This window comes from Diadema antillarum, unplaced genomic scaffold, assembly GCF_040938485.1.
Source record: "Diadema antillarum isolate AM-2024a unplaced genomic scaffold, OU_Dant_1.0 seq00000595_RagTag, whole genome shotgun sequence".
Taxonomy (NCBI): Eukaryota; Metazoa; Echinodermata; class Echinoidea; order Diadematoida; family Diadematidae; genus Diadema; species Diadema antillarum.
This window is the reverse complement of record NW_027271526.1, coordinates 233,164-521,521: the sequence shown is the minus strand read 5'-3', so window position 1 is coordinate 521,521 and position 288,358 is coordinate 233,164. Positions and strand designations below refer to the sequence as shown.

Genomic DNA, 288,358 nt, shown 5'->3' with positions numbered 1-288,358 from the left:
GTGTGATTTTACATATTATACGGTGTGTATGAATGTACACACACACACACACACACACACACACATATATGTATATATTTATATATATATATACATATGTATACATACATGTATACATATACATACATACATACATACATACATGTATACATACATGTATATATATATATATATATATATATATATATATATATATATATATACATGTATGTATATATACAGTATGTCCCCAAAATTTACCATCGGATTTTCGCATTGATAACTCCCAATATGATTAAATGCTGTCTAAATGCTACTTCAGGGTCTTAATATATAACATCTTAGCTCTATTCTGCAGAAAACCCCATTCAGTTTGGTTAAGCGGTCACAGAGAAATGTGGATCATTGTAACGCATGTCAGGAGTCTGATTCTTCCAAGTTTAGCACTTGGATGCTCTTGAAACTGCATATTGAAATGTGAACACAATGAACAGAACTTGGAGGGAAGAGATTCATGACATGCTCTACAAAATTCATTTCTCTTTGACCACTGAAGCAAATCGAATGGGGTTTTCTGTTAGATGTGGGCAATGAGTTATAGCTTTATAACCTGAAATTGTATTTGGATTGATTCACTATTTTTAAAGTTATTTTTGCGCTGTATCTTTTTTTTATTTGGGGGGGGGGGGGACATACGGTATATGTATACAAAATTGTCTATGCAGTGTATAATATTATGTATGTATGAGCACAGAGATAGGTGGATAAAGACATGCACGCATTCAATCATATCTGAAGAAACAAAAGTATATTTTGTTGTAGTCAATACATAAAGTGAAAATAATTCGTTTATAATGCTTAAGCATGAGTGCTAATGTTTCGCATCCGTAATCATCTGTGACATTTTGTGTTACTCACTGTTTATTTCAGCTGCAGAAATGAAACAAGACAGAACAAGGGGGAAACTACGCGCAATTCAATACTCAGCTCATTGTCCAGTGACGATTACAGAGGAAGATCTCTCTGCACAATAGAATGTTTTCCCCCCGCAAAGGGTTGAAAACTAATATCTTCCAAAGTAACGCAATACCTGTCCTCCGCGTTTAGAGAATCTATAGCTGGTACGCTCGCTATGCCAACGGACAAACAAGGCCCATATTGGCCGGATCCCGATCGCATACTAGTAGCTAGCCTCCGCTGACTCTCTCCATCAGCTGCCGTAAGACCGGGCAACCACAATAATGCCGATATGTTTATGTAAAATAATGATATCCCGTTTAATGTTCACCGACAGAGGAGGCAAGCAAGAAAATAAAAAACAGCAATGACAGCAGGATCGAGACGAGAGGGAGGGGGTTCGGTGGTAATGTCAACAGCACGACGCAGCGATCTGGGTATGGGTGTGTTAAGTGGAAGGCGAGGGAACTGAAAGTAAGATACCCCTGCATGCTCGAGTTCACTTGTATCAACAGAGGAATCGCAACTATACACACTGGCAGCGGGTTCATTTATGCAAACATATTGTAGAATAAAAAGTTATGGAACTGTAAAAATCTAAAACAGTTGCACGGATCGCAACAACATATTATGGACATTGGTTTGGTGATGATGTAAAATCGCCATACAAGTGTCTTACCTTAATCCCTACCCTTGGAAGTCGTTATATACAGTTGTATACATCTATACGGCATTTAGCGTGGTGGATGGATTTGACTTCTTTCGTTTTCATTGAAAAAAAAAACAGTGAAGACTTGAAGGCACTCCAATGGGAGACTTGTCGGGCAATGAAATCATCACCTCATCTTAATTCGCATATGGATTGTGACCATTCTTAATGTTTGGTGAAAACATGTAATATCTTATCTAGAATAACCTTTGTGAAATATAAACATGTGAAATCCTATTTGGAATATAACCTTCATGTGGAAATCTATACAAAAAAAAAACCCATGTGAAATCATATTTAGAATAACCTTTGTGATGTGAAATCTTTACATGTGAAATCTTATTTAGAATTATCTTTATAAGGGAAATCTCATTTGGAATAACCTTTATGTGAAATATTTACAAGTGAAATCTTATTTAGAAAAACTTTTATGATCTATGTGAAATTTTAACATGTAAAATCTTATTTAGAATACCCTTGTGGCCTGTATGTAAAATCTCTACATGTAAAATCCTATTTAGAATAACCTTTATATGTCAAATCTTTACATGTGAAATCTTATTTAGAATAACCTGCATATGAAATCTTTACATGTAAAATCTTATTCATAATAATCTTCATAATGTGAAATCTTTGCAAGTGAAATCTTATTGAGAATAACATTTATGTGAAATCTTTAATGTAAAATCGTATTTATAATAATCTTCATAATGTGAAATCTTTGCGTGTGAAATCTTATTGAGAATAACATTTATGTGAAGTATTTAATGTAAAATCTTATTTAGAATAACCTTTAGGCCTATATGAAATCTTTACATGTGAAATGTTATTTAGAACAACCTTTACATCTTTTGCGAGTCAAATGAAATCTTCACTGCTTCATTCATTCCCCGTATTGATCAAAGTCAACACACAGTTTATTGTATAACGCAGCATTTATCCTCCCTATAAAGAATTCATTTGAAAAATTCACACGATCATGACTCACTTGATAAGATTTTGATCATTGCATTTACCCACAGCTGGCATTTTAAATTCTAATTCAACAGTAAGGTGTCATGATTGTCCCCATTGACGTGTTGTCAAAATCACAATTCATGTTGAAATGCATTTTAAATCTACTTTGTCAATCTGATTTACAGACAAGTGAAAATACACACACACACACACACACACACACACACACACACACACACACACACACAAGAATCAAAATATGTCGGAAGAGTGGCGTCTTCTTTTGGATGTCTCTGAAAAGGGTGAAATTGACTTTTTTTGTATTTATAGGTGTATAAGCACTCGATGGGAGCATGACGTCATGTGAATGCGCATACATACTTAACGTCTAGATCATCCTGATCGACACCAAAAGCTAATTGCCTCTTTCTTTTTACCTTAGAGGACATTATTCTGAACATTTCATCAAAATCCGTTCATAGCGTCTTCAGTAATAATGCTAACAGATGAAGGGACAGATCTTTGTGACGAAAATGAACTACCCTGCAAAGCAAAACGATCGCTCCAGCAGTGTCCAAATGCGTTAAAATTAATCCTGTTTTGTTTTTTTCCCCTTCTTTTAACAATACAAAACGGTAATAGTGTTTCACTATAGAAGCATGTCATTACTATGTCTAAAAAAACACAAACAAACGAAGACTGACAGACAGACAGATAGCCAGACAGACACAAACACACACACACACACACACACACACACACACACACACACACAATTGTACTAAGTAAGGCCTGCATTGTTACCAACGTAAACTTCCTTAAGTCTTTTCTTGTCCTTTTTATGATCAGAAACTGAAGCTAGTAACACTGCGTCAATTCTGTTTTTGGTTTTTTGTTTTGTTTTTTGTTTTGTTTTGTTCTTTTTTGTCTTTTGTAAGCGTACTTGTATGAAGAAACGAGACAGTTATAGTGTTTGATTTTTTTTTTTCAGAATGATATTGGCGGAAGTACGACAAGCACGGTAGCCATTCTTTTTACCTTATTTTTGTTGGCAGCGAATAGTTAACATTAATTTGGAAAAGCAGCAAGTTATGAGCTTGTAATCGGATAAAACGGAAAATATGTCTGACAGAAATGCGTCAGCCGTTGTAACCTTTTTGTGTAAACTTATTTTCATTGGCAGCGAATAGTTCTAACATTTTTGGGAAAAAAGCGGGTTGTCAGCTTGTATTCTTATAATCTGGGATTCTGTTTCCGAAAGCTTGACGAAACTAGCAGAGCTGAAAAGAATGACTGAAGGGCAAAAGCCGGATGTAACCGATTAGCCATGGACACTGAGCCTGAAGATTTTTAGGTTTGCTACGTTTTGTTTCTGTCTTAGGTTTTGTTTCCAATTCAATGGTTTCGGAATTCCACGGCGCTTTGTAATGGCGTTACACATACCCGGGCAAAGGGCTTTCCTTCATTAGTCGTAACGCTTAGTCTTGTTCTGAGTCGTAACTTTACAAGGAAAGACAACGTTTAAAGTTATGATACATATAGGAGGTCTGATTCCTCTCTGACATTGACACAGACATAACATCACAACCATCAGTGGTTCTATTAGCGATCTTAGAGGCATTGTTTTTTCAATAACCCACTGCATGCTGAAGTAACATATTTATGCATGGTCTTGTCTATTTTTCGTTATATCATAACATGCATTATACACATTATGTGTGTCAGTGTCGTCTATGGCGTAAACACAGCAGATTGACATTTTGTAGAATACAACTTGTTACAAACACTTAAGACTATTTGCGATGTATTGGCTAGATGTCAACTCGTTTTCAGCTCTGTCTATTCTGACTATATTACTCTGCTACGTAGTACTTCTTTTCTTCTTGACATACTACAAATTAGTTTATAAGATGTAAATTTGAATCGCGATGTAACAGCCAACGTTGAAATCATTCGTACCTTAGTTTTTTTTTAATAGTAGACAATCAACGATGTTATCTTATATCATATAACAATGCACTAGTATGATACAATAATCGTAGGATTTTAAATCATTACTACCACACAAGGGACGGCTGAATGCCGCTGTTTTAGAGTAGATGGAGGGGTCTACGGCCTATGAGGGGGTCAAGGGTCAATGTACAATGTCCCCTTCCCCCTTTTTTTTTATTTTGTTTCATTTTTTTTTTTTGCTTGAACTGTCGAAGAGTCACGGGTTTTGTGATTTTTTTTTCTTCATTTGTTCTTTTTTTTTTTGCTACACTTTTTTTATAGAAATAAAATGGGGAAGGGACGGTTGCAGCCCCCTAACCACCCCCACCGGTTCCGCAACCAGTGACTGTGTCATATGCATGGTCTCTCCTGCATTTACATTTGCAAGATTAGTATTTTCCTTGTCTATACAAACACGAATACCTTAGCACCCAGTGCACATGCGATTATAATGAGTATGTTTGATTTTGAAAGTTAAAAGCGAAGACCTCTGAATTACTTCATGCTAGATTGACTTCAGTTCGCACTCAACGGAAAAAGGGCCTTCAAAATGACAAAGGGTACTTAGAATACCAATGATTCCGACAGTAATTCTTATTGAGAGATTAGAGATTTTAAAAAGAAGAAGAAGAAGAAGAGAGAAAAAGGGACTATTCTTGAGGTCTACAAGAAACTTAACTCTCCTACACGATAGTACTGTGTAATCCTCTTGTTCGCTCAATTACGGCAGATTCACGTGTTTGTCTAGCGTTGTCACCGGGCGTGCGAGAATGCTTTGTTCTCGACTGCAAGTTCTTCGGATGAGGAGCACCCGCTTACACATGGCCGACGATTCAACCAAACAACGCCGACAAAATGAAGACGTCTCATATTTTTTTTCTTTCTGACTGTGAGCCTCTGATGTTTGCAGAACAAATCACTCCATTCTCGTCGCCTTGCACTATTCAGACCCGCCGCCGTAGAGAGTTCTTTGACCGATTGCTACTACCTTGTAAGTTCGTAGAAAATAATCCTAAAATGTATTAATGAATTTACAAAAATAAAGGCACTCACATAAACACAAGGACAACGCGTTCGTACATGTTTATGTTCCTATACAATGTGGGTTCTATCCTATCACACGTCATAATACAATGTTACACTCTACGATGCAAATCATGACTTGCATTCTGCCGCGATAAACACATTGCTTCAGAAACCGTGTGTAAAAACGAAGGCCTGTGAACGTGGTTTTCTTCTTTTTTAGAACCGCATTGTGGAATACACTGCCAAAGGAAATCCGCTCATCACTTGTATTTTCATAAGGAATCTTCAGATGCTTTAATTTCTTTCGGTTTTGTTGCTGTTTTTTTGACAGCGTATTATTTAAAGCGCATTGATCTGTTATTAACATAAAACTGTACTGGTATTTTTTTTTCAGATAATCACATTTTCTAATCCTAAGGCCAAGCTGCGCAAATAAGAGCAAAATTGCACAACAACATTATAGTCTGTAATTTCATTTTACAAAATTTTAGATGCGCTTTATACTGCTGAACTGACAAACCCAAGTTATGACGTCACGGCAGCCCAGCTGATGATGTGCTCGCATAAAAGCCTCGGTAGCCTCGGTTAAGACCCGAATAGCCTCGCGAATAGATTGGCTATACGCGTGCAGGGAGGCCTCGTATATTCGGCGCATTAATTTGGCCATATTCGTCCCGATCGATTCTGGTCTGCATTTGGGTCGTCATTCGGCTCTATTCGGCTATAATCGGGGCATTCGGGCCACATTCGGCTCGATTCTGGCCACTATTCGGGTTGGCATTCGGCTTTACTCGGGATGCCCAAAATTGATTCGGGTCAATTCTTGGCGATTTTGCTCTGATTCGGGACCTGAATCAGAGACGAGTAGGTTCCGAATCCACCGAATCCATCCGATTCAGGCCATATTCGGGCAGAATCGGTCCAAATTTATTCGGGAGAATTCGGTTCTGGTGTAACCCTGGCTTTACACCCGAACCGAATCAGTTGTGAATCCACCCGAATACACGTATTCGGGTGGATTCAGGAGCATTCTGTTCTCCTTCCCCGAATGGGGGAAAATTCGGGAGGGATTCTGGGACATTCGTGAAGGGATTCGGCTCGTTTTGAATAATGTTCAAAACCAGCCGAATACCCACCAAAATACTCCCGAATGTGGCCCGGACAAATTTCATTCGGGCCACATTCGGGATGTATTCGGATGGAATTCGGTTGGATTCGTGGAGGCGTTCGGGGCATTCTGGGCAGATTAGGGCCTATTCGTATCATTAGGGGAGTAAAGGCCCGAATCATCAAGCCAAAGAGACCCGAACATCACGAATAGAGCCGAATCTGCCCAGAATGCCCAGAATACCTCCCCGAATCCATCCGAATCTTTACCCAAAATACAGAGCAGAATCCAGGCGATTGAGCCGAATAGGCCAGAATACGGCCGAATAGCAGCTGAATAGGTCGAATGAGCGGTATATAATCCCATTCCCCCCCCCCCCCCCCCACCTCGCACTTCCGGAAAAAAGAAAGTCCCCACAAGTCATATCAGGTAAATACCAGTACAATAAATCTGGTTAACGTACAAAACGCAAGTGGAGTGTGAAGAGTAACATTCCATTGCATACTAGGGGCTGTCAGTGACTCTTGTTTGGCTATTACTTTTTTTTTGCAGTCAATCACGTTTAATTATAGACAAGCTGTGATGCAGTGTTGCCAAAACGAAAGTGTGACGAGCTGTTTCTTTGTTTATCGTCATCATAAAAGAAATCAAATGTTTTGTACAATTATCACTGAACAGTAAGTTGTTTCAGTCATCGAAATTAGACCCCTGGTGTGTTGCCTAGCCGTCTTTGATCATATATAGCAGCGAAGATGTTTCTAAAGAAAATGCGTAGCTTCTTGGCAGTCATTTTTTTTTTTATTGCTTGCTTTTGTTTCTTGGGTACATTCTGTAAATGATAAGTCGTTTATTAATCATCAAACTGCGCAGCCGAATGGCTAAATTGCGTCTGATTTACAAAGATAAAACTACAAAGAGACAAGATATATAGGCCTGATAGGCGTAAGAAGTTTAAACGTTGGCACATTTCTTGCATCTATATGTATGTGTATATATATATATATATATATATATATATATATATATATATATATATATATATATATATATATATATATATATATATATGTATATATATATATATATATATATATATATATATATATTCAGCCCTTTAGTCCGAATATTTTACGCGTTCAAAGGGTCATTGTTCCGAAGGTTCCGAAAATGGAATACGTTACTGTACCTTATTCCGAAGGCTCGTTAATACGAAAATGAAAAGGGTTCGTTATTCCAAAGGTTCGACAATCCGAAAATGAAGTGAGGTTGGCTATTGAAGAGATGGTGCGTATCAACGAACCCTCGGAATCACGAACCTTATCTCATTTTCGGATGAACGAAGCTTCGCATCACAATCCAATAGCTCCCTTGTGTTGGAGGGGGAATTCCCCCTCCCAAAGCTCCTGCCCTGCGTTCAGATGTTAGCTTTTCAAATAATTTGATCAGTAAATGAAAAGTCGCACAATGGTTAAAGAATTCAGTTTGTTTGTTTGTTTGTTAGTTTTAAATTTGGATAAATAATCATCATATCGCCATAAATTTTTGAAATAAAAGCTTTCTTAACATTCAACCCCAAGTGTGCCCCAGATCGTTAAATTTCAGTTCTGATAATGCAAAAGCTCCCTCCCTTGTGTGTTCCTCCCCTTCCCCCGAACGTATTCTTGCCCGCCCCCATCAAGAAAAAATTCCTTCGTACGGTCAAGTATACCCCTCCCTTAAATGCCTCCCAAACTCTATCCCGCTCAGAAAAGTCCAGTATCTCCAATTTTGAACTCCCCTCTAGAATTGTTAGTTACGAGCCTGGTTTAGACGAGGAGCTCTCGTCAAGTATGGCACAAGTCTAGCCTTATATGACTATAAAAGGATACAGACCAAATAAATATGCATCACTGTCATCCTGTGATGAACGCATTCACGACCAGCAGACGACGATATACCGTCTCAGCGTGTAAGAAAAAAGGGCGCGAAATTGGAATGTCACACATTTTAATCACGCTCGCCATCACAGCGTGTCGCATGGAAGGTATTAAAGGAAAAGAAAGGGAGAGAAGAGATGAAAAGAGAAAAGAAGAAAAGAAAGAAAAAGCCAGCTCACTGTTGCACAGACACTCATTATCGTCCGGTCTTGACAGTAAAGAGCTGAAATAATCAACGAAGCAATTGCTTGCGATCCCCCGTCAGGAGCGCGGTTTGACTGGAATGAAAATGAAAAAGTTAAATGCGTATCAACCCTTTGTCTGCTACCTTCAGTTATAATAGACACTGTGACCTTGTTTTGGAGGATAACTAGTGCGCCCCCATACCGCGAGACCAGCCGATGACACCGAAAAAATTGTATCACTGCGGTGATGGGGTATAGAAGCAAGAAGGTGCAGTGCTCGGTGAAGTTTGATTAACTGCATTCATTTGGTGGTGGTGGCGTCTTTTTTTGCCTGATAGAGGCAAACGTCAGCTTCATGCTACTGTTCAGTCATTCAAGTCAGTTCCGGCATATCCAGATGTGATTTAATATACAGTGTTTCGATGTCTTGAAGATAGCAGGCAAATCTTGGATTCCAGTGGAGCGTCATACAACCCAGTTTAAGGGAGACAGTGTATGCGTCAAATGCGTATTGTGTATTAAACATTGTCAGCAGTAAAGCATGAATTGAACTGGATATGATATTACACAATTTTTTTCTCTTTAAAAAAAGGTTTAGTGTCTCCTTAATGTAGTAATGATAACCACCTAGTGTCTCAATAAGGTGACATCCAAAGTTGCATATTTGGATGTACGAGTACGTAAGTACGAGTATGTACATAAGTACGTGTAAAAACTATCGTCAACATTCCTGATAATAGTCTTTTATTGTTTAACAAATTCACTTACTAGTATTCCATATTTACACAGTATCTCTGTATCGCCTCTCCATCTGCTTGCTTTTGTCAAGTCAAGGCAATCTAATATGTGGCCTCCATAAAGTCATTCTCCTCCTAATGCTTTTATCTAATATAAAAAAAGATTACATTCTCCAGTCTTCAGAAGCAGTATAGATAGCTGGATGACTTGAACTCATGTAGCATAAGTTCACACTCAGTGCCAATGTACGGCCATGAATCCGTGGTACCTTACATGCATTGCTTGAACCTCAAGACATGCATGTCATTCCTTGCGGGACGCCAACACTCTCGCAGTTTACAGGCACCCATCCCTCTCCCACCCCCGCCGCTCCGCCAAACAGGTGTGCCCAGCTCGGACGATTTTTGTCTCAGGTAAGGAGGGAAGCAGATGACCTGGCCTGTTTTTTCAACCAAGAGAATGCCAGCTATCTGAACGTTGCGCACTTGGCCCCGGACCCTGCCAGGGACATGCTATATTCCTCGACACAGAGTTGTGTTCAGACAATCACTATCTTGATTCGAAACAAACGTCTTGGTCGATATCTTCGACGATACGAAAGTCTGGTAGTTTGTACTCAGGATATAATTCTTATATTCCTGAATTCGCTACGACTTTTGGACAGTCAGCACGCTGATGACTATCAATGACATGTGACGGTTCTCGTATTATAGATAATTTATTATGAAAATGACGAGCCAGGCATGTTCATGAACTCAGTAAAAAATTCATTTTACATTGCTTGAAAGTTTTCACGATTTGTACATGATTTGTCATCTTGTCAAAGTAGGGCTAAAGTGATAGCGACCATCACGCAGTAGGATTAATTCATGCATACACACAGACACACAGACATTTTTAATGGTATTCTTTATTTGAATTTCATTCAACATCAGCATCATTTTCACAACGAAATGAGTATGAACATATATAAGCAGCTGTATTCTTCTCACTTGTGCTGCTGAATCACATTTTTAAGATACAGGCACTTGGACACACACACACACATATATTATATATTATATATATATATATATATATATATATATATATATATATATATATATATATATATATATTAATTCATACAGCTTGAGATTGGAAGATATATAAATATATACATTATATCTTCCAATCTCAAGCTGTATGAATTAAAAGTTACAAGTCGGTAATGATGTAATGAGTGAAAGTTCGTCACAGAATGAGACCGGACCAAGTATCGTGCATCACTACGGACAGGTGAATGCGGTGTATAGCAATAGTCTGAACACATCTGTCTCGTCCTTCTGATACATAAAGTGACCAATTATAGATCCTACGTAGTTGGAATGAAGAAAATGCAATAATGTGCGTCAGTTATATAGCGGTCTGGAAGAATGGCAGAGCGCTAGAAAATAGGGTCTTGCAGAGGTTGCTAGGTTACCTTCCGGTCAACCCCTCATTCAGCATGGGACGGAGTTCGAGAATTTGACCGATTTTGATTTTCGTCATCTCTCTCTTTCTAGGTAGAGTTTGTTGTTCTTCAATTATAAATCAACTTAGATCTGGTTCATGGACTTAGAAATATTTTGAAGATGCTGTAAATGTGTCATCATCGCAGTAAATAAATGACATTGCTAGCTATTCCGATGACTCCATTACAGGGTTGTCGTGGTATTATGATGATAAGTCCTTGTCGAGCTCTGTTGGGTAACTTTATTCAATATATGGATCATGACAATTTCCAAGGAATATGAAAGTTAAAACAAAAATGCCAGATTGAAGTTTTGTTTATTCATAGACATGGCAAATTCACAGGAAACAAAAAAGAGCTCCGCATTAGTCTAGCGAAAATCTTCAGATAATTAGACAGTAAAGACATTTTTTTTATTTTTTTTTTGCGTGTGCAGTGTCATAGGTCTGTATATCTACGCAAACAGCTAAATTGGTAAAGTGAACCTGGCGTTTGTGACCACCGAAGTCACAGTCTGGTTAGCAAGACTAGTCTGTGAACCCGGTTCCTGCTGATGGGGCGAAGAGCGGCCGATGCGCGAACGAGTTCGGGCGAGCTCTGCGAGTCAACTCATCCACGTGGAGCCATTCATCTCCGTCACGTTCACATCAGCAGTAGACGAAAAAGTACTAAATCTGTCTGCAACATGGGGGAAATATCCAAATGGCCATTTATGGCGGTCTCTCCCGTTCTCGACCATTCGCGACCTTGCCCAACCCCTTTCCTTACCGTGTGTCATTCACAGTATAACATTACAGGATTTTAGTTGACCTCTTCCTGAGAATGTATCATTGATGTGGATTCAATCAGTGTTGGTCGTTCATATAATGCATACATATATGCAAACATGAAAGAGAGAGAGAGAGAGAGAGAGAAAGACATGTGTGTGTGTGTGTGTGTAGGCTTAAGTGTATCGTAATCATGCATGTATTATGATATGATCATATTATGTTAAGCATTTGGATTCTAGGTCATTCACTTTCACACATGGGATTTAAACATCACTTCATCGCATGGTACAGATGTGTTTGATACATGTGACCTACATGCTTGTGCGTTAATTGCTAGATTCGCCATTTGCGTTGTTCTGTATTTTTTTCTTCACTCTAGATATAATTCTTACAACACATCGCTCCCCATCAGTTCCCGTGGCAGACCACGATAGGTGACGTTGATCGGTTCTCGATCCATCGATCGATCGATCCATCGAGCTCCGATTCTCGTCTGACAATCGGTCGCGGGTATTCTCCTTAACATTCCGAATGATCAGCGTATTTTACCTAGCGACAAAGTGTCGGTTCATGAAAGAACCTTGCAAAGACATGCTGGGGTCCCCTCATTCAAAGGTTTCGTTTCCCGTCACCCCGTCTGTAACAGAGATGCTGCCAAAATTTAGCCCCGAAGTTCACAATTTAAGCAGACTGTAAAGCAGCGAAATCATAAGATGCAATGTGTAAATTCTTAGTGGCATTTGCCAATCATCTTTTGCAAAGGAAACAGAAGAATAACCAACCTGAATGATATCACAAATAAAACATTCCATAATAGAGTTGAAACCTCTATGTACGGTCAAATATTCACGAACTGAGTAGCAACTGTTACAAATGAGCATCTGCGAGTCTGTAACTTGAAATCACATTGAAATTCAAAATGTTATTTATGAAATGGCATCGGCATTAGGGAAAAATCCAAAACTTTATTTTATTTTTTAAAGTAAAATCAATGGCAAAAATTCTACGTTAAAAACAAAACAAAAACAAAAGCCTTTCTACCAATCGACAATTTGAGATTTCACACCAAATCATTCGCGGCTGCAACGTGTAAACGCGGAGCGAAACTAACAAAAATCCGAATTCGGGATGAGCCCCTGCCTGTCTAAGGGTAAGGTTGTTAATGCGATTGCCATCCCATACTCGTTTGTTATGGAGAGGCAAAGGTCGCGACAAGCCCACTGTTATCTGTCTTTTTTTGAAACTGAAGACGGGATTTAATTTGTCGACATGAATACCGTCCATGCCTATAAAGTTGCCGCTGTCTCGCAAGCTATGTTGAAGGCACGACATTACTCGCGTCAGTTGTGTAATGTCGTAGGTACGAATGCGTGCATAAGCTGGAGTCTAACATGTTGTGTTAGGAGTAAGAACATGTGAGTGAGCTGATGATGAGATGTGTTGAAGCTCTCCATCCCGGCCTCTATAATCCTAATGATACAGACTCAGTACCACGGCTGTGCCTAGATCGAGATAGTAGGCCTAATTAAGTAGGGCCATCAAGATCGTTGACGGCTGGCAGCTCCGAGTTTTTACAGACTCTAGCAATTTAACATGTTAATAGAACATGATGGCGGGTAAATATGTGTGACCTCGGATGACGAAGTACTTATGCCCTCACGTCATTACACTTTGAATAAACTTTGAACATACGTCCTTTTTGCATCTTAGGGATGCTTACACATAGCAATGCGCTAAGGGAGGTCGCCACGTATCGCGTATCCCCGAACTCGGCCCGTTCGCCGTCGGCCCTTTTCGACCCCCCTGATTCCCAGGGGAGCGAACACCGACAGACAAGCCCCGGGTATGTGGAGCAAAAACAATTAATAAAACAGTGCCTAGGTGTGAGGAAAAGGTTGTGGCATCTAAACACAAAACGCAGAGACACAGAGGAGAAAGAAAGAAGCTGGGGGAGAGAGATATAGAGATCAAAATGTTAAAGAGAGGGAGAGATAGACATACAGATAGATAGATTGAGAGAGAGAGTTGGGGGGCTGGGGAGATAAAGGGAGAGTTACAAAGGAGGATGACAGAAGAAGGAGCAGGAAAGACAGACAATGATAAAAAGGTAAAAATGAAAATGACATTTAGTGAAAAGAAAGAGGATTGTAATTGTAGTATAATCCAGTTTAATTCATACATGGAGCTACTGAAACTCAGTGCCGTGACTTGAATTACCGTTATAGATGATTGGTGTCAATGTGATTTGCTGCAAAGAATGTGCTTACCTAGAGCGAAAACAACAACAAAATCGAAAGGAAGAAGTAGGAGAATATGCAGAAGAGAGATAATTTTGCGTTGCCTCGAAGTGGACAGAGTTGTCGACATCTTTCTTTACACCTTGTGTGATGAGATTGTATTATCATTGGCATTGTCACTCGTTGAGATGGCCATACCCATCCCCTTTTTGGCCCGTTTTCATTACCCTTACACAGTAAAAGGGGAAAAGGAGGGAAAGGACCGCATTAAACAAATAGCGACTTAGAGAGCCAAGCCAAAATGCCAAAAAACAAAAGTTGAGAACGGTTAAAGTTTGATTTAATCCGTTGCTTATCCGTTGCTATCTTGTGTGTCATTTATGAAAGCTACGAGAATCATTTTATCCGGACGGGATACCCGCTTAGTTTTCATTATAATGCTGCAAATGTCTACTAACTGCAGTGATGTCTACTTGCGGTTTGTCTTACGTGTGTAAAACCACCGCTGGCAAAATGAAAGGAGGATAAGATGGTGTGTCTCATTATCACTATGGCAACGAGAATGTGATGCGCACTCTTGGAATGACGAGCAGACTGTGGCGGGAATGCGCGGAATTCGATTCGCGCCGATTCGAGCGCAATAAAACTTGATCAGACGGTATCGCGGAATTAAAAAACCTGGCGGCGGGCGCATTCCGCGCTCATTGGTGGAACCGCCGAGAAATCTAGTCCCGGCGCGCGTGCGTCCACGAAAAGAGCAAAGAGACATCTCGTCGACAAATTATTGGCGGCCTAATGTGGGTAGGCGATTATTTATGTTCGGTAATCTTGGATGTGTTTTCCATCTTCCTAGGGTTGGCATTGGTGATGGTAAGGAGGCCAAATTTCAACGAGGAAGACTTGCGGATGTATACAGGGCGGTCAAAAAAGACGATGCCCATTAGCATACCGCTAGGATTAGCAGCTAAAGTAAGTCATGACGATTATGTGGTGCAGACTTTTGTTTCAGAGAAGTAAAGAGAGTTGTTTAAAAGGGCAGTGTACAGATTTACATTCAATCTATATTGACGTGTTCAAATTAAAAGCGTGCATGAGCACAAACAAAATGGACAACAATCGGACAATCCAACAGAGGCCAACAAAACTGGACCAAACGGCAAATTGTTGGGTGCTTTTGTTGCAAAAAAAAAAGAGAATTACTCGACCCAGTAGCCTTTAGTAGACCTGTAAAACTGCACACAAGGATTGGCTGCAAGTCCCCTTTAAAAACTTACAACACCCACGCACCTTACCCCCTCCCCCAATCGTAGGTGAGAAAAAAAAGTGCCCAGGGGCTGTACCACTTCTCGTCAGGATCATTTTAATTGCATTATAAGCATTGGCTTCTAAGCGACCTCACTGCTCGCATGCCGATCATGCCGAAAGCCGACTAACCGCGACGGATGACAAAATGGCGCGTGGCCCGAACCGCAAGCATCCGTTTTTTCCGTACCATTGCAGCGTCAATAGCTTCAAGTAAATTCAAAGTATACCCTAACATCTTTCGCTTCAGTTTAATTAAGTTTCATATTATTTTCGAGTTACTTATCGTGATGCTTGCTCACCTTCCCTGTGCCTAAGTACTTTTGTCATCATATCATTTTCATTTCCTTTTTTGTTCGTTTAAATCGACAAACACTTCATTCCTTGGCAGCGAACCCATTTTTGGCATAATTATGTACGTTGATAGTATTTTCATTAGTCTATATTCAATCGGGTCCTTCTTATAAATATAAAATGTTAAAGGAGGTGGTGAGATTGTGGACAGAACGGTCATCTTGTTCCGATTCTGAAGATATGGCTCGACGCGATGCGTCAATGGTACGGAAAAATAAGGCAGCTGCTATTGTATGCCAACGGATATACTCGGCAGTGCGAAGAAATCCGTGCTGAGATGAACGGTAGCAATTTACGGCGATGAAAGAAGACGCGGTTGCTCTGTGGCTGCAGAAGTCACCTCTAGGCTTAATTACTCCTTACACACGTTCTCTCTTGTAGCATAAGGTTGGAATCATAAATACAAGAACAATCACAATGCACATACACACGACACACACGTACACACACACACCATACGCACACCACACGCCACACACACACACACACACCACACCACGTATACACACAACGCATACAAGCAGACTGCCCCTTTCTTCTCTGGCTCACACATACACCACACACATTCGCACTCTCTCGAGCATAGCATTTACTTTACAATATACACATACATGTTGTATATTTTCTCTTTGAACAATCGATTACACAATTTCTTTGACGACACACACAGACACACACCCAGGAAACTCGGTAATTATCTCTTCACGTAAGTTTCAATCTTAATTTCCATTCAGTCCAGAATGTGCGTTTTACGAATTATGATATCTAATCACTCCAGTCATCACTCACCTAATTCATATCAAATGATGATTGCATCAATCCTCGCTTTCTTCAAGCTATATTCCTACGTAGAAATTGCGCTGTTGTAAAGTTTATTATGAACGCTTACATGAGTATATTCTTCTTCATCTTTAAATGCCTGCCAATCTTTTATTCATAAGATTGTATTCATTCATAAGATATACATAATGGTCTTTATGCAAACACACACAAAAAAACACACACACCCACACACACAAATATATATATATATATATATATATATATATATATATATACATATATACTGTACATATATATGTATATATATACATATATATATGTATATATATATATATATATATATATATATATATATGGGTGTACGTCACGAGTTCCACACCCAAGAGTCATACACAATTACAATTAATGAGTTTAAGGTCAGGTTAAAAAGTCATCTCTTGAAGTAATGTATTTCATGTTTGAATTTCTTGTTTGTATATTATGTTATTTTGGAATGCGCAATAGAGTATATTATTATAGTAGCTGCGCAATATGATTTCACTGTCCTTTATTATTATCATTATCATACAGGCCATTAGTCATACAGCCCATGAACTCGACTCTAGGCAAAAAAAAAAGCCAATGAGTTCGATATTAGGCAAACAAGGACCACGAGTTCGACACTAAGCAGAAAAAAAAAAGGCCCACGAGTAAGTCTCGTGATGTAATGTCGAACTCGTGAGCCGTCTGACTCGTTTGTGTCGGTCTCGTGGGATGACCCCATTTATACATTTCCTACCCGTGCCTACCGTGATTTCGTTAACGTATTCTATGATGATGCCTGGGAGCAGGTTCGGACGGGCACCAGATCTAGTAGATCAGACCAGGTAAGGGAGGTGAGATGAAACTCCCTGATCAGATCCTTGACATTCTGTGACGATTATAGGTAAGAATGGTCCTGACGCAGTCGATGTAGTGGGTGTTAGCAAGGTGGAGCAATATCATCGTGCTCGCTGTCATGATCGTTTCCGCACACGACTTCGTGTTTCCCTGTTTATCTTTTCTCACGTAGAAATGCAGGCACGTACGCACATTCATTGCACACGAATACATTGATTAGAATATAAAAAATCTTGAAATACATCGACATGCATCAATAGACATACCATCACGGTATTCATAAAATGCAGCTATGTACCCTCTGCCATCAATCCCCATCGATTTGTTCTGCTTAATGTAACTCTGTCCATCACGCGATACAATAACCCCGTTGAGTGAACACGAATCCTAAACATTCTATAATGGCATTCCCACGCCACTCACTAATTTCGTCTGGCGAATGTGCATCCGCATTTCGACGTGTTGATGAAGATGTACGATTTTTTATGATGTCACGGAAGTTTACGAAGCCTTGCCCTGGCACACACATACACACACACACTTATACACACACGCGCCCATTTGACCTTTCGTCCCGTCAGATACTACACGGTTATGATTAATATGGCCTAATTCCGATCATACTTACATCCGACAACGCTAAGGAAAAAGAAAAGGGAACTTACGACAGCCGGGGGAGCGATTTTTCAATTATTGTGTACCTAGTGCATTTTTGGCGCAGCTTAACATAACAAGATATCCATTTTACACGCGTGCGCCATCAATCACGTTAAATAAGGCGTTTTATGAAGGAAGATAAATTCAGCGGTGATCGCGCGCGGTCCGTGCCGCTGCGTTACTTTCGCATTTGACTTGATTATTGTGGCGTTGGTATCCGAAAATTGTGCCGATGTGTATTTATTCGGACGGCTGTGAATTGATATTGATCTTCGTCTCTTTTTTCACCTCGGAGTAATTATGGAAACACGAATTCGCATTTTCTTGCATTGCGCGAGGGTGGTAATTTTCTTTATATGCTTTGTCCTGCAGAGACAGAACGATAGAGAGAAGGGGGGGAGAAGATGATCAGAATTATTTCTTTCCTCCCATGTGTTTGTGTTTGTGTGCGTGTGTGTGTGTGCGTGTGCATATGAGAAAAGAAGATGTTTCACAGACAGACATCGACAATAAACATCAGTAAATTTGAGATGCTACAATAAGCCTTAAACACAAAGCAGACAAATTTAAGGATGCCGAATAGAAAGTAACATTTTAGTCAACTGCGATGATCTACAACTATATCTCGAATCTATTCCTAGCCGTGACCCCTTAATGTTTTGCCTGGTTCTGGGGTTTTGTTGTTGTTTTTGTTGTTTGTTTGTTTGTTTGTTTGTTTATTATCCATCTCTAAAGCAAATGACACGTGGTAACAGGTGCGTCACCAGCTTTTTTTTTTCCAAGGGGGGGGGGGTGCATTTATATTTCTGGTTCCACTTCCGGGTTTCATCAGCTAACAAGCGAAAAAAAAAAAGCCTTCAGCGCAACTTTCTGATTCCACTTCATTCCGGGTTTCTTCAGCTGACAAGCAAAAAAACAAAACAAAACAAAAAAAGGCCTCTTACTCGTGAGCATGCGAGTAAAACTTTTTTAAGGGGGGGGGGGGGTGCGTTCGCACCAACGCATTCCCCCCCCCCCCCCCCGTGGCACCAATGGGTAACAGTTAAATGTAAATGGTAATTAGAAGACTGGTTGCACCAAAACACTTCGTTAGTTTCATATCTTACTCAGACGAAGACTTTTTAGATGTCATGGGGGCATTAACCATGTAAAAGTAGTCATGCATTGCTCGGTAAATATTTTGGCAATTCAGTCCTAGATAAACACACACACACTTAATATTTTACTACATTGTATTATCATATTCATTTATGCATTCATTTCTGTATTTATACATATTCATATCCGATATACAATGTGTATACACGGTGTATGTGTACATAATGCGTATGGGCGATATACACACTTTTATATTTTTTGTCCATGAATCTTTAATGAGCTATCCTAACTTTCAGTTCGCTTGTACATTTGTAGCTATAACGCTGCCATTCGGTAGTAGTTAGACCGTGTGAACATGATGGTTTTTTTAAATGAATTTATTCGCCCATTTTGTTTCTTCTCTTTTGTCCTAATGAAACTGGTTTGTTGGATCTTTTCATTCAGCACGACACGTTTCTTTGGATCAAGCTTGTTTGTTTTCCGAGGACATTTTGTTTTTAAAGAATGCCGGGCATTGTATCACATTGTTTCACGGCATTTGGGACACGGCTGACTCTCGCATCCAATTTGGCATAATCTGGCAAACATGAATTCGCGCGAAGCCGTGCATGCTCTCTCATTGTCGTTGCACCCGTCGCTGCTTTTGATTGCGTACAAGCTGTGATTTACCACCCGTAACGAGCCCAAATGAGTGTGCTGGCACGGCTTGTTAGATGAGTATGTGAAAATGCTATACAATCCCCTCTCCGTCATCGGGACATCATCTTTACCTGGAGTGGACGAGCTTGGATACATGTCAAACATTTGTGCTGATCGTCACGAACCCGGCTGGCAAATCCCCGCGCGGACCAATTTTGTGCGTGCCTCCCTCCTTGCCGCATTATGGGGAACTATATTGCCGAACAATGGAAAGAAGAGCATGTGGTGAGGCTTATTGTGCCGTGAATTTGCACACAATGCTCAATTAAAGATTGAAGCCACGCTTAAAGGTCGTGGCCTGTCTGTCCTCTCGTACACCATGCCAATTTCTACGAAAGTTGCAAGGGAGTGGAGTATAAGCAATATTTCGTGTAAACGATACGTCTGACTTATCAAAGAGAACTAAATGGTTTTGATTCTTCTCATTGTCATTATCCTGAATCATAATCCGCCTATGTTGGGCCCTAGTGTAGATGGCACCCATAAGCAATTCCATCGAATAAAAGTCTACAAACATATTTAACCATTAACATGATAATTGTGTTGGCCACATAACTTTTCACTTCTTGTCTATATGCTTTCCAGTCATTCTCTTCGCACCCAATATTTCGCATAAATATGTATGCTGAATGTCAACCATTGAGGACGCGCTGATTTTGCTATAACACGCATTTCCCATAGATATCTGCCCGGGTCTAGGTCTAGGTCTGCCCGGATCTAGGTCTAGGTCTGTCCGGGACTAGTCTTCAACGGGTTAAGAGATACCAAGCCATGTCATTTCATACAGAAAGAGGTTTACCCTTCTTGTCATCTTTATTATGACTCGACTAATGAACGTAATTACAACATCATGGTTCTCTGCCGTGTCTTGTACGTGAGACATCAGAAATTATTATCGTGTCATTTTTTGGGGGGAGGGGGGCGAGAAGGCCTAGATGAAAAATTAGAGGCACCCGATGATAGATCCAATCGTGTTTAATTCCATTCCTGTCTTTTAACACATCAGGGACAGGGATTTCAATGGCATCATTGATTCTATCCAAGGGTATCCATTTCACTTTTAGCGACCTTCTCCCAAAGGGCCTGGTCATTTTCATTACCCCATACTGTCAGGTGCTTTCCACTTATACACCTGAGTAGATGAAGGTTCATTGATCTAAAAACGAAGTAAAGTTCGTTTATTCCGAAGGTTCATTGATCTAAAAACGAAGTAAAGTTCATTTATTCCGAAGGTTCATTATTCTGAAACAGACAGATTCCGTATACCTAGATGTTTGTTAATCCGAACATTATGTGGCGGTATTTGGAAGTTTCGTTTGTTAGTCCGAAAATGAAATAAGGGACATTATTCCTAAGGTTCGTTAATCAGAAAATGAAACAAAGTTTGTTATTTCGAAAGTTAGTTAATTCGAAAATGAAAAATATTGGCTAATCCGAAAAGAGGTATATATATATATATATATATATATATATATATATACTATAACGAACCATTGGAGTCACAAACCTTATTTCGTTTCCGAATTGACGAACCTTCTAACGAGCTTTTTTTTTTCATTTTTGGATTAACGAAACTTCAGACTGACGAACTTTCGGAATAATGAACTGTATAACCAAACTGAACATGGTGGTTTTAGCCTTATTCAAAGATGAACACGTGAGGTAGGATTCGAACCAATTATCTATTATTCAAGAGTTTAGATCCTCATCATACCACCATACTGTTTCTCGTCTTTTATAGTGTCCCTTTCCTCCGGTTTGCTTATAACAACTCGTGCTGGTTAGTTTCCACTGGCGCAGCGGGTATGTGTTTAATTATGTTCTTGATAAATGTATCACATTGGGTTTCTATTTTGCATAAGCATAAGACAATTTTATGTTTCCAATGGTTTGACCTCTCGGAAATTGGATACTTGGTCATTAGTATCATGAGACACATCGGACATAACGAAAGGCAGTCAAACAAAAGACAATGAAGGCGGTAACAGTCAAATAAATGTAACAAACATAAGCGTTTCGACGGGTATCGATGTGATGTCCTCTGCGGATAGCATCTCCTAATGGATCGCAACGGTTTGTAGGATGGTGAAGGTGGTAAACGTAGACCCGAAATCCTTGCGTTTTAATGGGGCCCATATTTGTCCCTTCTGCGAGATGTTACCGGGTTTTGTACAGTTCATGTGCACTGATGTGGGGGCGTTTTCAGTCCCTGTGTCACTAGACTGTCAAGGGCGTGCACGGCCTGACTTGACTAATGATGACTCTCATGACAACGTGAGGTGGTGTACTAGCTCGTTACTTCTGCCAATAATTGGGCCTCATTTGTCAATTTCGGGCAGAAACGTTTCTTCGATTTCTCTGCATCCCCCCCCCCTCCACCTACCACCACCACCACTATACCACCATGTGGAACGCACCCAGTCTCTATAACCCATCACACCGAAGAATTCATTTTCTGTCTGCATATGATATTAACCCCCTCCTTTCATCATGTTCATTGTGTATCTTCTTTTGCATGTTTTGTGATAGACTTATGAGTTTAGAATTTAAAGTTATTCCGTGTATGATCTTAAAGCATAACCAGAGAATGTTTAAATATCCCCACGAGTCTTTATTCATCAACGTGAAAGATCTTCAAACAACTGGTCAAAAACACTGCACCTTTGATGCTTGTTGCCGCAGTGGTGACTATACAAAGATGTAAGTTAGTTTAAGTTTAAGATGTTAAGGTTCAGCTTCAAAATTTCCTTGACATCAGCACCATCTCTTTATGTTCTTTGATATGCACAAAGGATACATCATTGGATTTAGATATGTTTTCCTCATGTCATCGTTCGTTCGTTATTATATCCACATTTTACGCTCTTTAATTGCCAGAACAGATTCACATTTCTTCGTTCACACGTAACTTTCTGCGTATGAGAAGACAAGACATCATAACTTAAGTTCTCAAAGTGAAATGGACTATGAATTCTCTAGGAATACAAGGTCATCTTTAACATCAAGTCTTCATCATCTATTGTCACTCAGAAATTGCGTCAAAAATAATTTCTGTCAATGCAAATGGAGACATGATCACTCGTATACGAAACAATGGTGGCATCTTTGCTCTTTTTGAATAATGATAACAATCACTAAAGAATCTCGTAACTGCTTCTGTTGAGTGCACGTATCACAAACACATTCTCAAGGAGTCATCGAAGGAACAATGGTATTAGTGGTGATTATCTATTATGGGCCTGTTCTGAATATCTTGAGCATACCTGTCAAGAAAACAAGATAAGAAAGAAAAGCAGAAAATAACTCAGGATAAATGCAGATGAATGCAGAATGAAGAAAGGACATTTCATACTAAAACAGAGAAAAAAAATTTTCTTTACAGATGTACTCATCTATTGTCATTCGAAGAATAATGAAAAAAAAAAGAGGTTTGCCAGCCGTGATGATAGGTTTTTAGGAGAGTATGCAAAGATACGAGAAAGGAACATTGGTTCGCTTCTAGTACCAGCAGCAATGTATTCCTGTTACTATGTTCTTAACGACATAGATGACACGTAAATGGATCATTACTCCATGGCACTATTTATCTGTAATAAGACGCCGGTAATACATTAAAATGCACATAAATTATTCAAAACTATGAAAATACAATAAACAACAACAGACAGAAATTGGGAAAAGTGTCAATAAGAAAGGAACGTTAAACTGTAGAGTAAAAGTGTTAAAACTGTTTAACTGTCTTTATTTTAAGTTATGGTAATGAAGAATTAACGAGAACTAACAAGAAAGTCTTTCGTGACTTGCCGAGATGTTGACGACATACACTGAATATTACTCTGACCAGGGAGGTATACAGAACTTATATACCTCCTTGCTTTGACATGAGGCATTATAACTCCTTCCTTCACTTTGCGTTGAACCAACGATGGAATGAAGCGAAAGTACGTCAATCACGCTGTTCAAGACTTAAATGATCTTTGTTGTATGATGGTCCCCTACCGCCACACGCCGGTCATCAGTGCGCGCGTGCCGTCAAGTCGGCACGCCGCGTGAGCCGATAGCCGGCCCCTGATGTGCCTTGCGGTCTTGAGAGAGACCCAGCGGGTTGCAGCCGTACGTGCTCTCATTACGATTTCAGATTTCTTGTCGGCAAAAAAGAGAGAGAAAAACTAATGGGTTGGACTAAGTGAATTCTTATAAATTAAAAGATCTTGTCCATCCTGGAGCGGGCAATGAAGCGCTGGTTTGCAGTCAAATAGATTTATTATGATGTAAATGATTAAGAAAATATCGTCAGCATCCATGCATTGATTTTGATATCTTTCATCTCGAAAAAATCAAAACGTTCATTATATCAATGACATAAATCTGTGGTATATTTCTTGATAAATGATCTTGAATTGAAGCAAAGAGAATACTTGGTCATCTTAGAATGCGTCATCATGAGAATGCACATAGAAGGATTTAGAATTCAGAGAAAAGGAAACTGGTCGTTTTTGCACGATGACATATCTTTACCATTACATTGTATCTTGCTGCGATTCAAACCAGTCTATCACCAGTCCTGACAACTAGTTTCAGTCTTTCTACAGACTTTTTTTTTAAATACCAAGATGACAAATGCAATGCAATGCTATGCTATGGTAACAAAATCAGTAAGAATTTGACAGCAAAAACCACGCCCCTTGAATTTCCTTGCACCCCGCCCCATAAAAAAGATAAATAAATAAATAATAATAATAATAATAATGCCGACAAACGCCCAGTCTGGAGGAGGGGTGGGGGGGGGGGGGGGGGGGATTGACAACGCTCCTCAACCCTATTCATTTCCATCCCATCCAATCTCCCTCCGGACCCTGCATGATAACAAGGCAATGTGGGCGTTCTCACATACCAGGAAACATGAGCATCTACGATGATGACAATGATGTTGGCAATGTTGTTGATGGTGACGATGATCAGTGAAGATGGTGTCAAGAGTGATAATGATGATGATGTTGATGGCGTTGATGATAATGATGAGGTAATGTCGTTGATAGGGGTAGTGAGATGGTGGTGATGATAGTACTGGTGACTGACGATGATAAAGATGATGTTGATGATGGTAGTAATAGTGATGGAGGTGATGATGATGAAGTTGAGGGCGATGACAAGGATAATACTGCTGATTACTGCTGATACAAATGGTGACAATGAGATTGATGATGATTATGATGATAATGATGGTGGTGGTGATGGTGGAGGTGATGATGGTGAAGACGATGGTGATTGTAAGGCTGTAAGTTCACTGAGTTCACAAACTGAACCTTTGGTCTTTTGATAAGGGTGAAAATGGCAAAGGCTGGTAGCTCAGGGCCTATTAAAAGAGAGAAGTTATTTGTTGTGGTGGGCTAGAAAGCCCCTAAAACATTCCGGAGCCGCAGTGATCTTCTCCTGTCAAAACATGCCTAGAGGGTCATGCAACACTTTCCCCCGCGAAGTCGTGCTGCTAGCCTCGTCGAAAAGCGCCGCGACCACGGAGGCGGTTTACGGCAAAGGGGGTGGGGTGGAGTTGCATAGCCATTGCAGGTGTTGACGCGTATCCCCCCCCCCCCTTTCGTGTTATCCTGTCATATAGGTCTGAGGAGTATTAAGGAAGAATGACAGAAAGCATAATATGAGGAAAACGTGCAGTTTGTGGTTGTTATTAATATTATTATTATCATCATCATTATTCTTGTTGTTGCTATTATTATTGTTATTATTATTATCGTTGTTATCATTATTGTTATTTTATTATTATTATTATTATTATTATTATTATTATTATTATTATTATTATCACTATTATTATTAATATTAATATTACTATTATTATCATCATCATCATCATCAATAATATAGCATTTTTTCATCATTATTGTGTCTTCGTTTACGTTAAAAGAGGGATTTGCATTAGAGGAGAGACGAGTAACGGAGAAGTGACTGTCCATGATAATCGTATGAAGAAATGCAAATTACTGCATGTAGTTATGAGAGTAGCCTTCCTCGAGTAATTCTTTTTCATATTTGTAATTTGCCAAAGCGCTGGCTTACACCGTGAACATGAAATTTTCGACACTTTATTCCTTATCTATATTCGTACTTTCCTCTTTACGTGCTATAGAAAATTTTGTTGGTGTTCCACAGTTTCTAAATTTGATAAAAAAACACCGGGTCTGTTATCATATCAGTGAAAATGGTGGACTTGATACCAAGTGACCATTTTTACACTCAGTATACACATCTTGATTTGCTGAAGTTATCACCCAGCTTAATGGCTGAGAGGCTGGGATGGGTACAATCCGCTATCATGCACCGTCTTTTGCGATGTGCCAAATGATGCATACTTTTACCTCTTGAATGAAACAATGGATCAAAGATTAATTTGTTCATCATCCGCAAAGAGTCAATATACAGTAGTTATCATCTATTTGACATGTCCTTTACCACATTTAAGAGAATTTCATATCTTCCTCAGAAATAGATATCAAATTCTAACGCATTGTCAATGATAATGGAATGCATTCAATATCGTTTCTTTCAGTTCTTAAAACTTTCTGTATGTACTTATACAGTGACGTCTTGGTTTCTCCATATACAATTTACCGGTAACTCCACGTCGCCCTACCTAACGAGCGATGTGACCCAGCCCCGCCCTACCTCACCCGATACCACGCCCATACGTCCACAACGCGTCATAAACTCCCGCGGAGCATTGTGAACCTGCGTGTTCCATCGCGTATATCATAAAATTATCATGGAGCGCATCCCCACCCTCTCCAGCATCAGCGATCTGTCCGCCACCGACCCACCGTCATCTGCCGAGACCGTAGCGCAACTTAAAACCGCCACGAAATTAGTGATGACAATACGGCCCGGGGACAGCAAGATACTTCTAATTCCTCGCTAAATCCCAGGCCTTTTCTCCTCCGGCGCATTACACGATAGTCAACCGGAGCAGAAGCGTGATAGGAGTGTGGGGATGAAAACTAATGAAAGAGCCAAGTAGTGTTGATAGCGACCGCGACGTTGGGACCAGGAGAGAGACAGAGATAGAAAAGGTATAGAGAATAAAGAGAGAGAGAGAGAGAGGAGGGCGGGGAGGGGGGGGGGGTGGGGAGATTGGCAGAGAGTGAGGGGGGGGGGGATGGGACGGGGAGGAAAGAAACTTTACAACAAGACAGACAGACAGACCGACGAAGGGTGAAACTTGACCGACAAGTACACTGCTGGCATCCAGGGGGACAAAACTAATGGTCAACGTCACTGCCCTTTTAAGTGAGGTCACGGTCTGACTCCGGGGAATTTGAAGTTAATCGTTTTACGGTTGCCTCTTATTCTGAAATTGTCGAGAACAAAAGAGAACATCTCCTTATTCATGATTTTAATATTGATAGATGTTATTAGAGTCGGTGTCGAGAATTAGGTAAGAGCAATGAGGACTTTTTCTAACCGAGTTGAGAAATCAAGCTGAAAATATACAGCATGAAGTTTTCACAGATCTCTTGAGGTTACCAGAGTCCAATTTCCACATTGATCAGTGGGAATCGCATTGTGATATCAACGGTTGTGTCATCACACGTGCAAACATATATGTAATGAGAGGCAAAAGACGTGCAAAATGATGTCGTTGCTATCCAAAGCGTAGGTCTACCTGTGAAGATGAGACTTGACGATGAAAAGTGACACGTATCATCATTCTGATTTTCTTGTGACTGCTGATCTAATAGTAGCACTGTCACGCACTTGATTAAGGTATGAGAGAGTGTTCGCCTTTGTTGCTATGGGTTGCATGTTTTCTTTGCGCGTGTGCGTTTATTTTGGTAATATCAGTATGGCATAAAAGATAACGTGTCGCAGTGACTGGTATTCAAGGTGGATCGCTACGTCAATACTAATCAAGCGATGCTCCAACTTTAAAAGTCGTTGTCATCTAAATTTTGATTGACGGTTCTGGAATAGACTGTGCTCCCTTCCGGTTATCAAGGCTCTATGGAATGTATTTTTGACTCAAGAGGGTGGTGTCATGGGGTTTTATAAAGGCCCAAGGTGAAATTACTGTTGCGTTTGTTCAAGGGTAACGAGGCACTTTAAGATGTTGATGGTTCTAAAATAGGAGGAATGCATGTTTCTTCATTCTATCATGTCGAGCACGCCGTTCCGACCAAATGGGATCTCCCATAGATCGGTCCTACCGCGACTTTCCCTCCGGATGACCTGCCGTCGTCATTCCGAAACACGATCAGCCTTTGGCCGCTCTCCACTCTCTCCCACTTCCACGCCAATCTCTCCTTTTCACTTTCCCCGAGTAATCCACGCTCATTGTATCGTTATGCCCAACTATCCCAAATATTGCAGCTTCCATTACCCCAGCTCTGAAGGAGGCGGGGGGAGGCAGATGAGCATACAATCTTTCACGGCGCGTCAATAGATCCCCATCGCGAATACATCCGATTTCGATGCCGTTTCATTTTCTCTCTTTTTTCCCCCTTCCACCCTCCCCTCTTCTTGCCTGAGTCTCCAAATTAGAAGACAGAGAATTCCTTCGGATAAACTTTCGGGTCCTATGGATAAGTATCTTCTCGACTACCCCGTAATGAACTTTTCATCTTCGCTCTTCAATAATGTAAAGCATCTGGGCTTTTCGTATAATTATCATGAAGAAGAGAGGACAGTAAACATTGTACAAATAACACCTTCTTTCTAGGGATCTTATCTCCAAATTTCTTCCATTCTTCCTCTGAACATAGCCATACCTTTTATCTGTGTCGTTCGCCTTTCTCCTCCTGGTCGTTCTCCGTTATGTTGCTCTTACTTGTCTCCACCTTGTTCCTTCTTTCTTCCTATCTCTCCCTTTTTCATTTTCTTATCGCAGTGTATTTTTCGTCCAATTTTCTTCTCTTATTCATCATTTGCGTTTATCCTCTGCTCGTTCAATAACAGTAAACGTCAATTAATGTTTAGAACTAATTTTATCTGTCCTTTTATTATTCCCTTTTCTTTGTCTTTCTTTCTTGCCGGCTTGCTTTCCCTTTTGTCTATATCCTTTTCCAGTTCTTCTTTCTCTTTTCCCTCTACTTTTCTTTCTTTTTCGTTTCCTTCTTGCTCCTTCCCCTTTTTGTTAAATTCGTTGTCTTCATATTTCTGCTCTAATTCTTTTTCTGTGGATATGTTCACTCATTCATTGTTTACAGTAATTTAGAATTTGCCAAAAAAAAAAATAATATGCACAGTATAATGATGTGTATTGCGTGTTAGGGAATATGTTTCTGATCCATCACCATGTTCCCTAACGAATTCGCATTCATTGAATAACAGAAAGCTACAAATTCAAGTAATTTGGCGGGAAAGAAAAAGATCCTTTTCTTTCTTTTATGTGTTTACAAGTCAAAATTTTGAATCTCCGAAGTCTCAGAATGATTTGAAAAACATTTTTTTTTGTCTTTAAGTTATCACTCTGTGTGTGTTGATTTTTTTAATCAATCAGTATTGTTTGAGTGCCTAAGCTCACTCAGGCCTTGCCACATCTAAACTTCAAGACATGCTGGTAGCCAGCTATCCTGCCAAAGTTATTATTTTTCTATAATCAAAGTGGGACAAATCATACATCTTCAGAGTAACGTTGGAACATTCTGAAGTCCGGATGTCCGGATTAGACCAGGGGTGTTTCATAAAGCTGTTCATAAGTTACGAACGACTTAAGAACGACTGGAACACGTTCTGTTGTGCTGTACTTATCAGAATTCCAATAATTCAGCACAAGAACTGATCACCAGTCGTTCTTAAGTCGTTTGTAACTTTACGAACAGCTTTATGAAACATCCCCCAGTTTATTTAGCTTTTGTGGTTTCTTATACTATAGATTATTACATAGACCTGTCTAGCCAAACATATTTATATCAATTTTGATATGTTTTTATGTAACAGTATATTTATATTCAGCGTTAATTTACATGTCTTAACCTGTCTTGCATATTTTGATGTCTTTACTGTTTCGGGTTATTTTTTCATAAGAGTGGGAAGGAAAAAACAATCAAAGTTTTACCACAAATTCTCTGGCGGTCTCTCTCAGAACGGAATCGATCTCTCTGTATTATACCTCAGCAAAAATTCTTCAAGCCCCTTGTGCCCCGTTGACAGAAGTCCCACGCCTTTATTTTCGCTGATGGGCTTAAGCGAAAAGTGGCGAATGGATCTCAGTGGAGCGAGTCAACTTTTCTCGCCTTGTAATTTTCCCCGTCAATCATCCAAATATTTGACCTCCTTTTGTAAAGCGGCAGCTGATACAAGTTGCTTCGCATTCTCTCCCTCCCGATGAGAGAGGGGTGGCTGGGAAAAGAACAAGAAAAAACGTGACAAATTGGGGACAAATTCGAAAAGCTAAATAAAATTTTTCAAAGAGTGTTGCACCTGACATTATCGATTCGTCGGTTGCAAAGTTCACCTGTCGAGCCCAGAATGAAGTCGTGTGCAAACGCTTCAAAGCACACAATAAAGAGAAGGCATGGTAGGGGCTTAAACTGTTAAGTTAGCATGAACAATACATGAGAAATAAAAGCACACATTTTAATTTTATCTTCAGAATGATATTCAACTTTTTTGGACAGAATTATGTCGAGAACCTGAAAAAATGGTTATAATGATGGTCATGATGATGATGATGATGATGATGATGATGATTATAGGTGACATAACAACACTAGTCTTATGTAATATTGTGGTATGTTATTGTCCGATCAAACATTCTTGTCAACACGCTGCAGATTCCATTTTGAGTCTTGCTGTCAGGCTCTCCGAATTCATCATTATCAATTCCACATTCTACTTCGGTTCCCTCTCTCCCTCTTTCTCTCTCTAACTTTCTATACAGAGCTTGACGGCGGACACCAAATGGCTTGATAGCTGTACATGTTACTTCTTGTGTCTTACTGATCATATCCTGGCGATAGCTTTAATGCAACAACAGTTTATAGTGTACATATGTATATACCAAAGTAGGCTTTATGATTATGCAAATCATGTTGTCCTCCTGAAACCAATGATATCTCGGTCACAGTAATAGTTCACATTTTAGCTTGTTTTTTCTTATTTGGCACCCTTACATCATCTGGTCTTATCTACTATCCGTTCTCCGTTTCTTCTTCACAAACACTGATTACTCGGGGCTTACAGCTAAACAAGCTTGCTTTCATGTAGGTCCCGCCATACTTTTCTTTGATCAACCCCATCTCGATTTCAAATTTGACCAGTTATTACATATAATTACTGTGTTATCACCATGTATATTGTTGTGTTTTGCACATTGTTTACAAGGTGAAAGAACTTGTTTGATTTCTGTTATAATGTCCACAAATGAGAAGTATGGAAATAAAATGAATTGAATTGAAAGAGTGTTAAACAATAGTTTTATTAGTAGCATAATTCCTGGTACCCACTGGTATCATCATCGTATGATAATCATCATCAGTAATTGTGATCCAAACACAGGATTAGACCTAAATATATAATGATGAAAATATGTTGTGTCTGAAATTTGTGGTCTTTTCTACTTTTTTTCACTGAAAAGTTTAGCAATCTACTATTTCTATTTGTCGCCCTCCTTCGAGGCGTTAGTGACTCGATGAATGTTTTGAATATCTAATCATGTACAATACATAAATTAAAACAATACCCACTTCCAAAAACAAGCATCGGACAGAGATGCATGAAAAAGATATATAACTTTCTTTTAAAACACATCGTCTTTTTTCTTTTCCTTTCTAAAAAAAAACCCAAAAAACAAACATGTCATCTGTTGTTTTGTCATCTGTTGTTTTATCAAAAGTTTCCTCTCATTATTTTCAGAATCCCTTTCCAGCTAATCCCCTACCAGTTAAACTGTCTTCGTACGTGTGACACTTTGAGACAAGATGATTTTGAAAGTTCGCAAAATCCAAACTAATTCAAGATAGATGAGCTGGAAACATTAGTTTGACATAGTGAAAGTAGAAGGTCAAACTGTTGTCTCCATGGAGACGACGGGGGAGGAAGGATGTCGGAACAGCCACGTCGAGCTGCGCGATGTATCCACTGGGGTGATACACGATACGACACCCAGGATAAGACAAATGTTATCCCCCGCATCTCAATCCCATAGCTCCGTAAGGGACGGGGGTGTGATGTAAACGCGGATCCGAGACCTCAGTCATCGGGATGCTCTCACCGGACAGAAGTACACGACCCCGTGGTCTTATTTCGCCCGTCATTGGAGTACTACGGCCCGTAACGTCGAGGTCAAGTTCCATCTCTCCCTCTATTACTTTTATGATACAATCGAATCAGAGAGAATAGCTCATAATCTGCCCCTACAGTGTTGGTGTCGATGCAAAGCACTGCAAAGGGTAAAAGGAGGGATGGAGGAAGGGGTAACAGATAGCTCGCGTCTATATAAGTCTTTGACACTTTTGGTACGTGATGGCTCTTGCAATTTCCACTGTGACTATGCTATAACAATAAAAAACATAAATAGAAAAATGACACATGTGTGTTTGTGGTGGTGGTGGTGGTGGTGGTGGGGGGGGGGGGGGTATTGTACGTTAGAAACTAACTCTTTTGTTGTACGTATCGATACCTTCTCGATATCTTGAGTCTCTGGAATAGAATAGAATAGAATAGAATAGAATAGAATAGAATAGAATAGAATAGAATAGAATAGAATAGAATAGAATAGAATAGAATGGAATGGAATGGAATGGAATGGAATGGAATGGAATGGAATGGAATGGAATGGAATGGAATGGAATGGAATGGAATGGAATGGAATGGAATGGAATGGAATGGAATGGAATGGAATGGAATGGAATAGAATACAATATAATACAATACAATACAATACAACACAATACAATACAATACAATACCACGCAATACAATACAATACAATACAATACAATACAATACAATACAATACAATACAATAACAAATAATATGATTCAAAACAATTTGATATCAAAGTGTAAAATCTTCTTTAATCAAGCTACGGAAACAGGACGCATGTTTTATTTTTTCGTCCATCGTACTTCCAAAATGAAAGTTTGCAAATTTAGTGACCATATACTGAGCCTGTTTAAAAGAGAAAATTAGCAGATCATCTGTCTTCATCGAATTAGTGTCGAACAAGAGTTGTAAGGGAATACAGCAAATAGGTAGGAGGGGGGGGGGGGTCGGGCGGAAACAGAACCTATTTATCCGATATGATACGTCCGACATCATGAAAGCTATATCACGGATGCCTGAAGTACGAGTGGAGTGACGCGTAATGTCGTGTTCATTACAGGGAGCAATGCTGAGAATGGCCTGTGTAGAGCTGCGTTATAGTAAGACGCGCAATCAGATGGTCGATTCTCTTGGGAGGTAAGTTTAAAGGAATATGTTTCAACCGACAGAGCCAAGGAGGGGTCTACATGAAGAGGGAGTGAGAAATGAAAGCTTTGCTGATCATGTTGTCTTTTCATACCCAAATTATGGTTAGTCATAATAATAGATTGAGGATGAAAGTTGCGACGGATGGGTATACTTGTAGGTTGTGACATGACAAAATATTTCTGTCATCTTTATTGGAATCTACCATGAACATATTTTTCTATGGATACGACTAAAAGAATGATAATTCCGTTCACCAAGCTAAATATGTTGTGTTGGTTTCATTCAATTGACATAGCAGTCACGTGATTAAACTCAGTCCCATATTTTTTTTTTCTTGCCGGCGTCCGGGCTGCGCCATTCATGATAACTCGCTGATTATAATGCGAAATTTGTTCAACCACAGTGAGCTTTCCATACATTATTGTGATTTGTTTTCGAAACTTAGATAATCAACTTTTGTTTGATGTACGTTTTTCTGTGTTGGGAGAAGCTCAGGTGTTGGATTGGTTTTTTTTTTTTTTTTTTTTGGTACTTTTACAACAAAATGACCATGCAAAAATGTACTGCAGTCACAGATGGAAACCTCTTAAAATACCTCGAGGATTTTTTTTTTTCAGTGATACTGCGAGGTGATACATTGCTCTGAGTTGAAATGTGACGGCTATAGGTACATCAGGTCAAATACATAACAGTTCGCAAGAATATACAACCATAATACTGTACACGCACAGAGAAAAGAGAACGAAAAGAGCCCCGGTGACATCACACATCGTGTCCCTCAGCGGCGGAAAGCTGAAGGTATCGGCGAGAGGTTAAATCGGTGGATAAGTTGTAATGCAGTCCGTGATGAAGGGTGTCCACATTTATCATCTTGATGGGGATCAGAGATCTTTCTCTTCTTTCTCTTTTATATCTGTCTCTTTTCTCTCTTTCCCTCCGATAGAAAGAACGTGATTTTTCTTGGATCGTGGGTGTTCTTGACCCAGTTTTTTACGAGGATTGGGAGTGATTTTCGCTCGGTTTCGAGAGCTCATTTTTTGTCGGCGGATGTTTTTTCTAACACATGATACCGTGGGTATATCCCGGTCTCCCTATCTGCTAGTATACTCTCGCCTCATGAGTTATCCTGGAGTCATCAGGGGGATATGTTTGGAAAGTTCCCCTGCACTCTATACCTCGTCCATCTTCCTTTCTGCACGTCCGTCGCCATTATTTTCGTCAGTCGTAGTATCTATCCATCTCTCTGTGTAGCTCGTACACGTACGCACAACACAGAGAGTATTTTCCTACACAATATGTCTCCCCGTGCTATTCCCTGTTTCATTCATTCGAAATATCACCCGTTCATCTGTACATACATATAGCTTCTCATGATTATCCTATGTGTTCAAAGCCAAGGTTTGTGCGATCTCCTACAGTAACTGTTTCAATGAAACTATATGTGTTATATCTTTTCGTCTTTACTTTGACAGATTTTTTTTTCCTGAAAAATAGAATATTACACATATACGGACTGACAGGGACAGACAGACAGACAGAAACACACACATATTATTATATTGTATCATTTTATATTATATCATATTATTATATTATATTATATTATATTATATTATATTATATTATATTATATTATATTATATTATATTATATCATATCATATTATATTATATTATATTATATTATATTATATTATATTATATTATATTATATTATATTATATTATATCATATTACATCACATTACATTACATTATATTATACTATATCATATCATATTACATTACATTATATAGTTGAGAAAAGTTTGCAATCAAAGGTCCATCAAGCGAAGGGAGAGGAAAGAGACTTAAGGAGAGGGTTAGAAGGAAAGTGCATAGTTAGAACCTAACCTTGAAAAAGTTCCATGAAATTTGTGCATTTTTATTCGTTTATGTTTCAGGCACCTTTTGTTAATTTTGATGGAAGTACCCGTTGAAGAAAGTATACAGCATGATTTCACCTTGTAGATTACTTATATTGCTGATTTGTGTTAACTTTGCTAACTATTGATCGTTACGTGTTGTACTTTGTTAATATTTGGAATCAATATAATTACCAAAAACATTTTTTTTTCGAAGGAAACACGACTAACTGCTCATTGTTGAGTGTGTGTGATGAAAATTTACTGACAAAAATATTCTTGTTGACTTTTAAGTCAATTTTCAAACAGAAGAAAAATCTAGAATACTCATCAGTGTGGTATGAATGTACGTTTAACGTTGAAGTGCACGCAACCTCACAATTGCTCACCACAATGTCAGAACCAACAAATGTCTAGCAACCTGTTCTATTTTTTTAAATACCTTTATCTAAGTTAGTGATCTCGAAATGACAGACTGACATTAAGAAACAACATCATCACATCGGAGGACGTGAATCAACTATTCCATAATTTGTTTTGTTTCGTTTTGTTTTCACAGAATGCAAGTCGTTAATCATTCGGTCAATCTAGCATTATACATGAACATTGAATGAATGAAATGAACGAATGAGAATAAATCAATAAAGATAAATAAATGAAGAGGTTATTAAAGATTCGAAAACGATTTTGGGAACATAAAAGTGTATTATGCAGCCTTTGTGTCACCATCGGAGAAGAACAAACATTACATTGAGATATCTTCTTTTTTCTAAGTCACAAATTTGCCCCCCCCCCAAAGAAAAAAAAAATGCTACCAGACACATTACATGTAGTCATTTCCCTGTCTTTCCTGGAATTCGTTTGGGTGCAATAACCTCTGGCCTGTCATGATCGAAATAGACTCACCAGGTAAGCTCCATAATCCCCGGCAAAATCTGCCAGCATTCTATAACCTTTTTATGCCAGGCAGGTGAGGAAATTTTGTGCCCTCTCCACCAGGCGTTTCTAGCCTGCGTCCCAGTCTGAAGTAGATTTTGTTTTAACTAGAAGACAGCCAGACACATTGATTGTGATCACGTTCACTGTTATTAGGCCCTACAAACTCAGTATATACATTAATACCCTAGATCAGAATTCTGGGCGGAAGTTAAGACTAAAAATCATCGGCAGTTACTAGTACATTACTTTTCTCAATAAGACCACGGATTTGGCATTCTTTTGAAAGATGCATGCACTTGCCAAAAATACAATAGTGATCGACTGGTGTTTTATGCGAGTCAGTACAATTGGCTTTAACCTTACAGGTAATTTTTTATCATTCCCTAGCTGCGAATGTGAATCTAAATTGCATGTCATCTAAATAATAGGACTTGGCCGGATGCATTTCTACAATTAACCCTCAACATATCGGCGTTTTCAGAAGACATAATTATTATTGTCTTGATGAAGGCTAAAGTTGACCCGCACATGTGCAGTCCATATTTTGGCTAAAGCAAACTTCCTGCCGATGAAAAAGTGATGAAATTTTTGATCTGTTGTTGACATCAGTGTAAAACCAGCAGATTACTTTGTCTGTAGACAGCTTTTGAGATGAGATGGTGATTCAGAAAACAGAAAGGCTATTCAAAAGAAGATAAAAAAAGAGAGAAAACAAAACAAAATTTTTACAGTCTTTCCTCCATTATACAACTTTGGGTACTCAATTCAAAACTGACTCGATTTATCATCATAAATGACTCCTTCTGGTATCCATAGTGACGTGATATATGTATATGTATATATATATATATATATATATATATATATATATATATATATACATATATATATATACATATATATATATATACATATAAATATATATATATATATATATATATATATACATCTATATATATATACATATATATATATATATATATATATATATATATATATATATATGTCACCATGGATACCAGAAGTACAAGGACGATTACATCATCTTCATCATATTTGAATTTACACGCCACGGAGCTCATTAACTATTATGATGTCATTACTATCAAATCTATGAATAAACTCAGCATCAACGCTCTTATCAAATCACTGCCACATTCATGAAACCTTACTGACATTTTCCTTTTCCTTCTCCCCTCCTCATCCTCCTAGTCATCTTCTGCACCTACTCTCCTTCATCTTCTCCTTCTCCTTCTCCTCCATCATCACTTTTTCCTGATACCTCTTTCCTTTTTCTTCTTCGTTCATTACTTGAGTATATCTTCCCCCTCCTCCTCCTCGTCTTTTTCTTCTCCTTCTTCTTCTTCTTCTTTCCTTCTCCTCCTCTTGATCCTCCCCATGTTTTTCTTTCTCCTCGACCAAGACCACTTCCATCTACATCATCATTGCCAGAAACAGTTTAGGGGGCAGTATTAGAAACAACATGCCACGACGTAACAGCACTGACTGCAGCGGCAATAAAAGACCTGTCATCGTTATTCACATTCTCCTTGTCATCATCATCATCATCAACCTTAAAGGTACTGTGTGCCATCGGGAGCAGTGATTAAAAAGATGTTCGAGTTATCCTTGATGCATAATGTGTAAGTCAGTTGTATCAAAAAACATCCTACCATAAAAATCCATCCATACCAAAAAATTCGTAATAAAGTCTAAAATATAAGGAGATATCACTATTTTTCTCAATAAACCATAACTATACATAAACGGTTTATTCTCGAAACAATTTCATTACGACTATTATTCACATTTTGTGTGTTTAACAATACTTAACGTTGATTATAGTGATTAACATTTTGTTTTAGATTGGTTGTTTCTATCCCTAACTCACAGTTTGGAGCTATTTTGAAGCACTGAAGATGGGTTTTTGTTTCATCTGCAAATGGTAAATATTATTTTGACCAGATAGCGTAGGGATTTATTGGTGGTCCGATTCATATAGGCCTATACTCTGCCCACCGAGATACATTCGACAACCACAAAATAATGGCACCGCTCAGCGAAAATGTGCATCGAAGTGTGTGCTCACCGGTAACGGTCGACTCTAGTCGAGACTCTTCGGCTGTGTGTGTACTTACACAGACATCAGTGATAAAGCTATACACAATTCGTTACGGAGATTCTCGAATATATCCGAGGCGGGCCAGTTTTCCCACTCCATGGTATCCACACGCTATCAGATTATTAAGTGCAATTAAACACCATGGTCATGATTGTCGGCTTTTTAGATAAAAACGGCAATTAACAGAATAGTAGAAGTTTTAGTAATATCAAACACAAAATAAAAAAGTGATGGCGCTTTAATTTTTTACATTTTTTTTGAGATAGACAGTGATAATTATGATAACAACCACTTACACAAATTGGAAGATTTGATAATGTCGTCTCCGCACTTGACTAGTATCCTGAACATAAAGACTTACTAAATTTCCTTTTTCACATGAAGCAAACCATGAAAAACTTGTATCCTTCGCGTTCATCTATGTTGTGTTGCAGTAACCTGGATTTTAAAGGGGCAAAAAGGTTGTAGGTGCTAGAGTTAGAGGCTATTTGAATGGTGTATCGGCTACATCATTGCCTCAGGTAATTGGCAGTTGTGGTATCTAGCGACCAATAGCACAATAAGATGGCATCTTGTGAAACTTTAAAATCCCACGACATTCTTATTTCAGGCCCAATTAAGTGGCGTATTGTGCCAGTGCGACCAATTTACGATGTTTTTTTTTCCAACGAGTCAAACTTTAGAAAACCTTAACTCTCTTGTCTTATAATTTTTGTGTATATGCAATTGTCATCTTTAATTAAAAATTAAAAATGACAATTCAATTTTGAAAAATTAATTTACTTTGTTTATATGCAATCGTCACATTGTATACTTTGGCCGGAAATGAAATAAAATGAAATGAAGAAATGAATGAATAATATGTTCGATTTTGAGAAACCGCTACTTCTACTCCACCTATCGAAGCCAAGTTCAACATGTTGTGGAATCGTACTTTAAAAGGATGCAGGGACTGCCACGTTGGTTACGTGATGACTGGGTGACGAAGATTGATCGTCTTGCTCCAGGTCAGTGTGCAACTGGCAATCTCTTTCAACTTGAGACGTCGGCATTACGCTCTAATGGCATCACGAGAACGCTTGAGGGCGCTAATGCATTTGGATTCCTCTGAGCAAGCGGTTGGAAATGCAATGGCACTCAATATTATTTTTGGCGAATGAGGTGATAGATCACCGTATATAACATATCAAGGGGAAATCGAAAGTAACTGAACTTAGGAACGGGGAGCATTTGCTCAGTTTTACCACTCATCTTATGCCTGCCGAATTCCACAGAACGAATACTTAGATGCAGATTGCACTTTCTGTTGCGTTTACTTGACGTTTCATTCATGTGTCTGAAATGGTCATTATTCATCAATTCATTTCTTTACTAAATTTCAATTTTTTTAACGAATACATCATGTACCAATTTTATTCACTGGAGTTATTCAGGTATTCATTAACATTTGTGTCAGTTTACTTTGGTCTGTCTCTCAAGCAATCCTGTTTTTTTGTCATTCACATCTCCCCTGCCCCCCCCCCCCCTTTCACCCCCTCCCCCTTTCCCAGCAGCTTGTGTAGAAGAATTCCCATGTGCGCCTACGCCCCTGTCTTGGGAATAAATTACACCGAAGATTAGTAACTCTTAAATGAAAGGACAAGCAGGCGTTCGGCTGATCTTTGCTGCTGATGGGACACGGGATGGGACAGACAGAGACGCGGATGCCACGGGCTGCATGGCAGATTCGTTTCGTCTTGTTTTCGTGGGCCTCTGCATTCCAAACATTTATCAAATGACTTAATGAGCGATCCAATTTAACACTCGTGTTTAGATGTTATCGAATTATATCGAGTCGCTCAGCCCCGGCCAACAGTATTGGTTGGAAGTCCAGGTGCGGGTGCACGCCCGCCCGCGCGTGCTCGGCGTGGGCAGCCTTCACTGTTTATGTGATATGGCGGGATATCATTAGTACTGCTCATAAATCTTTTTTTTTCTCATCTCCTTCCCATCCCCCCTTCCTTCCTCTCTTTTATTCTTCTTCTTTTTCCTCTACCCCCTTCCCTCTTCTTTTTCATCATCATCATCATCATCATCTTGTTCTTCTTCTTAATTCTTCTTCTTTTTCCTCTTTTACATACTTATTCTTCCACTTCTACTTTGATTTTTCTTGTATTTTCTATATTCCTTCATCATCATCATCCTCTTCCTCCTCTTCGTCCTCATCTCCTTGAGATTAAAATAACAAAAGACCCTTAAAAGCAAAGGCCATCATTCATTTTGTTGATAGACTGCTCTACTTGGAGACTCCGTATTAAGCAAAGCACACGTTAGGAGCGAGAGGTGTAAGTGTAAACAACGCATTAAATTATGCATACAAAGACAATATAATGTTTACGACAAATTGAGAATACAAGATCATATACTCTACAATATCAAAACGGTCAGGATATCCCCTCTCCGGATAAATCAATCAGAGATTATGATTTGATTGTGATGGGTATTAATGCAAAGTATCGTGGCAGTATGATTTGTATTACACAAGCTGATATGACTGGTGTAAATAAAAATGTATACAATAATGATAACATGTTCAATGAGTTAGCATTTGAGTAGGGACTAGGATATCATTTCGACGCAATCGCCAGTATAAAGGTTAACATTCATCACAAAGGCTGCCGGAGACTCACAAAATAAAAGTTTTTAGTCTTATTAAATTTGCAGTTCTGACTGCGTTGTTTTGACACATTATGTAGAGCACGAGATATTACATAGTCATAGGCTGGGAGCAGGCCGTACATCAATATCACCTTCGTGATCACATTATTATGATAACGACGATGATGAAAGCTGTGATTGGGACATTGATTATGATGATGATGATGATGATGATGATGATGATGATGATGATGATGATGATGATGATGGTGATGATGAATGTAGGCCTAATACTGTGTTAATGATGTGTAAATAGATGACGATCACAAAAACGACTCTAGATTTTGAAAGATTCATTGATTTAGCATCAAGTATTAAAGCATGAACGTTTTTTAAACATAACTTACACAGCGAGATTATGCCAGACTGTGATTCAGCTGATGTCAGTGCTTGATACCGTGAGATATGTGACCTTAATGATAGATATTTGTATTGCATGTGTAGGTACCCTTATTAATTCACTCATCGTGCAGTCCGCAGTGATAGTTATTAATAATTACCCACGCCGATGAAAATCGGCAGGGGGTTATGTAAAGGGTTCCGTATGTTTGTTTGTTTGTTTGTTTGTTTGTTTGTTTTTTTGTTTTTTTTTTTGTTTGTTTGTTTGTTTGTTTGTTTGTTTGTTTGTATGTTTGTTTGTTTGTTTGTTTGTTTGTTTGTTTGTGTACAAGATAACAAGAGAACGGGTAAACGGATTTGCACGAAATGTTCAGGGAATGTTTGGATAATGACAGGAAAGAATCGATTAGATTTTGGTGATAATCGGTTGACCCTTGCAAATTCTGTGTGACCTTGAAGTTTTGACCCCATGGTATAGTGACCATTCCGAAAATTTCCCGTTTCTCACTTTGCGATTTTCCGCTACCATACGAAGACATAAACTCCCCAACGATCCGACTTCGCTGCTCAAATGTTCGTAAGAATTCCGAAATTTACGTTTAGGCCTATTTGAGGGACTATGTCCTTCTAGATTTATGAAAGTTCGTTCTCCGTCATCACGAACTGGCCCGTATTTTGATGATTTTTCAAATCAACATTGATTGTTTTTTTCGTTGGAGGAGCATTTTGCTCGGTCGCAGTCACACTGCACGATATGCGCGCTCAATGTCAATGCGTGTGCAAGGCCGCTGAAAATGCATCGCGCTCTACACTGTTGGTGCAAAATTGCACCGGGGACGTTGCGGCGCTCGTTGGTGGGCTAATACTGGTGCAGTAGACATTTGCATTCAACCCTTGCATTGAATAATTCCCGTAGACACTAATCATAGGGGTAATTGCCTAGGGGGTACGTAAATTTTGTTTTTCTTTTTTGCTTTTGTGGATACCATCAAAGATCGTACACTCATACGACCTTTGATATTTGATGATTTTTCAAATTAACATTGATTGTTTTTTTCGTTGGAGGAGCATTTTGCTCGGTCGCAGTCACACTGCACGATATGCGTGCTCAATGTCAATGCGTGTGCAAGGCCGCTGAAAATGCATCGCGCTCTACACTGTTGGTGCAAAATTGCACCGGGGACGTTGCGGCGCTCGTTGGTGGCCGAATACTGGTGCAGTAGACATTTGCATTCAACCCTTGCATTGAATAATTCCCGTAGACACTAATCATAGGGGTAATTGCCTAGGGGGTACGTAAATTTTGTTTTTCTTTTTTGCTTTTGTGGATACCATCAAAGATCGTACACTCATACGACCTTTGATATCATCACACTCTCGGCTTGCTATAATCAAAATATCCCGCAAGAAAACGGCGTATTTCTCGATTTTTAGCGCTTTTTCCGCGACCCGTCGCGTAGACAATACTCTTAAAACTGGACTTAATTCGCGCGCGCTTGGAAAAGTTCCGATTCTGCACTTTTGACGGTGGAATTTGGGATTTTCGATGGATTTTTGGAGGAGACTTAAGGACTTTCCTGTACGTGAATGAGTGTTAATACCGTATGTGTAATTATGTGATTTGCGTGTGATGTGACTGTAGAACCAAAGATCGTACACTTCAGTGTACGATCTTTGGTAGAACTCACTGGCTGGTGATAAAGCACACTGGCAATTAAGTGGCCGAATTCTGGTAGATGACCGAATGCACATTATGTTTACCCCGACTTTGTACTTAGGCGTGGGTCTGCCGCCTTTGACGGCCCCTCTCTAGTTCATATGTGTATCTGTCTCTTTCTAGACCTATATCTCGCACTTTCTTATGTTCCCCCTACGTCATACCACCACAGCGTGTGTAATGACGCAATACAGGAGACTTAATTGCATTAGTGTGGACAGAACAAAATAATCTAATAATGTATACTAATTAGGGACAAGTTTGCGGTTCACTTCTGTTCCTTTTCTCCCTGTGTGACGTACGAGCCACAAGGTCCACACAACATGAGTCCAACCCAACCCCAGCACAGAAAGACGCGCGGCGGCGCGGCGCACACACATGGTGATGTGTGTATTCTGATTTCTCTACATGCTGCCGTATCTCTCATTGTTAAACCTAATGAGGCCTGAAGACTTGAATGTGTGGGTGATTGTCGGTTGCTAGAACAGCTACCGCCAACGAGTTGTGAGCTCTTTTATTAATGCTTTTCCCCCCCTTTTAGTGTGTGTATGTGTGTCGTTGATTTTGACGACGCCGCAATTTTATTGATTTGATTCTTACAATCGAAAAGAGGGACACGAACGGGAGTCATTATCGACGAATTATACACTTATATAAAACAGCAAGCAATGGTGATAGCAAAAATAAATTTACACAAAATAATTCATTTTCTATATTTAAGTATATATCTTTAACCGAAGCCCCCGTAAATATCTTTTTTTTTTCTTCATGGAGGGTGAGGGTGAAACAGCGAAACTTGACGGAACATCGCGAGGCATCTCTAGACAAGTTTGAACATGTTTTGTCTTGTCTTTTACTAGTGTTAGAAGTGACGTATAGGTTTTACCTGTTGGGAAATTATTGATATAAACGAGGTACAAATTTGAAACATAAGACATGAATGTTGGTTACATGCAATAAAATGATCATAGAATAGTAAAAGTGTGATATGAAATGTCGATTTTTTTTAAATATAATGCCACTGAAGTGAGGTGTTGCATGATCTGAAATTAGATCTAAATGAATGAATGAATGAATGAATGAATGAATGAATGAATAATGAATGAAAGAATGGATGGATGAATGAATGAATGAATGGATGGAGAAATAAATAAATGAAATGATGAACAGATAAATAAATGAATAAATGAAATAATTAATTAATCAATAAATAATGTGGAATATCAAACCGCACAGTGAAGAAACATGGCAGTATACTCTTGTTTTCATGGTTGTTCATGGATTCATTGTTGTTAGTTTTAATTTCAATTTCAATTTCAATTTCAATTTTATTTCCATTTCCATTGAATAAACAGGGAAAATTATGTACAATACATTTACAGAACATATTTGTAACAATTTCAAAGAAAACGTTCAAGTGGTCACGAGTAACAACAGAAATTCCTTTCTAAGGTATATACATATATACAAGTCATAATACAAAGATTAGAATGGAAATGGAGGGTCCCACTAAAAAGCAAAGCTTGTAGGGCATGGGACCCTCGGAAAATACGTACACAAAATCAAAGAAACCAATGTCAACTGACATAAAATTAACTTAGGAAGGAAAAAAGAAAGAAAAAAAGGAAAAAGAAGAAAAAAGGGGAAATGAGACTATGGTACAACACACGCAATCGTGGACACAAGCATACAGTACTTCATGATGTAAATGCAATGATAAAACGATAAAACGCTCCCTGGTTTGATATTGCGATTGATTTGGTGCATGTACCGGTATGAATGCACAGGAACGGATATGAAAAAGAGAAAGAGAATAGACTCACTGTTGTCTGTACGATGGAACAATAAAAGAAATATCTGAGGAAAACTTATGTTAGACAAATTATTTTCTTTAAAAGATGATTTCTGTGTGATATCTTAATACTTGTCAAAAAGATGACTTGATTGAGACAATAAAACCGCACCTGATTTGGGCCCTGTTGCATAAAACCCTTACCGCTGGACTTACCGCTCCTTTCTAGCGGTAAGTCTTCAAATTAGCGGTAAATTTTATAATCCTTGATGCTGATTTGCTGTGACGCCTAATTTTGATGGTAGTTACCATTGAAATTCAATGGTAAGTTTTATGCAACGGGCCCATGGTTGCATATCATAAGATTTCAATAAAAAGAATTTTAATTTGTTCTTAAAAGAATTCAAAGTTTGTGCTGTTACTATGTTGGTGGGAAGTGAGTTCCAATACTTTGGCCCCTCGTAGATGAAGGTTTGCTGAGTCAGCAAAGTCCTAAAAAATGACAAATGAAATTCACTGGATTGCCTTGTAGGATGAATATGAATGGATTGACTTTTTGAAAACATTGATTCAAATATATATATAATTCACTACGTTGCTTCCAGCTTTCCGAGTATCAGAGTTAACGATTAGTGTTTCCATATTATGTTGTTTTCAGATACAGCTATTTTATACCTTCAGGAATTAGTTGATAAACGCATGGGCCTTTTTAGAGTAAAGATGATGAAGAAGGAATGGTAAAACGCCCGTAGGGTTTGCCCCCCCCCCCCCCCCCCGAAATTTCAGTCCATGTTCATTTACATTGCCTATAGCCGTAAGACAGGTTGAACCAACTTACTTCCAGGTAATGTCCTTCAGACACCGAAATGAATTTTAGTAATAAAATATTTATCTCAAATCAACGACACTGTTATGATATTAGTGAGGAGAACCTAACTAAAAGACTCATGCTGCTTTTTCAATGACAATTTGTATACGCATCGTCCGAGGCCCGAGCGATAGTATCGTCGACTTCGATCGATCACAGCTGCAGAAAGGAATCCCGGCAGTATCATCCTTGCCGTTTAATTATGATTTATCGGTTCGGGTGCCGTCCACTGTGCACGCGGCGTGGACCGCATACCACGGCGATGAGTAGTGACGTGCCGATCACGACGAAGGTACTACCGTTATCTCTCGAGATCCGAACGGTCATCATTTCGTCAACTGGTTGGCAACAAGACCCGCGACTACTAATTCAACACGGCGCGCTCTCAGAGACGAAGGCTATCATTATCATCACCCTAGTCGATATATTAATCATGACAACGAACAGAGGCAACCATGAATCCTATTGAAAGAACATTCTGATTGCATTGGTGTGATGAAAATAATTTTTCTGTCACACTGGATGCTGCTATAGTATTCTGTAACCACAATACGTTCGACTTGAATTGTATGCTTTTTGTGGCATTTCACTTATTCCGGTTATCTATCCACTTGTATATGTAACATTGTTACGATACGAGAATGATAAGGGTGTTAAGTTGCCACTAAACCCATAAGTGTTCGAGACAACTTAACGCCCTTCTCATTCACCAGACAGACAGACGATCAACAGACGATATATGACCAATAATAATGCGATATGAAAATAGGATCCAGTCGCCTTAACAAAATTCATTGATAATGTCAAAATTAATGTAGGTCACTAGCCTGGTAAGTGAGCTGATGATTATGATGAAATAATACAGTTATGTAGGCCTACATTTGTTGCCATTTCATATAATGTATGCACTCGGAGATATCAGACCAGTCCTGATACCTAGTAGATATTGGTAGGGTTTAGAACTCCCCTTCTAACATGCTGACGGTCAAAAAAAGATGAATTTTGAATCTCGACATACTTTTCGTTCTTTTACGGTCTATCTTTCATCCAAAGGATCGTTGATACGAAAGTGAAAAAAGGTTCGTTATTCCGAAGGTAAGTTAATCCAAAAATGAAAACCAAAATAAGATTCGTCATTTCGAAATGTTCGTATGATTCCGAAGGTTTATTAGTGCGCATTTTTTTTTCCATTTTTAGATTAACGAACCTTCGGAAGAACGAACCCTTTTTCATTTTCGGACTACAACCACAGGATAACGAAGCTTAGGAATAACGAACTTTCGGAATGATGTCACAATAATGTTTGGATCAATGAACCCTTTCCCATTTTCGGATTAACTAACATCTAGGTATGCGAAATTTGTGTGTTTCTGAATTATGAACCTTCGGAACACCTAGTCTCAACAGAGGGAGTGACAAGCCTGCGTTTCTGAAACCAGAGAATACTGCAATCAAATAATATTTGTTGTATGAAAGGAACATTTTTGCCGTAGTTCGCATGATCATGATGAATCCGTATCTTTCACATAGTTTGAATTATCTTTTCACTGATTTTTATATTGGTATTACCCCTGCTTTCTGAAAGAGGCAAGTCATTGCGCTTTTCATTACGCTAGTAAAGTGAAATAAGTATGTTAAATTTTTCCTGGTAAATTTTGTAGGCAATAATTAGTATCTTGGTAGGCAACCACAAACACACACACAACACACTCAAGTGGAAGCCATGGCCACATTGTCATAACTTTCTTCTTTTCTTTTTTTTTAGTGGACCTCTCAGTTCTCTTTTCCCCTCTAAACACAACTTCTAGTGTATATTATGCTTATGATATAATTTCTTATTACTCTTTGTTATGTTTTGTTGGAAGAAAAATGAGAATGAAAACAAATGAAATTAATAAATTGTTGTAATGTAGTATTGGGGATTTGACAATCCGTCGCAAAACTCCACAGTGGTGATGGGAAACAATTTCAAGCTAATCACTTCTATGGAATATCATCCAAATATTTTTTGTACATTGCCTATCGATTAATTGCCGAAGTGTTAGTTGAAGGGGAAAATCCCCAAACAAACCGCTGCATGTTGTCCATTGAAAGAGCTTACAACGAGTGTGGTGTAGAGGAGAAAAATCTGTTGATGTGTGTCTTGGTTCAAGAATTTAAATGTCGCCATCTTTTGTCGGTACACGGTTTTTGGGGACACACTGAAAAATCTTGCTATCCTACATGTGTGCACACACACGTATACACATCACTAGCAAGCCACAGCTGTGAATGTGTAGTGTAGTAGCATACAACACAAGTGTAATCGGCTCCGTCGCTGGCTTGGTCGGTATGGTGGAAAGATGGCTTCGTATATAGGAAACATTGCCTTCCCGTGCTTGACACCAACGAAAGCAGTTTTTAGCTGCTTAATGCTTGCTGTGGCCTACGTCGGGAGCTTGTATGTATGGAAGAGAGAACTTCCAAGGTATAGTATACGGCAAATGTCTCGTAAAATGTGGTAAAAGAGGAATCTTGTGGAAAGAGTCGGGGAAATAGTACACATCTGTGACTCAAAAGTGAACGGAAGCTTGGCCTCGCGTACACCCAAGCGGCAGGCACGTTTACCCCGCCGCCGCGCCGAGACCTCGCGGTGAGCACTGGGTCGTGTGAACGGCATTCTGCATCACAGGATCAGCATGATCAGGAGCCACATTTGTAAATGTTAGCAGACCATTCATACGAGAAATCATAGCACTTTTTAGTGAAATGCTCTAGCTCCTAGTTGTGGAGTAGAGTAGCCGATTCTATTGAACCCGATTTCCTGCCGTAACGTGCAGTAAGAAACGATTGATGCAGCTGTGTCTGTATTTTATACCATACCACCTAGCCCGACCAGACGCTGTTAATACAATTACAATTGTACGTTGTGCTACTTACAGCGACTGGGCTGTGTATAGTTACATACCACCTTCTTGCTAGTGCTGTTGCAAAGAAGAGCATTCATCATATCACGTGTGTGTAAACCAGATTTAACCGTGCAAGTGTTAAGTGTGGATGTATTTGTTTATGTAAGAAATCATTGAATTGGAATTAATGATTTAAATTGAGACATCATATGCCTACACCTGCACCTTCAATTTGCCTCTGCAATTTGAATGATGGTTTAGCCTTAGGACCTAACCGATAAGTCGATAACCCAAGTAATCTAACGTTAGATCTAGATTGATAAGTAGATTCTTGTTATTTAGTCTAGTAGATCCCCTAGGGCCTAATAGAATAATGTGCCCATCAAGATCTAACAATTTTTATGAAATTTTGTTTTTGTGATAGTGTACAATTTGTAGGCATAAAGTGATTAAGAGAGAGCTCCTTTTGGGACATCCACCCCACTTCTGTTTGCACCAGATGTATTAGAAATTGTTTTTCATACAAACATAATTCATGCATGCATATAACTATACACAGCCCAGTCGCTGTACATGGTACGTAACAGTGTCTGGTCGGGCTAGCATGCATAGTGCCCCCGCCAGACCCTGCTGTATGCATTGATTTACTCATAATCAATCCTTTATGATTATTCTGTTGTGTCTTTACTATTACCAAATCTTGTCGATGTTGTCTGTACATAGACCAGTACAAGTGTACACTTATGTATGTGTGTGGATGGGTTCACTACCCTTGCCATTGAATACTGTCTGTACTGTAAAAGTGGATATTTTCAAAATGTGAGTAATTTTTCGTGCTAGGCTGGGCAAGATGAATTTTGCATATTTTTAATTCCATGGAATTAGGACATTAATTACTGGAACATATGGCATGCAAGAGTATTTGTGTGCTTTTATTTTTAGTTTCTGGTGTCATGAAATGCGCAAAAAAAAATCCATTATTACAGCAATCATGATGATGAGAAGAGTTCTAAATTATCAACTGCCATTGGTTAAGCTTGCTGATACTTAGTCAAACCTCAAGGTCCATAATGAGTTTTGTACTCTCATACTTTCAACAGAAATGTTCATGTGCATTTTAATATCGTAAATTTCATGAAAACCAAGATTCGCAAATTTCACAAGAACCAAGATTTGCTAAAGTAAAATGCACACGAAAGTTCTTGTCTACACTATACACTGTATAGGACCGTTTATGCATTGAATGCCAGCAGCAATTAGTGAAATTTCATGCTGTGAAATATCTTGCTTTATGTAGGTATAACTATTAAATGCAATGAATCGTCAGATCTTTCAATCTAAACTTTCAGCTGACATGCACTCTTTAAATTCAATGTATTAAATGACCAATTGAACGTACTTCAGTTTGTTACCTAGCACGCAATTCGGGTATACAATGAATTTCCTTGAATCAGGAAGTGATTCTCAATAGATTCTTAGCAGGTTCCAGCAGCCGTGCGTTGCACACGATCACTTTACTTTCACCTGGCTCACTTCCTTGTATAGGGTCCAGAGAGCAGACGTCTCTAAGGGAAGTGAGCATGCCAAGGGAGGGAGTGGTCTTCACACGTGTGCACAATTATTACATTTTGTTTTAAAGGTCCTGTTTACCTTTGGGAGGAGTGACTTTAAAAAAAAAATCAAGATATCACATTTGATTCATATGTGTAGATCTGTTGTATCACAAAACATCCTATCATATAAAATGTTTGCAATAAAGCCTAAAATATAGAGAGATATCCGTATTTTTCTCAATAAACCATAACTGTAAATGGTTTAGTCTAGAAACATTTAGATATTATAACTATTGTTCACATTTAGCGTATTTAACAGTACTTAACATCGATTATAAGGATTCCAATATATACAGTAGTTGTTTCTATCCCTACTTGTAACTCACATTATTTTAGAGCTATTTTAAAGCACTAATGCTGGGTTTTTGTGTCATCTGCAAATGGTAAGTTATGCCTTTAAACAGCGTCATAATCTGTGAAAACCTTCCCACTGCTGACTGCTGATATTCATTTCTTGAAAATTTTCAGCATGATGCATTGGGACCATCACTTTTAATCCATTTGACCCATTATCTGACGATGATGATACTTCTAATTGCAGGAAATCGCCAAGAAAAGATGTGTCCTACCTGCTTAAATACTACCTATAGGCAGTTGGGCAAATATCCTATACATATGTGACCCTGCACCTCAAAACAAACAAAAAGTCGCCAGACATGAATTTTTAGTTAAGACCATATTCTGAAAGAGCAGATTTTAAGCTTTAAAATGATGTATAACTCAAATTAAATGGACTCTCCTAACCTATCTAAATATTGGAAAGAAAGCACAAACTCAGGAAAAGTGTGAACTGAGAAAAGAGGCTCTGAAGTACAGTGTCTATTCAAGCGCTTAATCTTTACCAAACCGTGCTGGCTGTGCGATGAATGGGACAAAACACAGGAAGTAAACCACCAGAGTAACAACAATGAAGAGATTATCAGATTAAACTGAAATTAAGCATGCCTCATTAACACATTCTTTCCATAATTAATGCCAACTTTCAAAGCAGTAGCACTATCCTTTCAAAAGTTATTTGAGTTGAAAGTGAAGAGTGTGGACAAGGTTTTTCAGAAATGAAAAAGGGATTCTAAACACACACCTAATCACACTATTCTACCAAAATGTTCGAGATAAACTGCTAAAAAACACACTTTCCTGCCCGTTTTATGATACCAAATTTTAGCATAATGTAAAAGAAGACCCGCTCTTTCAGAAAATATGAAAAAGTCAAGTTCGGCTAGGTTGACCCATTTCACTTATTTTCAGTCCTCACGCAAAATCAGAGTGTGCGACTTTATGTTCGTTTTGAGGTGCACGGTCACATATATACAAGCATTTCCCTCTAGCCCATCAGTAAAGTTTAATACATATTGTAGCCTCAGGCAAGTTGGTGTGTTTTTGTATCACTGTGACTTGCTGTAATTTTCATTATGATTTCATTTTTCTTACAAGATCCATGGTTTATTCAGCAATAATAGCATAGATAATAGCTTGTAAACACTGGAGAAGAAAAACTGTATCACTGTAGCCCTGGAATTATACTCTTACTCAATACCTGGAGGGAGAGGGAGAATGAGAGAACCAGCTATGTCAATTCATGTCATATAGCCTGCCATATGAGATGGGCTACGGTAGCTGTAAGGCCACTTGAGCCGTGCTGTGACCATGGGTAGCCTCTATTAACCCTTTACGTGCTTTGCGTGCCAATTGACACAGAAAACCGCATAGCATTGTACACACTGTCCAAAGTTCCCATGCACACTATTAAAGGGTTAAGAAATTGTACAAAATAACAGAATGTGAACACAATCCTATCACCAGTTGTGAATGCTACCCATCAACTTTTTTTTTTTTTTCATCATTCATGATAGGATTATCCCTATGAGTTTTTTTCTTTTCTTTTCTTTTCTGGAAGCCTGGTTGTTACTTGAATATTTATATTGTTTAGAAATTCAAAAATTAAGTATCACCACAGTCACTGTCACTAGATCTGCACTGGACACCTCAACCCCAGCATAGCTCTCCTGGGCTGCTGCAAGGGATTAATTCAGTCAACGTTCAAGGTTAAGTGCATGTACTGTATTAACCCGTTGAGGACGAGTCCCGAGAATGCTCGGGCAGGTGTCTATGGGAAATGCATGTTGTAGCAAAATCAGTCCGTCCTCAATGGGTTAAGAAATGGAATTAGACCATTAAATTCTGTAATTCATTCAAATTGAATGGACATTTCCTTGGCAGGAGATTTTTCACAACCCATTTGAAGCTTCTCTAAAGTTTCATCCAGTATCTCAGGGTGGTCCATGAGGGGTTTTAGCATGTTGCTGCAACATGCTAAAATTCTTGTGCAACATCCTAAAAAGCCAGCAACATGCTATGCAACATCCTCAAGAATTTGCAACAAGCTCAAAGGAAAAGTATTCAAAAATGTGCAAAACATGTGCATAAATTAGAAACATCAAACTACCAGATTCTTTAGATATTTGTGTGCAAAACATGAGAGAGAACATTGAATGTAAGCAGCACAAAGAGAGATAAGCAGCAAAATATTGTGTACTACGTACTCATTGTGTGCGCTCCGCGCATATTCAATTTCTGCAATATTCTCAGATTCTGAGCTTGCAACATGCTAAAATTTCAAGTTGTGGACCACCCTGAGTATCTGCTTCGATGTTAAAGCAAGATTGGTCTTGCGTGCCATCTGTAGTCGTACCCCAGAGAACATTCATTCTTGTTTATACCAGGTTCATTTCCTTTACTTTTACACAATACGATACCACTTTGTATCAGGAGAGAAACATGGAACGGATATGTACAATGTATGTGCCCTGTCATTTCAAACGCAAATTGCTAGTGTGCCAAAGTTTAAAGGGATGGTATACAGTTTCAGTTAAGATAGGTTTCCACTGCTTTTTTATGACAATTTTCTTCTAAGAGATTATGAGAAACTTCTTATGAAATATGAAGGAGCATATAATTCTAAGAGAAAATGAAAGTTTATTTGATGAAAATCAGTCTTGAAATGGCCGAGATATCCTTGAACGATCCTAATAACAGGTGGGACCCACCTTTTATTAAGATCGCTTTGTTTTACTTTCTTTTGGGATATCTAAGCCATTTCAAAACTAATTTTTATAGAATAAACTTTGAATTCCTCTAAGAATTGTATGCTCTTTTTAAAGTAGTTTCTAAGTAGCTGGCAAAAAGTTAAAAGCTGAATCCTCACCTCAACCAATACTACTTGTACACCACTGTAAAACATGACATATTCGCGGCCTGAAATCTTTGTGAATCGGAGCCGACAGCCTTTTTTGTGGCATGAAATTTTCATGAATTGCCACTGGCGTTCAATGCATATAGTGTAGACAAGAATTTTGCGTGCATTTTAATTTCGCAAATCTTGGCGCTCGTGAAATTCGCGAAATTAAATTGCATGCGAACATTCCTCGTTTTACAGTATCCCTTTAACAATATTTGAAGGTTGTTGACTTGGGGGATGCAGATTGCCATGTGTATGTTTTAGATGGAGCTCTCCTGGGTTCTGCTATATACTGACATTTTGATGGATTACAGGATGAAACCATTTGAGAACGAAAACTAGAATCTTAGTGTAGCTGGGGTTTTTTATCTGTTGGTGTGTCCACATTGACAGTTGTGGTGTGTAAGCACAATCCGTTAATGCCAACAGTATGTGATACAGTGTCGATGTGACTGCGGTCTCTTTTTCTTTTCATTTAGGGGGATATTAAGTACTGTGCACAGTAATGCTCAGAAATAATTCATTGCCCTCCTGTTAAACATGGTGCTTCTAAACCCAAGACTTACAATACTATGATTGCATCCATTAGCTTCCTTTGCATGGTTAAAAGTTGATTTATCTGGGGCTCTTTCCATTTTTTGTGCACTATACTACCCCTTTGGGCTTCTTGTTTGCATCGTATTGCTGCCTTTGCCATTTGAAGTGGACCCCTAGCCTTCATCAACAATTAAACATACTTGTCCAACTATGACATTTTCAAAGGTGAGGTACTATTCGTTTGTAAATTTGGTCCCTGTGTAAATAACCTTTTACCAAGCTATGTTAATACTGGAAATTGTGATGCAGTATTACAAAACTATGTTCTGCAATGTTTCTGATAAAGGATATTACCACATCTCCTCCTCCCGCCACCACACACAATAAATTGGAAGGCTAGAGCTTTAAATATAAAGTTAAAGATAAGTAAAATACAAATTTAACATATAAATATTTCTCATAACATCGCATCCAAGGAAGATCTCTGTTGAAAATGCTGTCTGCAGTATACGCTGGTCCAACACTCGTATAGCTCTCAAATATGATACAGTGATTTCATTTTCAAGTGATTGTGAGTCTGGTGGGGCTGGAACTTTTAGAGATAAAGGGTAAGTCATTATTTTACTGCTATTTTGCCCTTCCCTGCAAATCTGCTTTTGCATTAAAAGGAGAGGTCACCCTTTGGATGTCCTAACCTGTTGAAGACGGGCTGATTTTGCTCTAATACACATTTCACATAGACACCTGCCCGAGTATACTCAATGGGTTAATATGAAGCCAGTTCTTTTTCTTGTCTTTTTTTGTGCAGTAACATAGCTGCAGAGTGTTTTTATAGGCCTATCACTTGAGTAATCAAGACACTTGATCATGGAGATCATCTGTCTTATCAAAGCCATTTATCTGGCTTGAGTAGGATTACAACTTCCTGGTTAAAAACCTTAGTGACCGAACAAGGGGATGTCTAATCTTGACAGTGAGACTACTTCTCGTTTCCCCGGAGGTGACTGCTGAGAAGGGGAACTGGGCTAGCTCCCGATCTTGATAGGGATGCAAACACGAATTTGAGCTTGTATCTCTCGCGGCTGATGGTGTGGTTAAGTTCGGTATGCGTGCTGGGTATTCATCCAGGATTGCCTTCCAACGTTCTGTGTGGACGACTACAGGTACTTCACCCTGTTGGTCCTTGGGCAATTTGGGACAGTGTGGACATATTGGGCCAGTTACATGCCAAATCATGCTCCTGCCTTTGGCAGATATAGGATGTGATTGGAAATTAACAACAACAACTAAAAAGATGCAAACAATGATGTACATAATATTGTGCCATTGAAATCACATATTACACCCTCACAAATCTCCCAAATAAACAAACAAAAAGATGCAGTGAAAGACATTTATATCATACCTTTGTACACGTTAAAATCATGAATTGCTTTAGCATTTAAGTAATGCTGAATTATGTTCGTCTATTGCTTATTGTATATGACCTGTTGACGCCCTCAGTATTTTATTCCTAAGCTCATCTCACAGTGGGTATGAGACTTTTCAGCTCCCAGCTTGTTAAGTGTCTACTTAGTTTACCTGCTCTTCCCTATGCAAACAGAGATGTGGACATATAATCACTTTTGGCAACATTTTTGTATCATAAAGAAAATGTCTCTCCAAGTGTTTTTAGGGGAAATGAAAACTAGGTACAATGTAGATATATTTTTGATTTGATTGCTTTTTTCGAAGTATTTCAGCGGCATTGGTTCATGAAGATAATACAAAATGATATTCCAAGTCCTTTGTCGTTGGTGGTTAATGTATAAGTTTTTTACAGAGCTTGAATAAGAATCAAGAAGGAAATGTATTCTAAAGATGCCTTCAAAAGAAGAAAAAAAAAATGTGGAAATATTTTACCAGTAACATTGCAGTCATATGACCAATACAGATGTTGAAGGATACTGCATGATGTCTGTTACATGATTTTATCATTGATAAAAGCATTCTTCCTTTGTTTGTTTTGTTTTGATTTTTTTTATCACTCCTTACTTTCAGTTCTTGTCTTGCATTCGTATCAGTGCTTGATTGTTTATAATGATTTTCTCTGAAGAATTTGATTAATCTCTTTTTAACGTACTTCAGCTTCAATATAACAGACCATTTGTTGACATAGTACTTGAGTCGATAAGACGTTGCTACAATTTGAATGATTCCCTCAGTGAGCAGTTTGTTAAGTACTTTAATCTGTGGTGAGCCCTAGTCTATCATTCTGGTGAAGTTAATGCTTGGCTTGCTTTGGTTCCGATAGTCTATGGCGATATATGGAGCGGCTTTCATTATGACTGCCAGAGCTCAATGTCATCCCCACATATCGCCATCAATGTATGATTAATGACATGACGCCCGGCATGAGCTTCATGGCATTACATTATTTTGAATACTGAAATGTCCCCTCCTTCCTTTCTGCGTGCACCCCTCCCCCATAGTTCTTCTGATGAAGAAACAATAGAAACTTACCATGCTTTTTGCTGTGACTAGGGCCTTTCATACTTACCATGAAATGCCATGGTAAATAGCACAGCATTTCGAAATTACCTTTATACAAAATGCCATGGTATTTAGGGGGGTAATTCAAACTTTGCAGGAATTGTGCTTGCGACATTGATGCATGAATCCTGTCACAAAATACCAACCACTGCTCTGTGGTGTATAAACCACATGACCTGACACTTGTCATAACCTCTTCCATAATTTTGCATACACTCAGTGCTTATACCTCGGAGAGGTGTAGATGCACTTTCTGGCTAGCCTTACTTGATAGCCTTGCACAGTGAGAGATTCTGACGATATACTGTGAATTATGAGTACATTCAGAGCATAAATGCAATATATCTTTTCTTTCCTTCTGTGATTTTCAGCTAGTTTGACTACATTCCAAGATTCTGGTGAAAAAGTTCATCTATAAGACGAAGGTTCATCTACAAAGAAGGAAGGAGAATTTTTTTTAAATTTTCTCCCCCTTTCTCTGTGCTTTGAATTTCCAACCTCTTTTAGCACTAGGTGTAGGCTTGGTAATTATGATGTGTTTGTGTGTTTTTTCACTTCATGCAGTCAGAACTCTACTTCTGGTGGGTTGATATGAATAATGATAACAGTTATTATAAAACATTCCACTGGCTGGCCCCAAAAAGCAGGTGCTACACTGCACATTTCCAAATTTGTGCTGTAATTCCTCTGATTATGCCAGGTGATGGCAGAGTTATCTCACTCATTTGAGTTCCCGGCCAGACTGCGCTAAACCTGCATGCTAATTTGGGAAACATGTTATTTTTGCACTGAACGTACATGTGTTGCTAATCAGCACAGCGGCCGCTTTTGAACACAGTTTGTGGTTTATGGGCCAGACTTTTGGCTGAAGGTTTGCACTATCTACACTCTAGGTATTAATGCAATATTGTGGTGTGCAGTGTTTGAATGCAAAAAGTTTAGGCAAGTTTCACATTCAGATTCCAGATCTTGCCTCTGTCATGGGATATGGATTGTGGTGATATTATTTGCAAATTGAGATTATGATAGTTAGTGCCTTGATAATTTTCATGTTATTTCTAGGCTGTGAAACACTGCCCAGTAGATATGTGTACTAATTGTACAACAGACCTTATTATTCAAAACTCTCTTTACAGAAAACAACACTTGTGACAAGACATGCCAGGTACCCTTTTTCCCTGTTATTATACCAAGGATATCCATGTCAGGAGAAAATTGGGAAGATTAATTGATTATAGTTTGATTTTCATAGGCTGAAATATTACATACTGACACTTTCTCTCTAACACATTCTTGATTTTATGACTAGAAGCACAGTGTATATGCCTATACACTTTGTTTTACATTTTTGAGTTTCCCTTTAACTGTATTCATAAAGTGGATACCAGTTTTGCAGTTGCCATCTTTACCTGTGTGTGTGAGTGTGTGCAAGTGTGTATGTGTGTGTGTGTGTGTGTGTGTGTGTGTGTTTGATGTAAATTGCATCTAGTTCTGTCATTCATACCTGTAAATGTGGTTCACAGTACATGCATCCAGGGATAGATCGAATGGCACCCTCTATGAGAGGGAATAAAATTTGCTGATTTTCTCTTGAACAGTTGTAATTCTCCCGCACATTTGCACTGGTTTCATTTATTAAAGTCATTTTAAAGTGCAGCGTCTTGAAAATATCATTGGAAGTTTGTTGGTAATACAATGTATTCATTGCTCTCTGCGAGCTTCAATATCTGTCCCCCTTTTTTTTTTTCATCTTGAGCACAGAGAAATGAGAGCATCAAAGGAAGAGAATTTATGGTCAACCTGGGGACCGTTTCATGAAACTTTTTTGTCAGTGATTTACACTGACAACTGTGAAAAGCTACTGAAATCCTTGCGTCTGATTGGCTGATAGCTAATTTGTCGGTGAAAATCTCCGAGTAACTCGTTGATGAAACGCCCCCCAGATCAGGACTTCTGTCATAAGGTGATCATTAGATAGAAAGTGAAAATGCGTGAAGAGGACTCCCTTTTTGAAGTGAGCAGGAGATTTGAGCTCTGTGTAGAGATTCATGTGTCCCATGTTTTATCGCAACAGCCATGGTGATCGTCATTAGCCAAACTACAGTCTACCGTGATGAATTTGCTATGGAGTGAGGCAAGGCTGTGGTGAATATTGAATCCAGATTTGTACCTTTCTGCTAATCAAGTTTCTCGTTGATGCGTGGTTCTTGGTGTCAGGACCCCCCCCCCCCCCCCCCCCCCCCAGGTTATCAAACCCTGAGAAGTCAGGTGCAACTTCGCACTCTGCAGATACTCAGGTCGTTTTCACACCTATCAAGAAACATAAAATTTGTAATGCTGAAATTACAAACACAATTGGAATTTATAGGATTCAAGTGATTGTCCAGTCACACGACTGAGGAAGGCTTCGCGGATTCTGCGTTTGAATTTCAGAGCAAGGAGAGGAGGTCTGGCTTCAAAGTTCCTATCAATCACTACTGAGCGGTTAAGTAGCCCGCACTTTAACTGCAGTGTGAGCACTTGAGCGTGTTTTTTCGGTTGAAGTGGTTGAAAGGTCACCACAAGCACTGCCCCCCAAAAATACGATTTGGAGGTTAATCCGTTCACATGTCTGTTTTGTTCCATAATTCTGGTGAATTATTGGAAAACACCTCCAGACCATCATTTGAAACAAGATTGGAATTACGCTTCAAATCACCTTCTCCAATTCCAGTTTGCATTGACAGGGAAAGAATGCTTGATAATTTGAATCATGAATCTATAGTGATGCTTCAATACAATCATGTTTCAAATTAAGCACTCTTGGTATGTGTGAAAGCGAGGTCTGATGACTGGTCTCTGCGACTGATTTACAAGAACTTGTCTGTCCCTCAAAAACAGTTGGTTCAAAGCCAGTCAGTGTATGAACAGCCATGATGATTTGGAATAGATTCAAGTGACTGTCTTTGCCCTATGTTTGTACTTTTGGTTTAGTGTGCCAAGGTACATTGTATTTTGAATAGCACATTCTGCATGCTGGTGGAAACTTGACACATTTAAGGGAGGGTATAGTATTGGTTGCTCAAGGTGAGAATTCAGCTTTTAACTTTTGCAAGATATTTAGAAACCACTGTATGACATGTTAAAGAGCATACAATTCTAAAAGGAATTCAAAGATTATTTGAGGAAAAACAGTTTTGAAATGGCTGAGATATCCTAAAACAAAGTAACACAATGTGATCTTAATAAAAAGTACATATAATCTGTAGATCCCACCTTTAATTAGGGCTGCTTTGTTTCTGGATATCTCAGCCATTTAAAAACCAATTTTCATCCAGTAAACTTTGAATATCTCTTAGAATTATGTGATCTTTCATATTTCATAAGATGTTTCTCATAATCTCAAAATATTTCATCAAAAAATGTTGGAAACCTGAAGTCCCATTTTAACTGAAACGGTACCATCCCTGTAATACATTGCATAGTGTACATTCCTTGCAGTCTTCGTGGTCCATCAGCCATGTATTTTTGCTCTTCTTAAAGATGCTGTTTGTGGTGATGCACTTGCAGAAACTTGCTTGATTGTTGCTGACTGTCTCGGATGTTGATGTTCAACTGCATTCAAAAAACATACAAACACTCTAGCCCATAAAAGTTCTGAGAATTATGCTGTTGTTAAAAACACTGTGAAGAAATATCACCAAGCTACAATGTACAACTGAATGGTTTATCCTGACACAACTTTCTATGGGAAATGCAGAATATGTAGATTTAATCTTTCACAGATTTTCTCTCTTTTTGCGGCATTTGGTGTGTATGTTTTTTTAAACCCTAGTTTGTTATAGCTTAACCTGTTCCATACTGAATTCTGGATTCCCCATAGACTTAATACACAGGCCACCAGGTTCCCGTAAGGAACGGGTTAATATGTAGCAGATATCACAGAGCTAGTAGTCACATGCAGGACCTTGTAGCTTGGATTTTTCAAACTTGAAGTATTGTTAATCGGTGCCTTTTTAAACCTCACGGAGGGATGTAATATGAAGCAAAGCAATGGATTTTATTACATGGAAAGCAGGACAACAGTATCATTGTGAAGTCCCACCTTGAGTAGCTGCATAACCACATCCTTGTATTGTTTAATATTCACTGTGTTATTCTGACCAGGGGAATTGTGAAGTTTGTGCCGTGTTGCAAAGCTCCTTGCTCATGAATGCATTTTGGAAATGTATTTGTTTATTATCATTACATTTCCGTAGATTTTCGAGCACCAATTAGGTTTGCAGATGTTATTGCCTTTTGTTCAGGAAATGTAATTGGATTCAAATATGAGCAAATAACCAGACAACAACAAACAGGGGTGAAAAAAAATATATTTGGATCAAATATTGCAGTTAGAACACATGTCTGCAGTCTTTTTGTCCCTTCCGTCTCTCTCTGAATCTTGATGTCTGTATTTGTTTGATGGTAACAGTATCTAATTACTTTGGCAGAAAATACAGTAAGTGTTGTAATACTGTTTATCCAGCAGAAAAAATTGTATGTACAATGCATAAGTGGAATCTAATGGAACAGTCCACTGCAGTGACATCAAAGTACGGTCAGAGGCTTAATCGCCATGGCAACTGTTCTGGGTGAAGTGATGCTATTCAAACGAGCCCATTGAGTGTTTTTGCCACAGCTATTGATAGTTCCATCCACTTGCGTTGTATGCCTTGATGGTATCCAGACATATTTGACGCACAAATAAAGGATCGCGTGAATATTGACCAGACTATAAATTGCCACACGTATGCATTTCTGCGGGTGTATATCTGTATGTATAGCTCACTCTAAGGTGACACGCGCTCTCGCTGACAGCGGCCGTCATGAATTGGCCGTGGGATATTTATCAGCCCTCCCACGGGGGCAGTTTCCATCTCAGACCAGAAAATTGCGAGATTGCATTTAACGAAATGAGTTTTCACCTGGTTGGATGTGGTGGTAGTGGAAGTGGTTGGTAACCTTCTGTCTTCCCCACAGGAATAGGATTGGATAGTTAGGGGGGGGGGGGGGTGCGGTGATACATGTAGATCGGTCCTTTGTTGAAGATGGAAACACACACAGACTCATTGCCATGATGGGATGGGGGTCAATTAGCAAGAGTATTGTTGAGCACCAAACAATACCCTCCGTCAATAGGCCACTTTGTATGCGATGCACTAATGGGAAAGATAGGTTGTAGGCATAAAGATACAGACTGTGGAAGGTAATGCAGTTGGTGATCTTTCCGTATTATAAATTGCACCTTTTTTTTTCTGTCCTACAGACACACAACTGAAAAGGTTTCAAGGTAGTGTGATGCAGGGCATACTTAATGTATATGTGATGCATTTAAAATTGTATAGTTTCATTGATTAAAGGACAAAGAAAATTGCTTAAATTGGTTTTAAAAAAAATGGAAACTCACATGCAAAAGAGAAATAGAAAGAAATAGACAGAAAGATTACTGAACTTGCTTTCATCATACATGTATCGGGGAATCAACAAGAACTTGGTGAAGCACTGTGAAACCAATTTTTTAAAGAGCACGATATGAATGAATATATGTTATTGCATTTTTATCAAAACGGAAATAATTCAATGCACATGCCAGAGGGAGTTACCAGTGTACATAATTGTATTTTTCATGGACACTCTTATTGATGGAAATTTTGAAATTTTCCTATTGTCAAGTTAGTCGTTTCTGTGGAATTATTGATAAATAGCCCATTGGTTAGAACTATATTGAAATATTTTATATTCATTACAAAGCTGATGATATTTGTTTTTGTTTTTGTTTTTTTCCCCTAAAGATCAAGCCCAGTACTGTATCAGAGATCCCAACTTTTACTTTTTGGCAGCAGAGAGTATTCTGTCGTGTTTTGGGCCAAAAATACTGCAGGTTTCATGGAAAAATACTGTTTTTTCCCTTACTGTAGTACTAAATTCACTGCGGGAAAGGTATTTTCCCACTAAATGTATGCCTCTTCATCCCTCAGAATATGGCAATGGTGTTTTCAAGGGTAGCATACTCGCTGTATACATTCCGCCTTAACTTTCCTCTTCTCAAAGGAATATATGTTTGGTACATCTAGCATCTAGGTCACCTTTTAAAGGGATGGTACAGTTTTGATGCAGATGGGGCTGCAGGTTTCAGCCTGTTTGTGTGTGTGTGTGTGTGTGTGTGTGTGTGTGTGTGTGTGTGTGTGTTTGTGAGATAATGAGAAACCTCTTATGAAATATGATAGAATATGTGATTCTTAGAGAAAATTCTTACAGATATCCAAAAAAGCAATCCTGATAAGATGTGACAGGCCACCAATTTTATAAGGATCTCTTTGTTTTACATTGTTTTCGGATATCTCAGTCATTTCAGAACTGATTTTCATCAAATAAACTTTCAATTCCCCTAGAATTGTATGCTCTTTGATATTTCATAGAGGGGTTTCTAAATATCTCGTAAGGTGTTAAAAGCTGAATCCTCACCTCAACCAATACTATACCATCATGACTTATGATGTCTTAAATTGTGAAGTTTAATAGTAGTCAACAGAGGTAAATGACAGAACATTCTCTAGCTACATAAATGGATGGAAGGGGCTAGATGACTTTTTCTGGGAGTAAGAGAAAAAATAATGGGGGCGAGGGGAGGGAATGGAGGAAGAAAAGAGGAGAGATACCTGTATATAGAGCAAGGAAAGATGATGGGTAGAGGTGTGAGAGAGCTTGGCGGAGAAATACGAGACGGGGAGGGCAAGGAGGTCGAGAAGACAAAAATTCAGGATCGGACAGTGGCCTGATATCGACTCGCATTGCAGTGCACTCCTGCTCTTTCTCGGGGGCACTCTGTCTGATGTTATTCCTCAGTGAGTCTGGTTTCCAGTAACCATGGTAACGAGGGAGAGCCGCTAGATGATAGGAGAAAGTGCGCTGGTGTCTCTGTCCTCCTCTGACTGCCAGTTGCAATGGCCTTTAGAGCATTCTTGGATTTTTTTTTTTTTTTTTTTTTTTTTTTTTTTTTTAAGCTGTGATGATTGGCATGTCACAATCTGCCAGGAATGAAAAGGAGGTTACTGCTGTAAAAAAAAAAAATGCAAAAAAAAAAATAGTAAATTGATGACATGTGATTAATGTGCGCAGGGAGCAGACTCCAGCAGTCCGTTTAGACAGAGTTACATAAAATTGGTCAGCTAAGAACCAGAAGGGTGCCACTGTGGTCTTAAGATATGAGCAGTAAAAATAAAACAAAACAATGAGTTTTGATGAAATAAAAAGTTTGTTAAATCAAATGTGGGTAGATTAATAAGCGTTGCTCCAAATATATGGTAAATTGAGCCCCTGTGGTTTTGACTTTTTAATAATTTACTGAAAATGAAATAATTTAGAATTGACATCATAATGTAGAGGAGATCACGCTCTCAAACAGGATACCAATAACTCAATACCCCTAAAAATTGCAATAAAGCCCTTCTGGTTCTCGATTATATGTACCTTTGCGGACTCAAATAAGCCAAGTTTGTCATTAGCTCATGTGCACATTTTGACAAATGATCTTCTTTTTTTTCGCAGTTGCTTCTAAAGGCAGTTCACTCGTCAAGGCAACATAATGCATAACCTTGCCGACATAACAACTTGTGGGATTCATTTTCAAACAAAGGATGAACCTGGGTAGGTTAGGTGACTAGAAGGCATCTGTCCGTTTATACTTTTGGAAGCATCCATTTCATTGTTTTGCATTGAATGCATTAACAAACATTTTCTGTTATGATAATTACAAAATGCTAGGCTTTTCCAAATTAGCATTTTGTTGTCAGGTGGACGTGATGTGGACACATAAGATGCTCATACTATTAGCGCTGCACTGTCGCACTTGCATTTGTGTGTGCAAAGTGTCTGTATGCAGCGGTTGACTTTAAATTAAGACATCCCTCTGAATAACCCACTTTGTGTAATGTGATTGTTGATATGTGACCCTGCACCTCAAAACAAACAAAAAGTCGCCAGACATGAATTTTTAGTTAAGACCATATACTGAAAGAGCAGACTTTAAGCTTTAAAATGATGTATAACTCAAATCAAATGGACTCTCCTAACCTATCTAAATATTGGAAAGAAAGCACAAACTCAGGAAAAGTGTGAACTGAGAAAAGAGGCTCTAAAGTACAGTGTCTATTCAAGCGTTTAATCTTTACCAAACCGTGCTGGCTGTGTGATGAATGGGACAAAAAACAGGAAGTAAACCACCAGAGTAACAACAATGAAGGGATTATCAGATCTAAGTGAAATTAAGCATGCCTCATTAACACATTCTGTCCATAATTAATGCCTACTTTCAAAGCAGAAGCACTATCCTTTCAAAAGTTATTAGAGTTGAAAGTGAAGAGTGTGGACAAGGTTTTTCAGAAATGAAAAAGGGATTCTAAAGACACACCTAATCACACTATTCTACCAAAAATGTGTGAGATAAACTGCTAAAAAAACACACTTTCCTGCCCGTTTTGTGATACCAAATTTTAGCACAATGTAAAAGAAGACCCGCTCTTGTGCAGAAAATATGAAAAAGTCAAGTTCGGCTAGGTTGACCCATTTCACTTATTTTCAGTCATCACGCAAAATCAGTGTGTGCGACTTTATGTTCGTTTTGAGGTGCACAGTCACATATATTCCACAGTTGTACACAGTTCACGACATGTTTGCGAAATATAACATTTCTCATCCTTGTTACGATGGTCACGTGACAGCATTTTGACCATTTGCACATCGGTATCTATGTAGGTCATATGATATTCTGCATTATTATCTCTGCAGTGAATTCTGCTTTTGAAACAAATGAAGTGCTATGTTTGAATCCAAAAGACTGCTTAGGTTTTATCCCAGTTTAGCTGTGTGCATTATCAAGCATGCCATCCCCTCCAGAGTTAGGCACGACACACTAGACAAACACTCACGCGCAGGAGTTTTAGGTTTTTGTGTCGAGATGCAAAAATCTATTTTATTTAAATTATACCTGAATAAATGCCTTTGCTGTCGTACATCTCTGTAGAGAATTCAACACTCATTCAGATTGTGTCATATTGATGGCAGTATTAATTAGGTTTTGATAGTTCAGAATATCTCACAGTAATCTCAAAAGCTACTTATGAATCAACTGAGAAAAAAACCCCAAGTTTAGTTCCTATCTTGTGCAAAAAAGACTTGAGCTCACTGAGGGCGAAAAGAACAACAACCCCGAAAACAAAAACAAAAAGAATAAAAAACAAACAAGGCAATGTTTGAAATTGTGAGTAATCAAATGATGGCTCTAGCCAATCACACTTGAGACACCGCGCTGTAGCAACACTGGGCATATTGGCGCGGCGTTCGTAAGAAGATCGAAACTGATGAGTGCAATCCAATACAGGGTGTTTAAAATTCCATTTTCGATATGAAAAACTTAGTCTTATGCTTTGAAATTTAGTTTAGATGTAGAAAACTTATCAAAGATTTTATTTCTCAAAAAAGCCAAAATCGACTAAAACAATGGTCAAAATCTTTGTATCCCGCCTAGGAGGGAATTCGCTCTTTCGACTTTCGCCTGAAACCATTGTTGTGAGTCACATTTGGTATAGAATGTATATTGATAGCAATTTTTGCCCTTAAGTTTCTCTGAAGATGTATTGTAATGCTGGTCCATATTAATCTGGTGCCATTAAATTTTATCATAGCATCACTCAGCTGCAGCAGCAGTAATAACTGGTTGCCGTACTGCAGTGTCCTTCAGTTTTGCGTCCTAATGGGAACAGATTCATATTTCCAGAGCGATAGACAGGTAGTAGATGGGCAGTGCCCTCACAAGCAATCTTGGATAAATCTCCAGGGTTAACTGCAACTGGCGGACACATCTAGTCCAGATTTCTCTGTCTTTTATTTTTATCAACTTGCCCATTAAATGAGAGGAATAAGGAGAGGAGGGAGGTGCTCTTATGTTCATGTTCTTCCCTGCAGCCATGTCTCTTGGAAGCTCTGTACTCATGGCTGCAAATCCACAAGTACAAGGTCACATTTTTAAAAGTACAGATGTGTTTGGCAAGATATTGTGATGAGCTTTAAAGAATAAAGTAAACATTGGGTAGCTATCATTATTCATTCGTGAGTCGAGACCCATGGCAGTGTTGCAGCCGTAAATGTTGTATGGTGTTAATCGCCCTCCTGGTCCTGAAGTAATATTTTATCCTGCATGTACAATGTTGCTTGCATCACTTTGCTGCTGCGAGGGATTGTGGGGCCATGGGTTTGGAAATGTGGTGCAGCCTGGACTGCTTTAAGCCATTGAGGCTGAGCTGATTTTGCTGCAACACACATTTTCAGTAGATATCTGTCTAAGTATACTCGGTACTAGTCTTCAACAGGTTAAAAGGGAAGTTTATGATTATATCCATGTACAGGCAACTATATACCATAATATTTCATGTACACAGTGCACCCCCCCCCCTTTTTTTCATTATAGAAAATGCCCACAGTCAGTCTTAAAAGAGTCTACTGGAAAAATTTCAGGAGTTTTGAAACAAAATAAAAGCAAAAACAAAACAAAAAGTAAACAAATTAAAAACAAAACAAAACAGAACCCCCTCCCCCCCCCCCCCACACACACACATGCAATGTCTTTATTTAAAGTCTAGTAGAATAAATATATGTAAAACTCAAATGATAAATCATTCTGTGAGGCAGATACACTGATCTTTGTAGACACTGGATGGTTGGGAGGGATATTGTTCTATGATGTCCGCTACATTATTACTCCATCAATAGTCTCTGAATATTTGCAGTGCTATGACCAGTAGTTCTATTTGCCCCGTCAAATACGATTTGCCCCGTCAAATACGATTTGCCGAGCATGTCTGGTTCTGATGGCCAGAATCATTGTCTGGTGTCCGCTGAATACAGAAAATGTGTTTGCTGCAATTTGTGTGCTGGTATAAGCTTAGCCTTTATCACAGACTCCCCTTGCTGTAATAATCATGGGATACTGTAAAACCAGAAATTATACTTCGTAATTCCGTCAGGGATTACGTTGACAAGAGAGAGACCCGCTGACGCATGCGCAGATTCCCCAATTCGTTGACGGCGCATTTGCACTGAAGCACGGCTTCGAATGCCCGTTTTTCCCCCTGAAAATATTGGCGCGATCCTCAAGAATAGGTTAGCGCTTTAGTGGAATATTGAAACTTAAAGTCTCTCAGTCGAAGTGTAAGTCACTTTAGAGACTATTTTTCACGTTTTCGTTATCAGCTGCCTCTCCCAAACCCCCAGCGGCGCCCGCGAAAGCTGGCCCGCCGGGTCCGGGCACCGGCGAGGTCGGTATCCCGGTAGAAAAACACGCAAGCGGCAAGGCCGCAGTAGCTATCAGTACCACCGCAAAGAAGACGATCGCTTCGTCTGTCAGTAATACGAAGGTGAAAAAAGGTATTGCCAAACCAGTAGCGGGATCTTCACAACAAAAAACTTCTGCTCATATGACTGAATTCGCCGAAAGGCCTCACAAAATAGAAAGTTTGCTTTCCAAAGTGATCGAAGCTCACAGAAGGTTATGTCTTTGATGCATTGAATGACAGTTGCAATTTGCAAAAAACTTCATGCTGCGAAAAAGGCCTTGGCTTTAATTCATGAAAAGTGTCATGCTGCTGCAAATGTTTCTGGTTTAAAGTATTAAGCGAGCAAAGTGTCGTTTTGCCAGACAAAGTCGAGCCACCAACAAGAGGCAAGCCCAGACAAGTTGGTAGTTGAAAACCCATTTTAGTGTCCTAATGTATGCCTTTGAATTACTGAACATTGCTACCAGGGTTTGGTAGCAAAAATCACAATCACTCAGCAGAACTCTGTTCTGTGAAACTTATGAATATCGTACATTTCACAGTGAGGGTTGATAAGCGAATCTAGCCATTCTGATAGTTTTGAGTAACAACTGAATTATTCAATGAATGAATTATTCAGTAGGAGTAGTGTGCTGGTTAAGTTTCCTTCAGGCTTATGAATAATAATCTCAGTCGCAGATCTCAGAAGTCCCTTGGCTGACATGCTCGGCTTCAGCCCTCTTGCATCTTTCTCCCACTACGTACTATTTCAAAAGTACCTTTTATAAGAGGCAAAGCTACTTTTTGTGAGAGGTTAACCTGAGCTAAATTCCGCATGAGGCCATCAGCCCAGTCAAGCCTTGCTTTTGCTGACGTTCTCCTGCTTCCTTGTTGAATCAAATTTGCTGCCTTTCAAGATTCATACAACCATGGATGTTTCGTAGTGATTATTAGCATCACATGCATATACTTCTGTTTGATTTTTTTTGCTTCTATTTGATTAAGTTATAGTTTAATTCTTTTCAGCGGTGTTATGCTATTTTGTTTTGACTTGAGAAGTAGAGTAAATGCCACCAAACTAACAGCAACTGTATCATGATTGTCAGTTCTAGAATAATAGTGTGATTGCCTTTGAATAAGGCTAGCATGGTACATGATGTAGCCCTGCCTGTATTGCTTAATGTGGATACAAAGGTATTATGAGCAGTGTTATGTGAGTGTGTGTGTATTTGTGTGTCTATATGTTTTGTCAGTTTGATTGAGTGTGCAAACTGATTGGCTTGCCATAGTGACTATGTTGTCTGGACAACTGCACCTTCAATTTCAAACCTAATGAATTCTTGTCCTCCAAATTATATTCACAGTGGGCAAAATGTTTGAAGGCGAGTGCCCCCATAATTCCCCGGTCAATAAGCAGCAGGCTGGTCGGTGTGACATATTTATCTAATTATGCAATTGATATACCCCATTTCTGTGAGAGTAGTGCGAAGTGGTGTGTAATGTAGAATCACTTAACTCGTCAGGTCTTCATTTACCAATCCAGCAATAACAAAATAACAACCACATAACTTTCTCGACAATTGCGACTTACTGTAATTGCATTCACCATGGCAACGTGAAAGCAATAAAGCAGATAGCTGAGTGTTTTCTTGATACTCTAGTGGCTGCAATTATTACCAGTGGCTTGTGATGACGATTATTTGTAAAGCCACAAAACTGGGCCCAGGTCATTATGCAAAAATATACATTGTATATAGTTATACCTACATATTGTCTAGTTGTGCTTGATTGCTAAGACCTTGCCTATCAACTCTTTCTGTATTAGAAATATTGTAATCTCTTCTTTTTTTTTACATGATATAAATTGTCTGTAACATGAACATGTCTGAGATAAGATTATAATGCCTGCAAAGTAGCAGATGATAGTAAATGGGAGTTTACCCATCATGCACCAGTAAATTTTGATAGTACCGTACTGTGATGTATGCACAGTGACAAGAACTGGGTTATCACAAAATTTGTTGGTTATACATTATCACAACTTCTCCAACAATCATGAGCTTCAACCTAAAAAGTCATTCTGTTGAGAGTTTCGCTGACATTTAAACAAAATGTCACAACCCTCCTCCTCCCTTTCCCTCCCCCACCTCTCTCCCCCTCCATTGCTTCTGTAAACTAGACCCAATTTGCTATAAACATCTGATACATGGGGGTACATCCAACAGACATTATCTCACTGTATCTGACTTGTCAGGTATTCGTTACAGGGAGACTTAATGTCTCAGTGGTCTCAACGATAGATAAGACTCCTCATGAAGCAGATTTAGTGTTTTTCATCTCAATCTGACTGGAGGGGATGCCTTTCGTAGACCAGGTAAATAAAGAAAGGAAGTCCCAAAAGTGCATGCTTCATTTTTCCTCTGCCGAGCCCGTCGGGACTGCATGGTCTCACATGCTGTCTTGAGATATACTGTGCAGATTTAGGGAGACTCCGAAGATGAAAGCTAATATGTTTGATATCAAAAGGTAATACTGGGATAGTCTTATTTTTTTTCTTGTATTTTCCTCTGAAGTACCCAGAGACCTTGCCAAAAGTATTAATGCGCTATATAAGAACAGTAAGAATACTGATGATAACTAGAAAAGCACTCGGAGAGCACAGAAGCCCTCCAAGCAGCTCATTTCCACCCATACACGCATGCTGAAAATCGCCCAATTTGCCAATATAGAAGCCTTTTTGTCCCCGCCGAACGAGTTCGAGCAGGGGACTATGAAACGGGCTCCGTACGTGTGTGTGTCCGTGTGTCCGTCCGTCCGTCCGTCCGTCCGTGTGTCCGTGTGTGCGTCCGTGTGTGATCAAAATCTTCAATTTGCTACTTCTCTGTCATTTATGAGCCAATTTTGATTCTGTTTGCTTTATATGATAGCACTACATGGGAGCTTTGAAACTTCTACACAGAATTTCAGTCGTGACCTTTGACCTTGACCTTTGACCTATATTGTACATTTTGCTACAAAATGCTACTCCTTCGCCATTTCTAACCCGATTTCGATTCCGTTTGCTTTATGTGATGGCACTAGGTGACGGCTTCAAAACTTGTACACAAAATTTTGACCTTTGACTTCTTTGACCTTTGACCTTGATTTTTGACCTGTATCATACATTTTGCTACAAAATGCTACTCCTTCGCCATTTCTAACCCGATTTCGATTCCGTTTGCTTTATGTGATGGCACTAGGTGAGGGCTTCAAAACTTCTACACAGAATTTTGACCTTTGACTTCTTTGACCTTTGACCTTGATTTTTTGACCTATATTGTACATTTTGCTACAAAATGCTACTCCTTCGCCATTTCTAACCCGATTTCGATTCCGTTTGCTTTATGTGATGGCACTAGGTGAGGGCTTCAACACTTCTACACAGAATTTTGACCTTTGACTTCTTTGACCTTTGACCTTGATTTTTTGACCTGTATTGTACATTTTGCTACAAAATGCTACTCCTTCGCCATTTCTAACCCGATTTCGATTCCGTTTGCTTTATGTGATGGCACTAGGTGAGAGCTTCAAAATTTCTACACAGAATTTTGACCTTTGACTTCTTTGACCTTTGACCTTGATTTTTTTACCTATATTGTACATTGGCTACAAAATGCTACTCCTTCGCCATTTCTAACCCGATTTCGATTCCGTTTGCTTTATGTGATGGCACTAGGTGAGGGCTTCAAAACTTCTACACAGAATGTTGACCTTTGACTTCTTTGACCTTTGACCTTGATCTTTTGACCTATATAGTACATTTTGATACTAATGCTACTTCCGGCGGGGACATATTTTACGCACCGCGTAATTTCTACTTTTCCTTGTTGTTACGTCATCAGCTTCCAGCTGCACGGTGCCTCTCCTGAACAGAGCATGTCTAGGATAGGACATAAAATGGAGGTCCCGTGTATGAGAGAGTCACAACTCATGCACGTAAAAGATCCCGCTTCATTCATCCATCGCAAAGAGCAGGGTGTTTAACCCGGTGAAGTGGTCCCACCTCACATCCAACTGGACCCCATGGAAGACCAGCTTAACGTAGCTGAATATGGGCTATCCAGCCATCTTCTTAGATGGAAATGAACAAACAAACAAGCACGCACTGTAGGCTGTAGTGTGCGTATTCAAACCTCGAATATGCGCAGCTTGAACTCCCAAGTTCATTGAATCTCAGTCTGCAAAAAAGATAATAAATCCGTGAGTTCCCCCCCCCCAAAAAAAAAAAAAAATTCCTGGATCACTGCTGAAAGTTAATCATCTGTTTCTTGTGTTATTATCAACTTTTCCTCCAAATATCTTTCAAGTGTGTTCACAACTTTTTGAGTTATTTTGCAAACAGACAAACAAACCAATGCCAATGGAAACGTAACCTCCTGCCCTGGTGGAGGTAATTACAATAAAAGTCGTTAGATAAATCATTCCTTTTGGGTAGGAAAGAGAGTCAAAAGACAATGATTATATTGCAAACCATTATTACTACCTGCCTAGTAGATGAGAGTCGAGCAGTAATTCCAAAATAATTCTCCATCTTCATGGTGCAAAGTTGGCATCATTTCTTGTGGTGGTTAATGCAGCATGCCACACACTGTAGTACATGGCTCATTTTGTGGTTTTGCCAAGTTGGCATTATTTGCGTTCAAAAAAAAAGAAGATCGAAATCCACAAAATGCAGCATCGTAATTGCTACAATACATTGAGTGTACAGAATAACTGGATAGGGCCTGACTGTAAAGTGGGAAAATATATTCTGCATGATTACAGTTTTTACACTTTGCTAATTTCAGTGACTTTCCTTATTTCAAACTGTAAGAAAGAGGTTATTTCAGTATCTCCCGAGATATTTGAATGTTCATATATTTGTTGCACGAGTGTGATAGAGGGCAAAAATTGTGGAAAAAAAATGCTGCACCATGAAGTGGTCCATGTTTTTAGTGCCACGTTATTTGTGTAATGTGCGTGGCCAGACCTACCCACAGAACCAAGAATGTACTGTAAAAGTGGACATTTTCGCGGTGTTGAAATTTTCGCACATTTCGCGCAACCGCAAGCTAGCACGAAAATAAAAGCACGCGAATGTTTTTGCGTGCCACATGTCCCAGTTGTTGATGTCTTGATTCCGCGGAATTAAAAACACGCAAAACTCTTCGTACATGGCCAAGCGCGAAAAATTAGTCCCATGAAAATATCCACTTTTACAGTATTGTGCCTAAGTGTGCATGCCAATATGGTACCCTATCTGAAAACTGCAGCATTCATAATTTGTACTTTGAGGAAGGTGGCTATTGCACTTTACAAATATTCATTGTTATTTCTAACATTATTGTTAGGAGAAGAAGTACCAGTAGTAAATATCATTATTGTTACTATGATTATCATCATTTTTACTGTAATTATCATCATCATTTTCTGCTCTGGTGTATTGCATCATTAGTTTGATCGAAACTGGCATGCAGGATTTTCTGTGAGGCATACAAAAATAGATATGTAACCAGTTTTTTGTTTAGATGTGTTTGCCATGATCTCCCATCACAGTGTCACATTTTAAACCAGAGAAGCAGTGTGCCGTAGGGTACAAATATCTGAATTGAAACAGCTGGTGGGTTTGGAGGGCAGTGGTGTGGTAAACTGCAGATGTGCCTGTTTCATACAGTTAAAAAAAGAAAAAGAAAGAAAAATGCAATGAGCTCCCTGAACCGTGGAATGCTGAATTGCATCCATCTACAACAGCTAATCTAGGAGGAGGAGGAGGAGGAGGAGGAGGAGGAGGAGGAGGAGAGAGAGAGAGAGAGAGAGAGAGAGAGAGAGAGAGGGGGGGGGGATGGGAAGCGGCCTGGATATCCATTTCCCTCTGTATAGTGATGGATGTGGTGTTTCCAATCCCTCGTTCCCCCCTCAGGCTCTTCTTTCATGCTATCTCATATTCTATTAAACACATTTCTTGCCCTCATTGTACTTTCTTTCTGGATTCTGATCCATCTTCCCCTTTCTATCTTCTACCACTATCCCAACCCCCCCCCCCCTTTCTCCCACTACACAACAAATGCTTACACACACTCAAATGAAGGATGTGTGCAACTTTATAGTTAACTAATTTTTAGGCATATACATTGTACAATGCTGCATTGCAAGACTGATGTGTATTTCAGTTAACCCAGTGACCCTTTGATGTGTGTATGTGTGTGTGTGTGTGTGTGTGTGTGTGTGTGTGTGTGTGTGTGTGTGTATGTTTGTGTGTACTCTGTACACCAACATTCACCATACACACTTGTAGTTGTTTTTATTAGAACCCTATATTTTTGTTTTGTGAAACTGATTGGAATTGAAAAATGTTCCTTTGAAAATAAATAAAAGACAATAATCAAGTCCACAACATCCCCTCCAATTAAACTACATGTAACTTCCTCCAACCCCACCACCACCAGCCCCCCTCCCATTGAATTCCAGAAGCATTATCCATTCTCTTCAATTATCTACATGAATAGGCATACTATCTCCACATACAATGTATTATACACCATTAATTAATTCATGTGTTGGTTTCTCTGTTTTCTTTTTTCCACAGGGACCACCCAAAGACGATCAAGCAGAGAACGCTGAGCGTGTTTGTCGTGTGCGCAGCAGCTCCACTCTTTCTCCTCCTCATCAGCAACGAGGCAACCAGTATACAGGTATCCATTTTCATCCGATGAGGGTTTTACATCAGATGGAGATAGGGGGAGGGGGGTTCGGACGTACTTGGTATTTGGCAGGGGTAAGGTTGGCCCCTGTAAGTAGGTGGGACAGGCTTGATTCCATTCTGTCAACTCTGCAAATTTGTTGGGATAGTAATTATTGTTTCCCTCATCTTAAAAAAGGCAGATGTTCTTGACATTTAAACACAATTCAGTTGTATGGGTGTACTTAGGTAATTCATCAGATATGCATGTATTTGCATCAAGGCATTAGTTACTAATAAATGCATGTTTAAAATATGTTCTTTCAAAGATATCTAATATCATAGGCCCAGAATAGGCTCATAAGTGGGCTGTAAGACAAAAAAAGAACATCTGCTCATAAGAAAGTTGTCATTGTAAAATTAAAGGCAGCCGATCGCCATCCCTAATGGTACGTAAACTCCGAACGACCGAAGTTTGTGCATGCAATTGCGCAATGCTACCACTGAGACAAGTGTGTGTGTGTGCGTGTGTGTGTACGCATCATACACAAACATTGAGCTGCGGTGATTGAAGGAGAGAGGCCAGAAGACGCTGCGGCGTGTGTGTGTGTGTGTGTGTGTGTGTGTGTGTGTGTGTGTGTGCGTGTGTGTGTACGCATCATACACAAATATTGTCACCGCGAGCTGCGGTGATTGGAGGAGAGAGGCCAGAAGACGCGTGGCTCTTTTGGCCTCTCTTCATGCGCATGCGCACTGAGAGTGGGCGTCCATTCGGAAGCTCTCGTGGCTCGCTGGGACAGCCATTTTGGGTTAGGAGATAAGCACAGGGAGCTTTCTTGTAGCCTACCGTATTTTCGCTGACCCATTGAGCCAGCGCTATTCTCATTCGGGGGTCACTGCATTTGATACAGAATGGGGGAGGCAGCGTGTTGCGTTCGTCTCCGTGCCGCACAAACCACTCACCACGACTGAGTGTCTTTAAGGTCAATGAACTTACAAATATATTTGTCACACTTTATGAACGATTGGATAGTAGATGTGTTTTTTACATTCAAGATACCGCCCTGCTTTTATGTCCAAGTCAAAATCTTGACTGTATTTGTCACACGATATATGCAATTGGATTGTGAATGCATAGAATAATGCAAGATATTTCTCTACTTATACATCTGAGTCAGATATCTTTATACCCATCAGGAGATATCATTGTAGTAGCTCTCTTGTTCGAAGTATTGTGGTAGGGGAAGGGGTTTCTAGGAAAGAGAAGGGCTCAGTGAAGCTTTAGTGCCGACAACTTCCTCGATATTTGATTTATCACGCTGTTCTCACTCCCATATTGATCTGCCAGGCACATGCATGTGGCCGGTGTTCATTGCAGGGGAGAAAAAGTAGGAGGAGGAGGATGGGGGATGGGGGAGGGGTGCAGGAGAGGGGCGGAGCGGGACGAAAGGGGAGAAAACGGGAGGAGTGGGTGAAGAAATGAGATGGAGAGAGAGAGGCCGCTGCGAAGACAGCTGTCTCTGCTCGCATTAGACGACGTCCGTATCGGTGAATCAGTCCCCATTACCTGGAGGAGGCACTGCAATCGTACATATTCCAAACATTTGGCTGAAAATGCCATCCGTATGCGGTTACCTGCCGTTCTTTTTATCATTGCTTTCTTGCATATCTCTTGTGTGTGTAAGTAACATCTTCAGCATTCCGACTGGCTTCGCTTTTCTCCCTTCCGTAATATAGTACGGCGCGCAGCGATGAGCGCAGCATTCGAAAGCCGGCTGATCATTCCGAGCCCCATTGACAATTCGACACTAATGTCGTGAGCTCGTTACCAGGGGGCCTCGCAAACAACCTCTCCAGCTCTTGTCATTGATCCTGTACCGCACGCAATACGAGTCTCCCCTGATGGATTTTATGGCATAATGTTCAGCAGACATAAAAATCGCCCTTATTGCAGGCATCAACAAACTTTTGTCACCAAACACTGCACAGGATAGACATGTTTGGGAATACACTCAAGCCATGAGCCATTAGCTTTTTCGTTCGTTATCGACTTCGATTTTCTTTTCGAATTTTCTGCAGTACTTGCGTGAGTGATGCTGCAGTAACTTAGAACAAGTCACGGTCAAATAGTATACTCATGCTATACATAAATTGTACCAAAGTATTAAAATCAAGCTGTTTTACATTTTGGAATTTCACTTTCACAGCTGTGTTCGAGGGGTGCAGTAACCTTTTATCTTTACAAGAGTAAAAGGAGGGATGCTAATATTTGTTTTTCTGCAGACAGCTTGTTGGTTGGTTCAAAGCTACTGATTGCTGTAAAGTGGGTCATCATCCTTCCATTAATTATCATGAGATGAAAAAACTTTGATTGTCATCCACTTTAATATATATGATTTCAGTCATATTTCTTCGCTCACTCACTACTGTAGAACCAGAAATTGTTGTTTGCATCTTAGTTTTGCGAATTTACGAGAGCCAAGATTCATGAATTTAAAATGCACACAAAAGTTCTTGTTAACGCTATGCATTGAAACCCAGTGGCAATTCATGAAAATATCATGTTGCGAAAGCCGATTGTTCCAATATAGCGAAAATTTCATGCCGTGAATATTTCTGATTTTATTCTCCTCTCTGTTTGTATACGTTTCTAAGTATGTACGTTGAGTTTGGGAATTCCTGTGCATTTTTGATTCCCCTGAGCCATTCAAGAATGGTAAAGCATTCTGATATTGTAGAATCATCACCTCACATACAAATGTTTTTCTTCCCTTAAACTGTTTTTTCAGGGTTGGACATTATGCGAACATCTTGGTGTCAGGACACCCGGCCTCCTAGCCGCTCTGACAGTGCCACTAGTACTGACGATGGTAAGGCGCAACCTCATTTGCCATACTATTTCTCTGTAATGTGTAACTGCTGAAGCCCCCCCCCCCCCCCCCCCCCCCCCGAGTAGGAGGTGGGGATGGGGGGTGGGTAACACATTAAAATAGTATATTACCCTTCACTGTGTCTTCAACTTGCAGAAGCTGCTGTTGAAGATTTATGCATTTCGCCTTCGTAAACTACTTTCCTATCCAATTAATTCTTGGTTTCTGAGGTAAGAAGTTTTGTTATTGGCAGTTACCTTTTGCTCCTTTTTTTGGCTGGGATTATTTATGGCTAGTACGGTGTTGTAGGCTAGTGAAGACTGCTGTGTGTAGCTGACCTCACAGCAATGTTTATGTGATGGATGTAGATCCATATTAAAGGAAAACTCTACAGTAGGCGTGTATTAAAATTCGGCTGAACAGAATGAAGTCAAGCTACTGTAGTAAAACAGTGAAAATGTCATTAAACTTCGACAAATAGAATCAATTTGGTGGAAAGTTCACTGAACAGTGACATAGATGGGTCACAACCTCTTTTGCAAATTAGATGCAGTGATGACTCAATTTGAACATGGAGTGGCTTTTCTCATGTAACCCTTTTTGTGCCAGGGACTTTGGACAGTGTGTGTAACACTATGAGCCTTTGGTGCCAATCAGCACTAAGAGTCCGCAAAGGGTTAAATGGTGGGTGGAGGTCCACATGAAGATCTTGGGTAGATATTATGATGAAATTCTTCTAAATTATATAGGTGTAAAACCAAAAACACAGTGAGATGAAAGAAGTGCTTCAGTTAATCCAGGGAGGTAGGAAGAGAAAGTACATTGTGAGAAGGAAATATGTTTCTTCTTTTTAGTGATGGTGATTTCTGTAATCTGATTGGTCTGTCAACCATGCAATATATCCCATACTACGTGAATGAGGTCATTGCCCCCATTGTATTTTGTGTTTTGCATTGTTGATGTTGTTCATTTGCGCACATCACAGCTGCGTCCACTTGAACAGTTGCAATTTACTACTAGCTAGCAGCACTGTACTTCAGCATTTACTGGTAGGTTATATGAAAGAAAGACAAGGCAGAAGAGGCGACAGCCAGGCCAAAGTTTCTGAAATATAAATTTGGGATCTATGTTTTTGTAGAAAATTTACTAATGAAAGTACTGGTACACAGTTTAACGAGTGAATTGTTGTACCATGCTTGTTCTGATGTAGCACAGGAAATATCTATGATCTGGTACCATATCCCATTCAAGGAGGAATGGAATATGGCACCAAACTATAGATATTTTGTGTATTATGTAAACAAGCAGGGGAAACTAAATGCAGGGAATAATTTTCCTGGTATCGCATCGCAATTTGCTATGCATTTTTACACCACTGCTACACAAACTAACTTTTGAGTAGCAGTTTTCTTCCATAGAAGTGTACAGGATACCATTTGAAATATTGTACATCAGCTGAAATTGTTAATCAAATTTGAGTTGGAAAATTATTCCCTGAAATGGTATCATCTTTGTGCTTTATGAGCTTCACTGAGTTGAGAGCGAGGAATAGAGCGTGCATGCAATAAGTCCTGGCCCATCCTAGGACTGACTTCCAGGGGATATGGGGATTCATGCAAGAAAAAACATCTTTCACTTTCAGTCGTCCTGGAGTGAGGGTCTTTTATCAACAGCCTCATTACTGCCACATCAAACGGCCATTAGTTATGCACGAATTAAGTTGCCTCGGTATTGAGAGTGAGAGAGAACTGACATTATTGGCAACACTTTTTAAGCTGTTCCTCCAGCAATTCTCGGAGAGCCTCCAATGCCCCCAATCAAGATTCTTTGTGCCTGTTGACAGACAAAGGACAGAATGATAATCAGCCTGTGTGAAAGCAGTCAAGCGTTGCGCGTTTCCCCTTGCCACGGTCAACTGCATGTGTCATCGAACAATGCAAAATATCAATCGGACAGGAGGTATGAATAGAGCGTGTGCTGATGGGCTGAGAAATTCTTTTATTACACTATAAGAACACCCAGATGGGGTCAGCGAAAGTCAAATTCTAGTGAGCTCAGCCTTGGTGATTACATACATCTTCATACGAGTTTCATAGCAAAACACGTACACTGCTATGTTGGAAAAAGGGCAAATTAGACAAAAATACACACAGTTTTGATACAGAAAAAGAACAAATACTGATAGGAGATAACTGATCTTTCAATCAAAGTCACTTTTCTGGTCAGCATAATGCAAATAAACATGAATTTAGGCCATGAATGTAGACACTCTTGTCTACATTTCAGGAACCTGGCATACCAGGTTGCTATAAGGAATGGTTTAATTTTTGCTTTCTCCTTGATGCAGATGGCTGGAGAAAGTTACAAATAAAGCCCTGCAGCGCATGTCTTAGACCGTAACATTTCTATTATTGATGGTGGGGACAAGAACCTATTAAGTGGATTTGAAAATTGAATTTTAGCAACCATCCTGCATGACTGAATTTGAATAAAGATCTTGAATTGATTTTTGCTGATGTATACCCAGGTATGTATGATATATCATTGCTGTGGGCAGTACATGATACTGTGAGCTCCTACCGGTATTAAACAATCCAATTGAAGCTGGATAGAACATACACGCACACACACACATATCTATCAGCATTTCTTTTTATACTAATGGATTTTTACCAGACTAGCCCTGGGCACACATGGAAATATTAAAACTGGAGACCAAATTGTTTTATTTTGCACTCTTTCAATGTTGCAGGAGATTGGCAGATTGTTTGTCACATCCATTGGCACATCGTGCATTATTTGTTGTATAAAATGCTTACTTAGACCCTGGTCATTTCATGAAACACCCAGTGAATGTGTCACAGTAAGGCATACATTTACAATGCAATTTATACTATTAGTGATACTTACTGCTACGCAATTGATGTGATTTCTACAAATTAATAGTAAATTCAAGATCAGTTTGTTTTATACCTTTATAGTGCATATAAGTAATGCAAAGTAGCCAGCACAATTACAATATCTATAAATGCAAATTTGGGTGTTGTGTAAAAGATCACAATGGGGGAGAGCAAGTAGTAAGAATCTACCCCTTTTTCCCAAGAACACCCCTCCCCCTCAAATAATAGGCAGCTGGCGTGTGTGAGCTCTGTCGTGAATGGTTCCCCCATTTCTGTCGAATGGGCGATGAAATTGGCTGATTCATTACAAACATCTCCAGTGCGTAATCATTCAGCAGGCTTTTCCTAACCCCCCCCCCCCCCCCATCCCCCAAAGACTGTGACATTACCCCTACTTATCGCAGTGGGATGGAATCAATCAATGCAGCATTCGTGTAGTCGTTCACAGTGGTGTGGATGCTTGCCAATTTTTTTAACCACCACCACCACCCAAAAAACAACAAAAACGGTTGCACATCAACAAGAGACACATGTGTGAGAAGAGAGTGAGAAGACATGAAGTCAGGTTGCAAACGAAAAAGTAAGACTAGACGTGTGAGGCTGGAATGTGTTGATTTCTAAAGTCTAGATAAAGATTGTATAAATCCTTGTTGTATCCCCTGTTGCATGTATCGGTGGATACTTCTGATCTATTTCTTATTTTAGAGATAAACTATCTGGAAGTCAAATAGCTGTACATATTATTCTGTATTTGAAATATTCAGATTATGCTGATTAATTTGGTTATGATTGTAGAATATTACAGAATATGAGTTTTTATCAGCCATTTTTAGCTCACCTGAGACGAAGGCTCAAGTGAGCTATTGCGATCGCTCTTCGTCCGGCTTGCGTCGTGCGTCGTGCGTGAACTTTTTACATTTTCATCTTCTTCTTGAGAACCCCTTGACCAATTTTCACCAAACTTGGCAGGTAGCATCCCTAGGGGGATAGGATCTCGATTTGTTAAAGTGGGCACCATACCCCACCTGGGGGGCCCCCAGAGGGGCCCAAATCCCCCCAAATTAAGGAATCTTAAAAAGTCTTATTCTCTAGAATCAGAAGTGATAGAGCTAAGTTAATACTATGAATTAGTACATTGATGACTGTAGTTTCAAGTTTGTTCATGGCGGAATCAGGGGTGCCCCCCCTTGGAACCCAGGAGAGGGAGGTAGGCAGGGGTCCTAATGGGGCCAAATTGTACATTTTCATCTTTTTCTTGAAAGTGTCATTATGAATTTTTACCAAAGTTGGCAGGTAGTATCCCTAGGGGGAAAGAATCTCATTCCCATCAAATGGGTACCATGCCCCACCTGGGGGGCCCCAGGGGGCCCAAATTTGGACTGAAATTGTAAATTTTCATCTTTTTCTTGAAAACCCTTTCTCAAATTTTCACAAACTTGGCAGGTAGCATCTCTAGGGGAATGAAATCTCAATTCCATCAAATGGGCACCATGCCCCACCTGGGGGCCCCCAGGGGTCCCCCCCCCCCCCCCCATGTAAGGAATCTTTACAGATTTTCTGTGGAACCAGAAGTGATTGAGTTGATACAATAGTCAGTTCAGTGTATATTGATGACTGGGAAAATCAGGGGTGCCCTCCCCCCCCCCCCCCCCCCCACCCCCTTGGGACCCAAGAAAGCGGGATGGGATGGGGGAGGGTCCAAATACGGGCCTAAATTTTCATCTTCTTGCTGAAAACAACATAATGGATTTTCACCAAGCTGAGCAAGTAGCATTCCCATGGGGATAAGATCTCAAAGTGTTTGAATGGACACCATGCTTTCCTTGGGGGCCCCAGGGGATCCAAACCTCCTAAATTAATGAATATTCAATAATATTTTTCTCTAGTTCTAATCAAAAGTGATAGGGCTTTAAGTCTTTTCCCAAGCTGCATAATCCAACGTTATATAAAATACAGTGTACTTGGCAGGTATTTTTACCAGTGTGATGGAATATGTAAATGGACACCATGCCCCCACTCTCAAAGCTACCCCCACCATAAGTTTCCATGTTCTCAGGTAAGAGGCTGCAAGAATGCATGGAAGGTGAATTTGCGATACTCAGGTGAGCGCATGACCTCCGGGTCTCTTTCTTTTTTTTCTTTGTTTTTTGATGCCTTTGCCCTGGAGGGTGCAGGAAGCATTATTTGTTTTTATGTTGTTGCTGCTGTTGTTGTTGTTTTTTTTTTTCAAATAAGTTATTGATATGACAAAATCTGTAGATTTTTCACTGTGTGTGGCCAATTCAAATACATTTGTGCTGATCAATTTCAGATCTTTGTACAATTGCATCATGTGCGTGGGCTGCCATGTGAAATGACAGTCACATTAATCTTGACAGGTTGGATTTAAAAAAAAAAGATTAGTCAGCAACAAGACAGAAATTAATGAAAATGAAAAAGTAGTAAAAAATCAAGTGCTTCTGTATGTGTGTATGTACATGCATGAACCACAGTATTAATACAGATTCAATGTGTGCTGTAATTGTTTTGATGCTTGAGGATTTTTTTTTGAGAGAGAGAGAGAGAGAAAAAAAAATTATCAGAACTATGTGTTATCATAACACAACGTTAGCTCACTACGGTGTGTGAGTATACCATCATGGAGATTAGAGTGCCTGCTAAAGAACAAGGAAAAAACGACTTCAGCCTTGAATCAAGGCTATGTGCAAAGTCCCATTATTGGATGGTATTCTCAATTCAGTGTAATGTGATTCAGTCTACGTATTTCTATCCAGTATCAAATTATTATCTTTTCTTTTCTTTTCTTTTTTTTTTGGGGGGGGGGGTACAATCTGTTCACATGCAGGAGTTCAGTCAACTGACAAAGGAAAGGGTACATAATAAGGTGCAAGAAAACAAAAATATCAAATACAATAATTACAGCAAGAATCATTACAAAACTCAGATGTCTTTGATGAGTCAGACATTTCACATCTTTCTGATCAATTTTGGTCAAATTTCTTTCTTGAAAATGTTGAAAATAGCAGTACAAACTGATAGCACAATACACATTCAGTGATTGATTTAGGCCATTTTCTGTGCCACAGAAAGATGTATTTTTGTTCATTCAAAATACAGCAAGGTATACATCGTAGTTACAATGTGCCATAATCAAGATATGTTTTTAAAAAATAGAAAACAAAAGAAGATTTGTCACAGAAATAAAATTCTTATAGTGGTTATTTTTTGTTTTGTTTTGTTTTTTGTTAGTAATTTGATTTCTTCCTTGATTTCCAGGTACTATTCTCAGGTCCACTGTATATGCTGTATCTGGAGGGAACACATGAAGTATCAATAGGTAAGCTCTTTACCTTGTGTGATTATTGTGTCTTCCAAACAAATGTAATAACCTGCTGATCTTTTTTCCTTCTCGCTCTCCAAAAAAAAAAAGTGCATCATCGGTTTGAACAAAGCCTTCTATGACATTGTGATAATAGCCTCTCATCCTCAACCCCGCTAAAGGGGAATTTGTTTTTTGGAATTCTGTTTTTTATTTTTTTCCCAAAATGGAAAATACTGGTTTTCTCAAATTGATTACTACACATGTCTATTGCAAGAAGGGAGAAATTACTTTTTTTTCCACCAAAAATCAGCCTTTTCAGCCCTCAGAATTAACAGAAACTTCACAAATTCATAATTTTAGATTGGATGGTCCCATTTTCGTCAGATTTCACTAATATGTACATTGTACCGGTACTACCAATATGCCTGCATTCACTAAATCCAGATACATGTATATTTGTTGTGGATTTGTCTAGAGTATTGTGAATAAAGTTGCATTATATATTTGCATTACATCATGACAATAAACGGTTTCCATGACTATTAAAATTGAGATGGAGGGTGGGGAGGGGGATATATACAGACAAAGCCGAACAGGTTCTTCAATTTCATGAACACCGCTGAGAATCTGCTGAATTTTGATTGAAATTACCAGTGTGCTACTATTTCCCCAATACTGTTGTTGGCTGCTGGTTAACAAGGAAAAAAAATGGCATTTGTGCGTAAACAATTTGTGTGAGCACACTTCACTTGCGCATCGTATCAGCTCAAAAGCAATCTCGCGTAAATGTATCGAATACTCACCATGGCAGCACATTGTCGTAGTACGCTGAGTGCGAGGGGTAACCCACTTCTGAGAATGATAGATATTGTGAGGAGAAAAAAAAATGTCGGAATGACATGATCAATTGCAAGTGATTGCCCTCGGTTTAGCTTGAGGACTAGTCTTAGTTCAAGACCGATACATAATTGTAGATTTGTAGAACTAAACTTTTCTGCCACCCATCTATCATCAAAAAAAACAAACAAAAAACAAAGAAAAAGAAAGGAGCATGCCCTCACACTCTGTGAAGTTTTTTCGCACCATGAGATTAATGAGGCAAAACTTCCAACCATCATCCAGTTGTGATGTGATTTTGCTGTAGAAATGACCATCTTGTCCTCATTGAATTTGCAACATTGAATTATCCTCCGTATCCTGTATTGGGAAAATATAAGGTGGAACGTTTTTAATAGATTCATTACAGCTACTCAATATCAGGGAAGAATTAAAGGGATAGTATAGTGTTGATGGAGATGTGGATTAGGCTTTTAACTTTTTGCGAGATACCAAGAAACCACTTATGAAATATTCAATACAGAGCATACCGTTCAAGAGGAATTCAAAGTGTATTAGATGAAAATCACTTTTGAAATGGCTGAGACATCCAAACACGAAGTAAAACAAAGTAATCCTAATAAAAGGCAGGTCCCACCTTTTATTGGGATTGCTCTGTTTTGGATATCTCAGCCATTCCAAAACCAATTTTCATCAAATAAACATTGAATCCCTCTTGGAATTACATTCTCTTTCATATTTAATGAGAGGTTTCTCATTATCTCGCCAAAAAAAAATGTTAGAAACTTAAAATTAGGTCTCAACCAAAACTATACAATCCCTTTAAAATCTGTTGCCAATTTGAGACAAAAACATTTATTCATACCTTTTATAATCTGTTGCCAATTTAAGGAGGAGCAATAGATTTAGGGATTAAGAGGGTCTTGATATTTCTCCAACCAAAATGAACAACAACATATCAATGAAGTATGGCTTACCCAGTATATGAAAATTTTCATTCTACCCCACAAAATACTAGCAATGAATAATGATTACAGTAGAAGGATACCACTGCTCTTGAAGGGTTGAATGATTGTATCAGAGTGCAAAACTGAATTTCTAACTCCCCTCTGAGGTCTGCACTTTAGGAAGTGCTCCCATCTTCCCCCAGAAAGATTGAGGCGGCATTGAAAGTCTCAGAACAAACTTCATCAAGCTCTGGCTTGCACGTTATCCTTTTGAGTTCTGCACACCAGTGGGAGATGAAAAGCCAGCATATTGTTTGTTTGTTTTTTCCATATCTATATCAATTGTTATTGATATTTTGATAGTTAAATTCAAATTTTAACTTTAAGGTTATAAAAACAAATATTTATCTTGATATACAAGTATCTCTTCTGTGGCATCACTAGAACTATTTATGCAACTTTTTTGTTCTTTTCTGATGTATGGGGGTGGGGGAAAGATTTCGGATGCCCTCTACTTTCGATTTCAAAGAGAGAGGAGTGAATGAGAAAAGGCTTTCCTCTTGTGTGACTGGTCTGTCTCGGCATGATGACAGTGTCGACTGGAAGAATGCGTTGAGAAAACTGCAGAGTAAAGATGCCCTTTTGAAAGTAGGACACTTAATCGCAGCCTTCACGTGTATCGTTGCTATCAAGATGGGAGACGAGACGTTGATTAATGGAGCGATATCTCGAATGACAAGTGTGGGGGAGATTTCATTTCATTAAGTACTCTGTGATGTGTTTCTGTTATCGTTACTCTTGACTCGTCCAATTTGTGATACGGTGAATGTCGTCTTACTGTGCGTATTTCTTTCTCTTTTTTGTGCATTTTTGTCTCGTTTTCCTTTGCAGCTGACAAAGGTGCCTTTTCTTCCCTGTGGAACAACAACCACACGCGAATGCTGTGGCTACGAAATTATTTGATTGTGAGTATGATCGCGCATGACAACGACGGTCGGTATGATTTGTGGTCCTTACCGGTGCTGCTTTTCTTGTTTTATCGTAACAAAAAAAAAAATTGATTACCCACTCTGTCTCGATTTCTCCGTCTCTGTCGCTCCATCTCCTTTTTTCTGCCGCTCTCCCTTTTTTGTTGTCTTGTGTGGAAGCAGAGGCAAATTCCTTCCACCGATTTCATGCTCACTTTTTCCTCCTCCCCTCCCAATCTGTCTCCGTCACTCTCTACCCATCGCATTTCTTCCCCTCTCTTGGTCTCCCGTATACCCCTCCTCCCTCCTCTTCTCTATTTCTCTCTCACTTTTTGTCTTTAGAGTATGAATTTTCTCTGCTTATGCAAGCCTTCCATTAAAGTCACAGATAAACCACCTTAACTCCAGAAGTGCTTAATCAAAGCATGCCTGGCATAACCATCTAAATAATGTAGAAGGCACTCTCTTAAAGCATGCCCTGTGGCTAATATTAGGCTATCAGTGATGTAACTTCCATTTTATGCAAATTTGTCTTTCAACCATTGCCTTGACCCATTGAAATCCATGGCGTGGGTTTGAAGTCTGTGACTTTTTTGTTTGATTGTTTGTGTGTTTGTTGTTTCTTAATGAGCAAGGCTTTTTTGAATAAGTATTGCAATCTTTTCCCATGGGTCTGGCAGTAAAGCAGCTCAGATTAACTTTGGTGAAAATCCAAGCAGTGTAGTGCATGCCCGAGAGTGGCATTCCCACCTGGCAGATGTGTATGGTTTGCATTTAGAGGGAAAATTGTTACCACAAAATGAGGAAAAAACAAACAAACAAGGAATCAAAGCAAAAACAATAGCAAGTGAGAAGGGGAAAAATATAAGCAATGAAAACTAGCTGTGTGGGTGCAGTTTTGAATCCCGGAAAGATGAGAAGCTTTCACTTTGATCATATTTTGTCTCTATGTGTGAGGGAGGACGACCTTGTCTGAGATTAAAGGGATGGTATAGTATTGGTGGAGATGAGGATTGGCTTTTTAACTTTTAACTTTAAGTAAGGATTAACTAGGTGGACCCATTTCACCTGTATTGGGTCCTCACTTAAAATCAAGGGGTGCGACCTTTTGTTGGTTTTGTGATACACAGTCACATAGATAATGTCCGCGAACAGCTGATGACTTCACAGGAGTGCTCCTGTTCTCAATAGATTCGCACACAGCAATCACCAGGAGAGAAGTCATTTTTTCATTGTCTCAGTTATTTCACTCTGTGAGTTTGTAATGTAAGGCCTTTCTGCCAATATGGGATTTGCTTGCATTCTGCCTCCATGGTTTGGGATGTATAATGCCTCTGCTATGGGGAAGGGGCACATATTACATTCGGTTGTGTATGGTTCATCCTGTATACGTCAGAAGCTATTTGTGAGTTTATATTGGAATGCCACTGCAGTGTTTACAAAATCTTGCTTTGGCCAGTGTTTTAGAAAGTCTCTACATTGGGGATGAGATTATGATACTGATTCAGTGCTTTTTATAGGGAGAGCCCAAGCAGATAATCAGTTTTGAGATTTTTGGGATGGATGCTTGCTTTGTTTATTGAGATTGCTGAGGAGACTAAAGTAGTATCTTGATGCCAAGCGAGTTACAAATGTAACAGTTGGTGTAAATCAGGGAGATGTAAAGGGGGGGGGGTTCTTCATTCTGAATCTCAAGAATATTTCATAATCTGAATTTTCTTTCTTCCTCGAGTGATATTGTGCCTTTTAAATACATAGGTAGGTTTAGTTTTCCATTCTGTCCTTGATTATGCTGTTCTTTCTTTCTTCCGCAAGGAGTTGTTCCTTTGAAGTTTTAGAACTAAAAAGCACTGAGAAACAAAAAATGAAAGGGCCAATCACATTGTCAATTGGTAATCAACTCTGCATGTATGTGGGATGCAATGAGTAAAATTGCCCAGTAGGACACCTGTGCAAATGAGCAGCCTTCGGGCAGCATGGACTTAACCCGTTGAGGACGAGTCCCGAGTACACTTGGGCAAGTGTCTATGGGAAATGTGTGTTGTAGCAAAATCAGCCCGTCCTCAACGGGTTAAAATTGCTTGTGATATGTCTTTTTAAGAGACAGCCTTCTTTCCTCATTGGTTTATCCATGCAGGCTCCATTTACTGAAGAGTTTGTATTCCGAGCATGTATGCTACCCCTCCTTGTGCCTTGCTTAGGCTGTCCGACAGCCGTCATCGTGTGCCCATTATTCTTCGGTGTAGGTGAGTTTCTCCACCGACAAAGCCTCGTTTTGGAGTATAATTACAAAAGTGTTGTTTATATATGTGTTGATGAATTAATCTGTGTGTGGGTTTCAATGCCTGTGTTCTCTTTTTCTTTGCTGTTGGTGCTGTTGTGTGTGTGTGTGTGTGTGTGTGTGTGTTTGTGTTTGTGTTTGTGTGTCAGTTTATGGGGGGGGGGGGTATGTGCATGTGTTTGTGTGTGTGTGGAGGGGGGGGGGGATATCCTCTACATTGGCTTGTTTGAGTACAGAAACTCACGGGAGGGGTCATACTGAAAAGCCTAAGTAAGCAATGTTCCTCCATAGATCAATGTTCTGTTTAACTGCATTTGCTCTGTGTGTGTGTGTGTGTGTGTGTGTGTGTGTGTGTGTGTGTGTGTGTGTATGTGTGTGCGTATCTTTGATTGTGTTTAGTGTTTTGGTTTGGTTTTTGCTTTGTTCCTTTTAAAATTGTATTGCCATATAATGTAAATTTCTCTCACATAGGTGATTTATCAGTAAAGGAAAACTTATCTCCACAGAGATAAATGTTTTGAAGAAGGCAGTGACACAAAAGGAATAGATTTGTGAGAATTTGATTGAATTCAGACTTTGGCTACCATCTAAAAGTTTCAACAGTTTAAACTTGAGTATTATTCGAAAATCATTATCATCATGGTCAACTCAAAATAGTTATAAATATCAATAATGCAAATCTTTATGGGGATTTCAACATCAAATACAAGAAAATGGTGTACTAAGAGAACATGAAGGCCTTGTTAGAAATCTTGACTGTTTACCTGCAGTAGCAGTACAGGTAATAACATGGAGAGCCCATGAAGAAAAGTTATGAGGATTCCTACACTGTTGTGTGGCCAGGCCATGCACTGTTCCAATGAGTTTTCTTATCCTATGACTTGACACTGGTTATGATATTAAAAAGTCTGTGCCTTTTCCTATGACTTACTGGTTATGATATTCAAAAGTCTGCTATAGTTTATTGAAAGACTCTGTTTATTTTACTCAAAATGTCACCGGTCATTTGCCTTTGATTTCTTATTTTCCATTCAACCCATTACTTGCCAATGCGTGAAGTTGATTTGGAGATTCCTTGATAGGAGGGAGCGGGTAAAAAAAAAAAAAAAAAAAAAAAAAAAAAAAAAATATATATATATATATATATATATATATATATATATATATATATATATAATATATCTATATCGCTGAGGATACTTTCTCAGTTAACCCGCTCTGTGTCATATATATATATATATATATATATATATAATATAATATATCTATATCGCTGAGGATACTTTCTCAGTTAACCCGCTCTGTGTCAGGGGTTTTAGATGGAGTATACAATGCTGTGGTGTTTTATATGCCAGTCGGCCCTCACAAGATTAAAGGACAAGTTCACCTTCATAAACATAAGGATTGAGAGAATGTAGCAATATTAGTAGAACACATCATTGAAAGTTTGAGGAAAATCGGACAATCCGTTCAAGAGTTATGAATTTTTGAAGTTTTTGTGCAGTAACCGCTGGATGAGAAGACTACTGCAGTGTGTGAATAACTTAGATGTCACATGCGTACAACAATATAAGGAAAATATAAAGAGAATTTCACAAAATTTCATCTTTTGAAAAAAGCACACATTCCCCCAACTCGTTACCAACAAATGTTATGGGTAATATTATTCCCCCTACCTTTAGAAAGAAGCAAGTCAAGTGCTCTATTATTATGCGAAAAAAGTAAAAATATGTTGAATTTTCTTTATATTTTCTTCATACTGTTGTACGCATATGACTCACAAGCTGTAGTAGTCTCCTCATCCAGCGGTTCCAACACAAAAATTTAAAAAATTCATAACTTTTGCATCGATTGTCCAATTTTCCTCAAACTTTCACTGATGTGTTCTACTAATATTGTTGCATTCTCTCAATCCTTATGTTTATGAAGGTGAACTTGTCCTTTAATTGGTAGCTTTCTTACAGCTTCCATGCATAGAGTCCATTGTTTTAAAAGTTATGTACAGAGTCTGCTACCTACATTGCCGTCATGCCTCTTATACTGATAACAATGCATGCCGGGTGGTTTACTACAGTTGATGATTGCTGCAACTGATTGACAAATTGCCCTCCATGGACGAAAATAAACACTGACTATTCAGTTTGTTAGTAGTAGCCATCATGAAAAAATTGTGGTCATACCATGGATCTACAGTAGGTCCATGGTCATATATTATATTTGGGTTGGACTTGAACCACTGACCTCCCTGATTGCTAGACAGGTGTCATATCCACTAGACTACCAAACTTTCGCCCGATAGCCAGCGATGGTTCTGATCCCGTGTAGCAGCGGGTACTGCATTTTTATATTCAAATTAACAATTCTTGCTTTAAGTTGTTGTGTGCCCATGATTTTTGTCATGGTTACTATTAAGATGCTAAATTATTGCTGTGTATTTACATCAATGAGGGGCATATTGTCAATCACGTGAAATAGAAAAAAAAAACAACTTGACACACGAATCATTCCCTTAAAGGCGCATAGTCCCGGTGGTAGTGTAGAGGGCGCTGTTGATGATACTGCCGATCACCGTTAGCATAGATACGAAGATTGCCGAAGTTGAGCTGTCTTCAAGAGTAAAGCGTGTAGGTGTTGCTAGGTAACGTTGCCTTCATTGTCTTCTCTGCGCATCACGCAGTCAGTAGTAATGCCAGGGTGCGTGCATATGTGCTTCTTAGTATGACATCACAAAAGAAGTTTGCTAAAGCTGTTGTCCCCCTCAGCCGAATCATGAGCCGAACTGTGATCGGACTTCTTTGGACTCAGGGAAATAGGTCAAAGCGTAAGTGCTAAAGGGGAGTCGATAGCATAGGTCTCTAGATATAGGAAACTTGTCACCCGCGTACACATTCAACTAAACCACCGGGACTATGTGCCTTTAAGTTGGTGATTGGTTTCTCAGTTCTGTGGGTGTCCCCTGTTTCTCATAAATGTATTGGTATCTGGCTCAGCCTTTCCTCCCATGTCATGGATCACCCTGCTTCTATTTGCAGCTCATATACACCACATCATTGAGCGGTTAAGATTCGGCATGGAACCTCTATCAGCGATTATTCTAACAGCATGTGAGTATTGGTTTATTTCTCCACTGTGAAAATGACATACAAAACAAAACGAAACAAACAAACAAAATTTGCAAAAAAGAGAAAGAAATATAAATGACTAAATGCTCACTTCAGGTGTGTAAAAAAATACTCCTTGGCTTATTGCACAATACCTTGAAGGGGAATTCCATCTCAGTTAAAAGCTAGACTTATAAGAAATAATAGAATTTTACAAGCATAGCGGTGAAAATTCAATTAAAGATTTTATAGAAATTAGAGAAATTATAAGTTTTGTTAATTTACATTAGAAAGTTCATGAAGAATCATTGTGAATATGGAAATTACCAAGCTGATCAGATCATCCATTACTTCACAATTTTCCTTGACTTGTGTGATTTTTTGCTGAAAATTCAATTTATCTGCTACAAAAGTATCACACATAAATGTTATTCCTTTGCTGAATAACTTTGACATGATTATTAGTTACATACAATCAGATTTTAGACTGAGGCATTGCATTTGAGCAAAGTAGAGATAAAAAAGAGAAATTTCCAGATTTTATGTACGTGCCATATGGCAAGTTGTGAAGTTATGACATGATCAAACCCACCTGTTTCCATATTCATATTGACCTTTCAAAACAGTCTTGGGAAAATAAGCAAAACTTAAATGTTCACAACTTCCCTTAATATTAAATGCAATTTTGATCAAATTTTCACTGTTGTGCTTGTAAAATTTCACTTTTCCCTGTCAGACTAAACCTCAAACTGGGCTATGTCTTGTACAATATCCCTTTAGAGACACTGTGTGTTGTGTGTGCATTATCCATCCATGAATGTTCGAAAAAGGGGAGGTTTGACCTTTGTTTTCATTATTTTTGAATTGCTGTATCGGTGATGCGATACACTCCCTGAGCAAAGCTGTGAAGAAAGCAAAAATGTGATTGCCCCAGCGATGTATGTCATCAGAGTTTTGTGTGAAAATTTTTGACCTTTTGAGGGGAGTTTCTTTCTCAGCATTTGGAAAGGGCTGAGGGCAGGACTTACGTCAGGATTTCATGCTTACATGCCAGTCAGACAATTAGAAGCCATATGACTTAGTACGCTCTTGCCTGTAAGTGATTTCAGTAATCTAGTTCCTATCCATCACGTAATCTGACGGATGAAAAATGGGCCATTAACCGCCCTGACATGGCTCGTGTGACTAATTCATTTTTGTTATGATCCTGGTTATGGGCTTGTTTGGTCTATGTTTTCAGAGAAATTGTTAAATTTTTATTTGTTACTTTCCAGTTATTACCAGCTTGCCATTTGTGGGCAGGAAAAGGGAGCTTAATGGCTTGTTTCGTAAAAGCGCTTCTCTGTTTATGTAATGGTTATCTAATCCCTACAACTTTTCCTTACATAAAATGTCAAAAAAAAAAAAAAAAACACCCAAACTTACATCATTCTATTATTTCCATTTTTAAAGAAAAGTTATATGAATCTTTGTCGCTCCTTATCAATGACAAAAGCAACAGCACACAATGTTGTTAGTCAAGCACAAAAGTCTTCCAAGATCCAGCAACTTCATTGCACTATTTGGGGGTTTATTTGTTTGTTTGTTTACATGTTTAACTTGTCGTAATTTGAAAGGAACTGCTATGTAGGACGGAAGGTATTTCATACAATTTGTAGTATCATCGACTTTTCAGTTATATTTTTACCAAAGGAAGTTGGTCTAAAGTTGGTGCAGCTTTGCACAATCTGTAATGTTCTGGGGCAATTTCTGGTTTGTTTGTTCGTTTGTTTGTTGTCGTTTTTTTGCCTGTTTGTTTCTTTGATTTTACAGGAGTGTGGTGTGTACATGTGTCATGGTTACATGTGTCATGGTTACATGTTACCATTTTATTAAAGTCATGTCAGCATGACCAAGACTGAGCTACCAATATGGGACGATTTTAAGAAAGCTTACGGCAGAAATACCAACAGTCTCATATTTCATGCCAAGCATATTTGCATTTTTGTGATCACAGATGGTTAGAATCAATCATTCCAAATGAAATTCTGATTGCTTTCACAGTTTTCCAGTCTTGCTATACAACTGTTTTCGGTGCCTACTCAGCATTCTTGTTTGTTAGAACTGGTGAGTATACTACATGTGGTACCACCGTACATTTGGTGAGCAGAAAATGTGCGGATTTCTTGGGATGTAAACAGCAGTTATGACTGCGTAGATTGTTGGCTCAGCTGGTTTGCATGTGCTAATGATTCAAAGATAGTCTTGTCAATGCCAGTCACATTGGCTTGCAATTCTGCCACACACCATCACATGCAAGTATGTCTCGTGCAAGTCATAAAAATGTGCAAATTCATAGAAAAATAGTACCCAAAACAAATATAAATACTATAAAACATGATATTTTGGCAGCATGAAATTTTTGCAGTTGCCTCTAACATTCCATGCATATAGTGTAGACAAGAACTTTCACGTGCATTTTAATTTTGCAAATCTTGGCTCTCATGAAATTCACAAAATTAAAATGCACGCGAACATTTCTCGTTTTACACTATGTGTGAATTTTATTGCGCAAGTCAAAATTAATGTAACGATGAAGGATTTTCCTCTGGTCCCTTTAGATTATTCCGTGAAGTAGAATACCGGGTAATGGATTTCCCATCTTTTCTCAGTCTCACAATGGAAAGAGAATTTCTACCCGCTGCATAATCGTTCATATCCTAGCTTTATCAGCTTTACTTGTAATGTCACATATTTAAACTAATCTTCCCATTTACTCAGTTTTGTATGAAGTATGATTGTGACAAATGCTCTTCATTCTATATACTGATTCTATATTCATATAATGATTCTATATTCCAAACTTTTAATTTAGATAGTATCATAGTACTACAAGCTCATGCATTAGTTGTGTAATGTGAATAAAACAGTGATTTCATTTTTGTCATTAAAATTTTCATTGTTTTTTTTTTGGGAAAAAAATATATATAGGTCACTTAGCTGGCCCATTCATCTGCCACTCATTCTGCAACTACATGGGTTTCCCCGAGATTGGCCAGGTCTTCAACCACAGCCCCCGCAACCGTGCAATAATCATCGCCACCTTCGTCGTGGGCCTCGTCCTCTTTCTCTTCCTCCTCCACCCTCTGACCACGCCTGAGTGGTTCAGCAACTCCATCTACCGGGACGACCCCGTCGCTGGCACCCGAACTCTCTGATAGATCCTGGATTACAGAAAGTATTTTTTTTTTTTTTTTTTTTTTTTTTTAACGGTTCAAGAGGTTATGTGCAAAAAGAAAAAAAAAAATGCCTAGCAGAGTCATGGCAATCTGCTTATTTCAGTCCTTGAAAAGAGAAAGAATATTTTTGAAGCTGCAGAATGCCTTTTTGCAATATCAACAAGTTTGCAAGTCTTGTTATATTGTTTTTGTTTTACTTTGCCATTTGTGTTCAACAAACGGCTATTTAGTGATAGCATCATTGTAGCAAGAGAAAATGAGAAATGTGTGAACATATAAAAAATACATTGATTCAGCTGAAGATGAGTACAGTAGGCATAGGGAGGTGCACTCAGCCAAAATCTTCCTACAGCACTTTTCAACAACAAGCTCATATGCAGTTCTCCTCTGGGAAGCAGTTTGCTGTAAGATGTACAACTACAGTGACACATGCTACAACACTGATTTCTTGCCTTTTTCTGGTATTGGGGCCATTGAAAGTGGCCAGCTATTCTTGAGGGCAGAACTTCATAGGGCGAGTGGGAACCCCATGGGTTCGTCACACTTTGACCTGAAAAACGAAAGGTTGCTCTGTGTGAGGCTACGATGGAAACGGGTTTACCGCAATCTATTAACTGAAGTGACAACTCATTGCGCAATCGTCTTGCAGTGTTTTCAAATTTTGCTACAGTCGTGACATGTTTTTTTTAGGACTAGACATCTTTCCTTCGCGAGGAATAGATGTCATACCAATTGAAAAGGGAGGGATGCACACAGATACGTATTATGTGATGTTGCATCTCGCCGAGTTGACACTTTTCCTTCCCTAGAATTGTTGTTGTGTGAGTTCTTTCTTTGTCTTTTATTTCTTCTTGAAAACCAACATTTCCCTCCTCGATCAATCAAAGCAACAATGAAACAGAATTTATGATGACCATGCAGATATTTTTGTTTTCAAACTCATTTGATAGCTAGCTTGCAACTGAAAGTGAGTTCTGGGTCATCATTTTTACTACCATCTCAGGAAGGTCATTTCATGTGATAGACAACACTCAGTTCTTCCTCTATCATGGACTAATATGTCAGAAATATAGATGAAAAATGACAAACTACCATCACTCTTTTATTTTCTTTAACCCGTTGAGGACAGAGTGAATCGGACTGATTTTGCTATTTAACACGCATTTCCCACAGACACCTGCCCGAGTATTCTTGGGGCTCTTCTTCCACGGGTTAATCATGCAACCCAGAGAAAAATCGAAAAAGTCAAGCCTGAGAACTGTCTTTGGTTTGAGGTCCACGTGTGGCTTATTCTTACAGAATTATCATTCAGGTTCCTAATTTTGCAAGGTTGAAGGTCATGTGAAAATGTAAGATGTTTGCAGGATGAATTTAGGTCTGTGCTTTTGGCCTGAGCAGGTGGTGTGTGTAATAGGACAATTCATGTAATTGCAGAAGGTGGGAAGGTATGAAAGTAAGTTGATAAGAGGATGGTAGGGGGGTGGTATTGCAGGTAGAAAATTCCCAATTAAAGATGGGATTCATGTGGGTGTATGCTCTCAAGCAAATTGCCAACCATCCACATTAGAAACTAGAGAGGGGCCGTCAAAGGCGGCAGACCCACGCCTAAGTACAAAGTCGGGGTAAACATAATGTGCATTCGGTCATCTACCAGAATTCGGCCACTTAATTGCCAGTGTGCTTTATCACCAGCCAGTGAGTTCTACCAAAGATCGTACACTGAAGTGTACGATCTTTGGTTCTACAGTCACATCACACGCAAATCACATAATTACACATACGGTATTAACACTCATTCACGTACAGGAAAGTCCTTAAGTCTCCTCCAAAAATCCATCGAAAATCCCAAATTCCACCGTCAAAAGTGCAGAATCGGAACTTTTCCAAGCGCGCGCGAATTAAGTCCAGTTTTAAGAGTATTGTCTACGCGACGGGTCGCGGAAAAAGCGCTAAAAATCGAGAAATACGCCGTTTTCTTGCGGGATATTTTGATTATAGCAAGCCGAGAGTGTGATGATATCAAAGGTCGTATGAGTGTACGATCTTTGATGGTATCCACAAAAGCAAAAAAGAAAAACAAAATTTACGTACCCCCTAGGCAATTACCCCTATGATTAGTGTCTACGGGAATTATTCAATGCAAGGGTTGAATGCAAATGTCTACTGCACCAGTATTCGGCCACCAACGAGCGCCGCAACGTCCCCGGTGCAATTTTGCACCAACAGTGTAGAGCGCGATGCATTTTCAGCGGCCTTGCACACGCATTGACATTGAGCACGCATATCGTGCAGTGTGACTGCGACCGAGCAAAATGCTCCTCCAACGAAAAAAACAATCAATGTTAATTTGAAAAATCATCAAATATCAAAGGTCGTATGAGTGTACGATCTTTGATGGTATCCACAAAAGCAAAAAAGAAAAACAAAATTTACGTACCCCCTAGGCAATTACCCCTATGATTAGTGTCTACGGGAATTATTCAATGCAAGGGTTGAATGCAAATGTCTACTGCACCAGTATTAGCCCACCAACGAGCGCCGCAACGTCCCCGGTGCAATTTTGCACCAACAGTGTAGAGCGCGATGCATTTTCAGCGGCCTTGCACACGCATTGACATTGAGCGCGCATATCGTGCAGTGTGACTGCGACCGAGCAAAATGCTCCTCCAACGAAAAAAACAATCAATGTTGATTTGAAAAATCATCAAAATACGGGCCAGTTTGTGATGACGGAGAACGAACTTTCATAAATCTAGAAGGACATAGTCCCTCAAATAGGCCTAAACGTAAATTTCGGAATTCTTACGAACATTTGAGCAGCGAAGTCGGATCGTTGGGGAGTTTATGTCTTCGTATGGTAGCGGAAAATCGCAAAGTGAGAAACGGGAAATTTTCGGAATGGTCACTATACCATGGGGTCAAAACTTCAAGGTCACACAGAATTTGCAAGGGTCAACCGATTATCACCAAAATCTAATCGATTCTTTCCTGTCATTATCCAAACATTCCCTGAACATTTCGTGCAAATCCGTTTTCCCGTTCTCTTGTTATCTTGTACACAAACAAACAAACAAACAAACAAACAAACAAACATACAAACAAACAAACAAACAAACAAACAAACAAACAAAAAAAAAACAAAAAAACAAACAAACAAACAAACAAACAAACAAACATACGGAACCCTTTACATAACCCCCTGCCGATTTTCATCGGCGTGGGTAAATATTTCAGGGATATGCATGTCTGGACTCAGAGTCCACATTGGACTGTTTATATGTCTGTGCATTTTACAGCATGTGTTCATGTTTGCCTGTTTTGGTAGTGTACCCATTTGATATTCATAAAATCAGGTCAGGAGAATAGACTTTTATTTTAAGGCATTTTTCAGCACCTTGATTGAAATCTAGCTCACTTGTAGGAAATAATGGCATTTCAAAGCGTGGTATTTCAAGTCATTGAGTTAAGACATTGTCAGTTTTAAAACCATTCACGTTGACCCTGTTGCAATAGTAAAACAGATAAAGCTGGGTGTAAGTGAAATTTGGCCATTGTTCTATCTGAAATGAGTGGCAAGGTTTGGGATTGCTTCATGCCACAATTATGGGCGATACGCTCTGGCCTCATTGTAAAGGCTCAACAGCTTGGCTGTAGGAGAGAAAAACATGATGATCACTATGTGTGTGTGCACATGTGTTTTCACACTTGTAGACATTAAATAGGCACAAGAAAATTCCACTAGAATCCAGAATTCTCCTTAAAATCTTGTCCAGATTTCTCTCCCCATAATACTAATGGCATTATTTGTGATCCTGCATCACAAAACCAAAAAAAAAGTCGCCAGACATAGATTTTTAGTTATGGGCAGATTCTGAAAGAGCAGACTTTAAGCTTTAAAATGATGTGTAACTCAATTCAAATGGACTCTCCTAACCTATCTAAATATTGGAAAGAAAGCACACACTCTGGAAAAGTGTGAACTGAGAAAAGAGGCTCTGAAGTATAGGGTCAATTCAAGCACTTAATCTTTACTAAGCCTTGCTACCTGCGAGATAAAAGGGACAAAACAGGATGTAAACCAACATAGCAACACAATGAAGGGATTATCGGATTAACCTGAAATTGAGCATTCTCTATCAACACATTCTCTCCAGGATTAATGCCAACTTTCAACACAGTAGCATCATCCTTTCAAAAGTTATTAGAGTTGAAAGTGAAGAGTGTGCAAAGGATTTTCAAGAAATGAGAAGGTGCCTCAAAGACATACCTGATCACACTGCTCTACCAAAAAAAGTGTTCTAGTAAAACTGCTAAAAACACACTTTCCCATTCATTTTATGATCACAAACTTAGGAATAATGTAGAAGAAGAATAGGTCTTTCAGAAAACATGAAAAACTCAAGATTGACTGTGTTGACCCTTTCACCATTTTTGAGTCCTTACATAAAATCAAGGGGTGTGACTTTTTGTTGATTTTGTGATGCACGGTCACATTGTAGGTGGTGCAAAACTTACAGGTCAGTGAAAAATTCCTTGTTAGTATTGATGATGATTTCCCGTAAACATTTCAGCTTGAAGATACTCGTACAGTTTGGTTCATGATCAAATACTTTGAATTTAATTTTCTGGTATTTTATAAACATTTATAGTAACCCAGTGATATGAATGAAAAGCAGTTGAGTAGCTATGCATGAAACTTTGTAGACATCTTCTGTTGCTTTTGACTGTTTGCCTTGGCTGGTGGTATGAATTGGAAGCATTTTTACATCCATGGATTTAATTCAGGTCAAATGCCATGGCAGCTGTAGAAGCTTTCTTGGCATTTAATTCCGGCAGGCTAATCTTATCTTTATGCGGCAAAGATGAGGAAACGCGTGGTAGAATATTTCATGCAGCCACACTCACATGATTGCTCTGCCCAGCTGTTGTTACATGAATTGCATTGCTGGCAATGCAAAATTTTGGATAGTCTACATGGGAACTGCTTCCTTCATCCCTTAACCCTTTCTCTACCAGGAACATTGGACAGTGTGTACTATGCTATGGGTTTTTCATTGCCAATCAGCACTCAAAGCACACAAAGAGTTAATACTGTGTATGTACAGTGTGCCATCAAGACAGGGACCATGTGCCAAGTAGATCAAAGTAAAAAAAAAAAAAAAGAAATTAAAAAAACCTATCATAATTATGAATTGTGTATATGAAAGGATGAATGGAATATTTAGAAGTATTTTCTTTTTCTGTCTTGTTTTTTGATCAAGGAGGTTGCAATGTTCCAATTAAGTACAAGTTTTCAGTTTATGTTCCGCTATTTATTTCAAGCCCTGCATATGTGTTGGCTGTGTGTAGCAGTAATTTTTTTTTTTTAATTTGATAATATAATTTGAAATTGGTCACTTTTGCACAATTGACAGGTACAGAGTGTTGCAGTTACTAAGCACCACACACTAAGACACACCCCAAAAAAATGGAAACAAGCACAGTGTAAATACATAATTTTCTGCTAGATAGAAGAAAACGAGTTGCTTCTTGCTTTGAGAATTAGCAGGAGGCTGCATACCTGTCATGTAATCGTCACATGCAACACTTAAGCCCCATTTTAAGAGAACCTTATTACTGCAACAGCATCTGGGTAGTGTCCGGGTAACTGTTTTTACCCTGCCTGTTAAAATGATCTCTGCAAAATGTTGCTCAGACGTTGTCGCAGTAACTTTTGCCAAATTCTACCCTAGCCAGTGAGGGTAAATGCCATGACATTACCCTGACATTACCTGGGTAACCCTTCTGTTAGAACACAACTGTGATAATATTGACTGGATACATGTATACTCAACACGCATATTGTCGCTGGGGCGACAAGACCTTGTATCTACAAAATTTCAAATGTTCAGGAGAGCAAAAAACATGGCAGCCAAAGCACTATATGAAATGGGAGAGCCTTTCCTTTGACATGTCGTGGTGGCTTCATTTTGGGGTAAGACAGCTAGGATTTGGACAGGACATCACTTGACTGATTATCTAAACATTAGTAAAAAAAAAAGTCATTTTTACCAAAATTTCAGATACAAGGTCTTGTCGCCCCAGCAACGATATGCAACATTGCAGACAGAGAATGATGGATACACTGCATGCCAATCACATGCATGGATTGTAACCACGCTTTGTTGCAGGCAGTGCTGGCCGGTGGGCAGGGTAGTCGCATCAGTGGACACACCCCCTTCATAGAAACTTATACTCGGAGAAGGTTTTTGGTGTTTGTCTGTTAAAACTGTACCCCTCGCTCTCTCCTCCAGTTTAACTGCCTGAGGCGAGGAGTTTTGACTTTGTCGGGACATTGTCGCAGTAAGGTCTGTTTTGACAAAACTGGGCTTTAGAAAGCAAATTTGGAAAAAGTGAATCTGTAACTTCATGTGCACTTGAAAACTTTTCAAAGGGCACTTTGTACGTCAGTAGCTGTAGTTCTGTGAGTCATGTATGAAAGCAATAAACAATGTTTGGCTCTGTGCCACAATGTTGCATTCATTGCCATTCACTTAGCTATCATTCCAGAAACTCCAGCCTTGACTTAAATCTGCTCCGTGATTTTAGAATTTCATTCTAATTTCATTCCGCTTCAGACATTCCATCTTAATTTTGTTTTTGTTGTTGTTGTAACACTTTGTAGGAATGCTTTGTTCCTTTTGTAGTTTTTGAAGAATTTCATTAGAATTGGGTCTAAGGAATATCAGTGTTTGTGTGTTAAACTGGTTTATCTGTCACAAACTTATGATTATTGTGTAATGAATAACAAGTTTTATGTGGATTTTGGCTAGGAAAAAGTGTAAGAAACAATGAATCACTGTTAAATTTGCATTTAAAACTTACCATTTGGAAATTTGAATTTCTTTTCCCCCTCTAATGAACTCATACATGCTTGTAGGAGTTAGATGTCAAAAAATGATTAAAGGTAACGCTTGAGGTAAAAGTGAATGAATGATATGGAGTTCAGCTCCCAAACTGTCCAGGGAGTATACAATTAGAGGTCTAGTTCTGTGGGTTTTGAGGGTCTCAATCACTGTGACTTTTTCTGATTGATATTTCAAGCTCAGTCTAACATGATGGGTTCTCCTTAAATGTGGATGTGTTACCAAAATTAGTGAAAATGCTCTTGGACACACTGCAGTATCTAGATATTTCTGTGTCTTATTTTTCTTGCAAAATGTGTTTCAAATCTAGTACTGAAAAAAATCCACATTTCCAAACTTGATAATTGGCTTTTTGAGTGGTATGATGAAGCAACCTTAGAGCATCATAATCTGGCTGCTGTTTTGAATTATGCACACCAAAGGTACTTGACTTTTTTTTTTTAACCAACTTACTTTTAGAAAAGCTATCTTACCAGGCTGAAAAAAGTAAATCCTGACATATGAAGACTTCAAATTCACTAATATTCAAATCAAACTAAGTCAATGTGTTCATTAAACAGGGTGAAAAAAACTGTTCATTGATATTTGAAGGGAAGGATATTTTTGCTTTGATACAATATCCTCCTTTTTTTTTTAATTCACTGAATATGTACCTGTAAGCAAAAAATTTAGTTGTTAGATTTTCCCTAAAATGATGTATTTGGCCAGTCCCATCTATGCATAATTTTGTTTGGTCCCTAACCATCGCTAGGATATCACTTCTTTTTTTTTTTTCTTTTTTTTTTACACAATGCTCTCCAGCAAACTATATATCCACATCTCAGTTAAAGAAGACTAGCAAAAAAGAGAGAGATTTTTGTTATGGCTTACTTTTTCATATCAATTATGTGAAACACCAAGGGGAAAAAAAAGAAATTCTGTTCTTCATAGTGTATGTTTGAGTGTGCATTTTGGACAAGCCGGAATTTGTCAACTGTACATTGCCAAAGGAAAAAGGAGTTTGTTTGCAAAAGTCTGTGACATGATGATAGGTTCTGTAATGTTGGAGGTCAGAGCAGCAAACATCTTAAGTTACCTTTAATACCATCCTCTTTTATGGTACTCCATGTATGACTTTATTGTTTTTGTTTTTGTTTGTTTTTAATGCCTCTATCACATATCTGCATGTATGTCAAGATTTTATTTGATCATTGTTTTATGCCAAGTCTTTCTGCTTCAAGTGTGTCTAGATTGTGGAAGGGGTGGAATTATGGCAATAACTGGTATTACAATGCAGTGGCAGAAGAAAAAAAAAAAGATTACAGAGAGAAAAGTAAAATTGACTTATACATGTGTGTTTAAGAGAGATAAGGAAAATTGACTTATACATAGGTGTGTATAAAGAGAGAGATAAGGAAAGTTGACTTATACATATGTGTTTATAAGCAAATGTGTGTATTGTCTGTGTGCCTGTGTAATTCTTTGCTGATTTTACGGGAGCTAGTTCATTATAGTTTGCTAAATGAACTCTTCCAGCTTTATGTGAGCTTTAATCCAATTTTATGGGATTATCTCGTCTAATTGTTCACTACATCTAAGACTTACGCCTCTGAGCAGTTGCAGGTGGATTTAAAAGATGACTGGTGATATCTTGTGATAAAGCCATTTCTGTGTGTAGAGAAACACTCACTTTTCACTTTTTCCAAGAAAGTCAAAAGTGCATGTAGTTATATAGCACTTTGGGTGTGTGTATGTAACAGACTAAAACTGTGCAAGAAGAAGATATTACTCACAATACGTGCCTCAATATTTGTATTTTAATACTGTGAATAAGAAAGTCTTTAGATCTATGCACTTGCTTCTTGTCTTATTCCTCAAAGAGAGAGAGAGAGAGAGAGAGATAGAAAGAGAGAGTGGGAGAGAGAAAAAAAAGATGTATACATGTTTTAACTCTTCTTTTGACTGTATTGATAGTAGTTTATGTGAAAGATGTGTAATCGTAAATCTGAATGAAAAGATATTATTGCAAAGAACAGGTTTATAAATAGATATTTGTGTCACTGAGTTTCTTTCGTCATACTTTCATGTACACATAGTGAGTTTCAATTTAGTTGTTGTAATTGAAGTAGTCTTGTCAATATGACACAATCAGTGTAATCTCTGTACACTGCATGAGTTTTGATGATACAGTGTATTATATTTTCATAGAATGATGTCATGACTGAGAAATTTTGTCTTAAAGTAAAGCTTTTATTTAGATTTTGTCCCCCAAAATTTAGGTCCAGCTGAAAAGGCAATTTGTGCAAAATACTGTATTAGCTTGAAGTTGTGATGCTTCACTTATGCCTGTCACTTTGGCATTTACTTTGTACGGGGTTTGATTTGAAATCTCAATTGATATCAGAATCTTGACTTTGATTACAAATCTCAATTGATATCAGAATCTTGACTTTGATTACATCTAAACTTGCTTTCTTAGGTGAAAGTGAACACACTAAGGGTGCGTTCGAGCGCTCTAAAGCGAACCAAAGCGAACTGAACCAAAGCGTACCGTACCGTACTGTGCCAGTTTGGGAGCGTTCGAAAGCTCTGTAGAGAAAGCGTACCTCTCGAGTTATTTTTAGAAAAGGTCACGCTTGTTTGTAGCGAGAAGGTCATTCACCTTGCGCTTGACCTACTTACAGCTGTCCCGAACAAAGAGAAAGATGTTTTTGCATTGTGACGTATGCGCTTGATACGCGCATGCTTTACAACGAACTTATGGTACGCTTTGGTACGCTTTTGGAGCACATCGGGAAGTGATCCACTTTTGGCTCGGTACAGTACGGTACGGTACACTTTAGGAGCGTTCGAACGCTCCTCTAGCGCGGTACGGTACGGTACAGTTCACTTTAGGAGAGCGCTCGAACGCGCCCAAAGTTTGTGTCGTTTGTGCTATGTTTTCTGTTTAAACATTTTGCTTGGCAATTTTACGAATGATGCAAACACATCCCCTAGCAATGAACTGAAGACACCAAAACAATTTGAATATATATGTTAAGTACTTTTACAAGCAGACTCTGTAAATTCAAACCTCTGTTCATTGGCTTGAGTTGCCCAATCCTCTAGAATTTTGATGTCATTACATAAATACGTAATCTACTTCACGAACAGGTATACCTCTAAAGGCAATTTTCCAAAAGCACAGCTCATTTACGTACAATGTCTTTTCTTCTGTGATGTGTTGTCCTGCAGTTAACAAAATTGAAATGTGTGAGCTGCATACTGATCAGCTGAAATTCTTACACTTTTTTTTAAATCAAGCATTGTAAATGCTGTCCTCATTACAATTGTGATATTTAGTGCTATACAAGCCCTGATGTTGTGTAGTATTTTGTGCAATTGATTATTGTATTGTGACAAGATTTGTCCTCACATTTTGTGATCAAGAATTCACTTTTTTTTCTTCTTTTTTTGTGGGCTTGTTAACTCAAGTACAGTTAGCAACCCTACAGTCGGCAAAAGTGAACTGTTTCAATGACATGCTGATTAGCTAAAAAAAATTCTTACATTGTTCTTTTTTTTTTTTAATCGAACATTTTTAGAAAGAACCACCATCATTACAATTGCAACTTTCATCATGTTACAAGCCCTGATGATGTTGTATTATGTGACAGATGTATGATTGTATTATGATGATATTTTTTTTTCATATTTATTTCAGAAATTCAAATCTTTTTTTTTTTCTGACCTGTTAGCGTAAGCACGCAGCCAGCCAAAAAGAATAGCATCATTAGGTAAATTACTCCAGTTAACTGTTATGCAACGAGGTTCTGAAATATGTTATATTAACAGTATGACAGTTTCTCCGTTTAGCAACACTATTTTTTTTTTTACTCACTTGATGCGTGCAAAATTTGTCATCGAGTCACAAATGTGTACTTTTGCAATTTTTTTTTGTTAAAGGAAACCAAAACCCAAAGAGAAATGTTGATTGAGTGTAAGCAGCAGCATTAGTAGAACACATCAGTGAAAGCTTGAAGAAAATCGAACAATCCATGCAAAAGTCTTATGAATTTTTAAAGTTTTTGTGTTGGAACTGCTGGATGAGGAGACTACTTGAGTTTATGACATCATGTGTGAACAACAATCATAAAGAAAATGTGAAGAAAATTAAACATGATTTCACTTTTCTAGCATAATGAAAGAGCACTTGACTAACCGCTTTCAGAAAGCAGGGGGAATAGTTACCACCCTCATCATATTTAAGTATCAAGTTGATGGAATGTGTAATTTTCATGAAAAATTACTTTTTGTGGAATTCCCTTTACTGAATATATTTTCTTTGTATTGTTGTCCACACATGACATCATGAACTCTAGTAGTCTCCTCATCCAGCAGTTCCAACACCCAAACTTTAAAAATTCATTACTTTTGCATCGATTGTCCGATTTTCCTCAAACTTTCACTGATGTGTTCTACTAATGTTGCTGCTTTCACTCAATCCACATCTTTGGGTTTTGGTTTCCTTTAAGGCTTGCATCCACCTTCTTTGATGCTGCCACTTTTTATCTTGTTTTATCACATGTGCTCTACCTAAAGGGTATCACATACCAATGTAGCCACTGTCAGCTCTGGTCTTTTGACAAAACATTTTCGTGCTACTTCATGTGTACTCATGTTTTATTCTTTATAGTTGCTTAATACACTCCTCATGTGTGACTAGTGTAAGAGGATATAGAGCCGGGTGAGATCAAATGCGGTACCTGTATTTATATGCAACAAAAATATGTTTATGAAATGAGTATCTGTTTAAAAAAAAAGAAGAGAGAGAGAGAGAGGAATTGTATTTAGATTTACAATTATATTTCTCAATTGATGTATTAAAGGTATTTGTTCTATGTAATACACTCTAATCTCTTCGTTACTAGTTCTGTATTGGCCTCAGAAGTGTCATTCCTGTTTTCAGCGGAGGAGAAAGAGATAGAAGAGATTAAATGTTTGAATATCTGTGTACACAAGCATGTGTGTGTGTGTATACACTTTGTATGTATGTGTATGAAGGGGAAAGTTATGCAGGGCCTTGAGTTGTGTGTGGTGGATTTTAGCTGAAACCTATGCATATGGAAATGAAAGGATTCTATGAATCCATGCAGTTAATTTTTGTCGAGCCCACCGGAGTTGTGGGGAGACTAAGGGATCGCCTGTGGCATCTGTCCGTCCGTCGTCCGTCCGTCCGTCCGTCCGTCCGTCGTCCGTCCGTCGTCCGTCCGTAACGCTACAAAAACTTCAATAACTCTTTATTCTAGGCTTCAATTGCAATCAAACATCGAGGGAAGAGGGGTCATGAATACAAAGTGTCACATTTTACCATATATGAAGGTCACCTCAAGGTCAAAGCTCACAGGCAGGGGTCAACGAACTTTTAGAGCCCAATGTTAAGTCTTTATGGCGTATTTCTATTATGGGTCGTAACTTTTGATCCATAACTCCATTTGTGACTAAACTTGGATGGTAGATGTCCCGTGGGGAGTGAATGATCACCACAAGGTCAAAGGTCACAAGCAGGGGTCAACGAACTTTTAGAGCCCAATGTTAAGTTTTTATGGCACGTTTCTATTATGGGTCATAACTTTTGATCCATGACTCCAGTTGTGACTAAACTTGGATGGTAGATGTCCGTGGGGAGTGGATGATCACCACAAGGTCAAAGGTCACAAGCAGGGGTCAACGAACTTTTAGAGCCCAATGTTAAGTTTTTATGGCACGTTTCTATTATGGGTCATAACTTTTGATCCATAACTCCATTTGTGACTAAACTTGGATGGTAGATGTCCCTTGGGGAGTGGATGATCACCTCAAGGTCAAAGGTCACAAGCAGGGGTCAACAAACTTTTAGAGCCCAATGTTAAGTTTTTATGGCGCATTTCTATTATGGGTCATAACTTTTGATCCATAACTCCATTTGTGACTAAACTTGGATAGTAGATGTCCCTTGGGGAGTGGATGGTCACCACAAGGTCAATGGTCACAAGCATGGGTCAACGAACTTTTAGAGCCCAATGTTAAAGGGACTGTACAGTACTGGTTGAGGTAAGGGATTCATGTTTTGAACATTTCTAAGTGAGATAATGAGAAACCTCTCATGAAATTTGAAAGAGCATGTAATTTTAAGAAGGATTCAACGTTTATTTGATGAAAATTGGTTTTGAAATGGCTGAGATATCCAAAAAAGTGATAATAATAAAAGGCGACAGGCCACAACTTTATTCGGATCTCTTTGTTTCACCTTGTTTTTGGATATCTCAGCCATTTCAAAACCGATTTTCATCAAATAAATTTTTGATACCCTTTAGAATTGCATGCTCTTTGACATCTCATAGAGTGGTTTCTGAATATCTCGCAAAACGTTAAAAGCTAAATCCTCACCTCGACCAGAACTGTTCTAAACACCCTTTAAGTTTTTATGGCGCGTTTCTATTATAGGTCATAACTTTTGATCCATAGGTCCGTTTTGTGACCAAACTTGGATGGTAGATGTCCCTTGGGGAGTGGATGGTCACCACAAGGTCAAAGGTCACCACAAGGCCAAAGGTCACAGGCAGGGGTCAACGTTAGTGTTAAGTTTTTATGGCACATCTTTCTTTTGCCATGAACTTTTACCCTTTTATATCTCTTTTTATATGTTATATCTCTTTTTTTAATCTGTTATATCCCATTCGCGTACAAGAAATTGTACGCGAATGGGCGAGACACATTATGGCACTTGCCTTGTCTTTCATTGCGAAATACGCCCTCTAGTTGTGCTACGTTATACTCGGACTAGAAAGAGTTATTTACACGAGTACCGATTCCGAAGACCGATGATACAGTGATGATGATAGTATGGAAATTCAGTGTGCCATGGCCTTTTGAAAGGCAACGGGATGAAGTAGAGTGAGATATAATGGAGAGAGTAATAACGTGTACGTTTCCTGTTTACACGCAATTATACGTACTCCATGGAGGGCGATGGGGGTAAAAATGTCTTCACTGGTGAGGAACGCTGGGGGCGTGCTCGTAAGCGTGACATTTCAGCAGCACCACCGCTGCCAAAAGATGTGAGAGGCTGCCGGGAGGCTTTTTTTTTAAAGACGGCACAGATTGGGGCATGGCGCGTGTTAAACCTATGGGAAAAACGTTGGGTTAGGGTTTTTGGTTATGGTTAGGGTTAGGGTTAGGGTTAGGGTTGGGGTTAGGGTTAGGGTTAGGGTTAGGGTTAGGGTTTGATGGTTAGGGTTAGGATTAGGATTAGGGTTAGGTTTAGGGATAGGGTCCCCGATAAATTTTTAGTTTCCCCAATCTGTGCCGTCTAAAAAAAACACGCTGCCGGGAGCCGAGACGTGACAGATATCACGCACGCAGCTGTACACAGGCCATTTGGAGTTCATAGCGGGCCTTTATTTGCACATGCTTCTAATTTCCAATCACTTTATGATAGCCTTTCAATAACAGTAAGTCAGTCAGCTCACGTGCACATTTCTCAAATCACTCCCCCCCCCCCCCCCAGTTGCTTAATTAGCACTCGAGTCACTTCAGCGACATAATATGCATGAGCTTGCCCGACGTAACGATGGAATGGACCGTATTAGAACAAAGAATGAACTTGCGAAAATGAGGTGACCAGAATACAAAGGGGAATCTTCCTTTTCATTGTTTTGCATTCAATGAATGCATGAACAAACTCGTTTCCATATCATAACCACATAGGCCGATATACTTAGCTTTAATGAATACTTTGCTGATGTCATGTAAATGTGCTGGCAATCACCATTATAAGGATTGAATGAATAATCATTCGGCCTGCATCACAAATTCTTATCTTAGTGATTTTCTTTTAACAAACATACCTTTAATCGCAAATAACCGTTTCCTTCTCATGCGCAAAGTGTAATTACGAACTGGTCTATCATAACACTGTTAAGTAATGGATCACGAACAACATCACAATGATGTTCACTCAGATTACAGAAAATTGAGCACTCTTTTATTAGTAATTTTTTAGTATTTACTTTTCTGATTATAATTTTGTTGTAGGGAACTCACCAGTTGTTGGTATTTTGGTACATATGATTACACTGGGAGTTCGCTCTACTCTCACAAGTTCATTCTTCATCGCTCACGATGGTAGTCTTCTACTTTCAATTATCTCTCATTTACTGGAAAATATTTAGGCCTACTATATAGGCCTACTAGCTGTTTATCTTATTTACATGTTCTATATTATGTTTTTATTATATAATACTATTGTCTATGTTTTTTTCTACTTGTGTTATGTTTTGATTTGATTATTGCTTTTGTCATTTTTTGTACATACATTTTGTGGAATTTTGAGTTTGAATTGTATTTGTTGAAGGCAGAAAAAACAAAACCAAACACAATTAACTTCATTGGTTTCTGGTATAAATGAGGCATATATTACTTAAATCATTAGGCTATCTCCTCTTCACAATAATAACAGCAGCCTGATGCTTGGCGATGTATTATATCCTGGTGCTTGCGCGTTTTTGTGTCTCTCTGCTGATTCTTGCTTATAAATGATTGGTTCTAATAATGTTCCGGTCGCTAGGATTGACGTGAATGGAATGCGCGCATCTATCACTATGGCAACCATTATGTTGTCATTGAAACATGACAAAGCAGGAGTTATTTGCTGTGATTTGGGAACCAGTTTTCTTTCACTATGTCGTAAGAAAGGACATACAGCATGTTTTTCGATATTCTGTTATTTTACTTTGCACTTGTGCTGTCGTGAGTTTACGGCAGTTTGCCAGGATAAAGTCTATCAACACTAATTACATAATTTGTGCATACATTGCCAACAGTATTTGGATTTGGTGATGCTGAGGGGGTTAGCAGGTTGTGTGTTGATGTTTTCAACACTCCAATCATTAGGGGAATTAGAATTGTCAAAGTACTGCTGCATGCATATGCCGCCTGAAAAACAAAGTAGTACCGCGATCCTTCTTGAAGAGAAAGCGAATCACAATCAGTGTACGAGGTCCGAATTTGAGAGGGAATCTGACCTAATTGACCATGCATGTTTCGCCAGAGTGTATGATTTCAAACCACTATAGTACGGCGAAAACATGATAAACGAAAAAGAAATGTGCACAGAATATCAAAAACAGTCCAATTGTTTTATATCATGCTTTCAGAAATTGGGACCAAAGTTGTTCTTGCTATTTATGCAGAGCGTGGAAAATTTTCAGTTCGAAGCAAGTTATGATGAGGTAACATCTTTGAAACTCTATCTCCCTCAATACCCCACTCATTCACCCTCTACCCTCCCTCCTTCTCTCCCTCCCCCCCCCTCTCTCTTTCTCTTTGTCTCTATCTACCCCTCTCTGTCTATAATACTAGTAATTTTTGTTTATTCATCTATTTGTTAATCTATAAAAGTCTATGTAGTCCACACCAGGTTGTATATTATGATCGCGTGTATAGATCGATCGATCGATCGATCGAAAGATAGATAGATAGATAGATAGATAGATAGATAGATAGATAGATAGATAGATAGGTAGGTAGATAGATGGATAGATAGATAGATAGATAGATAGATAGATAGATAGATAGATAGATAGATAGATAGATAGATAGATAGAGACAGATAGATAGATGGATAGATTGATAAATAGATATAGAGTACATCCTTTATACTGGCTGTACATCTAGGTACATAGTTGGCTATCCTTTTTTTTTCCCTACGGCAAGAATGTCTGCTCAACTCTCATTGCGCTTAATCTGCTCTCCGTCTCTCTATCTCGCCTTCTTACTTTTTAAACTCAAGTCAATTTCAACCTCAATACCGGAACCCCGTCAAATTTACTTAATTCTTTTCAACTTTACGCAATCAGTGTCCCTTTCACGACGAACAAAGAACGGCCAAACCAGGCGCGTGGTCCTCATCAGCTTTTCATGATTCAAAGGTCATCATCGAGGAAGCTACGTAAGTGCCAACGAAAAGTTTCCGTGTTACCTATAGAACTACAATGGACGCACAATATTTGTCATCAATATAAGTTGTGCACATACTTGAAGTTATGTATAGTGCAAAATTTACACTTTTAATGTGTGTTAGTAATCCCAACATAATCAAAATCAAAAGAGTTGGAATCACGTACGAGCACTAGTAATCATACACTTGTAGGGTTGTTTGGCAATAAGCAAATATGAACTAAATGATAGATGAATAATTATGTTAAAAAATCGAGAGAAAGCAAACATTCAGTGGGATTAATTAGGTTAGGCTTGTACAGTCCATATGAATGAATGTAATATCATATCTATATGATGTTCAATTTTGTTGGCAGCATGGCTTATGAGTCGCATGGGATGTGTATGCAGTTTTTGATGATTTTTATATAGCATACAGCATCTCAGAATTATTATGATGGCAACGGAAACTCTTTTTATCGCGTGTATATGCCTCATTCGTTTCAATCAATGTCTTCTGTATATAGTGGCAGATCGTTTTTTTTTTTTGTTTTTTTTTTTGCTTTTCAGCCGATGAGACCCGGAAGTGGCACGAAAAACAGAGAAATTGCACGCTGAAGCGTCACCAGAAATATTTAATATATATCTATAAATATAGATAGATATATATGTATATGTTTTTTGCGCCCTCCCCTTGCCCCCTTTACGGTATTCCTGGATCCGCCCTTGTGTAAAATGCGTGAGTTCCTCTAGTTACATGAACATTATTGTGATCTTGACACATAATCCTTTAATAAGCCTACAATCGACCCTCGCTGAGCTGATATTGTAGCCAAGCGAAAAATAAGTAATCCGTATAATTTTTATGGAAAAACCGAAACCTTACAAAGCGTGACAGGCGCTTGTCTTTATTTTTTCCCCTTCAATAACATCACATCCCCCAATACACACACACACACACACACACACATTTGGTTGTACCCGACTGTTCCCACGAAGTGTTTTAACGTAGTTCACTTTCCGTGATCTTGACGGTGTGAAATCGTGGGGATCCCGGTAATTCATGGGATTCAACCTTCATTGCCCCTCCCCTTTTCAAAGGGGGACTTGTGATATAAAACATATCACAAGGATAACGATAATCCCATAATCTTCACAGCTGACCTTTCTCTGCCGCTTTGTAGTATACACGGTGACGACGCTGCTTTACATACACATTCACTTCACTGTGTTGTTGACTTTACGCTTATCTGAGATCTCGATGATTTTTTTTTTTGTTTCTCCTGTAGTAGGAATGCTTCAAACAAATTGTACACTAACATGCAATTTGCTTTTACCTTTTGCAGAGCTATACCCCCATATACATATACGGCTTGGTGTTATTAATATCTTCGTGGTCTCATCCCCAACCCACCTCTTGAAACACACACATTTACTTTTCTCAGTTGCGTCTGAATGTTATTCCAGATCGAAACAGTGATGTTGCTTCGAAAGTCACATCCCTGGTTACATAAAACACGAAGAATAATTCATGTTGGATGATTGAATAGTAATTTCTCTCCCCCACCTCCTCTCCCTCTGGGGGTGGGAGGTATCAATCATGTACAGCCTTATGTGAATATTCTGTTGTTTTCTCTTTCTATGAAAATCGTTTCCATGTTATATCCAGGGAGGTGGCTCTTCCAACGGTCTTCCAACATTGACAGCGGTATAAGAGGGAGGTGGCTCTTCCACCTTTTGTTATACTGTTGTCAATACGATAATTTATGACGTCAAAGTGAAGAATAGATAGAGTATAGTCTCGGGGCGTATGGGAAATTAATAATTTCCACCTTTTGGGCCATCGTAATTCTGGTAGGATGCCAGCTAGATAATTCTGGGGAGAAAGAGAAACAAAACGAGGGTATTAGAAAAGAGGGGATAGAGAGTTTGAGCAGGGAGGTGGAAAAGGAAAGGGAGGGGGAAGGAAGAGGGGGGGAGTTCGACTGTGACAGCTAGGTTGTCTTCAATTGCTCTCTGTCGAGAAGGGGAAGCATGAGTTCAGCGTAGCGTCATGTTGTTAATTAGTTACTGGAAATTGACACCGTAAATACCACTTCCGCGAAAGAAATCTTACAGCATGAAAACTTTTGGTGGCCCCCGATATGCACAACATTGTATACCTCTACAGTGCAGAGGGGTCCTGAAAGCATCCTTCTCGGGCAGTGAGGAAAAGGGGTGGAGACTGTCATCGCATATTAATTTGAAACTGACATTTTAATTTTTTTTAAGTAGACTCGAGTCAAAAGGGGTCTGAGGTTCCAACCCTAGCAGAATTTTCGTCAGAGGCTAAATGACAAACATATAATACAGTACACTCTCGTTATAAGCAACACGGTTATAACGAAATTCTCGTTTTAACGAAGTAAAAACTAATGCCCAAATATTATAAATCTACTGTGTATATCTTCATTATACTTTGTTATTCGGCTATAACGAAATTTCGATATAACGAAAGGAAACTGCCGGTCCCGAGAACTTCGTTAACCCGTTGAGGACGGTTTGATTTTGCTACAACACACATTTCCCATAGACACCTACCCGAGTATACTCGGGACTCGTCCTCAACGGGTTAAAACGAGAGCCACCTGTACAGGATAAGCAGACACATTGACTATATACACACAACATGCACTGTCCGGGAGGGGATAATAGGGACACAAACCACAGAAAACAATAGAAGGAGAGGTAGGGCCAGTGATGATCCTAAGGATTATTGAGGGCAACCTGGGAAGGATGAAAGATGAAAAGGGGAGCATCATCGAACCATTATCAGGAATAACAAAAAGGAAAGGACATAGGAATAGGGTGAAATAACCACACCATGTGTTAAAAAAAAAGGGGGGGGGGGGGGAGTTCAAGCAGAAAGCCCAAAAATGTTTATGCTCTTTGAAGTCTGCAAACGCTGAATGCATTCTGGATCTGAATGTGCACGCTGCTGGACCGAGTAGTATAGTGCAGCGGGGAGAGAGGGCGGGAAGCTAATTAGTTATTTTCTATACAAACAATCTTGATATTATAAGTACCTTAACATTGCAGAAAAAAAAGTCTCGCACCGTATTATGAAAAATAAGTATATACAGGGAAGAAAAGCTCTACTCAGTGGTGTCAATCATAGCAAAGTTGTCTCGTTCGTTCTGAAACAAAACCTTCGTCTTTGGTGTTTGTGGGAAAGGTATACACTGTCGTCCCATATGAACTTGAAACAGACGATTTTTTTTAAGATTGCAAACGCTGAATGCATTTTTTTGTCTCTCGACACGAACGGTCTTGACATAAGTAAATGAAAATTAACAGAAAACAGTATGTTATATGACACTGTAAATATATAGAAAATAACTATAAATGGAAGAAAGCTTCACTCAACGGTGTCAATCATGATAAAGTTTTCTTGTCTACTTGGTATAATTTACAGAGGGGTCCTAAAAGACTTTGTTTTTGTTATGGGGTGAAAGGGGTAAAGATTTCTTTAAGTCTGCAAACGCTGAACGCATTTGTTTTCGATGCGAAAATTTTTGATAAAGTCCATGAAAATTTAACATTCCAGAAAAAAAAAGTTATAACAGTTCACACTATATTATGATCAATGATAGAAAATAAGTGTATAAACGGAATAATATCTTTACTCAGCGATGCCAATCATAGCAAAGGTTGTTTCGTTTGTTTTGTGTACCGTACAGAGGGTTCGTCTTTGGTATTCGGGGGAAATGAGCAGAGGTTGTTGTCCCATATGAACTTGAAATGAAATATTTTGTTTTAAAGTCTGTAAAACGCTGAACAGGGACTGAAGAAATGATACAATCAGGTGACCAATAACCGTATCACATGTTATGATCCTTTCATAGTGGTGTGCAACATTGTGACTGGATGTAATGATTAATAAGGGCATCGACCTATAATGTACAGTGGTCATTGTGAAATCAGTCATCAAGACACGATTTGATACAGGAAACTATTCATTATTATGATGGATGGCAGAATTAAGTCTACTTTTACCGTGTTTTATTTCAATGAGCTGTTGCAAGGTGGTAAAGTAGGGGCATCAAAAACATTCAGTTTACCCCATCACCAAATTATGATTGTATCATGCAGTATAGAGCATTGGAATATAAGGAGAGCAATGGTTGTTGATGTATGAATGTGTATGTTGCGCTCTGTTACGATTTATATAGTTTTCTTGCTTTAATTTCTCGTGAAAGAGTCGGAGAAATCAAAGGAGAATATAAATCAGTGCCCCATCTTGGCAGAAAATTGAATGTTTTCCTCGGAGGTAATTTCTGTTATAGTCTCATGTTAAACATGACTTTGACATCAGGAAAAAGAATAGATGTCATAGATCCCCTTTATGTACTGTGTTTAGTAGCTCGCTTGTAGCACTTCGATGAATCAGGAACCGGGAGGATATGATGATTTAGCGCTTGTGACTGGCACAAACTTTCCTTTGCAGTTGCTCATCAAGTTATTTTATTGGGAAATACAAAGTAGGTTAGGCCCTATTAGTAGGCCTACAACATACGTGTAGGCCAAGTGCGTAGATTTCCATGAAACAGCGTGACACATCGTCAGAAATTATGTATGATAATGGAATTAACAATGTCGTAAGTGTGTTGATTGTGGTAACATCAGCACCGTTTGCACTGCTCTACTGGTTGTATTGATTTGCTTTCAAATAATCAGAAATTCAAGGTCTTTGGGTAGAAAACTAGTTTGCTCGAAAAAGTCAACGTGCAATTTCTTCTAGTGGCCTCTTGATGATAATCGAGTCTAAAGCAATGAATGGAAGTTGGAACAGACGAGCACCTGGTAAAGGTATTGTATTCCCGTGTCTAGGTGATTTGCGAACAATAGACTGCACTTCGACCTCCGCGTCGTTTGCCCGATCCCCAAGCGACCAATGAGCGACTTCCGTTGGCCGCACAATAGACCCTGTGTGGTGTCAATTCATGCGACCTCCGCCGAGGCGCTGTATTTGAATCTACATCTATACACACTGTCGCTAAGCCCTCGTGCTTTTACTACACGCTTTCGTTTAGCCGTTTGCGGAGTAGTAAAAAAAAGAAGCTTGGATCCATATTTAGTGTACGACACGGATTTGTCATGCTCTGGCACGTTCGTTGTGTTCGATACATGATGCTGAATTTACGTCGTGGATAATTGGACAAATCAGGGGAATTAAGTCATTTTCCGTGTTTATTGACGATTTCAGGAAGAGCAAAGAGAACTACTTCCGCACAGTTTCATGCGTCACTTTGGCAGATTTCCGCTTACGGAGGGAGAGTGACACGTACGCCAGACAGTTTAGCGAATCTGCCCGTGCGATTCGTTCTCGGTTTTAAATCGTTCTCTCGCTCGCGTTTGTAAACAACACACCGTTCGTTGCAGTCGATCATCACACTGCTGTTTCTCAACTGAAATTTCACCTGTGTGCTAGTGTGGGACATTTTGTTTTTCGTGGCATATCTTCTCTGGATTACGAAAAGAAAGTCGCATCATGTTTAGGTACATCGAGGGAGAGAAAATTCGTGCCGGCTACTTCGGCACGGAACATCACCTCCGAGAGAGGAAGATAAACGGGAAGGAGAGAATGGGGAAAATGGTTCCCGTATCGAAAAGAGGAAAAGCCAAATGGGTCCTGGAGCAGTATTACCGCAAAATGGTACTCAAACTACCCCAGCACAACAACCTGATGAAGATCAAGGCTGCCTTTTTGCATCAGCTGAACGAAAAAGAGGAGAGCATGTACCTGTGTACCGTGTGGAAGCTGTACGGAGAGAATACTCTCAACCTGAACGAGTACCTCCTCAGTCGAAACGAGCGACTGGACGACCAGGCCTACAAGTCGTTGATGATCCAACTCGCCAATGCCGTCGAACATCTTCACTCGAATGGTACGGCGCACAACGCCCTTACTCCTTTCAGCGTTCTAGTCGTGGAAGGTACCAAGGGCCAGGCTGTTGTAAAGGTAGGGGACTATGGTCTTACCCAGGTGTGCGGGCCAGCCGCCGACGACGACTACCAGCCCGATGGGCAGCTCCCGAAGAGTCTCGAGTTTCACCTCCCTCCTGAGGCTTATGACGATGGCTGGGGACATCCAGGCCAGGCTAACACCATGGCCGACATTTTCATGCTTGGACTCATAATCAGCGCCATGGGAGAGCACTCGGTTCTGGAGGGTAAGGACAAGAACGAACCAGCCATAATAGCTGCACATGTCTCTTTTCCTGGGTATGGAGCCGTTCCCATCGGCAGGTTCATCAAGACCAACCCCAGCATGTGCCTAGACCGGCAGATCCACCGCAAGCTGAGCCCGGAGCTACGCAGCCTTGTCCGTCGGATGACTCTCATCGACCCGGAGGCGCGACCACCAGCCAACGGGGTAATCCACATGCTGTCTGCGTGCGAGACGATTCGACACGTTGGGGAAGAGCAAGCATCATCGTCCTCGTCATCGAACAACCATAAGTCGACGCTGCTCCGGAGGGCGAGTTCGAGAAAGAGGGCTGCAGCTCCGGCCATGTTCAACCCATGTGCATCACCCCCGCAGATGCCGAGGATGTGTTCGGCGTCCGTCATCAAGCCGCCATCGCCGACCGCGGGAAAGACCAGCCTGATCCGCAAGGCTTCCATCAGGGCCAGTAACTATCTGAGGAGGAGCAGATCTGTCAAGATTTCCAACTGATTGACACCATCTGTTGTAAGTATTTCTTTACATCCTACTGCTTATGTTTCCGCCAAACAAAGGTCACTCATGTCACTTCACAAATCACTCGATATTTTCAAGTACAGTGTAGGCCTACATTCAACCTATTATGCGAACTTGTCATCAATAAAGATGGACATCTGTCATACAACGGCGTCTCAAATAGCTGATGCAATTCAGGCCTCAGTAATTCTGTGTTTTCTTAGAAAAATATTATTTTGGGGCTAATTATTTTGCATATTGAAGACAAAAGTAATTCATGCGTATCCATTATGTTAATTGTATATCTTGAACATCGTATACAAACATTTTGATACACAATATGTACACGCAGTACATGACCTTGAAGACAGCAATCGTGTTTGTCAAGGAATTCAGTAAAAAAGAATGCAACGTAAACATTTTTTTTTTGTCTTTCATTGTGATGGTTGTACAAAATAATATGTTCACATCTACATTGTAGATAAGTATTGTTGCATGCACACTGTGCATTCTATTCATAAAACTTCTTATCAACGTTTATTGTGATGCAGTTTAAGACCAAATTTTACTAACTTTGATGTCTACAAATTGTACTTTTAATAACAAAGTATCAAAATTTCAATGCAATTTATATGCAGGTTCCTTCTTCTTATCATCTTGCAATTCACATTAGATATCTACACTTACATCTTGTTTACATACAGTGTACATAGCCTTAGTCTCATCTTTGAAAAGTCCCACAGGTGACCACGTTGATGGTAAATTAATGTATTACGATCTGTATGTAAAGCAAGTACAACTGTATATTCCTCGTCATTTTCTTTCAGACACAATTTCAGATCCAACAAGGAAATTGGAAAACCGTCGCACCTCAGAGCTGATTGACGTCAATTCACAGACAAGGAAAGATGGACGCTTAAATAATGTGACCATGAAAGAGGCTTTTCCTTGAGGAACGGAGCAGAACAAGGAGAAAAGACAGTCTGGCAACTTTGCGAAAGAACAAGTCACGCATGCACTACTGTACACTGTACCACGAGAACTCCGCGCTAATCACCCAGCGTTGTTCTCAAATTTGGCAGCAGACGATGGTCGTCTCCATGGCAACGAGACGGAAATAACGCGCTACTTGAAAGGAGTGTCTCCCCAAAACAAGGGGGCTTCTTCTACGATCTCGTCTCGTTCACCGATTGATTCTGTAAGGTTTCAGAGTTTCTCTTGTACATAGCCAAATGATCTCGTGATGGTGAAGAGCTAGAAAAGTATACCTAATGAGCAAATTGCGTGATGTTTTCATATTTTCGTATGACTCCTTTTGCAAGGAACATAATGGAAATACGTATAATTCTGTGTATTCACTGAACATAACATCGTGTTTTGAAATTATCACGAAGACCTTGTAAACTCTCGAAACATCAATTTTCATCAAAACAGGCAGATGAAAAGGCGATTGTGTTTGTGTGTTTGAGGGTATGACTACAATAGTTTTTAATGTAGCATATCAAATCTAGCTTGTATTCATGATTTGTTACATGTACAGTAGTATTACATGTACACATGTGTGCAATGCAGTGTATACACTGTACATTTGTAGATTGTAATTGTGTACACTAAACTTTATGAAATGTCAGCTTCTACCGGTAGTGCAGAAATCTGTACCGCAAATGGGTGGGTTGACATGTATACATAATCTTGCCGATATTCTGTACATAGAATCAGTAAATGATAACGGTCATTCGAAGTGTCCAGACGAATATATTATGTTATATTCATGTTTCCTTACTCTCCTAGAAGGAGGCAGTAGTCAGTAGTTTTACTTTATCATTTTTACCTATCTTCATTCTATACTACACGAACTGCAATTTTACATATACAAGTGTACATAATTCATTTTTTTTTTCTCATACGTATTATAAAAGTTAGGGCTTTTTTCACGTCATGTTTCAAAGGTTGTAATGTTTCTTTCAGTTCAGTTGCTTTTTATTTCTCAGTATTTAAAATTACTGTATTTCTATTGAAACTGAACTAGATTTTTTTCATATTTTACCAACAATACATGTACATAAGGCTTTGTCCTACATGGACAAACATCGGTCATGAGCACGAACAAAAGTTACATGGATAAACATGGTCTCTCTTCGGTCTAGGTATAGCATTTAGCATGTTCCATACAGTTTTGACATTATCCATATTTTATTCGCCATTTCGGCAACGTCATGTTTTATATCATTCTCTGTAAGCCATACGCAGGTGTGCATGTAGACTATCGAATACGCGTAATCAAGCATTTTAAACTCGTTTGCGTATACATGTATCTCTTCCCCTCTCTCCCTCTTTCTCTCAAACTCTCACTTATATACCGGAATTCTTAGATTTGACATTGTGCAGAGCATTTTGTAGTCATATACAGTATGTGTGTCTTGTAGTCATGTTGTAAATACAATGCACTTTACAGTGTGTATGCCATCTGTCTATATGCGGTGTACACTAGTACCTTGTCAAATTAGAAAACGATCCCCAAATCCTATTGGCAACAATCCCATGTACCTGAACGTCACCGACTCAAATGTCACTCTCCAGCACAGTGGAGGCCCCTACTTAGAACAAAGATAAATATTAAGAACATTTACGTATGATGTCAAATTCTTATACGCAAGTATAATATAAATATGGATGTGATTTGACATTCCCAGATCTGAGCAAAAACAGATAATAATGCAGAGAGAGAGAGATCACAGCTCTCCAAATATTGTCTACTGTGGCGAATGGTTGACGAAGAGTTTATTCGTTTGTTTTGTTGTTGTTGTTTTTACATAATGTCCTTACAAATTGTACGTGCATTTAACACCATCGGTCATGCTCTGTATTGAATGCGCATGTCCCTTACAATGCATGAAGTAATTTCTTGTGCAATTTGTTATAACACATGATATTCTTCGTGTGTACATGCATGCAGTGTATTATCGAACCCAATAACTCCTTTAACAGTTAATTTTTGGTTCGCTCTTGGAATTCGAGAGGGCGGAAGTGCATGATTTAGCTCATTAGATCCCGACGATCCGCACGGATATCGAAGTTACACATGCAATCGCTCTTGTCATAGGGAGCGAGGCCTATCTGGTTTGCAACCTGCTACCCAGAGTAGGGTAAGGGATGAAACAGGTTTTAGCGTCGGCAATGAAACCCTATAGGGAGCAGAAGGGGTATAGAGTGTCGTGACCCGGGCAAATATGATTATTATCGTGTGGACTGTTATCATTATGTCACCCCTAGTCAGAAAGTAGTCGTTTTAGCGTGGAGTCAGTCTCAAAATGTCAGGCCCGTGAAAACTGTTTCTTTCATTTGGCAAGTTGACAATGCAGTTTGTTTACAAGGAGAAAATCTGAGAGAGAAAGCCAAAAATAAATCGTCACCCCAAACACAAGACATTTTACCTTACGTCCCCTCCTGCACTGTACTTAACCAGTACGTAAGTGGATCATCAGCGCAGAAGCTCGTACACATCTTTATAGAATATAAATTCCTTGAGAAACCATCGACTTACGCTTTCCGATGGATAATGTCCGTACAGTCAGGTATATGCATATAACCAGACACGATGTCATTCAATTCAATATTAAATGTCTGAATTATTTTGCCCTGCAATTAGTGTAAAAGAAAAGAAATCATGTGATTTCTGGAGAAGATCGTGTATAATAATGTGTCTATCAATTTTCTCTGGTATTCGCAGAGTCGCAAGTCATTGTATTTAAAAGTACAAACTCTATTCAAGAAGTACCTACAAGTACAAAATGAACATAACTGGTCCTCAGATTTTAAATCGTAACGGCAGACATCTGTGTGTAATAGACAAATCACTTTTGTGTGAGTTTAATTCACTGGAGAGCGGCACTACTAATGTTTTTAACATTCAAGATCTACATAAATGTAACAAAGGGGTCGTGAGATGATGGTGCCGCCTTTATCTGACGGGGTGCACGTCATGAGACCGACACCTACGAGTCATACAGCCCACGAGTTATACAGCCCATGAGTTCAACACTAAAGCAATCAAGGCCCACGAGAGCGACTTAAGCCACGTGTTGTAATGTCGAACTCGTGGGTTGTATGACTCGTGGACCTTTTTTCAATGTCGAACTCGTGTACTATTTTTACTTATACATGTAGTCGAAATCATGGGCTGTATGACTCGTGGACCTCTAGGTCAATGTCAAACTCGTGGACTGTATGACTCGTGGGTGTCGGTCTCGTGGGATGACCCCATCTGACACACTCCCTGAGCAGCGGTAGGCCTACGTGAAGGTACTCCCCATTTATTCCATTGTATTCAAGTCCGAAAGATATTCATAGTATGCTTATCTTCGTAAGGTAAAAACTTTGTTATCGGTGCAATGAAGCAAGTCTAGTTAGTATGAAATATTGTAGAATTTATAGACTTGCCATGTAGATCGATGTACCTGTAAAACTTGTTCCTTAACGGGAAACCTTTAACTATATTGTACATGTAAATATTATGTAACTATACTGGTCATAGTTATTTATTTCAGTGCCTTTGTTTGTGACAGTGATTTCTCTTTTCTTTGTGCCATACTGACGTAGAAGATGAATCGTAACTGTAAATGTTGGAAATTGATTTGCACTGGAATAGACGATTCAAAAAACTTATTGGTGTTCCAAAGTACTTTTGTTGACGTGTCGTGTTCATCAGTGTTTGCTTTTGGAAAACACCACTCGCGTACACATACTCGTTGAGGGCGTGTGTTGAGCTAAGAACGGCTCGTTGGCGGAAAAAAAATGACTAAAGTTCGGATGGAAGAGTGTACATCTGTACGTGTACAGGGTAGGGAGGTGAGAGAGAAATACGAAGCAGCGGTAGGGACATACATGTACATGTACTAGTAAGCTCTGCAGCTGTAAATGACGGCTAAACGTATAATGCACGTACACAGTACAAATCACATACATCTTACAAAACACGTTTCCTTTTACATACACACAAACGAAACACACATGTACACTTATATGTATGTTTACTGTTTAAACAGAGAAAAAGGATAGAGAGAAAGGGGGTGGGACAGCAACACTGGACAGCAAAATGAAAGCCCACTGCACGAGATTCTCCGTATATTTCAATCTGTGATGTCTCTGTATTTTCCATCTAGCACAAATCACTTGTTCTCATTTCTGGACAAACGTTGGAACCAGAACGTCGAAAACCTTCGCTACCAAACGGACACATCGATCGAAAAAAAAGAAGAAGTCACCCGTGATAGCTATGCAAAGTGTAGTATGTTATGTCTGTAAACCAACAGTGCCTTCCGAAAGTCTTTCGAAAGGGCCGTCATCCACAAACGTTCAGCTTGAATGCTCGCTTACCAATTTAATACCGCCATTATGTCCGCATGGGTAAATTGATTACTGTACGGTGTAATTTATTCCAAAAAAAAAAAAACACCAACTGAATTGTATATCATGGTTACACACTTTTGACGGCAAACAGATTATGTTCTGATAAACCACAGTGCAAACGCAAAAACACATTTTTTTAGAGAAAAACTATAAACAAACCAAAGCAAACGAAAAAAAAAAACTCAACGAAACGAAATAATAATTAAAACTACATCTAGAACATTCAATACTGGAATCGAAAAATGCAACTGTACTCATCATAGGTCATTGAAAACCATACGGCCAGGTTTTGGCAACGGCATGTCAACATCAAAACAAAATTTGACAGAAATTCAGGAGGACAACCTCCAGAGGCTAATACAAAAAGAGAGGAAAAGAGAGATGGGGGAGAGAAAGTGACAGAGAAGGAAAGTGAGAGAAGACAGGAAATAGGAGAGAGATGCAGCAAGAGAGAAAAAAAAAAGAAATAGTAACTTAGGAACGTGTTTGAGACGTAAAAGAGTTAAAGGGGTTCAAATAGGAGAGAGCGAAAATGCAAAATTTGAATGAAAATGTCAACATCACATTTGTTTTATTGGTTTTTGCTTTTTTCCCAGTCATTTTATTCGATTTTCAGAAAACTTGTTATGACATAATGAATGTCAGTCGGAGCTAAGCGTCAAGGTTTAAAAATTACTTAGATGCCACCAATATTCTTGAAAATAAGTATTCATAAGCAGTTTCAAAAATACATGACAAACCTTATGATGCCGAACATACACCCTTAATGCACTATGTTTTTACTCTTCCATTAAAGGAAAACACTAGTGTCTGCTAAATGTCTGGATACTATGAAATAATTATGGCTAAGACTTAAAACAGAATGGTTTGTTAGGAAATCGGGAGTATTAAAAAACTTTCAGAGCGCAAGATGAATATGTTACAATACTCATGGAATTCAACTGTCGCCATCTGTGACTTCATTGGTACTTGCATTTACTGAAACTGAGCCATGAAAAGATCCATAACAAAACGATTTTCCTTGCACATTAATTGGGATTATCTTTCCAGTGTTACCCTACCGATGAAGAAATTTACAAGCATGAAGCATTCATTACGCTAGAACAACCTCGGACACTGCACACACGTTCTTCACAGCCCTATTAATTATTACTCCAAATCTGCAAGAAATCGACTCTCTCTTCACTCTATAGAGGGCGCTATGCGGTCACATGACGGCACTGACACGGAATTGTCTGGATAAGAGTCAACTGGAATAAGCAAATTAGAACATTCATCATTTTAGTTTTTTTTTTTTTTTTCCTCAGGCAAGTTGATATAGTAGTTAGAAATATCATTCGCGTATATTCACAGTAGCAAAGACAAAATATACTGATAAACAATTCGCAAAAAAAGTATCTCAAAATTTCACCGTGCACTTCGTATGAAGAGAGGGGAAGAAGACACAACCGTATACAGCTCGTTAAATTTTATCAGTTTGTCTGGTACTATGTGGATGTAGTGCCCGGATACGCCAAAACAATTGCACACGTGACGGCAATAAAATCGCACAATCGCCTTGAACATAACTTTTCTATTCGATACACTGCCGTGGAAAAAGGGCCACTCAAGCTGCACGAAGTTACATAAACACAATACATTGTATACAATTTGTCTACATGGATACATACATGAACGACTAGATGGCCTTCACTAGTCTTGAGCTACGACACAAACTGCATTAGCATTTCTGCGCTGTGACGACTGTCAAAAGTCCTTCAAAAAGACTTCCACTAATGTGCAATGACGAATACCTTGTACTCAATAGACATGGAAGAACTTTCCGTGCGGATGGAATATGATTTAACTCTTATTGTCTCCTCAGTATATTGAATTCAAATACACACTCGCCTATTAGTCGCCTACTGATGAGTGCGATGATTTCCCCCGCCCCCAAAACCGTCTTCCAGGAGGCATTACACGGCCAGAAACCAAGTACATAATATGTAAACACAAACACGCACGCGCGTGCGCTATCTCTCTCGCCCGAGAAAACTTGAGTATTGTGATTCTGTTATCCTACTTCGACTATAAGTATTACTCCCATATTAGAAATCTGCACTACACTATCATGACTATTAGACGAGGGAAGCATTTTTTTCCCAAGAACAATTATTTTGCTCTTAATGAGCGCACACAAAAAGGATGATCACTTCTGTCCCAAATCCATTCATAGCAAAGCCATCATCACACAGATCGAAGCATGAGGTAGACAATGATTTTGGGCTGGACCAGACAGTAATAGATACACATACACACACACGTGTTATATATACAAATAATTAATACAGCGGAAAAACAACGATTTTGGGAGGCGACATTAAAACATCTGAACCACAACCCTCAAATATACCTTGGCAAAATAACATTTCGAGCGACATCACTCCAGAAAAATTCTCAAAGTAGTGAAAGTAATTACTTTTCTAACAAAAGTTGGTAATTGAGCAAGGATTTTATGAAATGTATGCTTCGGAATATTCACTCCATATCACACTATTTCCCCATTCAATGCCCTCCCGCGTCAGACATCTGATTTTTTCTTTTCGTATGTCCCCTTAAAAAAACCCCAACATCAAGTGACATAATAGACCGTAATTACTTACAATTCTATCTCGTAAGGTACATTGAGTGGACAAGGTATACACTTCGTTTGCTGGTATTATACGGATAGGTGTATGACTAAAATGTCCGACTTCTTCCCCATTACGTTCACTTCTGTCGATCAAAATGCTACATCACCATCCTTCGAGAATATTTACACTGTTGCAATCATTCATAATATACAAGAGGCGAAAGGTCAAAGGTCATATCTTTTCGCATTATAACTGCCCTCAGATTCGCCCGGGCGCAGCATCAAAATTCATGACAAATTCCTACATCACAATGTTATATCGACCTCTGCATTGCAGCACAAAACATCAACACCAAGCACACTAAACCCGCATTCGCAACAATGATGCCACGATATTTACAGTGCCGTCTAGCAGTAATTGTCGATTCACTTGCTATGGATCGATCCTATATTGAAATTACACATTCGTTTTCTAAAATTTGGCCGTAGGAAACATCTCCTAGTCCAGGCCATCAAATCAAAAGGAAAGCCGTTCTAAGTGCTACGTTGGGGAAGGTAAATGCATACATGCCGACCACCCCCTTTTAACTTCTCTTTTTTCAGCAATGGAAGAGTCCACCGCACGTGTGCGCTAGATTATGTATGCTACCGTTGCAACGCGGGGACGGATACACCATTCTACCCTGGGTAGTGTTACTCCCTCAGGTATGTTACATGGCCTTGGGCTTTTAAATACGTAAGCACAACTAAAATTCTGACGGACAATGACGTTCTGCACTGAGCAGCAACTACATGAAACACGTATGCATATTGCATGACCAACGCAAAACATTGCATAAGCTCTGTTACACTGTGGAAGACACGGAGTCATGCTGAACGCGAGTGTTTCAGCACTCGTACAGAATTAACCGGTCGTTAATTAATGTTGCTGCGTCAATTCCTAATCTTAACGCTCCATGAAAAGTGCCTGGAAGTCTCATGGAACAGAATCGATCATCATTTAAGATTTCTGTCGAATATCACAATCCTAGTTCAGCCAATGGCCCTGTCATCCTATTGTAGAATCCGTCGAAATTGTAAGGGAAAAGTAGAACGCCGGGTGAATTGCTGTGACCCAATGATCATAATATTGGTGCAGATCACCGTACAATAGATTTTATGCACAACAGCCGAAACGGTAGTAATAATCATCATTTACATTTCTCATAACTGTACAGTCGGTTTTTGTTTTGTTTTGTCATATAATTGCATTCTCACCTTGCCCTACTTTTGGAAGGTAGTTTCTACGTTTGGTCTGAAAACAAACTGTCTCTAGAAGCTTTACTTTAAAAAAAACGCCACCTACGACGATTAAAAGTGATGATCAATTAATTATTGCTAGCACGTACTGGCATCCGGACGATATACTTACAATGCATAGCAATCCATTCATCATGTTTGTTTCTTGTAAAAACACATCCCTAGATATTTACACTACATGTCCACCTACCGTATGTTCAGCCACTCCACCCACACCTCTGTTCAACTTTAAAGTCATTGTGAAAAGTCCTCGCGTCATACCTATAGATCTAAAAATACTCTGGCTGAGGTAAGGAAGTTATGAGCTATGGCTTGAAATTGCCTTGATTTTTTTTTTCTAACCTTGACCAGCTACAAATTGGGAAAGTGGCTCCACATTCTTTTCGGCATTAGAAATCACCAAGGATTTACGTCTGTTAGCCAGGCTAAACCAAACATGCAGAACACTGAATTAACAAAATAAAAAAATTGTTAGGTCAAAATTCAAAATTTACATTAAATTAAGTTTGATATTGGCTCGTATCTTCCCGTGTCAGGGTTATATCAATAGTAATTTCAATTTCATCAAAGCCCATTATTTACGGCCATGTGAGTGGCTAATATGTTTGGAGAATGCGGGGGTAAATTGGGAGTCAACTTATCTACTTGTTTGTTTGTGGTAAGACCTTCACTCCTACGTGGCTCATCTTTACATGATTGCAATTATCCGAGGAAAGACTATAATACAAACAAACACATCGATCATGGACATACCGCCACCAACGACATGATTTGGTTGATGCCAACCATGCAGCTGCAGTTGACTAATAGATTTGCAGTAATGTTTCCCTTAGTAATGAATTACTACACAATCTCATGATAAGCAGTTTGTCATATATTGCTCTATATAATTATAACCAGTTCCATGATAATTATAGTGTAATTATGATCAAGAAGTAGAGTACATCAGTTATACGATAAGGCGGTTGAAATAATCCTTGACGGGTCGATTATGTACAAGACTTGAATAATTACCGTATATTGATTGATTTTTGATAATTTTTCAATAACATGGCAAAATGGCGTAGGGTAGGCAACCAATTTGAAATCAAGGCTGGAAATGTCTGTGCCTTTCTCTCTGCAAGATTCATTCGTTATTTCGGCCATTACTGGTCACCAGAACACCTTCGATTTTTTGCTGCTTTGACATGCGACTGGAATAAAGTTCAGTGACTCTTGACCAGGACATAAAGTTCATCGCGAGGGTTCCTCCAACAGAGCCACTTTGTGTATTTTTCCTTCACTGTTAATGTTACGGGTTTCAGGGGGGTCAAAAGTTGCGATGGGTTGAACAGAACGGGAACGCAGAGGGCAGGCTTGTGTCTGGTTGATTTTTTTTTTTCTTCCTAGTGGCTTTTCCCTCGCTCGCATGTGATGCGTTAGACGGAGTCGACGGCGTTGTACGTTTGTATAGCGACCGACTCGGCGTAGGGCGGCGGCGGCATGCCGGCGCCATTCTTGATCATGCCGTCCCCGCCGTTGAGACCCAGCTCGATGTTGGGGAAGCAGGGGTCCACCTCCTGCATGGTGGGCGGCGGATTGACCGTCTTGCTCCGGCAGTGCGGTAGGTATGGAGTGGTCAGCAGAGTCCAGCGCTGCCGGGCAAAAAAGAAAAAAAATGGAGAAAAGAAGGTTTAGGATTTTGATAAAACACTTACGATACTGAATAAGTCTAGGAGTAAGATTTTGATCTTATCTTTCTGTCGCAACATTTTGATTTATTATCATCGATTCAGCTTTTGTCGGGTCACATCAAAATGGGGTTTGAGACAAATCGGCACACCTATTGCAATAAAGGTAAACATATTGACTTGATTTGTCATACTTACGCAAGTAGGCACTACTTTCGTTTTACTTATTTACTCACAGACGTTTTCGATCACTCGATTACTACAATGATATCGCCCTCAATATACATTTACACATTTCATACAAAAGGAGACATTTACATCAGACAGACATTGCTGCTTCCAGACCAAAAACATAAACTTTACTTACAAGCGTTGTTCTTAGTTGGTTCCGTCATATTTTATCCTTCTATTTGTTATGGACCCAAGCTTTTGTTCCGTTATCTATCTAAAGTAGCCTTGTGTTTTGGATTTGGTCATAATATCATTGTATCACTGCATATTTTACTTCTGTAGTTGTAGTGTAGCTAGTTTTTATGTTTCGAATTGTGTTTTGATGATTTTGATATCATTTTGACCAATGATAAGTATTATACTGAAAATTTTGATGAATGAATTTAAATAAACTCAAAATAAAAACAGAAGTAAAAATGAAAAAGCATTGCCAAAAGAGGGCGCCATTACAAAAACTAGACACCCGTATGATAGTACAGAGAGGGGGCGTAAAGCCACCACTCCTGGATCTTGAGCTGACCTCTTGCAGGGAGCCCTGGGCGTTGAAGATGAGCTGGTAGAAGAAGAAGAAAGGAATGTTGACCATGGTGCAAAGGGAGAGGATCCAACCGATCATGTAGCCCCACCAGGGGTACACGTAGGTGTTGTTATACGTCAGCGGGGTGTACTTTACCAAGCTGAAGATGAAGATGGACTGTAGAGGGAATAAGCATATACGGAAGAAAGACATAGTCAGAAAGATATACGTATGTATACTATTATCATTATTATCATTACTATTATTATCATTATCATTATTATTATTATTACTATCATTATTATTATTATTATTACTACTACTACTACTATTATTATCATTATTATTATTATTAGTAGTAGTAGTAGTAGTAGTAGTAGTAGTAGTAGTTGTTGTAGAAGTAGAAGTAGCAGCAGTAGTAGTTCTAGTTGTATTAATAGTAGTAGCAGCAGTAGTAAGAGTGGTAGTAGTAGTATCAACGGCTCACAACAATTGGAAGAAAATAATACCCTTTGTATTTTGCATTTCGGTATGTTATTTGAAATTGCTCGTATACACAAAGAAAAAGGAGGAAATTACAATGACAATAAAGGTACTACCACTACTGCTTCTTGTACTCCTACTACTACTGCTACTATCAAAACTACTACATCTACTACCACTATCAAACCACCATTGATAGTAAAGTTTAATGATAATCATAACATTGATTCTAATTGTCACAATAACGTAGTAAAAACGGTAAAATTAAGTTCTTCGATTAATTTTTTCCATTTTTTATGTGATTCAAGACCCTTTACGTACAAGTGGTGGAACCCACTGAACAGGATCGTCGCTCCACGCACGAATGAACACACATACAAACACACACATACACACATAATATCCTTCGTAATCTTCTGTACATCTGAGGTCAACAGCAAAGAATGACGTGTAAAACCAGATTGCGTGAGCAATATCAGACTCCGAGAGCTTAATATTATTTCTAAAAGCCAAAGAGGGGGGGGGGGGGGTAGGCAAGGTATCGTTAATGATGATTAGAATACTAGCACTTGGCCCAGTTTCTATTTTCCCGCGCGTGGCTGACAAAGTCATTAAAACTCTGCCTGGTATCAAATTGGCAATGACTTATTTTTTCATTAGAGTCACATCCAGTTTTGCAGACTCGCGTCGGCATGTCCTTTGTGTTTTTGATTCCATGACGAAATAGAAGGGGGTCCAAATTCGGTCATCACAATATGTAATGTCTGTTAAAGCTGTAGAGAGAGGGCAATATTGTTTTCCATCTCTCGACAGTGCCTGTTTTCTATAAACAGGCTACGGTTCGTGAAACGCACAGACGACAAGGAAGTTCTGCTCTGACAAAGAGTGACAGCAGCTATCATAATGCCTAGCGCGTCGCAGTCTGGAGGGTTTGATAATATTACGATGTCAAATAACAGGGCCTATGTCGACTCAATTAGCAACTACACATTCCGAGAGAACTTTCAAACTTTACTCTCAAGGTACAACTTTGTTACGTCATGTGAGACAAGAATGCATGACGAATTTCTTGTTGTTGTTGTTCCTATGTTTTTGAACACTGAAGAAGAAAAGGGAGAGAATAATCTCACCTCGTTGGTCTAACAATGACGAAGGATAAAGGTGAGTAAATGTGCTTGTGTATAGGCCTATGTGGGAGGAGGGAAGGGGATTGTCAATCATAACTACATATATCATCGTGACAGATATTTTACCACTGACGGGAGAAAGAAGTCAATGGTAAACAATGATATGCATTTCTTATCCTCCATTATTTTTGTTTGCTTTTCTTCTCTTCTCCGCGGTTTAATACACTGAGAGGAACACACTCGAAACCTGGGCTGATTAATTTACAGAGCGTAACGGCAGCGAGACCCGCACAATGCTTTCCAAACCTGAAACATATACAACTTCTATTTACGAGTTCATGGAAGCTCAAAGATGTGGAATATTGATGAAGTAAGTATCTCGCTTCACTTCATGCACGGCTACATAAACACACTTCATTGCGCCAGAGCTGTCGCATTTTATCTTCATTCGGGCAATTTGAAGAGGGAGAGAGTGTTTGGAAATGTCACATTTGTTAGGAACGCATCTTTTACCAATAGTCCATCGCAAACGGGGAATATCTTAAGTGTTTAATCATTTTCCACCATGTGTACTTTTGCCATCGACGGATGAAATGGTGTTTGACAATGGAGAATGCTTGCCCTAAATTCGTCAATAACTCTTGTCATTTATATAATTGGCTCTAAAAGTGATAAGGAAGGACACTTCCCTCTTCCGTCTATAGGATTTAATCATCTTTTTGACGATATCCTACGAATTATGGTGAGCATCATCTACAGCCAAAGCTACTTTCCTCCCTTGCCTATAATCTTTTTTATTTATTTTTATTGAAAGATGGGATTTAGGACTAAGGGAATTACCAAAGCTTAAAAGTCAACAAAATTTTAATCAGCTTATTGCTGAATCTGGGGGAAATTGAATTAAGGCGAAATCCGATTTTTTTGGCCTGACATTTTGATTTTATCACAGCACGTGAGCTTTCGCGTGCCCACGAGATACTCGCCGGAAATGACGCGTCAGCCGTCAACATATTGACCCACATAAAATAAAGGTAATTATCCTCTGCAGAAAGGAGACCACGAAGAAGTACACGGAATCTGACAACTGCAAATGTCAAAAATAAAAATAAGAAAGATAACTCTATGTGGGGGCGGAAACATCTCTAATCGGCAAAATGGAATTGCTTATCCAAATATTGAAAGGTACCCAACCCCCCCCCCCCCCAAAAAAAAAAGGAAGATAAAGTCTCTCCACTCTAAACGTCTGATTCTCTACAAGATTTAGAAATACGAGGTGGACTATAGCCACTCTCGATCTAAAACAATCCGCGCTATAATGGTTCTCCGTCCAAACTCTTATAATTGTCTGACAATTTTACTGCTTTAATAGAGATTTAAGCAACAGTGATTATCACGTTTATTAAAAGTATGAATGTTTCATTATCACTACTTGAATCAATCGTCACAGAAGCACATTTTCTTCATTATTGTATATATATACCATCATCTTTCGTTGAGAGAAATTGTAATAGGGCCTAAGTGTAGAGCCTATTTTTTTGTGATTGTTGCTAATGCTATTAGTATTTGAAAAATCTAATTAGTTCAGAAATCATTAGGGTCAAAACATAGTGTATACCAAACATGACAATTCTTTTGATATTAGTCAATTTAACGTGATCAAAAATGATTTTATCTTCCATAATTCCCAAGTATACAACTATGACTTTGAAACATGGATGTGGCACATGACATTGTGTCAGAAATGTTTATTTTGTACACACACACACACACACACACACACACACACACACACACACACACACACACACACACACACACACACAAAACACACACACAAACACAAACACACACGCTAAGATGTAACTGTACTCATAGCCTAATTGACCGCCACACCACATCGCTCCCACACGACTGGTAGTCAATTCGAAGGCGGGGGTGAGGCGGGGCGGGGATGGGGATGGGGATGGGGGTGGGGGTGGAAAACGATACTTACAGAAGTGAAGAGGGGCGAGAGGACGATCCAAGAGACGATCATGTAGGGAGATATCCACTTGACACCAGACATCTCGGTCACATTCCTCATGAAACGCACGCCACCTGTTAAGGAATGCGTACATGACATTAAACCTTAGCTTATCGGGGAATCTGTACTATGTTACCTAGCTTTACTAGGAACCACAACACGTTCATAACAAACGTTTTCAGCGTCATGACTATCCTCGTCAATGGAACTTTCGAATATTTCGACAGCGAAATTTATATTAAAATATTTCTACCACCATCATCTGATTCTTTAAACTATTTTCATTATTGTAGTAGGTGCGTATTAATAGAATGGACTCTTAGAACACGATTTAAACCTTCCGCACGATGGCGCTCCTACCCATGGAAATTGCAAGGGAAAATAAAGGTGATGTAACAATACCGAAAAATGTATTGTTTTTAAGAAAACAAACATACAAGCAAACACCTGTCTTTATAGGATAGAAATAATAACCCGAATCGAGAAGAGACTGGATTTTTTTTCCTTTACTTCCTCCCCCACCTACATATATAAATAAAGAGACGGTTTTCTATCCATTTAGGCCTATGCACTATACACCTCAGTTTCCAAAGGGTTAAAAGTAGATATTTACATAGGCTTCCTGCGTTGTACCAACCATGGCATTTGCCAGAACATTGATCTTTTCATTTTCGCCCACGTAGCACACACATGTCCATGTATAGCTAACACCGCTTTCACGTTCAGTATTTACACATGATCACAATCAAAACAATGTGCCTGGAAGCACACAAGACGTGAGGCGTTAAGCTCGATCGAAAGTATCGGCCTTGCCAATCGATATGCGTGCCACTCGATAATGAATGCGACAAAGAAAGAAAAGTGAGCTAGTAAAAGAAAGGTGACTAAAAACAACAGCAGCAGCTTCGCCTCGAGTTAATTGGCCGATATCACCTAACTTGGTAGCCACATTCTGTTGTGGATTGGTTTGTTTATATGTGGCTTTCTTGCAGGGGCTATAACAAGGGACAGGGAAGTGGTTTCAAGGTGAACGGTACCTCAGTAAACTAGAAATAATCAAATGAATGCATTTCTAACCCAAGCCCGGGACAGTCGATGCCAAAACTACTGCTCCCGGCCGAATTCTAAACCACCGTTATACGATGTAACATGACAAATATGCCCAATTGGGGTAGCGCACAAGGAATGCAATTGGCAAATGATGTTATGCCAACTTCAGGCTGATAAGGACTATCGATTGTACCGTTTGTTCTCAGTCATTAAATTTTATTCAGTTTACACAGCAAGCCATTAAGATCGTCGCCTTATATCATATTCTAGGCAAGTAAGGAATGTTGTATTAGAATTATATTGAAATAAGGCTTGAAATAACTTGTACTTTTAGATAGGTATGTGCCTTATTGGCGGCAGGCATTTCAAGAGCTAGAGCCAATAATTTTGTGTACATATATCTGGTTGACACTGTACGTTGCCCACACCATCGATAAGTATTGTTATCATCTTAAGATAGGAATATAACCATTATTAAAAAAAAATGCACGGCATTATGACCATGATATCAAGGACTAGGAATGCGGCTGTTTCATAACTTTACAGTGCTATGTTATGTCCTTGTAGTTTTTATTCATGCAAATCAACATCCTATCTGGTTCCCTTTGGTACAAGCTTCTCTCGTTGATGACTTTCTCATTAGCATCGCTGAACACTTTATGTCAGAACTAATGATGCTAAAAACAGTACCAATATAATGTATCGTTCGTTTAAACACTCTGTTCATAATTACATTCCCTTAAATATCTCACTTTTTTTTTTTATCTATTATGCGGCGGGAGTGCCTTTTTGGCAAATGTGCTCGCTATGTAAACACACATGATGATTTTTCACATGAACGTTGCCATGGAGATGACAGCATCTATTGATTGGCGATCAATGAAATCGATACTTACCGTAGGCCCAACCGATGGTGAAGCTCTCAAACATGGAAACCCAGAGGAGAACGAAACCACTGGCGGCGTAGTAATCGAAGAGCTGGAAGATGTACATACCTCCCTGTCGATTACGGGGGAAATCCCCAAAACAAATCAAAGCGTGACGTCAGAAATCAACCTGCAGCAGGTGCTGGTACTGATCGTGAACTTTAGAGGCAGTAAACATTATGTATTGAGGTTTGAAAATTAAATGGAAATCAGGCATTGTTTCAACGTTTAATAAACAAAATCATTTGTTCATTTGGAAAGGCCATAACTTTCGCCGCGATTACCCCTTTTAAGTGATGAATTTTGTCAAAACTTTTAATGAATACAGAATGAGTGCAGCGAGGTAGCCAATGTCAGAACTGGGGAAACACGAGGCACTGGTTGACCCTTCTTAAACATCCATTCCACATTAGGAAAAATGTGATTATTACGTCACATAGTTCGTTATATCAGCACCCAGAAGACAGCTCGTCACGCTCGTTTCTCCCTTCCATTTTTCTTTTAACTCAAATAATATGGTGATATCTCTGTACATACCCAGCTATCACAAAAACAAGAAACAAGAACGAATTCAAACCAGTTTTGATCAGCTAGGTACGGTTTTACCAGATGAGGCAGAAAGGGTGACGGACATGAAAGTTCAGTATAACAATTTTCACATCGTAAAACTTGTAATTGGCCTTTCGTTTATTGTGTTGGAGTCAACAAATTATGTGCGATTTCTGCAGCACTGAAATAGAACTATCAACAACTGGGATGGCACAGAAATATCTAAAACAGCCGCACAGTACAAAGAGTAAATCACAGAAATCAATGTGTGCAATAATGATGGCTTGTTCCATTTACCCCATGCATTGTATTATCACAATTTTACCGTCTGGCGCAGTCGCTCAATAATTTCGATGGCTACAACGCTCAATTTATAGAATTATCTTTTGTAAAGTGTTCGCCCTTTTGAAAAAAAAAAGAAAGGAAAAAGAAAACAATTCACCAAAACGCAAAGGAAAAGCGTCGATCACAATGATCATATGAAAACTGTATACCTATGCTGAGAGAGATGGAACAAACATCAGCGATAATCTATCAGCGTCCATTAGAATATCTTGCACGGCACAAACATGTGATATCCCGGCTACATTTATGGTATGGCCATGTTTTTAAGAGCATCCCGCCATATCAATTTGAAGGAATGGCAATAAAACTCAAATTTCGCCGCGTGTATAAGACGATAGCGAGCCACTTTATTCTCGCATGCACTCCCTATCGTTGGGCACAAATTGATGCTGGCAAAAAAATTGGCACATAATTTCCGACAACGCTTTGAGAAAATTGATCCACCCTCTTTCATTTCCACGTGTTATATAGCAAGGGGAAATAGGGCTATTGCGGCTTTTGTCCCAGAAGGAGAATATAAAAAAAAGCTGGGGAAAAAAAGAAGAGAGGCAACTTGCAATATCATCGCTATCTTCAGTTTCGCTGGGGCAAAGTGGCAGATTTTCATCCCCTCCAGCGATACGTATTAATATCAAGCCCAGACTTTCCCCCGTCCGCCTCGTGAAGGTATCGATACCTGATCAAGATTCTACTGGTGGCGTGCTCTTCCCGCCCAAAATATTAATGCGCGCCATGCAATTGGCACAGTCGCACAAAATTTCCATTCCATCGGCTCGGTATTGACAGCTGTGCAGCGAGCTAGACAGCGATCTCTGAAAGATTGGACATTATCTTGGGGTTTTTTTTTACTTTCTCTCCACTGATAATGATTGGACTAAAATTGCAGCGAGTGCAGTAAACAACAGCGATATGTGTCCCTATGGATCGGTACGGCAATACAAAACACTCCCTGTCCAACTTTATAGGCCTAAGTGAGCTGAGATGGGTGATCGAAGGAGACGAGTTTGAATTTGGGGAAAACTATGATGATGATATATTCAGCTGCATGATGAGGGTGTTTGACAATGACTTAAGTATAAAATATCCCATTCAAAGGCTAATCGTCATACTTACATAGGTACACATTGGTATACCGGCGAGGCAAAACCCGAAGCACACGAAGAAGCAGAAGATCTCTCGCCTGTTATCTTTGAGGAGTGTGTTGGGAAACAGGTCAACGATGGTGGCGACAAATCCCTCCACACCGACGAACTATATTAAAAAAGAAAACAACCAACAACAACAGTAATAACATTTGCGAAGGTTAACATCGTCATGGTGACACCGCTCGAGACAGCCAGCGACTTATTAGCTCTGTGAAAATTGTAACTTTGTTGAGAATGTTGCGATCGCGATTATTCCCTTATTCCCTCAAATTACACAACAATATCAATGTTGGGTGTTTTGTGTTAGTATATTATGAGATGTTTTTAGTGTAGCTGTTTTCATTTATTATTATTTTTTAAATCTATGTACGATATGTCTTATAAACCTGCTTCCATCTTTTACAAACGTTAGGTTGTCAACAATGAATGAATAAAAATCTAATGATGAGTAATGAGTACTGACTGGTTGAGTGAGTGATTTAAACATCCTGCACAAGAACATTACTCTGCTATAGTAATATCTCCACATGCCCAAGTTATAAATGTATTGACGTAGCTATTCAGACAAAATCCATGAGGCCGCAACGCGCCCTGAAATCTGGATAACTTAACGGGTGAGCACGGGGGAGTTTTTAGGTTTCTGGCTGGCAGTGACTCCAGATCATGTACGGAGAGTGGCGACAGTGCGTTGGATTCAGCCGATCGTAAAGACAGCCATGCCAATCAAATAGATCATAAATCATCACATTGCTCTGCAATACGACTTTTAACTGGCATGGCATGGATGCATTTCGAACGTGATGCCATGTGCTCCTTACCCTTTCACAACATTGATCTTAACGCACAGAGATGTACATGATTGTATTCTTACAATGCCCCATCAGCTCAATTCCGACGGTCTGCCCATTCCTTTCTTGCAAACACTTCAACTGGGCGCTTACAACCACTGCGAGTTCTTATGCACGGCCTTGCTGGAAAGCAGCTTCAAAGCTGATAGCAGGCTTTTTACCGTGTTGAAATAAATAAAAATCAAATTAAAATCAAATCAAATCAAAGTTTCAATCTCGCGGTCGCCATGGCAACATGACTGTAACGACACCAATGAGATGCGAGGGTTTTCATTGTTGCTATGGTATCACCTGTCATGAACTGTGAGCCTCTGTATGAAAGCGTTGCCCTGAGTTAACATCAGAACAAGCTTCTTAGAGTTCCACTGATGATGATTTACGGACATTCTCTTCAATTTACAAATTAAAGTTTGCATGCGGCATTTAGTAAACTGCCTGTCTTTGAACATGAGGTGACAGAGTATACATAATAAAATCGAATGAAAAAAAAAAGTGGGGGGGGGGGGAATCAGTTGGAAAGGTTGTAAGTGCGTGAGTGTGAGTGTGTTGGAGGCGTGTCTGTTTGTGTCTGTTTGTTTCTTGAATGACTTCAATATCAGATATCATGGGGCAATTTAGCTACAAATAATTTGAAATAAAATTTCAAAACAAAAAACAAACACATTGAAATACAAAAAAAAAAAAGATTGCGAAATGAGAGTTCGCGATTAAACAATACATAGGTTTATATTCCATAGAATTAGGCCACCTAATTATTGTCGACCATTGAAACGGGTTTAAAGTCCAAGGCATTTGAATTTCTGTGATCTAATGCATTAGCCACGCGGTATTTTCTCTGGACCTGTTTTGCCTAAACTGTTGCGGTGTTCTATCCAGTTCGCGAAATGTATTCCATTGGCCGACTGTAGCACTCTCGACTTCGTATCTCGTTCGTGTTCATTAGTCATGCTGATAGCCGGCGCCTGAAATGAATGCGAAATTCAAGCGCGGCCCGTGAAATCTATACTCCTTCTTGTATTTGTTTGATCCGAAAGCGATTTGACTGTGAGTAACCCTCGGGGGCAAAATGGCTGACTAGATGTTGGGGATGTGGAAAGGAACACCGCAAACTAATCAGCCTTTTTTTTTTCTTTCCCAAGAGTGAAGCAATTGGGAATGTGAGAAATATACTACATTCGATTACAGAAACCTACTGAAATTAATTACCAGTTTCTATCATCGTATAGCCTGCGTTCTTGTTGGCGCGCGTGAGATTGTGTGTGCTACTGTTGGGATTGTAGTATGTTTTGTGTGTGTGTGTTTTGTTCTGTTTTGTATTGGTTTTGCGTCTGTTTAATCTTGGCGTGCAAACTGCGGTCAGTTTTCAAAGCCACAGCAGCAATAGGTAAATGCGTCTCTTGGTTTCATTTCCGTCGTTAAAAAACAAACAAACAAACAAAAAACAACATTAGTAATGACATATCCATTTAAAGTTCCTTTTATCAATTATCAATATTGGCATTGATACTTTTCTTAACCGCGTCTGTCAACAAATTCTTGCGAGACACCTCAGAGAGAATAGAACTCAAACTTTGATAGTCGGATTGAATAAATGACTTCACAAATTTAGTAAGCCAGAGGCTCTGCACATAGCCCGATATGTAGGGAAGGGGAAGCGCACGGCACGGCAAGGCAGGGCGGTAGAAGGGACGAGGGATGGGGTACAGGAGGGCAGGGAAAGGGGCGATGGAGGGAGGGTTTGTGATGGGAGGAAATGTGAGGGGAGGGAAGAGGGAGAGATTGTGAAGGGAGGGGATGTAGGGGATGGGTATGAGAGGGAGGAGGGAAGGGAGCGGAGGTGTCAGGGGAGTGAAAATGAGAAGACAAAGAGGGAAAGGGGCAAGAAAAATGAAGAGGGGAGGGGAGGAGGGTAATTCGAGGGTGGTTGGCAGGAGGGGAGAGGAAGAGAGGAGGAGGAGGGGAGGAGGGGAGAGGGGGGGGGGGGGAGGAGGGAAGAGGAGAGGGAAAGGAGAGGTGTGAAGGGGTAGAGGAGACAATTACCCCCCGGCGAAATACAAACACCGGTTGGTGATATCCCGTGGGTTGGTTTAGAGTAAAGATTAGGTCTAGGGTTGGGTTTAGGTTTATAGAATTTGGGTTAGGGTTAAGATTAGGTCAGGATTAGGATTAGGGTTAAAGTAGGGAAAAGGGTTTGGGGTAATTGTCCAGGGGGTAATCTTCATTGTCCTAGAACCCTAGGAGAACAGTACGGGTTTGGGGACGGGGGCGGTGGAAAGGTGGGGGAGCGTTTAAAGCGTTCGATGATAACCACTGACCTGACTGTCTATTCCAAGGATGAGGAGACAGACGAAGAAGAGGACGGCCCAAAGAGTGGACAGCGGCATCTGGGTGATGGCTTCTGGGTAGGCGATGAAAGCCAGTCCAGGACCTGGGTATAGACCAAGACCAGACCAGACAAGACAAAGACAAAAGTCACTTTTCTATTACAAGTCTCAACCTTTCAAATCTGGGGGGAGGGGGGGGGGGGCATTTCATGAAGCATTTTGTCCGACAAAGTTGTTGGACAAATTTATTCTCAGCCAATCAGATGCAGGGATTTCAGTAGTTTGTAACAGTATGTCAGAAAAATATCCGACCCAAACGCTTCATAGAATACCGCCCCCCCCCCCAATCTTGTGATGTTGAAAAGCAAATGGGATCATGAATACGGAAACTGACTATCTATATGCCATACAGGTACTATACTACACCTTGACATCAGAGTCTTCAAGTAACATGCAGTATCATTCCCACAGCTGGAAAGAAAAGGAAGCAAAAAACAAACAAACAAACAAAACAAAACAAAAGATAGCCGCTACAAAGCACTAGCTTCTCAACTCAGTTCTTGCCTCTTTTTCTGCTTTCAGCATGAGGATATTCTACAACTTTATCAATATGTAAAGTTCTGTCTAGAAAACAGTCGAGATAAGTATCACAAAGATATATATTGCTCCTTACAATCTATTATGATAAACGCTTCCACACAAATGTGATTCGTTTGGAAATGCATTATTCTGACCTTTAAATTTATGACAGTTTTATGATTGAAGAAATTAATGAAGCATCCAAACAGATTTACGCCTATTAAGTCATCGATAACATACCATTACCAACCACTTTGTTTACTCGTATCATATAATAATGACGAATCAAATATCAAGCACAGTGAGTTATTTGTCATTTTTCTATATAGGGCCTACCCTTCGGTATATCGGAATATCAGTTTGCACATTACTTGTGAAAAATTATCCGGAAGGTATGCGGAAACGAACCGCGGTTTGTGGAAATGGACATATACGATATTATGCGAGTCTACGCGATATCTTCTATGGCATGACCAGAATAATGTGGGCATTCGTGTGTTGGTGTATAACTGTGCTGTCTGCAGCGTTTTGACTGAACATCACTACGTCTATAAACCGGGGTAATAATTATTATCAAATTGTTGTATTTTGTTGGGATGATTCTTTCCTTTTGAAACACATACACTTCCACCTATCTTTGCTCCATATGCTGAAATTGTGACCTTCATGTTGAAATACTTTATACTTTATGGTTTTCTCTTTACAGGCAAGTGGTTTAATGACACCTTACACTTTCGCGAGATCTTATCTGAAAAGAAGTTTCAGTCAAAAAGGTTTCTAAAAAGTGACGTACGGAACCAATTTTCTACATTCTTAGATCGTGTCGCATTTACGAGGCATGCTCTAACTCACATACACACAACATAATACAAACACACACACACACACACACACACACACACACGCACACACACACACACACACACACACACACACATTTACCCACGAGCGCAGACATGCACACACCTTCACCTTACGTCGATATCCGATTTAGGTAGATGTGTACATATTGTCCAATCTTTCCAACAACTTCAAACCTCCCCCCTCGCTCATTTTTTTCCCTCTCATCTGCCGTTTCGCTTTTTATATATAAATTCCATTTGCTCCTCCAGCGAAATCTCCGGCTCCTATATTCTTTGGGTTGTCTGATATCTGTAGTCGAGTCCTTCATTTCAATATTGGAAAGCACTTCTCCGGACGAGCATCGTGCAATTCCAACTCGCAGAGCAAACAGAAATAGATATTCCCGTCTTTCAGTCATCCCACTTTCGTTTGCTCGGAGAAGGTTACATCGTCTGATGCAATGTTGCGTCGACCGAGAAGACGTGATCAGTACTTACAAATAAATCATTTTCCCAATCTCTTTCCCTCTCTATATATGTCATTTTCTTTAATATATCTATTTCTTTTTTTTTTTCTCCACGCTGTATTCGACTCATCTCCAGACGTTGTACATAATCCATGGATTTGTAACTAGATACCGCGGTTGAAAATAAGGTGGAAAAAGAAAAACGGCAAATCGTGACGGTCCATTTCGGCCCGTGTTTGATTTGCGATATTGGCCGGCGCGTACAGCGATGGAAGTTTCTTCGCTGGTGAGCGGGCACGCGCGTGCGCGAAACACGCCTCAGTAGATCGATCACCGACACTCAATCGTCGGCACGCACGTATGACGATCGTCGGGGCTTCGGTCATCAAACGTTGGATAATAAGAGATTGGGAGAGGAGGTAGGGATGGGAGGAGAGGAGGAAGAAAAGGAGGAGGAAAGGGGAGATGGGAGGAAAAGAGGAGGAAAATGGGAGGGGTGGGAGAGAGAAGAGGGTAAACGAGGAGGTGCGGGGTGCGGGGGGGGGGGGGGTAGGGGAAAAACGAGGGAGGGATGGGTAACAGGGATGGAGCGCTAAGGGGTGGATTGGATGGGAATTCGTAAGTCTAACATGAAGGCCTCCTCAGAGTTCGACACTGATCTTCTCGGGTTTCACTGATCAGAGTTTGAGACCACCTCACACTTTCCAAGAGAACCAAGGAGGACATCATGAGCAAAATACCTCTGTAGGGAATAAACGCGCTGGGCAGATCTAAAAGCCAGGTTCTCCCGTTTTTATAAGTCAGGGACTTATCTAAAAGAACAGACACCTCCACTATATACCTCTAAAATCTGAACCATTTCACTCCAAGATGTTGTGATGAGCCGTGGGATTGATAAATGGCACAATTGCTCCCCGCCACCAATGGGTTAATGTCGATCAGACTTTTATCTGGTTACCTCGTATGTTTGTTTAATCTCCCTGTTACCTGTACACTTTTTCTATATAAGTCTTTATGTCCTCAATCCAGAAACTGTATGTTCTGCAGTGTCCAGTCAGAACAAAACATCTGTCGATATGCTAACAACCCCAGGATAAAGGGGAAACAAGCCGGGGAAAAATGAGCGCTCATGTTCAACAAACTGGAGCAACTAACTTAAACTCGGTAGCGCATTATTGGAATAGCTGCTTGGTGTCTCGAGAGAGAGCGCGGATGTTCTACGCCCTCATGGAGGTTGCAGGTAAAACGACAGGGAGAGGCGCGCTTTCACTGCCCTCGTCATATTTGTACAGCCGATCCGCGAAAAGCCGCGGGGTGAAATTGGAAAAGAGGGCGCTTGTAATTAGAGCAAAGTGTGCATGATACACACCCTCTCGGATTCTTTCCCAGACGATTTTTCCTCTTTCCATCTTCCTCCTTTTTTTTTCTTTTCTTTGAAGGGAGGGGAGATGGACGAGGCACGGAAATGCATGACGGAGGGTTATATTTCGTTTCCATGGCTTTGTGTCAAACCTTGCAATTACAGTCAGACCTTAAAGGCGGCATTCCTCGCGCGTTAAGCATCAAAATGTTATGGGTGGGTGTGCGTGGAGGTCGGGAGGGGGCGGGGCGGGTCAAAAGAACATCGGCTTCTTTATACCATTTATCTCGTAAAATGACAAGTCCACATTCATCTCTTGGTCATGATGCAACATTCGTGCAGTAATCAAATCACGGAGAGAGGGACATTCTATATAAGAACAAAACCTATCGATTTGGTCGCTGCAGAGGCGGCGTGACTGCATATAATTACGCAATGCAAGGTGACTTATTTTCATCGGCTTAAGACTAGAGTACGAAGGGATCCAAAAAAGCAGAGTTACTTTCTTCAAAGCCACTTTTAAATACTTCTTGATTGCCCCAAAACAGTAAGGAAAGAGAGAAGCTGAATGCTGGTGGAATGAACGGCTGTGAGTGTATGTGTGGTGGTGATGGTGGTGGGGGGGGGGGGGAGCGGTTTTCTCGTGGGTGGGGGAATCCCCCCTCGCACCATTCCGTTTATTGGTGCTCGTGTTTTCCGTACTTGGTAGAGAGGTGTAAAGTGTGGGGGGGGGGGGTGGGGAGGGAGGAGGGAGATCAATGAATACAGAGAAAGAATTCAAAAAAAGTGCTGCAGTTTGCCCAACTAATTCCGAAATCACGAGGAAAATGCCGGCTTCGTGTTTGCCCGCGCTGCCCGCTCTTCTCCCTTACTTCCAATCACAATCACACGAACGATGACGGACGGTGGGCACTCTTTAGTGAGTGAGTTCTAACGCAATTACCTCTTGGAGGACATGGGCGTCCGAGACACGAATGAATACAATCCCTCCTTGTTCAAACGGATGAAGATAATTGGCAATCGCTTTGATTGGACAGTTTAATATTCGAGTATAAAATGAGTCTATGCATGTCCGGCTGCAATAAGAGAGCGAAAGTGCTCGGTAAATGCCGGAGGCTGAATTTTTCTTCTTCTTCTTCTTCTTCTTACCGATATGATTAAACACTCGAGATTGGAGCGATTATGATCAAACTCCTCGGAAAAAATCTGCGTATGGCATTTTGTCATCTCGGAAAGGAGAGAGAATAAAATGTTGGCACACACGTGCACGGGTTGACTTTCAAAATGCCAACATTGCATCACCGTATTCTCCCAGACAATGAGCAAACACACCAGCGAACGTTCTCCGTTCGTGAATCGGGGATGACCGTGTTCACATCAATTGCAAGGTGTGGACGACCAGACAATGTCCTTAGGTATAGATTACGCAGGGCTATACCAAGGAGGTGGGACGGAGACATATAAGAAAAAAAAATTGGCCCGATGCCAAAATTGCTATCTTTCAAATACCAATTTGTGAAAAGCATCTTCGGTTAACTTCTGTCGCTTTCTCGAAAAAGTTTTAGAACTATGCATAAGGAAACCCATGATTGAACTTTGAATTCTCTCTAAAAGGAATCGCAGATTATTTGACGAATATTAGGCAGTAAATGGAATACATGCAGAAGTTGATACATTTTACCAAGTCTTAAATATTTTTAAGAAAAGGAAAACTTGCCACCACACATTTGCTTAGTATATGCAATGTGTTTCATTTCTTTCTTTTTTTTTTTTTTTTGGGGGGGGGGGGTATGTGGATGGAGAAAACAAAAGAGACATGAAGACAAAAAAGTGGGGAAGAGAAGAAAAGAATCCGTGAGAACACGGATGAAAGAAAACCCAGGCTGTGGAACGATATTAAAGTCGATGTGCGGTTCAACTATACATGGAACGACAAACAGGTATGTTAAGATAATTATCTGGAGTTTAATGTACATGGATGGGAAAAGAGAAAAGAGACCCCCCGTGAAGCGATGCTGAGAGCCAAATATAGGTTAACAGAGTGATAGATAGATCGGAGTTAAGGACCGAACAACTTATATCGCAAAGAGAAGGGCGAAACCAGAACACGATGCCAACAGCAATACGCCACATACGTGTGAGAAAACAGTGACAGAGACGGGAAGAGACGCAAAGAGAGAGAGAAGGAGCGACAAGGCTATATGACTAGACAAACACGATATACGACACGCACAGTTTAATAGAAAAACAAGTGGGAAGAAGAGAGGGAGAGAGGGGGCGGCGAGGGACGCAAGGGGTGAGAAGGGGAGATAGCTATAATATATAATTACTAGACATACAGACACACTACACAACATGAATTGGGTATGACAGGGAGAGAGAAGGGGGTGATGGCAAAAAGTTCCACTTTTTGGTACATCACTTTTTCCATCGCTTTATTCATTCTTTGATACCATTGCAAAGTCTGTTTTGTTTTCTTGTTATATTTCATTTTCATTTCATTTTATTTCATTTTATCTGTGCTATGCATATTATGTATATATTTAAAAAATACAATTTTTTTTTCATTTTGTTACTCATCACTTTCGTTTTTGCAATTTTTTTTAATACAAGTATTCTGCTTATACACTGCATATAATTTTCTCTGTTTATTTGATGAAAATTAAAATAAATTTGAACTTTGAACTTTGAACTATTTCGTTTCCAATAAAAGTATAAAGAACATGACATTGGCATATACAAATAATCTATCTAATCATCAAATTATACACATGAATATATAATAATCCGTATACTAGTAAAAACGTATACCAGTAAATATTTTGTATGATACTTATCATACTTGACTCGTACTTCATTCAAACCATTCAACAATATTATTTGATAAACTGATAAATGTATGCATTGCATTATGTATTACGTCCGGTTTTGTTTGAGGGAAATAAAGTATAAATCACATAATAAATTGAAGTAAATTGAATTGAAAAAAAAAGAGAAGGGGTAAGGAAAAGATGTTGGAAATGGAGCGGGGGGTTGCAGTATGAGAACATGAAACATGAGTCTTGCGTTGCATTTAGACTTTGCTAGATAACGCCGACGAACTCCCACCTGACTTGGCAACGTCGCCGACTTCGACTCCCTGCTCGCCCGCCATGAAGCCCAGGACGGCGAAGATGACGAAGCCGGAGTAGAGACTCGTCCCGCAGTTTGCCACGGAGAAGATCAGGGCATCCCTGCAAGACCAAAAGAAAGAGCGGGGACTACCATCACCTGGGGTATAGTCTCGAATTTTGGTTTCGTTATTTACCATGTTTACATTGATGCCAACTGTCAGTCGCAAATGAATCAAAGATTTCAGAATTTATGGGAGTAAATGTTTACAAATCATGATTTCAGCCGTGTCTAATACAAAATATTGATCAGCCTCCCACGTACGTGTTTATTTTTCCTCCGATCATGGCATTTACTTTATGCACCCCATAAGGGCAAAAGCTTTTTTTTTTCCCAAACGAACTTGCCAAATGACTGATTCCAACAGTTACGACGGCTGCCGCTATGTTCTGGGCGATTTTGATAATCAGGCTCTACGAAAGGTTAATGCCTATGTCTGCTCAAAAATTATCCAGCGTCTGCCGTTAATCTAAAATATATCACAAAACAATGCCAACGAAAGGGGGAGGTTTCTCATTGAATTTTGATGTGCTTTCACAACGAGATTATGCATGTATATCACGTCGTTTATGGCTTACTTCTCTAAAACCACGTCAATAATGCGCATCGTTTAACTTCTCATCAGCGTTCCTTTTTAGGTTCCTCCTTTATGTCGACATGGTATTTTCTTAATAATAAAGACCAACGAAGATAGCAGAAATGAAATACACAGGCAAGAGCAACATCCATATACCCCAATCTCCTCTTTAACAAAGATACCATCTTTCTAATGTGAAATAGACATAAAAATACCTGCTGTCACGCGGGGCAAATGCATTGTATTATTTCATTATTCTATCAAGTTTCACACACGTTTCAACATATCGATTGACCAGATTCATGAAAAAAAAAATATACAGGTTCTTTCAGTAACTATAGTAACAGTCACTGTGAAATGGAATCCGACGTACATGTGTAATCAAGATTACTCAACACAATGTAATCTCGACTAAAACATGGCTTGATTGAATCACGCATCTCGAACATCACAGGTCTGAATTAGAGAGGTATTGTATGTGACTGCCGACAAATACTCTTCTTGTCCAAACGCAGACAGTGTATTAGACTGTCGCACTTTTGGGAAATTATGGTAAGTCCGGTGTGTGATTTAGTGTGACGTTTTAATCAGTATGTATAGACCCCACACCATCGCACGTGAAAACAGTCTCACACATTACACAGACATGAATATCTGGCTCGTCCCATATTATATACTACTGTACTTCTATCAAGGGCAGTTTCAAGGCCACATACAACACACGAAATCACTAAAATGCTCAGCTCCCTTAAACTGATCCAATCAGACGTAAGTACTAACAAGCTTACGATTGATTTTCCACGTGAGTTGCGATTTTTATTTTTTCCCTTGATTTTTTCAGGAATACATCATTTATTTCTTTTATTCCGGCTAAAGAGTCACAACCGCTGCTCATCTATATGTTTGCTAATCTAGCGATGGATAAGGCTGAATCAATTACCGAGTCAGCGATCAACAGTCAATATGACCCCCACTGTAGTGATTCACGCCTTTATCAATAAATATAGTCAGTCTATTTCAGCATATTATATCGTCTGAGAGTGCATTTTTATTTGGAAAATTAATTAACAAGATTATTCAACGCAACGCTATTACTTTCAGATTGCCAATTAACCTTTTCACGAGATCTTGTGATATTGGGTGTTAATATAAGAGTTGCGTACTTTGCCGCTTCTTAGTTCTTTTAACACCAACTTTTTCTCCATCACGTGTCCATAGCATGCTCTTTCTTTGGCTCTCTTGATAGGACAAGAATGGCCTGTGCATACCAGAGCACACACACATACACGCACACACACACACACACATGCTGATACACATTCATTGGCTTTTCTATTCAATCTATTATACAATTATCTCTTTTTTTCACAGAAAGCAACATACGATGCCTGACTTTGGCGAAAGTAATACATCTTAATAGTTTCTGGCTGTCTCGAGACATCGCAAATACGCGGTCAATTGATGCGCGATGGATGAGTAGGCTGTGTCCGTGATCGTCGAATTATGCATCGGCGGAAGCAGAAGTGTCTACCCAGGGTTCAAATGGCGACAGACCAGCCGAGGGGAGATGAAAGGGAGAAGGGCGTAAATGGGAGAGAAGAGGAGGAGGGATTAGGGTGAGGTATAGGGTGGGGTGGGGCGGTTGGGGGTGGAAGATAGTGCGACGCGCTCCTCAATTACAAAGCATGCCATCTAAGCGACGGCCGCGCAAGGGGCGGAGAGCAGGGAACGCTGTGTGAGGACTGTTACGGGACTCCTAAAAGCGCGCCCATCTGTAACGCGAACAAATATCGCGTTTCCCTCTCCAATGGCCACTTGTAAATCTCTTGCTGCCTCGAAAATAGAGTTGTAAAGTGGGAGAGGGAAGGCGATGGAGAAAAGTAGAGTAAGAGATGTTTCCCGTTGATGAGGGGACGATGATATGATACGGCGGAGGAAATACGCCGGCCATGCACAAGACCTTGTCTGTACTTCATGAGCTGCAACTATATAGCCTCTCTTGTCGTAATCATGTGTAGCTGCCGCCTAGCAATAAGCAGACTTTGCGGTCAGGAGGTGAAGATTGTTTGATATGGAATGTGCTTGCCCGCCAAAATACCATGTCATTATACCGTCTTCCTATTATGTTCATCATTGGCCTCTGTGTGTGGCATCTAGTGTTGGGCAAGTATCTCTCGGAGACGCGACTGGTTTTGAATGTTAGATTGCCATCGCCGACTTTCGGACAGTTACATGGACTGTGTGAATCTTCAGAGAGAATTCATTTTGGAAGATTTGCGCATGCACGGACTGACTTGTAGAATGACAGCCACTGGCTGAGCAAGTTTCATTTATCCCCGTCTTGATATAAGATCAACATGAAATGAATAAAATGAAATGAGAAAACACCGAATGATATCTAACATATCCATACTGAGCTGAATAAATACTATAAAGGATCATCGCTTTGGCTCATCCTACATAAGCTATGTCTCCTACCATAATGTCTGAAGTAGATTAAAAAGCAAAAAACGCAATTTTGACACTAGTGTACAATTCAGTACAACCAGTGAAAACAATCTCGTGCTCTCGTGTATTGCAGTATACTGCAAATTAAAATAAATCTGAACTTGAACTACATGTTCATACGTACACACGCTCGCTGGTAGAACAATCCAAGCCACAGGTTAAGGCGGTGATTTAAAGCTAGCCCTTCCTTAGTGAAAATTCCGATCCCCAAATGATGATTCCGACAAAAATCAATGAAAAAAATCTTATAATTCGCACAATAATCTAAAGCCAAGCTAAACCACCTTGAGGATTTTTAAACAAGCTGTAACTAGAAATGTCGCTATGGCGACTAGTATGCCTCCGCCATAATGCATGATTCTCCAAATAGGTCTATAGTACATGTGGACAATGTGTGATTACATTTTCACAAAATTGGCAAAATATTAAAACAACACGTTTGTCATAAATGTGTTCAATGTTCGCCTTCCTTGACCTAGGTTTAATTGGATGAATGGGAGAGCATGTATTTGGGGATTTTAGGACTTTCACTTGACATTGACCCTTTCATAAGTTTATGCATTGAGTAATTTTCAAGGTACGGAGAAAAGTGCAATTTCTGTATTGAATAGTAAATTGTTACCATTTTCATCTGGCCTTTGACCCTTGACCTTTGATCCTAAAATTCATTTAAGAGAATCACTGTCAGGCAGAACATGCATAAATATGTACTAAGTTTCAAGATAACTTGAGCCACTTCCGAGATATGGAGAAAGAGGTAAAGTTCAGCACTTTCACTTGATTTTTTCACCTTTTGACCTTCGACCTTTTTGGCAAAAAAAAAAAACTTCCCAGGCAATCTCTATTGGGTTATACATGCATATACCAAGTTAAAAAAAAATAATAATCCTGCAGGCATGGCATAAATAATGAGGGAAATAGTAAAATTTTGAAGTGTAGTTGCCCTTGGCTTTTAACCCCTGACCTTTGACCCAATGAACCCAAAATTCCCTAGATAATCACTGCCAGTCAGTACATGCATTTATACTATGTTCCATGAAGATACCTTGAACCATTTCCAAGATATGGAGAAAAAAGTAAAATTTTAACATTATTTTTTACTCGACCTTTTGACCTTTGACCTCATGACCCCAAACTTTCACCAGAGAATCTTAATTGGGTAATACATGTATACACTAAGTTTCAAGAAAATATCTTCAGGCATTGCATAGATATGGGGGAAATAGTGAAATTTTGAGCATTTGACCTTGACCTTTGACCTTGAGCATGTGCATCCAAAAGTTGATAGGCACAACATCACCCCCTAATACACACACATGCCAAGTTCCATTAGGATACCTCAAAAGGTTTTCTAGTTACGCTGTCCACAAAATTCATTACGGACGGACGGAAGGACGGACGGACGGAAGGACGGACAACCCGAAAACATAATGCCTCCGGCACCACTTCGTGGCGGAGGCATAAAAAGTCCACACTCTGTGCTCGCCCGGTATCCGGAGGACAGACAATTAAAGAGATAACCAGTGTCCTTATGAGATCTGGTGTTGGGTTGGTGTCATGTGCCGATGTGAAAGTTAAAGAGGGGTACAGGGGTAAAGTGGCAGAATTAAGCGACACGTCGGTGAAAAACCTCTCGGCTAAAATGTCCCCTTAGCACACCCTTTTAGCGTCACTTGTAATCTAGTAAGCCACTTAAGCACTGGGTGGACTCATTATCCCTGTCCAAAGCACTTAAACGGTGTCCCCATGACGCAAGCGATCTGAGAAAGAAAAAAAAAAACCTCACGGAGCCGACTGGGGAAGAAAATGCGTGAAGCTCGTCATCCTCGAGATCAAAGTCACTGGAAACCTCCTGACATATTTATTCAGTGCTTTTTCACACCTCAAGTGTTGGTGCTGCTAGGTGTATGTGTATATGCGTACTACGTGTGATTGTGATCGTGTGTGTGTGTGTGTGTGTGTGTGTCTGTCTGTCTGTTTCGAGCAAAGATTGAGGTTGGGTAAAGACAGGAGGAGCGAGCGACAGATGGATAGAAAGATGGATGGATGGATGGGGGCGCTGTGACAAAGTGGATAAGACTCCTGACTTCCAATCAGGGGACTCGAGTTCGAATCTAGGTCAGTGCTTTGGGCAAGATGTTTTTGTCCACCATGTCCCTCTCGACCCAGGTGTATAAATGAGTACTTGGTAATGCTAGGGTAATAATGAAGACATGCAGGGTCCTCTGGTAGAACAGTGTCAACATTGGAGAGGCTACCCTGGATAAAGAAGTCATTATTACTGTTATTATTATTATCATTATTATCATTATTATCATTATTATTATTATTATTATTATTATCATCATCATCATCATCACCATTGTCATTATTATTATTTATTATCATCATCATCATCAGCATCATCATCATCATCACCAAAGATAGAATAAGGGATCAAGGGGCAGATTTGTGTACAGTTGGCTGGCTAGATGGATTGATCAATGTGTTGGTAAAAAATGACTCAATAGATTCATAGTTTGATAACACACAATATGGCAAATACCAGACATAGACATGTCTTCTGGGCATAAAATGTCACTGGTTATGTGCACTACAACTTAACATTTAGAGGTATGACGGAATAGGGTAAAATGACAATAATATACAGAAATGTTGTGGTTGTTGTTATTGTTGGTGTGATTGTTATGGTTGTTGTTGTTGTTGTTGTTTTCATGGCGAATATCGAGTGCAGTTATGAAGATGGGGAAAAACTGAGAAAATGAGAAACTGAAAACGGAGCACGGGGAAAATAGGAAGAGGCAGGTTGGGAGCGGGTCTCTCGAGAAAGAGGAATACCATCCCGTAGCTGGAGAAAGGCCAGAGAATATTGCTCTCAGGGTGTGATGGATTACCCCTCGTGGTCTAGAGTGAAGAGACATCGCTCCGGGTTGGAAAACAAATTAATCACTAAAAAATGCTTCGTACGAATTGTCCGCTCAACCCCTCTCCAAACAACAACAAAAAACATGACGATAAAAAATAAGCACGCAAATGACATTCTTGATTCCCGCTATCGGGTTATCATATTCCGCCGCTTTATAGTTTGGGATTGCAGTGACGTTGACACTCATACGAGCAGCGTTTGGGTTCAGTATCACCTATATCATATGTATATATAAAAGAAAAGTTTCTGACAACATTTCCATCATCTGACGTTTGTTCAGGATATCTGCATTTCCTCTTTCTCTTTCTTCTGTCATCCAAGGTGAAAAAGCGCCATCTTCACTGCACTGACACCTGGTGCTTCCTTATTCCTTTTATCTTTTTGCGATATTTTTCATTTTCATTTCATTTCAGTTATTTATTTCCATATCCAAATTATAATACTGTCATAAACAAAATTATTGCAAAGTAGCATTATGCGATTTGTACAAAAAGGTGAAATGCCATGATGCAAATACAAATACAAACAATAGTATAACAAAAGCATACACACCTGCACCTACAAGCACAATACACGTAAATTACAAATAATTTGATCGTTATGAAATCACTGTGTTGAAATTGTATTAGCTAGTAAGGGATATGGAGGGAACTTGCAAAAAAAAAGCAGAGCTTGTACAATTAGCAATTTCCCTAAGCAAAAAACAAAACAAAATCGTCTTTGCATACGTGAGTATATCCAAATAAACGAATGGGCTTTCCTATTCAGAAGAGATATAAGAGGAAGAAGTGCAAGTAAAGCACTGGGACAAGATGACACACATGATGATAATAATGACAATTAAACTTTCTTGTTAGATAATAATTTTGTAACAAGGAAATTTGATTGTCATTACTATAATCATGTGTGTCTACAGTATCATGTTCAGCGATCTTGACATTGCAGTAGCTGGGGACAATTTTAGCCACATTCATAGGCTTTTGAGATGCCTTATGCCGTTATGGACCGAAGCCAAAATTCACACTTGTCTTCTTTTGTACGTAAAGGTTTGATTCACATGCTACGTAATTTGTGAATAATAATAATACGTTAATACAAGAGTAATAACAATAATCATAACAATGATACTAATACTGCTTCTTAATAATCGTAGTGATAGTGATGATGAAAATAATAATGATAATAATAACATAAAACTGCAATTTATTTGTCTCTAGCTCAAATTTTGAATACATGAAAACATTCCTACAGTTCACGCGAGAAGAGTTTTCATATCTTGAGTGAAATATTGACAATTTGCCAACTGTCAAAATATGACAATTTGCGCGCGTCTCTACTTCTCCTGCAAAACGAGCGTAGTATTTCCCTCCCTGAATGAGAAGAAACGGCAATAGGTTTTACTGACTACAGACGTTTCTAACAATTAAAAAAAGGAAGAAAAATCGATTAAAAGATGCCATTCACACAGGTCCAATTTGAGCGTCCGTTTATGAGTGAATTACTTTTTAAAATTCAACTAACATCCATTTCTCCCAAAGGCAGGCAGGTGGATTAATGATGAACTCATAAAGGAAAAAAAGTAATTTCAAAATGAGAGACAAACGCGGTTCGTGCAAGCCATCAATAGTATGACACTTTGTAAAACAACTTCCCTTTACCAATAGTCACATTAACACGAATGATTTCGTTTCGAGTCGAACTACTAGTTTTCTGTTTTGTTTCAACGGTGTAAGATATGTGCCGATATATTTTATTATATTAAAAAAAATCAATATGTTAATAACGATGTCGTTACCATGTGATACATACACGATGCAATAATATTTCTCTCTTCACCTTTTAGGCACATTATTGCGATATGTGCCGTTGTTGTAACTGCCAATAATACCATCTTGATCACGGATGTTATACTAGACCACGAACCTGTCATACCCAATCCATCATGAAGTTCTACATTGTCTAAACATCGCGTTAGGGAATCGATGGCTGCGAAGGAAACCCAAGTCTTCATAAAGAGGGAGATAGGGAGAGAAGAGGGGGGAGCGGGAAAGGGAGCGCCGCTACAGAAAAAGAAGTAGCCGTCGGATCGAATCAATATCGCACCGCCCAGAGGTAAAGATGAAGACACGACTCCATCTGCGATTAGATATGAAATGCTGTTTTCTTTTAATTCAGTATTGATCGCGTCGCGACAGAGCCCCAGAATCAAGAGGTCCGACCCATCTCTCCCTCTCTCTTCCCCTCCCTCTCTTTTTCCCTCTCCGTAATGCCAGATATCAAATCCCTCCCACTTTATACTTAACGCCCAGGGCCTGTTACAGCAGCGCCCTACATGTTTCACGACGACCTGCGAAAATTCTGGGCTGCACTTAAAGAAGACGCCCATGGATGTTCTGTTCTGGAGCAATAGGAAGTTGTTGAGATTACCTGTGCTCGGTGTTCCCTTACCCCCCCCCCCCCCCCATCCCCTCTATCTCTATGTATCTCTATCGTTCTCTCTTCGTCTTATTCTTACTAGACCGTCCCTTTCGGAGTCTTTTCTCCACATCAGCGACAGAAACAGCCCTAAGCAACCGGCAGCAAAACATCGCCGGAGCATTGCTTCTGATCAGAAGAGTAAAGAAGGCCGACTACCTGTTTTAGAGTGTGCAGCCCTCTTTTTGCGGGCACCCCAAATCCTCACGACATAATTCCATCCACAGAAAGCCGAGGGCAACAAAACAGAGAGTGTTCATTTTCTTCTCTTTCCTCTCTATCAATCTTCCTTATCGCGAAGCAAAAAAAAAAGGTATGATCCTGTTCTTTCTTTCAACTTTGTTCCCTTTGAACTTTCAAGGTGCTCTTTGATATTCTAAATGCTCAGCGACAATATTATCAAACAGATTACACTAACACTTGGAGGCGAATGTTGAGTTCCAGAAGAGTCATCAATGACATTTAAAATTAGTCTATTCCCTTTCACCACCATTCTTCTCCTCCCTCCTCATGTCTCTTGAAACAATAAAGAGTAATCTTTTAACCTTTAAAGTATATAATGATGAAAACAAAAGACAGAGGAGTAACATCTTTTTTTTTTTTAATGGAGGCCTACAGTATTGAAATGGATTGAAGTTAAATAGAATGACCCTCAAAGCGATTGCCCTTTGACGTAGTATTGAGAACCTAGTTTAGGTCCTTGTAGTTTTTGTTTTATTGTTATGGTTATACAGTTATCGTTGGATGTGATGAATACGTGTTTTCGGGACAGACATCGTGCTATGGAATACAAGCACACACACACACACACACCCTCACACACACACACATCCACCACAGAAGCCACTTTCACATTACACTTGTATTTCAGGGCTATACGAAACAGTCTTGCTTAAATGGAACACACATGGATCACGGTAAAACTTCCCTACGGCATCTTAAGGAGGTGCGTGATTCCTCCTCCTCGCTCGGACACAATGCTGTGTCAAGGAGAGGAAAACAATCCCTTTCATAAACTAAAGCCAAAACATTGTTCTCAGGAGGGTTCAAAATTCATCTCCTACCATTTGGAATTTGCTTGCAATACACATCGAAAGGGTCTGGCTGATGCGATTTGTCAGGATAGTGAGTTATTTTGGAGCATTTTTTAGATCAAGAGTGTAAAAATAATTTCGCATGGGCATCTAGGACTTTTATCCCTGTAGCGTCCTCCCCATTTAGTAGTGGGTAGGTGGAACTTTACGTAAATGATCGATTGTGCCATAGCAATCGTATTTTCCAACAAGCTGCATGTGATTCACTTTGCCGATCATCGATACTCGATTATGAAAAAAAAAAAACGTTAGCAACCACAATCGGGCATGCTCTGAGAGTGTAGTACTTCCGGCTAATCTTTTTGTTTAATATTTCGCATTTTCATCATCACCCAACTGAAATCGTGTTATTTCTGCCTTCTTTCACACATTTCTTATGCATAACTATTATGTGTACATTTTAGATCAAAAGTGGACGGTTCTGCAGGCGTATGAGAACTATGTTATCCTTTAAAGAAATTGTAAGCAAAACGTACTTAGAGGTCTACTGTGTGACGTTAGGCGAAGCGAGACTATTGGTCCTTCACTTCAGCTCGATTGTTATTAGAATATCATCGAGCTGAAGTCCACGTTTCCTTCAAAATGTATGATCGTATCCTTTCGGATTATCATCAACAAGTGCCGAGAAAGAATATGATTTGACTACTGGCCATTAATCACAACTTTTCTATTTCTATTATAAAATGGGCTCTAGAATCTCTGCAATCTGATTGGTCAATTATCATGCATTGATTTTTACTAATCCACACTGTGCCATGCGTCCGGTAAAATCTGAACGCATGGCTCAAGCCTTGTATAGTATTGTAGGTGTACTCGACGCATGATGGGGAAATGGTTACATTTCATGAATCTATGGGCCCGTTTTATAAAACGAATGATGCACAGGCCTATTTCATGGATCAGTGGATGCTCTCGTTTAAATTTGGAAGCAGTCTAAAACCCACTCGCTGCATGGGCTCGAGGGTTTAAACAGATCCGCAGTTAAACTCGCGCATCCAATTCTCACCGATCCACTCTGTCCTGTGCATCATTGTATAATGATAGACAGAAGAGAGATCATCACTAAGGTTACGGGGATCAAATACAGGGCAATGTCTTCATCTATGAGCTTGAAAAAATAACATCATCGTATTTAGTTGCACCATAAATTCTCAGAAGGTGCACGTAAATTCTCGGCGCTTTATCAACTCACTTTCTCCAGTACACTTTCCTGATCATTCGTGATGCGAGTTCATCCAGTGCAATGCACAAACAAAGCCCCTGGTTCTTATGATATCATCATCAGACTTGCTCGGGCGATCACTTTCAGAGAAAAATTGAATTATCTTAGCCACGAGCGCTTCCATCTGCCTTAAAATATATATACTGAAATATTAGGGCAGGAAAATTGCGAGAGTTTTGGCTATACTCCTTTCTAAACATGGGCCTCACTTTTGAAGCTAATCAGAGTTGAATCATTTTGTAATCAATGTGCTTATCTCAGTGCGAACCTAATGTCGTTTGGACGTGCGCCTCGATGTCTCGGCGCCTCCTCGCGTGTGAGAGCTAAGCAGAGATGTCGTCTGTAGACATAGTAGCAAATTTATCAACAACCACAAAAAAAAAAAAACAAACAAACAAACAAACAAACAAAACTACCAATCCAGAAATAAATATATACATGTTTTAAGCCGCGGGGTCCAAATGTCGTTGTCCTTGAAACAGCACTGTATAACTGGAGGAGATGCTTTTCTCCTGTTTGTTTTACATATTTCATTTCCGCTTCTCATGTATGCAGTCTTTTCAAAAGAATTAGGCACAATCAAAAGTAACAAAAATATCGAGCTGAATTTAGCTTGATTTCCCAGAAGAAGTTGAAAATGTATGGAAAAAAACGCAAGTAACAAGCTACTGTAAGTCAAAGACAATTGTCAAACTGGATACAGAGAGAAAATCACATAAATGATTGAAATAAATACTAAAATGCATACATATCTATTCTATAAAGTTTTCTTTTGTCTCTTCATCTTATATCTAAATTCAAATTACATTGGATTGCACGATGTATCATTTTCTTTTTTTTTTCTCCATATCGAAACACTGGCTTGCCATTGATATGGAGACTATTACTTCATTTATTCATGAGGGTTAGTCTTTGGAGCCCTGGAGTTTTTGCCAAATGCTGGCTTAACCTCGCATGGACATGGCGAGAAACCGTTATAAATTCGAATCACAGAAACAAAATGTAAGGCAAAGGATGCAATAAAAATGCCTCACTACGATTCGTGGCCTTACAGAAGAAAGCGCAACAGGAAAATCATTTTACTTAAGGATATTCATAAGCTAGTCGATTTGGTGCGAATCCGAGACAAGTTGTATTTCCACGGGGCACATCCTAATGTCATTCATTATCAATTCAGGGCGTCGCTGTCGAAGTGGTTTAAGACAATTGACAGCAGGCATTGAAAACGAGGGAGGCGGATGACGTAAAAAAAGTGGATTATCATGCAAATGACGTGCATTTGAAAACCGCCATCTAGTGACAACGCTGGGGTTGGCACATGCGACCTTAAGTGGAAAAAGGACTTTTAATAATTCAATTCTGCTATACCAATCTTATTTTGGAGACGGATGCGGTCGACATGCGCGATCTCGACATGCGCGATCAAGCATATCCCACGATAAGCTCAAAGACCAAAGAATTCTTAAAGCGACAGGAATCCTCGCCTTTTTTTTTCTTCCAATGCATAAGGTGCAGATTCTTAATAAGAATGCACTGAAATTATTAGGTCAGTGCTCCTAAAAGTAGTAATAATAATAAAATTAAAACACAAACAGCACAAATTCAGGTACAAGTTTGGAGCGTTTGATTGTCTGTTACATCAGATTGATAAGATAATAGAATATCAAAATCACTAAAAAATAAATAATCTAACTGCGACACACGGAACTTGGCATTAACAATGAATCTCTATTTTATCAAGTCATTACTTCAACCATCGCTCACCGTTTATATAGGCAACGTACAGTTATCATTTTATCGTTGGCTACTACATCGCATTGGGTATTTGCTTTTTATACTCTTGACTATCACTATAGATTATTCAAAATTGTATCTTACATTCTCTAAAACAGAGTATAGTATGGAATATACCTATGTACAACGTACATCTGTTTGGGTATCAGCTGATTACTTTGTCATTTATATTATATGATTGTTGTCAACACTTATCTTTGAGGTGAGTGAAGGTATGCAAACAACAAGTTTGCGGAAGGCTACGAGGAGTTATGAAGAGAAATTGGCCATAGCTGTAGTTTTGTTGTAGAAGTCTCTCATTCGTCCCTGCTATGTAAGAGTCGATGTACTTTCTTCCTACGTGTTCTCCTATGTGGAGTAAGGTCACTTCAGCAATGAAATTTCATGTTTATTCTGGGTCGTGAGGATCCTGTGATGCAAATGTCATTGAGTGATGCTGTCACATTCACATGGTCGAGGTTCCCCATCCCCTCCTCCCCACCCCCCCCCCCCTTTCTCTAAAACGTCACAGTCATTCCATCACTCGTGGAAATGAAACCCATGAAACATTGGACAACTTCATCCTCATTATCATAATCATTCTTCGTTTTTTTTCGTTTTCTTTCCTGAAACTCTCGCAGATTATCCTTGCGTTTTATCTCGTAAATTTTGAAGCTTTTTTTGAATAATATTATGGGGAAACCTATAGCTAAATCTCCGTTATTTCAAGATGTTTATCTTAATCTGAAGTATGATTCTTCGCTACCAAGAGTCAGCAAAGACATTTTGGTGCGTGAGGGAGACGGGGGGGGGGGGGGGGGGCTGCCTGACCATCTGCCTGATTGTTTCGGATGAAGGTCCAGACAACGAAGAGCATGGAGCCCGTCTCTGCCCCGCTACTCCTCGCCAACGTACATCGTGTCCGAAATATCAAAGTGCACGCCGGAACGAGACGCAATATTTGAATTACATCGGCCAGCTTTCAATACGCTGAAAAGCAATTAGATGCGTTATAGGATCAGCGTCCAAATCCTAAGCCCCCCTCTTTCTCTCTAACAATCTCCCCCCTTTTCTGTCTTCGTGATAGCATTTATATTGGTAACCTTATGCCCCTTACAGCGATATTGCTTTCAGCTCCAATCCCAGGCTCTATACCAGTTTCCCGCCGACAACGTTTTAGTCTCGCCAAAGAGGACGGCTTTTTTTTTTCAGCCTACGATCGAGGAGACGATGTTTTGCAAATCAACCCCATTAGGGGTAAATTGTTAAATTGGCAATATTACATAGCTGACAAACATAGCGATCATCAAGCAAACGTTTGACGCGGACGCACGAAAATTCCCCCTTTTCCTCTCATCTGTAGTTTCCTTTTGCCCCCCGGTTTAGCATGCGGGGCACCACGCGACGCTCTTGGATCGCCGGCTGGTGACAGAGACTGGGCTCTGGAACAACATGCTCTCATATGAACGAGGCATCGATTGATCGCATTCGAGAGATGGGCTTTGAAAGGCACGAAAAGCGAGAGATAGGGATCAGGGATAGATGGCGGGAATCTGGTAAACTGAGAGAGAATTAGAAGAGAGAAAGAGATAGAGAGGGAGAGGGAGACATTGGGAGAGAGAGAGGGGGGAGGGAAGGAGAGAGAACGAGGTGGAAAGAGAGAAGAGAGGGAGAGAAAAGGAAACATATAATGCTAGACCAAAAAGTGCTCCGCAAAAGGTCACGTTCAAGCAGAGTACGAGGCCACGATGTGCCGCGAGGATTTTCAGCATCATAGGGAGCTGGGTATGATAGGCGGCACCTTCCAGGTAGCAACGCTCTATACCCCCCTTCTCTTCCTCCTCCCCCATCCCCCCCCCCCCCTCCACCCCAACCAGACCAACCACCGGCTATTCCCATCTACTCTGGGGGCTGGTCAGGTACAAGTGCAGCGGCTCAGTTCATCTTTTCACCGTGTGGCGCGGGGCTAACATCCCCTCCAAATTTGATCTGTAGCATGTCAATGGTGAATCACTCATAAACCAATCAATATCTCATCTTCACCTTAATGCACTTCAAGGTTAACGGACTGCGTCTGAGCTGGCACGCTGAATATCAAAAGACATGACGGGGGGACGAGATGAGGAAGCTAAAGCAGCAATAAAGGAGAAAAAAAAGGAGGGGAGACCGGAGATTGAGATGCGAAGGAAAATGAGGAGCAAAATATAGGAAGCAGCCGAAAAAACAAACTTAAAGAATAATTATTCCTCGGGCTGAATGCGGGCCGTAAAATGTGTGACGACAGTATGAAGGCTGCACACGCGCCATTGCCATCCAATGTCAGCCCAATAAAAAAAAAAAACGCGCCGAAAAAGCAATTGATTAAACACATGGTAGAAAGGCTAGAGTCTCTTAAGTAATAATGCATATTATTTGTTATGTACGCGTTGGTAGTAATGAAATGAGCCGCTTTATTGATAGCAGCACGCGCTATAAGCTTCTAATCTAGCACTTTGAATATGAGTGAGGAACTAAGGAGAGAGATGAAAAGAGAGAGAGAGAGAGAGAGAAAGGGAGAGACAGACATGCAGAGAGGGAGGAAGAGAGGGAGAGTGAGAGAGAGAGAGGAGAAAACGGATGGGAAAAGGAAAAGAGAGAGAGAAGGGTAGAGATAATGAAGAAGAGATAGAGAGTACAGCAAAGTTTTGCGCATCATCACAGAACTTGGGAGAACACTTAAGAACACGTTAGGGAGTTCGTCGTGTGCTCTTATTGCGTCGACGGCAAAATGAGCAGAAAGCTTAATGTGTAATAATTAGCGAAGTAATTGCTCCTTACATTATTATAACGTTCGCGTCACTTAACCTCGTCGTTAGCTGATGTGACACTCGCACACTTGGTGGTGTCTAATGTCTTTATCATTATTGCTTCTTGAAGACCGGTAATTTCCTATTTACTCATCAGCATTAAGAGTAGGAGGACACAGCCTTAAAAACATCAACAAAATAGATTCACACTCGGCAGTCTAGTCTCTAGAGGAGTTCGTCTTCAAAGTAGAATTACGACGAATTCTCTTTTAGCTGTTTAGCCGATGATTTATGACATAGTTGTGACGTCATTTGCTGCTCTTGCTAACATTTTCTTCACGTGTTTTGATTGTCGTGAAAAGTCCGGTTTTCAAAAAGGGGAAAAACGCATAAGAAAAAAAAAATCGATATTCATGAATCTTACATTCTGAATAAGTTTGTGTGTATGAGTTACTTTCGTGTGTACGATTGTGTGTCGTGAGCTTGTGTATATACATGTAGTATCTGCTGGGCTGAGAGTCGATGTGCGTGCGTACGTGTAAAACGGAAACTAACAAATCACGGGGACGACATGTAAAACACTTGTGATGTGAAACTTGCACAGAGAATATGTCTGTGTGTGTATCATGTTGTGAACGTGTGAAGTACTTCGTGTGTGTGCATTTGTGTGCGCCTGTAAAACAAAAACAATGCGCTCGACGATGCTACGTCGCCTTAGTGACCGACTGTTTGAGCACGTTACCTTGGTGACGAACCGAGCAAACATTCCTGATGGGTCAAAGCGTCAGACACACGCGAAGCCTAAAAACGCGGGAAAATCGTGAAAGACGAGACACGAGATATAATGAAGCCAGAGTCACCCCAATCATAATGTAATCCCACGCCTGTCGAGCGGAACGGCAATACAGTACATTTGGGAGGTAAGTGATCATAACCCTTATGTACCCGGAAATAATGGAGGGGGGGGGGGGGAATAGGCGTAACAAAGACGTTTCACATCGAGGGAGGTTTTATAGTTGAATTCGTCCAGTCAATGTCTAACAATGAACTCTGCACTTTGCTCCTTTCCACGCAGATTTCTTTGTCAAATTGTCCGGGAGAGCAAGTTGGACATAAAAGGAACAAAATATCATATATTAAACGCCATTGAAAGCGATCTTTCACCCCCTCCTCCTCCCCACAACCTCTCTCACATACCTAGAAATACAGTATTAGAAAAGTTCGTCAAGGGTTTGTGTTTCCATTGATTTCTTTTTTCGACATTCTGGGGTAACAGAGCGATTTTTCTGTTGGAAAGTCGATATGAGAAAAAGATATCGAAAAAAAGATTGTACCACAGTGGTGGGTGACGAAAAAAAGAAGAAGCTAAAATCTACTAGAAAACTTTACTTGCATTGACCTCGCGGATTCTGAACCCCTAAATGAAAGGCTCCGGTTGGAAAGTTGAGAACCTTTTCTCTAGCAGCAAGATGATTAAGATCTTAAGAACTATAATCGTGAGGGTATAATACGACCACTTCTCCTAATCGAAATGTTATTACTGTCTAATGAAAATTATAATCACAGCGACAATAAGTGCTCTTTTTTATCATCACTCATGCCGCCTAACGTCAACTAATGATCAGATCGACTGTTGCGTCACTCGTACTCGTGCGGCATCATTCCTACTACATCTTTCTTAGTTTAACTTTGCCAAACCCTCAAAATGTAGGACATTTCGCGTCGCGGGTCAGTTGACAACAGAACGGAACACGTTTTATTGGTCGGCTTACATCAATTCGTCTTTCATCATCACAAGGGTATACATTCATCGCCTTTATTTGATTGCCGCTGAGTACATCTTTTTGTGTGTGTGTTTCTTTGGGAGTGTGTACGTACAATTGATATCATGAGATCAGCAAGTGATGTGAATCCGCGTGGAACTGAAACGGTGAACACCTATAGACGCGTCAAGACGATTGAGTCCAGGGTGTAACCTTAACGCATTTCCTAAAACTCTAAATCGAATTGTGTTTGAGTGCTTCTCTCTCTCTCTCTCTCTCTCTCTCTCTCTCTCTCTCATCTTAATGGATACGTCACAACACAGAGAGTACAGTGATATTTACTATTAGTTCAAAAAGAAAATATCGTCTTGTACATAGCATTTACGGGCACTGGTTTCACATTATTAAATAGAGCCAAAATCTACACCGTCTAATTAACTCAAGAGTAGTTGTCTGGAGAAAACCCGAGAACAGCTGTCTTTATACGTATTGTCGTCATTTACCACCAGTCTTAATAAATTGTGGCTATTAAAAAAAGTACCATGGTGGGTGACCAGTAACTATAAACGCTTGCAGTAAAGCAACGCAGAAAACCAACATCGAAAGATAAGTGAATTTTCCTGGCTAAAAAAAAAAAAAGCAAACAAACAAAAACAAAACTGAATTGGTTTCAAGGAAATGATTAAAATCTGTATTTCGAGAAGGTTGTTCTTTTTGGCCTTGGTGGTGGTGGTGGTGGTAATGGTATTGACGGTGGTGGCAACAGTGGTTGTGGTATTGGTATTGTTGGTGATAGTGGCGGTGGTAAAGGTAATGGTAGTGGTAGTGGTAGTTGTAGTGGTAGTGGTAGTGGTAGTGGTAGTGGTAGTGGTTGTGGTTGTGGTTGTTTTGGTGGTAGTGGTAATGGTAGTGGTGGTAGGGGCGCATGTCGCAAACTTTCTATCGGCTCTACCGGAAGCAGAAGTGGACGTCACTGGATGGAATGTTCATGTTCTATCTACAACAATGCGCAGGCGCAGACGCGAATGGGAAAGTGATGGGTGATAGTTCACCTTTGGGCGCAAAGCCTTTGACAGAAGTAAATGATGGATTGCTTTTGCACGATCTAATGTAGCTGAATATGGATGAGGAGATAAGTTGAAGTCAATCGCTCCACGCCTGGTCTGTCTCCCGCTATCCCCCCTCCCCCTTGCATTTACGGCACAATAATCATGGGTGTTATTTTCTCCCCTCCATCTGACGAAATGATTACAGTATTATTCGCTGCCAGCATTTTCCCCCTTCTTCTTAAACTAACAGTGAAAAAGGTATATATCTTTGGGATAGATCAGGAATGACAGCAAGATTTTGCACCGTGCATGGGGAAATAAAAGTGAAATTTATGTTGTAGCTTGCGCGAATGACGTCAACAGTCATCCGTGCTCGCAACAGCTAGAATACGCCTATGGAAATGAGATTTGTGAAGGACGAAGACATATCATTACACATTCGTCTTTTATGGATAACGTTCTCTCTATCTACACATAGAACACAGAGAGACACAAACACACACACACCCATCTGTCTATCTACCTACTAAGTATTTAAATATTGATATGAATATAAATTATATGTATATGTATAGAACCTTGTATGTATATGTTTCAGAAACGGATTTTAAAGGATAACATTAATTTCATATTCTTGATATGAATTCTAACCTGTTTGCTGTTTACTTTCCTGCCGGCAAAATGGATCGTTTTTATGCCACTTTAATTTGTGTGTGTGTGTGTGTGTGTGTGTTTTCTACTCTTTTGACATGTATTAAAAAAAAACCTCGCAACTCATTATTAAATGAGCCTCTTTGGAATTATTTGGATGGTGAAAGATCAACATTTTTCGCACGAGAGCCTTGAACGATAGAAAGGATTGATAACGAAGTTCGTAGTGCCACTTCGCGCATGAGCAGAAAAAGGTCTTTTGAGATAATAGGCCTGTTGGTTTTTTTAAGTTCGCTGAGATAAACATCTGCGATATACTGATTATTCATGTTAATCCGTATAAATGTTGCTTGCCAGCACATCCATCTGACATCAAGCTTTGTATTTATTACTATTAATGGGGAAAATGTTAATGCATTCAGTGCAAAACAATGAAATGGATGCTTCCCAAAGTGTACGCTGATGGGCCATTCTAATCACCTGGTCCAGGCAGATTATATTCTTTGTTTGAAGGTATATTTCATAAATTGTTATGTCGGACAAGGTTATGCATTATCGCTTTGACAACGAGTGAAAGTGCCTAACCAACTGGGAAAAAAAAAAGAAAGGCCACCACAGACAACATATACGGTGCACTCCCGTTACAACGGTTACAACGAAGTTTTTTTTTTTTTTGTTTCTTATTTTGGTTATGACGAAATTTCGATGTAACGAAAGAAAACTGCAGGTCCGTAGGACTTCGTTGTAACGGGAGTCCACTGTACCGTATACCACAAGGTGGATAGAAGGAAAACGTAAAGTTTGGCTCACCTGACGAAGTTGTGCCTGTGGGTGTTGTAGCTCCCCAGAGCGATGAGAACGCCTTGGCCGAGCGAGTAGGAGAAGAAGATCTGAGTGGCTGCATCCATCCATACCTGTGGTGTATAGATGTTGAAAATACGGATGGATATGAGTTAAGTTCTCAAACATCACCCAGTTTATTTACATAGAATCAAATTTGGATTTCAATTTGATTTCATCTTTTCTTTTTGCCAGAGAAATCCATGCGCATCTCTATATAGTATAAGAGGTGCATGGGATCCATCCATACCTATGGTGTATAGATGTTGGAAATACGGATGAGGAGGAGCCAAGTTCCATCCTATCAAGTTGAGATAATTCGTGAGTGCAGTTGTAAGATTTGCACGACCATTAACCAGTTCATTTACATAATCAAATTTCAATTTCAATTTGATTTCATTTTCCTTTTTTTCACAGAAATCTATGCACATCTCTATACAGTGGAAGGTTGCACCTGACAACCAGAGGACATTATAGAGGTTTGCCCGACTAGCAGCAAACGCTGCTTTCACAAACCGAGTTCCATTTATTGAAATGTCTTGCACCGCGGGAAAAGGTGCATGTTACGTGCAGACCCAAGAATAACATCAAGGCGAGTTCATTTCATGAGTAGATAAATTGCCACAGTTTGGTGTACTGAAAACTCAGTTTGGTCCACTCAGAAAAAAATAATGTGGGCTTAATCCTCCATGGCATCAAACGTGCACTTCATCCAAATTTAAATGCCTGCATCCTATTGAGTTTATTCCATACATCACGTCTATCATAGTCCAAACTCAAAACCACAACATCCCTCATCCTACTTGTACAATAAGGCCAGATGGGACATATACCAATTAGTCCTGTCATCATCAAGGACGACCTGTTTATATACAATTTTATTGGTGGTTTGGGATTTCGGTCCTGTAAGCGTTAATGTATAAGGAGAATGTATAGGCCTATATGCGGGGTTTCTTTCCCTACGGACTAACTGTATAATATATTATGGCTCACGATGCAACTCGGACCTGCATCGGAAAGAAACCTGTATCCGAAACGCTTTATATTTCTTTCTGTCCCTGTGAGTGGTTTTAAACGTTTGCTTTGTCATCTGTGCAATAATATTGTGGGATCAGAACAATTCCATTGACACGCGCCATTTAAAACGACTCTTAAACAAGACAGGAACCCTCTGAAGTTACAAATCGGGTCATAATTATGATCCTTATCAAACAGAAATGAACAAAGGATCACAGTAATAATTGCAAAATGGTGTCATAAATAGTCATAGACACCATTCTATGTCATTTGCGTGGCATGTAAGGGAAGGAAATACTCTATTAGTGAGTCAATGAGAATGAATTACCAGTGCTACTGAGTAATGAAAATACTCTATCTCTTATACAGACTTGTCTTTTACGTGCACGGGTCTCTCTTTTCCAATAACACAATAATTTCGATAATGATATATTATGTCATGTATTAGCGTATTTTTTTCTTTTCCGCTTCCAATTGTATGTTTATACATTTTGTAGTACATTCAATTCTTGTAAGCATTGAGTGTGAAAGGATGTATGATACTCGAAATAAAATCTGAATTCAACTGAATTCAACTTGATTCAAAACTATTATAGTAGATGGTATTGTTGCGATTTATTGTCGAGCCTGAAATTCATGTATGTCGGAAAACGTGCAAGGGTCTTCGTACAACATATCGCACACTAAAGACACTGTTATAACACTGCAGTGGCTGAATTTCAGAAAACATACTAAAAATTTATGTCGAGCTTTGCCGATTGAGCTGTTTGATGAAGTGCAAATGCATGAAGAAAAAAAAAATGCACCTAGTGTAAGCATACGCAAGCTTTGAGAACTATGCGGTCTCTATTAAGGGATCCACGAATAAATGCCACCACGCTAAAACAAAACAAAACAAAACAAAACAACGGTTGAACAAATGGTTCATTCCAGCAGCGCTTTCCGTACGCGAAAACTCATCTACGGTAGATGTGGTCATAAATGGAGTTATACTTTGTCATTGTAAACATTTTTAGCGTTGGTTTTCGACCCCATTTATTACAGCTTTATATCGACACAACATAAGTGGCTCTGGCAGCATGAACAACCAAACAGCTTAGATTTTAAAGCCAAAGTGGAAACGCTTTTAAACTGTGCCTTAAACCATGTAGCTCCATGCATGCATGCTTAAACTTAACCATCACTATTCTGACGGTGGGAATTAATGCTGACAGAGAAACGCAAACATTACGCGCGAATGTTACACTATACCCGACGTATCGAGACGAGACGGAAAGGCAATCACCAGCGGGGTGTTTGCTTTGCTCTCTCGGCAGAACACCAACTGCTTCTTCAAATGTTCGTCGTTTGTCGCTGCAGAAGTAGGGGACATGTATACAGCGTGTATGCATAAAGATGTTTTTTTTTTCCTCCGAATGCTTTGCATATATCCCAGCCAACTATTGCATACATGATTATTAGCTGCCACTGACAATATAGGTGACCGTGCGTTGAGGAGTGAATCTCGTAAAATGACGCCAGAATGATGGACTAAAAAGCCACTTCGATCAGCGATTGAGGAAATCTTGATTTGTCCTGTTTTGTTTGTCTTTCTCATTTATATCAACAAACTATAAATGGCAATACGATAATTTTGACAATTTTTTTGATCAATTCCAGTTAATTCAATATTGGAGAAGATGTTTTGTGACTGGCGAAGTCAGAAGTTCCTGATACAAGCGTCCACTATATATGATCGGTTGGAGAAGTGACTTTATAAATCACGAGAACTTCTAAAAAATCTTGTGGATGCGCAATAAAACAATACACCGTACATGGGAAGCTCTTTTATCGAATTCTTTATGAATTATAGACACTTCTGTCAAAGGGGAGGCAAGATTCCTCCAAGAGACTCCTCCAAGAGGAATCAGGCCATACTTACACCAAGAACTGTGATACAATTCTTACTACAATTGAATATCATAAGGAAACTACCTGACATTTTGAGTAACTTACTATAACCCTACCACAGAGACTATGCATCCCACTATGTTCGTAATATCACCACAGAACACATAATCAATCGCTTCTTGCCGACCAAATAGGCCAGGATCAGTCCGTCTTAGCAGATGAACAGATCTATATAGGCCTACAGCCGTGAAGAGTCAAGTACAAGTTGCTACCCTCTCCTCTCATGAGCTGTACAACGTTTATACCTGGATGAAGTTAGCCTTTTGCAAAGGCAGCCCCCAATAGTTTGTGGACGTGCACAGTCCAAGCAAGTGTGGCTGTGTGCGAGTCTACCGTTCGCTGTGTGCGAGTCCATTGGGAGCTGCCTTTGCAAAAGGCTACGTTGAACTTGAAATCGGGCCAGTGCAACGTTACATGTTTCTATTTATTAAGGGGGGAAATGGGGTCAAAGGCTGAAGTGTGCCAGTGAACGCATTGCTATCCGGGCACCGACATGGTTCGATCGGTCAGCGTCTCTCTCTTCCTCCAAGCCGGGCCGACAGAGAGGCTCGTTGGCCCTATAAAATGCTATGCCGCAGCATCCGTCGTTATGGTGGAAACCTCGTGTGAGGACCTTGGGTTACCGGAATCACGCATGCAGGAATTTGCGGAGCTGGCCGAGTATAGGTCACATGCCGCAACGACGTTAAGTCACGTGGTCGCCCACGTGGTCACTCGAGATCCGGATGAGCGCGTCGATATTGGATGGGACAACCCCCGATATGAATTCACCAGGCATGCCAATAATCTGCCGACATTGCAGGTGCATGCCAAGGCGACGACCAAGATGGACCGTCCCCTTCGTAAGTCACGTGCATGTGTGAGAAGTAAAAGCGGCTAACTGATTTTTCCGAACCCCCCCCCCCCAATCATGGGTATGGTTTGATGATGATAATGGCCGACCTGATGATATTTTAGCACTCCACAATATAGAAGGACAGAGTGAGCTAAAAACTGAATTATTGAATATCATCTATTGACATCCATTTCCTTCCCTCCAAGCCTCCAAGTCAAGGGATTCTGGATAATCCATGTTGTCGTTGTTATCATCTTTGTAATTATCATTACAATTTTTGGTTGTTTGTTAATTTGTTGTTTGTTGTTAAGTGGTAATTCCCGATAATTACACATTCTAGGTGAAATGCGTTTCAATTGCCTTAATTTTTCGTTCAACACCATTGAAACGGAGCCTGGTCTAACAGGCTGACGGGTTTAAAAGTGCGATAAAATGTTTTGTTCTATATCCGAAGACATTACTTGTGAGTTTGTGTGTGAGTTTGTGTTGACTGTGATAGTGTAAACAATAAATGACATTTAAATCTATCATAAAACAGTAGCTAGAACTTCTGTCCTCAATCGAATGGGCGGAAGACTGCATGTTCAGTCGGTAAAGTCCCCCTTCCCCTTCCTATCCCCCCCCCCCCCATGTTCACGGACAAGAATATCGGTACATTCAAGAGCTGCATTTCAGCAGATAAAAATAGTCCTTGCTCACACGGAGGAAAAATGGCGACTCGTGGCTTTGCACACACACAGAGACAAGGCTTGAAAAGCGCGTTTCCGATTATCTAACACCCACAGTGCATTTCAAATCGATTTGCGATAGATCGTAAATGTCTGTTCGATGCAACTGGGCCGAGACATTCTAGGTACGCACGAAATTACAGCACGGTGTCTGAAGCTTTGTTTTTTAATCGAACAGTACCAAGAAAAAGAGAAAGTGAGGGAGAGAGAGCTCTACGCTCTCGGAATACTAGTGTGGCGCACGATTCGGTCACAGCAGCCGGCTAGACTTTATTATCAACTAGCAATTAAATCGCTCGAAAGGTCGTGTACTTTGCAGGTTCTCATCATGCTCGGATAGACGCCGGTCCAGTTATCCCAGCGGATAGTATGCACGACGACAAATACTTGTCGGTTTATTTTCTCCCTCTAAAATCGCGGGGGCACGTGATCTGTAACACTTTCGAGAGGAACTGGGAGCTTTCCGACTACATCCATCATCCGAGCTAATAAATTTGGCCGCTAAAATTCAGAATCTTTATTAGCGGGGACAACTATAGGGAGGATCAGCACGTCGTACCAGCGCAGCGCTGCTGTGACATGTCCTGCTTCTGTTTCAACCCCAATATTTGGTAGATTTATTGAACAGGGGAAAAAAATTCCAAAACAGAGCGGAGATGGGTAATTCGAATGCATCGGAGGTCGCAGTGAAGATGAAAGATACATCGGCAATAACGGAAGGGAGGGATGTATCGCGACGCGCTAGCTGTGTCAAGGAAAGGATGAGCTAATGTATATCGATGACGCCAGCGTAGCGGTCCGTTCAACTCTGCAGTCCCAATAAGTCATTTATTTGTACAGTTGTCAGTTCGAAAGGAAACAAGATGAATATCCCACGAGAACTGGCGCTGTCAGTCGCGACAACCTCATATATCATATTTCACCTGTACTTAACCCCCCCCCCCTCCTTCAAACGAGCTATCTCTCATCAATATATGTATTGTGCGAAGCTGAATGGTATTCTTTGAAGTTGTTGAGTTCGGCGCATATATCATGACCTATACGGCTGCAATAATCTCCCTGAAATTCCAATGCCCTTCCTATTTCGCTCTCAAGCATATCGACACTTGTCGAAATGTAAACATAAACATCAGTCCGATGCGACTGTTATTGGCACTGTATGTCTAAAATATCAGCATTTGATCAACTTCTGTTCCAAGTAATAACAATATCATAATTCGACGACAGCTGATATAGAATTATGCACGTCACATCACATCGAGTTGCCATGACCCATTATTTACCGCGTCTAGACCACGATATCGAGACCATGCAAAGCTTTAAGCATATCAATATAGTACATCTATTGATAGATTAGTCTATTACACGTGGCAATCAATGCCCACGGAGATGTCTCCTACTCGATCAACTTCACACAGGACGGACAAGTTTCAGTGATAGAGATTGATTAAGGAAAACAACGGAAGTGTCACCTTTCAATGACGCCCTTTTATAAACGCTAAGTGGGCCCCAAAGGAGCACGCTCCGCCAACGCATGAAGAAAGGACACCTGGAATATCCCGGATCTGGCGCGGCTTAGATTTGCGGGTATAGATTTATTAGCTTGCGACGTTATCGTAGTATAATTTTATACAAAATGTAATACAGGGCATTTCTTTCTCTTTAAAAAGGTATGGAATTCAATCTTAATTTCAGTGTTGCTTGTGGTTTTATTTTAAACCAACATTTTCCTGAGGTAGCTTCAGGTGCCCATTTTAGTGTATATCAAATGGCGTCCAGTAGTTCACTATTTTCACGTTGGCAACCCTCTGCAATACAAAATCTCCAATTTACAATAGATCATAAGATATCTTTTGCGACTGTTTTCGATATAATACGAGTTTGTATTCGATATGTCTGACAATACTAGCATATGTTACTGCTTTCTTCATAACTTTTGTTGCCGATCATTAAATAATTTGCAAGCCCACGGGAAGAAGAAAACAATAACAACAACAAAAATCTAATTTCATAGAGCATGGTGTTGATATCACATGATACGAATTCACCTTTTATACTTAGAGGTGACAAAATTGACGTCATAACGCAGTGTTTCTGGCATTTGCGTAACCCTCCTCATGTCCACTTTATCAAAGACACCATTACAGGCCTATTGAGTTTCACGTTATCTAACATAGGTAGGTCGCAAGGCGCTCGTAGAGTTACATGACAACATAAACAATTAATATCCATTTTCCATCTTCCATACATAGCCCGAAAATGTTATCCATGCAAAAAGCACGCCGAGTTCAAAAGCTGCGGCCGTCATTGAAATTGAGACATTAATGTCCTAGAGTACACACTTGGTCACTCCGATAGTCTAACGTCTTCCGACGTCAAAAACTTTGCATGGCGCGCGACAGGCGAAAAAAAAATATAGGGCTGTAGGATTTTGTCAGAGTGCTCTTGATAAAAATTCTCCATCATCTCGCGACGGGTGACAGGGATGAATGTCATCACGAAACAGCTTGAGTCATAAAAGAAAATCTAATAATGATAATAAAAAGAACATAAAAAACAATAACAAAAAAAAAACTCCCATCTTTAGACGACATCCGAAGCATAGAAGGCAAAGGAAACACACTGATGCATTTGTAGCTTATAAGCCGGAACACAATCGAAGCAATTCAAAGAGTCTCGTTTGTGACGTCATAGCGTCCAAGCCCAACCCATATCTTGATAATAACTGCCGAACTTTATAGCCCGCCACGGTCGCCTTTAAGCGCGTCGTTAGCTAATGACGCCGTTTGATGGTGCGTGCGAACTCCTAACAATTTGTCATGCACGTACACGTGGTAGAACATTAAAATGTGATCAGAATAATTGCAGACACAATCATCATTAGCGAGGAAAATGTAATAATGCGCGGATAGACAAAATGATAGGTTAAACATAAACTAGATAAAGAAAGACGCTTGCACAACGACACTATTATCAACATACACACACGCGCAAAGAGAAACAGGACCAACATGACCAATGGCGCCTTACTTCAATCTACCTTGGTTAGATTAACCCGCTGACTCCGACACAACACTATCCCGTAAGCATATGTTTCATACCGCCCTTATCTAAAACCTCATTCTTTATCTACTTTGATCACTCAAGAGTCCTCGCTTTGTCGAAGAGATATTAGCGGGAGTTTTTAAGATAATACCATCACTGCTAATATGGATTGTTTTTAACATGTATAAAATGGTGATGTTATTTACCAAAACGTGGGGGAACTTTTGAATATGTCCCAGCCTACCAACTACCCTTCAAGTAATTAAGGAGGTTTTGAGCAACAAAAGGGTCGTTTGTGATAGAAGACTCGTGGCATCAATGTCATGGTCATCATGCCGTAATTTAAAGACAATTTCTACTTTTCCATTCCAAGGCAACTGAAACTAGAATACCGCTTTTAATTAAAAAGAAAATTCCTTAATTTGAAAATGCCAACTCGCAAACCAATAAGTGTTTCCACTCAATATATATATATATATATATATATATATATATATATATATATATATATATATATACAGTATGTATATATAAATGCTATAGGGATTACAATGACATCCTCCCCGCCCTTGAAATTTCGCGGAGATTTGGAAATGTACAGATGATGTACGAGAATGAAAACTAGCCATTACTTTCAGGCTATATGGCCAAACATGAGTATTGGTACCGAAGAACAAAAACACATTGGTATTGCTGAATACGTCAGCCTCACTATAAGATTATGTTGCCGCCATGAAAAATACAATACGTAGTTACATTTCCTTTCCCGTCGCCCAATATCCACTGTGGTGGACTAGAAACAAAGAAGAGGGATAAACCGACGGTACCGCGACATTATTTCAGGTCGACCCTCTTTTTGTGTGGATATAATGCCAACTCGACCTTCGTGTTTCTAATAACGGATACAGGTATTGACAGACAAGAAAAGGCTAACAAATGACCATCCCGCCGGCCGGTGAAATAGCGCGGGAGGAAAGAGAATGAAGCATAGGATGAAAATTTCATATTGTTTGTGTCACTTTGGCAACCTTTAGCAATTGGCAGAATGTGAGGGGCAGCGGATGCGATGCAAGAAGGTCGTAACTTGATCTCTTTCTCTCTGCTTTTATACTTTTGCTCATCAAGAAAACTCGGTTTAGATAAATCACGTTTCATATATCTATGTTACAGTTTTGCGAGGGGAGATAGAGAGCGTTATATTTATTACGGATCGCTCGCATTGCGTCAAGCCAGGTCCACATGATCTCCCTTTCGCGGCGCACATTACGTTGGGGGGGGGGGGGGGAGGGGGAAGGGGACCATGTGTTACAATCATCGACAGCGTCAAGAGCAGGTTCTACAAAGTTATCATCATCAGCCGCTAACCGATGACATCAATGTTCGAGCGACGCTGGGGGAGCTTCGAATGGTAGTCATGATTAACGATAATTACAAAATCAGCTCCACGCATCGTTCACACGCTTCCGCAGCGGAAGTACAATAACTCACACTCACACATACACACACACACACACACACACTTACACATGGTTGAGATTAAACTTGGACTAGAGCGCAGAGTTGGGTTCGACAGATGTATCATCCCATGCTTTTTTCTCCGTTCGCATCCTTGTTTTTTCCCTCTATCTATATCTTTTGCCATTCTTCATCATCCGCTATATTACGCACGTCTCATGAATCATTTTCGTTACATCATTGGTCAAAAGATCAACTGTGTTCTTTTTCCTGTTCTCTTTTCTGTTATAACGTTTTATGACCGAGACTTTTGATCGCTTTTCGAATATTCCGCGTTCCAGAAAAGAGAAGAGCACTATCAACGTTTGGATATTTCAATCATAAATATTATGACATATCGTTCTTTTATACTCAAGAGTAACCTGGTTTTAAATTTGTTGATTTTTAATATCTAATTACCATTGTAATCTAGTTATTTTCTACGACTAACTTAATTTTCTTTTTACTTCGCACAAAATGTTAATGTTTGATGCATATATACCCTCTTGTGATTGTTCTTAACTTTTCACTATTTCTCACATTGTTTTAATGTATGTTTCGTAACGTAGCAATTAAGTTACACCTGCCTGTTAAGTGGACCCCTCTGGAAAACAGCTTTGCCATGTTGTCATTGCTAAGTAAGGCCATCCACCAGTATTTCACGCAACTATCAAAGTATTATCATTTCGTAATGCTGCTATACTTTCACTAAGAGATTATTGATGACTAATCTCCAAGGTATCCTAATTGCAATCCACACTGAAAGGGCCTCCAAAGGGAACTTCCTGAGCGTATGTATTATAAAAGACCCCCCCCCCAAAAAAAAAAAAAAAAAAAAGAAAAAAGAAAAAAAAAAGATAAATAACAAGGTGAATGAACCATATCATTAGAAGAACTGCTATAAACCCCTTGATGATTCGGAGTGCTGTCTGGTATATAAGGTACTATGAATATATACCTTCAGCACACGATGCAACAAAAAGAAATTGTGCGAATTATATCATGGTTTAAACCTACGCTGCGGCAAGTGAGAATTTGAGCAAATCTATGGGCTATCTTCCGACACGTGAGCTAAGTTAACTCATACGGCTCGGGGAGAAATGGATATAACCTCTTTTGCAAGGCCTGCGGGCGAATTCATGAGTTTAAATCTTCAAGGGCCTTATCAATACTACTATTTCAGCGTCATGTTAAGGCTGTGTTCGAGAGTATTCTACAGTACTTAGACGCATACTGCAGGTTATAGCAAGGAGGTACTATAGTTAGACTCCTGTTTCAGTGTTAAGTACGCGCCGCCCGCCATGTTGTTAAGCACTGGAAATGACGTGCAAAGTCCCGCAGGACTGGACGTTTAGTGGTTCTCATCAAACACGATGGAGTGGCCCGGAGGGGGGTTGAAATGCAAGAATCATGTGTACGGCACACATTCAAATGCTGATGGGTGCAATGAACCGGGCAATATGCCAACACGAAATATGATACAACCCAAACTCTTAAAGGATATGGAAAACCAAGAACAGATTGTGGGCGAGGATTTGATCTGGCGCACTCACCGGGGATGGAGTTTATCTGTCCGAGTGGCAAACTGAGGGATTTATGAAAAACACCCGTTATGTGAAACCAAAAAATAAGACATGTTGCTCGCGGTTTTATCCAGGTAACAGAGTGATTTTTTGTTTTCAAGTTGAAGTCTAGGTTCCAGTGACGGACTAGAAGTTTCACATCATTATCATCATCTGTATACACCACTAGAGTATAGGATGCATGTTACCTCTTCTAATAAAAAGGTATCTGCACTGCAAGAGTGTGGGCCAACACCACCTTTTCACACGTTGGCGACAGGGGAAACCGAACTTCATGTCATGGTACGTACGTACGCTGCACGCAATAGGTTTAGTATTTAGAATGCGTGGTTAGCTACAGCCGAAGTTGCTATCTTATGAAGTACATAACCTGATATCTACGGGATACGTGGACATGCCTCCCCCCCCCCCCTGCCTCTCTCTTTGTACATACACTTCATCTCGTTGCAATTAGTGTGTCTTGTTGTGTAGCGACAGAAGCATCTCGCAATACTGTCAATGTTCCTCAATTCTTTCCCTCTAACTAAAGTATCATGTTATTGATCCCTTCTAAACGTTTACCTTTCCTTCACTGGCACAAGCTGCTTGTAAAGCGCACCAAGTTGCTTTGAAAACGATCTATGCACTATATCTTTTTTCCCCACACCACCTCTTGAGGCGGAGATCTCTTCCTAGCCCTCAACTACACATAGCGCTTGCCCGTTATTGGGTGGGTGTTGAGAAGGCGGCCGGAGAGGGGGTCTAGGGGGCTGCCCGACGGCCACTTGTAAGAGTACAGAGTAATCAGAGTCGTGCGAGTGGCACTTAGCCAGCCATCGCAGCAGGGAGTACACCTGTACGCCAATATCATGTCCTCCAGGGGGCAGGATGAGACGTGCGTGTGATTCTACACCACGGTCTGTTTGAAGAAATAACGTCGGCTCGGAGGAATCGTCTATTTATTCTGCGGGCTTTATGTACCGTCGACAACTCCGTGATCACGATGTGATCACGTGGGATAAAAAAAAAAAAGAAGAAGGGAGGGGGAGAAGGGGTGGTTAGAGGCAGTGAAGGGGGAGGCTGGGACTATGATTCGTAGAAAGGCAAACAGAAGATGGGATTGACGGGGATGGTTGGGAGACTTCAAGTACATGGTGAGAAGTGAGGAAAGTTAATCAGAATAGAGATCACAAGGACTTGTCAACGCCAGAGGCCTTTCTTTCTCCCCCACCTTTCTTTTTTAAAGGATTGGTATAAAAATAAAAGTCCGAGCGTCTATTTTAAAGTTCATCAATGAAATTCTATGGCAGGAAGAGAGGAAACATGGGTATCGCAGTATAATAAATTATGTGTGGCGTCAAAATTCCGGCACCCCACTCTGTCATCTTCACTGGCAGTGAGCATGGAGCTCACTTAATAGATACCTGCAAACTTAGACTAGAGAAAACACGTAAGGACAACGTCCCAGCTAATGCGATCATATACCTTCAAATGGCATTGCGCAGCATGGGCCCTAAGATTCTGCGATCAGACCTTCGCAGTATAGTTAATATCATAATCTATGTTTCACACAATCGTCATATAGGCCCCAGCTCGAGTTCACTCGCTGATCGCCCTGGGTCAATAAGAGAGGAATATTTGTGTTCGTCGCTATCTTGGCTCCAACCCCTTCTACTTGCGGTGGAGTATAACAGAGCCTCTCTACGTATGAAAGCGACAGATCCGCGTGGATGACATTAATGAATGAAAGCAACATTCTCTAGGCAGAGGCATCTCCAAAACCTTGATAGCGCACGCCTCAATCGCGATAATCTGTGTACAATTTACGCTTGATGACACGCTCCCGCTCCGATATCGGCCTAAATTATCAACGTGATGCTGTTTTCCGAGAGAGAAGGGCATCCTATATTTGCCAGTGAACGTTGAAATATCATTCGCATCTATTCCTTCGACCCTTCCATCTTTCTCGTCCACGCCCCGCCTATCTTCGAGACACGGATGGCTGAACTACAAAAACAATTACAGGCTTCTCGAGCCCAGCCATTCGGCCCAGGGCAAACGCTCGGCTCCGTCGCGATAGAACTGGATTGGATTAGTAGCCAGTCTCATTCCATGCTAATATGCCCAAGATTTAATCATTTAGTAACATAATATGAAGGCAGCCGTGATCCGATTTGACATAAGGCATACTAAACAACATCATTTTTTCCCCGGCGTAAACCGCGCGCATCACGGTTTCAGGCGGGCATTGTATACATTGAGCTGTCGTATTTTCATTAATTTACCGTATTTGGATGTGATGTGATTTCTTTATCCTTCCTCAGGCGTCATTTTTGTAGAAGAAATAACAAATATCACACCAGCATAGCTTATTCTTCTCTTTTACTGCACGCGCGAGTGAGAATGGCTGTCCATGGCAAACGACACCGAATTGAACATTGAAGAGAACAGCAAGGTTTCATATGATTATAGAAGTACAGCGCAGCGTGATGTGAGTGGGCTTATGCATGAGCAACAGATACATTCTATATGGCCAATGAGTACGAACCAGAATAACATTGTAACACTGTATTTCTGTATGTGTACGTCTGTCTGTGTGTCTTTGTGTGCGTGTGTGTGTCTATGTGTGTTTCCGTGTGTTGGGCGTACGTGTGAAAAGCAAAACGAACTTCTGTTCCATTGAAAAATGATAATGCTGGCTACTAATATTATTATTATGGTTATGACTGGACCACTGCTGGCGTAAGCACAGTTCGCGTTCACGCAACCTTTGAGGCATATCATTTACCATTTCCAGATGTTAGGGCTTCAAGATAGTTCTAAAAATTTGAGTTAGGAATAGAAACAACCAATGTAAAAATGTTAATCAGTATAATCAATTGTTAAATAGATTATACAAAATGTGAACAATATAGTAAAATTGTTTCTAGAATAAACCGTTTACTGTTATGTGATAAAATGTGATAATGATTATTTCCTTATATCTTAGGCTTTATTGCGAAATTTCTATATGGTAGGATGTTTTGTGATGCAACTGACCAACACATATGCATCAAATGTGATGACTCGAACATTTTTCTTTAATCACGGCTCCCAATGTTAAGCAATACGTTTAAGGCAAATCACGAAATGATAAGGAGTCACACCTTCCTAAAACCATTCCTTTAACCCTCTACGTACCACATTATATTATCTGCCCATAGATGTGTGTGTGAGATTTGTGCACATTTCATTCATTGGTACAGAAAGGCTTAAACGACTCTATGGTTGGTCCAGGGGACCTCCTTTTATAATATAATAATGAACACATTCTCATGTGTTTGAGAAAAAAAAATGAATATTAGAATCACTTGAACAAATAAAAAAAAATGGTGCCATTGTGTCAACAGAAGCAGGAGTAAAACAAAAACAATAGCTGCTATGTGATACATAATGCATGCTGAAAAGGGGCCGTATGTGGCTGTCGTTATATGATGTAAATGGCGATTTTGTTCGGAAAAGGTCACAGCGAGGTCATCATTTTCCGCGCTCGACCAAACCGACCGACCCTACCTACAAATTCATTACGCAGAGAGTGATTGGCTGGGAGTGGCCAAGACGAGACGAGCGAGGCGTACGGATAGATTTCGGTATAGAGCCAGATTATGATAAACAATCAACATAATTCTGACTTGCCGTCATATGGTACATGAACGATCGCATAATACGAGTAATTATTCCGCCAGTGAAGCCATACATTTGTCCCTGAATCTTAATAAGAACGTTATGGAAATGGAATACATGCTAAGGACTTTTTTTTCTTCCACGCAGTGTTGATAGGCCAGCAATACCGACGAGCTATCGTAAGGGTCATTCAGAGAAGGCCTATATTAATCATACCATCATTCAAACTTGTAAAGCTATATATCTACAATTCATTATATATATATATATATATATATATATATATATATATATATATGTGTGTGTGTGTGTGTGTGTGTGTGTGTGTGTGTGTGTGTGTGTGTGTGTCTGTTTGTGTGCCTGTATCTGTGTGTGTGACATAGGTGTGGAAGAGATCTCTGTGTAGCGACTGATATTTTTGTAATATTTCTAAAATCGGCTTACAATTCAGAAAAAAATAAAAACAATATCCGACTTTGCAGACATTATCAGCGGAGAAGACTGTACTTACTATTAGAACTGAGAGTTAAAATTCTCAAGTTTTCTATCGTTGCTATGGTGATTTCAAAGTAGCTCACATTTTTGTTCAGTGTGTTGCTATAATGGGGTAGTCAATGCCTCTTGAAACGTGCCCATGTTTACTGACTCGAATTAACCTCGCGTGTCAGAATTGAAAGTGGTAGAAGAGCCACAATTCTCAACCAGATAGGGAGGTTTCCTGCTACATGAATGAATGAACGTCAGACGTGTCGAGTAGAGTGTCCAGTAATGATCAGAAAATGTGACATCAACAGTAAATCAGAGATTTGAATGATTCTTGTCTTCTGAAACTATTACAAAGTAGAAGTAGAATATTGCTAAAAAGTTATAGCTTAAAAATGCTAGAGGCGCAGAAATATCCAAATGGAAATTTTTTTTCTCTCAATCCTACGAAAACATTCAGAGGATGGTTTTTTTTTCAAAACAAAAGTCTTAAACATTCGCAGTGTTTAATAAGTTTTCCCGCCATTATGATTGTCTGAAGTGGTAAGTGCGTCAGTTTTCTCACTCCATTGAATTAGTTATGCTCTCCAACGTCAACGTATACTTAGCAAAGAAAACATATTCCACGTAAAATATGCGTAAAACAACAGCAGACCATCTAATCTCAATCATTACGCATTCAGGCAAGGTCATTTCTACTTGCTAATATCTGAGCATCCAAATTCGCCACTTAATGTATAAGAAAAAGTGGATCTGACAGTTTCGCGTCTGTCTACTCAGAAAACACCGAACCGTACAACTACATGTACTACCACTTGTAATGCGCGTATACATTACATGTACTCGGTACACAAGCGATGTTGTCGCACAAGCAGTATACGTCCGAGAGTTAAAAGCGCTTTAACCACATTCCCATAACCGGCGACTTTGCGATTGTGCAAAATGCGGCATCTGATCAACAAATCCCAGTGCACTCTAAAATGACGTCTGACTTTCATCCCATACGGAGACATTTTACCCTGTCAATATGACGAAGACTTGGGCACAAATCTTTCCTCATTCTAAGCCCACCGAGTCCCCGAGCAAATCCACGATGCGAGGGGATATAAATCTATAAATAAATTGGTATAAATATGCATAACGACAAGGAACTAGAGAGACGGCGAACAGAGAGAGAAAAAAAAAGAAAATATGAGCTACATCACATTATATGAGATTGCTTACTTTCACCTCGGATCGCATTTGGCGCATTTTCATTTGCAGCAAACACATTGGGCCATTTTATATATCTCTCCCTCTCTCCCTCTCCCTCTCTCTCTCTCTCTCTCTCTCTCTCTCTATATATATATATATATATATATATATATATATACATATATATATATGATTTATCTTGAGATCGAGTCTGCTACTACCTTCGCGATACCTACTGTATAAACATATAAAAGGAAAAGAATATGTACATTGATCTAACAAAGATGTGGAGTTTGTATACAAGTGTATCGCTTCCATGCATCTGTGAGTTGTTTGGGTTTCTCTCTCTCTCACTCTCTCTTAAGCATCTTCGACAGGGGTGGGGAATTTAAGTATATAGCATTTACCATCAAATGGCGGACACATACTTGTTAAAAATTTGATTTTAATTATTCTTTTAACTATTTATTAATGTCTTCTTATAGAGGAAAAAAACACCAAGTGTTACCTCATTCAGTTTAAAGAGAAACTACTCATCCAAAGTGCCCTACATGTATCTATGAATTTAACTAAATTGGTATGAATGTCTATACTATGCACTACGACACGTCGTTTCTAAAATCCTTTGAGTGAGGCATGCCATACACATTTACCCCCTTTTTTTTTCTTCGCTCGCGAATGCATGAAAACTGGAACTCAACAATAATAGCCACGGAAACTACATATCAGATTTTACACCATGGCGGGGGTCAATTCTCGGACTACACATATTTCTTTCTACTACATCACAGGAACCCTATACTCTCTGTACAGTTTGAAAGACATAATCGAATCTGTAACCCCATTTTAGCGTCAAGGGATGACCTAGATGATTGTTCAACACACTTTTCACCCCCGATCCTCTCAGATTTCCAACAAGTGTCTCGGGAATCGCATTGACCAGACGAATGAGGTATAGAATTACCTCAAGCCGGAGTCAGAAAAAAAAAATAATAAGGAGAGAAGTCTCTACACATGCCCTGATTCGTCACCAGAAATGGTTATACATGCAGTTACGCCTTCCTAGACATCAAACGCTTTCAAAGACATCAACTGCTCTCGGTGGAATTCAGCGCGTTAAAAATCCGATGCGCGCATGCGCGGTAAGCCGGAAGAGTTCAATGTTTCGTTTTAGCTTTTGATGAGTTTTTTTCCCCTAGCCTCAAGCTGATGCATGTTGCACTGCTAGGGTCCTGACTGCGGTGAAAGGAAAGCCTCCTGCCTGCAGTATAGATGTTCCTTAATTGTGAAGGTATGCTTTAAAGTAATGTTAATATCAATGTGGGGAGCTAACGTCCGATTTGGTCTTTATTGTGATTCATTGTCATGAGATTCATGAATGATGTTTAATTACGCTGAAAACAAGACTACAATACCAGAATGACAATCATACTTCAAGAATTGAACTTGTGCACATAGAAAAGGACGACTGGATTTCGTTAAACCCTTCATTGAAAACAAAGCTTGCCTTGCCTTCTGAAATATCGATTGGGATTTAGGGCAGCGGTGTGAAAAGGGTTACTCTAGGCTGCCACAATCATATCGCAAGAAATGTTCTTCCAAACAGGGGCAGACTGGGCGGTGGTTTGGTTTTTTTGATTATAGAATCTACTCTACTATCACTCAAGATGCATAGCCATGGAAGAAACTGTGAGGACTTCAATAACAAGGATACTACATTTTGGGATGACATTAAAAGATTCATAATCACAGTAACATAACACGATGTATATGACGCTTGAACTAAAATTGAAGACAACAGGACGACGTACTTAAATGTTCATTAATTAGTAATTCGTTTGTTGTTCTTTTTTCAAGTAAGTGGTCTACCATTTTTATTCATAATTTAGATAATATAGTATTTACACGGATACTGCACCACTATCACGCAATAGAAGTTTTAAGCATGTGCAATTGCATACCTGCCAACCCTGAAGCTAAACAAATAGGAACAAAATGGAAGTACACTTCGCAAAAGCAGAAGTTTTCATCAACCTCACATACTTCCCTCTGAAATGAAATGTGCAAGCAAATTCGGCACAAGGTGAAAGAATCAAATCTTGTTTTGAAATCAAAATTAAGAGAACCGTTCCTATCACATTAAGGGCACAAGTTTGGCAGGTATGCAAATGAGGGCTTCAAGACGGGACGATATGTGACGTCACTCACCTGACTGTCGCCCAGGCGCGCGATGTCCGGCTTCAGGTAGTAGATGATGCCTTCGGTGGCGTTGGGCAGCGTGACGGCCCGCACCAGCAGGATGGTCAGGAGGATGTAGGGGAACGGAGCCGTGAAGTACACCACCTGTTCGGAGAAGAGGAATAAAGCGCACACCCCCATCCCCTCAAGAGTTAGTGTGTTATCTTCCGCTTGATATCACTCAGTGGGCATGGAAGGATAACACAGTGCATGCTTGCTTTGCATGATTGATTGATTGATTGACTGATTGACTGATTGACTGATTGCAAACAAAAAATGAGTATGTGTGATCACGCTACTCACCCTTCCGCCTTCCTTCGCAAGACCTAGAACGAAACAAAATTTCAATCTACCTGTTTTCGTATTGAAGGCGATCGAGATCGAGTCTTCGCCAACTCGAACAGTCATCATTGGACTGATCGGATACGTGTGTTCGAACGGGAATGTCCTTCAAATCAAGAAATCTACTCTCGACCATTTTAGATCTCCGTATTTCGCATTTGCCCTCGCCAAAGAGCAGGGTTATTTATCATGGAGATTCTTCCGTTTGGCCACAATATTGGAACACCTCTATCAGTCGACAAGTTAGAGATATTTTGGAAATGTGGTGATACCACCAAAACCTGATAGTGAAGGTGATTTTAACAACCTTTTTTCTCCTAAAGAGAGTGTTTTATCGAAATGATTTCAAGAAGGACATGCCCTTCAGGCTATTTCGTGATTTGTCAGGAGCTCCCAGTTGTGTTAATCACAAAGCATATGTTAGTAAAAGTAAAAGTAAAAGTAAACTGAGTTCGATCACTCCGCGACCGATCGATCGATCGATCGCACTTCCTTGGTAGTGGGGGAGACGAACAGACCATCAGGGTCACACCGCAACAAACATCATCCACCAGCCACTGAGGATGACAACATATACGGGAGGCCTCCCGAATAGCATCCTCTGAGGTGCGCACACACCTCCACACGCACGGCACTCGTTTCTCGACAGTAATGCAAATTATGCATTGGAATTCATTCTCGAATGCGTCCTGCGTACACACACTCACCCCGCACTTGTCATACACACAACAGTCATGGGTTGACATCGGAGAAAACAATTATATGTCACATAGTTTGTCAGAGGAATGTGGAAGAAATTGCGAGATGGGGTAAAAGGTGTGAACGATCTGTGTGGTGCCTCAGAATCAGAGACTTAAAAAAAAAGAATTGAGAGATGGATTGATTGTAACAGTGCAACAGCAGCGTTAGGTCTACCGAATGAAAATGACGTTTGATAGAGTGTGAGTAGAAATATGGCGAAAAAGCTATGAAGAAAAAAAAAGTGACGCGGATTAAAAACAGGAAAAAAAAAAAGAAGCAGCACTGCAAACGTATGGCAGGTGTTAACATGTGATGTTTCGCGGTTCGCTCATGAAATCGAAGTCGGCTTCCTTCCTTCCTCTATCCTCGAATATGTAGATCTTCGTCGCGGGGCAGAATCGACGTTTGCGAGGAATCAAGACGTCGAAAATACATCACCTCCGCCGTTAGCGACTCGCTTTCCTTGGAGAAAAAAAAAATCGCGACGAAATTCTCGGCGATGATAATATCCGAACCACAGTGGATGCCCATTTCGCCCCAAACCATCAGATCCCTTATTGTATGTGGCGATGATGACTACTGAGTTTATTTCGGGATAAGATGGCTTAAGGTTCAACAGACACCCGACGTCCGGTGTTAGTCTGATTCAAACCACACAAGGAGAAGAAAAAAGGGGGGCAATTTCTACCAGTGCAAGCGATTTCACCTTATGCTTTTGGTATATCTGAAATAGATTTAACAATTTTTTGTTTCAAACTTTTTGGTATTCAATGAGGTTGCAGTCTCAATTGCTGACCGCTTTACCATGGTATGCAAGATTGCATTGTTCCGAAAAGTATACAGGCTTCACCCATACAATCCCTATAATGTGTGAGATGATCAACGTGATTGTTTGGGTCAAACACTGCTCGTTTTGACAGAGTACAGTGAGAAATTCAAAACTCAAGCAAGTTCTCAGCTTGCACTAGCTCTGGAGTAAATATACAGGAAGGGGACAGTTGGAACACAAATGCTCGTATATCAATAATAATGATAATGATTTCGATCAGAGATAGAATTCAAGTTCAATCAGCACCCTCCAAAACATGAAAAAACAGGACCAGTCATACCCCTTAACCCAAACAATCCCTGAGTTTGTGAAATGATATTCCATACGTGATTGTTCGGGTTAAGGCAGCACACCTCACACAATCTTATTCTCTACACTGTTCTCAAAGCCATGCAAGCAAGCCTGCACTACCCACTGACAAAACGTTCTACATCTTTGTTTAATATATACTTATATCATATGTATTTTTTTTGGTGCCCAGCCTCCAAATACATCCCTACTTCTATCGACTTGTTCGTAGTCAAATACCAAAAACATGAAAGTTAACGGGTGAATAATCTGTTAACCAATTGCATCAAAAAATCCCAGGAGTGCATACCAATATAACCTATCCCAGATTCCACCACATTTGTCCCACCCAACCACCCATCCATCCCAACCTATGTACAGTATATCTGGGAGAAAGAAAAAAAAGGAATTTTCTAACAATTTCGGGCCCTCATCCTATATAGTTATCACTTATTCATTTAAAAAAAGGCGGGAATTAAAAAAATAAAATGAATAAATAAAAAATGATTTGGTTTGTTTGGCATCTATCCATCTTGGTATCGTCCGTGATTCGGCTTGCATTTTTTTCCTTCATCCACCAAGCTTGCACAACGCCACTTTTACCTTTCCCGACGTCTTGACGCCCTTACAAATGCAGAGATAGCAGAGAAACCAGGCGAGGAACATGCAGAGCAATAGCTGCCAGTTGATGCCGCCGAGGTGCTCAATACCATCCGATAAATGGATCTGGAGAATCTTGCGGCTAGATGTGGGGTTAATTTCAATCGAGACGGTTGTTTTCCAACGTGCTAAAATCAACAAGTTCACTTATAGCTACTTTCTTCTTTTTTCTTTCTTTCTTTTCTTTTTTCTTTTAAACGGGGGAAGGGGGGGATAAAGCAATCAATCACGCTACAGCTCTTGTTTTTCAAACACACACACACGGACACACATGAACACACACACAAAGAAAAGTAAAAAATAAAAAAAATGCCTGTCGTATAAGACTATCTGACGAAAAGGCTAGGAACGCATTGTTCAACCTGTGTTATGGGGTAGTTTAACACAAAAACTAGGATTTTTAATCGGTGATAAAGATAGGGTGTGTTTCGCAACCCATAAAAAAGGTTAAAAAAACAAAAACGGGAGAGGTGAGGGATAAAATGATTACTGACTAGTAACGCCAGGTTACAGTCTCCTACAAGAGATGAATAGTAAGCTCAGTCAGTCCTAAGTCTGGATAACTAACCTACTTCATCAAACCACGTGACAGGACTCACCGGCCGGTTCACGTGTTATTAGACCTTCTCGGTTTTGCTACAAGAATCAAAACTGTCGGCCATCTTTCAAGTCGCCAAGTCTTCTCCACATGGGCTGCATCCGGGTGACCAAGTGTCTTCTCACTGCTTGCTTCTTCCTGGTAAACCCTAGTCACCTGACTAATAGGATGGACCCCTCAATCACAAGGGTTGTGTTTTGGTTTTTTTTTTACAAAATCCGAGTGAAGTAATTATACCCTACAAACTTCACGCTGTGTATTAAGCACACGTGCGCACACACATATACACGCGTCCACACACATACAGTACATACAAGCAAGAACTGACACACGCACATACTCGTGCCATGCTCTCTTCTGTTGGTTGTCAAAGGGGGGCGGTGGGCGAACATTAATCATACACTTACTCCCAAAATTCAACGGTCGACGACGTGGTGTTCACACAGGTCTCGATGATGGACGCGTTGGTTCCGTTTCCGGGACCGTACGTCATCAGCGTCGGCACGGCGGCCGTGGTGGCGTTGGCGATGTCCGAGGTCTTCTCGCCGGTGGCCACGCAGCAGGGCGTGTTCCACTCGTTGTTGCAGTGGGAGTAGGGAAGATGGGATGTGAAGGACATGAAGAGATAGTAGAGCGACCACGCCATGATGACGATGTAGTAGGTATCCAGGAAGAACTGGATGAAGAGACCCGCACCGCCGAGTCCTAGATGTGGACACCAACGTCAAGAGTTTTCACATTTAAACTCACATTTCCGCATTTGGTCAACTTGCTGGTAAACGGAGGAAGTGATAGTAATATCGGTTTTGGGAGTGCAAGCCGCAATAGAAGAGCGGTACCAGCGTCCTAGCGTCCTAGCGAAAGAGGAACCCTTCTCCTTCTTCTGATTCCGGGGTATTTCCATGGACTCGACCCAAGTTCCTCTCACTCATTACAGCTACACTTATTTATGGTACTTATGCATCTCTCAAACAGGATGACAACGTATCATCTTTTGGCAGTGTTACACCGTGTACATAATATTGTCTTGCTGTTCTGCCTAATTATATACGTGTACGTGGCAGCCTGGTGCCGAGGCTGGTGTCTGTCCTATTAGAATATTTCACATGCAAGTGTAGCAGCTTACAATGCATAACAGGCATGACCAAAGGCCGTCAAACTTTCATCGAACATTAGCTTGAGTCAAAGAGAGACAAACTTGCAGAAAGTTGATGCCATCACGTCTGCTCCCATCTTACATGCTACTGAGAATCACTCGGTGATCATGTCATACCGGTAAAAATGAGTCTGGCTATACGTGAGTGGAAAGCGCTGGAAATGAACCTGCAAATGCATTCACTTTCTGTCGTTTCATGTCTGTTTAACTGTTTTCTTGGATGTTTTTTGTTTTGTGGGAGAGAGAGAGAGAGAGAGAGAGAGGGGGGGGGGGGGGGAGAGAAAACTGCAACTCACCTTTGAAGATGGGGCAAATGTCCCATGCTGTGACGGCCGCCTGGTTGGCCCACTGGCCCAGGCCTATCTCCAGAATCAGCTGCGGTATCCCGCCAAGGAATAGACAGATGAAGTATGGAATCAGGAAAGCACCTACAGATAACATTCAAGAAAAAACAAGAGAGATAGCACAAATAAAAACGCTGATATGAGAACATCATTCTTTTAACATTCAAAGATCTCCAGCACATCACAGGTTGGGATCATGAAAACACCAAGGGTCACGAATAAAACGTCACACGATGTCGTAAGCAGAAGATAATCGTACACCTTATCTTAATAAGTTCAGAGTTCGTCTCTCAATAGCTCGGGCTAGGTCTCTTCATTTTTTTAAAGGTTTAATGTTCGTCTTTTTAGATGGTGATGACAACTTGTGAAAATCGTTTCGAGATCGGAAATTTGACTGCAAAGTCATTGCCATTTTAAGTGTAGTACCGGATGGTGCGGAAGACACTAAAAAAAAGCCACGAGAATTTAAAAAAAAAACAGCCATGAAGTAAAAACATTGCATAAATTTTCACACATATCGAAGTTCGACCTATCTCAAACATTTTGATAATTGAGCAAGATTTGATGATCGAATAACAATCTAGCCTGTTTCAGAAAGGGGAAAGAGCTTCAAAAGACATGAACATTCGCCTACGGGGTTGACATTGTTAACAACGTAAAGCCATGCACAAAACGAATCGAAACAATATAATAGTCATTCAATACATGAAGAACACAACTTGATCGATTTAATAGGAGACATGGTTCGCTGGGGTTCGAATGAGTGTACATTCGATCAAGAACCCCTTGACGGAAATTAACTCCGGAAGTGGAATGGTCTTTGGGAATGACGTTGTGAACTTTGGGTTCAGCTGTTGCTCTTTTTGTTGTGTGTGTGTGTTTGTTTGTTCGTTTGTTTGTTTTTCTCTCTATATAGAAGCGGCCCTGTTATTCGCAGTGCGGTTAATTACTATTGCAGCACTTGGCCAATAAAAAGCCACAGACTTTTCTCATGGCTGATGGACCGATGCACGTGAAGACTGACGATGGAGTACTCGTCGATTCGTCTCTCAAATGATTCAAAGAAAAAAGAACATGGTCATGAAAAAACGTATACAAAAAGCACAGTTTCGATCCGATCAGCAGCTGGAGGACCCTGGGGAATAAAAAAAGACCAAACCTCAATGTGTCGTTCCACACTTTCTTAAACAGAACAAAACCGAGCAAATGGAAAGACAGAGATTATTTCATCAGCCTCGAACTCTATACCATGAGAAAGTGATGCAATTTCTAAGTTTTCACAATTTTCCGACTGTGAAACTTCGAGTGGATATCGTCGATGTCTAACAAGTCTCATCTACACCAATTTTTACTCAATATTATTCCCATTCTTAAAGCAAATCGAAAAAAAAGCACATCTTTGGCATTTAACTTTTGTTGGTTACAATAGCCGATGATATGTTGGCCTTTATGGGAAGGGTTGTGGATGGTTAATGATCGACCAATACTCCAATTTTATATTTTGTGCAATTACCAAAGAAAGAGGTTCCGCACAAACAACACAAATTACTTATCTTGAAGGAAAGAGTATGGTCTGATCGAACTGTATCGCGTCGTGAGCAGAGTCCGCAAAACGAACAATTCTATACAAGAACGTAAAAGACTAGCTATCATATTTCTTTCCTTTTTGTTGTTTTATATCAATGTTGGTGTAATATACAATATATTCATTGTGCATTGTGCATTGCTTTCTCTGTTCAGTCGAACTGTAATGTTATAACGCATTCTAATGCCATTCATTTGAAGTCTAGCTTCTAATGATTTGTTTTGCTGTTGTTTTATTGAGTGTCACGCCTTTCTGTTTCGGCATTACAGATAAAGAAGTGTGTCTTGGATGCTCTTTATGAATAACTCTCGGAGTGAGGAAAAAAGAAACAATCGATAAAAGAGCTAGAGAGGGGGGAGACAGGGAAGGGGCGAGCGCTGTTGTATTTTGTTTTTCATCTCTTGTTTGATTTATAACCATCATCCAGAGTAAAGTCAGCGTTTGAGTGTTTTCATGGACAAAATACAGAAAAACAGCCAGAATGCAAAACGCTATTCCATATTACGGTATACCTGCTCCGAGCATACAACATGACCCTAGCAAAATAAATCAAACGTAAGCAAGAAATAAGCACAGTTAGCGACGTGAAAGCGTACTAAAGTAGAGGTCTGATTGCACTTGATACTGCATGACTTTATTTACCGGTACAAAAAAAAATCCAGATTAGCGTCAAGCGCACCATCAGTACTTATTCTGAAAGCTATAAGTATGGTACTGTATAGTTCCGGGTTGAACATTAACATGGCACATATTCAGAAAGGGCTCTCATATAATTAAAATGATTCAATAGGCCCACACAACTTCGACTGTTTTTCGCAGTGAAAGGTGGGGGGGGGGGGGTGATGAATGACATAATGTAAAATGGTGTGAAACTTTCGGGAATTGCACGGTATTTTTTTTAATTTATTTATTTATTTTTTTTTTTTTGCGGGATGAAACTTTCCCGAATTTTCACTGGCATATAATGCATTCTATATAGGTAAACGCTTTCGCGTGCATTTTACTTCACGGGAATCTTGGCTTCTCGCAAAATTCACGAGTACGCGAATTTTTTTTTATTGATATGGCATTAATGCCGCATTAATCTCTCCTGCTGTCAATAAACATTTGATTGACATAATTAAATAGCTCCATCTTTTCAACCTGACAAGCAGCCGTAAAATGAACGAAAGTAGAAATACCTCGCAATGGCCGTTGGAGATTCTCTTTTAAACTACTAGTATATTAATGGCGGTTAAACAGGGTCAAGAAAACAGGAAAGCAAGTTTTTTAAAGCGGAGACTGACATCATAAGGCCGTCTCACGGCAGGAAAGAATCATTACAGATGTACGGCGACTCGACGCTCATCGGCCACCTTCTGCACGCGAACTCCATTAAATCAAGATGCGTATACCGATGAATATTCCACCCTCACACGGCATATTACAAAGATCCATGAAATGTCGATTAGGGAATATACGCATGCTAATTGAGAGACTTCAGTTTAAACTGTTAAAAAAACCGCAACGACAACAGAGAATACTCTAATTCCCCTTTCCTACATCAAATTGGGGCATGAAGGAGGCAACAACCTTCCGAAAGAGGCCTTTGAATCACTGACTGACATTTAAAGGGACTATGCAATGCAAATACATGTTGGCTCGTATATTGATTAATGATATCTTCAATATCCCGTATATGGTCAAATGAATATCTAAAATACTTGCCATGTTTGATTATATCTAATAATAAAGTTTCTATTTGTCTTCAGTTTACTTCGATACGCTCACAAATATATATATATATATCTTCCAAGCCACGCAGGATTCTGCCAGTGACATAATCTGTCAATCATTGCTATAGTGTACTAATATGATAAGCAAAAGACATTGAAATGCATCTTTCCCTACAGATTAGATTAAGCATAACTTGTCCGTTTCCGTGTTACTAATATAATTAACAAAAGACATTACAGGGAATCATGCAAGTTATATGCTCAGTTTAGGGTAAGGTGCATTCCAATGTCTTTTTGTAAATCATAACAGTACTTCAGCAATGATTGACAAATTTGTTTGTTCATTTTCCATCTGAGAAGATGGCTGGATAGCCCATATTCAGCAAAACTAAGTTGGTCTTCCATGGGTTCCAGTTGGATGTGAGCTAGGACCGCTTCACCGGGTTACGTAACTGGCAGAATTTTAGTTTCGAAGGGGTTTTTTTTGTGGCGTATTTCAAGTAATCTCCGGAAAAAATAGAAATATTATTACAAAATGTATGACTTATATTAGCATAATTTTTGCCACATACACATGTAAGTGATGATGACCGTACATAATCTTAATTACCCAATGTATGTACTGTATGTATACATATATATGTATTATATATATATATATATATATATATATATAGAGAGAGAGAGAGAGAGAGAGAGAGAGAGAGAAGGAGAGATACATATCACGTACTCTGGACTGACATAAATCCATTTTGCATCGTGAAATATCATCTTAAGTCTGTATATGAATAATTACTTACCAACATTGGCTTCTATTCAGTGATATCTGGATGTATGTTACAAATGTAATTTGTGTGGAAGCTTAATAAATGAAATGAAAATGAAATGATCGGGATATCATGAACCAATTAATACAATTTCTTATATTTGCATTGCATATAGTTCCTTTAAAGCGTAATGTGAGTCAGGTGTAGGTGACATAAAATTTCCAACATCATGACTGTGAAGGGCTCTCCCAGCTCCCAGTGTTGTTTCCGATATAATTGAGACGTTAATGAAACAGAGTCTTGGCGTCCCTAGCGGGTTAAGAGCGTTATGACAGCCCGATCAGTGCACGGACAGAGCTTGGGCATTTCTTAGGTTTTAGAAGCCCTTGTAAAGGGAGTCAACATGCCATCGGTTCTCAAGGATTTTTCACAAAATTGCAGGAATAACAAACACGATCCGTCCTAAATACCAATAATTATAATTACTATAATATGCGTGTTTTTTTTTCGCGCTTTCTTTGTCTCTCTCTCTCTCTCTCTTCAAAAACCAAAGTTAGATCTTTCTTCAGGCTGTAATATATATGATTCTCATTTTCAATAGCATATGGACATTTATAATTCAGTAAAAAGGTTGCATACACTGAAAGTAAAATTTATTTGCATGTCTTTCGTCTTGATATCGATTTCAAAAGAAGACATATCCGAAGAAACACACTTCGATTTTCAATATTCCTGCTAGTTACGCAATGTTTGAAGCTAACAATCTCTCTCCCTCTCTCTCTCTCTCTCTCTCTCTCTCTCTCTCTCTCTCTCTTTCTCTCTCTCTTGTTTATAATAGGATAACTACAGAGTAACTAGATACTGCAGGGCTTTTGCTCTGGTGGCCCGTCCGCGGCTCCTAAAAAAAAGTTACATTTGAAATGTTGGCGGCCCGGAAAAAAAAAATGTAGTAGCCCGAAGTAAAAGGAAACTTAAAAATCAATTTGAATCTTAGCTGCCCGATCGGGCCACTAACAGATGACCTTTCTGGAAGTTTGGTGGCCATCAATATTTAGTTGCCCCGGGCCACCGTGCCATCTCCTAATGTGGAGCTCTGAACTGATATAGTTTATACCATTTTGTTGCGGATATAAAAGTAAGTGCTCTTAGCAGGTCAAAGTTTTGTTAATCATAGTCTTCTTTTACGATAACATTGGTGGGTTCCTGTGACTTCCTTTAATCTTCGATTCCGACTTCACTGGTTTCGTAAATAACTCAGAGAGTTCGTATCAAGGTCATTATACTCCCTTTTATCACTCAAAGGAGGTGGAACTGTAGGGAACTCTTGTCAAAGTTTATCCAGGAAATGATCTGACCGTAAAGCGAGGAGCCACTGTAAACCAAGGAGGTAATGGTACAGCAGTGTACCTCCTTCCAATAACATGTTTTTTGCCATCAAAAATCTTCGAGAGATTTAAAAAAAAAGGAAGAACATTTAAAATTATGACGAACGAGCTTGCGAAAGATGGCAATAACATAAACTGGAGTGTTAGAAATTATCATATAAGAATGCGCCGTGTTAGCCCACTATTTACCTCCGTCACGTCGAAAAGATGCACGATTATATAATCACCCCCCCCCCCCCCCCCGGCCTTGTTAATGGTACATTATCAGCGTTTAAACCTTCGGTGTAATCGCTAAATACGCACCCCTTGAAAACCTTTTGTTTGTCAACGATACTGCGCTAAGTAGTCCTCTATTTGTTACATGAGTTGATTGTTCGGTTAAGAAATAAAAATCCACTTAAACGAGGTAGGTGTAATTGCAGTTTAATCAATCAGATCGACCATAAAACACAGCCTATACTATAACATGTGGGGCGATTGCCGCTGAGTTGAAGTTACTTCAATTAAACATTTTCTGTGTGACATTTTTGACAAATTTGTGACAGCTGAGCCATTCTTGCTTCATTTTTCGAATGTCTTTTTACGCGATGGCAACAATTTCATAGGTTACTTTGTTGTTATTCAACTATTGTAAGGCATTCATTGTGCAAAATTAGATTGAACCTTGATTATTGGTAGAATATCTCGGGCAACGAAATACTGCACCTAAAAAATCTATTTGAAGACAACCACAGATATTAGCACCAGCCAGCACGTTTTCGTATTGAAGGACTGCTTTTTCAGCTGTAACAAAATCATTGATTTGGTTAAAATACCATCAAAACAACTATGTAAATGACTATGAATTTCCTTTGAATACAAATAATTATTCGAAACAGAGTATAATGCATGTGATTTAACAGAAGAAAAAAAAAACACACACACACACATCGTATTCATACCCCGTCAATGCAGCATTCTGCCTGAAAGAGCAATGCTGCTCCGGGACTAAGAAGAAAAAAAAAGTAAAATATTCAAACAGAACTTTTATGAATGGAATTTGACCGATAACCTCACAAGACAAACGGTTTGTTTATCGGAATGCAATTGCTTTATTTCTTGTTTTTTATGGTATATGGCGTTATAAATAAAGTAAGGTACATATTTACTGCATATTTATAATGGCTTTAAAAGTTCGAATCTGTACAGTAGAAGCGTGTTTCTAAATTCTAGGCATGGAGATCTGTGCCGCCTCCCAAATTCCTGCACTGGGCTGAAATTTGAAGGAAAATCCTGGCTTTGATTGATCGATTGATTGATTGATTGATTGATTGTTTGTTTGTTTGTTTGCTTGTTTGATTGATTGATTGTTTGATTGATTGATTGGTTGATTGATTGATTGATTGATTGATAGACTGATTGATCGATTAACTGATTTTATTTCGGCATTTCTTTTTCATACATAAATGTAACACATAATGTTCCTTCGTATGACATTATAAAAATCACATGTAAATCAGTGAATATTTGGGGAAAATTTTTAAAGTTTGGAGAGTTACTACGAGTTGGCACTTTTGTATGATCTCGGTGTTGAGCAACTTAACGGTCATTTTTTTTTTTTTCTTGTTGTTCTCAAATTTTTTGGCACAGACAAAACGTATCTACAAAGAAGGACATGGACAAACGTATTACTCTTATCATATACCAAGAACTGGTCAAGATAAAATTATTCTCGGGAGAAAAATGAACACGAATGGAGAGCTGCCTAACACCTACGTCACACAAAGCTGATACATGTAATTTGTTTTGCTCTCTAAGCTTTAAAATTTCATAACTTTTTTTGTTGTTGTGTCTGATTTTTCCCCACATTTTCATTGATCTACTCCCCAAATGTTTATGTTTTCATACAAAGCAACATAATATCAGGATGGAATTTCCCTTTAAGTGTTGTTATACGAGCATTTACCGGTAATTCTCATATCAAAAATTCGCTTATATATTGGCTTAATCAACATACAGGGCATGGGAAAGGAAGGCGAGAGTGCGAACTGTCGCATACAATCGACATGAGCTCTTCGGCGGCGACGCGAACGACACACTAATAAATTCAATGGTGTGATCATTACTGAAACATTTTTGCAACACAGCTTGCTTGTTATGCATTCGTGGCTGGGAAGGTCTGGCATATCATGGTGATCGCATTTTCATCAAAAATTCTGTTTCGTCGTCGATGAGGTCGCGGCATACGCCAGAGAAACTTTCATGTACATTATATATCGTTTTGATTCATAAAACCAATTTGATAACTCGGCGGAATAATGATCTGATATTTACACGTAAATAAGACCGACATGTCTTAACCTCCCGCAATCTATATATACGTGGCCCTAAAATAACCTTTTGATGGTGCATGATTATGTTTGACTGGAATAGAGACACTAAACATTGTACTTTACTGCTAATCTGCAAATAGCGTGATCAAAATACTCGATCCAGTAAGGGGCGTAAAGCTGAATTCGATTCGTATCTTTAGCAAGCTTCACCATGGAGCTTGGCCCATCTTGGTCGTTTCAAGTCTATTGTGAGACAAAAATCTTTGAATATTGTAAGTCATGAACGCTGCACAAATTACGTAAAGGACAACAATATAAAACTTGACATCGCGGCACATCTACGTAGGCCCTATAAATAACATGCCTGAGTTTCGAAAGTTTTAAAAAGTAACCAAATTATAAAAAAAAAATCACTAAATTTAGCAGGACTCATGTGAAACATTTCATATTGATTCAAAAGCTCTGAAAATAATCATTGTAAAAACAAACAAACACAAAAGTTGCATACATTTATAAAAATACACACACTAACACATAATATCGTGAAAAATGTGATAGACATAATATTTCCAACAAGCATATCAAATCCACTACACATTCAAACTCAAATATATGAAATATATCTGTCTTTCATTCAGTTACTAATGTAGATGTTCCAAAAAATAAAATAGTGGGACATTGTAACACATCAGGTTGGACTATATCTGTAGCTGTAAATCTGATGGAATAAAAAAAAAAGCAACAGCGGGAATATTGTGGAGCAGAACAGGAAAGAGAAGTATCAGAGACGGGGAAGAGATGAAATGATATAAGTAATCACGGGAGAGGTAGTCACTCCAGACTGGACTAAAATGTGCCTTGGACTGGGACTTGGACTCACCTCCGCCGTTCTTGTAGCAGAGATAGGGGAACCTCCACACGTTACCGAGGCCAACGGACGCTCCGATCAGGGCCAGGAGGAAGTCCAGCTGACTAGTCCAGGTCCCACGCTTGGGCTTCCCGTCCTCCTTCTCGCTCTCCAGCTTCTTGGCCAGGAGTTCCTTGTTCTCCGTCTTGCATCCGTTTTCGACGACCACGGGCGGCGGGGTCGCCAGAGTCTCGACTTGGGGAACCTCGTTGGTGTCAGTCATCATGGTTGGTAGCTGTGTGATCTGGAATTGAGAATGCGGAGATTAATCAACGCGTCTCTAAGCCTATAGCAGGCGATAGGCGATAACGGCTGAGCCTGATAGGGCCAGCCAAGTCATGTGACCAACCGAAATTGGTCGAATTGTGTCCGAAGGTGACGTTAGTAAAAATCGTATCACGTGAAGCCCTTTTATGTGCACAAAAAGAAACTTACGAAAGCGAGGGAAACATGAAAGCGAGAAGACAGACAGACAGACAGACAGACAGACAGACAGACAGACACATTCTGAAGACCTCAGGGCTCGATACTATCTCCTTTTTTTCTCTCTCTCTGGTGGCCCGTTCGGGCGTCTAAAATCTTTGAATTTGAAATTCTGGTGGTCCGAAAACGAAATGTAGTGGCCCGGAATAATAGGAAATAATAAGCCAACGCCAAGGTCGATCCCTAGCGGAGTGCAGATGGAATCCGAAGGGGAGGAAAAGAAGTTCAAAATGATATGGGGGGGGGGGGGGAGATGAATAGGGGAGGAGACAGGAGGTAATGGAACGGCAAATATCCCATCATGTTACTACAAAAATATATATATCTTTATAACCGCACCTTAATGGGATGGTATAGTTTTGGCTGAGATGGGATTTCAGCTTTTAACATTTCGCGCGATATTTAGAAAACCACTTTATGAAATGTTAAAGAGCTAACAATTCTAAGTTTATTTGATGAAAATTAGTGTTAAAATGGCTGAGATATCCAAAAACAAAGTAAAACAAAGCAATCCTAATAAAAGGGGGGTCCCACCTTTTATCAGGATTGCTATGTTATGGACATCAGCCATCCAAAACCAATTTTCATCAAATAAACTGAATTCTTCTCATAATTATATGTTTTTTCATATTTCATAAGAGGTTTCTCATCATCTCACAAAAAATTGGAAATCTGAAGTCCCATCGCAGCGAAAAACTATACCTTCCCTTTAACGAAATTTTAGGCACATTTCATAACGTATTACTTTGTTTGTTTAATCATGACTTTATTCAAGTTCAAGACAATGTGAACGGAACATACATACTAAAAACAAGGTCCACTGTTTCAGGTAAAAACAAATTGCTGGTTTAAACACTTAGCCTACAATATTATAAAACAGTTATAATGTGTGGGGGCAGTAAGGAAGGATACGTTACCTTCGTAAGGTTTATAATCCGCGGAAAAGTTGTATACATCGAATCTGACTGTTTAATTTTGTCCTTTACATCTGTTTGCTGTGCATGGGTATTTTCGATTAAAATGGCATATTCACATTTTAAGGCATTAAACTGCATACTCACTCTCTCTTTCTCTATTTGTAGGCCTACATAGTACAAGAATATAGTGATATATGAGTGTAATACATAATGCATATTTACATATTTCTACAACCATATGAATATATTCATGTTTTATTCTTATATATCAAACAAGGTATTCTTCCCCTTTGGTTGCAAAAAAAAAAAAAGAAATGTAAGTTTATCTGAAAATTGAAGCAGAAAATAAAAGCGTGCCCTTAAATGCCGACATGCTGCACTTAGGGTATTCCGGGCAGACTAGAGATATGGGTTGTGCAAATGACGAGGGGTTCATATCATCCATTGCATACTAAAGTTCCTATGGTTTTTTCTACCCCCCCCCCCTTCTTCTTCTCTCACAAACATATACACAAACGTGCACACACACACACACACACACACACACACACACAGATGATATACAGGAACACTTTTCTGGCACAGGTCGGCTCTCATAAGAGGTTGGTAGATATTTTCCCAATCTCCTGGGTATATACATCACCAGAACTGGTCGAAAATCAATATGGACAAGTTCATTTTGAGAGCAAACATAGTACGTTTAAAGAAATCAAAAAGACAAAGCAAAGAACATGAAAAAAAAAGATATTCCGGTGGTTTTGGAGCATCTACGATCTAGACAGACCACATGCAGCTTCATGAAAGGCCGCAACCTTTTGCTCAAAGATGGGGGGGGGGGGTGTGGGGGGGGAGGGATGATATCGGAAAATTCTGATAACACAGATCGCATTGGAAACTCGATCGCCGTATACCCTATGACCGACCGACAAGAAGATACCGCGGGGTCATCAGCCGATGCCTGCTTCACGGGCCCTCGATACGATTTGCTCTGGCTGCTGATACGGCATATGGGTCGATGGGGGTACAGTAGAGAGGTTTCGTGGTGCTCGGGTTACCGACAAGGTCGACTCATGTAGGACTTGATTTACGGCTGTCGCGTGTCTCTGGTCACGTGGTGCTCTCGAAAATGAGGGCGAAACTTCAGTATCGATGAATGCATGTTGTTGTTGTCGTTGTTGTTGTTGTTGTTGTTGTTGTTGTTGTTGTTGTTGTTGTTGTTGTTGTTGTTGTTGTTGGCTGTTGTAATTATTATTCATTTCCGGGACATTCAATTTGTTGTCTTGATTTAAGCTCGAATTTAAAAAAAAAAAAAAAAAAAAAAAACGAACGAAGTATAAAGCGATAATCAAGTTTAATGGTCTTTCGGAATTATGGTCAAAGCAGGGAAAAGTCATGTGTAGACCGAAAGATCGGTCTGTATATCTTGTCGTCGGGGATACGTTCAGGACAGACGGATTTTTCTGTCTGGGAAAAGTGTAGAAGGTTTGGGTAGAGGAATATCTCGAGACCAGACAACTTACCAGATTTCATTCAAACGTGGCATTGAGCAGTTCTCACTCGAGTCATATTAACGCACAAAGGGAGATATAAATTCTGTTCTCAATCTCTCTCTCTATCTTTTCTCCCTCTCTCTCTTAATGTAGTTCGTAATTTTTTAATCACTACATTAGACCAGCATCGCGTCTGGAAAACCTCGGGAGACAAATGGCAGTGAACTTGAGCAAAATTCGATCATGCATCACAACAACGCCCTGAAGACGCTGGGCTTCATCTGTGCTTCATCAAAATCTTACAACGCACCATCTGGGTCCAAACTTTGGTGATATGCACTATCAGGTTTTTTCCCCCTGGGTCAAATCTTGTGAGTGTCAGGTATTTATGAGAAGTCGCCTTGATAAGCACCCTATGAATCGTTTATCAGGTATGTGCCATTTTTGAGCTCACATCGCCAGGTAAGATCTTGCTCCCGCAGCCATAGCCGAACTAGATTACACGAATTTCATTGGGGGATTATTCTGCGTACGCCATTCCAAAGTTAGTTTCTGGGGGTATCCAGAAATCTAGCGAACAGTTTTTCTCCTATCACTATTCTTCTCTTTCTCTTTTCTATTCTTTCATTAATTCAAAAAAAGAATTTAGTCTACTAGAACTAAAACTACTAAAACACTGATATATCCAGTGCTTATTTACGGCGATGTATACAGGACAATTTGTCAACCAGTTGCAATAAAAGCAACTCATGACGGAAGAATTTCATCAATTTGAATACAAATTTAATCATCGAAACAAAGGAGTATTACCACCTCGATTCCATTAAATAAAAAGACTCGACTGGCCAAATCATCGGCATTAGGGACACAAAAAGGGCCAAAGTCCCCATCACCCGTTCTCTTGAAACTTCGAGATTTTCTACAACTCCAAGAGAAAGCTTGAAAGCGAGAGGTAGAGATGAACTTTCTGAAAGGCTGTGGGTCGTCAATACTTCATTCGTGAGTGACTGTCGGGCTGTTTGCTCACAAAAGCATATCTTACGCATTCGCTGAAACGTTGTGAAATTGTAATAGACACATGATCATTTTGCCATTATCAGGCTCTGAACGAAAAATAAAACAAAACAAAACAAAGCTCGTAATTGTATACTGAACTGAATTATTGTTATTTCATCTACGGGAGGTGCAAGACCAATTTCGTCAAAGACAGGGAATCCTATCTCGGTAATGTTTTAATTGCTGTAATTGTCTCAAACTAATCAAATTTATTACAAAACTATAACATATTTAAGTCGAGAGTTTTTTTTTTTTTTTTAATGTCACGCAAGCGTTTCTAACGTTCATAGCGAATAGAGAGTGACATGATGAGCGTGCAATAACAATACTGCTGCACTGGAAGATTGTGTTCTCTCGGAGCATAAAACCAGCAGGGTATATACGTGTAACTGTCGTCACACCGACACGCCTCGTTCATCACCATAGTGCACCTATAGTATGCTATCTATGATTAATCAAGGATAGGATTTAACGTGGGATACACACACCGTACACGTGACGGATATTCCATGAAATATCGACATTATATACTACTCCAGGTCAATAGCACAATCAGGGTATGCAATTGTGTAACATGGCAAAAATGAAAAAACTTGGTGAAAATGCTTTTTTTGTTGTTTGTTGTAGCTGAGTATTCAAATTTTCATTTCATGTAAAGAAAGAGTCAAAATTTTGCATTAAACTGCGCATAAATTAGCATTTAAATTAGGGGTGTTGAATTACATTGAAATGACTAATATATTGGAAAAATTCATTAAAAAAAAGGAGAATGTTTTTTTCATCTGATATTGCTGTTATATATTCTTGATAAATATCCCTTTCATTCAGCACCAGCACATAGCCATGACATATCACAAAATATGAATGAATTTCATATTTTCACTTCTCGAAATGGATGATCAATTTTGTAGGCATTATTTTGAATTCAAAGAAAACCACTTTTACATATTTTATCATATTTCACTTTTGCCAAAGAGTGAAGAGGCGAAACTTTCAGGAATAGGTAACAGACATATAGTGGCCATTATTACAAATTTTTATGAAATTAGGGCTGGTACTTTGGAAGATATTATATTTTTCATCAAAAAATTATCTGTACAGTTTGACCTTGAATGTGCGCACAGCGTTTGGATCAATTCTCATATTTGTAAACACAGATAGAAGAATGAATGTGAGATTTATGATGACTTGAGTTGATATCCAAGCTGTGACACTCAAACAATGACATATTAAGCCAAAATACTATGTTTTTGCTCATGATATCTTTAGAAATTGAACAAGCATTGAATATGAACACTGAACACTTATCATATGACCTTCATGCAGTATAACATGGGCGTGTATCGCACTTTTTTATGCTCAGCAATTTGTAAAAATATGAAAAAATAAGTTCCTATAGCTAAAATTTGCTAAAATTTTCACACAATAGATTTCTACTTATGTACAATTCATGGTTAAAAAAACAAGGATATTCAATAAGGGGAAAAGATTCTTTAAAGTAGTCAAATTAGGATATACCTCACTGAAAATACTGAAAAACGGCTGCACTTAGTTTACTCAGCATTTGAAAATGGCTCAAAATTCAAAATTGGCTGAACATTTATTGGCAAACAGCGCACCATATTGTAGTGTGTCTTCAGTACTTTCAGGAAAAGCAGGAAAATAAGCTGTTTCTCCATGTATAGCTGTACAGCATGGGTTAAAAGGTCACAATGTCACAAAAATAAGCCAGCATTACACTCCTACCAGGATGGGACTTCAGACCTTATAACTTTCTCCAGCTCAAAGAACCACTGTTTTTTATTGCATGCAAGCAATGCCAGGAAAAAATCCATTAATTTGATACCAAACACATAGGGGTAGACTTAAAATATGGACCTCAAATTTTGATTTTACGTAAGTTGTGAAACGCTTTTTTTGACGCATTACGTGGGTTTTAGGGGACTTTTTGGTAATTAATCTTTAATAATTAACAGTAAATGAGAAGAAATTAGCTATTGTCTTACCACATGTGATTACTGATGTCTCAGCATGCTGCATGTGAATTTTTAAGTCAGTTGGTGCATTCTTTTAGAAGTTACAATTTTTTAAAGTGAGAAAGTCATGATTGCATACCCTGATTGTGGTTATCACCTCCATCAGATATTCGATCACATATCCCGTCATCACTAGGCCTATATATTGCGGCGTATACCTGTACAAATCTAAAGCCAGGTATCACGTATAATTATAGTAAAGCCAAGCAGTGTGCTACTTCAGTCCGAAAAAAAAATAGTCTCAATATCAATGATGTCTCAGAAACGGTGCAAAAAAAAAAAAGCATAAATGATATACTACTTTGCCCGGGGTGATATACGATAGACGGGTGTAATCAAACATGGCAAATGGCAGCATATCAAACGAGCCATCATCCCGAATATTATACCCAATCCCGTAATTTATGATGCCTAGAAGGGAAATGATCGAGTAGTACAGTATTACCAGCCTGTAGGCAGCTCATTGCCAGCTGCGCTAAATAGACAAAATGTGCCAGAAACATTTCGTCAAAATTTTAAAACATATTTTCAAACACTCCGATTAAAAAAAAAAAAAAAACATTCTCATCTATCAAGGAATGTAACATGGTACACCTACACGGTATCGAGTGTGATCAGTCCCATCCTTATTTAATTTGTACTATGCATATGTATATATTTAAAAAAAATACAATTATGTTTTCTTCATTTTTTTTTACTCATCATAACATGTATTTTGTTTATTTAAATTTTTGCAATTATTAGAAATATGTTCTGCTTATATGTTTTACATAATTTTCTGTTTATTTCATGGAAATGAAAATAAATTTGAACTGAAATGGTGATTTTATTTTCATTCAATTTCATTTCATTATTTCATTTCCATTTGACATTTGAATATAAAAAAATACTGTCAATGTTCTTTAATCAAGAAGAGTAAATCTTCCAAGAAAATTAAGGAAGACTATCAAAATTTGAGGGAATTTGATTGCTTTCTTGTTTGGGGTTTTTTCGGGGGGCAATCTATAACGTCATGGCGGATGCGTGTATTATTGATTGCGATGGATGTAAAGACGTCACATGGTTTTAAGACAATGATCAGGCAACTGGTATGAAATTGGGCCTTTTTAAATGTCATGGCAATGTCAATAAGTATTAAACTCTTCATAGAACTCAGGATGTCACATGTTTACGTCGCTTGTCAGTTCATGTCTTTCATAACAAAAGATGGCAGTTATGACTTCACGTCATGTTCCCATAATAATACCGTTTATATAGGGGATAGAAAGAAATTATATGACATTGACAATCCTTCTGTATTATGAGCAGTGGGGAGTCAGTTGCGACCTGGTTACGACATCAATAATGTTCCATCAATTCCACGGGATATGGCAATTTCCACTCTTTCATAATTGGCGAAAGAGCAATTGTATTCTATTTTCTGACACGACCGATGGGCCACTAAAGTATTAAAAAGGGACAGACGTCATCTTTCTTTTGTTCCTGTAACCCGTCGCTCTATTGTCGAGACCCAATCAGCTCATTCTATGTCAGCCTTGTCCGTATGCTTGGCAATTAAAGTCTCACAATGGAGAAACGTTACACCATTGTTGAGCAGCAAATATATCTCCAGAGAGAAGGATGTGAGATGGATGTGTCTTTTGTTTGTTTGTTTATTTGTTTTTCATTCCAATTCATTTTATTTCATGTCATGTCATGCCATACCCCGCGCTAGTAAAAACCGTCGTCGTTCTATTCACACATTAAATTTTTCATTTCCACTTTCACTCCGTCATAGCCCACAAGACCCTAGCCTACCATACACTATAATCATGACATTGCTGAGCCAGCCGTTCTTTTTAGGACGAACAAACGACAACATTTACAAAATTAACGTACAGTAGTTGAATGTTGGTAAGATGGGGAGGTAATAGCTGACAGGACAAAATGCTATGAATAATACAGCCACGTGGATTTTCCCTCTTCCGACAGTCCGCTGCACCACTTAAAAACGGGCAGAGATGGAATATGATAATCATGTCGCGGAGGCCTCGGCGCGTGCAGCTGCCGGGCGTTACTCATCGGAGCATATTTTCATTCATAAAAACCGTGGTCCTCGCCAGATGACCGTTAGATGACCTTCTACTACTACTACTACACACAAAGGGCCTCTGCATCTTCGATGATTGCTAACGAGGATGACGATGGAGGGGGAGGGATAGGATGAGGATTGTTAGGGAAAACCTGATGTATTATTGTATGCCAAATCTCACCCCATCTCTCCTCCCCCAATCCCTCCCTCTCTCTCTCTCTCTCTCTCACTGCATCCCCTCTTTCAATCACATCCTTTCCCGCCATCTCTCCTCAAAGCCAGTCATCGCTAAGTTCACAATAGTGCGCGTGCCTCTCCCTTCTTGACAAAGAATTTCAGACGGGACCGGCGATTTACATGTGAGATGAGGAAGGTTGGGGGGGGGGGTGGAGGAGGAGGGATGGAAGCCTCCTCTCTCAATCTACCTCCCCCTCTCTTTCTACCCTCACTGCCGCCATTTCTTCTATCCGCACGTCAACAATGGATTTATGCATTAACGCACGATGTACAACCGCATGCAAAGCAAGGAGTGTGGTGCGATGTCCATTGCCCATCTCATCATCTAATGGGCAGAAAACAATATTCGATATAGAGAGCCGACGATTTCAAAAGTTTCATATTCAGAAATTCAATATAATACTATGAGATGACGAAGAATAGAAAAAACAAACAAACAAACGCGCGTTTCATCTACTGCTGTGTTATCCCGCCATTCACTGCTGGGTCTCTCCATTAGCAACGAAGGAAACATCTAACGCACGAGGAAAGGCGAAACATGAACAGTGCTTGGCGTGAGGCATTTGAGAGAAAAACCACTCTCTCCCTGACGTCACGCGTGGAGTCGACTCGGGTCAAAATGGCGACAACATGGGTAGGCACCGCCTCTTCGCGTTTTGACTTGTAGCCCTTTGCTTCCTGTGAAAAACAGTCAGTGTAGCTGTCATCGAGGATATAACTTAACATTTCTTTTAGAGAATGTGAACTGTTGTGCGCGATTGATTTTTAGCGTGACATAAAGTTAAACCCATAGGCTTACTTCCCCTCTGAACCTGATGTGACCATAGGACAAATGCCATCTTAGCGACTCCTTTTTAATGTAGGCGTATACTTTTCCAGTCTTGACATCGAAACGTTGTGATCCCCGATATGCAAAAGTACGCGGCAACGTTTGCCCGGCACAAACGACAACTGCTTCACATGACCTTGTCCTTAACTTTTCTCCGACTCCAGAGTTGAAAGACGGGAACATTTCCGCAGTGTAGATAATGATGGCTGCATCACGATCTGTGTCCATAAACCATTTAAAATTGCTGTTCAAATTTGTGTGGCCTCATAACATCAATATTCCTACCTGCTCCTACCAAACGTGATTATCCTCGTGACCCGTTGATAACTGCTCGTGGTAGGATGTACAGGGGTATCCCTCCCACCCATATTGCTGCATCCCTTACCCCACCCTCATCACAGCCGCAAAGTCCAAAATTACGGCAGTCTATAACCTACAAACAAGAGGTATTTGAACCCATCATACAAACAAAACTGTTTGTTGCCGCCTATCAAGCTTTGTTAAAAAAAACTTATATCACATTTTTGAAAACTATCAAATCTGCAGCATCCGTATGTCAACAGGGCAATAAATCATATTACATCGTATCTAAGGACTGGAAACACTGGAAAACTTTTTCTTTTTTAAAGGTGAGGTGACATCGTCTGATACAAGCATGCATTTTCGTGGACCTCTCAGTTCTTTTTTTCCTCTCTCTATTCGAAAACGTACAGTACCTTTGTATTATGCCAGTACGCATGTATTATCTTTATGTGTTGACTATCATCTATTTTTCACACAGTCGAATGTATGCCTATGATAATAATTCCAGATTTGATTTCTATGTTATGTTTTGTTGAAAACTAAAAGAATAAAAATAAATGAATTGAATTGAATTTATGTGTAGAACTTATTTTTATGTTTCCATCGTATTTTGAAAGTGACCTTCAGTTGAGTTCGATCGTTCAACAGTTCGATCAATGAAGGGCACCACTTTTTATGTGTTTGATGTCACCGTGCATCCTTATTCCACTGAATTTCTTTCGTGACTTGCTGCGTAATGGTTTTAGTTACTGACAGTCCCACACTGATGGAGTTACGAGTCGATGATTATATTGTCATTAATGTTGACATGATCGCGTTCGGAGCAGACATCGAGCAAATAGAGGTGCGTTTTTTGTTCTCATGGACACAATATTTCCTTTTATTGCCTCCAAGCGCCGAAGGCCAACTCCTTTACAGAAATTATTTCAAACACAAATTGTCACTCTGCCAAAAAAAAAAAAAAAAATTCCATTGATTCTCGGAGACCATGGAATCTTCTGCTATACAACCCATACGGGGTAAACACATGTTAATAAAGTAATGCTATACAGGAAGTCGGCCTATATATACATATATCATAACGATCCAAAGTGTCTATGGGCTGAGCATTGATTCGTGACGGTGCTAAATGAATTTCAGCTAGCTTGACACAAACAAGTCACAACGTTGCCGTTTGAGCCACCAAGTCTCATAAGAAACATATATTATGTGGAAGGAAGAAAGCTCATTTACAAGTAAAATGGCATCTGTCTTACAAACTGCAAATATAAAAATTTAGAAAGTATACAGAAAGTCTATATAAGTCACTATAGAAAGTGTAATTTGCGAAATAAGATATAGGGGACAAATTTTGTCGAAACGTTTTGGTTTCCTCAACGCCTTTAAAGCCTCCATACATACTAATTCGTCGTATATCAGCAAGGCTGTATATATGTGGCTGTATTTAAAGCGGAATGATACCCAAATATACAAGTGCATTGAGCGAATGCAACAATTGTTTAATTTAGTTTATTTTATCATTAAAAAATGAAAGAACACTCACCCCTTTCAGAAAGCAGGAGATATTAATAGGCCTAAATCACTACCATACAAACATGCGCCGGCAACATGTCGAGGGAATGTGTGCTTTTAATAAACTATGAAATTTTGTAGAACCCTCTCTATACATGTTTTTTTCTTTAAATCGTTGCCCTGTTGTGACGTCATGAACTGTTATTGCAGTCTCTTCATTCGGCGATGGCTACAGGAAAAAAAATGTAAAACTTCACTGACGTGTTACACTTATATTGCTGCAGTCACTCAATCTATGCATACACACACATGCACACATACAAACATCATAGGGTTAGACTGTATTTGGGGAGCAATCCCCTCTATCCAAGTGTAAAGATCCTCATCAACAATACAAATACATGCACGCACACACACACACACACACACACACACACACACACACACACACAAACACACTCACACGCACACACTCGTTAGGGTTATGCAGGGTTGTTTCGCTGTTCCGACAGCTCTTTTAAAATTCAGCCTCATTTACTGATGGCATATTTTGGTACCAAAATAATGAACATGCCCTACATAACATTTCCCTACAAGCTGCCGCAGAGTTATGAGGTCGACAACATTCCCTGACATCCCACGTTAATCTTTAATGCGTAGGATATGTTTTCTAGACCCCCCCCCCCCCCCCCGCCCGCCATCATGACAGGATCGGGTTCGTCAGCATGAAACACACATAGGATCCACAAAGAATCGAATGCAATGCGAGATTTCTGTCGTATTTGCAAAATTGAGGGATACTATACGCAAGGGATGTTTAATCCACACCATGCACGCTCGAACCGGTTTTAATAAATATGACTCGGTAGGATTTAATGGCAGTGGTTTTATCAAAATCCTTCGTAGAGAAAAAGGTTACGGATATTCAAAGTTTAAATTTTATGGAGTGTGTTTTTTTTTTCTTTTAGTATCATCAAGCAAAACTGTAAATCCAAATTGGATGAGATATCGTCATCATTTCCTTTCTCATTGAAATTTGCATACTTATTACTTGATTTCTTTTACTAAAATAAAAATCGATGTCCCTTTTTGACATGAACTCACTGAGATTCGTATCATTGTAATCTTGTAAAACAGTTGAAATGGACTTTCAGAGGTAATGAGGATGTACTTGTTGTATCATTGCCCCGAAACATTATCTTTTATGATATTTTGTGTGTGTGTGTGTGTGCGCGCGCGCGCGCGCGTGTGTGTGTGTGCAATTCGATGGGAGAGTAATAGTTGTAAGTGAATAAAACCTGAGTGCTGAAGGCATAGGGGCGGGTGGGGGTGCATGTTGGCGTGTGTGGGTGGTGTGTGCGTGTGCGTGTGTGTTCTCGCAAATGGGGTCGATTTTTTTTTCTTTCGAGAAACAAGCAATGGAATATGCCCAGTTGCCTTGAGCAAACTATCATGTCGGCGTTTGGCGGGCATTTTGCGAGAACTATGTGTGTTAAAAAAAGAAAAAAAAACGGATTTCGTGTCTTTGATTAATAAAAAAAGAGTCACAATGTAAGATTGACATTATTTTGCACAATGTTTGTGTATACTGCATTTTGTCTTTCTATGTTTTGTTTTTGTTCTGTGAATGTGAATTTTGTGATATGAAATTGAACGAAATTCGTATAAAGAATAACAAAAAAGGTAAGATGGTCACACCATGATCACACCGTCACCTCTTCTAACTCCAGTTGTGACCACAAAACATGTGAAACCTAAAGTCATGGTAGAAAACATGTTTGTCTGTTTGTTTGTTTGTTTGTTTTTCAGGGTTTTTTTAAGTTGTCAGGTGGTAGTATTACTCCTCCAGCTATTTCTTGTCACAGTTGAGTGCAACCAAAATGAAGAACTGACGAAAACTTGCATATGAAACGTTTGAATTACATAGCTTTCCTATCTCACCGGTGTGTTCGATTTTTGATGAATCCCTGGGTGCGATTCAGAATGTCTGGGTTTACATTTTTTCCCCTTTTTTTTTGGACGTGATGTGAAAATTCATACGAAAGCAGGCAAGACGGAGGAAGTCTGCATGGAAGTTATACTCATTCACTCACTTCTCTTTGCGTCACAGATTCCCTCCTGTATAAAGTTGCATGTGCGTGGTTTTGTACTTGACTCACTCCACTGCGTGGTTGCAACATATCCACACATGAGATAGTACTTACGACTTGTTCGGGATCTTGATCGAAACGCCACATGGGGTGCCCCGAAACACGTGGAGACAAGAGTGATGTCCGCACAGTTTGTATGCAGGAGGTCTATCAGACGACCTGCTGAGGACAGCACGTGACATCTTATAAGCTACAGTACTATTCCAAACCATGTTCAAGGTGCTAGTACCATTTCAACTCACAGTGATTTCATGGAAATCATAATATTTGTACGATATGTGTATCCATAATAATTTTATGTGCATGTATAATATGTGCAGGTGTGTATATATATTATGCTATTATTGTACTCTTGTTTGTATTTCTATTGCTTCATGCCGTTTCACCTTCTTGTGCGAATCGTCAATGTACTTCGCAATAATTTTGTATCATTTGGGTGTGGACATAAATAAAATGAAAATGAAAGGTGTTGCTGTTTGTTTTTAATTAAAAGAAGTAAGAATGAATGGTAGAAGTTTATTCATTGATAGATATAAAATAAAGGGCGTTAAAAACAGTTATACGTATCCATTGGTTCCCTGGTGTTTAACTTGGATAGTTTACTTTCACCTTTAACGTAAAACTTAAGTATACTCAGCTTCAAAAGAGCCGAGTTTACCGTTCCACAATTCAAAGCTTCCTACTTTCTATTCCAGGTGCTTTTCTTGACCTACTTAAAATACGAGCCACATCTTTTTAAACATACGATTCGACGAGGACATCAGGTCCATGGGCGTGTGTGTAGCGCCGTGGGCACATTGTCCTCGCTACAGACAGACAGACAAACTGAACTGTGTGTTCTCCCGGCTCGGCACCACTACGACGGTCAGATTGATTGCTGTTTGATGGCACCGTGTCAGTTAACAGTGTACTTAACACCCCGACTAAAATCAAACATGCTGTCATTGGAAACGACCAGCGATAAGGGAGAAAATGGTGCTATCTGGCAGCCCTCTCGATGCTTTTTAGCGGTGTTTAACCACACTTTCGTTCTACTCCTCCCAGACGCTTCCCGAAACCTAGCCTCTCCTCTCTCCTCCGATTCCCTCGCTAGCTAACGTCAATTAACAAAGGGCTTTCAGAGCGATGGGTATCTATTTAGGCGGTGTCTGAATGCCTCGCACGGGTGAAAGAAGCTTCCCCGGTAATAGAATTAAAGCGAATCTGATTGCAAGTAATCTAATCGATGCCCCGCTAGGAGCTCAGCGGCTGAGGCGAGTAGCCGTGGCGTCCCTCAACGCGCTAGCATGCTTTATCTTGTTGGCATATCTCTTTTCGTCACTAAGGATCTTCCAGAAGCTCACAATTTTCTTCCATTGCGCTTTATTTTTTTTCCTTAACAGCTTTAAACCCTCTGACTCATGGCTAGGATGTAACACGATGTGTGCTGTATAGACACACAATCGCAATCACATACACACATACATATACACCCACGTGTATCTAAACGTGGCATACATTAAAAATGTCGTTGCATGCAGACCCTAGATGCTGATATAACTGGACGCTTAAAAGTGTATTGAGAAGTATTTGCACTAACGAAATGATATAAGTATAGTTGTAATGATAATGGATAGACATGTATAGGCATGCTTCACATATACATCGTTTGTTTCCTTTTGTGTTCGTTTTAGTTTTTTAAGAAGATAAAATGCAATGTACCAGTTTATAATCTTGAATTATTGAATTTATTCACAATTTTCCTTGTCGAAAGAGTATCGAGCGATTTATTTTGTCTTTTTTCTGCAAACACTTCAATACCTGAAATCCAATTTGATCTCATCAATTCTTATGTCAGGAAAGTCTCTAGCAATCGTTTGGTTATCATATCGTTTGTTATCTAAAGGTATGCCTAAAACCATGACATTCCAATGTCAATTTCAGTTTTATTTTATATATCTCTGTTCTGCAACTTCTTTTTAAAGAATACAATGTACAAATGAAAACACATCAATGATATTGGTATTTTGATATTGGTAAATGGGATTTTCTAAGAATAAAAGTTTTAGAAACAATTTCAATGATTCACTTAAATGCATTTATAACAAATTGTTGCATTTTCTCTTCCATATGTTGCAGAGGCCGTCACCATAAACATATGTAATGGCGCTTGATGAGATGGTAGTCCTTTCCTCGTGACAAAATGACTAAACGACTAAACAAACAAACAAACAAACAAACAATGTCTCAAGGATTTACTCACAAAGAGAGAGGGAGAGAGAGAGAAAGGTGCACGTGCGGGGGTGGGGAAGGAATGAGTCACGAATGACCTGGTTTGATTTTACCTACAAAAATGTAATTATGCTTAAGGCGACCATAAATGAAAAAAAAATATATGCATTTCTGTTGTAGTTGTTAATGCTAGACTATATTTCAATTTATTTTAATGAATATGGTTATTCATTCAGAAAAACTATTTGTCTATATCATTAACTTAAATCTACTTTAAAAGGTTTTAAGAAGGATGTGTATTGCTTAAGATGCTTAGGGAAACCATTCCATACATCAGATCCATAGTGTTAAGGATTTGATTTTTTGTTCAACCAAGAGGATTCTTGGGTTATTAAAGGAATACGGCAGGTACGTGTTGGACAATCATTGAATAAATGTCTTTCTTATATGAAAAATAATTATTAAAAACTTGAGGTAAAAACATTTTCATTATACTTAAACACATTACATACACGTTGCTGTTTAAAAAGCATTGATATCATCTAACTTAAGAAAACAATTCTAGCAGCCTTTTTTTCAGTAAACTGAAAATACTATTCAATTTGGATTTGCCAGCATTTTCCCGCATGACATTGCATTATGGTAGGCATAGGTAAGAGTAGAGTGTTATAAAGCATTGAGAGGGCTTGTTAAGGCAAGAGATGCTTTATTCCTATTATTCCTATTCCTTTGGCTAACTGTGAAGATATAATCATGAACTATATGATTATTTCAGATAAAATTATCATCATTTGCTGATCCTAATATGTATTATAATCCTTTTTGTCTGAAAATAAAGCATCAATTTTTGTATCATAATAAACGTCCGTATCAATCTTTGTATCATAATAAACTCGTATTTACATTGGAGTGTGCAGTTTGAAACTGCCTGAAATTTGTTTTACGAATATTCAGAGATAATTCAAACTAAGATGATATTTTCTGCAATTCTAAATTTGATATCTGAACAACATTGTGATGTTTCTTATGAGATGCTAAAGCAACGGTGTCACCCGCGAACATAATAAAACTAAAAAATGACGATTTTATTATATCATTCATATCAGAACACAGAGACCAAACAAGGAGCCTTGGGGCTCCACATTGAAAATTTGTCATGGATGAATCGTGACCTGTGTACACATATTTTTGCCTATCAGATAACTTACTTTTGAACCAAGAATATAAGCTGGGCCTCTTATACCATAATTATTGAATTCATAAAGAGTTGCATGATCGAAGGCATCAAAGGCCTTATGGCAAAAAAGCTCTTTTGTGAAAGTTGCTGTAACTTTATCTATTAGCTGCACAAGGCAAAATCATTTGATTTTTTTCTCTAAAGCCAAACTGGAATTGATTAAGGGTGTTGTCAAAAATAGAAATGTATTTTTTTTAATACATAAAAGTCTTTTCTAAAACGTTTGAAATAGAGTGTAATAATGATATTGGGTGGAAATTAGTTAACTGCGGTGACTTTTCATCTGTTTTCTTTTGATAAATATTGATATAACTTTTGCAACCCTTAGCAAGTTCGGGCATATGCCATACAAAAAAAGACATGTTGAATACACATTCTGAATTAAATGAACTATCTATTTTAGTAATTTCGTACTAAATCCATCATATTCTATTAAAGGTTTATTGGCTGAAATTAATCAATCATATTGATAATTTCAATTGTGTTGTAGCATTAAAATAAAATTGTTTTGGTTAAAATAAAACTTCAGAAAAATGTATTATCAAAATACATCTTAGAAGCTAAATCAGGTCCAAGAGAGGCGAAATGTGTTAAATCTATTTGCAATATCAGAGGAATTTTTTAATTCTTTATCAAGGTTGGCTAATTAATTTTCAGTAAAGGGTAGAGCGGCCCAAAATAATCCAATATATCATAGTGCTGAGAGATTGAGGACCTTTTTTTCGTAATAACTTTTATGTCATTTAGAGTTCGTCTATAAAACATCGTAGGGATGCCATGAAAAAAGAAAGACATGCCTTAAAAATAATAAACTCCAATTAACATCCAAATTTACTCATATGTGCTGCGTTGTTGACAGTCAATATTATCTCTTTGAGGTATGTTTGACAGTCATAAGCACATCCGTGTGTGATCTAAGGTAGATTGTGGATTGAACAAAATTAGGATTGATTTCGATTTTAATCTCATTGCTACTGAATACTACGTTTGACATTGAGAGGTTGAAGCTTCATTCCGCCTTCAAGATTTTAATTAATTCTCCTTTTAAAAAAGAGCGACTTCATATAAACGGAAATCACGTAATCTGTATTTCATCTTAAAGCGATCGTGACAACCAACGCTATTACAAGAGAACGCAAGAAACTTCACTTTTATATTACTTCTACAAAAAGTATAAATTGTTCCGGTTCCATTTCATGATTCAAGGCACAACCACTGCATAATACTGGACAGAAACGAAATTGTATTAAATTCTGCATAATTTATACATATAAAAAAATATAAAAATTTCTCATGGAATATTCATAATTGAAAAACATACTTAATAAGGAAACATATACTTTTACGGTAATTCTTCAAGGAATTGGATGATTTACTTTTCTTTATATTTTATGTTGTTCGATAGGAAAGACCCGGCATGGGCGAAGGCTGTTTCTTCCCCGTGCGTGTTTACTTCGATTTTGGAATGGCAAAGGAGGAAGAACTTGATGGCCGTAATTTTCAAGCAGGTGCATTTAGGACTCACTTAAGATATCTATATCGAGGAGTTGAACCTCGATGCGATATAAAAGCAACAAAATTATAAAAACGGTACGATCTTTTATTGGTAGGCAGTGCAGAGATAGTGGGAAAAAGGAAGATTAAAAAAAAGACAGTAATAGACCCATACAGATGTGTCGCCAGAATCGCAATAACGATGGTACACGATGCAGGGCCTACATCTGCATGTCATGCTACATTTGATTCGGGAATCTTGAAGTCTATGCCATCACGCTAACTGTCAATGTACTCATATCCAGCGCAAATATGATCTTGCGATTGCTCATATAATGCGATATCAGCAACAACTTTCGTAAAATTACGTCAAATGCATAAATATATATGTATATATATATATATATATATATATATATACATACATACATATATATATCTTATTCATACGAGAATGCCAAAATTCGACCTTTCCTCTCGGCCTAGATGCACTGACCCTCAGTCCCTCATCGGGTTTTGCTTGTCATCCTATAGGCCTACATTCAGTTTTTCGTCACATTTCATCCATATACCCAGTTTGATGTCATTGCCTCAACCTTTTTAAGAATTATCCCATCATTATCTTGGAGTTCAGCGGAATCTTTCAAATCCTGGTGTTTCTGTACCGGGCTTATAATGCAATGAGACGTATAGATCCAGCATATTGAGAAAACAGAGATATTATCATATCAGACTTATATGCCTTCATTCTTCTTTGTCTCATGAAGATAGCACATCTACATCATTTCCCCTGTATATCTATCACAAACATGCAATTATTCCCCGTACTATTTCCAGCCGGTTCCTATAATTCCCCCTCAACACTATTTATGCTCATACATCATTCTCTCACGCACACATAATTATTATACACACTCACACATTTCTCTCTACTCGGGAGCTGAGAGGCCGCCCGCACTTCACCTGCCGCGGATTTTCATTACGAGCTCGTTAACGTCCCGTTCAACGAGCGCAATTTTGGTAACAAATCATATCAGCCCCGAATTTTTCTCCACTCTCCCTCATCACATCATTCCTTTACTGCTGGGTAAAAGCTACTGTAGCCCCATGGTAAGAAAAAGAAGCGTGACACCTCCTTAGTATAAAACGTACATGTGGGACTGCACAAATTGCACAAAAGAATACATCCCACGAAAGTGGTCAGAAGTGTCGTGGACATTCTGCTTCAGACATGAAGAGACAAATTTGTTTTCGGGATCTGAATGCTGAATTCAATTGGGTGTATGCTTCGATCAGGGAGGTGAGTTGTCTCACCTCCCTGCTTCGATTCAATTCATGCCTAAGAATGGTGACTCATATTGCGTGGCTCGCGCCATGCACGTTTTCATATTTCTCTTCAGGGGTTGTTTTTTTTTTTCCCAGTCTCTCTTATCTCCATCCATCTCTCTATATGGCTCTCTCACTTTCTCTCTTCCGCCTTCTTTTCTTTCCTTGTCCTCTCTGTCTGTTTGTCTCTTTCTCACTTTTGTAATGGATCGTATAATTTTGGATGAGTTATGGGGGATTCAGATTCTAACTTTTCACGAAATGATTAGAAGCCAGTTATGAAATATTAAAACGCATACAATTCTGAAAGGAATTCACAGTTCATTTGATGAAAAATTAGTTTGAAATGGCCGAGATATCAAGAAAAAGGGTGGGTCCCAAGTTTTATCAGGACCTCTTTGTTTGTGGATATTTGTTTCAAACCTAAGTTTCATCAAATAAACTTTGAATTCCTCTTAGAGTTGCAGGCTCTGTCAGATTCCATAAGAGGTTTTTCCATTACCAGTATCTCACAAATAGACGGAAACCTGAAATCCCATCTCAACCAAAACTATGTATCATCCCTTCAATGCAAAACACATACCTCCTGCAAATTTCTTTTCAGAATCCCCTCCAAAATGACCTCTCATATTTCATAAAGTATTTTTGTTTCATGAATATTTAAGTGCACTTTGCTTTTTTTTTTCATTTTGAGCAATTTGGATGTATTTTGCTTTTTATTCATCTGACGTCAGTCTGTCACAATTCGGCTGTTGGCTGCGACGACGTCGTTATCAATAAACCATTTCGATCAATCAATCAATCTATCAATACTTGGGGTTTTTGTTTTGTTTTGTTTTGTTTTTTGTTGTTAGTTCGTATGTTTGTGTTTTGGGGGTGTTAGACATTGACTATCCTTTCACGTCTGCTTTGTTACACGGCCATACTTGTTTGAAAAAAAAAAAAAGCTGTTCTTGGCGGTTCTTTGCATCGATAACATTTTCATTTGAAAAAAAATTGAATTTTTTCTGTGAGTGCGCTTATTCTGTGGAGACTTTCTCATTTCTTTATTATTTCTATATTTGTATTAAGATTTTAAGATTACCGAGAATTCAAATGCTTGAGAGATATATATTAGGTTTTATGCTTTATATGGTTGATGAGTACATTTAATACGCCAACTTGCAAAAGATTTCGCGAGTATAAATACCACGAGAGAGGAAATTTCGTGTCACATTCAAATATCGAAACAAGCACGCTTTGAGGCATCCGCTATTCTGTTTTTACTTTCGAGTGCAGAAAGCTGAAAAATATTGATATCCCAGGCATTGCATCGGATGTGATACGCGTCCAACGATCATTACTATGAGGTGTTCAAGTATCCAGCATAACTGATGTATGAACTCGGTACGCACGTTTTCATTGCATTTCATGGAAGAAATTCTGCACAATCACATTGAACTTCGCATTAAATCCATCCCCCTTTTCGGGGAGTGGCGAAAGTGTGGTTTTGCAGTTCTGCATAGTAGTTGAGTTGTAGGCCTACATTCCCACATAATACAACCGAAAAGCATACACAAATAGGTTAGACTACTCGCAAGTGCTCAGGAATTCTACATTGGCAATGGTTTCTGAAAACAAGGCATGCGTGGTTCGTACTATATCTGATCACGCACTGGCTCCCTTCACGCCAGAGACGCATGGCAGGCACTAAGTGCGCCAGCGCCCATGTGCGACGACCCGAACCTCGCCAATAGTACAGCACGGCGTTGCTATGGGGGAAAATGTATGGGGTGGGGCACTGGCGACTCGGAATGAATGAGCGTCGGCATACGACTTGAGCGCTGTTTCAGCAAATACAGCAACACGACAGAATAATAGTGTCCTAGTAGGATTTATTGATTGAGAATTTACCATCGCCGTTGGTTTTGTTCTGAAATCATTTCACATCGGTTGTTGTTGGTAGGGAAAGAATATTCATGGAGATAATGTGTCCTATTCTGAAGAGTGCTGTAACTAGAGTGTATAAAGCCAGCCCGGGATAGAAAATAGTAGTCAGTACTAATTTAAGTGAAGGGTTGTATAAGGAACGAGAATGATGGAGTTGTCTGCTACTAGTACGCCTTCCATTACTTGAATCGTCCCTATGCGAGGGGCATAATATAACATTCATCATATGACCTTCGTTTACCAACAATAGTAGATTGGAAGCGATGTGAAGTCTCTTTCTTTCAGTGCAGATCGATCGGTAAACAAAGACACCATGATACACACATGAAAACACACACATAGAATTATTCGGCTCTAAGAAATGTCTTTTATGTAGGCCTGCACTGGTACGTAAAGATACAACCAATGCACCAAGTACACTGATGTGCGAAGTAGGCCTACTTATCCTATACCTACACTAATGACTATTGACTCACAGAAACAGGCGTCAAAGTGTTCTGTATATTCATTGGGAAGTCCAGAGTCAGAAAGTCACCGAATACAGCCTTTTCCGAGACAAATCTTTGCGTTTACACTGGCCAACAGTACATCATGCGCTGTCTTCCTTATTAACACCATGGCTACCAACCAACACAAATAACGTAGGCCTATACAGTGTGAACAGACCATCATTATTCTATTATGCCGTGTGTTCGTCTCGAATTCAAAATAATTTTGTCACGAGATTGTTGGCAGAAATTCAAAGCTTTGAGATGTCAAGCTACAACGTAGCTCCGCGCTACAACTATCAACTTCAAAAGAAGTCCGCTGGAATCAGTAAATAGATTCCTCTTTCCTCTTTTCTCTATCTACTGGCCGACCATTTCCACGATGTTTCCATACACCAGCCTTTTTAACATCTACAAAAATACCTGTCTTGAATCATGGAGGTACACTGTTTGTAGTCGTACCTCCATACTTGAATATGATATGCGATGTACTGGCGAACAATGTGTACTAGCGAGCGTCATTATTATTGTATCATACACGATTGATTTTTTTGTTCCCTTCTCCTTTCTTCTTTTTCGCAACGGCCCGTAGCGACGGCTATTCAGCGGCGGATTTGTCACACTGCACTTCATTGTCAGAGCCTTGATTCTCCTCTTCAAACAGCTACATACAGCATTTTTACCTTGTTCTTCGTGAACCGTTGTTACGAGTCGATAGCTTTCATTTCTTTCTCTTCCTCCCTCTCTGTCCCCCCCCCCCTCTCTCTCTCTCTCTCTCTCTCTTCTGTCAGACAGTGGTGATATTCTCGAGACCCCCCCCCTCCCCACCAAAAAAAAAAGGCTTTAACGGGAATAGCATCTGCTGGAAAGATTGTTTTTTCGCGCCACGCGGGGTGTCAATGTCTATGCCATTTGCTAACGAGTGATCCATGAGTACACAGGAAAGCAGAACTCTTTCCGGCGGACCCAGTCCAGCGTATCGGAGCGTCTTCTTTATAGTGTGAGATGAGCCGCGATATGGCACCAAAATGCGCATAATATTTTGATCATTACAAGAATCTGAAAAATCACAACCATTTTTTTTTCAGCTGCAATAGGCACAAGCACATCTGCTTTGTTTAAGGCCTACGTCTAATCATGATCATTACTATGTTGTTTCTCACCATCGCTAATTGTATAAGAATTGCATTTCTTTCGAACCCGTGATAAATGAGTTCCCAATATTATACCAATACATCTTAAAAGGCGCCTCTTTTGTCACCGTTTCCTTTGTAAGAATTCATAATTATCTCGGTGGCGGAAAAAGAAAAAGCTCTACAAAATAATATAAGAGGTCAAACATTATCAATCATCATGTCATCAGCATCAACACATTACATAAACACCATAACGCACAAGTTAACATTGGACAGCTGCGTGGAATATTTCCGGCGAAGATGTGACATTCAGTCAAGATGCTACAATACCGGATACCACCAGGGCTTCATCACTCTGAATTATGATTGCGTTCACTAGCGACAAAAGTCAAGGAACCGGGGTCCATTTTTAAAAGCCATGCCTTCTACAACCCGCCCGCCTGACCGATATGATCTCGTGGCAAGTGAACTCCTAGAAATAACTCCTGCTACATTCGGATCTTGATTGTCACCAAGCATTTATAAAAGCAAAATCTTACAAATACTAGACTCTCCCTACATTATAATATGGCACGTTTAAAGTAGGCCCTATTTCCTTACCAACGCGCTCAACATCAGTTGGGCATAATATTCATAGCGCTTCACGTACACTGGGACCGGGAGGACATTACTCGGAGCGTACACCAAGGGAGCATTTTGTTTCTCTCTCTCTCTCTCACCCTCCCTCTCTCATCTTCAGTATCCCATCATGATCATTAACCATCAGCCGATTCCAACAATGTTGCATGTGGTATCGATATAACATGGTATAATAATCGCATAACCTCTGCGCGGAACGGCTGTGGTAAACACACGTGGTTATGATCGCGATCGAGTCAAGATAATATTTCAACCTCCCGCCAGATTGTTCTATTCTCCGGTGTCTAGCGATGAAAACATGCGTTGTTCCCTGTGCACCCGGCCAACGCAGTGAACAGAAGGAAGGCCGCGGTTCGGTTGTGTGGTTGTAAACGGCATCTATGAACTTACCTTGGCAAATGCAGCTGCAGAGACCAGATATTATGAAGTTGATGTACAAGAGGGTCCCTTCAAAGACAAAAATCCGGTTGAGATGTAGCGAATCGAACTTCAGCAGAGCAACCAGTATTATGGCGGATGAGATGACTTCGTACACGGAGCACGCGCTCAAACAGCGCGGGAAGTTCAGCTAGTTGTAGCGAGTATGGTACAGAACAGGCAGTGTGTGAAATTAAATATGAGCGGCGTTGAGATGGGCGACGCTGTTCTTTATTTTGCCTTGCGATAATACTGAGGGCGGAAAATAGAACGCCACCACCGACGAGTTGGGGTGGGATTGACATTGGCTCCTCGGGTTGTAAAATGCTATAATGAATACGAAGAAAGTTGTATGTTGTAGTTCGTGTTGTTGTCGGGTGCTTTTTTTTTTTGGGGGGGGGGGGGTGGGGCCGGGTTAAAAGTTGAACTGGAATCAAACAGCAGGGCAGATCAGTGTACGTTTGTAAAACTTCTCCCGACATGACCCTCATGACAACAAGGCCGTATCGATACATTTTTACATCTTTGGACACAATTTACTTTCGTGAAATAACAATACTCATACGGCATGAAGCGTTTAATCATAGAACGAATTAACTCCATTTTTGTCAATTTGAGATACTTACGTTTAAACCTGCTAGAAACAGAGAAAACACTAAGAAAATTTCGTACATGTTAAATCATAACTCTGTGAATAATCATTGTTAGCAACTTATCTTTAAAAAGGTGTTATTTTGCTCTATATCTGATGATGGACTTATTCAATTCATTTCATTTATTATTCATTTTTTCAGCAAAACATGACACAGAATAAATCAGGAATTATAACATGGGCATGTATTCAACTTTACATGATAGATAATGGTTAACAAATAAAATTATACATGCATTCAGTAAAATACAAAGTTATGTTTAGAGACAAAAAGAATTGAGAGGTCCACTGAAAAGCATGCTTGTATACTGTGGACCACTCAAAGGATTCTTATGAAACTATTTGTTTACAAAGACAGGATGGAACAAGACAGGACAGAACAAGACAGAAAAAAACACAACAACATGACATAACTTGACTGAAGGGTATACCATCAGAAAAATGGAAAGAAAGGAGAGAAAGGAAAAAGGAATTTATATGTATATTTATTGATAATGTATTATATTATATCATATTATATTATATTATAATATATCATATTATATCATATTATATTATGTTATATTATATTATATTTTATTTTATTTTATTATATCATATTACATTATATTGTATTATATCATATTATATTATATTATATTATGTTATGTTATATCATATTACATTATGTTATGTTATATTATATTATATTATATTATATTATATTATATTATATTATATCATATTGTATTATATTATATTATATCATATTATATTATACTATAAAAAAAGATGGCACTCAACCGTTTTTGCGTTCAATTTATGTTTTCGCCTCCAGGGAGGATGGAGGTTTTCTTCTTCAGCGTTGGGTATGAGTATGTCTGCCTGTCCATCTCTGTATGCGTGTGTGCGTGTGTGTATGTGTGGTATTTCCTAGTGCGGACTAAAGCATCGTCATCTTATGGCCTAAGAATTTCACACGCAGATATTTTTTTTCCTGAAAATGTCCTAGCTTTTCTTTATTTATTTTCTTTTCCTTTTCAGACGGTCTAAAACGAAACTTAAATGCGAGGCAGGTTGCCAAAATTCGACCAGCATGTGTTATTCCGTAATTGGAAGATACCAATGATATAGAAAGGAACAAAAACATGAATAGATATGTATGCACACACACACACACACACAAATATATATATGTATGTATATATATATATATATATATATATATATATATATATATATATTTCACATTAACTCACAGTATACCAACATATCAATACTAAAGTCTCATGCACTGTTACCCTCGCTGTTATTTGGATATAAAAGGCAGTCTCCTTTTTGTGATAGCTGTAGTAATATCACTTTCCTCGTTATGGAGGGTAATGCGGTTAGGGTTACGGCAAACACAATCTGATGTGAAAAACTGTGCATCATTATTCGAATCGAGAGTATATACTTCTTTTGCACTCGCTGTCTCCAATATCCTTTGCGCCTTCGAGCTGCAAATTTATTTATTGACAAAAATGATGATAGTGTAACGCATCTTCTCATGTTGTTTTTCTTTTTTGCCGTTTTTACAAAAACAGCTTAAAGGTTCTGTTTACCATTGGGAGCAGTGATTTAAAAAAATTCAAGATATGATATTTAATGCATATGTGTAGGTCTGTTCGCGATAAAGCGTAAAATACAAGGAGATTCTGTATTTTCCTCAATAAACCGTAACTGTAGACGATTTAGTCTGGAAGCATTTTTATTATAACTATCGTTCACATTTTGTATATTTAACAATACTTAACATCGATTTTAGCGATTCAAATTTGTACAGTGGTTGTTTCTATTCCTAACTCATATTTTAAAACTATTTTAAAGCACTAATGCTTCATCTGCAAATGGTAAATTATGCCTTTAAGACCTTTATCTTGCCAGCGTTAAATAGTCTTTATTGTATTCTCCCTTCATGATGATTAGCACTATACCACGTTATGCGAAGGATGAAAACAAAATATTTCTGTACTAATGGGACACGAACCATGTAAACTGATTGTGAATTTTTAGGGATTGACTTCTGTGGTCACTAGTTAAAGGAATGGCATAGTTTCAGTTGAGATGGGGATTCAGGTTTTAACTTTTATTGGGACCACTTTTTAATGTATATTCAACATAACATTGTCTTATATCTTAGCTTTCAACGTTTTCTCATAATATTTATGCGCTATAATAATGTAGGTGAATTTTGCATATTGCCGACACTTTGTGAGCTTTCAAACCACTGTACTTTTTCATTATAATGCAAAATTCAGGTTAAATTTAACAGAACTTGAATGAACACAATCCATCTTCATTTGAAATTCTATGGACTTTTATGAAAATGAGGTTGCTGTGATCAGATACAGGTAGGAAATATTTCTGATATAAAAGTGTGTGCGTATGAGGGTGTGTTTTGTATGTGTTTATTTGTAATATCACTTCATCTTTATGCTAGAATTTCTGAGGATTGTTATTTCGATTTGCTTCTCAGCTATTAAGAAGCTTGTGTTTCTTTCACTTGATCTGAGTAATTTGTGTAATTCCTTTAACAACTTTGCAGCTTGTATGAAAATTTTGAAATAATTTGCAGTCATTAGTTGTTGATACGTAGAAAAAGGGCTGGACAAGTTTTCTGGTTGTCAAGTGATAATACATGTTCTGTTCTTAGGATGTGCATGAAATCTGAATGCGTAACGAAACTCTCCAACCACGGTTTTCCAGGACTATAATGTGATGTAAGAAAATATGAGATCTGACATCCTTGTTCTGAGGAAATGTCTCCAACATGATACATGTTTGTCACGATGGCGTTAGCCAGATGTTATTCAAGCTTTATTTTCTTTCCTTCGGTTGTGTGTGTGTGTGTGTGTGTGTGTGTGTGTGTGTGTGTGTGTGTGTGTGTGTGTGTGTGTGTGTGTGTGTGTGTGTGTGTCTTTTAGGCAGTGCGGAAGTGAGCATGCGTGACTGCCGGTGCACTGTCTTATCCAATGTCAAGCGTGTGTTAATGACAGTGAGGAATGCATGCATGGTTTGAGACGCGACGCCTTCTCACACGGTAATAATCCGCGAGGAAGGATATGCCGGCCGAATTGTACGGATATCGTCCCGCGCTGATGAGAGGCGGGAACGTATTCAAAAGGAACGAGGAGGTCGTTCCTGGTAGTATACGAAAAAGGGAAAAGGCAACGTCACGTCTTCATTAATTTTGGCTTATGACAGTGACTGATTGCAGCTGAGTGCAGTCACATTTTTACTTCCTAAAATACCAACTCCGAAGACAAGTACTTTTATGTAAAGGGCACCCATGTGTGTTAGGATGCTGAACTTGATTCTTTCTCTCTTTTTGCAAATCAGTCTATGACAAGGACGTAGCATCTGTGCCTAAAAATTTGATGGGAAATCCGAGATGTCTAAACTAGATGAACATTAAATTTCATAGGAATAATAGGTTCTACTTGTGTGTATCATTCATAAGCTTCTTTGTCAAAGCCTGGATTTTATGCTCGGATTGAAATGAAATCTTTTTCTCTGAAAAACGATTTACTCGATCAAGTGCGTGAAAATCACACCTACACACACACACACACACACACACACACACACACACACACACACACACACGCACACACACTCAACGTATAGTTCAAAGATACAAGTCCGTTGCAGACATATCACCTATAAATAAGTATACACAGTGCAAAGTACACATCATCAAAATACCGAACTGGCGTACAATGGTGTACATGTTATGTTCAATTGGATTGCACTTTTTTTTGGGGGGGGGGGGTGTCTATCTGCTATAGCTGCGACGGTGTACATATCAAAACCTTTGAACGTGTAATATGAGTTAAACTACAAGTTGTACTTTAAAATGTCTTCTGATAGAGACTCTAAACGAAAAATCTCGATATGCCATTTCGTTTCGTATTCTGTTGTTTAGGAACCTTCACACTCCGTTAATGTAGAAAGATTTGGCAGCATAGTGTGGAGTGATTTCTACGATTACATTTTGTTTTCAGCGACTTCTAATTAGTTTTGTTATTGTCGCGGCTGTAAACAAAAGCATCATTGGGTAAGTTTAAAATAGGTAAAAGTTTGTGTTACAATCGAATACATTATACATTATGGTCTGTCATTAATTTCAGCGTTCACCATTTACTGGCCGGAAGTTGATAAAACGAGGTAATTCTTTCTGACAGTCAGTCACCATAATATTGTCACATATACTTTTCTTCCTAAAATATGACGTCTTTCATGATTAGACATGAATGCTTCCGTATTTGTAATCATTTTATGTGGAAAGGAAGAGAGTGCTCAGATTCTATTCTACTCATGTTCTTAGGCGCTCAAGGACGATCATTGTTCATGAATCAAAGAAAAAAAAAAGAGATTTTAAACATAAATTTAAAGTACAGTATATTACAATCTTCTTAGCCCCTTTCTCCTTGTCGTCTTCACTCTTTTCCTGTTATTCCTTTATTGTTTATCCTTTTTTTTGCAAGAGAGCTGCCTTGTGTTTGTGATTGTGTTTGTGTTTGTGTTTGTGTGTCTTTTTGTCTTTCTTTTATTTTATTTCATAGGCAAACTGCCTACTTCCGTTAATTCAGCAGTTTGCCATTGTTTTTGAGGATACTGCAAACTATAAGTCCTGCTTCTTAGCCTAGTCCCCTCCATTTTCAACAATTTTCACTCGGTATTTATCATAAAAGTCCCAATATTTACTGTATTTCAGTTCACTGCATTTCATTGAAATTTTTTTTTTTAATAATTATACAGGGTAGGGCCTATGATGCACTAATTCCACATGACTAATGTACTCAATGCGCAGTGAGAAAGAACGAATTATGAATTACAAAAATCATTACACACACACATGTACGGGTACATGAAAGTAAGTAATAGAATGGAACAATGAAAACTTTCCGCAATTACAATAGGCGTTTTCACATCAGCCCGATGTTTCGAAATAGCGCGCTATTTTCTGACTTGGGAAATTAAAAAATATCTCGAGCTTGGATTTCTATCGGGCTGATGTGAAAACGCCTAATGTTGTAAAATTTTCGTGTAATTTCGTGCATTCAAATGTCTTATTGCAATCGTTGGAAATGAAGTTCATGGAGTGAAATGAAAAAAAAAAAGAGAAAAGATTAGGCCATTATCGATGATTTGCTACTAAATTCTCTGGCCTCTCCATCCGCTTTGTCCTCTGCAACTTTTCTTCCTTCTCTCTCTCCTACCTTTCCTTCCTTCTCCCTGTTATCTGTCTGCTTTTCATGATGGTATGCCCTTCCCCGTTCACATCCCTGTACTTTCTTTGAAGGGTTTGACACTCGCTTTTGGAGGAAACACCGAGTTTCATTCTTTGTTACATCGTGAGTGCCGCCTTTTTGAAACTCCTAAAAAATCTTCTTCTTTTTTTCCAAGGGTATATGAGCTACGTTCAATGTATTCTTGCGGTCGGCTACACGTCACTTCCGGTTGACTGGAGTGAAAACAAACAGCTTGCAAGCGCTAAGCCTGCATAATGCGCGCATACTGACTGCATGCTGTGCATGTGCGACGTGTATAATTTATGTGCAACTCTACGCAGCTCAGACATGGGGACTGTTTTTCATTATTCATTTTGTCATTTGTGCCATCATTCATGAGATACATGCATCATGTCTTGCCAGCAATATTCTAAAAATCTGGATCCTGTCGATCGATCGGTCCCGGTATTTTGCCAAGTTTAAGGCGGCCGGACTGGACCTGTGCCCGTATGAAATCGCGGCAGGACTCTGGATCAACGACCCGACAAAATGGCCAGATGTGCAGTAGAACCTCTTTGAGTAGGCCCTACCCCGATATCTACGCTTACTTAGTACCTCATAGAAACTTCAGGTAGGTCTAACGTTAGTACTGTAGTACTTAGGGTAGGGCCTAATTTAGAGTAGGCCTAGGGCCTAATCCTGCCGCCCGCACAGCTACAGTACCAGCTTGCGCTAGCGCTATGCTCGCGGGGCGCCCCGGCAGAAAACACGTACAGCGTTCACTCCAGGCTCACGCGAGTGGTTTGTTTTCACTCCAACGCTATCCATGACCCCGTGACACGCAAAATACCCGGATGTCCGACCATGAGAATAGCGATCGCGGCTAGTCAACACATTATACTAGTACACGCTGGCATGCATTGTGTTTCATGCATTTGCTTTGCTCTCCGAAATAAGGGCACAATGGTCCTTAACATGTAAACAGCGTCACCCCTGAATCTCCGCACCTCGCATACCAAAGCACAATAATTTGTCAACAACTTCTCTTCGTAGCGGCAGAGTTATGACAGATTTGTTTTTGATCCGTTTGTTTGAGATTTTTCCGTTTACCGGAAGATCGGTTATGATGACCTGAACTAAAATTGCACTGAAATTCAATGCACCTAAAGCATTAATAGGTTATTTATTTAAATTTCTTTACTATCCCCTTGCCCCGGCCTCATGGAAGAATACCGCTGCAATATCTTTTGTCGTAAGCGTGAGCGTATTAGCTGCAAGATTGTATACAAATTTCCTGCGCTATATCTTTTTATTATACAAGTCAACATTTTAGCACATTTTTTTTTCTCAGCTAAGAATAATTATAATAATCATACGACATGTCATAAAAGGTGCACTTTTGGGGAGAGTAGTAACTATTTCGACGGTGCCGAATCCAAATGGATGATGCAACTCTTGCATCCTTGAGTGTTTTGAGATATTCAAGATGGCCGCCAAAATGGCCGCCAATTAGGAAATTACTATATAGTCTCCTTTTAAATAGTAAAAATTGAAAACAAAGTAAGGACTCACCTGATTTCGAGGGTGCAAAATCTAAATCTGGATGATGCAACTCTTACATCTTTGAGGGTTTGAAATATTTACGATGGTAGCCTGAATGAGTTGCACCAACCGAATCTAGATTCAGCACCTATGAAATAGGATAAGAGTATCAATTTATCTTCAAATTTTCACCATATATAGATAAGGATATATTTATATTGGAAATTCACTATTTTTCTTTTCTTTTTTTAGAGGCGATCTTTGATATTTCAAAATTCTAAAGGAGTCAAGAGTTGCATCATCCAGATTCAAATTTAGCATCCTCGGAATAGGTCTTAAACATTTCTTTTTCTTCAACTTTTCACCTTTTGTACGGAAACAATACCACAAAGGAATTTAAGTGGCTGCCGTACAGGCGGCCATCTTGAATATCTCAAAACCCTTAAGGATGCAAGAGTTGCATCATCCAGATTCGGATTTAGCACCTTCATAATAGGATAACACCATCCGAAAACATTGGGAGGACGGTGTAACAAGGTTAGACCCAATATCTGACTTTGGCACCCATAAGTAATGTGTGTGGGATATGACTTTAAGAGCATGTGTGTTTTAACTCTCATTGCTCACACCGCACATTATTACAGATGATGATTACGCGTCATTAATATTGTGTGTACAGTAGAGTATCACACTTACTTCGAGATGCATGCGTGGACTCCGTGTATATGTTGTTATTGACATTCATATATAGATGATGTTGCAGTATAATATGACTCGTAGTTTTTGCATCGAAGATGATTCAAGCGTAGCTCGATATCAAATCAGTCATGCAAGTTGCCCTGGATTTGAACTTATTCGCGCGCGCACACACACACACACACACACACACACACACTTTACACGCAATGTAAGTGCCCAATGGGTAACCCATATCTCACTTGTTTGTCTACAACCGCATGTGCATGATGGATTTCCTCGGTAGCAACATTGCCATATTAATGACAGTTAATTGGCGGTTAGATGCCGCTAATAAGCCCTCGGAGTGGATGGCCATGGCCAAATTAATAACGGAGTCATGGGTTACTGGAGCTGTGATGGGAAGAGAGAGAGAGAGAGAGAGAGAGAAGAAGAAGGGGGGGGGGGGGTGGTGCCGGGGTGGAGGAGGCGCGCATGATAGGATGAGTGTCCTGATGTTTTTGCCCTAAACTTTGAAGAGACACTTAGTAGGAAACTTAATGGCTCCTTAAGCACTAGGTACTTATGGCACTAATTTACTTGCATTAAAGGACAACTCCGGGACTGATAAAACTCGATCAGTCTGGAAAAGGAAGAGTTAAGTTTTTTAAATACAAAACAGTGAGAATTTGATGAAAATCAGACAAAAGTAAGAGAAGTTACATGATATTGTAAAGTACGTGTAGCTTAATTTGTACGAAACAACTCCTCAACAGTCATAATGGACGTGCAAATCAGTGAGTTCATGATGTCATCGCCTCAAAACCTAACCATTTAGTTTAAATACAAAATCTTGAAAATTCCAGTTTATGTTTGCTTTTGTTTGTTTGCTTGTTTGTTTTTTATGTTGTTTTTTCTGTGTGTGTGTGGGGGGGGGGGGGCTCTAGGTTGAACGCAATCATGCACAGGCTCAAATCCTGATATGAATGACATTACACTTGTTTACACTTCAGCAGAATAGAATTTTCGTCAACTTTTTACACACCATCAATGGAAACTTGTGAGGTGATGACATCATCAACTGAGCTCATTCATTTGCGTATTCATAATCATCTGTTCGAGAACTCTTTTGCAAAAACTAACTAATCTTTAACATTTCATAACTTCTTTACTTTCAAAACGATTTTATCAATAGTCTCATTCTTGTGCTCTTATTTTTTTTCTTTCTTTCATTATTTCTGGTCAAAAATGTCCCTTAAGATATAGAGAAGGCGCTTAAGCTATAGAAAAATTGATGGGTTTAGTTACATGAGTCAATACTTGATATCAATAATATAATTCCTAATTTTCCTAGGTAAAATATCTAATTGGTCGTTACTGCCAGTAAGAAGAGATATGTTTGATTTTCAAAAGCTTCTAATCTGACGAAATTCATGACCCATACGATCGAGGTCTACCTTCTACAAATAATGATACTAAGAACTATGCAGCCAAGTACTTGATGGTTGTAACAAGATAGCGGTGGTCATCCTTGAAGAGAAAATGTACAGCACGTTCCAGTTACCATGGCTACCTACCACCTTCTGTTTGTGCGTGAGGGGTACTCGAAGTAGCTATAATCATCATCCGCAAGGAATGGTTGAGAGGTCGCAGCAAAAATCGGCCCGTTTATGGATGATGCGTCTTGGGAGAAATTTAAACTTGGTTAAAATGGAGAAGACCGAGACAAGAATATATGATTGAAATGGATAAATACACATTGCGATTTGTCTGTCTAATCATCCTATAAAACAGTTCTTCAATTTTGTTCTTCTTCTTCCTCTTCAAGCATGGGCAACTTGCAATTATATTATTCACGTAGTTGTTATGTCAAATGGTTTACATTTCTGTTTATAAAGTGAGAAAAAAATATAGATTATACAAAAAGGAATTCATTTCAGCATCTTTTTTTTATCCAAAAGTTAAACAAAGCCAATGATTATTTTTATATCATGTTTATGTGTGCACAAGTACGTTTAAGTTATACACTGCCTCACTTCTCCTATTTCACAATGTTACTCTCTTACTTTGATTTATACAAAAATCATTAAAACATCATGGACTATAGATATGTGGAATGTTCTGCCTCTAGATTTAAAACAGTGTTTATGACTGAATATTTCAAAAGAGAATTAAGAGATATCCTTATATGTCAATGTTCTCCCTAAATTTCCATAAATTCATGTCATAAGTTTTGTTTTTATTCATTTTAAATAACGGGTTTAAGGTGGTAATATCATAATGTCTTACACATCATATGAGCTATATTATACAGTATTGTGTAGAGTACAGAACATATTATTTTTACAGACCAACATCATCACAGCGCAACGCACACCTCACAACACTATGCACCTTCTGCACTACTATTCACTATATCGTGAACTGCGATATAGAATTGTATTTTAAGATAGTTTCATTTATTTTATCTGGGGTCATCTTCCTAGTCAAGCTCTCCTTATGAAGATGGTAGCCTGCATTTCCAACTGCACGTATATAGGGCCTACATTCTTTACACCCAATTTGAACTGTTCCTTATCGTACAATTTACATTCAATTTGACATTGTTGCATGTTTTTTCCAATACTTTATTTTCATACAATCATACCCCACGATCCGAATTAATGAGTGGGAACAATTCATATGATTTATAACATATCGTCATTTTTCGTATACATTGCAGTGAAAACGGAATGCAGAAATAAACGGAACTGAACTGAACTAAATGCCTTATTGTTGTCTTGTTAACGTTCGGATTTCTTTCGGATTTATCTATACAGAGAAGCATATTTTTGTGCCTTTATACAACACATTCTCTCTCCAATAATGACTATTCATTCTTGCTGAAATGAGATCCCTTTTTAGGTTCCACCCCTTTTCTATTCTACCTTTGATATTGAGTCCGCATCACCAATCTCAGACAAATCCGCATTAATGTGATACTTAAGTAGAAATTCATACGTACAGACACCAAAGTTGCTGGCATGTTACTATTTCAGCTGTTTCATTCTCTGGTCCTGTCTCTGTCTCAAATAAAGTTTCAAATGAAAAGACAGAGAGAAAGAGAAAGAGAGATGGAAAGAGAGGGGTAGAGAGAGAGGGGGGAAAGAAAAGCACTGTACGATGTATTGGCTGCTCGCATAATAACCGATGAGTTTGGGGTATACCGTACATCTTTGCAACTATCATTCTGATCATGTTTCGAATACACGATTATGTTCTGGTTATTCAAGTACCGATGTCTACTTCTTCTTAGAAGATGAACCTTATTACTCTGTTTACTCATAATATCATCTCTCTGCGCTGCATTGAATAAAAATTGCCCTCATTGATCCGAGATTCTGAAATAAAATTAGGAGAGCGATTTTGTGAGATATTATTAAACACTGTTTAGGAAGTACATGGTTTATGTTTGCAGTCGTAACAGCATCCTGTTATCATCGAGTCAGATTACCGCAAGATCTAAGTGAAAAACGCTTATTTCTCATGAAGACGGAAGACAGAATGCTGCGTGTATGACGTACACAACAAGCTGTGGTTCACTGTTTACATTTTGATTTTTTTTTTTTTCGACTCGAGACCCGCGAGCCGCGAATGACAGGAATGAACGCACCAACTATCATCATGTCTTCATCTCCGCCAGTGCATTCGGCGTGGTATGAGCAGACGGACCGGCCCTTCTGCAGTCTGGGCCTGCAGGAGTATTATTGGGAGATTAGGACGTGGAAATGTCACGAGAGAAGCCTGATGCGACAGTATAAAGTGGGGTGGGGTGGGGGTGGGGGAGGGGAGGGGAGGCGCCAAGTGACGAAGACTGCACAAGAGCTCTAGAAATGCTATTGAGATATTTTGTTTAGATTGATGTGGATTTGCTGGTTGATAACGCAATGAAAGACACACCACACACATAGACAGCAGTATTAGAGTCGAAGCGAGTTATAAGAGAGGAAAGTGTATGAGAAGTTACATAACAAAGTAAAGAAAAGAAAGAATAATGTAGTCACCTGTAAAGATGGTAGAGGGGAGAAGGATGATCAACGAAGAGGAAGAGGAAAGAAGGAGGGGCGATTATGATATCACCCTAAAAGGACGCGTGGTGATTACACCTTTCGTGAATATGCATCCAGAGCTCGACGTAGGCGGGACTGCAACTATCTTAGCATGTATTGTAACAGTATAGCTAAAAGTCCTTTACCATCCAATCATTACTGAGAGAAATTCAATGAAGTTAGGAGGAAGCACTCACGCACAAACGGCAGTTGCTGTAGAAACGCGTTAGACTATTTAAAGTGATTTTCCAACTGAAAAGCGTGTGATGGGAGTGTAAGCAGTGTGAGGATGCCTTTTTTCGATCAGTAACACGCGGAAAGAGAAGCATTTACTTTAATGCATTCTCTGGCCATTGTCGCTCGTGGCTACTGAGCCAGATTTGAATACATTGATGAAATAATTATAATGATGAAAACAATCTATGCCTTTTTCAAATGAAAATCTGTTCTCCTTGCCCTGATATGTATGACCTCCATCAGAGAATGTATTAGTGTACTCGATTCTTTTCGTCAAACCATAGAATTTGGTCACACTGGATTCCTTTCTAACCGGTAAATAGTTTCTAGCTTGTCTTTAATCAGCTTCATTCGCTTCCTTTCTGCATACACGAGACGTTAACCTAACACTTCTGTTTGAAATTCTACTACTATGAAGGGGCCTACTGCTTTTTTCTTTCACTTACTCTTTTTTTTTTTGTCTACACTATAACCTACAAGCTTCATGACATAAGGAATACAGATATTCCTGTAAACGTTTGTAGGAGAACAGTTTCTCCATGCTGAAATAGTCCTGACCTGTTCTCAGTCCATCAGTATGACCACTAGAACTTTACCTTATGGAGTCTTTTTCGGACGCCTGAAGAGTTTGGTTAAAACAAAAGTCTTTGATGAAAGCTCACCATGCGAATGGAGTCACGATGTTGTAGCTCCATGATTGTGCATTGCTCAACTAAGGAGCGGTTTCTTTCAAAAGTATGATACACATTATTCAGATACATGTGCATTACCAACTACAGAAGACAATAATAGAAAATAAAAAACTTGATATCGATTTTTTTTTGAAAGAGGATGACTACTGCATGACCAAGACGCTAAAAAGCAGGATTTATCAAAATGATTATGCTTCAATGCCTTGATTTATTTTCTCCTCAATCTAACTCGTTCGCACCTCCTCGAAGTATATCTCAGCATCAACCAGAGCGTGGGTAATTCGCAGGAAATTGATTTTTCGGACGCCACGAAGATGCACCAGACCATCAGTGAAAAGCGCGATGGCTTGGACACGCCAATGTTTCCTTCCGAGGGGTTATTCAAGGCTAGATTTTTTTTTTTCTTCACATTTCCGAAAAAGAAAAAGAGCATGTATGACAACATCCTCAATACTCTCATGAAATTTTACAGGAACATGTAGATATGCGACACAAACATATGTTTTAATCTTTCAAAAATAGAGCACTGAAACACCCACCAAACTTAAGCAGTATTCTACCCACCAAAACACTTCTCACACTAAAACAAACCGCATCCCCCCCCCCCCCCTTCATGGTGCGAAACTGGGGCAAAATCACCAAGGAATAAAACTCAATCGATGATGTTCTAGCGGCAAGCGGAGGATGAGATGGCAGAGTTGGGTTATGAACGCAAAGCAAAGAAGCCAATATTCTGTCGATTTGATACTGCTTAGCGCGATGAAGTGTAAGAATTCCTTGTGGAGATACTGTCTAGAAAATGGCGCCTGAGACTGGTATATCGATTTAGATGGGTGTCGTGACAATTAGAGCAGTCATAACAGCCTAATTTTGGCGTTGACGAATTCGTTACCGAAATATTGTTTTCTCTTACGTCGCATTGATGGATTGATGGGGGATATATTATGATAATGTCCTCTACAATTTGCTCATAATTTGATGGCAGTGAGTGATCTGCAGTGACGTGAGAATTCGAAGGAAGAGAGGGGTCCGAGAAGACATCACGTGAAGCGAGAATGTTCACTTTGACAGGTGGTACTGGGTTCGGCGTTGCGTGCAGATAGACAGCGGGCCACCTGGCCCCTCCTGAGGTCATAATATCAGCTCGCTCGCCGTCTCTTCTCCCCCCCCCCCCCTTGTGTGTGTGTGTGTGTGTGTGTGTGTGTGTGTGTGTTAGTGTGTGTGTTATGCGCCGTTATATTACGTGATCTAGTTATCTAACACATAAACCCCCAAATTATGAATTATGAATTTCAAAGGCTGTGTTCTTTCTGTATAGGTTAAGTGTTTTTCTCATACAGTCGGCTGAGAATGATAAGGGCGTTAAGTTAAAGCCACAGTCTTCGAGGCACTCGCCCTTCTCATTCTATCGTTTGCATCTGATATGTTTCTTAAAGGCATAATTTACCATTTGCAGATGAAACAAAAATCGAGCATTAGTGCTATAAAATAGTTCTAAAATGTGAGTTACGGATAGAAACAACCACTGTAAAAATTTGAATCCGTATTATCGATGTTAAGTATTGTTAAATACACAAAATGTGAACTATAGTTATAATAAAAAAAAAATCCAGACTAAACCGTCTACAGTTATGGTTCATTAAGAAAAAATACTGATATTTCCTTATATTCTAGACTTTACTGTGAAAATTTTATATGGTAGGATGTTTTGTGATACAACATACCTACACATATGCATCAAATGTGATATCTTTATTTTTTTTTTAATCACTGCTCCCAAAGGTAAACTGGACCTTTAACTTATCGGCTCATCCAGCGCTTGGAGGACCGCAAAGCTTAGACTTAGAAAATGTCGATCTCTTTTCGACCATGCATGTTTCCATACACTCTTTCCTCTCTACCGCGGTAATGTGCATACACAATATATGTATGTTATTTTAATGCTTGTGTAAATGTATGTACACAACATGATCGAAAAGGGCAAATCAGCAGCCTTGTGTGAATCTCTGTCCCACGACACTTGGTATGAAGGGAGGAGATGCCATGTGCAAATAGATCGTGTGACGTACCCCGAATCTTGGTAGCGGCAATATAGGACAGTGGACGTTGGTAACTCGAAACTCGTGGTTCCCAGGGCGACAGAGAAAAGATTTCACAAGATTGGCGGGGGAAAAAGCAAACAAAAGCAGGTTGCATCCATCCGTTGTCTGTGGAAAAAAAAAATAAGATGGAAAAAGAACCTACAACGTCAGGTTGAAATATAAATCTTAGAGAAATTTGAAACTTCATTGACAACGCTGACATCTATCGACATGCACGTTCAAATGCTTTGTGGATATTTTTTAATTTTCGTGGAATTCAGTTGCCATTGCATGCAGCACGTCATTGTAAGCTTTTGTATGCCTGGGGTAGCTCGTGATTGTTGGTGTTGTCGTTTTAATGTTCAATCCTTAAAGTGAGTATTATCAAATCCGCTTCACCTAATACTCCAAAACAATGCAAATCGTAACTCGTAATGCCGCCAACCTTGCATGCTGACAATGTATTTCGTGACGATTTGATTGCATTACAACAGTATTCGTTGGTATTGAGAAAGTCTGTTCCTTCAGCATTATAAAGAACCTAAAAAAAAAGACGCGTGCATCAGATTTCTTGCTATGGATGAGCGATTCGGTTTCTAATTTTAGAGGAAAGAAAATCAATTACAATATGTGTTTATCCTTACATACAAGCATAATCAATTTTATTCTCACAAAAACATTGATATACGACTGTAAGCGATCAAGCGGACTTCCATCGCTTGCAAAACTCGAACTTTGCTTCGTCCTATTCTATACCTTTGGCGCCACAAGAGAACATGCTTCTAAGAAGAAGAAGAAAAAAAAAGAAGGAGAAAAAAGAAGGAGAAAAAGCATGCCACAGCTATGCCTAAAGACATCAGTATACTGCATAGTGTTTACCCCCAGCTCTGACAGTACATTCTCAAGTGGCACACACGTCCGGTTAAGGAGGGGGGGGGGGGGGCAAGAGAGAAGAACAGAAAATGAAGATGGAGGGTGAAAAAAGACGAGAAGAAAAGAGAAATGCAAAAACCACCTTCCATTTACTGATGGTTTCCGCATCGCACTATATCGCATTCTGCCTTGACTTTTATTTCTAGCTCATGTCCTGTCATAGGATGATACAGATGGAGTACCCCAACGGGGTAACAAGGCAGGCTGGTTGACAGGTCATACATCTTCTTGTGTGAGGGCATTAACGCCTTCTCCATACCGTCAAGAGGTATAGCTGGATGATGGGAAGAAGAATGAGATAAATGATGAGGAGGGAAAAATAAAAGAAGGAAAAAAATGACAAATCATCACATCACAGTCATTTCTGAAGTATCGTAGCGTAAATGTCAAACGAAATTTCTTGTCAGTATACGCACGAATGATGTAGCGTTATAAGCCTGAAATAAAGATCATTGAAATTCCAGGAGATTTGGTGAAATATTTCTACTACGATTTCCAACTGAGATATGCGACTCCGCCGATGGAACTTCATTCTATTCTTTGATTGCTGCATTAATAATATCATATGAAAATAAATCAACATATTGTCTGTTTGTTTGCTTGTGTGTTTGCTTGCTTGCTTTCTTTCGTTACTTCTGCATTTTGCCTCGAAAAAAACTGCAACCGAATCATGTATAACGATGAAAACACACAAACAGATGCTTATAAACACAATAAAAACAAAAAACAATGAATATCTGAAATTACACTTTGCAGATGTAGCTTCATTGACGTAAAGGTAAGATACACCTTGTATTTTATTCAACACCATGACCATGACAGAATTATTATATCTTGCCAAAACGAAAGCAGAGATAAGAGAAATACAGGAGACCGCCGCTTTAAGCAAAGCTTCATCAGGATGGCGGCCTCAAAACAAGTGAGGTGAAGTCATGGCATTATTTCAGAATTTTACGATTTTTTCTTGCATTGGATATAATTATGTAATATTATGAGGACATTTTAGCATATCACTTAAAATCAATTATCAGTAACATTGACTAAGATGACTGCTTTGGTGGGAGTTCTTTTCTTTGTATGTTGTTGTTTTTTAAAGAACTGTATTACCCGCAAGATATTGTGTCTTTTTAATACAGGAAAAAGAAGTTATTACTTTTTTTTATTCAAATCATCACCCATCTTCATTTTCTTATGAGAAAGAATTAAAGCAATTTATACGGTTGAAGGCACGAGTGTACAAGTTAGAGTTGGTATTGAGTATGTGAAGGGATACTTCAAAAGGAAAAACAAACGCGCCATTAGGGCCTACAATGCCATATCGGAAGGAACGTTTTCTAATGTAGTTTGTGCATAGACATCTAGGGCTGATGTGAAGTAATCTTACTGAGTGATGATATTACCATAACCTAGACAATTATCATGCCCTCAGATTGTTAATGTAACAAGCAAAATAAGATGCATCATCTCTTCGAAGTACAATGAATGCGTTTAACCCATCGAGTGAAAAGGTCTTTAACATGGATATTTATACGGATGCATCGACAACAGAAGAGGATGCAATCGGAAGATCTTACACACTGCTACATTGTCTGCCAAAATCTTTCCAATCTCTCCGCGGAGACTCAAAGGCGCCCAAGAACCCGGGAGTAGGAGGTCTTCATTAGTTCTTCTCCTCGCGTTCACCCTGGGCGTAACAGTCCCAGGTATTCAATTACACGCTGTGGTTTCTGCTCAAACGGTCCGTAAGATGTGCGATGCAGTTAGGCATGATGGGATTGACGATTACTTCTCGTGCATTAGCGCGCTATGGAGAGCTAAAAACCGAAGCACAGTGGAAGCACGGAGCCATTACGTCAACATGTCATCTCCTTGTTTTATCCACACACGAGAAACTTGGATGACAGGGGAGATAACAGCTGCGGCGAAGTCCAGTCGTTATTGTTTCTTTTTTTTATCCATGTTAACCAGGAATGCTATTATGAGAAGGAGGAACATTCAGTGCCTTTTGTGTTCAATATAATGATTGAAGCATTAAAAAATTCAAGGAATTGTATAAGAAATCTTCTTGATGACAAAGTACAGGGAGTCATCATAATCAGTGAAAAAACTTTCATATCGAGAGAAAGAAAGATGTTTTCATGCTTTGCGTGATTTTTTTTTTTCAAATTCAAGTATGGCTCATCCCTTGCATGGGACGCTACTCGGATGCTTTTATAATGCAACCCACTTCTTCAGACTGGACTCACGATCCTCACATCGATATCACGTTGCCTTTAATTTCCGGGAAGATGCTTGCCTTCGAGCTCGATTTCTTTGCAAATCCATCAACATTCAGCGTATACAGCATGAAGCGCAAACATTTCGAACGCATATTTGTGACGATTGCAATGATACAACTTTCTAATTTTGACTTTTCCCATTTCTCTTTTCGTTTCTCGTCGCTGATCAGCTCAATGTACTGATACGTATACTCTTCAAACACGTTCAAGTTTCATCCCGGTTGGCGTCACTTGAAATTGCTTATAAAGACGTTTTCATTTTTTATCTTTAATCTAAAGATTTCGCGAAAGTTGCTTCGAGCGATTTTGAAATCGATCTTCAAATAGAGTCTTTATTCATATTTGGTTTGTGACAGTATCGCGGGAGGTTTCAGGTTGACTTTTTTTTTAATTTTGCAGGAAAGGATACTCTCTTTTGATACTTTCTTCGAAAAGCAACGTATACAAGGAAAACTAGTTCTTTCAGATAGGATAGTGGAGTAGATCACTCGTAAACACACACAGGTATACACTAACATATTCACGTTAAATTTTTCCTTCATTTGAAGATGTCTTCTGGAAAGTTTTATTCCTTATGTATAAGTTTATTGGTTTGTCTCTGCATTGTGAGTGATTACTTTGTTATATTGAAATCGTATCTAGCATGGTATGCAATTATTTTCCTATTTTTGTATATGAATATGATAAATGTGTGTGTATGTGTGTGCGTGCGTGTGTGTGCATGTGTCTGTGTGTATGTCGGTGTTCACTTTCTTCTACAAAAAAAAAGTTATTACAGCTTTACAGCATACGTTAGTCATTAAGAGGGTTAAAAGATTTCTGTTTGATATATCGAAGTTTAAAAGTCCTGTTTACCTTCGGGAGCAGTGATTAAAAAAATGTTCAAGATATCACTTTTGATGCATATGTGTGGGTAAGTTGTATCACAATTTGCAATAAAGCCTAAAATATAAGGAGATATCACCATTTTTCTCATTAAACCGTAACTGTAGACGGTTTAGTCTGGAAACATTTTTATTATAACTATTGTTCACATTTTGTATATTTAACAATACTTAACATCGATTATACAGTTTCAAACGTTTATTTTGGTTGTTTCTATCCCTAACTCACATTTTACAACTATTCTGAAGCATATGAAAAAATCTTCCAAATATTTTGAAATGTAATTTAGACAATTTTTTCAAAAATGTAACTTTTTTTTATACGCCCTGTATATATATATATATATATATATACATAGAGAGAGAGGGGGGGAGAAGATTATACAGTATAGGTAGATAGAGAGGGACAGTGAAAGATACACATATTCACATATATAACATATTTATGTCAAAGAGCGTTTTATTCAAATCTACATTTCATTTCCTGGTATAGAGAAATAAAACTGCAGTTAAGGAATCGTTGGACATTAAAGACGTCTTTTTATTCATCTTTTTACATCCGTTTTTTTTTTTTTCGATTTTCTGATTTGTGTAATTCTAATGGATGGATTTCTATGACAAAATTTTGTGTTTCCGGTTGGTAAGATATTGTGGTAAGTGCAAGATGATAACGTATTGGTGGTCACAACAGAGGGTCATCTTACAATACCATGCTCTCGACGTGGATGTCTAAGATAGATTTCCCATTGAGGAGCGCGATCCCAAAGCGATGTTTTAATCCACATTAACCTCTTTTTTCGCGGAAGATGAGAAGTGATATAAGGTGGGTAATCTTATAAGCTTCACATTAGGCATACCCCGGATCTCTTCAACTCCGGGCGCAGGCAGAAATTTGAGACACGTGACTTGAATAGACAGGATAAAGTGCAGGGGTACCTGCGATCAACACAGTGTGTGGCGGGGACGAAAAAATATATACTCGGTCCATAAGCCAGCCTCCCTTTCTTTGACCCGCACCCCTCCCATTAAATCATACACGTAATGTACAACAGATTCATCTCATATAACTTGATTAAGAATATTGTCGTCGGCTATACCTTGAGGTTATTAGAAAATATTCTTGGAATATGAGAAGTACATGTACTTTATTTCGTTTTGGCAGATATTAAGTCCAACAAAGAGTTTGATATAGACGCAGCCAAATTGATTTAAGCTGTTCTCATAAGTTGCCGCTGTGCATTCGATATTCGGTGTTCCTGTCATATTGCTAGAGACATTCATCATGTTTCGACGATGTCTCTTCATCATAAGCATACCGACCAGGTGCAATGCTCTAAGCGACTTTTAAAAATTCATAGATGTGGGGGGGGGGGGGAGGAGGTTACTGATGACTTTTTATGAAGTGTCAAACCAACACTGGAGAATTTCAGGTTTCTATTTCAAAATTCCCCATTGCAAGTACAATCGATCAACTGCCGTCTAGTATAGTGTTGTCGCCTTATTAAGTATTGAGATGAACGCTGCACGTGGTGCATGATTGTCATAATACATATTATGGCGAAGCCTATGATACAGTTTGATGCCAAGGACAAATGAAGTATCGCAGCGGGAGGCTCTGTCATCTGAAGATGTGAAATCATTAGCCTGTGTGCACGTGTGTGTGTGTGTGTGTGTGTGTGTGTGTGTGTGTGTGTGTGTCTCCTTCCCTCTCTACCTTTCTTGATGTGCGTATCCATCCATATGTTTACAATATAGTAATCTCAGGCTGTATACACACATCATTGGTTAAGTGTCTATATTCATTTCTTTTTTTGGCAGCAAGACTTAGTGAAGAAATTCAGGTCTCAGTAATGAAGGTCATTGCTTTTTATACAACTCAAACTGAAAAGACTTATCAACGGACCCATCAGTGCTCTAACCTATAAGTTATGTCTAAAGACATAAGCTATGTTGGATGTTTGCGTGAAAGAGTCTTGTTCTAGATCACACACACACACACACACACACACACACACACACACACACATATATATATATATATATATATATATATATATATATATATATATATATATGTGTGTGTGTGTGTGTGTGTGTGTGTGTGTGTGTACATTGATGGACTATAATATGCAGAATTGTCAAACCCTGAACAGAAGCCCAAAAAGGTTATACCACATCGTATCCCTTCCAAAGAGAACAAGTTTGATTTAAAAAAAAAAAAAAAAAAAAAAAAACTTTACGATCCAGCAAAATAGTTTTCTGTTAACAGTATGTCGCATCAGCTTAGGTGCTGTAACAAATTAACGTTCCACTCCCCAACCCAACTTTATGCCCAAAGTGCTATCGGGAAGAGCTGACATCAAAATCTCATGGTAACCTCACATGTCCAGCATGCCTAAAGGTGATATATAAGATGGTAATGTTGTGGAATTATTTCATCGTATAACAAAGACAAACACAACGCGAAACAAAAAAAAAAGCAAAAAAGAATAAACCGCCGGCGGTCTGCAGAATCGACCTGCTCTACTCTTTCCATTTAAGTTATCTTTGACAAAGATGTCATAGTACTCGTTAAGGCGGCGGCACTGCTTCGTATAAATGCATCTGCGCACCTCACACTTCAAAGATGACTAGATTGAGAGAACCGGGGCTGACATTCTACAGAAATGAAAACAACAACATCATTTAATATTGACTCTACGTGATGAGTGTGCTCCGAGCCAGGTATTCTGAGACGCACGACGAATCAATCATTAAAATCTCCTAAAAATTCGGCAGTCCATCGAGAGCGGAGGAGGGTAAAGAACTAGAGAGAGGGGGGTGGGGGTTGCTTGGGCACACAAAGAGAGGAGATGGAGGGAGAGAGGAAGGGAGGGGTGTGAGAGATTAGTGGTGTTGATGGAGGCAAATCAATTGGCACTGAAAGAAAATAATATTCGCCGCAAACTGACATTGTTTAGACCCGGCTCATCTTTGCGAAAACATGGCGTTATTATTACTCGTCAGGGCATACCTCTATACGCCGCCATTGAGTGTTTAAACACGAGGGAATGGTGCCGCTGGAGGAATCCAGAAAAGCAAGGGTGAGAAAGGAAATAGAATGAATTGAAAAAGGAAGGACAGAGAGAGTTCTATGAAGAGAGAGAGAGAGAATAAAAAAAACAAAAGTGACCTTATGTTATTATCTTAGCAAAAGAGGGAGAAAGGGGATGTCAAGTAGGCACATAGATGTCTGAAGAGTAGTCCGCTTTTATTTCTGCATTTTTTTCATGAAACTCATACACGAATTAACGGTATATATATATATATATATATATATATATATATATATATATATATCATTTTGAGCAAAAATCTACACAATAAATTCACAATGTAATGATCACGATGACCTTTAAAGTATTTGAACAAATACTTGGAATGAAAGAGAAGTCAATAATAAATTCCAATTTGAGAAAGAAAAAAATGCAGGAGTCTGCCATCTTAAACAGGAGCTTGATAGTGATGACAGCCTTAGGAAAAATAAATCAACGAAAAGCATTCGCAGAAATAGGCAAGTTACCATGAAAACTTGTCATGTGCTAACTTAATGTGTATTCCTATACCTTTTCAGGGGAAAAGATGCATAGGAGAAGATTAAACAAAAGATTAGGTTAGATAGATGAGAAAATGTATAAATATATGTGCATAATGTGTAAATGTATAAATGTATACATAATTATGCGTGAATGCCATTATGCATATTAACACATTCACCGAACTGAGATATTATAATACTTTTTTTTCAATTCAATTTAATTCATTTCTCATTTCTAAACAGAACGCTATGTAGTGCGTAATGTACGTGTATGAACATAATGACCATTATAGTATGCGTGTTTGTGCATGAGCTTGTGTGTGCATGTGTGCATGTTTATACTTTGTGTGCATGTGTGTATGATGCGTCTGTAATGTGTAAATCTCGGTTGTAATGAATCACCATTGCTTAAAGCAGAATCCTAAAGGAAACGCATATTTTGTTGGATTATTCCCCCATTCAAGCTTACAAGAGCATGTTAAACACAGCGGCCTTTAATTCATCCATTTAGAAAATAGGATTGCGTTTTGGAGAACGGCTGCTTAGAAAAATTGTTCCCTGAATCATGGTCAATTGGAAGATCCGTGGTTATTTTGGGGGCGCGTCCATGACGTCATGGGTTGAAGGGCAAACCCGGAAGTATCACACAACAGCCTAAGCTTACCTATGTATGCTCTCGATGAGAGCGAGATGTCGAGGCTCGTACCCCGAAATCCCAAGACATTTTTTTATCAGAATGTCATAAAAAATGAAATAAAATTGTTTTCTGTGAAAGTCTCCTGTGAAATCACACATTTCTTCGTTTAAATAGAGTCTGTTACGTGTTATTTAGGCTACGAATACAGAAGTTGTCAGGCCTAGTGCCTGTAGTGGTGCTTCGTAGTCGATCAGTCACATGCATGCGCCCATCACCGGCCGCGTAGGCCTATGTCGCAGTGCAGTAGTCTCCGTGTATCAAAGAGCGGAGAAGTCTGGGCTTCGTACCTCTTTGGTACGTACAATGTACTATATCAGCAGTTCCTCTGTAGTACTACAGCTGTGTACGCCATATATTTAGCGAGTCTTTTTTTTCGCGAATCGGGACTTGCCAATAATTTCGCGAGTGCTTAAATTCGTGGTTGTGGAGTACTGGGAGTACACTACGGAAGGAGGAAATATATACGGAAAGAGAGTTCATATTTTCTCGTGTTTTTAAATTCGCAAAAAACACCAGGTTCGCGAAAATGATTAAAAAAAAAAACCTCGCGAAACATTCGGCGTACGTGGATCGCTGATACTAGATACCACGCAATGCGCGGGCATCGGCTAAGTCGAAGTCTTGACTAGGCCGGCCGGCCTATCTGGTGATAAAATAAATGATACAGAGCACTGCGATTTTCATCGATAGTGATAAAACTTTGATGGACTCGGTGAAGTAATGAATGAATCGTGCAGTGAATTTGTGAGGGTACCTAGCTGGATAGAATGCTGATGAGCTGTGAACGGGAGTACGGAGTGAGTGTGATGTGATAAAATATGATAATAGTAATACGTAGCCCGACCAGACGTTGCGCTACCTATAGGGCTAGCGACTGGGCTGTGTTCAGTTAGGCCTACTGCTGCTCTGAAGTACGAGTTCAGGTCAGCACTAAGCTCGATTCATTTTCAGTTCAGAATAAAAACAACTCTTACCAATCTAAATTTTGAAGCCTATCTGGCATTGGTCCTGCGTCACCAACATTGTCCCCTGGCCTGCCGTGTGGCAAGGGCTCGTATTGCCAACCTCCACTAAGTCCGTCCGCTTCAACCGGACCACCCTGGGCCTTCCCCACTATAGCTCGCCCGCAGCGTCTCCCTCCTGCGCACCGCCGTGCGGCTCGTCATCAACATCTATCTCTCCAACTTCACCAGGGTCATCATCACTAGTTCCTCATCGCTATCATCACTCGTGTGTACTGTATCACTCAGTTCATCACCGCTTCCACATTCAAATTCCACCAAGAAATCATCCTGATCATCACTGGCCTTAACGTACGATGTCGCGCATTATCGAAAAACAAACTTTCAAAACTTATGCAAATACTATCTACAACAACTTGTATAATACAATGCATGCACTATGCGCGCGGGGGCCTGCGGCGCTCGAGACCTTGCGCGATTTCCTTCAACCCATGACGTCATCGGCAAAGCCTCGAAATTTACGTTGTGACCTAGATTTCAGGGGGGTGACAGGTGTAAATCTTCAATATCATCTAACTCCACTTCAAAAAGGCCATTTTAAACGATGTAAACGACAAATTGTTCTATGTGTCCCACTCTTTGACTTCATATATAATTTTATTTCTTCAGTATTCCCCTTTAAAGTGGAACACGTAACTGCAGCTGTATAATGAGACTTGAGAACTGGAGAAATGATTCGTATGATATTGAAACCTGTCAAAATAGGAAGAAAAGGAAGTGATAAATAAAGGAAAAGAAAGACAAAATAATGTGTGCGCATGTGTGTGTTTTTTTTTTTTTTGCATGCATGTATTTTGGAGTTTGTTAGTGTTAGTATAGGTGAAGTAAAGAGGAAGAGAGGGAAGAGAGAGAGAAGGAAAGAACGAAAGAAAGAAATAGAATAGTCACCAGGGACACCCAATGTTTTCTAAAGTCTCCTTAAATTGATGACATTAACCTGTGCGACTTGAAAGGCGCTCCCTAAAATCCATACACGAGCAATCAGTCTGATTGGAAGTGCCCCGGGCCATACCGAGTCCCTCAATAGTTTAATGACATTACGCATCATGCGCCACGCGAGCACTCTCCGCGTCTTGCAATGTGTTCCCCAGCCATGTTCCCCTCATTATACACCGGACTCACTCGGGGGGGGGGGGGGGGGGTGGTGGATGAGAAATATCAAGACCTCTCCCTCCAGCCTTTTATGAAAAACAATATCATTATTTCATGTTTAAATTTGAATTCTTTTCTGACTACTGGGAGTAAACATTCACACGTCCCACATTTCTAGGGTGTTTTTTTTTTTACTTTTCTTGTTATTTGTACGGTGCTCGTCCTAAAACAGATTTAGAGAAATATGATTTATCTTTGCTAGAATTTGACTGGTATATGGTCCAGTGTGTATTCAAGTGCAATTTTTAGAAAGTTTTGTGAATACATTGTAGTTAGATAAGCTATGCGAAAGACTGTCTTTTAATGCCTGTGTGCGAGCTCAAATCAAATCATAGCAATTCAGATGGCAACAAGATTAAAATTGCGTGTGCAATGAAAACAGTGTTGCATTCCTTACGATCAGTAAAGTTAGGAACTTATATTTGATGCTCTACGTTATAAAAGAAATTATTCATCATAAAAATTTTCACATTTAACTCTCGATTTAAAGGCTTTACTTAGATTAAGACCATGTCGAAAGATTGCAACCGCAATGAATCATTAATACTTTGTCGATGAAATTATAAAGTAATAGCGCAATGCCTTAACACAAATGTGTATGTGTGTGTGGATATGCATGTGTATAAAATCTGTGTCTTAATTCTCAATGTGAGGTGACTTTTTTTTCAGTTAGTTAGTTAGGTTTCGTCTTGTTTTATGCGGGTGTGTGTTTTGTTTTGTTTTGTTTTCTCCAGTTCTGCTGATGAAAGAAAAGAAAAATGCCAGAAAGCCCATCGCTATTGGACAATGTGTCTTCAGACTATTCTGACATCCAAAGGCAGCCCGAAATACTCATCTTCAGTGTGTTGCTTGTACACATGTTTACTCGAAATGCACTCGGTGAACACTCAGGATAGATTTGGCATCATTGAAACTTAAATCTTCATATCTTTACCATGTTGACGATCAGCTCAAAGGCAAAGGAATGCAGAAGTAATTGGAATGAAGTAAATAAGTAAACAAGAAAACTTAATTGCATTCATAGCATTCTGTGGATATGAATATGCACCCTCTTCACTACATAGAAATTGTAAAGCAATGCCTCCTCTATCATTTCCATTACATTTCATGAATGTAATAGTGACTTTGCGATACATACATACTAGAATAGTTATTAGATTATGCGTTCACAATGTATCCACGTATGAACATAAAAATTGCAAAACGATAAAGCTATATCATGTTGGAATGAGGACGACTCCAATTTCAGTCCAATCACTCGCCGAACTTTTTCCGTCCCCCTAAAAAGTCGTTCCCTTCCACCAGCTCTGACATTGTATCCCCGGCCAGACCCTCTAAATTCTAATCTCTTCCCTTCAATTACACTTGATCGAGGGAAAAGCAATTACATACCTCCGCTCTTCTACTGTGGTATTGTCGTAGAGGAATGAATTCGATATCCCTCGAATATACGACAAGCGGGCATCGGGGCTCTCAAGGAATTTAGCTCATTTCACGAGCATGCGCGCAATGGTGATCAGATTGGACTTTATTGTGTACTGCAGAGCGAGTGCGCCACTTTTAACATTTACCTTCCGACCATATACAGACGAGGAACCTATACATTATGACAAAAAGAAATATGAGAGAGTGTGATTGTGCGTTATTGCCATCTTTTCATGTAGAAGAAGAACAACAAAGATAAGTCTCGAACAGTCGAAACGGCGGAAAACACAGTTTTACCTTTTTTTCTTGCTTGATCCAGCAGCTCATAACCTAAGCGCGCCAGCACGCTCCATGAAATATTATGTACACTTTGTACTAGTGCAAATAGGTGAACAATGTGCACACTGCTTCGTAATACTGTTATGACGTGGTGGTTCCATGTCTACGTGCTGTTACGTGTTCACGATACACGCATGCGAATATTATATCTAGGTCAAAAACATAAATGCGTGTTTATGCATCCGAAGAAGCTGTCTCTTCGCTTGAAAACAAGAGCGGTCAGCAAGCTGTCCACTTGACCCTTAATTGTGACGTATGTCTCCAGCCGCTTTTATTGCTACTATTTTGTTTCTGTAAAAGAAGCCGATCTGAACGCCATATTAAAAATGATTTGTCATTTTTAAACTGTCGCGCGTATTGCTTGAAGAAATTCAACAAGTTCTATGATATTCGTTACTCTTTAACGTTTGGCATAAATCTAATAGGTATATCTTGACATAATTATCATTGCTAACACCAGTTCCTTTAAAAGAGACCTCCGGATGATTTTCAGATTTTTACATTCGAACAATTATAAATTAGTTATACTGAGGACAGAGTTTCAGAATTAGTGATAATTGGGATGAAGAATAAGAACATTTTCAAAATTTAGAACTAATTGCAATGAACAAAGATGATGACATGGCAGAGTCACCATAAGAATGTATGAGTTGGGGCTCAAGGAAGCAGAACAAAAGAAGAAGGCATGCATAGATCACACACAGGTGAACTCGCAGGCAAGCGGTATTGCAATGGAATTACACTGCTACATTTCTGAAATATGTGAACCTCTATGTCATCATCCTTGTTCAGTGTAATTTGTTTAAGGTTTTTCAAAGTATTGTTTCTCTGCTCAAGAACCACAATACATTTCACAAATCTATACATGGCGTTGTCGATTTATGCACTACATGTACATGATGTGAAATTATGGAAATCGTCTGGAATGTCCCTCTAAGGATATACTGTATAGATAAGGACCAAAAATTGAGATAATTATCTTGCACACATATACAAACATAAACATACATATATGTATATGTATATGTGTGTGCATGTGTGTGTGTGTGTGTGTGTGTGTGTGTGTGTGTATAACATACAAGAAGGGTATATATATATATATATATATATATATATATATATACACTATATACACATTGCAGCTTCCGTTACACCGTGTTTACAATAGGCCATACGACCGAGTATGAGGAAAGGTCGAAGTGTGAAATATTGCCCCCCCCCCCCCAAAAAAAAAAAGTATCATGTTAAACAGTATAATCCTCATTTGTTTAACTTTTCAGGGAAGGCATGTGCTTGAAAAGAATGCATTGTGAGATGATCATTATACAGATTCCAGGCTTCATCCATGAGTTAAAAACTGCAGTATAGTATCTGCAGATTAAAACTGAACATGAAGGCTGACCAACCATCTAATGTTTAGGAAAAGGGAGTTTTTGAAAGAGCTCACATTTCAGCATTGTTTATGTCAGTGGTCTTTTTTGTTTCCTCGAAACAGTACATAATATAGCAGAATTGTTGCGACTTTTCACTTTTTATCTGTCCCCATACGCAGCTGTTTTGCACATTCCAGGAACACCCATTCATAGCAAGTGAGGTGTTATTTTAAAGATGATTAATCATCTTTTCTTATGATGCCACATTTATTGCCGATATAGGAGAAATGAGATATAAAATTGCACAACTTTATTTTGAGGGGATTATATAACCTTGCGTGTGGGTATGTTTAATGAATACATCTTGATTTCATTTTTTTTCTACTTATTGACTATTTAAAAAGTTTTAAACAATTTTATATTTCTCATTGCTAAATTAAAGACTCACAATTTTCGTCAAAATTAATAGGTGATACAAAATATGACACAGATTTTCCATCAAACAAGTTGGACAGTTTGCCCAAGAACACCAAAGAAAGTTATGTGCAAATCGTACAAGTATTTACTCATAATCACTAAACGAATTAAGATTTTTTTAAAGACGCTCCTTTTCCTTCCCCTCCCTCTGCTAAAATAATGATAATGATAAAAAATCTTCCTTCACATTTACTCTCACCTCCCAAATCCTCAGTTCTCTATACCCCCCCCCCCCAGAAAAAAAAAGAGAAAGAAATATAGAATGATCACACGAAACAGAAGAACGGACGGCTCTATTAGTGGTTATATTTTATTTGTACACACAAGTATAAATCACGAGGGGATAAATTTACACCAGAAAGAAAAGAACTGCTGCTCGTCTCCTATATTGACAGGACAACACCATTAATATGGCTAATATGATTTAATCTCAGTTATCATCGATCATTTTTTTTTCATAAACCCATACGAAACACTCAACACCTAATCGATATTTTACAAGGGAAGCTCGCTCCCTTCCCATGTCTGTTATCACGTGGTTCTAATGGCGCCTTCACCGAGGCCTCGTAGGGCTACATGCTCTTAGCGACGAGTAGTTCGGTGTGTCGTCTGGCCTTCATCCGCCTGTCTTGGTAGAGTTGGCGCGGTATTAGGGGAGGGGAAAAACAGGCAGGGGAAACAGATGGGAGAACGGAACGAGAGTCTAGGGCTTTGCCAGACACAGCTATAGGGATACAACCAATAATGCATCGACATTGGGGGAAATGTAGTGCGTGCTCCCCTCGGTTTAAGTTAATACCACTAAGTGGTAGAGACCATGCACAATTTTTGAAGCAGTGATGAAGGTCTCCTGACCTTTGCATAATCAAATGGCGGGCTAATATCCTTTGTGGCTTGGTCTAGTGATGGCCGTGATACCCATTTTGCGGTTTCCACGACGAAAACAACATTTTCTATAATAAGTTCCTTAGTATCAAAGGTTTCCTTTTGCATCTGTCAGAGACATGTATGTATTTAGAAACAATTCCAGGAGAGGATGAATGCATGCATCCTTAGTAAAAACTTGACTCTGTAAATTTCAAAATGTTCAACCCCCTTTCCCTTCATTGCTTTCTTTTATTCGTCTGAAACAAAAATATATCATTGCCTTTAAAGAAAATGTAATCTTCTCATCTATTTAAATAAATTCTGTTTAATGTGTAATGCCTTGTTTGATTGTGCCAAAATTATAATGCATGTATTACTTTGTTCTTTGTTTGTATGTGACTTTTTGTTTTTGTTTGTATGCTATGCATTCTAAAAACATTGAAAAAAAACTCACGTCATGAAAGACTACAAGACGCAATGTTGATCCTTTCCCTATATGACGCAGAACAAATTTAGCAGTTACTACATATTACTATCTACCTACAAACTGGCGAATCTGATGTATGCTACAAAAGTAAAACATACGTACTTGCAAGCACGATAGAAGAGGAAAATGACAATTATTACATTCTTGGAAAATTGAGCAGCGTCCCCTTTTAACATTACAGCTAAACTCTGGGGGGGGGGGGGAGGGGGATGTTTCACACGGAATCTCAGTCGATCTTACGATATGGTAAGCCACTGTACTGGTTTCCCTGTTCAGTTTTATCAGCATGTCAGCATCCGAGTTCAAGTTGTTATTGATATCTACAGAAATTCCTTTTTCACTCAATATTATCTTGTATATAATGGCTGCATGAAAAGGTTTCCAAATATATGTCGTCATTGGGAAGTTAGAACATCAATGAAAGCACACACATGTTTTTAAGTTAATCTTAACGTTTATGATCTACTTAGATTCTTTGTGAAACACCCTAGTCAGCATTTCGTAAACGGCGAAAAGGGATGGGGAAAAAAACATTGCAAATTAATATTTTGTCCTACAGGTCAGCTGCGCAGAAGGTTGTAATGGTATATTAATAATGATAGCAATAACCAAGGAAGCATTTCCTCAATTGAAAATCTGATCGGCTGTTGCCATGGTAATCAGGACGTCGTGAGTTTCGGAAGTAAACGGTAAAGCAGTTTCCATATTCAACATGGTCACGAAAATCCTCATTTACGCGCTGAACGGGCCATCTTGTCAGAACATTGGAAACAATCACAATGAATGAACAAGAAAATAGCTCCGCGAAGCAGCTCATTTCCACCCTAATTGTGATTTATATACCTAACTGTGATTTATATTACATCATTTGCGTCATCAGATTCTTTGACGATCAAAACATACCTTTAGATGATTGGAATCTCATTGAAATCATTGTTAGTTTTATTACCTTTTATAGATTTTCACAAATTATTCACTGATATAGCTGTTAAAATCACCGTATTTCACAGTGATGAGGAATCCTTTAAAATGTCCCAGTTATTTTGCAAACAGCCAGACAAACACACAAACACACAAATCAATGCCATAACCATAAACAAAACAAAACAAAACAAAACAGAAACATAACCTCCTAATACTTGAAGTAAAACGTCGAGCAACGTCGCACCAACATAATAATATTTATAGGATATATTCCATATTAGAGCCGACATCACTCAACTTCGGACATTTAAAAATGAGTTTCAGGCAGTCATCTGATCTGTGTCTTGTTTGTTTGTTTGTTTGTTTGTTTGTTTGTTTGTTTGTTTGTTTGTTGTTGTTGGGTTGTTTTTTTTTGGGGGGGGGGGAGAGACAAATATCTACTGTCGTCTTTATACTCCAATTCATTTTGAGTTGTGCGTGACAATGAAATCTTCATCAATGGCAAAGTCAATTGTTTTTTTAGGTTTGTAGACTGTAATTTTCGCGCGTTTCGCTCGTCTTTGTTTTCGTCCTTCTGCACCTGACCAAAACAATTATTCTGAGCAGAGCCGGCATGTAAATGTTCCATTTTTTGTCTTTGCACATGGAGAGACTATACAATATCTGCATGCTCCGATGCGCAAGAGAGTTTGTTTGGATAAACAGCTTCTCTATTTCAATTGTTCATACGTCAATGGCCATTATAAAGTGATTACCCTTGGACGATGTGTTAATACGTAATGTGATATGGCAGCTTTATAATGCGGTGATGAAATGGCTAATTCGAACTTATTGCGTAGTGATTTACTAACCGCTATGATTATATAGGATTGTGTTTTAAAACTAATCACCCGCACATTGTGGATGTAAAACTAATGCTTCAGAACAGCCGTGCTCAACTTGATATACCTAATTAAATTCAAATGCATGTTGATTTGTGTTGATCCATATTCATATTATACATTGATCATCACTTCTGTGGTCAAAAGAAAAGCAAATTATGTGTCATGTATATTCAGTTTTATTTTTTTTTCTTGTACGATGTCTTTTTGTTCATCATAATTAGTGTATTATGGAAATATGAAAATCATGCTCAGTTTAGGGGAAGGTGCATTTATATGTCTTTCATCAATCACAACAGAAATTTGCCAGAATCCGTGATTTGGAAGTTGTTATTCTTTTTTTTTTTGTGGATCAAGATTCAATCAAGATATCTGAAGAAAAATTGCTGAAAAATATCATGAAATAATATGGCACATATTTAGATACACAATGGGACACATAAGTTTGATCAGAGTCTTATAAATCAACACAAGTCAATATGCATTTTCATTGCATAGGTCCTTTAACCCCACTTTGGTTGCCGATTGGCACAGAAAATGGTTAACTGGATTAGAACGCAGCTGATTGCAATTGTATATGATATCCCAAATGACTAGAATTGACTTGTACCATTTTGATTGTTTTGCATTTCTAGCTTGCAAGTTTGCTATTGATAACTATTAGAGCTGCCAACACTGGAAACTAGTTGAGTTGAGAGTGAGACTCCCATAGGCCAATGCTATAACTTAGGAGTCAAAATGAGTGAGATCAATAGAAATGCATGCAAATGAAATAAAGTTTTAGAGTGAGAAAGGACCAAAATGCGTGAGAGTTGGCAGTCCTTAATGCCGTTGTCTGTTTCTGCTTTTTATCAAAGCATCTGTTCAGTTACTCTGCATATCTGCCGGTGGGGGGGGGGGGGATAAGCAAGGTTCCACATTACGTCGCTTTTGACCTCATTATTGAAGATTTTCAGTCCTTATCATTGAAAAAAAAAGAACAAGTATATAGCTACCCCCCCCCCCCCCCATTTCTGTAAACGAAAGAGAGGTGATGTTTTTTTTTCCTGCTCTTTCTTACTTCAAGTTATTCTAAATGGAGATGTCAAAAGGCCAGCGAGGTTTGCCGTTCCGACAAAAGTGCATTTTGAGAAGCGGTCCCAATATGCTGCTTTATCGTCGTTCCCTCACACTTCAGAGCGATATTTGATGGGCCCTGTCTTCAGACTGACACACTTCTAACAATCACGTCTGTGTGTATGTGGGGGGGGGGGGGGGCTCAGGAGAACCACGAATGATGCAGATACGACATAGTTGCTGTTGTTACTGTTTTTAAAGTTTTTTATCCTTCTCATGAAACATATAGTGACGGTTAGTGTCGTAAGTCGCATCAATTTAATGTTTGACAGCGCTCAATTACGCTGAGACCGTCACTTATCTTCAAAGAGCATAGGAACACGGAAAAGGGGAAAGAAAAATAAAGTGGGAGAGAAATAGATAGATAGATAGAGATATATAGAATAGAGTGAGAGAGAGAGAGAGAGAGAGAGAGAGAGAAGGAGAGAGAGAAGGAGAGATGAAAGTCCGTCTGAGCGTTTAGCGGCGAATTGCCACATTCATTACGGGAATTAGCGATGCACCTGTGTGCTGATGGAAGGAGTGAGCTCAGAGACGTGAATCTCGGCGGCTGAATGTTCTGCTATTACACTTCACAGGAGACCTTTTGTGAAGTTTAAAAATGCATGCGCTGGAGTCCATTAGGCAGAATCAACCCCGCATGAAACACTCTGTAAACGTATCTTCCTTTTTCTCTCTCTCCATCTTCACTCTCTCACCCCCCCCCCCTTTCTCTCTAGCATGTACCAATAAATGTAATGTAGGTGTACACAAGAAGATAAAGGTTATGCCATGATTATTTTCAATCGTGAAGTAATATGGAAAAAATATGTCTTTTGTATGAAAAATACCAGCGAGATACAGAAAGTGGATAAAAAGAGATAGAATATAGATATATATAATCTCTATCGTCTGATAGATATAGATTCAATTCAATCCAATTCAATTCAGTATAATACAAGTATACAGATATACATTGTATATCATCTGTCCTCACACAGTTTATCACTGTTTCTATTATAACACATACCAATAATAATTAGCATAAAAATTTAATGCAGGAGATTTCACGAAATACAATGAAATGACTACTACATAGATAGGACAAAACTAAACGCGTGTGGAAAACGATTGATGTCCAAGAGGTTTCTTAATGTTTATTGCAAGCCAAGCTACCTACATCGATTAAAGCTGAATAAGCATTAAACTGATGCATAAAACATTTCTAGTGTACTGCAACTGATTGATTCTTGGAAGCGCAAAATTCTCTCTTCCCCTGGAGTTATTCATGTACGAGTGGATTTACGTCACGTATATGCCACTTTCGAGCGCCACATCGGTAACAAACGCACTTGTCAAAACCCTGTGCACCATCTTAAGATTCTGCATGTACCTTTAGATTCCTGCGTAAATGTAATCTGTGGATGAAATACGTTCCCATCATACCCATACTGAAGAAGGATCAAACGCAGGTTTTTGTAGGGACAGAAATGTAAACATATAAATGTATACATTATAGTATTACAAGTATACATATATGGATAGATACTTATAGATAGATAGATAGATAGATAGATAGATAGATAGACAGATAGATAGATAGATAGATAGATAGATAGACGGATTGAGATAGATTGATAGATAGACGGATTGAGATAGATAGATAGATAGACGGATTGAGATAGATAGATAGATAGATAGATAGATAGATAGATAGATAGATAGATAGATATAGATAGATAGATAGATAGATAGATAGATAGATAGATAGATAGATAGACGGATTGAGATAGATAGATAGATAGATAGATAGATAGATAGATAGATAGATAGACAGATAGATAGATAGATAGATAGATAGATAGGTACGCAGGTAGACATATATAGCATTAATAAATATAATATATACACGACTAACGGTATATTCAGTTGAGTCACGTTGCCTTCTTTATACGTTTTGACAGTTTATATATATATATATATATTTTCACTATGATATCTCTCTCTCTCTCTTTTTAATGACGCCAGAGAGAGTTTCCAAACGTTTCAAACTTGAAGACCATGATGTCATCTGACAGGTGTTTGTTAGTCTTTGTTTTGTCTATTTGTTCTTCTTCTGCTCTGCAGCCAAGAGAGAAAAAAAAAAGATTAAAGACATTACAGGCCTTTTCACCATCTTCTGATCCTGCCATTCTCATCTTGATACGCAATGCTATTAAAGGATGATCTCCAAAGACACTCCGCTGTCGTCGATATGGGAACGAGGACAGAGTCGATGACGGTGTATGCACTCGGTGAAAATAAAAAGAAAGAAAAATGCCTTGGGCAGGATTCGGGGCACTTAGAATGTTGATGGATTGGCTACCAAACTCACTTGGTCTGGTCTCGCAAACTTTTATCGTAAGAGACTGTTAAAGACATTTTGTTTGAGTATTGTCGTTCGGTTGTTGTGCTCTTTCTTTTGGGGAGAGGGGGGCAGAGAGGCGGATATAGTATAGTGTTATGTTTTGAAGGAGAATTTCTACAGAGCTATATAACACGATTATCGCATCATTTTCCATTTCTTGATTGTAGGTTTTTGTCGTTGCTTTTTTTTTTTTAGGTGAGAGGACTTCTGCAATACACCTGTTTAACTTTTGATCGCCAGAGCGCCGAGGAAATTCATATCAAGAAAAACAAATTACGAAAGCCAAATATCAAAATCTTTCAAGCAGTACGCACTTACATTGAATAGTAAAATAGTATATAGTAAAGTTTATATTATATCAAAACGTTATATTCAATGAAACAAGAAGTTTAGCCAGTATGTTTCTGACTTACACTGTATGCTTACTTTTGGTGCTTGTCATAACAATAATATTATCTACTCGAATGAGATTTTCAACTGATGCCCAAGCATTGGCAAAATTACTTTCCCCACATTAAACACACCAGCACACAGACACAGGCACATACACACACGCACTCAAACACACACATCTGATTTTTTTCCCCCTGGTAAAACCACATTATCATACATAATTCTAAACAACTGATTTATACCCTCTATCTGTTCCAAATGTTTGTTCAGCATTTCGCACTCTATGAAGATGTTATGTAGATAATTATATTTTTATATTCTTATTTTTATATTCTTATATTTTTATATTCTTATATTCTTATTGATATACATGATGTATACAATTACATTAACACGTGCGTGTATGTGTGAATGTCTATGAAAGCATCTGAAAAGAAAGAGACGGAGAGCAACAAAATTGAAGAACAAAATTTCGCACTCTATGAAGATGTTATGTAAATAATTATATTTTTATATTCTTATTTTTATATTCTTATATTTTTATATTCTTATATTCTTATTGATATACATGATGTATACAATTACATGAACACGTGCGTGTATGTGTGAATGTCTATGAAAGCATCTGAAAAGAAAGAGACGGAGAGCAACAAAATTGAAAAAAAAAAATGTAAATGAGGACTGCAGCATTTATATTAGAGAAAAATTATCCTCACAGCCCCCTATTATTACAGACCCTAATCAGTCTGATCATGAAAATCAGGATACATGGAGGTACAAATTAAAATTCGGAAAAGTTAAATCGACGCATTACCTGTTTCAATTACACACGAGCTAGTGGGTATTTGATTGGTTTTGTGCTTTGTCTGTGTGGTGTGTTTTTTTTTTTTTTTAATCTAACTGGGACGATTTGGCTGGCAACATATAAGCGTCTCCAATTACCATATGATTCTTCTTTTGAGAGGTTTGCCTGTATCATATGTCACATCAAGCATTTTCTCTGATGGAATATCAAAACCTTAATGCATGCTTCTCCGCTAAGTTGAAAACTCACCAGCAGGCCTAGACACCCCGTTACAACGTGTGTATAATATAGTGCTATTAATCAGCATGTTGGAGTGGAATTATTGGCCGCGCACTTTTATGTAGACATCATCATGATCAATAGATAATTTCCTCTCTCAGAGAGGGATACGTTAGAAGTGTCGCATCTTTGCACCTGCCCCAAACACGAGCGGGTATCGCTTGGCGAGGAAAGATGAGACATGTCGACGTGTTTCTGGCTCGGAATTGTACACGACGGAAGGGGCGCAACGCGGGTCTGCAGAAAACTCGTCTTCTTCACGTTTCAGGCCTATACGAAGCGCCACGAGACAGTGGTTTAACAGCGCCATCATGTGATTACACCAGCTTGTCATTGCACTGGCACAGTGTTTCTTATAGCCCCATTATTGTATCAAGTAGCCACTTTACCAGTCGAGAGACACAAAGTAATTGTATTCTCACGAATTTCAAAGGAAAAAGGAGCTTAAGCCTTACAATAATATGTGCCAAACAAATTTCTGTCTCAAAAACTTTACAATCGTCGATCGATACGCAATGAAGTTTTGAGCAACAGTCTTAATGTTTAAATCCTTATTCTCTCACTGAAATCCATGATGGATGCCAAGTCAAACCAAGTCAAAATAAATGAATGAGTTGGGTGTCCTCAAATATTGCTATAAAAATAATCCTCGTCGTAGAAACTACGTGATGAATAAAGAAACAAACAGAAAGCAACCACTAACAGTCACATTTGATCGAAACATGAAAGAGGCAGAGAAATATGATGCGTATTACACACTAAAGATATCAGATATAAACAACGTTACCTTGTTAAAAACAGGTGTCATGTACAGCCTTCGTCAGTGGACTGACTGATCTTCACTTTGATCACGTGACTGTCGATAAGTAGATCATAGACTTTCGGGAGTTTATATTAAAGGTTATAGTAGAGGCCCTGATGTACATTGCTTCCATGACACCCTATTTCGAGGCAAGCTTCAAGCGTCGAGGTTCCCGGTCGTTGCCTTTATATTTGTAATGCAATGTTGTTTCATTCTTGCTATCAATATTATGTGTTTGAGCAACGGAAAGTAATGCTGATATTACGGCTGTTGGTGTTTTGGACTCAGTCACGGGTTACATACCAGATAGAAAAACTTCAGAGATAAAGGGGCTATGGGAGAGAGAGAGAGAGAGGGGGGGGGGGGAGAAAAAAAACCCCCAGATGTATCATCACGTAGAGCATTCAGTTCGATTCAATTCAATTCATTTCATAGCATAGCCCATCGAAGTAAAGTGATTTTCCCATATACTAGTACATTGTATCTGCTTGTGGGCCCACTCATAACGTCCTATATAATATGAAGATCATACATGATAAAGTGCAATTTGCTATACTAAGATAGAAGCTTCATTCACTTTCCAAATAGCGTCGGAAAAAATTTAATTTCAGTTTCACATGTTTTTTTAAGGACCAGTGACAATGGTCGCAATCACATGATTATGCACACTTAGATGAGATGATATGGACATCACTTCATAGTTCCACCAAAGTGGTTTGTAAACAGAAATATAATGCAACTTTTGTTTCCAATCGATATTAATAACTATTATTAAACAACCCCTCCCGCCCCCATCCCTGAAGTTATGGGTTATTTCAACGAAACAACTATTTGTGATGGGGTGGATAAATGTCTTTGTGTTTTGTTCTTTCTTTTTTCAAGTCAAGGAAGGATATAAAGTATAAGGAGTTGTAGAGTTGTGTGCAGGTCAATTGGTTATTCATGAGACCAAGACCTTACTATACTGTGTAGCTCATTGTATACTAGTACTTTACACATTATTATCTCGTTGCTATGAGTCTCACTGTTGCGTGGAAAACATGCGAAAATTTCTTGTATGTCCGCTTCCACAAGTCTCCTCATTTGATTTTATTCCGTATCAATCACTGCCATTATACAGTGAACTGGGAGTGGATTGCACCTCAAGCATATTATTAAGTATAGGAAAAATATATGAAATCTTCATTTATACAAGAAAACAACGCACCGACGAAGAAGGCTTTTACCATTGTGACATTCAAATGGCTATACCTGAGACGCAAACAGAGGCAATCAACAGAAATGTCTGTTACTGAAAGGAATTTGGGCAGGTGTACTATAGAATCTGAAATAAAACATATCAAGGCGATCAAAATTAAATCTGCATTTCATACTGGGAGTGTTACATAGTAATCTCTTTTATGAACCACCCTTATTACTTAATATGATTAATTGATGCACTTTGAAGTTTACTAAGCTATTGCGCTTGAAGAAGCTTTATCTCAATTGATTGCGAATTCATTGGTTTTCGATAAGATTATTAGCCCGTTAATAATTGATATAAAATTATGACCATTACACCATGAGAATGCGTTTTTGGTCGTTATTTTTGAAGTATAATTTGTTGTTTTGTCATGTCACGTGACCCGATGAAGAACGTGACACCATGAGTGTTTGTTCGTATGAACGATACTTAGATTAATCACAATGCTATCAATCTAATTTGATATGAGGCAAGAAAACGTGCAGTACTGATAAAAGAATTCTACAGTATTCCAATTATAAGTGTGAAGTGCTCACTGTGAGGTATCGTTCAGACTTGAGTCCTTTGATAAGGCACGGAAAATTTTCAGACAATGATGGCATATTCTTTTGCGTATAAAAACCAGGTTGGAATTATTTCCGTTTAGCACCGCCAGCAGACAAGCTGAAGAAGACTACTACTACACGGACAATGCAGTATACTGGTACTCCCTAAAGAAATGTTCAAGATGCAAGAAGCAGCACGTGGACACGATATCACTCTAGCCCTAAAAATAACTCTGACGTCACAGATGAGGAAACGAGCAATTTGTCTGTTTGACATGGGAAATATAATACAGTAGGAAATACAATACAACTACGCAAAACACTGGAGTCTATGAAGAAAACCGGTAAAATCTGCGGGTGTATGCCGGTGGTGAAGCAATCTCATGAATGAAGGTCTCCGTTTTTGTTTTTGTTTGTGTTGGTGTTCTTTTTTTAGGGGGGGAGATATGTATTTCTTGTATTTGAGGAAAAGAAAAAGGTGTAAATGTCGTGCCATATGTCATGAATAGCCACATGAGAAGACAGACTCAGGCTTATCAGTATGTACACATTCACACACGTAAGACCAGTAAAAGACCGAGATAAAAGACTTAAACTGATGAACGGGTACACTGATAATACGAAGGGCTAGATGAATTCATATATATATATATATATATATATATATATATAGAGAGAGAGAGAGAGAGAGAGAGAGAGAGAGAGAGAGACGAATAAAGATTTGCTAATTGATGGACTGATTGTTTTATTGCTCGACTGCATGATTGATTGATGGGTTGTTTGCAAAGACGCACGAAGAGACACTGATGATTTAATTGTTTAACGCTTATTCAGAAAACAAACACACGATCCTTTCAATATAAGTGTTGCTCGAGACATAGCTATATATTTTCCATCATGTGATATTATAGCCATATCATATGAGACAAACCCATGAAACTCAAACCTCTGAATTTCACGATTATTTCTCTCTACGTGAATGAGACTTTTTAAGTTTGTTTGTTTGTTGTTGTTGTTGTTGTTTTTTTTTTGCTGTCTTTTTTTTCCGTAAAACATTATACAATATGACTGAATCATAATTCGTTGATGTGAAACAAATTTATATCGCTATCAAATGGGCAAATTGTTTCTGGCATTATATCCATGCATTCATACATTTAGTTTTTAAGGAATTTTAAGGAATTTTCCATAGTATGAACAAGTCCTGATTGATGATATCCGAAATGTAAAGATATTATACTGTATTCTATAGTTCTGTAAGAATAATCATATGATATGTTATCATTTTGTATCATAACTTGTATAATACATGACTGTTCTTATCATTTAAAAACCTAGTATATTTGACAGGCCTCCTGAGATAACAACCTAGGTATAACATGACACACATATTTAACGCTCCATAATAATAGATATGCTGATGAGGAAAAAAAGTTTGGCAGTTCAGTACTTTATATATCTGAAAATGAGATTTAAAAACACATATGATGATTCAGTCATGTCGCTTTTGCCAGCAGATGGCTACCATGGTATCACATTACTTTTATTCACAATGAGATCGTGGGAATGTTATAATTCGGATCACCCCGTTTTTGTTTTTGCTTTGTTTGTTTGTTTCTTCTTCTTCTTCTTTAAACTTGAGGGAAGAGGTGATTCACCAGACCCGGGTATGTTATGTCTTGGCTCATCAGGCGATACTCAAAATGATAACTCTCTCTCTTTCTGAATTTGTGCGTTTCTTCGTCAACATGAGTTGTGCGTATTACTGTCGGAGCTGAGGTTTTACACGTCTGGAATATACAATCAATATCACGCCGTCGGGGAATGTCGTTCTGAATTCCACGCTCTCGACTCATTGCTCTGAAGTGCGGCGTCATTTTGCTGTCGATGTCGCCCGTTTACTACAAGCAATTTCAATAATGCATCGATGTACATAATTCGATACTGAAGCACTGGCGGAAGCTTGGTAATCATATTATGCCCCGTACAAAGCTTTAAGTGACATATGGATGGGTTACCATGGCGACAATTCTAATGATGATGCCGCTTGTGCTTTGTCCCGAAACGCCCTTCTCCAGCATTGCTCCTACAATTTGTCGAAGTGACGTGGGTGTTCCTTTCAACGGCTGACAGGCTGTAGCGTTTGGGTATTTACGAACTGTTCCCACGATACTCGCGCACTTTCATAAAGTTTCTTTTCATCATGTTTTCGGGCGAAGAATAAGATGAATATAAAGCCATCTACTTTGATGTGGAATTAATAACTACAGGAGCATTCCCGGGCTTTTTTTTTCTGAAGTAGTATAGTTTCTCTCCTCCGTGAATAACGAATGAGAGAACACTATAAAATTCAATGCAATTTTTATTTTCAATTTCCCACGGTATCTATGAAAATGAAAAAGAAAAACTTGCGATAGTACTATCATTATGTTCAGCACACTGTAAGAATAATTGTAAAATTAAATTTCATACAATAGAAAACATTGTTTGTCTTTTCACTCTGTTGCATCGACATAATTTGGAAATACAATTGAAACCGCTTTAAAGCAATTCCTGTAATTTGTGAGTCCCTTAAGAAGATCGTATATTTAGAAATAAATTTAGAAAAAAAAATCAAAGAATAAAATACAGGAAAAAAACAGCCCCCAAAGTACAACACAGATAGCTAAAAGGCAACAATATAAGCCCCAAACACCGTACATTACAGTCCTTACAAGAAGAATAGGCGTATAGGGATGACTTTGATGCTCACAGGTTATCAATATCTATCAAAAACCCTGCTCTCCTCAGCGCGAGAACATTTTTTTTTTTCAGATCTGTTCTTGGTATACAATAAAAGTAACACATTTTTGCATGTCCTCCTTAGTGAACACGTTCTGTCTGTGCCAAAATATATGAGAAAAACGAAAATTAGTGAAATTTTGTGTACAAAACAAATGGAGAGCTGCTCAAAGTCTACGTCACACAGAGTTGCCAATTTGTGTTACTCTCTAAACTTTTTCCGATATTTTTTTTATTTGATTTGATTTATTCATCCTCCGTATGACATCATATACAAATTTTTTATCAATATAATCAAACATAATAATATACAAATAATAAATGATAATCACTACAGCTAGTTTCTGCAATTTCAACAATTCTGATTACACATACATCTGTGACATAACTACAGTACATGTGTTTTGAATTTTGGTGTGTGTGTGTGTGTGTGTGTGTGTCTAACATAATAACTGTCACCCAAACTTTTATTAATCTGTCTCTCTAATTTGTCTGTTTTCATACAAAACAACAAAGTATCAGGATAGAATTCCCCTTTAACTTCAATTCCTTTTTTTTTTTGAAGGGTACAATTTTACTTCCTATTGGTAAAGATTTTTAATTGAATAAAAATAAACAACAAAAAGTGATCCGTTGTAAGATGTTTCTCAGTAATTAATCCTGGAAAGGCAATGTGAGCTATACAGCAAAAGTTTATTACACGCTTTAAACATGCAGATCTATGAATCATTACCAGGGCGTGGTTGAGAGACGGAAAATAGAGGACAGTAACGTTTTGAGATGGGTATAGTATTTTTGGTGAAACTGTGTGAGGAATTTTTGCTGCTTATATCGCATTTTGTCCCGCAGGGTCCACACTGCTATCAATCGTCTCCGACAAAACGACAAACATGATTCGTAATAGGTATATATATATATATATATATATATATATATATATATATATATATATATATATATACAGTGAACAACAGAATTATTCATACCCCTGGGAAAATTTTAGTTTTGAGCAGATTTCTTACAAGTAAAGGATGGAGTGACAGTGATTGGGTGTTATTTCTTAACATTTTTATTGTTATGCAAATGAGGTGAAACTGGAATTAATGTCAATTTATAGAGGAGAAATAAGAGTAAAAAGTTAACACCCAATCACCATCACTCCATCCTTCACTTGTATGAAATCTGCTCAAAACTATGATCTCAGGGGTATGAATAATTTCATTGTTAACTGTATATATATATATATATATATATATATATATATATATATATATATATATGTATATATATAGGCCTATATGATATTGTATATATATATATACATATATATATATATATATATATATATATATATATATATATATATGTATATATAATTGAATACAGTATATGTGTGTGTACTTGTGTGTGCGTTTACAAAAGTCTACAAACAAGCGTAGTGCAAGGCAATGAATAAAAACCCCGATAGTGTTGCCAGGATCATTTAAAAAAAAGGAACTAAGGGATTAAAAAGAGTAGAATACGTGCTTCCTCCCCTAAAGAAAGAGCACTGATAAAAAGGCTGCGTCCGGCTCATACGCACAGTCAACAGAGTAGCTATTCATTCCATTGTATATTGGTCTAAATCGTGTGACAATAACATTATATGGTTTTCGGGTGCTTGCTAACTTAACGCATCAACAGCTTTTTGACCTGCGGAGGCATTTCTACTTGGCTGGTTTGGGCAAGAAGGGCGATGACTCAAAAGCTGTGGAGTAAACCTGCGTCGTTCAGTCCTTGTGCGCAGTCAAGTATTTCGTGAGATAGCCGATGGAATTCCTGCGTTATCATGGCCTGCGAGAAAGAAAACTGTAAGGGGACAGTCAAGTGGGCTAAGGATAGTCCCGTATCAACGGTGGGGCTAAGCCCCCCCCCCCCCCCCCCTAGCCCCACCGTTGGTACGGGACTATTAAAGCAAAAATTTACAAGTGTAAAAAGCCCTTATAGAGATGTGCACTCGTAACTAAATAACACGCCAATTCGATAAATTTCCAGAACGTAATGCCCAAAGTGCAATAGCTTTGAAACATATGGGACAAAGGCCTAAACTAGCGTCTGAAACTTATCATCTGCTGTCACAGAACTTTAAATCCATCGTGTATCCATTCGAGAAACTGTAACAGAACCCAAACAACGACACAAAACATAAACAAACTCACGCTGAATGTTCTGTAAAGACTGATACAGCAGGCCTAAGATATACATCATCTCTTGTTTCGGTGTCAAAGCTCCAAAGCCTTGTGTGTGCGCGTGTGTGTGAGATTGTTTGTGTATGATATTGAATGAAATTCACATAAAGAGCATCATTAAAGAAAAAGTGTGTGTGTGACATGCAATTATTTATGTAAAATGTGCAGATGTAACCTGTCTCAATCGGGCGTCAATGCAGTGCTTGGGTTAAGAGCAAGGGGGAAAAAACCCGCATATCATGACCTTAATGTTTAATGCAAGGGCGATGAATACCAACTTCCCTTTATCCTATCCCTACACTCAACAAAAGCAGCTCACCTTCCCTTTTCTCGCTTCCGTTGCTTCTCCTCTCGAAGCAAGCCGTTGCGAAACTCTAAACTCGTAATCTATATTTCATGAGGGCCTGCAAACGCATTAAACCTGGTTTTACTCTGTGGATCATCATTCTGTTTGCCAAATGTATCGCTTCGCTTTCATTTGCATTATCATTACACACAAGAGACATTGGACATGCCCTACCATCACATGGTATAGTAATTCGTATTTGGGGGTAACAAATCAAACCAAATCAAAGAGTGAAAATATTATGTCTGAGATCGACAGAAAGGTGTATTTTGAATGTGAAACGGGAAAGGAATTGTGGACTCAATTAAGGAGATACCTATATCTCCTTGATTTGGTAGAATATATCTTCAGAAAGAAATTTCACTGTATACTTCATACATAGCGTATGAAAATAAGACAGAGACAGGGTTCATTTTATGTTTACATAAAACCTGTATAAAACTAAATCTTGTAACACGATATTACAAGGGAAACCATGATAATACAGAGAAAATAGCCACAAACGTTCATCGGCACATTGCACTGAATACTGAGATTACACACTTTTTATGATTCTTTATTGGAATTTCGTTCAGTGCTATACACACACACACAAATACAGGGAAGACGATCTTATAACATTTTTCTGATCACTATGATAAGATTCACAACTTTCCAATACTAAACATAATTCATGCAGTATATACATGCACATATTATATTCTATACTTTTTGTATTCACCATTGTTAAACATTATCCAAGCCGTACGCTTTTAAATCATTTGATAACAACATCAACAATAGTAGGTGATTTGCGATATATATACCTGAACTGAGTATGTCAAAACGGTTTAGCCCCTCTCATACTCTTTTCAATTGGTATTTACGATAATTATCGTAATTGTCATACTATCAATCTAGTCTGGATAATGTTGAAACCGTGAAGTACTCACTACAAAAAGTCACAACATTTGCGACTCTCAGGTCCCTCCCTCCCTCCCTCTCTCTCTCTCTCTCTTTCATGTTATAATGATATGTTTATCGTGCATCCTGGACGCCACCCAAAACCACCACAGACATGGCATCTATTATTTTGCCAAGTGGAACTTTCCATCATGCTCTGCCGCTGGAATCGCTCGTGTCTATCAATGGACTGACTGACTGCAGATCATGAAAACTTCGGGGTGGTATGTGTGCTTCCTGAAAACATCTACTAGTATGCGGCAATGTATTTTTTTCTAAGCAGTTACACCTAAGTCACTATGTGGTAGCACACGCTTGCACGCTCATACACAATAATAATTTAAGTATTACACACACACGCCCGCGACTTCTGTTAATTTGGATTTCCACGACGAATAATTTCATTGTATTGCAGTTCCAGTGGTTGACATATAGACTGTTGTTCCATAACGATTCAATTCAATTCAACTTCTAAAGAGGGAGACGATTTGTACAGTCAATTTGTACAGTATCACTGAAAGTACCATTCATCTATAGATTTTGTTTTTTGTTGTTGTTGTTTGTTTGTTACTGCAGTCTGTAGAATTGTGGTGTGCAGATGTAAACGTGCTTTGTGTGAAGGCCTATAGATGGGGATTCCTGTCACTTGTCATAATCACGAATTTTACAGAACAGTGTCTACAGTCAGTACAAAACATCTTGGGTCGTACTTATTAGAAATTAGAAGAAAATACTTTTCAAAAGAACAATCCTGATATGAATAAATACCAAAATAGCAACGATAAGTGAAATTACAGTAATGGTTAAAAAAAAAAGATGATCGTCATCTGAAGTGATATGAAAGTGGCTTGTCGGGAACAGGTAAAAAAATATCGAAGGTTACCTAGACACTCCATCAGAGGTGCAACGTTATAGTGGAAAATATCAGTTCTAAAACATTGTAGTCAAATAGCATCTCATAATAGAGATTTTCATTCCTGCTCTACAGATACCTCCAACATACTTAACTCTGAAATATTGACCTTTGACCTTGCCCTATACAAATACCTCTGACATATACTTAACTCTGAAATATTGACCTTTGACATTGCCCTGCAGATATCTCTGACATACTTAACTCTGAAATATTGACCTTTGACGTTGCCCTACAGATACCTCTGACATACATATCTCTGAAATATTGACCTTTGACATTGCCCCATCAGATATCTCTGACAAACTGAACTCTGAAATATTGACCTTTGACGTTGCTCTACATAAACCTCTGACATACATAACTCTGAAATATTGACCTTTGACGTTGCCTTCCAGATACCTCTGACATACTTAACTCTGAAATATTGACCTTTGACGTTGCCCTATACAGATACCTCTGACATATTCAACTCAATATTGACCTTTGACGTTGCTTTCCAGATACCTCCAACATACTTAACTCTGAAATATTGACCTTTGACCTTGCCCTATACAAATACCTCTGACATATACTTAACTCTGAAATATTGACCTTTGACATTGCCCTGCAGATATCTCTGACATACTTAACTCTGAAATATTGACCTTTGACGTTGCCCTACAGATACCTCTGACATACATATCTCTGAAATATTGACCTTTGACATTGCCCCATCAGATATCTCTGACAAACTGAACTCTGAAATATTGACCTTTGACGTTGCTCTACATAAACCTCTGACATACATAACTCTGAAATATTGACCTTTGACCTTGCCCTATACAAATACCTCTGACATATACTTAACTCTGAAATATTGACCTTTGACATTGCCCTGCAGATATCTCTGACATACTTAACTCTGAAATATTGACCTTTGACGTTGCCCTACAGATACCTCTGACATACATATCTCTGAAATATTGACCTTTGACATTGCCCCATCAGATATCTCTGACAAACTGAACTCTGAAATATTGACCTTTGACGTTGCTCTACATAAACCTCTGACATACATAACTCTGAAATATTGACCTTTGACGTTGCCTTCCAGATACCTCTGACATACTTAACTCTGAAATATTGACCTTTGACGTTGCCCTATACAGATACCTCTGACATATTCAACTCAATATTGACCTTTGACGTTGCTTTCCAGATACCTCTGACATACTTAACTCTGAAACAGTGACCTTCGACGTTGCTCTACAGATACCTCTGACATACTTAACTCTGAAATATTGACCTTTGACGTTGCTCTACAGATACCTCTGACATACGTAACTCTGAAATATTGACTTTTGACGTTGCCCTACAGATATCTCTGACAAACTTAACTCTGAAATATTGACCTTTGACGTTGCCTTACAGATACCTCTGACATACTTAACTCTAAAATATTGAACTTTGACGTTGCCTTCCAGATACCTCTGACATACCTAACTCTGAAATATTGACCTTTGACGTTGCCCTACAGATACCTCTGACATACTTAACTCTGAAATATTGACCTTTGACGTTGCCCTACCGATACCTCTGACATACTTAACTCTAAGATATTGACCTTTGACCTCACCTTCCAGATACCTTTGACATACTTAACTCTGAAATATTGACCTTTGACACCTGCCTGTGTGTGTATGTGTGTGTGTGTTTTAATATCTAACCGTTGTGTGCTGAAACTCCTTATCTGAACTGGTAAAACGCAAAAGAATCAATTGAATCTGAATTTTTTATTTAGACGCCCATGAATGAGCGTTGATACTGAGTAAAGAAGGATATGAAAGGATACTACATGTAAGTGTATATATTTATTATGTAGGCATTCATTGAATCATAATCAGTTTGTAAATCAAATTGACTGCCTTGCAATATATTACAGACCAGAAAATAGATACATTTGTCAAGGGATACCTATTGACTCCAATCATTTATTCACCCATTAGTAAAATGGAGGATCTTTGTGTTATAGAAGCCAAAAAAGATAGGCAAATAGCCAAATAGTGCATATCTGCGATGTATGAAAAGTGTAGTCCATTTTAGATTTGTTGAACATATTGCATTAGGCCCACTTGATTGTGTTCATACCCAATGACTCATGCACAACGTGAGGAGAAAAAAAAAATCATTTTCATTGTCATCACAATATTGCAATAAGAAGTAGGAGTACGACAACAAAAACCAAAAATATGCCATATTCAAAAGAGCTATACGCTCGAAAGTGTTAAAATGAATACTAGTAACCTATAATTCTGTTCTCCCGCGCGTATGGAAAACTCATCCGTGGCATCTTTATGACGTATAGATACGCACACCACACATCCACATTTTCAACACTCTGCAAAGACCCATGCACGCTATGCCCCTGCAGCCACTAATCCCCGTCCCACCTCCATGTATATACACCACACACACATACACACACATTATAAATGCAGCATATCTACCTCCACATACTCGAACTGAAGTAATGCATGCAATGACAATGACAATGAAATTATGAATGCTTTGTTACCTTACATGGCATTATCGGAGCGAACAAGAACAGTAACACAAACATTTTAACTGTTCTATAATTTACACTATTTACACTTTGAAAAGAGAGTATGCAACACAACAACAATCTTCTGAGAATCAAAATGATACATGTTAATATTCATCATTACTTAGAATAAATGTAAATTCATTGAATATATACAGTAATATAAGCAAAAGTAGAAAAAAATTAAAAAATGAAAACAATCAAATAAAGTAACAACAACAACAACAACAGAGCAGCAACCTGCTCTGGAGAAAATTTCAAACAATGCAATTGAATGGGAAAGTAACACATTTGTGTCAGTACAGAATTTATGAATAATAATTGGTAAGCAATCCCTTCCTATAATTTTCAAAAACTGGACATTCAAATAACTAAATGAAACTCATCGCTTAGCTTTTGAAGATTGCACAAAGCAATATGAATATGTGTGACTTCCCAATGCAACGATAGGAAAACGAGGAATACCACACCTTTATCTACACAAAACTATGTTCTCTTTTTAAGAATATCAGTGAAATATTTCTTAAAATGTATGTCCTATTTGACTATCCAGATATGCCTGAGAATATTCAAATACGTGTTGCATTGTATGTCGGATATGTGCGTCTTGGAGACAGTGCGGCGTTCCGCTACATACATCACAAGTCATACAGGGTGGCCCAAAAAGAACGGAACGCCTAAGATTCTTAATTTTGGCAATATTGTTCCTAATATGTCATTATTTTGTATACTATTGAAAAGGCCATTCTTTTTCCAAAAGAAAGACACCAAGTTCTTTAATTTTGGTTAATGCATCATGGTTTTAGGACCATTTTTGTCAACCCTTGCAATTTTCAAAATATGATCATTTTGCACTCTCAGAGACACCGAAATCAGCGAGAATTCGGCTTGCCATAGAAGCAGTAACGTTCCTCTCCTCTCCCCTCCTCCCCCCCCCCCCCTTGTCCACCTCGGACTTACTACCTTCTTCACTACTATATCTTCATATCTTTCTATCCTCTCATCAATTTTTTCCTTACAAGAGAGCCGCCATGTGTTTGTTAATGTGCGTCCGTATGTGTGCATGTATGTGTGTATTACTTGTCTGTCTTTTTTTGTTTGTTTTTTGCTACCGCTTAGGGAAATTTGTTGTTGTTGTTGTTGCTTTGCAATTTTTTTTCTCTATGAGGGGACTGCATTCTACAAGGTCTGCTTTTTAGCAGTCCCCTCCATTTCCAGCAATATCGTTTATGCATTTACCACAGTGACGTAACAGTTATTTGTATCTCTGTTGATAATTTACCTATATTTTTCTTATAATGTTATTCTGTTCATCGCATTGTGGTACTGATTTCATGACGTCTGTGTATATGAGCGTTTCTTTGTATTTCTTATTTGTTTGTTGGAAGTGAAATAAATCAACTTGAACTTGAACTTGAATCAAACGCTTCTTTTTTAGTTCAATAATGCACATGTTATGTACACCTTTTTCGAGAGATAAAGATTGATTAGTGTGTGAAGTAGAAAAGGCCTATAATGACCTGTGCGGAGTGGCCAACGAAACCTCAGTATGTTCGTCAACCAACACATTATTTCCTTAGAGATAAGAATATTGAGTCTCTCGTTTAATGAGCAGGAAACAACTCCCCAAAACTATTACCGTGTAAATAAAGGTAATCCACTGTTAATATTGGGATCGCTTGAATCACCTTGTTGGCAAACCAAGCCTATCGTCCACTTTTGTGGAAGTATTTCATTTTCGTATATTACCTATCTAAATGTTTTAACAATTAGGCCTACATAAAAGAGAAATGCGTTTTGGATCATATTTTTTTTTTCAGTAGAATGAGCTTTGCCATCTTTAGGCGCTTTCTCTGTCTGACAACTTCTTTAAAAGTTATACTACTCTTTAAAGATTGATTATTGAACAGAACTCAACACTGGTTGTTTAAACATTCATTATGAATTATAATTTGAGATCTCCAACCAAAGTGTTTCTGAAGACATTTTTAAGTAGTACCTTATTTCAATTAAACATTTAAATACGCTTGAAGAATTAATGATCCCCCCCCCCCCAAAAAAAAAAAAAAGTTTGGGTTGATATTTTTTGAAACGTCTCAACAACATGTGAAGATTTTTCATAAAATTTCTTATAGAAACATACGATTCTTGCTTGTATACAGTTTCCTTGTCATACGATCTTTACCAATAGCAGACAAGCCTACTCAGAATGTTATGAATCTATATTTCAAGCAACACACATCGGTCTGATATTTCTAACCACTTGGACATACGGAAACTAAAATGCACTCACATGTACACACACTTTTTCTCCTGTAAATTTATTTTGTATCATCCAGTTTACATAATGCAATTTCAATGATATGATTGAGCCTTTTTTTCCCTCTCAATTTGATTGTTCAGAACAGAAAATGAAGCAGACATGTCATGTCCATCGTTACACAGAAATCAAATGAAAATTTCAAATTAGCACACACACAGTCACACAGACACACCCTATTTTCCTATGATGTAAACAACGTTGATGAAATGCTGACGGCACCCTCACACAAGTCTCCCATCGTTGTCCTCTTATAAGACGTTAAGAAATGTCAGTTATGCTTGTTAGATTTAACTTCACATTCGAAAATGGGGTGGTACTTCACCTTAACACCACGAACTTAATATAATATTCAATACATAATATGTAGGCCTATATGTAAATACATATACGCAATATATACATATGATAATACATTGTATACAGATATACCCTTGCTCTCGATGCACAACGCCGTACATAATTATACATTTTCTTGATATATATATATATAAAATATCATATATATATGTATATATATATATAACATATGTATACATATATATATATATATATATATATATATATATATATATATATAACGTATTTACATAGTGCACAAAAGGGCATGCATGTCCCCTGCAATATACAAACGCAATGTTGCTTCTTCATCATATAGGTATACAGTGAGAGGATTTCAACAGAGCTGCATTGACAAACAGGAGCAAATGATTCCTACCTGCATGATGTTTATATAGCAACCAATGATAGGCTTATCATCAGTGCCCCTCACGCGGATCATAATCACAAACACACCCAGACGTGCCCCCACGAACACCCTCAGGCTAGAAGCAACATCATCTGAAGGTAAATAAGACAAATCGCTTATTATTGTGTATTCTCCATGCTTTGCCGATTACTCACCCACAAAAAAAAGATGTAGGGTATTGCACATGCTGTCAATTTTTCCTTAATACAATAGCAAAACTTATGCTTTCTCCGTCCTATGCATCATGTATTACTATGTTTTTTTTCTTGCAATACTCAAACATCACGTTGTTCTCTAATATTAACTCAAGTGTAAAAATTCTAAGGGTGCTATTATTACAGTCTTCCTTCACGTAACCACTGCTTTAAGCAGTTGTTGCTGTTGGGAATCAATTCTCTTATCTGTCAGTGCAGCCCCATTAAATGGACCAAAAGCTTGAACAATAATGTACCTGTTAAATATACACTATGTTTACACACACATACACACACACACACACATGTATATATATATATATATATATATATATATATATATATATATACATATAATATATAAAACAGGAGAGCTCACGAGCTTTCGATGTGCGAAGGTGAACATCACACGTGATTCACAGAGATAATGCTCACTAATTGATTATATAAGTGTTATATAAGTTTAAATATTCCTTTTCACTTACTACCTCTTCCATTTTCGTTACATTTAATAATTGTCACTTGCCATTCACTATGCCTTATTTAATTTTTGCTTCAATTTTGTTTTCTATACTATTATGCTTATGATATATTTCCTGATTTACTCTGTGTTATGTTTTGGTGGAAGAAAGATGATAATGAAAATAAATGAATTGAATTAAATTGAATTGCATTGAATTGCGTTGTTTTGTTTAATTTTCTTATAGGGGATCTAAACTTTCTATGCATTATTTGATTTGGAATTGGGTTCCACAAGGAGGTCACAAAGATACCTTCTTAGGTTCCACGAAATTTTGTTCTTTTTTTTAGTATTGCTATTATTGTACAAGATATTCAGCAGATTTTATTATCGAGATGTAAACACTTTGCTGTTTTATTCCATATCAGAAACCAAAGTTCTGCATTTCATTTACATCCGTGACACAATTATTACATTGATTATGCATTTTCTTCTAAAAAAGCATCGAATCAAGATCGAAGCAAGAATACAAAGTGTCTTAAAACATACACTGCGCAAGGTTGCCTTAATTAATTCTTTGATAAAATATGTTCAACAATCGACGGTTGGTGACAATGGCCCAATGGAATAGTATGAGTGAGGGCGTTTTCAAAACACAAGTCACTTTTCTTGATGGTGTAGACGGAGTGATTTTAAATTTCCAAATGATTATGCGGAACTGAAATCGAAACTTGATGATTCTTTATCTTTCTCTCTTTTGTTTTCTCTCATCGATCAAGCACGTGTGTCAGATTCGAAAGCTTCGTATCGGCTCTGAGGTCAAGAAAAGTACAAGCTTCTCGATGTTCGATGCGACTAATGCCTTTGTGTGCATTGAGGGCTGATTGGCAGAGAAAAACACTGTAGCGCGCAATACTCGCATTGCCAAAAATCAGCATCAACAGAGAGGACAGCACACAGTATATACCGTGACTGTAAAAACATACGAAACGTGAAAATTCCGTGATTTTTGTGCTTTGTCTTAGACATTTTCTGTTGTATCAGACTTCCGCGATTCGAGTTGTTTAACTTGACTTTTTTTTTTAATTGAAAGTCTACTTGAGCGGCATTGCACTTTACGGTTCATGAATCAACCTAGTATCGAGTTGCACTGTGCGTTGATGAGAGTATGTTATGAATACCAGTATATCGTTAAGTTAATTGCTTATCTGGCTGGGTCACCACTAAGCTATCTATATTATAATTCTCGGCACTATCTCCTCTCGTGACTATTACGGGTATACAAAGGATTCCTCAAGGTGACAGAAATTTTCCATAAAATTTCCACTCGAGTTTTTCTACCCCCCCCCCCCCAGCTCATGATTGTTTAGCATCGCTTTGAATAAAAAGCATCTGGTATCGAAATGTTAGCTCTCGACCTGTACAATAGGCCCTATGTGAATACGTGAAATGTATGCCTTTTGCCTTCGATACTTTAAGAATAATTATGATAGAAAAAAAATAATATTCAAGGAAATTATGATCTTCGATATGTGCAGTCCTATCTAGTCGTTTACAGTTTGTAAACTTATTTCCAGCTCTCTTAAGGTGAAAATTATAAGTGAATTACTGGTTTCTTTGATGTCATCATATTTTATGTTCAATACTTTTGATATTATCCTGATTATTACACGGGGATTCATTATGTACATCTTTAAGTGTATCTTCAATATGCATGATTACCATGGAAAATGGAGAAATAAGATCAAACTGAACTGAACTGAACTGAAAGAAATGTCATCTGCGCATTGACGATTCGTCATGATTATGATATTATGTTATGTTTCCTTAGTTTTTGTTTAGTCTTTTTGATCCATAGCCAAAGAACAAGTACATTGTTAGTAATATATCTCATGTTTTTGTTTGTTTGTTTGCTTGTTTGTTTGTTTATTTTACAATCTGTAATGTATAATTGTTATGCCTGTATTGCAGAAACCAAATCAAATCCAAATTTTGGCAGAGACGTTGGGCTGAGGAAAGGCGTTTACGCTTTCAATGGGCACGAAATTTTTGGTTGGTAGGTTGAAATATCAGACACTTATATGCTGAGCACTGTCCTTCAAGAGAACCTAAGCTGTACAAGCTTTGCTATTAAATTAGTGTTTCTGTACTTTTGTTCCTTCCTAGTCGTTTTATAGAAATTGTTTGTACGCTTACATTCAAGAGATTTGTGATAATGATGTACTGTATAATGTTAAGCACTTATAGATATGTAATTTTGTTATATTTTCTTTACAAATGTAAAGTATTATTTTCATTTTGGAATCTGAAAAAAAAAACATGGCAGGGGAATTAAAAGTTAAGTCGATCACCTTAACTCTGCTTACTTATTACATAAGATGTGCAAGAATATTGTAAAATAAGTGAAATTTCCGGGCAGTTTAAGTAAATATGTTGATACTTTTACTTTTAAATCAGTATGACATTTACTCTTCCGTTATCTATTTGTGCAGACATCATTTATGGTGTTGTCTTTTTACATATAGAAGCAGGCTACCCTCTTAACTTAACTTTATTTGTGTATGTGTCTTTTTTATATTTTTAAGGCTTAGATTCTACAGACTTGTTGAATTTGAATTTTGGTTTTATCATAATATTTCCATGCAAAATTTATGAATAATACGTTTATTCATACAAAATGTTATAATATCTGGTAATCTTTATGCAAAATGCCATAAGAACGTACTGCATAATGACTACATGAATTCAAGCTTAAAGTGAACATCAGTCATAACGATTATTGTCATAATCTATACAAATGTTTGCTTTAAGCTTGTATACACGTATTTACGTTGATGCTATATATACCGAGTATTTTTTCTAGTGGACTCCTCCGCTGAACGGCTCCTCCATGAAGGCGGAACTGAGTAAGGCCGGCCACCCAGCCTCATCTTAATGACTCTTTGTATTAATTTCTTTAAATTATTCAGTGTTAGGTAATTTACATATTTCTAACTGATAAAAATAAGATTAATCAATCAATCAATAGTTATCAAATTAACCGAGCTTTTTCCGGTGACCTAGAATTACAACAGAAGAAGATGAAGAGGGGGAGAAGAAGGAGGATAATGAAGGAGAAAAAGAGAGGAAGCGAGATGTTGGAGACATTATCAAGAAGAACAGATCTGCTTTTACTGGATGACTTTTAAGGTCTTTCCTTTTCCAAATACCCCAAAGATAATAACAAGGAGTTGAAGCTCCTTTGTATTAAGATCTTTTTCACCTCTGTTCAAGCACGATGTTTATACACACATGCACACGCACACACATATGTAGGCGTACTCTATAATATAGAAGGAATATATATATATATATATATATATACTCATGTAGGCCTATTCATATATACTTGGTATAAACTCACTACTTCCTGCTGACCTTTCCATATGCCTTTTAATACAGGGAGCAAAGCAAGGCAGTGTAAAATTCTTTACAAGCCTATCACTTAAGCCTCTGGCATTTTATACATGATTTAGGGGTTTTCAATCAGTATTAGTAATTTGGCATTGTGCTCGTCAGCGTGGTCGCTATTCCTGTTGAGATTCAAGCGCTTTCAGGCACCAGGGACTTCTTCATTTATTATTTGTTGTTGTTGTTGTTGTTTTTTACTCATGGTTTCATTCATTCATTCATTCATTCATTCATTCATTTCTTCCCCATGAACATTTTCATTAGACTGGTTGCTCTTTCTCTTTTTACGCGTTACAACATTTTTGCCTTCCCTTCCGCATTGTCGTCCAGCCAAGCTGCTCTCGATGTAACATAACCGATATGAAACATGCTGCGTGTATAAATAGCATTGATTGTGGACGGACAGTCATTTTCATTTGGCCCGTTGCCAGTTTCAAGCACCACAGCGTCAGCAATATTATAATGAAACTACGCAAGTATGACAATTTAGTGAGACATTTTGATTGTCCTACACGCATGGTCAAAGACAAATGCTACTCCATTCCTCCATAAGTGGGTTTAGTTTTTATTGGCGTGTGTGTGTGTGATGAAACAACATTTATATATGAATAGCGCCATTCATCTGTAAAAACATTCAACAAAGGTGCCCATATGTGCGTGACTGCTTGCCTGTCCAATCTCAAATTTCAAAACACCAAGCATTCAATGCGACATGCAATTAAACAATCTTGTTTTTATATAAACCTCATCACATCTCTACATTTTTCTTTTGGTAGTACCAACACTGATGTGTCATTTCTTGACCATTTTGTTCATTGCATCTATGCCAAGTAAGAGAGTTCAGTTGTTTTGTATTTGTTTTATACTGCAGCATCGTTTGAAAAAAAAAGTATTCAAATGAAATTTAAAAAAAAACACACACAAGACTAGTTTTCCCAACTGTATCAACAAGGAAAGAAAGGAAGCTGTTTATCTAGCCATTCTGCAGTTGTGATCATTTTGAAAACATGATGTTTAAAGATGAATATTATATAGTTGGTAATTCTTTTAGGAGAATCATTGAAAACTATGCCCGAACCAAAGGGACGTTTCGCCATCATTCTCCATCGATCTCCTATCCGTGGGCACTGTGGTGTAGTAGATAAGGTTCTGGACTCCATAACATAACTGCGAATCATATACCAAGCGCTCCTCAGTCACGAGCGATATCACAGTCTTTGCCGATAACGGCACAGATGCTTTGAACACTATGGTGAGGGGTAAATCGATGTCATCGCGCTGGAAATGACAAACATTACACTTATTGACAAATTCTGTAAGATCATGGTTCCTTGTCAGATTATTGGACCCGGGCCAGAATTCGGAGATCGGACTGAAATTGATAGCATTGTATTCTAAATGATATGACAAATATGATGCTATGTCAATATACAGAAGTTGCTCTTAAAGCGAGAAGTATATATGGATAGATAATGTTAGGAGAAGTCAACAAAGCAATCGCTGAAGGTAAAGTACACCAAAGAGCAACGGAAGCAAAATATAGAGTATTATCATAATAAATGGTGAGATGTAAGTACACTGACCCATGCACTGGCCATGCACATTTGGCTTTCATGCTACATTGATTAGAAGTAATCGACATTGTTATCCTAATCCAGTCATTATGAAAAGAATATGACATGAATAACGACACGATGGACCGACTGGTAAAGGGTAAAATCCAGTCCCAAACATAAGTTATTCTCATAAAAAAGAGTAAAATCTTACGAGTTCAACAGTAAAAATTTGACTGAAATCGGATGAAATGTGAGGAAGTTATGACATTTTAAAGTTTTGCTAATTTCTGCAAAACAGTTCTTGTACAGTGGATATGAATATACAAATGAGTGAGCTAACCATGTCCTAACCTCACAATTTCCCTTGATCGTGTACAAAAAAAGAAGAAAATTCAATGTTTCTGTTGTTGAGTCTGAAACATGATGTTATTCCTGGTTGAATAACTTCAGAATAGTGATCAGTTATATATACCAGGAATTGAGCCTCAGGCATAATTACGTTTGAATGAAAAAATGGAAATTTCAAAACTTTATGTACAAACTATATGGCAAGTTGTGAGGGGATGACATGCTCACTTTGCCATTTGCATATTCATATTGACCGATCAAGAACTGTTTTCTGAAAAATTAGTGAAACTTCAAAATGTCATAACTTCCTTATTTTCACCCAATTTCGATAAAAATTTCACCATTGAACTCGTAGTATTTTACTCCTTCTTATCAGACTAACTTATATTTGGACTCGATTTCCCCTTTAAAGTTAAACTGACGTTAGTATATAATGGGCCAGCGCATAGTCAAAATTTAAGAAAGAGCATTAATTTTTAACTTACTCCACTTAAGAAATATGGGGGGAAGAGTGTTGTTCTCCCACCCACCCCTCTCCCCCAAAAATTATACATATATTTTTGATATGAAAATATGTGACGTATGTCACTTTTAGAAGTTATTGATACTGTTATCCTAATCCAGCCATCATGAAAAGAGGGGGAATAATATACTATGAATTGAATACACAATGGACCGACTGTAAATCTTAAACTGACCTAACATGATGGACCAGCGCAAAGGCAGGTGTAAGAAACAGCATTAATTTTGAACTTATTCAACTTGAGAAATATGTGGGAGAGAGTGCTCCTCCACCCCCAGCAAAAGATTTTTTGGTATGAAAACATAACTCGAAACACACACACAAAAAAAGAAATACGACATATTTACATATTTATGCTCTCTACTGAAGAGGGCTGTTTGTAACCCCCAACAATCATTAATCAATTATCGACGTTTATGCTCTTTCAGTCTTTCAGTTCATACATGAATGTATATATATATATATATATATATATATATATATATATGTTATGTATATATACATTTACATTGTCTACCTGTAGAAAAAAGGATTATTTTCAAGATTCTGTTACTGGCACATCATTCATTTCATTCTTTTTCCCCGCACACCTACGTGACTGTATTCCCAAATAAAGTCCGAAACAAAGTCTACGTTAAGTGAAAGAAAGATATTATTCAGAGGGAGACAAGCTGAAGAAACTCAAATCAAAGTCTACGTCATACGTACGTTCATCATCAGATGCATTTTTACGAAAAGTGGATCTGTGCGCTATACAATATATATATATATTATGTATGGCATTTCATTGTCGCCTTCATGAGCACTTTTAGATCTGCATTTGTTAGGTCTTTCATAAGCGTGAGCTGATGAATCAATTTTAGTAATCAGCACTTTTCTGATAGCTGCACTAAGCCCTCTTAAATCCATTTTCTAATCATCGTATGAAACCGTCAATTGCAGTAATCAAAAATTTAAAACTGTCCAAATTCCGTGTGTCATTGGTGTGTTTTTTTCTTGCCTTCTGATTTATGATTTTTCTCATAAGAATTTTCTCAGTGCTACGTATATCAACTTGTTTGTCTGTTCCCCCCCCCCCCCCCCACTCCCGAGTGTGCCACTTGCACGTTGAGATAGCGAAGGTCGAGGAGTTAGCACCAGCACAAACTGGTCAAACTGGTTTTGGCGAATTGTTTAAAGCGTCGATTAATTTGTCCGATTGGTCACGACTGCCTCTTCAAAATGGGAGTCATAAAATCAGATAAACAGGTAAGAAATATAAGTACGTATAATGACATGAAATTGTTTTACGACCGAATGTTCAGTAAACTATTATCTTTAAGAGGACACCTTTGTTAGCTCTATCGTTTGTCACGGTATTTGCCTACTCCTTAAATTGGTTGCTATTAGCCAACGATAAGAATTTCATCTTTAGTGTAAAGTTAGGAGTCTTTCTGAAGGATTTCTGGAGAATTACAGGTCATAACAATTTTTTGGAGAATATAAAAAAATGAAAATAAAACGATTACGCCAACATTCTCCACGTGGTTAATGTCAGCACATGATAACTGAATATTACTGCTACTAATACATTGCAAAAATGAAATAAAATGAAATAGATAACCGCATACATTAGATTTTTGTTGTCGTCTTTGTACCATTCCAAACCTTTGCGATTTGTTTCGTATAATAGATATATATATCCGACTTTCGGTAAAATGCCATTAAAGTCGTACATCCTGACAAATAGTCCACGATTTCAGTAATACAGACCGGCATGTGCTAATTTGAAAAGGAGAGCTATTTTCTTACCTATGCAACTGATTGACAAATTGCCCTACTTCGACGTAAACAAGCAATAAGTAATAATTTCATGAATTTGAATAATCACGCAGTACCCGCTGCATTCTATAAGGATTAGAACCAATACTTCATGTCCGGAGATCAGGAGGTCGTAGGTTCGAATCCTGCTCAAGTACGTAAGCCCATGATTTCTTTTATCATGGCTACTACTGAAACACTGATCAATTTAATGCTTATTTACGTCGATGTAGGGAAATTTGTTAATCAGTTGCATAAAAACCTCTCGACGGAAGAATTTCATGAATTTGAAACCGTCTTTTACCCGTTGGTATAACAGAAGAACATAGTTTATATCGTTCAGAAACAATGAAATATTTAAGGAATTTAATGGATTTTTGTCTCACAGAAATCATCTCTAGGGCCCTATATTATGTAGACATTCGGTTGGTAATGTATCGAGTATCAAAAAAAAAATCGGATCAGATGATCTAAAGGAGAATTCTTGACCGCGATCAGATGATCTAAAGGAGAATATCGACCGCTGACGTACTACGTATCACCAGCGATGTATACAGAACTTTGCGTCGAGATTCCATTATCGTCTACGTTATCACTATCATTGAGCGTTTTCGGAAGGAACCAATATGATAAGTATGTATAATCATGAGTGTAAATTTCAGCGATAAGTTTTAGGAGAACAATTCTGCCGAGTAAGCAGCTGCCATGTTGATTGCGTTTGATAAAGTGTGTTGGTTTATCATTGGATGACTTTTTTTCAGTAAGGTTTGACGGTCAGGTTAGGGTGACGAGTTAGGAACTTTGGACATCGACAAAAAAAAAATGAATTAAATAAAAATAAAAACACTAAAGAAAATGTATTCCCATGATGCAGTCTTTTTCTTGCCGAGAGCCCTCCCCAAACCAACTCTTTCGTTGTAAGTCCAGCTTGTATTCATTTTTATAGAAGAGTTTTGCAAGAAATATCCCGAATGGCTTTGTTATGAAAAAATATGGAAAATTATTGTGTTGATTTAGTTGTTATTGTTGTGTCTTACATTTAGACGGAGCTTCATTTGGAACCCTTGTTTTCATGTATTGTATTAATGTTATTTATTATTGGTTGTCAAACAGTCAAGCGTTGTGCTTATTCTGGCATTCATTCTGTATGAAAGTTTAGATGTAACATATGTGATTATATATATTTCAGATGTATATTCTTACGGAAATTGTTGAAAATAGTTTAATATATTACTGTGTAATGCCATATCTGTTCAATGTTAAATGAAATTACTGGGAATTGATGTACCATGTAGATACCAATGAATCAAATGAAATAAAATCAAAGTTTTTAACACCACGTCAATATTTCATACGTACTTATCAGCACTTTTACAGAGTCATTTACTGATCTATCAGTTGCTAGAGGTATTGATACTTTCCCCAAGATATGGGGACTTCAGTTTACTTGACGAGGTCACCGGCAAAAGTAACTTTAATTCATTTTTTCGACTTTCTTGCATCTTAAACAGATAAACCGGTGTGATGCCACGTTGAATTGACTCCTCGAAAAATCAGATCCGATCAGTCTGGTGTCCAAATAGGACTTCAGTCAGGCCTGCCTAATAATCTCCGGTGAGTATAGTGCCCGAATTTTCCCTCCAGTCTTTAAGCGCCACCATCACATACAGATAGAGGTTTCAATTTCTATGTTTTGTGCCGTAATAAATGATAATTGATAGACTAACAAAAGAATGATGTCGTGAAAATAAAATTCCAGGGAATAGTTGACACAACACTTCTAATACGTTGAACAGGTGAAGAGTACGGACGATATTGCTCTGTAATTTTTTTTCTGGTAAATTCAAGTAGTACCTTCATGAAAAGAAAAATGCCCAGGTTAGCACTTGACAATCCTTAGCATGGGACAAAAAACAACAACAAAGAACAAAAACAAAACAAAGCGAGACCCTTGTAGGGGGCTTATCAACCAAACTGTTCGAAGGTTACAAGAGTGATAGTTTCCACTCTTGATTTGTGAATGTATACACCATTGTATTTGCACTTGAATATAATCTAGTAAGCGCTTGGAAACCAGCGTTGTTGTTCAAGTTGACGAAGAACTATGAAAGCATCAGTCGCCCAGCACTATAAGTCCAATACATTTTGGTAGACATTTTGTAAAAGCAAATGAATAGGAACTTTGGCTATAGATGTTATAAGATATCAAAGAAAAATAGTGAATGAATTGATGCATGAAATATCTGATATTCACAGATAAATTAAATGGTTAGAATAATCGAGGCTTCTCCTGTTCAAATCTGTTGTAGGTTCTCAAAGGTTCTTGCTCCTTAAAGAAAGCACGGACGTTCTTTCTTCTTACTTGAATATACTAGTAAATAGTTTCCAAGGCAACTGAATTTTCTCGGATTTTCTCGAACAACAACAACAAGCTAAAACCCACGAACAAATCAGATGATAATGTTTCCAACAAGTTTACCATTTTTGATCTTTAAGATGATTTTTCGATCATTCATATTTGGCAAGTATAGTGAGATAGGGTCCGGAAAAGATCACGTAGCTGGTGTGAGATCTGCGCATATTGGCTCTCCCTTCTTTCTAGTTGGTTCTCTACACTTTGTACTGATCGTCTGAGCAAGTGCAGTATAATATAAATACGTATCTGTTTGCTGATACGTGTTGTCCCACGAAGCCCGTAAAGTGGCTTTGTAAACAGTATAAACAATATCTGGATCGGATTGCAGATATATCTCTGGTCTCATCACGTCATTCACATCGCATTGCACAATGGGAGCTCTCTGGAACTCGACTGACATTTTCTGACTCTCCAAGAATCCAAAAAATCTTATCGCCACCAAGTCGCCAACGGAGTATAATCGAGCATCGAACCGACAACCTTCATATTCGCCCCCAAATCGCTTTGTGTTCGGTGATAACTTAATGCTGAATAGCCTGCTTTTTCTGAAGGCCTATCTTGAAAAATTTACGTTCAACAGTGGTTCGTTGCTACGTCGTTAGATCAGATGCGCTTACTCATCAAAGCGATTCGGATGGTATCTACTTGTGTGTTGATGAGTGCAGATAGATGCTAACTTCTCACCTACGAGGTAATATCAGAGCGATGATGTAGTTCATTTGCGGAAATTGCTTGTTGAGATCAGAAACTGTTTCATTTGACGAGCGTCTTTCAGTCTTCGCGCGGTGCCCTTTCTGGCATGTCTGGACTATTGCCGAATGATAGGCTCATTCATCAACATTTTTTTGTGCTTTTGTTATCCACCTTTTATTTATATTTATTCATTTTTCCCTTTTTGACTTCCCTTTTTTTAGGGTGATAGCGGCTCTCAACAAGTACAAATTATGTCAGTGAATAGCCTTTGTTGTACTATGGTTTCGGTCTATAGCGCTCACATTAACGTTTTGACTGTCGTGGTATACGTCTAACTTTGTTTCCATGAGTTCTCCACCTCCTTGGTCTCCACACTGACGAAAAAGGATGAAAATCCTGCAACCGGGTAGCTAGGACAGCACGTACAGCGCAAAACTGCCGTATTACAATACCATGCATGCGACTTCATTGCCAGTATAGGAAGCGTTTACTGGGTGATGCCAAAGTACTTCATTGCTATTCTCACAGTATGCTGCGAATTGGACCAAACTTTACAGTCGCTCAACCCTTGTTGTTTAGTTTGTCGCGCAACATCACATGTTTTTTTTATCCCTTCGAAATTTGGTGCACTGATCATCTTTTAAAGCAAAGAAATCACCCTGATTGGTATTTTATATGTCAGTTTTTGTTTTAATTGAGGACAAGTCTATACTCTATGTATATTTTGACGTGATGAATGCTGGATATAAGCGTTTATTGCAGAAACTGATGTTGATGTTGTGTCTACAGCGACAGACATTGCACTTGTTTTCTCTCTCGCATCCCCTCCCTTCTCTTGTCGTGTCTTCTTTTTTGTTCTTCCCCTTTCTCTCTCTCCAGTTTTTCTCACTTTGATTTCTCATAGAGCTTTTTAGGTTTGCGTAGAAATCAACATCATTTTGTGAAGGAACTCTCAACACGAAGACGGAACATTATCGCGCAGGATAGTTGCATTGAATTTATCGACGAACGCACTCACACACAAAAAA

At 38.9% G+C, this 288,358-nt stretch overlaps 3 protein-coding genes across 3 annotated transcripts; 2 read left to right on the top strand and 1 right to left on the bottom strand.

Moving 5' to 3' along the window:
- The first annotated feature begins 47,980 nt into the window (after positions 1-47,980).
- Positions 47,981-94,903, top strand: LOC139735733 (CAAX prenyl protease 2-like). The gene is made up of 9 exons (XM_071646482.1): positions 47,981-48,107; positions 74,383-74,488; positions 77,265-77,345; positions 83,522-83,582; positions 86,243-86,316; positions 88,457-88,565; positions 91,633-91,704; positions 93,745-93,807; positions 94,672-94,903. Exons 1-9 carry the CDS (start codon positions 47,983-47,985, stop codon positions 94,896-94,898), a joined length of 918 nt encoding a protein of 305 aa, XP_071502583.1. The 5' UTR covers positions 47,981-47,982; the 3' UTR covers positions 94,899-94,903.
- Positions 94,904-117,249: 22,346 nt separating this feature from the next.
- Positions 117,250-119,741, top strand: LOC139735732 (serine/threonine-protein kinase 35-like). The gene is made up of 2 exons (XM_071646481.1): positions 117,250-118,493; positions 119,309-119,741. Exon 1 carries the CDS (start codon positions 117,291-117,293, stop codon positions 118,476-118,478), a length of 1,188 nt encoding a protein of 395 aa, XP_071502582.1. The 5' UTR covers positions 117,250-117,290; the 3' UTR covers positions 118,479-118,493; positions 119,309-119,741.
- A 5,960-nt stretch (positions 119,742-125,701) lies between these two features.
- Positions 125,702-223,072, bottom strand: LOC139735730 (sodium- and chloride-dependent GABA transporter 2-like). Its single transcript, XM_071646479.1, has 14 exons — positions 222,894-223,072; positions 198,933-199,203; positions 190,241-190,372; positions 189,196-189,493; positions 188,134-188,272; positions 185,301-185,435; positions 167,092-167,195; positions 147,395-147,519; positions 141,030-141,142; positions 137,835-137,972; positions 135,798-135,900; positions 133,822-133,925; positions 130,222-130,395; positions 125,702-129,434 (listed from the first exon to the last, which is right to left on the bottom strand). Exons 2-14 carry the CDS (start codon positions 199,183-199,185, stop codon positions 129,219-129,221), a joined length of 2,034 nt encoding a protein of 677 aa, XP_071502580.1. The 5' UTR covers positions 199,186-199,203; positions 222,894-223,072; the 3' UTR covers positions 125,702-129,218.
- Positions 223,073-288,358: the final 65,286 nt, after the last annotated feature.

Excerpts from the sequence above, each read along its gene's own strand:
- LOC139735733 (XM_071646482.1), top strand. The coding sequence starts at position 47,983 with ATGGCTTCGTATATAGGAAACATTGCCTTCCCGTGCTTGACACCAACG. Across the intron at positions 83,583-86,242 it reads AACACATGAAGTATCAATAG|CTGACAAAGGTGCCTTTTCT; the intron begins GTAAGCTCTTTA and ends TTTCCTTTGCAG. Across the intron at positions 88,566-91,632 it reads CCCATTATTCTTCGGTGTAG|CTCATATACACCACATCATT; the intron begins GTGAGTTTCTCC and ends TTCTATTTGCAG.
- LOC139735732 (XM_071646481.1), top strand. The coding sequence starts at position 117,291 with ATGTTTAGGTACATCGAGGGAGAGAAAATTCGTGCCGGCTACTTCGGC.
- LOC139735730 (XM_071646479.1), bottom strand. The coding sequence starts at position 199,185 with ATGATGACTGACACCAACGAGGTTCCCCAAGTCGAGACTCTGGCGACC. Across the intron at positions 137,973-141,029 it reads TCCTTGGAATAGACAGTCAG|TTCGTCGGTGTGGAGGGATT; the intron begins GTCAGTGGTTAT and ends TTTTTAATATAG. Across the intron at positions 129,435-130,221 it reads CCCAGGGCTCCCTGCAAGAG|CGCTGGACTCTGCTGACCAC; the intron begins GTCAGCTCAAGA and ends TTTGCCCGGCAG.